The sequence below is a fragment of the Lutzomyia longipalpis genome, chromosome 4 (assembly GCF_024334085.1).
Source record: "Lutzomyia longipalpis isolate SR_M1_2022 chromosome 4, ASM2433408v1".
In the NCBI taxonomy this organism is placed as follows: domain Eukaryota; kingdom Metazoa; phylum Arthropoda; class Insecta; order Diptera; family Psychodidae; genus Lutzomyia; species Lutzomyia longipalpis.
The window spans coordinates 12,311,774-12,520,170 of record NC_074710.1 but is presented as its reverse complement, the minus strand read 5'-3'; the positions used below and the strand labels follow the sequence as shown (position 1 = coordinate 12,520,170).

Genomic DNA, 208,397 nt, shown 5'->3' with positions numbered 1-208,397 from the left:
CAAACTCACCCCAAAATATCCTTCTGGCGTCCCTCATCCATTCTCTTCACTTTTGGTCATGTACAACGACCAGGGAGCTGTTTGGAAGAGCGAGATGGTGAAAACGAAGCGAGCAACCCTTTCCCAGGCTATGTTCTCCGCACCCAAGCAAAAACCTCCCCCCGTCCATTTCACACACGTTGTGAGGAATATTCCAACACTCAAGTTTTGCGCCATTGGATGGAGGAATGGAAGTTGCCCAAGCACGAATTAATGTCATGGACATTTACTATGTGTGTACTTTAGTTTGTACACACATTCGGATCCTCTGTGGAGCCAACATCCCCCGGTATACGCGCCTTGGCAGCCCCTCCTTTCGCGCGCACCCCTACCGTTCATCCTGCCGTATAGGCAAAATTTTAGCTCTTCTCTTGAATTTCTCTACATTATTTCCCTATCCCCCTCCCGCGTCCAACCCTTGCAAACTAACCCATGGCACAAAATACCCCGTAAATTCATATACATCCTCGCCCATCTTAAGCTATATGAGTATCCCTGGGAGTTCTCTGAAAACAGGAAAATGCCCCCCTTCATATTCAATGTTGTATGCTTTGCTAGGACATTGTGTGATATCTATAATAGCGTCTATCGAAAATGCTAACATATAGCAAATATCCATGCGAGCGCGTGAATTGAACATTTTGAGTGAAAATTCATGGTGGAAAAAATAAGAAGAAGTGTAACATGCGAAGCAGGATGGCTATGGGGAAGCAGGGTATGGGGTGGTGGACAAGAAGGACGCTCAAATAGAAAAGCATTTTGGGGATCCTCCATATAGCCTGTCCGTATTGGCGGAGGCACTGAAAATCTCTCTTCGTTTTTTTTTTCTTCGTCTTTTCTTTCGCTCCCCTCATGTATTTTTCCTCTTCCACGCAGCACAAGACCATTTCGGACACTGTAAGTCTAAAATTGAAGAAAGGGTTTCCACCCCCTCTATACTATATGTAAAATACATAACATTGAAACATTCAGTTTTCGGTCGGTCGATATCTCAAGTAGCCTCCCTCTCGTCCTACGTCCCCCTCACCCCTTGGACCCATACAGTTGAAACACTCTCTACCCCCCTGCTCGTACATCCGCACACACCCCCTCCGCAACCACCCAAACTTCAGATCCCGCACTCCTTTTCCACATCGCCCCCGCCCCAGCCAGTATACACATTATAATCGCCTCTGCTGGCTGCTGCTGCCGCTTTCACTTGCCTTTTCCCCATCGTCGTCTCACCAGATCTCCATTCTACCCACCCTCCCCCGTACAACCCCTGCCGCACTTCACCCACAAGCTCTTCCACTTTCACTCTCCCTTATACAGCATTGGCCACCCACTCAACCATCACAGAACACCCACCCCCGTCAACCCTCATACCGCTAGTGCTGCTAGCCTGCCCCAGCATCAGTGTGTGTATCACGCACTGTAGATAGGGCTGTGTATATTGAACGACCAAGCCTACCCTCTCGCCCGCACGCATCCTCCCCTCAATCGTGCCGCTTCCACCCGCACACACCAGTTAAGAGACTGGCGCTCCTCTGCTGCTGCTGGACTAACATGAAAATGGAAATTCGCGTGGAAGCAGAGACGAATCAACTCACGGAAAGATTTTTTTCTTTAAAAAAATTATTTAAAGAAGTTTTACAATTTTAATAACCTTTCTTGTATTAAGAAATCGAATATTAAATAGATGATCAAAAAGTTGTGAAGTTGAGAAATTTTTAAAAATAATTTAAAAAAATATTTGAGAAGAAGAAGATAAAAATTAGGATGCATTAGGTACGAAAAAAAATCAAAAAATAAAATTTTAGATATTGCTGTACTATAGAAGCTTTAGATTTTTAAAAGAAATGCAAATCAGATAAAGACTTTCAAATAAGAATTTATTCTTGATTAATAATTTAAAAAGAATGATTTATCTAATTTTTAAACAAGACTTGAAAATATTAAATTATTGGATATAGTAAAATATTAAGGATTAAAATTTTATTTTCAAAAATTTTAACAATTATTTTAGAAAAATAGAAGAAAAAAATTTTTATAGGTACTAAGATAGGATTGTGCAACTTGTATGTTCAGTTAGATATTCATGACCGTAAAATATATTGCGATCAATTTTTTTGTACAAAAATTAACTACAAATAAAAAATTCTCTAATAACTCTAAAAAGACAGAATATTGTGTATATCACGAAACTGACTAAATTTACAGGTCTCAATGATCCTGTAAGGACTAAGAACATTCTTCATTTAGGAATGAACCAGGAGTTAAGTCACAGATTACCTTTAACCTGTACTTTGAACTTTTTTGAAGTCAGACTTTGAGAAAATTTTAAATAATTCTTGGACATATCTAGGTTAGTAACTTAATAAGAATAGCAATTATCGACCAAGAAAATCAAAGAAGAGATTTGAAAAAAAAAAACTTTAAAATGAACACTTAAGAGAAAATTTTGATTTTTTTTAATTAGACTGTTTAGGTCTACTATAGTAATTATGAATTATATAGTTCCTAAATTGGAATTATTATAAAATTTATCCATTTCATTTCTTATCAAGCTTTACTGATTCCAGTTTAAGGAAAATTTAATCGTCGGATCTAACCGACTAAATATATAATTCAAACATAATATAAAAATAGAAATTAAAACCAATGAAAAAATAAAATTTCAGTAAAAGTGAAAATTAGCGATGGGGTTGAAGTGTGTGTATCACCTTTAAAATGGCAATAGGGACGCCTTGAGACGCCCGAAAGCATTCAAATACATCCACTTTAAAGTGTTCTGAATTCGTCCCTGTTTTATGTCCACTGCGCCGCGCGGACGTAATTTAAATTTCTCTCCTTGCGTCGCTGTAAGTCCAAACTTCTACATTTTCGCATGTTCCGTATAAACGTAATGGATTTCAATGCTTCCCAGCACAAATTCCCCCTTTTTTTCCTTTGCCCAAGTGTGTGCCAGAGAGGGAGCACAACTGTGAGGCGCTCTCAAGGGGAGTTGGGGGTATGGTACACCCATAGAGTGAAAATACGCACCCCTACCACCACCCCCATGTTGCCTCCGAGATGCTGTGTGCGCCCTTTACTCTTGCACACCATCCACTTTCTCTACCATTCGTCGCTTCCCGGGGTACCCCGGTCTCGCTTCCACCTATTGCCAAGCATAGGCTACAGCAGCCACCACCACCCCATTCTCCCCGTTACACAGAAAAACCACCCACACCCCTATTTTGTACAAACACACGACTTTTGCGATATCTCGAAAGCAGGTCCACTCCGGGGGTGGTGTTTGGTTGAATCGAGCTCGTTCTCCCCCCTCGCACCACGCACTTTAACACTCTCGCTCTCTTTCACATCCTCCTTCCTATATTATTCATATAAGTCACCCACACCTCTTCCCCCTTGATGTACACACCTCACCCACCCGCACAGCCCCTCGTCAACGTTTTTGGCACAACGGACTCTCCTGGCCAATGTGGGGGTGGTGGTTGTATGTTATACGGAGATGCTGTGTGCTGCTGCTGGCCTCGCACAGACCCAATATCAACCCTGGTCTATATGCTAAGGAGATCCCCTCTTGCGTCCCAGCACCACTTCACTTGTCCCACCGTTCCTTGTCCACTCATTCCACCATCAACAGCGCCCACCACCCCCATCAGTTCAACCCTCACCCCCCTTGGGCCATACATGTGAAAATATATGATTTTATGTTAAACTATATGCTGTTTTACATACACACACACTCACACACACGCGTATACACATGCCGCTTAGAACCCGGGCACAGAGGGGATGAAGAGCGGACAAGGATGGGGGTGGTTGGTGTACAAGCATACGAAGAGAAATGTGCGTAGGCAAGCTATGGGCAGCAGCGCAAGTGGGTGGCCAAGGGCCATATAAGGAGTGGAATATGTGTGCTGCTCATGGTGTATGTCTCAAAAACGGCGTGTAGGGGGTGGCCAAAGGGGGGGGAGGGGTGTATGTGTACAAGGGGGAATTTCCAAAACGACTAAAACTGAAAACACTTTCACATGGAAGGGGGATGGCTTTTCTGAGCACCAGCCAATCCAATAGTAGTGTACAATTTCATCAGCCACCCTCCACCCCCACAGCACACCCCATCTCATTCCAACATACCGTCCAAAACTTACCATACCAAAAAGTACAAAAGGGGGATGGGGTTGGGTATCTATCGCACAGCAGCCGTATGTATAGCAACCGAAATATCTCTACATACAGCATGAGTTTGAAGCCCCAGGAATAACATATATCTACATACATATTTCTCTTCTATCCGGCATGTGCGGACAAAGTGCGGGATGGGGGGCAAGCGAAGAGCCTCTCAATGGGGTTTTCATCTTAAATTTAAAGTTTTAAACTATACAAACACACATTTACGCAATTTCGCCCTATACGCCCTACCCACCCACCTCCAAAAACATCCCCCGGCACAGCACTGTGTGTGCCCACCAAATGCGAAAACCAACGTTCAAGTCATTGGGAAATGAATGTGATTAAATTTCAGTGTTCAGAGAGTATATGAAGGGGGGTGGTGGATGCCTTCTTCCCATTTTGAGGATAATTCTCTGTGTGAGCTCACACACAGCTTTTAGATAATTCTGGTCCTCCTTTTGATGAGAATTGAGTGGGTAGAATTTTATAGTTATATAGTGGAATAATCATACACGCACCAACTTATAGGGGAGTCAAACTAATTTACAGATTTTCTTCACATAAAAATTCATTTTATGTATGGACTATTCACTAAAAATAGAGATTTTTTCTTATTTTTTTAAATCACAAATAACTTGCAAAAGAGAATTTAGAACGTTTCTAGAAAAAAAACAATATTTTGTTGAATTAATTAAAAAAATACATTTAGGTGAATATTCTACTAATTTATGCTGCAAACTTTCAACTTATGTTCAAAAGCATTAAAGTTCTGTTTTAAATTAGATATTTCATTGTGTAGGCAAATTGGGTGTGGTCACATAAGAACACCTACCTATTTTACCTAATAGTTGGACGTTAAGAAAGTCAAAATTTCCTTATACATCGAGAGGAAAATATGTTTAAGAAAATTTTGACCCTCATCTGCCTATTCTAGCTATAATTAGTACACTCGGAAAATTTTCTTTGTTGACTTTATGTGCATAAAAGGGGAATAAAAAGTTTATATTTTTGCAAAATTTAAATAATTTTGGTTAACCCTTTCGAAACATTGAAACGTGCGCTCTTTTATCTCGATATTTATTCTATAAACGAACTCAGAAGGCATTTTTCAGGCAAAATGCCTTCTTCGATTTTTTCTACGTCAATTTCATGTATTTCTTACTAGGAAAAACAATTGATTTCATAAAAAATTGGGGAAATAAAATGTTTCATTTTTGAGTCAATGTATGACCCAAAAAACGCGAAGGGGTTAATCTATGAATGCGTTCCCAAAAAACATATCTCAGTCAGATCAGAACGTCTTCTTTGGTCTAATTTACATAAATTTAACGCATTCTTAAGTTGGAAAAACAGATAAATTAAAGAAAATTTGGGAAAATAAAATGTTTCATGTTTGGGCCTACGTATGACCCAATGGACGCGAAGGTTAATTGTTTTTTCAAGTTGGAAATGTATGAAATTCACGCAAAAGAAGCCAAAAAAGATATTTTGCATGAGAAATGTCCATCGCAGGCATTTGCAGGGTAAATATTGTGATAAAAAGAGCACATGTTTCTGTTTCGCATGGACGCGAAAGGGTTAACGAAAGAGTTTAAAGAACTTCTTACGCGAAATTTAGAAACTTTGGGATAAAAATTAACTTTCTTAGACGATTTTGAAGACAAACTCCGCGAAAATTTCATAATTATTCCCTGGAATTTTTGGGTGGAAACATTGAAAAGTTTTTTTTTTTGCATAAATTTCACGATTAGAGGTAAATTTTAACACAAAATCCCGCAAAATAAATAATAAAAACTTACACAAAAAATTTTCCAATAATAATTTTGCAAGTCAGACATGATTTCACGCACTTTCACTAGCCGTATGTTGAACTCATTAAGCTTTTCATCATACTTATAAAATCTATCACAAATCCCAAAGAAAATTGTCTCCAAAGGATTTTATTTGAAGCTAAACCAAGAACACATTTCTGCACAATTTCGACTCTTTACAGTGTTTTTTTTTCTTGGCAAATAAAAATTTGCGGTACATTTCGTTGAGCAAAAAAGATCACAAAAAATCGCTTCGAAAAGTTTCAGGACTACACTGATAAAAATAGTTGTAGTGTTTTAAAGAAAATTGATATTTACCTGTCTTTTTTTTTTAAACAGTTTACCAATTTTTATGTGAGTTATGATCGGATTTTACATACTTTGTTGCTTAAATAATAGTAAAATCAACAACTTAGGGATGATTCAATGAAATGTGAAAAATTGAGGAATTTTGTTAACAATTTCAAGAAGATTTTTAAACGAAACATTAAAGATAAAAATTCAGAAAAAATATTTTTGAAATAATTATATGAATTTAACATTTTATGTAATTTTGGAGTTTTCTTTCTCTAATCAGTGTCTTCGAAAATTTTACCAACGATACCAATAATTTTTTTTTTCAGTGATTAATTTTTAATTTATTTTTCTTACATTCTATTATTCTTGCAAAATAATAAAAAAAAATAAAATATTTTATTTTTCTTTTCAAACTATTTGAAAAAAAACTTTAACCTTAGAATCAATCTAGTCCCTATGAACTAATTGAAAAATTAGTTTATTTACCTACAGAATTTTGCCCTTATTCTTTAGGAATTTTTGCGTTTCAGCATAAAAATTTTTGGCCTATTTTCGCTCTTTCTACATTTCTTTTTATAACGTTCTTCATAATTATTTTTTCTTGAGCAAAAAAGCAACGGAAATTGCAAAATGATGTAAAATAAACTCGCTTTTGAAAAAAAAAGAAATTCCCGTCGTTGTGGGCGTAAGTAATTAACTCCTTCAGTCTTCAGGGCTTACAAAATAGTCTTTAGAGAAAAAAAATCTCAAAAAATACCTTCCGGAAGAAGGAAAAAAATTCACACAAGAAGAAAAAAAAGAAAAAGCGAAAGGATTTTGGCAAAGCATTTTCCTGCGCTGTCCGAGCGTCCTGTGAAAAGGAGGTGGGCCGCATGAGATATTTTTATGCTCGATGGAGTGTGATTGAGGAAAATTGGGATAGAAAAATAAATACAGGAAAAGCTGTGAGGAGACTTGGTGCATATACTTAAGAAGGAAAAAAAAGAAGAACCTCTTAAGGACCAGAGGCCAGAGAAAGAAAAGCATTCAATGTGTGTTTTTTTATTCGAAACTCCTCGTTTTGTATGTGTCTTGTTGGAAAATAATCGACAACCCTTGCAAATTTTCCATCATCTTCTCATCGTTTCGACCACCCCCACCCAGTCACACCACCAGCAACGTAGAGAAAGGAAAATTCTGCCTGAGCAAGATGAACGATTTAAAGTTACATGGACGCTCACACACATGGACCAGAGAAAATTTTCACTTTCTCTCACTCTCACTCTCGATCGATTTCAGAGGAGGGAAAATCGCCAAAGGATTTTCCCTTCCCTATTTTGCATTAATATTGAAATATATACAATTTCCTTGCTCCCCCGCATCCTTTAGGGGATTTCAGCGTGTTCTTTGTACATTCATTTCTGAAAATCTTATCAAGTAATCAAGGTGGATTGATAAAATAATTATTTTTAATCCAAAATTCGAAAAGAAAATGTAAAGTTTATATAAGTTGGAAAATATAATATATCCCTAAATTTAAATTTTGTATAAATATTTTATTAACGCCGAAAAAGCTTCTTCACAATTTAAAACTTTTTGTCTTTTGACCCTCCTGAGTTGGGACTTTTTTTGTAAACCAGAGTAAATGGCTTTCGATTAACAATTAAATACATTAATATTCAGATTTATTAATCCATTCTATTTTTCGCGTCTAAAAAATATTTTTTTGTGGGAATCGTTTTTTTTTCTTCGTTATTATATTGGCGGGAAACATTTTGCGCCATCTTGTTTTTCACCACGGTTTTCACAAAAATCAAACTTCCAATTATTATCAATATTTGAATTAAAATTTTCCATTGGAAGATCTTCTCATCTTGGAAAACGAGATATTTGAAAACGAGATGGCATTATGTGAAAAATACCATCGTCTCGCTCTACGTTTTGTGGTGTGCGTATGGAACGTGTGGAATTTACCACTATATGCGCATTTTGTGTGGAACATGTGAGGAAAAATTTTTTTAAATTAATTTTTAATGGAAAAACTCATTTTTGGGGCGCCAAAATCGCTGTGGATGCTCTGTGGGGCTCCAGGTATTTGCAGTAAAAATTTGGGGTCGCAACTCCCCGGATTTTTTTCCGGAATTTGCACCACTTTTTCTGGCGCCAATTTTGATAGTTTTGAACTGGCGATGCCAATCGACGCGGAATGGCCGTCTAAGCAAAATAAACACAATTTCCCATGAAAATTCGGCGGAAAACGCGAGAAAATTGCGAAAAACATTCCGTGCGAGTGAAATAGTATCAGTGACGTCATCCATCTCATTTTCTCCTTAGCCAACAATCCCAAAAATAGTAGTGGTGGCTTTTGGAACTACATTTAGAGCGCCAAATTCAAAAAGTAGTCAAAAATACATGATATTTATATGGGGGCTACATGAAGGGGGGCGCTTTTTGGGGAAAATGAATGTCTTAGGTTAGAAATCCGTGTAAATATTGGACAACCTAATATAAAAAGCTGAACTCACCGGCAGTGTTGATGAGAAGTTAGGTTAAGTTGAATTATCAGGTCAGGATGTCGGGACAGAATTTGCTCTCTGACCAGGGTCTCAGGTTGGATGGGAGGCGTGCACATGAGTTGCGGAGGATCCAGTGTAGATTAGGTGTGTTCAGTCAACCCGATGGAAGTGCATACTTGGAGCAGGGAAACACCAAAGTCCTCGCAGCAGTTTATGGGCCCCACCAAGCGTCGTCGAAGCGCATGAATGTCGAGGAAGTTGTGATAAATTGTCAATACAGCATGGCAACATTCTCCACTGGTGAGAGGAAACGTCATCCACACGGGGATAGGAAGTCCCTGGAGATGGGAATGCACATCCAACAGGCATTGAGTGCTGCCATTAAGCTGGAATTGTATCCACGCTCCCAAATTGACATCTTCATCGAGGTTCTCCAGGCGGATGGGGGTAACTACTGTGCTGCCATCAATGCAGCAACTCTTGCCCTCATTGATGCTGGGATTGGTCTGCGGGAGTACGTGTGTGCATGCACAGCATCTTTGGCCAATGGAAAAGTTCCCATGATGGATATTTCATACATTGAGGAAGTCAGTGGTGGTGCTACACTCACTGTGGCATCCCTGCCGTCATCAGGAAAGATTGCTTTCATGGAAATGTCACAGAGATTCCATTTAGATGATCTGTCCAAAGTTCTGGAGCATGCACTAGAAGGTTGTCGGGAAGTGAAGAAAATTCTCGATCAGGCTGTTCGGGAGCATGTACTGAAGGTTGGATCAGCTGGAGATTGGGGGACAATTACTAAATAACAAATTTAAATACTTCTTAAGGATATTAAAGTATTTTTTTAAAGAAATTATTCTGTTTATTTCCTAAGAAAGAGTAGAAACTTTATTACTTTTTTGGATTCTCTCTGAGGCTACTCAGGAATTCCTTTACTTGCTTCTCTTTGCTTTTCACCCTGATATTTCCAATGAAATCATCAAGAATTTCCCTACCTTCCAGAATACCTTTGAGATTGTGCACCGTGCCGTCCTCTATTCTGTGATCCGTCACACGATCCTGGTTAAAATTATACGTCCGGATCTTTTCGTTGCGCATACTTGTGCCTACTTGACTCTTCCTCGTGCTCACAGTTGATGCAATTTGGGCTTCAATCTCTGCTTCATAGAGTCGTGCCTGGAGCTTCTTCATTGCCAGCTCGCGATTCTTAATCTGACTCCTATCCGTCTGACATTCCACGGATACTCCCGTTGGGAGATGTGTAATCCGGACGGCACTGTCAGTCGTATTGACGTGCTGGCCACCAGCTCCTGTTGCGCGTTTCGTTTCAATTCGCAAATCACTACTATTGAGGACAATGGATATGTCATCGGGTCGAGGGATTATGGCCACGGTGACGGTGCTTGTGTGAACCCGACCGGATTTTTCTGTTACAGGGATTCTCTGAACACGATGTACTCCCCCCTCGCGCTTTAGTGTTTGAAAAGCATCTTGCCCGGTGATACAGAGACTAGCATGCCTAATTCCTCCAATTTCCATATGATCCTCCTCGAGAACTTCCGTAAACCAGCCTCTGGAATTGAATTTTTAAAAGAAGCTATTAAAATTTGCTTGATTTGATAGAGGAAACATACTGCTGGACCAAGAAGCTCACCTGAAATTGCAGTAATTCGTGTACATTGTGTACAAATCCCTGGCAAAGAGCATCGCTTCCTTCCCTCCAACGCCAGCAGTCACTTCCAGGATGAACGATTTATAATCATCACCCTCATTCCCTGCCACAATAGCCTCCAAGAGATCACTGTGAATTTCCCGAAGTGTCTCCTTCAGTTCAGCTTCCTCTTCTTCCGCTAATTCCTTGAATTCTTCATCTTTCTCATCCCTGGCGATTTTCCTCAGAGTTTCCAAGTTTTCCAGTAGTGTTTCCCTGCGCTCTATCACGGCACACATTTGGGAGAGGTGTCGCCATCGGGATGCATTGGACGAATCCTTTTTCTGACACTCTTCATCGAATTCCTTCCGAATCTCTTCCAGGTACTTTCCAAAGGATTCACTGTTCCACAGTTCCGTGTCATCGCTATTCTTATTAACGGTGTGACTCCTCCTGAGATGAGGGTACTGCACAATTGAGTAATCTTGCTGCAAACTAGCCAGGAAATTGAATTTTCTCGCCGGAAAAAGGTGCCGCAGATTTTTCAGCATGGTGGAACGAATGGAATATATTTGTGGAAAGTGGAAAGTACTGGAATGTTTGTTTACATTTTTTATTCCAATTACACGCGGTACGTGAAAAATTGTTGTGATTTCAAGAAAAGTAAAGAAAATCCAAGAAAATGGGAAAATCAAAAGTGTCAAACAAGTCAAAAAGTCAGCAAGAGATTGGGGTAAAGGAGGAGCCAGCAGAAACTAAGAATACCCCAAAGGAAACGAAGAGAAAGATTCCAAAACGGAAAAAGAAACCCGTTGTAGTGCCAAAGTGTATGAGAAAAATCGGAAAAATCTTTAAGAATTTAAGGAAAATTAAAGAAAATTATATTTTTTTCTTTTTGCAGTCATGAAAACTGTTCGCATGACAAAAAAGACATTGGATGAAGCTCTGAAGGCGCTTGAGGAAGAGGAAACAAAAGTTCCGGAACATTCGCGGGATTGCTTCAAGCCATCCTGGCATTATTCTGACAGTGAATACAACGAATATCCTCTCATGACGGACCAACGATTCCTCTTTGAGATGCAGAAGTGCATAGATAGGGAAGATTGGGTGGCATTCACAAAGTACATGCTTAACTTTACATCAGAGAACATCAATAACTTCGTCCAGCAAATACAGTTCAAAGTAAGAATTCCTTTTCATTAAATCCTCATGGAAAATCTTTCGTAATAAAAATAAAATTTTCTGTCTTGCAGCTGGCTGTTGTTGGCCTAACGTATGATCCTGTGGCACGAGAGCACAACCTTCTGAAGGAATTGATAACGAATGTACAGGAAAGTGCATTGGGTTGGAAGAGTGATACATTCTGCCCCGAAGAAACCGTGAGGAAGATCTTTGCGATACTGTAGTCACGAAAAATTAGGTCAATAAATTACTTCACTGAATCCCCAATCTTTTTTGATTAAACGTGAAGATGTTGGCGTACCCCCACCCCGTATCTGGTGCAAGAATCGCACGGGAGAAAGCCTCGTGGGACGTTTGTTTGAAATATTTTGGGAAATTCTCAAGAGGACAAAAAAATCGAGAGAGTTCCCGATAAGATAAATGATTTGTAGGAGTATAAAATTCAATTCGCCACAGCAGTTGTAAGTTATTTTTAAAAGCATTCACATTTGGATTACGTCGGAAGAAGAACCTGGACATGACTGTGATCAAATTTGTGGTAATTGGAGTACTTTTGGGGCTCCTGGCCGTAGCAAGAGGTATGGAAAATTCTTAAAATTCCTTTGTGATTTTTTTGCAAGTTCGGTGAAAGTGTGAAAATTTATTCTTGGTACGATCATAAAGCAAAGAATCCTTGAAAAGAATCAGTAAATAAAAAGATCTTCGGAAAAATAGCAGATAATGCAACTAGTGCAACAATCAGAATGCACAAAACCTCTCTGATCTGTTCTATACTAAACGTTCTGCCCGTTCTGCCCATTAGAAGTAATTCAACAACCGAAAAAACACGTTACACGAGGCTAAAAAAACACAAGAAAAATCAAATTTGAAACTCTGGAAAGTAAATTTTTCTCCCGCCATCTTTAGCGTCCTTCTCATACATCCACCATATTGTTTTAACTGCAATTTTTTAAATTTAATTCTGTAGGTTCCCCTCTGAATGACCCCAGTTCAAGGATAGTTGGTGGCTCTGATGCGTTCCCAGGGCAATTTCCTCATATTGTCTCCCTGCGAACACCCACGTATGCACACTTCTGCGGTGGAAGCCTCGTTTCCGTTTCTTGGGTGCTTACGTCTGCCCACTGCACACTCGGACGTGCCAATGATGGTGTGATTGTAATTGCCGGAAGTGTACATCTCAGTGAAGGTGGTGAGGAGCGTCAAAGTCAGCGTATAGCTAATCATCCCTACTTCAATGCCAACACCATGGCGTACGATATCTCTCTCATTCATACTGTGACAGCATTTCCGGTTACAGCACACATCTTCCCCATTGCCATGGCTAACTACACACTCCCAGCTGGTATAACAGGCGTCCTCTCGGCATGGGGACACACTTCCGTGAGTATTTTATCATTTAATTCTCCAATCTATTGTTATAAGGCAAAGGATTAGGACCACGACCGTACCAATCGATCATTCACCTTATCGGTAGGGTATTGAATAAATTGAATTTCAAAATCTAATCTCTAAATCTCAAAACTGCTGCCTCACTTCCCTCCACAGGTTAAGGTTTTACGATTTTATGAAATGAGAGTTTTTCCAGTTTATTTTGAATTGAAATCTTTTTAAAACGTTTAATAAAAGATGGCGCTTGTAGTAGCGTCCTTTAGTTTTTCTTGTACAAAATGGCGTCTTCAAAATGGCGCTTCAGCCACCTAAACTAATAAAGTTCTTTTATATTTCCTTCCAGTACCCAGATGGCGAGTTGAATGACAATCAGCAATGGCTGTTTGTGAAGACGATCTCCTTGGATGATTGCAGATCACGCGTCCCGGAAATAGATCGTCCATTTGTACATGATAACACCCTCTGTACGGCACGCGAAAATCCCGGACTTGGTCTATGCCTTGGCAATTTGGGTGGTAGCATTCTTGTTGGCAATGCCATCGTAGCTGTTTCCTCGTGGCATCTCGGCTGTGCCATTGGATACCCAGACAACCACGCCCTAGTATCAGCACACATCCCCTGGATTCACACCACAATGATGGGAGGCTAAGCAATAAATTAAACTTTTTTCCCCCAGATATGGGTGTTTTTCTCAATGATCCATGTGGACTCTGGGTGCGATAAGATTAGATTGGCATGAATGGAAAGCTTTATAAGACGTGTCCCTGGGGTATGTCCCGCCACTTTTGTGCTATTCCGTGTAACCATGAAGTTCAGTGCTGTGATCCTCCTTGCGGTGTTCTGCCTCTGTCGGGGTGCTAGTTTACCCCAGGGGCGCGTTGTTGGAGGTCAACCTGCAGCCGTTGGGCAGTTCCCCCATATGGCTTCCCTTCAGATTGCAGCTAATGGCAATCACTTCTGCGGTGGCAGCATCATTTCCACTCGATGGGTTCTTTCGGCTGCTCACTGCACTATTGGACGTCAACCAGCAGATGTCCACGTTGTCGTGGGTACAATTAATCGCCTCCAGGGAACTCTCCATCAAGCTTCTCAGGTCATCAACCACGAAGCCTACAACGCTAATCTCCTCACCAATGATGTGTCTGTTGTTGAAGTTCAAACACCTTTCATCTTCAACGACAATGTCCGTGCTATCGGTGTTGGATCTGTCTATGTTGGTGGAGGTGTTACAGCCACAGTATCTGGATGGGGATTAACTGCCGTAAGTTCAAGAAAAAAAAAGTTTTTTTTTAAATATAATTTAATTAAAAATCTTTGATGTTTCTTTAACAGCAAGGAAATGAAGCAGCTCCGGTCTTCCTTCAGTGGCTTCAAGTGTACACATTGACCCATGAGGAGTGTCGCGAGAGAAAGCCACTGCCAGTGAGGCTACTGGTTCACGAGAATACCATCTGCACGTTTACAATGGCCGGTCAGGGGCTCTGCTTCGGTGATTCCGGTGGACCATTGATTGTTGGAAATGCCGTCGTTGGAATTCCAAGCTGGGTCTCACCAGGATGTGCCCAAGGACGTCCCGATGTCTACGCCAGGGTATTCAGTCACAGGGAATGGATCTACGCTAATACGGATTTGTAAATCAGCCATCTTTGAATGCCACAATAAAGGAATTTAATAAAGACAAGAACTAAATAAAAAATCTTTTTTTTTTTTTTAATATTCTTCGTATGCTGAAAACTGTGAAAACTACAATAGTTCTTGGATAGTTCTTTTCTAGTTTATGATAAGGAAACACGGGAAAGGATTCTTAAATAGAGAGTTAACTATTGGGTTCGAAATTAAATAACGCCTCCTACAAAAATTACTTTAAGAAAATTAAATTTTTTCAAATTGTAAATTCTTTTAAAAATATAAAAGAATTTTAATATCAAACTCCAATAATCGTTGTGTTCAAAAAAAATACTCTGAAAGCTCTAGGATCCAAATTTCCCATAGAGCCGAATAAAAGCTCCAAGATCAAAGAAACATCAAAAAGCTTCCAAGTTTCCCTGCTTTTTGTTGTTTGTCTAGGCTTCAGTGAAAAAAAACCACCGATAAGCAAACAATTTTCACATGACTAGGAAGAAGGTTCATTTCATGCTGAAGAATAAAACAGTGGGAAAGTCCACCAGTCAAAAAGAGAAATGATAAGGATTATACGATGCCTTATATCTTATCAATTCTACAACAATGGAGTACAGAGCTTCTATCGTGATCATTAAAGGCCACTTAAGAATTTTCAGCTCCTATCTCACCAAACAAATCACCTGAACTGGCTAAGATTTAACATGGTCCTATTGACGTTTGAACAGGTAAAATACGCAGAAAAAAATGAGGGTTTTTGTGTACTTCCCAAACACGCTTCTAATGATTTTAAGATTAGATTATAAACCAATTGCTACTGGAGTTTATGGGTGGTTTGGTATAAAAGGCAGCTCAATCAGCTAGGTTGCTTACACAGCTAATTTGAAGTCTGATTCAAGATGAACAAGCTGAGTTTGGTTTTCGCTTTCCTTTTCTTGGGCGTCGCCCTCTGCGAAGTCACGGAGTTTGGTTTCAATCCCGATGAGGTTGAGCCAGTCTATGGTAAGATCATATACAATCTGCTTTAACAAAAGAAAATTCTTCAATTCGAAACTTTTTGTGTTTTCAGAGAGCCCTGCTGCACCCAGGCCAGAGGGAGTCTACTTTGATGATGACGACGTTACGGATGCTAACCCAGGATTCCAAGGACGTGTTGTTGGTGGAACATCCGCCACATCTGCTGCTCAATTCCCGTACATGGCTAGCTTGAGGACTGCTGCTAATGCTCACTTCTGCGGTGCTACAATCATTGCAACCCGCACTGTTCTCTCAGCTGCTCACTGTACCGTTGGCCGTGGAACTGGTGCCGTTCGTGTGGTTGTTGGAACTCACCTTCGTCTCTCTGGTGGTGTTTCCCATGCCGTCAACAGGATTGTCAACCACCCAAGCTACAACGCCAATACCATTGCCTTTGATGTGTCCATCGTTCAGACTTCTGCCACCTTCACCTTCAACAACAACGTCCAACAGATTGCCATGGGAACTGCTCATGTTGGTGGTGGTGTTACTGCCATTGTTTCTGGATGGGGTCAGACTTCTCACCCAGGCAGTGCTCCAAATAATCTCCAATGGGCTGCCCTTACAACCCTCACCAATGCTGACTGCCGCAACCGTCACACCGCCAACAATGCCCAGTTCGTCTTTGACCACAAGATGTGCACATTCACACGCAACGGACAGGGTATCTGCATGGGAGACTCTGGTGGCCCACTCGTTGTTGGAAGCAACGTTGTCGGTATCCCATCCTGGGTTATTGCCTGCGCTCGTGGCTTCCCCGATGTATACGATCGTGTCTCCAGCCACAGGAACTGGGTCATTTCGGTCATGTAAACAACTCAATGCTCATCAACATCCAGGAAATGTTCTTTTACACAATAGTAATTTTAACATCTTTAAATAAAGCAATTTTTTGAACTCAGAATACAGTTTTTTTTATTCAGCTTTGATTTCACTTTGTTTCTTTATAAAATTCTAGATGTCTACCTTCTTGAATTTTCTTCAAGATGGCTATGAGATTTGTTGGCTACAAATAGCACAAAGAATACATCCTGACACTAAAATAGTATACCAAAATTGAAGAAACATATATTCTTTAACTTCTGAAGTATTGTTCCTGAAAGGGAGTGTTCTTCTTTCTAACCTCAAAAATTTTCCCATTTTTAGGAGATTTTGCTGTTCTTTTAAATTTTCATAAATTCAACTAATGAAAATTCACATTCTTTTTTATTATTTTAAACTATTCTAAATCTTTATATACTTTTTACCTTGATAATAATTGCAATATTCTTCTAACGAAAATTGTAATTAGAGAAACGATTAAAACAAAATGACCGAATACTGACGCCTGTTTACATTCATTCAAATTTCAACTGACTTTAACAGAAAAAAATTTAAATTCTAAACTCTGCTTTCGCAATAGTACTAATTGCCCCTCTGCGAAAGCAAATTTTCCCTTTTAGCGGCCGTCCTACCGCGGAGAAGTCCTATTGAAAACGATCCTACTGTGCAAGTTTTACTGTATTTGTCTTTAAGAAATGATCAAACTATGTAGTATATAAAATCTTCTCAGATAATCATGGAATTTATTTCCAAAAGATTGGATTGAAAACCTCTCAGAAATATGACACAATAGCTCGAAATTATTATGCTAAAAAATTGATTTAAAAATTCCTTGATTTCTAAGACTAATTGATAATTGACCATCCCATGCAAACACTGATAAATAAAATTAAAATTCCAAACATAATAATTAAAACCTTTTTTTTTGGAGTTCTAAGAAACTCATCTTTATTAACGTTTAAGATTACGTGTTTTTCCCAAAAAAAAAGCAAATCCGATATCAAACAAATGATTGATCACCAAAATGGCTATGACATTTAGACAGATTACCTTTACAAGTGTTTTGTGGAGGGTTTTGAAGGTGATAAAAATCAAGAGCAAGATTCTCAATATATGTAAGTATTTATTATTTTGTATAATATCATTATATGGTGCACAAGAGACAGGCCAAGAATTCTACAAGTTTTGTTGTAGCTTGGAGTCAGAAAGAGTCGTCATTTTTGTTTGCAGTTGTTTACATGACCGAAATGATCCAGTTCCTGTGGCTGGAGACACGATCGTACACATCGGGGAAGCCACGAGCGCATGGAATGACCCAAGATGGGATTCCAATAACATTGCTACCGATCACAAGTGGGCCACCAGAGTCTCCCATGCAGATACCCTGTCCAACGCGGGTGAATGTGCAGATTTTGTGATCAAAGACCAATTGGGCGTTACCAGCTGTGTGACGGCTGCGGCAGTTAGCGTTGGTGAGGACTGTAAGTTGAGCCCACTGAAGAGCGTTGGGAAGACTTCCAGGATGAGAAGTTTGGCCCCATCCAGACACAATAGCGGTAACACCACCACCAACATGAGCAGAGCCAATTCCAATTTGGCGAACGTTGTTGTTGAAGGTGAAGGTGGCAGTAGTCTGAACGATGGACACATCAAAGGCAATGGTGTTGGCGTTGTAGCTTGGATGGTTCACAATCCTGTTAACGGCATGAGAGAGGCCACCAGAGAGACGAAGGTGAGTTCCAACAACCACACGAACGGCTCCAACTCCACGGCCAACGGTGCAGTGAGCAGCCGAAAGGACAGTTCGTGTTCCAATAATTGTAGCACCGCAGAAATGAGCATTAGCAGCAGTCCTCAAACTAGCTTGGTATGGGAATTGAGCAGCAGATGTGGCGGATGTTCCACCAACAACACGACTCTGGAATTCTGGGTTATCGTCCATATCATCGGGTTCGAAGTAGACTCCCAATGGTCGTGGTCCTGGAGGACTCTCTGAAAGGAAAAACAATTTAATTATTTTTATTAATCCTAGGAGATTTTCTAAAAAACAACTTTCTTACCATAGACAGGCTCGACCTCATCGGGATTGAAGCCAAATTCCGTAACTTCACAGAGGGCGACGCCCAGGAAAAGGAAAGCAAAAACCAAACTTAGCTTGTACATCTTTTAGCTGCAACTCACAAACTGAATATTTTGCATAGAAGCCCGTAGGTCTTTTATACTTAATATAGGTAGCCCATATGACAAAAAATCTAATCAAAGGCGTTTTATCTAAAAACGGTGGCGCTTTCTCGCGCCCAGCCAAAACAAGGCAATCAATTAGGTAGGTACTTAATTGGAAATCCAGGAGATTAGCAACCTCTCCCAGCTGCTTTATCAAACTGATTATTCCTACTAACGTTCTTCTTACAAATATCTTGCTATCAGAGACTTTTGGGTTTTATTGGATGATTTCTATCCCGATTTAGCTATCTTAGCCTAAAACCTGATAAGCATGATAACCAAATTTGGAGGCAGTGAACAAAAAGTATGATTCGATTGGTTTTTCCCAAAATAAACTCACGTACGATTTTTGTAATTTTCCTTCTCGTAGTATTTCTGATAAGAACCAATAAAAGGAAAGCTTCCAATTATCACCTGAAATACCTATTCGATTTGATTATAAATAAAGTCAAAAATATCGTTTTATTTAAAAAGAAAAAGCTCCTGAGTTGAAAAGTAGTCATTAAGAATTTGCCCAAATGAGGTCTCTAGCATTAAAAAAAATTATTTTAAAAAAAGGAACTTCTTGATGTTTAGAAAATGTTGTAAACGTTGAAAAGAAGTCAAAATATTTTCAATCTTGGTAATTCGTAAGAAAATACCATTATATTTCAGAAATTGAGTGAAAGTGTCCTTAAAAGGATCAATTGATGTACAATCATCCTGTATCAGCTATCCCAAGAATTCTTCAACCATTTTCTTGTAATTGTCGTTCAAATCACCTTGAAGTGATCTTTGAGATGACTTTAATGGATTTTCACATTACAAAATCAATTTTCATTGGCAATTCAAAATAAATAAAGAAAAGAAGTCTTATCTCTCTTCTCACCCAGCTCCTGTTGTCTCTCTAGTCGGATTCTTCATCTTCTTCCTCATCCATTTGGCTTCCTCTTTGATCTATCTCCAGGTTCAGTGTCTCGTGGATGATGTCTTTAACTTCTTTAACGTGATCATTTAGCTTCCCCGGTACAGGGGGCTCGGGTGAGGTCTCACGATTTTCTTCGCATGTACTTGATGTTGAGGACACCTGTGTTGCTGCCAATTGGAGTTGTTCCACCTTGAAGAAGGACATGGATTATTTTTCTAAACAATTTTCCACCAAAAAAAATCACTGAAAATCTCACCAAAGCTGCATTGAGATTATTATTTATGCTCTTTAGCATATCTTCAAGGACTTTTCGTGTTTTTGCCAGCTGCAATTGCTCCTTCACAAGTTTAGAATACACGTAAGAAGATTGTTTTTCCATTTTATCACTTTTCTTCCTTTTCTTTGTGGATTTTCGCAGATTTTCTCAAATATTGAGGAATTGTTTATATTTTTGTTTACCTATACCGAATGATTATGACAGTATAACAATACCCATTAAGCAAAAAATCATAAGCTGAATTTCCATAGAATATTCCTCGGAGGAAATCTACATAAACTAGTTTTTCTTATATTCCCAATGTTTTTTATCCAATTTTCTTTAAAGGAAATTCATGGAAATTGAATTTCCTGGGTTTAAAAAGTGCGTTGAATAGCATTAAAAATGGAAATTCGCAAAACTTCTAGAGAAAAAATAATTCCGTAAAAAAAGATTCAAGTGGTGGGTATTTTAAACCTTTCAAAGTCACCATCCTTTAATTTAAAATTTCCGTTAGAGAATCATAGCAACCATTTCCCGCGGGAAAACCAAAAAATCCTTGGAACGCGTGATTTATTATACCTCCAAAAATCTTCCTCAGAGGCAGAAAATGCCCAAGAATAATTCGAATTATAAAAATATTCTTATTAACTTGCTGGGAATATTTTAATCGTACAATCGGTATAATCTTTTCAATACAATGCACACAGTATAATTATTTTTTATGTAAAATATATTTATGTAGAATTTGCATTTGATATTTCAGTTGACCAAAAGGATAAAAACCATAAAAACACAGGATAAATCATTCTTTTCTTAGTTTGGTTTTTAAACTCCAGAGACCGAGGTAATCCACGCCCTGTATGCAGAAACGTGCGTAAAGCCCTGTGGATGCGTATCACATCCATCAATGTGTCCAAAGGAAACTATTCCAATTTGATACAATACGCCATTGTTGTTTATATCTAGGACGCCAGGACCACCGGAATCACCATTGCAGATGGCACTGACTGGTGGCGTTGAATCCTGAACGCAAAAGATGTTAGGAGGTAGTTCATCTGATGGATCACCCGTTTCATATGAACTCTCGCACTGACTGTAGAGGATCACTTGCAAAGCGCTGGTGTACATCAATACGTTTGCTCTTGAGCCATCATTTGATGTCCTTCCTAAGCCACAAACAGTAATGTAGCGTCCATTGTATGCATCTCTACCGTAGCCGGATGGCACCAATGTTACTGCACTCACATAAGTGTTAAATGTAAAAGCGCCCGTCTTCAGAAGTGCAAGATCATTTGCTAGTGTGGTTCCATCGAAATCTGGATGTGGATGGGCATCCAATAGTGTGACTATTTGTGATTGCCTGCCCACACTTGCAGTTGTTGATCCTGCATTGATCACCCACAAGAGGAAGTCATCAAGTGAAAAAACGCGACTCTTTACAGCACAATGCCCTGCAGTAAGTACCCATGTTGGTGCAATAATGCTACCACCACAGTAACCAATTAGAATGGTAACACCCACAATTGTTATGTCAGCATAGTATGGGAATTGTCCATCGGCAGCTGGTTGTCCATTGATGATCCTTGAAGTTGGTTTGTTCGAAGAAACATGTTGAAGTTCCCAAATGGACTTTAGTTGCTGCAGAAATTATTAAAATGTTTTATAAGCAGTTAAAGCCTCAAATAAGACATTTAAAATCTTTATTACACTCACCGATGCTGTAGTTGAAGTGATCAACAAAACTGCAAAAGTTACCACAAATAGCTTTCTCATGTTAGGCCTTGCTGCTTCCAAAACAACCATTCAAATAATGTACAATTTAAACCAATTTTCAGTCTTTAAATACCTAAAGAAAATTCCATTGTGTGAAATGGCACAGGAAGACATAATTTTCACTTGAAACTGTTGATAAAGAAATTTTCAAAAGAATGAAAAGTTCAAGGAAAGCGCAAAGTAAAGAATATAAAAAAAAGAGATAGGACCACAAAAAATGGGACATTAGGTATTTTCCGACTTTAACTTCACTATTCCACAAAAAAGAAAAGCGTTCTTCCGCGTGTTGATAACAAAAACAGGTGCATGGAAGTATTGAGCTTTCTTTCGTCTTATCAATATGAAAATGAGCGGAATTTTTTTTAAAATTCAACCCTTGGAAGATTTTGCTGACTACCATGTCCAATTCAAGTTTTTAAATCGTGAAAAAAATAAAATCAAAGCAATCAAAGGGATGGCAAGTAATTTTGGAAACTGGAGGATTTTCAAGAGCGATTTTCGAGCTAATTTTGAAACGAAAAAAATGCTTGCATTCTTGTTAATTGGTTAATTGATAAAAACCGAGGCGGTGGAAGATAAAAAATAATAATCTTCCGAAAAAAAATCCTTCTTTCAAAAATTCCTCGACGGCTGATTAAAGCGGCTTGAAATTTTGGCGGCTGGGGGCTCTGAGAGGATCAAGAGAAATAGTTACGTAAATTCCAACTATTCGACAGCAGGCAATTCTACAATAGAAACTTGAAAATGGGCATAAATGTTCCTTAGGGCAGATAAAGAAAGGAAAATGAGTGCGATTTGATTTCGTCAAATGGCGGCTAATTTTCAAAATGTCGTCTTTGAAAATTTCAAAGTTAGTATTTTTTGCCCAAAATCAGGGGGATGCCCAACCCCGAGAAATCAGTACTTTTAGTGAGGCAGCAGGTTCTTCCGATCAAAATAAGGGATCAGTTTGCACAATTCCACTTGCAATCGAAAGTACATTTAATTAGCTTTCGATTGATCCCTTCTCATCATCGAAATAACATTATTAATATAAAAAAAGTTAAAGTGTTTCTCGGGAATCGGTCGAGATTGAGCGAGATTCGAGAATTCCTCATACATTTTGTTCAATAAAAAGTGACTTTTCTTCACTGAAAATGAGGTTAAACCATCCCCTTGCCCAAAATTGTCTTATTTCCGCTCTGAGGAACGGAGCCCTCAGCCGCAGTGTATCAGCTGCTGCGGCTTGAATTGATGAATCTCGGAGGTGGTGGCTTGAGAAAAAGTTATTTTACGGCGGCGGTTTGGAAAATTGGTTCAGCGGCTGGTTCAAGAGCTTGAAATTTCGGCGACTGGGGACTCTGATATCTTCTCGTGGCTTAACCGGTGAATTGCATAAATGTTGGGATACATTCTCAAAGTATATTAATTCAGGATGCCGCATCCGTTACAACACTAGAAAATTTTTTCACTACTGCTTCAAATTTTTCGAGAATTCTGAAAAATGCCGCGAAGATTCGTTAGCACGAGATTTTACCCCTATTTGAACCATTTGAATGTAAAACTAATAGTTTGAGTCAAAAGATTGTGAGAGAAGAACATTTTGCCTTATTCTGGGGGCCGGAAGTAACAGAAAAAAAATGTTTCCCAAATCCATTTATTTCCTATAATTTTTTACATAAATTAATTACAATTTTATTAAAAAAAAAAACCAAAATAATTAAGTCTGAAAGCCCATAAAAATTAAAACAATTCAAAATTATTTAATCGAAAAAAGATTGGGTAGTTCTTTCACTACCTACAATTTATTTTTAAATCGACTATTAATCGATCGCTCATGGCTGTAGAAAATTCTTTATATAGAACCATTTTTTTAGGAAATTTAACAGCATCATACAACACTTTTCTCATCTTTAAAAAAAATTGATATAAATATTTTTTTTTCTCTTTTAACTATTAGCACTCATAGTATTGGTGATCCATGTCGTGAATAATTGGACATTTGTAAATCCATTCGGGGCTGTATCACATCCTTGATCTGATCCAAAAGATACCACACCAATTAGATACACAGTATTACCTCTGCGAGTTGTTACTGGACCTCCTGAATCACCATTACAAACGGCATTTCGTGGTGTTTGCGTACTATCTGCGCAAAAGCATGTAGATGGTAGGGTGTCGTTAACGTACGTTGCTTGGCATGATGCAAAAGTAATAATTCGCATTTGTGTTGTACGCAACTCCTTGGAAGTTTCTCCATTATCTGACGTTAATCCAAAGCCACAGACCGTCATGAGCGTTCCAGTTAGCGAATTGAAGTTTAGATTATTGGGAATTAGAGGGATTGCAGCCACATATGTTCCATCCAGAACAAAATCTCCCGAATGTAGAAGTGCAATGTCGTTAAGAAGTGTTGAGGGATTGAAGGCCGGATGTGGATAGGCGTCAATGAAGAGGAGTGATGTATCCTGACGTGGTTCATTGGCTATTACACTCCCAGCTTCAATGTACCATGCTTGGAAGTCAGTAAAGAGGTCTGTTTGTGTTACGCAATGTCCAGCTGTAACGATCCAGTCCTTTGCAATAATTGATCCACCGCACCATCCCACAATTATTGGTAGAAGAAGCCCTCCGTAGATGGTTATACGGACCATGTAGGGAAATTCACCATCAAGCGCCAATCGTCCCTGGATGATCCTCGCAGTCGGATGCGACGTGCTCTTCTCCATCAATTCATTTTGAATATCCAAGACAGTTCGTATGGCCTACGAAAAATTTATTAATTTTAGTTTATATCTTCACATTTTTGTTGCTTTTTTGTGTGTTGGGAAAACTTACTGCTGATGCCACAGAAATGAACACAAAGAACACAATAGCTCGTAGAAACAATTCTCGAAGAAACATCATTCTTGGGCACTCACAAAAATTCTCCAACTGTGGTTAAACCTCACTGATTTTACTATTTTATACAAATCATCCCTTTTTTCGGTGAAGTATACAAACTGGCCAGGAAGTCGTAGCTCATGCTGAGAGATTGATAAAGAAATTTTCGCATCGCGAAAGTAATTAATTTTAACTATCACTGTGCTCATTAATTAACAGTTGAAATGAAGAGAAGTTTTGACCTAAATTAGACCAAAATTAGGTAAAGAGAAAGATTTTTTATTTTTAGCATTAAATAATGTTCCACATATGATCTTTATTTATTTTCATTTTAATTCAATGTTGAGACATTCCTGAGACGCCGGAAAAGAGAAAATTTTATTGCTTTTGTTGAAACTGATAATATCGGGAGCACATAAAAAAATGCCTTTCCGGAAAGCAAGAATTGTTCAAAGTAATTGCAGATTATGACCACAATATGTCGCTTTCACACTATAAAAAAATCTTTTTGGGTCAAAAACGGAACGAAAAAACTAAAAAATAATCCTTTTAGCTGTGATTCTTTCTTCAAAGAAGCACAGCTTCTGTGTACACTCAAAAATCCAAAGTCGTCAGATCGGGCTCAAACTTGGGATGACCACGAATTAGGGTCCCCACATTCCAAAAAACGTATGCGCCAAAAATTGGTCCGTCCGTCCGTCCGTCCGTCCGTCCGTCCGTCCGTCCGTCCGTCCGGCCGTCCAGAACCTTTCGCTAAATTACAAGAGAACGGTAATAGATAGAGACTTGCGGTCAACGGCAAAGTTCATATATCAGGTGGAAGACATCCGATTATGAAGTCAAATCTGACCCCCCACCCCCCCGTCCGCCATTTTGAATAACCTCAAAATTTTGTTTTGCCTATATCTCAGCTCCTGTAATAGCTAAAAATCTGAAATTTTGATATGTTGTAGGGGACATCAACACCTTTCCAACGATACCTCATTTTCGAAAATCGGCCAAGCCGTTTAGTCAATATGGCCGCCACAATTTTTCATCGAAAATCGATCATAACTCGAAAACGGCTTGACCGATTTTGATCAACCCGAGCTCAAATGAAAGATCTCAAGAAGCCCTACAATCCCTCGGAACATCGCAAGTTCGAAAAATGACCGCAAGTGGCGCTAAAATCGAAAACAAAATTTTCGATGAGTTTTCGATGAATATCTCGAGCACGGCTTTATAGATTTGCTTCATATTTTGATATGTTATAGTTGGCTATAATATCTTTCATCATGCCAAAAATGAAGAAAATCTATGTAACCGTTCCGGAGATATCGCGTTTTAAAGTTAACATGTCATATCTTGAGTTGCATAAGACCAACGCCCCGCGAAGCGGGGCGTTTTATATATATACACATATAAAAGTAAAGTAAAATATATATAAATGCATAGATATATACATTATATATACATATAAAAATGCAAAGATAAAGATATATAAACTGCAAATATAAAAATTAAATATAGCATGGATGGAACAGTATAAAGCGAAAGAACGGTAAGTAAAACTTACAGGCTGTGATTCTTTCTTTGTCAATGAAATGTGAAGATGGCAGAAAATTGAGGATGGGAAAATTTTGAGGAGAGACTTACTCGTGAGCCGAATCACAGCCAACGCCCTCCACGATTCAGACTTTCTTCAAAATTTCAGCGCGTTGGCTGTGATTCGGCTCACGAGTAAGTCTCTCCTCAAAATTTTCCCATCCTCAATTTTCTGCCATCTTCACATTTCATTGACAAAGAAAGAATCACAGCCTGTAAGTTTTACTTACCGTTTTTTTTTTACACAAAACACCCTTCGCCGAATTTTCATAAAAATATTTATTTTATACATACTTCAACGTCATTGCCAAAACACATTTGGGTTTTTACGTGGGGATGTTGGGGCTTATGGGATGTGGGGGTGATGAGGGTGTGATAGCCATCCCTTTGTGTACATTGGAGCTACGGAAATCTGCGTCTTGGACGGCAGAGGGATGCTCAGTGTGATGATGATGAGCTCAGTGCGGCAAAAGGACACTGCGGTGTGCCTTATCTGACTCAGTTTCCACGGATGAACAGCACCAGGCTCGTGAATCCGTGGGTGGGAATACTAAGTCTGGGTACTGTGCCCCTGTGACTCCTAAAATCGAAAATTTTATTTTGAGAATTTTCTTCAAAAATAAGATTTTTTTAAAATTAAATATTAATTAAATAAGCCTTTTACCTGACGTGACCGCTGAGGCAACGGTATTGGGTGGGTAGGAAGTTCCTGCATTTAGCGTGTAGCAGGAATGTGTTGTACTGCAGTGTCGCGATGAGGCTGAGAAGGTTAACGGGAGGTCGTAGGTGATATTAGCGGGGGCATTTGTAGCATGATGCAATGGTGGTACGGGTCCAATGGACGTCCTAACCATTTGGCATTGGTATGGTGATGATAAATCCCTTCCTTGGCATGCACTTCCCATCCCAATCGTTGGTGATGGGGGCATTGCTTGATGTGTAAAGCTCACCATAGGTGACATACTGGAAATTTATATAAATTACACAATAAATGTAAAGTTTGTGAAACCCCCGAAAAAACAACAAAGCAAAAAATAAATAAATATTATTTACCTATATGTATCCGTCATGGCCATGGGCAGGGATGTGTACATGGAGCAATTGATCGGCGGTGCGAAAGGCGTTGCATTGATGTTAACACGCGGTGAGGGGGGTAGGTGGGTCGTGGCCCCAGTGGGGACCGCCTGAAGGTCACCGAGGGCACAATCTCCCTGTGCCTCAATTGCACTCTGTGCGCCTGCACTGGGGGGCGTACGCCTCTGGTTGCGCAGCTTCTCCTCGCGTCGCCACTTTGCGCGTCGATTCGAGAACCACACCTGCTTTATGCGGGGAGAATACAACATACAAAAAAAAGTCAACCAACATACAAAATATATCGTTTATAGTCAACATAATATATGTTGGCAAAAAGATAGCCACAACCCCGCCCCACACACAGCTACACCACCACCACCGCACCTGAATTCGTGCTTCCGGCAGCCCAATTTTTGCCGCCAGACGCTCCCGCGCGAAAACATCCGGATAGTGTGTCCGTTCGAATTCATTCTCCAGATTGTCTATTTGGTCATTGGTAAAGCTTGTCCGATTCCGCTGAAGTTTCCTCTTTAGCCGGAGGCGCGCCTGGTCATCGTCCGCACCCGGCGTTGAGCCTGCATTTGAGTTCTCACCCTCACCACTTCCCGTTTCATCTGAGTGCTGACCATCGAAATCTAGAATTAAAAAAAAAAGCAAAATGATAAATGAACATTAAGCCTTTCATGACGATTGAGCCGCTTAAGTTATTAACTTTTCAACAAAACGATATTTATTCATTAATAATCGTTTTAGAATTAGAAAATAGTCAATTATTACACTCCTTGCATACAGTAGTGGGAACTAATAGGGATAAATGCATCGTACTATTAACCCGCTAGAGGGCCAAAATGTAGAAGTAGTGTCATCTAGTGCTAAAATTCAAAGCAATTTATTAGAGCTACTAGAGAAATTCCTTTAACAAATTAAATTCCATAAATGAGCTAAAATAATTTTTAAAAATCCATAAGGCTTTCCTCCTTTCACTTCTTTAAAGTTAAAATGTCGAAAGGCAACATTTGAACTATACTAACTTTGAAATTCTTTCCAACTGCTAGCTTAAAATAAAGCATCAACCTTCAATTTATAAACAACTTCATCAAATTGAGGATTTTTTTGCCCCAATATATTCAAGAAAATTCCGTATTAGAGCATAAAATTGACCAAACGGCAGTAGCTTTAAGTTCAAATTACCATTAAATTTGAATTTCGTACCCTCCGAATAAATCTCTTGTATAAGATAAAAAAAAAGTTAGAGAAGGGATGTCTCACGTAAATTCCTTCCAAAAATAAAAGAAATCGACATTCAATATCACCGAAGAAATCACATAGAAAAAAGTTTCCATTTGTAGTGGGGAGATATGAAAGAGAAATTGCGTCCGTCGGCGTCGCGATATGAATATTTTTTAGACTATTTTTTTATTGGAATGTTTTTTGAGATTTTTTTTCTGGTTAAAACAAACGATGAAACTTTTACTCTTTATCGTGATTTTTGGTGTTAGAAGTGTTGTAGAAAATTTATTTAGGAATAATTAAGTAAATTCTTCTTTCAAATTCATTTCTTGTGGAGCTTTTAGACCTGATGATTGATAGAATATTCACGAAATGTCAAACAAATAATTTTTAAATTCCCTCGAACACTTTAACGACAATTTAAAGAATAAATGCGGTTCAAAATCTTGATAAAAAATTCAAAAATCTGAAGAACTTTAATTTATTTGATGATCTTTGACTTTTTTTTCAATAAATTCAAACCACAAAACGGCCAAAATCTACAGCTAAAAAAAAACTTCCCGTCGATACATCATCAATATTGCAAGCCCTTGAGGGAGGGTTACAAATGGCTGTCGCAGTGATTGTCGCTGAAACATTCATCCTATTACAACTGTACGTTATATTATTATATGCAAGTGTAACCGCCAGATTTTTCTCCACAATCACCCTCGTTTGAATTTCGTGCATTTCTGTGCCGTATTTCGACTCATTTAACATTCCACCCCCTGTCCATTGCTCTCTCTCTCCCTCCCGTTAGGTGTCTTAGTAAAAATAATAAAATCCTATTAGGGAAAATCAGTGTGATGGAAAATACTTGGAAAATTACACACACTTTCTTTTTACATTTTGGGCTGATTTTTTTTACAGAGCATAGGCAGAGCAGTTCTCCTGCGTTTCATCTTTCCATCCAGCTTCTGGCCAACACGCACATCCATCCCCGGCATTCCCTTTTACGCATTTTACGCTTTCGCGAACAATTTTGAGGGAATTCGTTACGACACGTGCTCCTGACAGTTGATGCTTATCTCTCCCATCCGCCTGTCCGTTGTTCTGTTTGTTGTAGCTATGCTATGGATTCTGAGCTATAGTGCGGTTGCACGGGGGGATTGTTATACAAAGATGATGGGGATGCCTGTCTAGGCCAACACCGCCTACACACACAAAGCATCCAACCTAATTGAAGGTTTATCGTGAATTTAATAATGAGCAACGGAATACAAAAAAATGTTTGAAGTGCTTTGAATTTCAGCACCAGATGACGCTACTTCTACATTTTGGCCCTCTAGCGGGTAAATGGTACGACTCATTCATCCCTATCTTACACTATTGATTATGTATACAAGGAGTGCAAATCCAAGTTTTCCAATTTATTAATAAAAATCCAAAGGGGTGTTTATCTATATAATAAAGAAAGGCCTGTTTGTTGGTAATCGTCGTTCCGACTTTTCTATACAAATCCACACCGTTTGCCCGATCGCGATGAAATTTGGTACAGAGGCTCCTTATAACAGGCGGTTTCAGATGGTCGTATTCATTTTCCCCCCAAAGCCCCCCATAGAGATTTCATGCAGTTTTGCAAATTTTTTAATTTGGCGCCTAAAGTGTTGTATGAAATTGATTTCTTCTCTTTGCAAATTTTTTCTTTTGGGATCGATAAGTGGCCCAAAACTGCCTTTAACCATCACAATTTATTTTCTCTCTAAAATTTGCGCGAAGCGCAACAAATCCCCGCGAAGCGGGGCGAGGTAAATTGGAGCGAAGCGACAATTTACCTCGTCTGAATATAAATATTTGGATTAGAATTAGAATTTATTGAATTAACTGTTCAATTTAAACATGACTCCTTGTCTATACAAGAATTATTACATGTTGATCTTCAAAAATATTTATTATAAATTTTTGCGGAAAGAAATTAAAATATTTATCAGAGTTCTTAGTTTTAATAAGATTCAAATTAAGGAAAAACGCCTAATGAGATAAAGCTTAAGAAAGTACTTAACTCAAGCCTAAAAAATAATAAATTTAAGTCCCATAAGTACTAATTTTGATCCAAAAAAGTTATAAGGCAAGAGATGCTTATAATGAAAGTAATATTTGGATAATTTGTTAAAAAATCAAAATCTTCGGGAGTTAAACATTCCTTGCAGTCAACTCCTTCAATTGTAGGTACTGCTTAGAATCCAACAGGTGTTGGGATCTTGATGATCTTTGTCAATAAAATTGAAATGAAATATTTTTTAAAGCAAAGATCTTTTAGCAGCCTTACAAGGGAACAACAAGGGAACATTACATTTTGTCCAGAAAGGTGAGTTCGTTGCTTTTCAGACAGTTACTTGAGAATAAAATAAACTTTTACCAAATATTAAGAATCGGAGTTTTACTATGGAATGTATTAAAATAATATTTATTTTTCATTCAAAAATTGCTAAATTTAATATAGTCATGAATAGCATTTAGTTAAAAAAAATTCTAGTGAAACTCCAGTTCTAATATTCAGCACAAGTTCGTCTTATAAGGTATTTTATTGAAATTATCCTGAAAATAAATTAGCCCCATCTGTTCTGGACAAAATGCAACGTGCACTTGTTAGTCACACTTTACGTATTAAAAAACGAATATCCGAATATTTTTAATTCACAAAATTAACTTCTCAAGATAGTACAAGCTTACCTTTTCTACTTCTTGTGGCTAGGACGGCATCAGGGAGTACAGTGGAGCTCCCAGTGGGGGTTGTGGTGAGGGAAAATGTGGCAATGGGTGATGGGTACCACGGTGCTGGTCGGGGCCAACATGTGGAAGGTGTAGGAGGAGCCGAAACCGCTTGATGACCATTGAAAAGTCGTAGCTTATCGCATACCGCTTCGGATTGCTGCAGTTCATGCTGCGAAGGTTGTGGAAGTTGCGTCTGTTGCTCCTTCTGCGCCGCCAGGTTCCTTAAGACACGATTTATCGAGGACACCTGCAATATCAAAGCGATATGTAAGCCATAAGCGCAATTGTGTAAAATATCCACCACACGGAGGCTTCTTATGTGAAATGCGCTCCCCACGCGTGGGCACGTGCCGGACCAACTCGTCCGCCACGTGGCGCGCATAGCATTCTTGCCAGATATTGGGCGACGCCACATGCAAGCAATTCATGTGAACTGAGGCGCATCAAATGGCCGAGATTTTATACCGAAAAAGGGTCTCTCTCTGTTCAATTCCTTTCGCGAGCCGATAGTGCTATTGGCGGGTCCCCCATCCACATACATCAAAAAAATCTTTTTATATTAAAATCCAATGATTACTCTTGCAAAAGCGAATTAAAGGATTTTCCAGTGAAATTTTTCCGCTTAAAACGGACTGAACTTCAAAATTGTTTTGACTCCCTATCTCGAGGGATGATGCGGAATTTCCTGTAGATATGAATATGCATACAGAAGGTGTTTTCAATTCTAAAATTCACTTGAGAACGATTAAAATAATTTCACAAGAGCCACTCCGAAGAGGATGAAAAATTCAATATGGGATTTATATTGCAAAATATGAGAGGGTTTATTTTACTCTCAAACGATGTTATTATTATGGAGCAAACAAGGGTGGATTTATGAAATTTGAAATTAATCCGCTAAATGTTTTCCTCTCTGTGGGGAATGAGATTGTACAGGTCCCGCCCCCTTGTGCTTAAGCTTTATTTGACTTCGCGAAGATTTACAAGTAAAACAACAATCATTGTTGAATTTCTCAATTCATTTTGCATTATTTAGCATTTAAGAGCTGATTAAAATAAATAAATTTGTTGCTCATTTTATGTACTTAATTCATCAGTTAATACTCTTTGGATGTTGAATTGTTTGAAAATTACGTGTTGAGAGATTTGTTTCAAAAAGAAGAGCAAACAGTCATTTAAGGTTTATATAATTTGTTTAAATTAACCTTGCACCAAAGCTTCACCCTACGTAAAACATTGGCAGCCAATGAAAAATCATTTCCCGAATTCATCAGCCAATGAGAGCTTTGAAAGACAGATTCTTCTTCTTATTCTTTTAGATTTCAAAATTATATTTTGTCTATTTTGTAGATGTGATTGGAATTATTTTTCATTTTTTAATGGTAAGCTTTGATCGCTTCTGCACAAAGCCACAACATAATTTTGTGTTTTCAAATGACTTTTAAAAAATTTTAATCCAATCCTCAGGCTCTATTAAAATAAGAAAATATTTCTTTAGTAAAAATCAGAGATTTTACCTAACATTTAATGATGTTTAATAGATTAAATTTTCTAAAATTGAAATTTTCATTATAAATCACAATATCTTTAGCATAAAATTTAGCACCCTTAAAAACAATTCAGATGAAATCCCAGCTCGCAATATAGGGAACTCTGTTTTAAGAGGTCCTCATACAAAAACCAAAATGACCCATCAATGAATGAAAAAAAAATGTTGTCGCTCTTTTCATTCTCTCCAATAACAAATTTTTCTTCTTTTATTGCACTTCTCACTCATGTATTATTGGCATCCCTATTTGTAAAAGTTCCTTTTATTGCGAGATACCTTTCAATTTGAGTACAAAAACTGTCAAAATTAATTTATTGACACTCCTCGAAGTGAAAATGCGTTGAAAACGACTTTTTTTGTTCTCCTATCTCAAAAACTGATTGATCACAATTTTTTCTAGTGGCACCCAAAAGTGCCCGAACCCCTGGTTCTTGACCCCGGGAATGTAAAAATTAGGGAAACTTGGCAGTGTGCAACAAGGATAAATGTGCCGCATATTAAGGGAGCCAAGAATGGAAATAAACATTGATTTTAATGTTCTCTCACTGTTAAGTGTGAAGAAGGAGACTGTTCCAAATGCGACCCCTCTTTTTGGCGCGATATATAACATATACCATACATATAATTTATTTTTATCGATATATCAAACGATTCTTCCTTAGGCAAAAATATATACGTGAAGTGTAATTCAGTGGGACAACCCTCGAAAAAGTAACTCATTGTTTGATGACAATGAAGAAAAGGAAGAAGAGGGTGGGTTTTGTGTCTGATTTTTTTCACCCACTGTGACTTCTTAACAATGGATTTTGCACTCCATAAATTAATGCGTTATATAGCTGGAAGAAGGGGAGAACAGCCGCGTGAATAAACTACAACGAGGTCCCCCTCTTGTCGTTTGTCCTTTCTATGGGAGCTGCAAAAAGGGTATGTCCTATGCGATTTCTCTGCAGCAGCATCCCTTTGGGTTATATTAAGGGTCCCTTAACACGCAGGTTTTTCTCATCATCAAGTAAAAGAGGGACCCCTTTTGCTCCTCTTAGCGTATCGAATGCTAAGTACATAGCCCGCGAAAAGGGTGCATGCCCCTTGTTCGCACTTTCACGCTTCATTTTCGACCCATTCATATTCCATTCTTTCACACATTCGTCGTGCACGAGGGATAACTAAGTGCTTCCTCACAGGAAATAGTTGAAAATTGATAGCAAATCCAAAAGGAAGCGTGACACTCTTTCTTCTGGACACGCTCCAGTACTTCCTGTTGATTTAATAAAATAATATTCTATAAATAATTCTGGATATATGCGCAAAATGGGGGGCGTTATTGCATGATAAAAGATTATTATTTTAATCAGGAAATCAAGCAGGAAGCACCTGTCATGATGCTATTATACAAAATTAATCTGTTCAATGTGAATTAAAATATAGAGAATTTATTGAAAACTTGATTATCTCAGTTTCAGCTTATTCGGGATTGTTGTGATTTCTGAAATTTTTTTTCCGCCATTAAGCTTAACATTTCTTATCTTCTAACGTTTGACGTTCTTTTTCTGACATTTACTGTTCATTCAAACGTTTCTTTTTCTTCTAAGAAAAATATAAACTTTCTGAATTTCTAGAGTTTTGAGACACTCTCCCTTAGATTTACCACACTGTTAGATTTTAACAAAATATTATAAAATACTTACACTTGGGATATTGTCATTGGTACAAATGCCATCCTGCAGGAGTCTATCGCGGATCTCCCAGGCAAATATGCTGGGACATTCTCGTTTGTAGAGTGATATTTTATTAACGACCTCCGTTGTTGCTACGCGTGGTTTTGAACCACCAATTGCACGTGGACGAATGGATCCGGTCTCGTAGTACCTGAAACAAGTGAGGCTGGGGAATGATGCCAAAAAATGGCAGTGGTCCTTCCCGATCATGGCTCACTCACCTGCCTAAGATCTTGCTGACACAACCATTGGATACCTGGAGGATGCGAGAGATGTCACACGGACGGGCACCCGAATGTGCCAGCTCCACAATTTTTTGGCGCGTGGAATCCGGAAGTGGGCGTCCACCCACGAAAACACCACCCAGTTGATTGACCCCGCTGTGACCTTTAGAGGAGAGAAGAGAAAAAAAACCACCAAATCGACGTGACTCACCCTCTAATCCACTAATCCTTAATCCATCAGTTCCACACTCGGTGGAATTGTGTAAACCCAACACTACACTACACACCCTAAATTGCATTCCACCCTCGACCAATCACACGGATTGACACCATCGCTAACCAATATCTGACACTTTTTCCGCCATCGTGATGCGAGGGAGGACAGCACCCTTCAGATTGCATTAGATCGACACCCTCTAATCAGTCATCTTCATTAATAACTTCTTATCTCGTTTTGCAACATGTTATTTGATTCATGCAGTTCTTATATTTTCACATTAACACTCTATGTCGCTGTAGGAAATCTCCTTTGTAAAATCTTAATTACTTTCCAAATGTTACAAAATGTAATTTAAAGTAGTTTGAGAATTTAATTCAAACAAGCTTTGCACCGAAACTCCATCTTCGTCTAGAATGTTAATTCCTTTTACTTCAAGAAATTAATTGTAAAATGAATTAAAAATGAATGAGAAAAAATTAAATGTTTAATAGAAAATCTATCCGATTGGTTGATAAGTTCGGGCAGCGTGCTGCGATTGGCTATCACGTTTCCCAACGTCCTAGCTCGGTGGAGTCTAGTTGCAAAGTTAATTTGAACATGGATTTGTAGTTCAAAAGCATCAGATTTTTTTTTAAATTATAATTTATTAAGAAAAAAAGTTCTGCTCTTTGTCTTATTCTAGGAAATTAAAATCTAAAGAGATTAGCTCTGTGAAAGATAAATTAAATATTAATTTTAAATTATTTTTTTCAGCGACCTATTGAAATAAAAATTTAAAAATCTAACTTATTAAAAATAAATATTTTTTTTGAAAAAACTTAGAATGTTTAAAAACAAAATTAACTCAGATTATGCAGATTTTTCTTTTGAAACTCAGCTGGATTCTTATTTCAAAATTGTCTTGATATGTCCGTCATTAATCAAAATTCTTGAAATTTACCCAAAAAAATAAACCGAATGCAAATTATTGAAAAGTAACAGCTTTTTATGCCATTTGATGTGCATTCAAAGTCAACAAAAAAGTCAAACGAACAATTCTGGGTTAACTTCTAAACATTTTTTTCAGACTCTATTGGGTTGGGGTAGATTCTGATACAAATCTTTTCTTTTTCTTCCTTATAATTCCTCAGTTATAAAATTTTTGGTATTCTGGGGAAAATCTTACAAGATTTTGACATTTTATTTCTTTTGTTACACGGATTTCTGAAAGAAAATTGCATTTCCAGGACTCTTTAAACTTCTTTCTAACTGAGTTCCGGAACAACTAATTTTTTTCTTTTTTTATAGAACGACAGAAAACGATTTAAAAACTCTAAAAACTCCATCTGTCAAAATCTTAATAATAAACTTTTACCTACCTACAACAAAATTTATCAAACAAATTAACAATTATTCTGAAAAAATTCTTCAGAAATGCTCTATAAAATTAAATCCTTTCTTCCTTGAATCCTTATAAAGTCTGCCCACTTACATATGGGAGTTACAATGTTAGAAGGATTAAGGATAAAATGCGAAAACTGTGTCAAATCAAATGAATGGCAAGTAATTATGGGAAATTGTGCGTATATAACTAATTGTTAGATGGGTAGTTTAATCCCCGAAATGTCCCGGGAGGCGTCCTAAAGTGAAAATCACACCGAAATCCCACAATGAGTTTGCCAAAAAAGCGAATGTGTCCTGCAGGAATGGAAGGAGCGGTAGCAGAACAGAGGAGTACAAAAAAAGAAGGGAGAGTGAGTCCCTTTTTTCCACACCGGCAAACACTCGTGTGTGTGTGAATTTGGCATTTTCAAACGAGGTATAAATGGATTATCCTGCCGTCGGGATTTCTGTATATGTGGTGTCGACAACATAGGGATTATATGAGGAGAGGACCCTCTCATCGGGTGCTCATCTGCTCGCGGCCACATCAAACGCACATCACTTGCCTTTGAAGCCAATGTGCCGGAAAATTTTCCCTCGCGTGGAATTCCCTCGCATTTATCACACCGTTTTCACCAACAAAATTATATCAACGTAGAAATATATTTTGTTGCCGATTTACGGAGGGCCCCCATTGGGTTACGATCACCCATTCCACCATTTATGCTCTCTTCACTCTAGTGCGGTGTGTTGTAACCTGCATGAGGATCACCATGGGGCGACTCCTTTTCACACAAATGCGATAGTATAGTCATGTTAACAATTCCTCATGCATTTATACACGGAAGGAGACCCCGAACATGTTAGACTTAGGGTAGCCTCATTGTCCAACAAAATGTTACGCTAAATGCAACACAAAATGGACACAATGGCCAGATGAGCGCAGGGGATTCCCGGATGCATGAATGTGGGCATTAACTGCATGTCAGACACCGTGAAACCCCAGGACACAATAGCCACTGTTGAAGGGAATGTGGCTCCAAACCTCTTCATATTCATTGACAAACTAATGCTACCTACCTACAATTTTATTCAATCAAAAATCTTTTTTTCTTACGCTAAAAGGACACACTGTATCCTAATAATCTGTACAGCTATACAAATCTACACCGTTTGACCGATCGTGATGAAATTTGGTACAGAGACTCCTTATATCAGGCGCTTTCGAATGGCCGTATTCATTTCCCCCCCAAAGCCCCCCTTCAGGTAGCCCCCATATAAAAGTCATGTATTTTTTGCGCATTTTTGAATTTGGCGCCTGAAATGTTGTATGAAAATGATTTCTTCTCTTTGCAAATTTTTTTCTTTGGGTTTGATGAGAGCTCTCCATCTATATCTATCTATCTATATAATAAAGAAAGGATTTCGTGTCTGTACAGCTATACAAATCTACACCGTTTGACCAATTGCGATGAAATTTGGTACAGAGACTCCTTATACCAGGCGCTTTCGAATGGCCGTATTCATTTCCCCCCCAAAGCCCCCCTTCAGGTAGCCCCCATATAAAAGTCATGTATTTTTTGCGCATTTTTGAATTTGGCGCCTGAAATGTTGTATGAAAATGATTTCTTCTCTTTGCAAATTTTTTTCTTTGGGTTTGATGAGAGCTCTCCATCTATATCTATCTATCTATATAATAAAGAAAGGATTTCGTGTCTGTACAGCTATACAAATCTACACCGTTTGACCGATCGTGATGAAATTTGGTACAGAGACTCCTTATATCAGGCGCTTTCGAATGGCCGTATTCATTTCCTCCCCAAAGCCCCCCTTCAGGTAGCCCCCATATAAAAGTCATGCATTTTTTGCAAATTTTTGAAATTCGCGCCCGATATGTTGTATGAAAATGATTTCTTCTCTTTGCAAATTTTTTCTTTTGGGATCGATAAGTGGCCCAAATCTGCCTTAAACCATCATAATTTATTTTCTCTCTGAAATTTGCGCGAAGCGCAACAAATCCCCGCGAAGCGGGGCGAGGTAAATTGGAGCGAAGCGACAATTTACCTCGTTTTTTTATATTCACATATATCCAAAATGCTATTTGTTGGTTTTAATATATTACTAGTCAACCCGAGCCCCCAATCACGTGTGAGCAAACTCCATTTTAAGCTATAAAAGGGGGGCGTATATTAGTAGGGGGGATGAATAATACGGTAGCCCGAAAAATTCTAAAAATAAAAAAAATCCCGTTATCTGACCCTTCAGCAGGTAGAAAATGGTAAAAAATCAATTTTTCTGTGGAGGCGCCATAAAGGGGGGCGGGGGCGGAATCCCATATAGCGCTTGCAACTCGTATTGACCCCCTCTACCCCCATACCAAATTTCATCAAAATCGGTCCAGCCGTTTCGGAGGAGTTCATGTGCCACAGACAAACAAACATTTCAGCTTTATAAGATTATTTATTGTCTTTAGATATGGTTGCATCTTCATTTAAAAAGTTCTTGATCTTTCAAGTACAATTGCCATAACAAGATTTCTCATTTTATCGATTTCTTTTATCAACTTTTTCCACGTATATTGGTTCATACCTTTTTGTCACGAACCTAAATAATTTAATTTTAGCTGTGATTCTTTCTTAAAAGAAGCACAGCTTCTGTGTTTAGCTGTGATTCTTTCTTAAAAGAAGCACAGCTTCTGTGTACACTCAAAAATGCAAAGTCGTCAGATCGGGCTCAAACTCGGGATGAGCACGAATTAGAGTCCCCACATTCCAAAAAACGTATGCGCCAAAAATCTTTCCGGCCGGCCGGCCGTCCGTCCGTCCGTCCGGCCGGAATATAAAGCTATATTGCAAGAGAACGGTAATAGATAGAGACTTGCGGTCAACGGCAAAGTTCATATATCGGGTGGAAGACATACGATTATGATGTCAAATCCAACCCCCCACCCCCACGTCCGCCATTTTGGATAACCCCCAAATTTTGTTTTCGCTATATCTCAGGCCCTATTATAGCTAGAGGTCTGAAATTTTGGTATGTTGTAGGGGCCATCAAGACCTTTCCAACGATACCTCATCTTCGAAAATCGGCCAAGCCGTTTAGCCAATATGGTCGCCACAATTTTTCATCGAAAATCGGCCATAATTCGAGAACGGCTTGACCGATTTTGATCAACTCGGGCTCAAATGAAAGATATTAACGAGCCCTACAACTGCTCGGAACATCGCAAGTTCAAAAAATGACCGCAAATGGCGCTAAAATCGAAAACAAAATTTTCAATGTGTTTTCGATGAATATCTCGAGCACCGCTTTATAGAATTGCTTCATATTTTGATATGTTATAGTTGACTATAGTATCTATCACCATGCCAAAAATGACGAAAATCTATGTAGCCGTTCCGGAGATATCGCGTTTTAAAGTTTACATGTCATATCTTGAGTTGCATAAGTCCAACGCCGCGCGAAGCGGGGCGTTTTATATACACATATAAAATAAAATAATATATATATAAATGCATAGATATATACATTATATATATACATATAAAAATGCAAAGATAAATATATATATAAACTGCAAAGATAAAAATTAAATATAGCATGGATGGAACAGTATAAAGCGAAAGAACGGTAAGTAAAACTTACGGGCTGTGATTCTTTCTTTGTCAGTGAAATGTGAAATTGACGGAAAATTGAGGATGGGCAAATTTTGAGGAAGGCTTTCTCGCGCACCGAATCACAGCCAACGCGCAGATAATTTGTGAGATGCCTTAATAGTGGGCGTTGGCTGTGATTCGGTACGCGAGAAAGCCTTCCTCAAAATTTGCCCATCCTCAATTTTCCGTCAATTTCACATTTCACTGACAAAGAAAGAATCACAGCCCGTAAGTTTTACTTACCGTTCTTTCGCTTTATACTGTTCCATCCATGCTATATTTAATTTTTATCTTTGTAGTTTATATATATATTTATCTTTGCATTTTTATATGTATATATATAATGTATATATCTATGCATTTATATATATATTATTTTATTTTATATGTGTATATAAAACGCCCCGCTTCGCGCGGCGTTGGACTTATGCAACTCAAGATATGACATGTAAACTTTAAAACGCGATATCTCCGGAACGGCTACATAGATTTTCGTCATTTTTGGCATGGTGATAGATACTATAGTCAACTATAACATATCAAAATATGAAGCAATTCTATAAAGCGGTGCTCGAGATATTCATCGAAAACACATTGAAAATTTTGTTTTCGATTTTAGCGCCATTTGCGGTCATTTTTTGAACTTGCGATGTTTTTTTTAAAGTACTGCGTTAATCCTTTAAGAAACATTGGGTCATACGCTGACTTAAAGGCTTAATTTTGAAAATGTTTCATTTTGTTTATAAGTTATTTTATGAATATTTTATCCAAATTAGTACAAGACTATGTCTTTACAATCCCTGATCATTTTATGACCACAAAAGGATATCCCCAAGGACTCATAGGATCAGGAAGGACGATAAACCGAAAATTTTTGAGTTGGAATTTTTTGCTAAAAATCCTTATTTGAGCTCAAAGGAACTCATATAAATTATTTTTAGTTCAATCAGCTCGCTAGAATGATCGCGGACCTTAAAGGGATTTAAATAGAAGTGGTCTTTTAATCAAATCCTTTTCCCAGATAATTTTGGAAGATATTTTAAAAAGAAATAAGTGGAATTTCTATAAAAATTATAGCATAGAAAGAAAGTTAAAATGTTGTTTGAGATTCTAATCACGCATGTCTTCTAAAAACGATTAATTTTTTTTGGGAAAATTACAAAAATATTACCAAGAAAGAGACATTTTAATTGAAAACTTATTTAATTTAATTAGAAGGTACAAAATTGAAAGTTAGATGAGTTTGATTATGTCAGTACCTACCTACTAACTAGGCTAGACTAGCTATGTTAGGTAAACGGCACTAGAGCTGGTTTCCAGGCTTGTTTGATCTCCTATCCCGTGCGTAGACTAACTATTACTAACGAATTTAATTAGCAAACAATTTTTGTAATTTGAATAATACATGCTGCAATATTTTTCGGCAATAATGTAATAAATAGCCTCAATCTCTTTATAGATATGTACCTACAGCTACATATAATATTTCTACAAAACTAACAAACCTACAACTTACTTTAATTACCTTCTCATTTATCTAGCAACACCCTTCAAATCAAAGTTCTACTAGAAAATGTGTTTTCGGTGAGAGTGCATTTTGTGACCCATTCCTTGAATATTCTATTGAGTGTTTCCGATATTTGGGGTTTCCCCGGGGTGTGCTTTGTGTGGCTTTTGTGGTAAAACCACCCAGAAATGGGGTTACACTCGCCTATATACATAGATACATCCCCTTATATGGAAAGTTTTTAACATGCAGAAGGCGAATTTTCCCCGAGAGCGAGAATGTTAGATGAAGAAAAAAAAGTAGATTCATAAATGGCGCACTTTCGCTCGACTTCAGGCACACAATTTATTCCGGGGAATGGAGCAGTCGGTGAGATAAAGGAATCCTCCTTTCCCGCCATCCGCGCCACGGCGTGAAGCAACGTGCCATTTATGAGATTCAATCGCCTTCATTCATTTTCCCTTATCGGCATATTCCGGGACGTTTTGGTCGTCATGGGGGTTGGGGTGACGCCGGGTAGGGAGTCTTTGTGCGCACCCACGATTGGTGGGATTTTGGCATGGCGCTTCCCGGGGGGAGGCACCCGGCACTTCCGCCCTCGTCGAAAAGGGATACATACTTTTCCACACAGTAGCATCGGCAAGAGGCGGAAAAACGCCGCGACGAAGTACCTCAGCACCGTGTGCACATGGAAAATTCATATCTAAACTTCCTTTGCGACGTTTTTGGGGAAATTTCTCCCACCTACATCTAATTTCTATATGTAACATGAGACAGTTTGGGAGAAGTTTATGGATCTCTGTGGGTTAGAGATTTAATAACACATTGTAATTGAATATCCTATTAAAGGTTTGCCTGGTTTGTCTATACCGGAAAATGGGACTACTTAAGAATTTATTTTATGTAGTTTTCATCTATTTAAAAAGAGTTCATTGAAAGTAAAACGTTTCATTTTTCAAACCATTTTTGGGAATACCTATAATTATTTTATGGAGTCTACATAAAATGAGAACATTTTTATTAGTTCAAAAATTTTAAAACATTATAATCGAGTAAATTCAAGTGGCTTTGTGTTGTATGAAAATTGTGCAAAATTTTACAACCTTTTTACAAAACATTTTTTCATACATTATTTAATTTCTATAGAGTGGCGCATAAGTTAATGCATGATTTAAGGCTGGTTTACATGCAAAATCATGCATTAACTTATGCGCCACCTAGTATCTTAGATTATTTTTTGACTTGTTTTTACGCCACTTTTAAAAGTTTAAATAAAATACAAATTGAAAACGGTCTAAGGAACGAGTTTAACCCTTTAACGTTTCTTGGGTCATACGCTGACCCAAACGTGAAACATTTTATTTTTTCAATCATTTATTAATGTAATTGTTTTTCCATGTTACAAATGCATCAAATTCACGCATAAGGGGTCAAAGAAGACGTTCTGACTGAGAAAAGTCCTCTAAAAAAATTCATAGAATAAAAATCGCGATAAAAGAGCGCATGTTTCAATGTTTTTATGTTTCACGTTGGACATTAAAGGGTTAAGAGAATAGAGTAGAAAAAAATGCTTAAATGATTTTTATAGTGGATTTGAATTAACAATTTCTTTTCAAAATTAAATGTGAAACTGTTTTACACAGAAACTTCTCTAAGATTGTTCAACCCTTTCAGGACCGCAATCAACCTAGTTAGTTGATTGAACTAAAAATATTTTTTGTGGGTTCCTTTGAGCTCATATAAGACGTTTTTTGGCAAAAAATCCAAACTCAAAAATTTTCGGTTTTTCGTCCTTCCTGATCCTGTGAGTATTCGTAGATAAATTTATAGAGAAATACAGCTAAAAAAATGAGACACGTTTTTTGATATACTCCAACACATCAGAGTAAAATTTGGCCGATGAAAAGATCTTTCAGAACTCAAAAAAAACTAATCAACAGAAATTAATTAACTAAAATTGTATAGCAAAGTTTCTTTCATTAATAAGGTTTTAAGTAAAAATCACAACTAATTATTCTTTTTAGTCGAATTATATTAATTTTTGAACCTATTTGTTTTTCCCGATAAAATTACTCCATTTTCCTTTAAAAAAAAACGGCCGTCGCATAATTAATTTCACTTTGATTAACAATATTTCCGCGGCGACGGAAAGCAGTGATTTTAAGCTACGAATTTAAGGACCTGATGACGGTGATTAGATGGGTCTCTAGGTGCTCCTAATATTTAAACAAAAAAATATTAGTCACAATTGATTTTAGCGAGAGTGCCAAATCCGTCGGTCCCGAAATTATCTAACCAAATTGATGGTCCCAATCTAAACCTTTGTGTGGCATGTCATCCAGCGATATGGTGCGATCCATAACAGATGCTGGCCAGGGGGTCACTGTTGCCCCCATTGCGATCACTTTGTGACCTCACAGCGCTCCAAAAGCGCCGCTGATTAGTCCACAAATCACCAAATTTCACCCACAATCCACATTAACTAAATCCACCGTTCTCTTCTTTGGCTCTATAGCTGTGATCTTTGTAAGATCAACTTTGTGCGAGACTTTTCCTTTTTCTTCCTAAATTTATTCCCACATCACACTGCAGTGGGGTCAAATAGTGCGTGATTTGGGGTCCATGGCAGAGCACCCCCTCGTGACCAAGAAAAAAGCACAAAATACTGCAAAGGAATTTATTATCCTGCAGCTTTTCGTTTGCAGCACGACGTTGCTACAGTGCGTGACGCGTAAGCACTGACGAGCGAGATGCGTGGTTACCATTGAGGATGGTTTTGGTATTGAATTTTTACTCCTGGACAAATGGGAAGGATGCTGGGCGGAGCACAAACACCGCATGAGGCACCACCCGTTGCCCCTAATTTGTTCATTTGCCGCATTGCCACGCCCCGTTCCAGGATTTTCCGCGCCATCCCTCACCTGTTGATATGCTAGTTGAATATGTTACTTGGCTGAGAACAAATACACAACCCATGTGGCACCCCCGTTAGCGTGGGCCCTGCGCGACCCCCCAAGGACCCCACCGAATGGTTCATTTGGGTGGCAAGGATATACAAAAAAAATCGTATAGCAATGGAATCTCCGACGGTGACCTTCAGACGACCACGAGAGGGATGTACTGCATGCAAAAATTAACGCAATCACCAAAGTGGAAAGAAAGAAAAGTCTCGCGGGGGTAAAAAAAAAGAGTAGAGGAAGCATATAGCCATAAGGGTGAAGATGGAGATGTTAAATCCTCACAATCTATGGTGGCACAGGGTGTTAATGTGCGTGCAAAGGAGTCATTGTAAAATATTGCAAAAACCAACAATAGTTTTTCAACTTAATTAAGCATGAAGTCAATTGATGTAACACACACACATACCTACTTCAAACAGGAGTGCGAAAGAAGTGGATGTGTTGAAAATGTTGAAAGGTTGTCTTACAATAAGGATCCATTGAGGAGTATTCGGGAAAAAATCACAAAAAGAAATTGCTAACAATTACCCTCCTCTGCTGTTCATTGAGAAAAAAAAGCGAAGGTGTTGATGGAGTAGAGAAAAGAGAGAAATAAGAGTCAAACTCCTGCTGTGAGAAGGCAAAAGATATTGATTTCTATACCGAAATATTACACACAAGAGTGGCAATATACAGATGAAATATTCCTATTGCACTCAGAAGATCATATAATAGTTTGTATAAAAGGGACTTGAAGAAAAAAAAAGAATAAATTAATTATTTCCCAAAGGATAGTGTGTGGGGCTAAAAGGCTCATTCTTTTTTTTGCGATAATATAATTTTGCGAAAAATAATCGGATATATTAAAGGAGATTATTCAGGTCTATATTGAAAAATCTCATTCACAAAAGCAAACGAAATAGTAATTTTATAAAAAAAAACTACAAAATAAGAAATTGCCTACATACTTTTTTTCACAAAGCGATCAGCTGATAACAGACTCCAATGGTTTGCACAAAAATACATAAAATGACGTCACTATTGCGGTTTTTGTTCCTTGCAATGAATGAAGTATAAAATTTTCCGAATCAAAATCCACCGATGAATCATTAATATGAATGTCGATGAATAATTTATGTATAAAGACATAAAAACAAATTTGTGACGTCATTATTTCAATTTTTCATGAAAATCCGTAATGCATTTTTCCAGCAGATCTCCTTGTACAGTCAGGTATTGGTTAACGTCGCATGGGATATACTCTTCTTACCCATTAATAATAATGAGTGGAAAGAGTATATCCCAGGCGACGTTAACCAATACCTGACTGTAGTAAATAATAGAAGTTTAGCTATTTCTTATTCTATTATTTGATTACTGGTATATCCTGCTTGTTTCCTCAAATAAAGTGTTTCCCATATGGAAACGAATAAACTCCTTTTTAATATTCAGATTATATTCTTCAAGGAAAAAATGAATATTTTTTTTTAATCAAAAATTCCTCTTTATTCCCCTTTTTAATTTTAAGATAATCTGTAATTAATACTCCATTTTTATTTAAAGAACGCGCACACCCACAGTTGAACTTCTGTTTGAGATTTGTGGTGGCCCCTCTGAAAAAAAATCTTTGCTATTAATTACCTGGCTAATGGGATAAAGTTTGTTTGGTGAGGGTGTTACGTGAAACTCCCCCTCAAATTGGGCGAAAAAAGAGCCAGAAAAAGTTGAAAAGACTGCGAGGTTGCTTTAGTAGAAAACATATCGTTTTGGCTTTAAGAAATTCATTGAGAACTCTGTAAAAAAGCTTCAATTCAAATCAAGCTTGCACCTCAGCTCCGCCTTTGGATAAAAGCTCTGAATAACAGATAAATTTGAACAAAACTTGCCTTCATTTATGGGGCGGAGTCTCGATGCAAGATTAATTTGTATCACATTATAGATATAGAGTAAAATTTCCACTTGGATAATGTGATGATTTATGCAATTAATGTTTATCTTAAGAAAAACATTTAAGAACAAGATAAGACAAAGTGTCTAATATAATACATTTAAACAAGGTGTTAGATAAGTAGGTAATTAAAATGAATTGTTATGGGGGGTTATTTTGATGATAAGATACGCGTGCGTAGGTGCTGTGTAGATAAGATTGAGAGAAGAAGACTACAAAAATCGTCGGAAGATTCTCAGTGAGATGGCAAATACAATTTCGAATAGATTGATTTTGAGAGATCAAAAGATCCTTCTCAGAGTCTACGAGAAGAGTGACTACGACAAAGTTCTCCTATTTTTGCGACAATACTTCTATCCATTTGACCAATCAAGCCAAGGAAGGGTATCAAAGAGTCAATCGCCTGAGGATGAAGAAGTTGAAATGAGAGGTATCAATTCGGGTGTATCAGTGCTCGCTGTAACTGATGATGACAAACAGGAGATAATTGGGGCATCCCTGGCAAAGCCCTACACCGAAGAAGAATGCCGTGAGACCTTGGGATACCTTAAGCAACTCTCTGCTCTTCGTGGGTACCCGAATGATCTCGAGGCGATCATCTTTGCGGAAGAAATGAAGATTCGATCACAAATCTGGCGACGGCACTGCATCAATGAAGCTCTGTACCTATCAGTAATGGCCATTAAGGAGAATTTTCAGCGACTCTCACTCGGTAGAACACTTATGCAGAAGAATCTTGACTATGCCACCGAATTGGGCTACAGTGTGGCCTTTGGTTTATCTGTTACCCCACGAGGTATTAGATTAATTGAAAAATTTAACTTTAAATGCATCTACTGCATTAATTTTGTGGATTACAAAGATTACCGAGGACTTTCGATCTATAACACATTTCAGCCACATCTGCAAGCAAAAGTCTTTGCAAAATTCCTTTAAAGGAAATTAAAATAAATTTTATAAAGCAAATTGTATTATATTTTCATGATAATCATAGAAGAATTCAACGGATTTGTATTGAAAGGGTCAATGCAATTTCTCTGCATTTTTTTTAAAGGATTTTTTCTAATGAATCCTTTTCATTGGGGCGCCTTTTCTGAGTTCTTAATGAAAAAAGTCTGCATAAGGAGAAAGAAAAAAACGTTAGAAGCCTATTGAAAATATATGTACCAACAGATTGCCAATCAAGTGGAAGAAATCATTGGTAAAAATCTTTTTTAGAGCATAAATCCCGCACCAACCCTCGTTTATTTAGCCGGTATTTAGTCCCTCGATGGTATGAGTGTGTGCAGCAAAAATTCACCGTGCCCGCGGTATTATGAATATATATTTTTTGGACAATAAGAAGGACAAATTGAAGAAATATTTTCTCACTGATCGAACACAGTGTTGTTAATTAATGTACCCAAAAAGAGAGTTGGAATAGGTGGTAACAATGGATCTTTAGCTTTTATATAGCAAAAATTGACGACAACAATTGACATGGCGTCACAACAATGCGAGAAAAGATGTTGGCACCCAGCTGCGATGCGACTCGGCACTTTTGATTGAATTCAAGAGGTAAATAGAAGTGAAAAATCCCATAACAATCGGAGTTCCATTCTCAGGTTTGTTGAGCAGAAAGGGACACCTTTCATTAACTCGACCGCCCGCCGGTTAGACTTGAGATTTTCCACGAGATTCCCAAAACAAAATTGCGGCATTTTACCAAACGATCTCTTAACATTTTTTTTTACAAAGATCGGCTTTTAGTTTTTATTCTAATAGAATTTTTTTAGGAAGAATTTCTTTGGGCTTATAGATTTTTTAGAAAGTCTTATAGATTCTTATATAATTTTTTTTTAAAGAGAATACAAGATTTTTTTTTGTAAGAGAGAAAACTTCTATGAAGCCCAATATAGATTATATATTAAATTTTCTTCGGAAAATTTTAAATCGCACGATCTCCGTGGAGGGAGTGTGCGGTGCGTACAGCACATGCGGGGGAGAACCTCTGAAAGTGCCGAGATAAAAGAAAAACCCAAAGTATACGCTTCTGTGAAGTGATGCGAAAAATATATCTTTCTGATGGTGTGTCATAAAGGAGTCCCTTTTTCTGCCCACCCACCACCATCCCCATACACCCTCCAGAGAGGATTTGTTGCAGCAGCCAGAGATAGTTTGGAAGAGGGAGCACGATGAAGAAAATAGGATGAAAGTGTCGTTGTCAGGCGTAAAAATACACAGAAATCCTTTTACAAAACAACGAACGAAAAGACATTTTATAACATAAATGTAGGTATATGTTGAACTAAAATTTAAAAAAAAGTTTTCCTCGGAAAAGTGTTTGGGATTAATTTAATAAATTCAGAAAACAACTTTTCACAAACAAGAAGTGCCCCAAAGGATTATAGAGATATTTTTGCGCCGACGGATCAATAGAAATTTCAATTTCCACCCCCAAAAATATGTTTATTACCGGCGTGAAGCTTTTGTGGAACATTTCAATACATTTAGCATCCATTGAATCCATGAAACTCGATCAGTAAGATCAGTAAGTTTAAAAAAAAACTATCTTTAGCTCAATAGCCTTACAGTTGTGAAGTCCTATAAAGAGATGAAAGGGCCAACCACTTGGTAAATGTTAACCTTTCGCACTGTAACCAAAACTCTTACGCGCATTACCATGGGGTAGGTGACCAACCACATAGAATTTTTTGCAAAATAAGCAAACTCTTTCAGTAAAATGAGCTTTAACAGACTCCTTGGTACTTCATAAGAAGCCTTTTGTTCATTTTATAAGAAAAAATAAATTTTTAAATGGATTTTTATATGATTTTTGCGACGATTTTTGGAGTTAGAATCTTCTAGAAAGAGACAGACACCTACAATTAGATGAGAAAATCGTTACACCAATTTTTGAATTCTCTCTTCTTACATTTTTGTTAACCTTTGGAGGATTTTGCTGGCCAAAGTGGCCAATTCGACTTTTTTTTCAATTACCTCAGAATAAAAATAAAATATTTAACATTTCGTGATAAATTCTACGTCTGTTTATAGGAAAGTTTCATTACTTCAATATCCTTGGAAAAAAACTTGGAAAAATATTTTCTCTTGAGAGAAAATGAAGGTCAAACCTTTGAGGTCGGAAACCTCGATCCTCCAAGTGTTAATTGTAAGTGGATCGACTTGAAATTTTTGCACAATCTTCTCAGATAACCCAGATAACCAAGGAACTTATTTCCAAAAGCTTGGCTCTATAGCTTTAAGAACTAAGGTGGAATAATTCGAAATATAGCTCTGGGGTCGGTCACCTACCCCTCATAGTATACGGAGGGTTAAGGGAATTCCACAAAAAGAGTTAACTCTATTAGATTTTCTTTATTATGTACTTCATTTTCACAAAGTCCTTCAATAGGATACATAATTATATAATTTGGGACTCATGCCCTAAAAGCAATTCCTCAAATTTTTATTAATGGACATCAGTTAGTGCCATTCAGTAAAGGTCATTGTTACTGAGCGTTGTATCAATCCAAATATAAACTTCAAAAGTATTTGTAAAACCCTGCGGTGCTAAATTACATCCCTTACTTGATCCAAATGCTGATATTCCAACACCAACATAAACGGTATTGTCTAAAGCTAATACTGGTCCACCAGAATCCCCTGAACATATGGAACTCTTTGAATTCATGTGGCTTTCAGCACAAAAACTTGTACTCGGTATAGTATCTGTGTAGCTAGTTTGGCAAACAGCCGTTGAAACCACATAAAGATCTGTCTTTTGTAATGTAGTTGATGTTGCAGTTGCAGTATTGCTAGTATATCCATAACCAGCAACTGTAATCAACTGACCATCGTACAATAAACTTGTATCAGTCGCCAATGAAAGTGGTTGCACATTTGGTGTGTCGAATTTAAATGCTTGTGCTTCGGACAGGACAATGATACCTGCGTCATTTTCACCGGTCTTGGCATTATAATTCTCATGTTGGTAAGCAACATCCGTTGTTACATCAAATGTAAAACTATTTACATTCACAGATCCACCACGAATCCTATAACTGTATTCTAAAAATACAAGCACTTCAAGAATACTCTGACGATTGGTATTAATACAATGCGCTGCAGTAAGTATTGCACGTCGTCCTATGATACTTCCACTACAAATCCCATAGGTTTGGGATAACAGAACTATACCAAGCACAGATAGTTGAGTCTCAATAATATCTACTTCAACTGCATAAGGGAATTCATTTGGAAGTGCTGTTACTCCATTAACAATTCTTTGTCCCACCTTGGGTTTTTCATTGCGTTCCCGTTGAATCTCAAATATTGGCTTCATCTAATGACAAACATACAATATACAGGAACATAAGAAAGGATTAAACTATAGAGTTAAACTTTTCAACTTACTTCGTTAGCACCGGATACCACAACGGCCAATAGGCTAGCACCAGCTACTACAGAAAGCACTTTAATGATTAACTGCATTTTGCTGTAAGAACTTGTTGATTCCAACTTAAGAAATTAACTGAATTTTTTCTCCTTTTATACAAAACTTTATAAAGCCTACGTCTTTAACATTTTGCCACGAATCAGTTGCTCTATTTTGTTGAATCAGAAATATCACTTTTATAGGCTTCACGGTCTCCTGGTTAAAAAGAAAGTTGTTCTTTTTTTTCTTCTTTTTTCGAGTAATAAAAGAAAAAAAAACAAGAAGCATGTGTGTAATGTACCGTAGCGTTATTGCAGACTTTATAGTGCGCTCTAGATATTAATTAACTGGTAGGTATAGTTTATCCTTAACTATTATTATGTATTGTATTTCCAAATAAAATTCTTAAATATCAGTTTACGCTACCGTATAGTATAGGATAAGGAGACATGCCAATCTAACCACTTAAGAAGAATGAACTTATTTAATTATTCAAGTTAAAAACGTTAATAAATTCTCAGATAGAAGATCATAGATTAAAACAAATCTATGACTTCAGTTTAGGGCTAAATACATTCCTCCCTATGGCGCTTTAGCACATTTTCTTAATACACAAAGATACAAAATCAATGTACGATAACGGGGTAATTCCAGCTCTTCAAAGAAAATATTTGTCGATGTTCATTAGTGCAGCCAAGTTGAGTGTTTGACTTGAGTGTCTTAACACTTTTCAAAGTTCAGGTTTTTCTTGAGAGGTCAAAATTGTTTTATTATACTTAATATTATAGGTACCTACCAAAATAGAAACATTTTTACAAAAAAAAAATACAAAATTTAAAGTAAAATAAGAACGTCAAATATTATAGAAAAGATACTTTAAACGTTAAAAATCAAATATCAAAGGTTTGAAATGTCAAATGTTAAAAACGAAAATTTGAACGTAAGAAAAGCTACGTCAAATGCTCGAAAATGAATGTCAAAAGTTAGAAAATAAATGTCAAACATTAGAAATGAAATGTCAATCATAAATCGAAAAGAAATCATAAAAGAAAAGTCGAAAAACGTCAAAAATATCTTAACAAAAGTCACATTTTTCCACTTTTCTCAGCTCCAGAATAAAAATTCAAAATTCTGGTACATCAAAATCTGCATTGATATTTCCTCTTTCATTTGCTTCTTACCCCATCAAAATCCATACAGTAGATCCTGAAAAAAAAACCTACCTTTGTGTTTTAGGGCAATCTGTGGAACAGTCGGAAAATCACAAGATGGCGTAAGAAAAGTAATTTTCTTACACTTAAATAATAAGTCTTTAAACGTAGCTAAGACTTGAAAGTCAAGTTTAGGAAAAACCCCAAGATAAATAAAAACATTAAAAATGTGTAAATTCCAATAATTTGTCAAAGAGACCCTCCTTAACTCTGTAGTCTGATTTTGAACATTTTTTTAAGGGAAAATGTTTAAAAATTGAAAAAAAAATTCTTTCAATCTGCATTTTAATTTCTTGGATATCTAAAAAGCTTCCTTCATTGATTTTATTGGAATTAAAAAGTTAATAACCCTTTCGCGTACTCGTGTAACATGAGTTCTTTTTATCACGATATGTAAGTCAATCATAACGCGTCCAGTTATAAGAGTTGGTGTCCCACAACGTGTAGAAGTTTGTTTATGCGTTGTAATGCGATTTGTGAGCAGAATTAATAGCCAAAGACTTTTTTTTGTAAAATTCGGCAATTTGATGGATAAAAATGGTCATATCTCTGGTTCTATAAGACATACAGAAATTTCTTGACCAGTTTTGGAAAGGTATTAAAACAGGCTATAATTTGGGATATATTAAGATACTTTTCAAGGTCACCTTCAGAATACAAAATGGCGGCTTTTTGTTTTACCAAAACGGTTTTTGGCATTTTTTGTCCCGAAGGAATGGTTTTAGAGATTTCTGATGTTCTAGAAAGTTGTAGAGTTTTGCAAAACCTTTAATTTGATACCAAATTGAGCAAAATCGGACAATCCGTTCAAGAGATATGGCTCTTAGAACTTTTCAAATTCAAGAATTTTTCAAAAGGCCATATCTTCTAAACGGCGACATAGATTTTCTTCATTTTTGGACTGGTGAAAGATATTGAGTTCTGCTACAACATATCAAAATTTAAAAGATTTGCCTAATGGGGATTTAGAGATATTGCCCCTTAAAGTTAGGCAATTTTTGTTTTTGATTTTAACGCCTCTTGCGGATGTTTTTGGAACTTGGAATGTTCTAGAAAGTTATAGGGCTTCTTGAAACCTTTCATTTGATACCAAGATGGTCAAAATCGGTCAAGCCGTTCTCGAGTTATATTGAAAAAACACTTTTTGCTTTAGGCCGCCATATTTGCTAAACCGCTTGACCGATTTTCAAGTATGAATTGTCGATGAAAACGTCTCACTGAGCTCTACAACATACTAAAATTTCAGACCTCTATCTGTAAGGGAAGTGGTTGACGGTATTTCAAAATGGCGGACGGCGGCCATCTTGGATTTTGAAAATGCGAAAAAATGAAATTTTACACCCACATTTCTATAGAAAACTTCAAACCCGAAGTCTCTATTTGTTACCGTTCTCGAGTTATAAGACAAAGTTTGGGCGACCGGCCGGCAGGACGGCCGGCAGGCCGGCCGGAACAAAATTTTTCCACCACCATTTTTGGAATGTGGGTTGTCTGAAACGTGGTCATACCAAGTTTGAGCCCGATCTGAGGTGGTCGGTTTTTCCGACGATTACAATACTTGGTGTTGGCCACGAAGTGGAACACCAACTAATTATCTAAATGCTTTCAGAAAGCTTTTCTCAGTTAGAACGTCTTCTTTGTCATCTTTTATGTGAATTTGATACATTTGTAACTTGGAAAAACAATAAAATTCATAAAAAGTTGGAAAAATAAAATGTTTCAAGTTTGTATCTACGTATGACCCAAAAAACGCAAAAGTTTAATATGTAAGTCGATTTTTTTCCTTCCGGCTCTTTGAGGGTCTCAAATTTTTCTTTTAATTTGAAACAATTTTTTTCTATTTTACCTTACAAAAAATAATTTATTACACAAAAAAATTATCAAAAAAAAAATGTCAGAGCCGTAAAAAATACAAACTTACACAATATAAAAGGTCCCTTATAGTAAACAATTGAGAAATGAATGTGAAATTTATATAAGAAAAAATTTCAATTTAAAATTAAATGAATTAAAAAAAAGTCTTACTTGTAGTGCATGTGTCACTGATAGCTGATGGGGTGGCAAATTGATGGATTTGGTGGTTGGTAGACCCCCTTTTGAATGGCTTGTGTGTCACTACTACTGCTTGCTGGCTCCACAGACGTTGTCACATTCACCTCACCGAGCATAACTTTCTGCCGGAATTTCGTGGAGTATTTGTAGAAGTCGGACATTTCAAAGGGCTTCGTCACCTCCTTGTATGGCATAAATTTGGCTTGTTGCACCACCGTTACATTTTTCGGGGATTCAATTCGAATTTCCGCCGCTTTATTTAGTGTTGCCACGGGACACGCACCACTTGCTGAAATGTTGGAATTTGTCCTCTGAACACCGGCATTTCGGGCCATTGTTGAGGACATCGGGGGCAACGGTGGGGGACGATGATGATGCTGATCAAAAGGTGCCTGACTGAGGGATCTTTCGAGGGCCGATGCTGCAACTTCACTGTGATTTTGGTAAATGTTCTCCTTGGGATGCTCCTCACACGGGATAGGTGGTACAGGACGCGAATGGGTTTTTGGCTTCACCACAACACTATCCAATGATGTTTCACACCAAACCTTCTCCCTCAGTTGTTGCTTCTTCTCACTACTCAACGATGATAGGGATATGGAGTCTCCATCGTGCTTTGTCAGGAAGTCAAAATTGCCCAAACTCATGGATTTTGTTGGCTAAAAAAAAGACTCAATTAGTACTCTGAATGGCTTTATGTTGAAGAAGTAACTTACCGTGACGTTTTGATGAATCCTCGGCACCCTAGTCTGCTGTTTATTCCTGTCAAGACTCGAAAATCTCTCCATGGAGCACCAAACTCTCTCATTATTCTCATTTAGTGCCCAATAACCACCTAATCCTGCCACTGTATTCACCCCAAATGCTCCCCCATCGAGGTCTGACTGCGCAGCAGCCACTGTGTGATACGACGTTGCCGGTGGGCGAGCAGGCTCAACGAATTGATCGCAGAACAAATCCGGAGGTTGCAGATAAATCTGTGGCTCCTCAGGTGGATAGAAAAGATGATGATTCTGCTGTTGTTGCTGCTGCTGCTGCTGCTGAAGCAAAATTGCCGATCGATGTTTTATGTGATGGTTGTTGTAGTAGAAATCATGAGGATCCGGTACAACATGCCCCTGTTTCAAGAGATTAAAAATCAATAGAATCTCCCGCAGGTTTAAAAAAAAAGGCTGATGTGAAAGACTCACCTGAAATGTTGGGTAAAACTGCATTGTATTGCTGTGCTTCCTATTACCATGGATGCCTGCGCCCGGAAATGATGCCACACTCTTTGTGGGTGAATGATGGAGGTGCTGATAGGCTGCTGAGGGTTCATTTAGTGCCCCCTCACTACCATTTATATTGCCCGAACTGTCCGAATTAATGCTAGCCGTTTTGGGACGTGTATTCGCACTCCCAACACTATTCCTCCGCATAGCAGGACTCTCCTCCGTATGCTGCTGATACTGACGTCTCTTTATGAGTGCCAGTGTGTGATTAATGCTCAATAGCTTCTGATGTGCCGCCTCATAGTTGGCTTTATGTGCTCTTCGTACGGATTTTGGTTGTGTTGTGTCACTCATCAGCTTTTGCGATGCTTTGCATATTTGCTGCTGTAGCTGCTTCTGCAGCAGGAGATTATTGACATCGTCCTCCTTGCTATTAAGAAGGATTTCGGACAATTTGAAACTCGTGCCAACTTTTCGTGGTAGTGTCGATGACGTGGGGAGAACACCATCCCCGGCAACTGGATAAATTCCCACAAGTTGAGCCTCTTTGCGGCAAATCTCCTGCAGGAGGCTATTCTTCTCGGATAGCTTCTTCTCAAGCTCAGCCTTTTTCTGCTTCAGCACTTGCAATTTCTGCTGATTGGGGCTCAATGGAGCTGCAGTGGACGTCGATGGGGATGGTCCGGGTGAATGGGATGAAAGGGGAGACATTGGTGGACTTGCCACGCTATTCTGAGCCATTTACGTTTCTAATTTATATTTATTGTCCTGAAAAGGAAAAAAAATATAATAAATTCCTCTTTCATCGCTGAGAAAACAAAATATTTACAAAAACTTCAACATTTTCCCGAGAGAAATTCTTTTTTTTCCAAAAATAGAACCCCTTTCATTTTTCTTTTGGGGGCAACGAAACGAGTTTTCCGGACAATCTCACGCACTACCAGAGCCATCTTGTGGGTGCAGCATCTTACAAATTGCAAAGGAATTTCTGCCCAGAAATACCATAAATTCCGCAATTTCCCACACTTTTCCTGCATCATCGTTGAGATTGATAGTACAACTATCGACTTATTTAACTCTTATCGCGAAAAAAATGTGAGAAATATGAGAAATTGCGTGCTAAATGAAGAATCATGTTCAACTCCAACAAATCAACTTGTTGCATCAAATTTTTCCTTCTTGAAGCCAAAATATTAGATTTTCTTTATTTTCCCATCGCCTACTCGCATCGCAGAAGGATACAATTGTTGAATAAATCGTGAAAATGTTGAATTTATCGGGAAATCTGGGGAAAAATGACTCACAATTGCTTTTGTTGATTAGCCCGTTGTTGTGTTAGTATGTCATATCGCTTTTCACTGGTTTTTCCTCAACTAAATCCTATTTTCCACACATAAATCATTCAAATGAACATAAAATAATGGAAAATAAAAGAAAAGAAAATGATAAAATGCAAAAAAACACGGGAAAATCACATTTTTTGCGATGAAAAAATTTACTTGAGAAAAAAAATACGTCGACTACTTGCGCGACTTTTGCAACGTTCTTCGTCAAGTCACTGAGATGGCATGAAATAATAAAATTTGAACTAAACGAACTTTTTTTTGCATTTCGACAAAATTCGTGATTTCCGTGTTTTTTCCCAAATTTGTGGGCATAAAACGCATTTTTTGGGCTCCTGGGGCATTTACGGGTGCTCTGGGAGCCTCGGGAAGCGCCTCCGTGCGGAATTTGGGGCCCGCGGAAATTTTGACGGATGGGTTATAAATTTGAAAATTTTGACGGTTGGGGATTTTACACGACTCTCATTTCCCGGAAATGCATTTTCGCGAACTTTTAAAACAAATGATGCCATTCGACGCGGCGTCGCTTCCTGATTGCAAAAACTTACTTCCGGCCGGAAAATTCGGCGGAAAACGCGAGAAAATTGAGAAAAACTGAAAGTGCGAGGGAGACGGATAGCAGGAAAATGCATCCATCTCATTTTCTGTTGAGCAAATAGTACCAAAAATGGCGCCAATTTCAAAAAGTAGTCAAAAAAGCATGAATTTTATATGGGGGCGCTATGAAGGGGGGCTCTGGGGGGAAAATGAATATCGTTGGTGAAAACCGCCTGGTATCAGTAGACTCTGTACCAAATTTCATCGCGATCGGACCAACGGTGTAGAAATGCATTGCTGTAGAGACACGAAATTATAGAGAGACCTACCTTTCTTTATTATATAGATAATTTTAATATTAGAAATTACATACTTCTGTATATTTTTTCAATCAAGAACCTTGAACAGAAATATTTATTCCCTCTATTTTTGCAAATCTTTCTCTTTTCTAAATGCAATGAAAATTTTCTTTTATGTTTAGCTCTTCTGTGCTAATTCGAAGCGCTTGGAGACATCCTTCCAGTTAGCAATGTCGAAAATAGCCTGAACGTATGATGGGCGAACATTCTTGTACTGAAGATAGTAGGCATGCTCCCAGACATCAATCCCAAAGAGCGGAACAAGTCCTGAAAATATATAAAATTAATTTATTCCTCGCGCATCCTTAGTTCCTGGAAAGAATGGGAATAAAATTGAAGAAATTAACAAACCTGTGGTAGCTTCCAGGGGATCCTGATTAGCACAAGCAGCAATATCAACCTGCTTCGTCTTCTTATTGTACCCCAACCATCCCCAGCCGGAACTGTAATAAAATTAAACAAATTGGAGGTGAAGAAACAAAATGCTACGTCAGGAGAGGATTAATAAGGATAACATACCCTTGAACAGCCACAGTGATTCCCGAGAGTTCCTTTTTGAAGTTCTCAAAACTTCCAAAGCGCTTCTCGAGGGCTTCCTTCAGTTCCTTCGACGGATCCGATCGTTCAGGGCTGAGATTATTCCAGAAAATGGTGTGATTGATATGTCCACCACCGTTGAACTTGAGGGCACCCCCTAGAGCAATAATCTTGGAGGCATCATTCTTTTGCAGTGCCTCCTGGAGTTGCTCTTCAGCTGCATTGAGGTTATTCACGTAGGTTTGGTGATGTTTCTGATGGTGCAACTCCATAATCTCGCGGCATATGATGGGTTCCAGGGCAGCATAGTCATAGGGAAGTTGTGGTAGGGTATGCTTGGAGCGTGAGACTAAACTTCCGGCTCCTCTGTGTTGCCAAAACAAAACGTTACGTAATACGGTGGATTTCACAGGAAATAGCAAAGGTTTAGGGATAAATATGTGCCCAAATCCTGCCTTAGGAACTTACCTAGCAGCCTGGAGGAAATTGCGGCTGAGAGACATCATTTTCATGGAAAAATTCAGAGATTTCGGTAAATGCAAAATAGCAGCCACTGCGTTAGGTGTTCCCAAGTTAACCGTCAATCGTGAGGAAGGCCTAAACGGCCTAAACAAGCAGGAAAAATTAACCCATTTGCGTACCAACAAAAAGAAACAATTTATTTTAATTGATGAATATTTTTCTTTTATTAAAATAAAATGAAGAATTGTATCAATGTCGTTTCAGTGTTAATGCATTTTCCTCCCACACACTTTATGTCTCTCTGGCGAAAAAAAATCTCTTTCTTGCAAATTATCTCTAAGTTTTGCTTAATGTTCCATTCTGCTGGGTCAATGCGCTAAAATTCTGTACTTTGATGCTCTCATCATCCTCATGTGCTGCTTGCTTCATTAACGATGTTCTTCGTGTCTTGGTACTTGTATTAAATTCACTTGATTCACTTTCATCGTACGTCCGCTTATTACTTTTACTACATGCATTTTCACCATCAACGGCTTCTGCACTGTCCACAGCACCGGTACCCCCATTGGAGCACTCAGTACCACCACCAACACCACCGTGCTGCTGCTCCTCACCCATCATCACTCTGCTGCCATCACACACATTGCCTGTTCGTGTGTCATTGCAATTTGCATCACCGGCAGAGCTGCTTCGTATAATCTCGCCATCCCCCCCATTTTTCATCAAACAAACATCAACATTTCTTGTTGTTCTTGCACTACCACCACAATTCACCTCTATTTCACGGGACCCATTAACACCTTCACACCCCATACTGCGTCTCAATTCCCCATTCTCCTGCTCCAAAGATGCAATCTTCTCATTTGCACTCTGCAGCTCACGCTGCATCAGTACAATCGTATTCTGCATCCCCTCGAGATCTTCCTCCAATTCCATAAGTACCTCATCAAGATCTACAAGCATTTAGAAACAAAAGACATATCACAAAGTTTCCCTTTTTTGAACAAAAAACAAATCCTTCCTCATACCTAGTTGGGTCTTCTTGAGTTCCTCACTAATGTTCTTCTGGAGTGCAAGATCCCCTTCCAATTTAGCCAAACGCCCATTGGACGTCATCTTGCCCAATTCCTCATTTTCCTGATACAACAGCCGACACTTTGCCATCAAGCGCTTCCCCGTATTTGAGTCGGGTGTAAATTTCCACGCTGATAGCTCATTTTGTGTCTCCTCGAGACGTGCTCGTGTCTGCATGAGCTCCGTCTTGAGTTTCTGAAAGAGCAAATTGACTGCGGGATCGAGGAGGGCATTCTTCAGTGCACTCGGCCCTGGAGCCTGAGCTGCTTTCAGTTCTGTAATTTGCGTCTAAAAAAAAACCACCACCACAGGAAGAAATGAAAATCCCAAAAAAAAATCAGTAAAATTTTTCTTTTGAAAAATAACAAAAAAATTATTTTTTTTTTGTCTTCACTCAAATCCTTACCACGTAATCCTGCATCTCTTGCTCTTTATTGGCCAAACGTCGCACGAGAATTCTCTCTCGTCGCTGGGATTCTGCATATTGCTGTCGTACAAGTTGGAGCTCTATCGGAGAGAGAAAATAAATAAATTCATTAAAAAGGGAAGATTTAGAAGTGAAAATAAACATTTTTGCTGACAATTTGTGTTACTAAATAACTAAATAACCGACTGATTTTCATTGAGGCACTTTTCTCTGAATATTTTCTATATACTTAATTCAAATCAACTTTGCACTGAAGACCCGCCTTCAGATCAGATAATATTCCAAATAAATTCTCTTATTGGCTAATAAATTCAAGTAAAGCATTTCATTGGCTAACCGATTTCTCCTAGCAGATTTAGCCTCAGTGCAAGGTTATTTTGAACAAAGTAATACGTTTAAAATTAGACTTTTTTAATAAATTTTCTGGCTCATTGCTCAATGTTTCTGGATCACATGATTCTCGGCTTCATCATCTACGGAATGGGAATTTTTAGCAGTCAGTTGAGTGGTCTTGTTTCGTATTATCGATTTCTTGATCCGAGAACTTAATTTTTCTTTGATTTAATTTTTTTGAGAATCTTAAGCATCTTTAAATTAAATAGTCTTTAAGTGAGGGGAATAAATATAATATTATTCTAAAGAGTTTTTTTTGTCATAACACGATAAAAAAAACTCGTGATTCGATACAATTGATTCACGCATAATTTTGTAGAAAATTAAAAAAAACGAATACGAAAGAGCCCAGAAGGCACAAAAGACTTCCTATATTATGCTTTAACCCTTTAAGATTTTTTGGGTCATACACTGACCCAAACGTGAAACATTTTATTTTTTCAATTATTTATGAATGTAATTGTTTTTCCATGTTACAAATGCATCAAATTCACGCATAAGGGGTCAAAGAAGACGTTCTGAGCGAGAAAAGTCCTCTAAAAATATTCATAGAATAAAAATCGCGATAAAAGAGCGCATGTTTCAATGTTTTTATGTTTCACGTTGGACGTTAAAGGGTTAAACCCTCTTTAAATACATGAAACATCAAAATAGTCATCGATGAAATATAAACATTAATGTTTCAAAGAAAAACATAATTGTGACGTCATTGTTTACATTTTTAAACAATGAGTGGGAAGTTTTTTGTGTGTTTTCTTATTCTTTTCGGATTCTTTGCATTTTTTGCGCGTATCCTAACTGTGTCCTGGATAGGAAATTCTTGCATACTTTTTCATAGTAATAGAAGCACTCTAAGAAAAAATTTAAATCAACTCTATTCACCCCTTTTCATTTCATTAAATATTTCATTACAAATGTTTTTTTTTATCTTTTACAAAAAGTTGTTTATAGTAAAAGTTCTCATTTTATGATGAATAAAAAAAATAGAGTTTGAAGTTTTTTTCAGTGTGCGAGGATTAATATTTTTTGGTAAGAAATGAAGTGTTTTCCATTGGTCCATGCGGGTCCATGATAAGATTAAGAAAAAAGAATTCCCTGAAATTCAACACTTACAGAGACATTTAAGCATACCTTGGATGGGCAGTGCAAAAGCATCCTTCCACATGCTAAAATTGACCTTTTTAGTGTTTTCTTTTCTTTACTTCTCAAATGTTCTAAAAAGGAACGAGTGCATTTGCTTTTCCAAAGACACTGCTTTCTTTTGCAGCACAAAATATAGTAAATGTATTTATAATATTTTTTTTTGTACACAAAATGCTCACATTGAGCCTTTCACTTTGCCAGAAATAAAAAAAAATGAATCACACACATCCACACACACGCCCTGAGAGTGAAGAAGCTCGCATTTTCTGATGTGACTGAGGCAGTGAAGAAGAGGTGATAATCTCTCGCGCGGAGAAAAGTGCCTCAATGCGGGGATAATATTGTCAATACACAAGCACTTGATAAGAATATTTTTTTTTGTACTTTTTCTTTTCTTCTAATCTCTCAATAACATTAATTGCACAACTAAATTCGCTTCGTTCATTACCCAGAATGAATTAATTTTTATTTGTACGAAAATTATCGTGCTTTTGTGGATTTATTGGTGGGTGGTGTACAAGAAGAGGAAGATTCATGGTGGATCACTTTAATTATTATATAATTTATGTCCAATTTATTTATGAGCACGTATACACTACACTCAATCACTGAAAGATTTCTTTTTAATCTTTATTTTTCTAACATGGGAGCCTCATGAGACTCCCTCACACTCTGGGGCACCTTTTAAGAGATATATTTTCCATTTAAAAACACTCTGAAAGCTTTTCTTTTACACTTTCCTGAGAAAATTTCTTTTTCTTCACATTTCTTTACATTCCACACAAGAAGCACTCGAGAGAAATCTCTCCGAAATTGAAAACCATTCTTTCGCTCTTCTGTACTAACTTGTCCACTTCTTTTTTTTTACTTATAAAGTTAAACATAGAATAATAAATTGTTTTATTGCAAATTTCTGCTTTGAGAAACTCGCATCATTGCAGGGGGGGCACCCAAGTGACGTCCCCGCAATGCTATTTTCTCTAAGGATTTTCAGTACCTTCCAGAAGTCTCAGGTGCTCGTCGGGTAGATCGTGCTTCTGTGTTGTCGTTGTACTCCCGGATGCCGTGGGTGAGGATTCCCTTTTCACAGAAATGTCCGTTTTAGCACATTGTTCTGAATCTTCAGCGTTCATTCTTTCTGTCCAAACTTTTTGCACTCTTTGTTTTCTTTTTTTTTGCCAAACGTCCAGCTGTGGCGCTTTTTTGGTTAATGAAAAAATACACACAACACACAAATTTCTCCCTTGACTCAAGCTCTGGAGGTTCTGGAATGGCAAAAAAAGAAAGAAAAACATAAATATGTCAGACTCCGCATCCATATTTTATTATTGATTCCTCTCCCCCATTTGGACGCGAACACGCGATGGGTATTGCCCCAAAATTCACGCACGTACACGCAAAACTACACAAAAAATACAATATTGTCCACTCACGGAGCGACAGAGTGGAAAATGGGGGGCTTTTCGTGTGCGTGGAGTACCCAAAAATAGCTTTTTCATACAATTTTGACCCCAAAAGAAATCCCCTTTGACAGCTGACATGGAACGCATCCACATTTTACCGAAATTCACACCAAAAAATCGAATTGTACGTGAGGAATGTATTTGCATTCCATTACTAATTAATTTACCTCTGTTTTTGTTGAATTACTTTCAATGAAAATGCCGTGAAAGGGCAAAAAACTCAGAAAACGCACAACAATATTTTGATTTTTACCAAATTGACAGCCATATTGGGAATACCCCGTAAAAAATATTCAATGACAAACTCCTGGATTGTCATTGGAAAAGTCTGATTATAGTTTTATTGTTTTTTAGTTTTTAATTTTGATAAAACTTTGACAATTTTGTAAGAGATTCAATCTCACATGTTTGTACTATAAAGTAATAAATCCTTTATGAATCTTTAAGATCTTTAAAAAGAAGAATTCAAGAATCCACCAGAGATAAACAAAGTACCCATAGGACATTTCCTAAGAAACTCCACAGTAAACGTCAAAGGAAAGTCGGGAGTAATGTTTAATGGGTAGCTTTCCTTTTTAGTGTTTTCGTGGATTTCTTCTCAAAAAGTTTTCTTTTTGCATTCCGCAAACCAAATTAGTAGAAAAATATGGAAGTGGATACACCGAAGGAGTCCACAAAGATGGATACAGATGAACAACCTGATCAGCAGAATGTGGAGCAAGAAGGGGAGGAAGAATTTAATCGATTTCAGCAGGGTGGTCGTGGTGGCTTCCGGTAAGACGAAATAAAATCAATTTTTCTCTCTCCTCCTTTAACGCATTTGTTTTTGTTGGTATTAGGGGACGCCCGTGGGGTCCTCCTCCTCGCTTTGGTGGCCGTGGATATGGGCCACCGGGTGGAATGATGCGAGGACGTGGGCAGCCTCCTTTCTATCGTGGTCGCGGTGGAGGTCCCCCGCCGCGTTTCCAGGGGCCCAACTACGACTGGAATCCCATGGGGCAGCCGCCGTACATGAATGGGCCACCGGGGATGAATCCCCATATGCCGTATGGCGGGCCTCAGGGGATGCAGGCACCTCCCGTAATGCAGGAATTGTGGGTGGAGACAAAGACGGAAGAAGGAAAATCCTACTACTACCATGCCGTTAGTCGGGAGACAACGTGGACACGCCCTGAGGGGCCACACATCAAAATCATGACACAAGCTGAAGTTGAGGCATTGAATGCTAAAAATCCAGCTCAGCAGCAGACACAGCAGATGCAGCAGCAAGCACAGCAGACTCCACAGCAAACGCCGCAACAAGCTGTGCAGCAAACACCTCAAAATCAGGCAGTAGTTGAGGTACAACCTGCTGCTGAAGGGGTTACTCCACAGAGTGACACCCCGGGAAATGCAACAGATCCTTCTGCTGTAGCTACAGTCACGGAATCCGCGCAAAATGGGGCAATTCCGGGAGAAATAAAAACAGATCCGGTTGTGGCGCAGGTTCCACAGCAAGCTGTAGTGGCTCAAGCAGCTCCAGTGCAGGCTGCACCGGCTACACAGCAACCTCAACCGCTGATGCAGTCTTTCATGAGTGCCCCACCGCCGCAGTATAACCAACAGGCACCTTTTGCAATGCCCCCGCCGGGTTTTCATGGTTTCCCACCCGCACAATGGGGTGTTCCGCCCAATATGCCATGGGCAATGCATCAGGAGCAGCAGGATAAGAAAATCAGCGACATTGATCCCACCATTGTGGCCAAGGCGGCCGAATGGACGGAACACAAGGCACCCGATGGACGGCCATACTACTACAATGCCGCCAAGGGGGAGAGTGTCTGGGAACGCCCTCAGGCTCTTCGTGACTTGGATGCAGCTCGTATTGCTGCCCAAACAAATTCACTGCATCACCCCCCACTTATGCAGCAACCTCTCATACCACCAGCTCAGCATCAAGTACCCCCGCCGAGTATGGTGCAGCAAGTGCCGGGAATTCAGGGAAGTGTTGTATTTGATCCACTGGGATTTGCTGTGAAACCTCAAGGAGAAGGAGTGGTGCAGCAACAGCAGCAGAAGAAGGATGATGAATCGTCTGAATCGAAGGCAGAGAAGAAGAGAAAAGCCGAAGCGGAAAGGAAGAAGAAGGAGGAAGAGGAAAAGGCAAAAGTTGCAAAGCAGCAGGATAAAACTAGACCAATCTCTAGTACACCAATCAGTGGGACACCGTGGTGAGTATTCTTAGCAAACTTGATGTTTGTAAACTTTTCTTCCCGGAACGGTTTGATGTGTTCCCGGAAAGTTCTATAAGTGGCTGGAAGTTGTGCAGGCATCCTGCCCATTGCTTCAGGCAGTTTCTAAGGAATTTTAGGAATCTTCTTTTCAATACCCGGCTGATCTTTGATGTCATTTAGTCGTTAAAATCTGTCCATTTAGGAAATCCCCTTTGTAATTGCGTGAAGCATCTTTATAGATTCAAATTTTGACCCCTAAATGACATCAAAGATCAGTCGGAAGTTGAAAAGGAAATTCCAAAGATCCCTTAGAAACATCCTGATGCAATATGCAGGATGAATACACAACTTCCAGGCTCTTACGGCACTTTCCGGGATGCACATCAAACAGTTCCGGGAAGGAAAGTTTATTCAAAAAGTGTACAAACTTCGAGTTGCTGTATTTTTTGGTTTTAAGAAAATTCAATTTTAAAATTTTTATCAAAAAGTGGTAGAAGAGCTCTATAAGATAAGAATTCGTTTCCTTTGTTTTAAAGGTGTGTAGTTTGGACGGGAGATGGGAGAGTCTTCTTCTACAATCCCTCAACAAGGACATCCGTGTGGGAGCGTCCGGAAGATCTCCTGGAACGTGCAGATGTGGATAAAGCCGTGTCAACGCCTCCCGAGCAACTTGCCAGCAGTGTATCCAGTGGAGCTGATAGTGTGGCAGCAGCTAAGGAGGAGACAAAGCAGAATGCAGCAGAGTCACCGAAGAAGCGTTCGGAATCGGATTCAAGTGATGAAAGTGACGAGACACCAACGAAAAAGGTCAAAATAGATGACGATGGTGGGTAGTTTTGAACAAATTGTATTCTCTGTGAGAATTTCTTATCAATAACTCTTTCTTTTTTTTTTTAATTGAATGGCCACAGTAACCATCGTGGGGACAAAGAGCAGCGACCGGAATCGCGGGGACATTGGCAAGGAAGCAGCCATGGAGGCAGAGGTGAGAGCTTCACGTGAACGTGCCCTCGTACCACTGGACATTCGCGTCAAGTCATTCAAGGAGATGCTCAAGGAGAAAGATGTTTCAGCTTTTAGTACATGGGAAAAGGAATTACACAAAATTGTCTTTGATCCCAGATATTTGCTGCTAACGTCCAGGGAGCGTAAGCAAGTCTTCGAGAAGTACGTCAAGGAGCGTGCTGAGGAGGAACGTCGTGAGAAGCGCAACAAAATGCGGCAGAAGCGTGAAGATTTTCGTGCTCTCATGGAATCGGCCAATCTGCACGGGAAGTAAGTTGTTTTATTTTAAAAAAAAAAGCCTTTAGAGTTTTTCTAAATTTTCCTTTATCCACACAGATCATCTTTCACGGACTTTGTGCAGCGATTTGCAAAGGATGATCGTTTCAAGGCAATCGAGAAAGTGCGAGAGCGCGAAGGACTCTTCAATGAGTTCATTGTGGATCTACGGAAGCGCGAAAAAGAGGATAAAATCTTCAAGAAGGAACAGGTTAGTTCAAAGTTCATTTATATTTTGGCTCCTTTTTTTATTTCTCCCGCTCCACACGGACGTACTCCAGCTGTCCTGCAGGATGCAACAGACATTCTGCAAGGTTTCATGACTATGAGAAAAAAAAAACACGAGTTTTCCCCAAAGATTTATTTGAATTTCTTTTTTAAGGACATTCACACATCTACTAATTAATTTCACGGGGTATCTCAATAAAGAGGTTTTTTAGCTATATATGGGAATTGCCCTGGGCCGAGAAAACAATTTTAACCCAGAGGATCTTGTAGAGAATCAAAAAAGGATAAGGAATCGTTAAAGAAACTCCTCATTTTCCATTGTGTTCAGTTAGAAAAAAAGCCAGCAAAAATTTCATATAAAATGCCCAAAAAATCGATGTTATTACCAATTTTTTCCATTTAAATGTTTCAAAACATTCACATTAATGTTTCTTCGATGAATTTGCCACTACGAAACATTTGTATTAACCCTTTAAGGTTTTTTGGGTCATACGCTGACCCAAACGTGAAACATTTTATTTTTTCAATTATTTATGAATGTAATTGTTTTTCCATGTTAAAAATGCATCAAATTCACGCATAAGGGGCCAAAGAAGACGTTCTGAGTGAGAAAAGTCCTCTAAAAAAAATTCATAGAATAAAAATCGCGATAAAAGAGCGCATGTTTCAATATTTTTATGTTTCACGTTGGACGTTAAAGGGTTAATGTGTAAACTTCATAACGACTGTTGGATATTTGTTGAAATTTATTCAATCAATAGTAAAACGCAACTTTTATGCTTCAGCAACGTTTCGTCAAATTTATTGGCATCATCAGGCTCAATTGTACAAAGAAAAATTTTTTTCTTTGTACAAGAGAGCCTGATGATGCCAATAAAGGCGAAACGTTGCTGAAGCATAAAAGTTACGTCTTATGTCCTCTCGATTGCGATGCCGATTGAATTTGTAACTACGAAACATTAATACGAATGTTTTAAAACATTTTAAGGAAAAAATTAGGTTGTGATTTTTGGGCATTTTGTATGAAATCTTTGTTGGCTTTTTTCTATGTGATTCCAGTGGAGAATAAAGAGTTTCTTAAACAATTTCTCATTCTCTTTTGATTCTCTACAAGGTTGTGTGGGCTAAAATTATTTTCTCGTCCCAGGACAACTCCCATACATAGCTGAATAGTCTTCTTTATATAGGATATGAGTGGTTTAGTAATAAAAAGGATGAAAGAAAGAAAAAGAACAAAAAATTTCATTAAAAATTAGACTTTTTTATCAGAGAAATGAATAAAAAAAATACATAAAGAATTATTTTCTTTGAAAAAAAAACAAAATTATATACTTCGTCGAAATCAGTACTATGTCAGTACGTATTCTTCTTTTCTTTTCTTCTATATCCCATTTATATAATAATATGATTAAATAATATTATATTCTTAACACATCCTGGACGGCTTGACGCACATCGGCGTCCACTGACAGTTCTCAATTCTGTACGCTGTAACAATTTGCCACTCTTTTTGCGTTTGACATTTACCCGGTAGGAAAACTTCTCCAACATTTTTTCAACAAATTTTGATTGCTGACTCGTAAGGTGTTCATATATGATTAATAAATCTATTATTTATTAAATTTATGAAATGATTTGGAATCAGCATTTAAAAGATTTCAAATTAGTTGTGACAAGAAAATGGAATTATCTAGAATATTCTATCTATTAATCTTGATATTTACAATGTTTACAATAGAACGAATAGAACATTCTTAGATATTATTATCCTATAAAGAAAAAATATGAAAAATATCATGTCAGTGGAAAAAAAATTTCAAAAATTAAAAAAAAAAACAAGAAATAAGTAGAAGGATATTTAGAATATTCTAGTTTTTTTTAAATTGCTCTGTCACAGAGAAGATTTTAGCTAAATACATGTATTATGAAGTTTTCAGAATTTTTAGAACAAAAAAATCAACCTACTCGCTCGTTCACGTTATCATTACCATTTATTTTTAATATAAAATAATGTAAGTTCTAGAAAATTCTCAAAATGGTTCAGAACGGATGGCTAAGCATTTTTTTTTACATATCTGGCATATTTTCTCGTTTCAACATAACCTAATTTTTATTCTGGTGCCCGAAAAAAGTGAGAATAATGGAATAAATTAGCAAAGAAAAGCTTCCAGAACTTTCCCTTAAGGCTATAAAATAATGTTCTAGCTGAAAATTCACATGGACATTTAATTTTAAGTGTTTTATAGCGGAAAATTTCATCGTGTAAAACTTCAGATGAGTTAGGTTATATATTTTGCGAGAAGAAAATGTTCCTCTTATATTCTTCATTTTAATTTTTGTGATAAAAAAAAGTGCAAGAAAATGTTTAATAGTAAAAAGGAAACCCGTCTGAGAGATTTTCATTGAAATTATCCCATAAATCTGACTTTTTCTCCCATGTAAATATAAAAGTGCGGTTATGTTGAAATCAGAAAAAAAATGACAAATATGTCCAAAAAATTCTCTTCACCAATATCATACCATTTAAACTATTCCCCTGACTGTTCTGTGAGCTAGAATTTGATGTTCAACATACAACAGTTAGTGAAATCTTAAAGAAAGATTTTTGAAATTTAAATTGTATTTTAATTTGATATTATTCTTTTTTTTATTGTTTTGTTTTCGATTATTTTATATTAAAAGAATATTTGTGTTTCACTTAAGTGAGTATTCTTTCAAATAAATATTTTCTGATAACGTGCGAAGAACATAAGCACACTATGGTCCCACCGGGTAACATTTCTGGACGCCAGTGACTAATTGTTACATGTCGCGTAAAAAACCTTTGGGAAGTATTTTACCCGTCGTCAGTGTGTTAATAGAATTAAGATTTAAATATTTTCGAAAGGAAAAAAAATACCTAACTTTTACTTTTCAGATCTTCAAAGGTAAATTTATATTTATTTTTATTTTTAATTTACATTAAAGAAACAAAAAAAAATCTTGAAAGTATATTTACAAAAAAAAAAAAAATAAGAAAAAAGTTAAATAATTTTTCGATTTAAAAAAAAACAATCTTACATCCAATTGACGAGCGCCTTGTGTGAATTTTTCAAGACATCAACGATGCCTCGTGTGTTTCTCCTTCTTCTTCTCCTTGTGGTGCCGAGGCAGGAAGTGACTTAGGGGAGGGAATCCAACGACTCAGTAGAAGCCCAACTGGACAGTACGAAGCTTCCCCAACTCCCCCACGAATGGCACACAAACACGCGCGAGATCACGTTCCCACACACCTTCCTCCTCTGATAGCAAAGTCCATTCAGAAAGAGAGTGAGAAAGAGAGAAGGAAGATTGAGAGAGAGTGAAAAAATGGTACATTTTTTAAAGAAAAGAAAAGCCCAAAAGAATTATACAGGAATTTTTTTTCTAGAGGAATCAACAGCGATGAAAATTGACAAGAAATTTTTGATTTTCTGATTTTTATTTTTCATTTTTTTTTAAATATCTCTTTTTAATTATTATAACTATCAATATTCATCGTTGTTGGTGAAAGAAATAACTTTGCAAAAGACATGAAAATTTACTTAAATAAATGCGCGTCAGTTATATTTTGGAATGATAAAAGAAAATCAACTAATTGAAATATCTCTTTCAGCCTAATTAAATTCTTTTTCAGCATTTTTTTCTCAAAAATTTTTAAATGAAAGTAAAGAAAAAAAATGAAAAGGATTTCTCTGAAAAGGAACGAACTAAAGAAGAAAGAAGCCAGATGTCAGAATAAATGTCAAACATTTAGTAAAATAAACGTCAAAAATTGAAAATAAACGTCAATTATTGAAAATCAAACGTCAAACGTAAGGACAGAAAAGTCAAATATTGAAAATTAAACGTCAAAGTTTAGATAAAATGTCAAATGTAATAGAATGTACGACAAATGTTAAAACAAGCGTCAATCTTTAGAAATGTCAAACGTTAGGAGACAAATATCAATAATTTATTTAAAAAAAAAATAAAAATTACATTAAATTCACCCTTAAATAGATTTCTGGCTACATATCGTTATTTTTTTTAAATTAAATCCTTCTCATTTTATCTTTGTAATAAGTATAATTTTAAAGAAATTAATTTAAGATTTTATTTAAGATAAGAAATAAGAGAAAAAACCTGCCCATATCAGGATTATCTAACATGGAGTTTTCTCCGTTCTTTTTGTATCTCCTCAAGGTGAGAAAGGAATTTATTGAGATGCTAAAAGATAATCCCGAAATTGACAGACACTGTCGATGGGTGGATGTGAAGAAGCGCATTGAGACGGATGCACGTTATCGGGCAGTTGAGAGTGGTGTCCTACGGGAGGATTACTTCCATGAGTACTGCAGAATTATGAAGGAGGAGAAGAAGCGTGCTAAGGAGAAGGAGAAGGAAAAGGACAGGGAGAAGGAGCGTGAGAAGAAAGAGAAGAAAGGTAAAAAAAGAAAAAAATCTTTATTGGGAAAATTTAATTTAAAAAATTATGATTTAAAGGAAAACGCGATAAGAGTAAGGATCGTGAGAAGGAGAAGGAAAAGGAGAAGAAAAGACGCGACAGTCGCAAGGATAGCAGCGATAGGGGGAGAGAGTCATCGGTGGATCAGGAGGAGGGTGAACATCCGCCAACGTCAGATGAGGAAACAGATCGACAACAGAAAGAGCGTGAGCGTCAAATAAGGGCAGAAGCGAGCATTAAGGAGCGCGAGAAGGAAGTTCAGCGAACACTTGCAACGCATTTGCGTGATCGCGACAAGGAGCGTGAGCACCATAAGCGCGATGAGGCAATTCGGCATTTTACAGCTCTCCTTGCTGATCTCGTACGGAATGCTGATCTCACGTGGAAGGAGGTGAAGAAGCAACTGCGGAAGGATCATCGATGGGAATTGGTGGAGCAGCTGGAGCGTGAGGATCGCGAGAGAATCTTCAATGATCACATTGGGAGCTTGGCGAAGAAGAAGAGAGATAAATTCCGTGAGATGCTCGATGAAATGGTACAGTTGGAGCTGACAAGCTCCTGGAAGGAGGTTAAAAGGCTCATCAAGGAGGATCCGAGATACTTAAAATACAACAGCAGTGAAAAGGTGAGAAGAAAGATTTAATTTTAATATAAAAAAAAATCATTAAAAATAATTTATTTTAAAAATTCTTTCAGTGCGAACGGGAATTCCGTGAGTATGTACGAGATAAAACAGTTGAGGCAAAGTCATCCTTCAGGGAGCTGCTGCAGGAATGCAAATTGATTACCCACAAGAGTTTTGATACACTCAAAGATAACCCAAATCATCTCAGGGAAATTGAGGAGATACTGAAGAATGACAAGAGATACCTTGTTTTGGAGCACATTGCCCATGAGAGGACACAAATGATTTTGCATCATCTTGAGGATCTCAATAAACGGGGACCGCCACCACCCCCGACTGCTAGTGAATCAACACGTAGAAAGTAAATTAACTTACCATCTCCGAAATTTATTGTCTCTATAATCTCTCCATCATACAAATAAAATTTAATCATCAATTTGTGAATTTCTTGAGAACAAAAAAAGGCTTTTATTGATATTCATTCAGTGCTTGGATAGGTAGACCCTCTGCCCATCTTGATTCATTGATCTGGCAAATCTATTGAGGATAGACGTCACTGTGACCGTTGGTGTGGTAAAGCACTCCACGTAGGGTTCAATCTCGTCCAGTGTCCACGATTGCTTAGCCTGAAAGAGAACCTGGAAGCGTTCTTGCTGACCTGTGGGAAGACTCGTCTCGAGCAGGGTACGAACGCAGGGCATTTTGGAGTCTCTGTCAATCACACCGATTCCACGTAAGTATTTCTCATTGATTTTCATCCCTTCCGGAAGAGTTTCCTGCCACGTGGTTAAAAAATCTTCAATGTAGAACTTCAATCCAGGCTTAAGGATACTCCTGGCCATGATTCGACAAACTTTCTCCTCAATATAGGTGAATTTTCCCGCATTATTGGCACTTGGATGGGTGTAATGGGCAAATACAGCTCGAAGAATACCTTCGGGAATAATTTCGCATAGAGCTGCAATGGATTCCTCACGATCTACAGCGTCCAGAGCCCAAGAATTTTCATCAATCACCCCAAGGAGGAGGCCAATCACACGAAATTCGTACTCAATCTCCAGCACACGCATGTACTGATCAATCTCAATGGCTCGTACGATCTTCAATCCTTCAGCAAATTCCTCCTCACTGCATTGGGTGGTGTCTAGGAGTTGCTGTCGCGTGAAAAGAAGCTTCCTCTCGATACAGTATTCATTTTCAGGACCCGAATAGCGTGTCATTTGCAGCAAATCATGAAGTTTTCGGAATCTCGGTTGAATTTCGCGCACCTCAAAGTATTCCTGGAAGATTTTGAGCACATCCCTTCGTTCCAGGGTGATGTCTGAACGATTGAGATGATCTTCGGTGTCTTCTTCGAGGCTACTGTCGGCGGAATTGTTAGCCCCTGTGGATTTTGTCTTCAGTGGACTATGACTCGTTTCCGCGGCGAACTTCAAACAAGGCACAAGGCAGATACTATTGGAAACTTCTGCTTCCTTCAAATCAAACGTCTTGCTCTTTGTGCACAGCACAACATTCTCATTGAGACCACCTTTAAATAGGAGGGTATTCCCTTCAGTTATGTGCTCCAAGAGGTGCGGATTGAGCTCCAATAGCTTCAAATTTGACGAATCATCCGTCGTTGATTCCGGGAAGTAGAGTGCCTGGGTGAGATCCGTCAAATTTCTCTCCTCCAACTTTGCATGGGCAATTGTGGAGTGAACATCATCGAGACTCCTTTGGTAGATCCTGCAAGAGGAAGTCGTGAGAATTAGTTATAAATTAACAGTTTAGAGGGGAAGATGAACTTACTCTGGCTGGGAAGACTGGGAGGCTTCTTGAGATTGCATTGTTGCTGTTTCAAGGAAAAACCTTACAACAGACTTCCCGCCAAAAATCCACTGCCCGAATTTACGAAATTAAACGAAGACACACCGATTGTTGCCGAATCATTTGACATTTTCACAAAGTTTTGTTTATTTTCTTTAGAGAATTTTACTTCTTACAAAAAACTTGCCGGAAAAGCGTGAAAACTCACGAAAAAAAGGGAAAATTAGTTGGATTGCGGTGAAAGATAAGGTGGTGCACAATGTGCCGAATATTAGTTTATGGTTGCCAGGCATTTGAGAGTGTCTCCTCGAAGAGCAACAAGACAACCCTGGTGTTTTGTAAACAGAAAGTTAATATTGTAAAAATTGAAAATAATTCCGCTGGCGAGGAAGTTTTCGCGACGGAAATCTTCGTGGGGCATGACATACTTCCGGATTCGCATGAATTCCTCTTCCTGCCGGCAATAAAAGATGAGCGGGAGGAGGTAATTGATGTCGATCAGCCGCATGAAGAGTATGTGGAAGCTGTGGAGGCTGCTGAGAGCCTCGAACCCATCACGACGCTCCAGCTATCGGCAAAAGAGGAAGAAGAGTATGTTCTTGAGGCTATTCTGCCCAAGAAGAGGGTCTTAAAGTCTACAAATTCGACAAATTCCTTTTGTCTTTCAGTTCTACGGATTTTTTCGATGATGAAGACATTAAACCCCTGGTGGAGCATCAAGGACCCAGAGTGATGCGAAAGAAGCGCGGGAAGAGTATAAAATATGATTATATTCTCGAGGAAGGGCGCGTAAAGTGCAATTTGTGCAATAAAACACTCAAGACACGTCGCAGCTACCGGAGTCACATGAAGCTGCATCGACGACAGCAATTCCTCTGCGACATCTGCTCCAAAACCTTCGTGAGCGTGGAGAAAATTCGTCGGCATATGCGGGTGCACACGGGTGAGAAGGAATTTCTCTGCGATTTATGCTCCAAATCTTTCGACTATCGACACAATCTTGAAATTCACATGCGCTCACACACCAAGGAGCGTCCCTACAAGTGCCATCTCTGCCCAAAGACGTACACAACGCAGGGTAATCTCAATTTCCACGTACAAGGGCATGGGGGTCTCAAGAGCTACGTGTGTGAGATATGTGGGAAGGCGTGGAGTCGCAAGAGGAGCCTCAAGGCCCACCTGAATACCCACAATGATCAGAAATTGTTCAAATGTGAACTCTGTGGCAAAGAATTCTCCCATCCGTCGTGCAAGAATCGTCACATGAAGGTGCACACGGGGGAGAAGAGACATAAATGTGAAATTTGCTCAAAAGCCTTCGCGAGGCGTGATCACGCACGCAATCACATGCAATTGCACGTGAAATGGGGCACAAAAGTACCGCCGCAGCTATAGGACAGGCACGATGGGGTGGATGAGCGGGAATCTGTGGATGTTCCCCTAGCGCAAACATTTGACACCACCCCATCGTTGCAGCCAACAATCTTCCCCCCTGATTATCATTGAGTGTCATCCGCGAGAAAATTAGGTGGAGGAAGGGATTTAATTTATTATTAAATCATTAAAATCCAATAGGAAAAAAATGCTATCAATTGAAAAAAATAATAAAATAAGCTGAATATCTTATAAGAATTATGAAAAGATAAATCTTAAGAAGTAGCAATTAATTCAATAGAGTAAAGTAATACAATATAGAGAGGGAAAATATAAGCATGAATTGTGAAAATTCACAATTTATTTCAGCCCATAAGAGTAATTTGAAAGAAAAAAGATAAATCCATGTAAAATTCTAATCAAAATAGCTTACAGATTGTTTAATTTGTCTCTTTTAGAGTGCTAAAAATTGTAAATAAATTGCTGATGTAATAAAGTTTTTCTTAAAAGAATTATTTGAAGTTTTTTCTTGTAAGATTTTAGAGGAAAATGGTCTTAAATGGAAGGAAAATACATTTTATTTTTTCTCCTCCCTGCTGGAATTCAGGGTGTTAAAAACGGATTCTTATTTGAATTTTCAGCATGCGATGTGAGTGATACATAAAGAAGAAGAAGAAAGTGAATTTTCTTCTGTATGAATTTTCCGTACCTTCGCGGAACAAAGTGTGAAAATTTGGTGAAAATTGTGATAAAGTGACCGTGAAAAGGCAATAAAAGCAGAGGAGAGGAATAACAGCATTCAAAAGACGTGGTAAGTGGAGGAAAATGAGAAATTTTCAGGTGTTTGGGGATGTTTTTCTTTTTTGATCAATATGTTGCAAACAATGGGGTGGAAGTTCTCCCTCGGATTGGGAAAATCAAAGAAAATGCTCACCACAGCTGTCCTACACGACAAAAGGGGAATTCAGGAGATTCAGAAGGACTTCCTGAAGCTTCTCGGATCATAAATTAGCACTGAAAGACCTCAATTTACGTTCAATCGCAAAAAAAGGGACAATTATGTGAATCACCCTACGGATAGGGGGGTGAGCTCCTCCTCGGACTCCTTGGCACCATACAACTTGCATGACTCATTCGCGTGTCCGCCGCTTTCCAAAAACACCTCCCTTCCTCCCCATCTGCCACCCCCCAGAAGGCATACACGGAAAAGCCTCTCCCTCCAAGCACAAGAAGAAATTTTCACACACAGCACACACTTTCCTAACAATCCGCTGCATTTCTGTGGTCAGTTTTATGTTCCTCTTCACACTGAAGGTACCCCCTGACATACCCTGGAGGATTCTCTGACCATCCTTGAGATTTTTAATGAATGACAATGCCCTGAAAGAACGGCGGAGGCTCTTCTTTTGAAAATTATCTTGCGGAATCCTTTGCGAGGATTGTGCGACGTTTTTTCAATCTCTTTAGGGTCAATACCCTAGTCCCCTCTTGTTCCCAGCTGAGCCCAGTGAGTCATGGTCTTCATGCTTCATTAGAGAAATTATTCTATAGCCTCGTGCTTGGCTCCCCTCTGTCTAATAAATCCAACACCGAAGATTTAAGGTAAATGTAAAAAAATCTTTGAGAGAAAAATCATTTTGAAAAAAAAAATAGCAAAAGGTTCCGGCCGGACGGCCGGACGGCCGGAAAGATTTTTGGCGCATACGTTTTTTGGAATGTAGGGACCCTAATTCGTGGTCATCCCAAGTTTGAGCCCGATCTGATGACTTTGCATTTTGGAGTGTACACAGAAGCTGTGCTTCTTTCAAGAAAGAATCACAGCTAAAAAAATTTAGGAAAAATTATTTATTAAAAGAGGAACGAATAGGATTTTTTTAGGAAAAATTTGTTCAAAATTTGGGTGCCCTCTTTTTTTTTAAAATAAATCTTGCAACCAGACACCTCCAATTAAATTTCAGGTGATGATATAGCGAAGTGGGGGCAGCCAATAAAAATACGTTGCCAGAAATTATTAACCAATTGAAAAGCTCAAAGATTCTTCTTCTTATTCATTTTTATTTCCTTTCAAACCAGATTTGATTTAATTTCTCGTTTTGAAGGTGGAGTTTCAGTGTAAGGTTGTTTTGAATATCGTACAGGGAACTTCTCTACAAAAACTACGGATAATATTCAACTAAATATTCAGTTTTTGTAGAAATTTTCGAGAAATTAGTTCGTCAAAAAATCTAATTCAGTTTAAATGGCTCCCACAATTAATGAAAAGAAAATTCTAATAGTAAGGCATTCAAAGAAAAATTTAGGGCTTCACAGAAAAGTCTAGGACTTACAGGAGAAATTTTGATTCTTTCAGGAAGGATTTTCCATTCAAAGAAATTAAAATTTTGAATAAAAAAAAAAATATGCCAAAAATTGTCCTTTTTACTCGTGCCAATCAATAGTAAAATCATAAATTTAGGTCCTACTTCCTGTCTTTTAAATTAATAAATGGTCCCTTCTTGGAAAATATGTATTCTGCAGTCAATTATGGGCAATTAAATGGATTTTCTCTTCATATGTGTTTGTGTTGTGTATGATTGTCCAGAGACTTGGTGAAATCAATAATCTGGAACATGGTTCAAAGGACAGGAGACAAATGAGGGGGAAGGTGGGTGGTTGAAAAAGGGTGCCAAATTGAGGGGCAATATGGTTTTCCTTTACGTCAAACACTGGAAAATTGAAAAATGGAAAATTGCGCGCGCAATTTTCCACAAATTCTCTCACGAGACAGGAATGTATTGTGGAGGGCTTTTCCTCGTTTGCTTTTGAAGGGAAAGTCAAATCAATATGTTGGCTATTTCCATGCGCAAATTTACTCAAAAAGACTCACTGGAAACTGTTGAGCCGTAGTAGCACTTTCAGTTAGTCTCCCCTGTGAGCTCTTCACTGCAACACCACAACCAAAATTGTTCTGTCTGTGAAGTAAAGAAATTTATTGGTTTTCTTGGTGCATCACCTTCATTGGATTTATCAGTGTATCTGCGTGGGTGGAAAAGAAAATTTCAAATGTGAAGTATCGTGGGAGAGGTGCTAGACTTACCTGTAAAAGAGATTTTTAAATGTAAGACTGGCCTCTAGAAGTTCTTGTTTTGAGATTATTTTTCCTTGAAATTCTCTAACTTTCTAATCAATAAGGGGCGACATGGGGCTCCATTAGAACATAAGCTAATACATTTGTCTTTTCAACCTTTAGAAATTTTGTTATTTATTTTCAAAAGTTATTTTCCCTATTGAAATGAAAATGTTCAAAGTTGCGTAAAGTGAGGAAGAATATTGCATAAAGTTTGCTTTGGAAAATCCTTGAAAATATTATTTGGGAAAAATCTTCAGCCATTTTTCCAATGATTCTTCCTACGCGTGCGTCCTTTCCCCTTTCTCCTATAATGTCTCCATCAGATTCACCACATTTTCTCCCTCCGCATAATGTTGAGGAAGTCAAGGAAAAAAGATGTAGCGCCATTTTGTGGGGGTTTTCTCAGTGAAAATTCTTGTGCAATATCAACTTTTTCTGCAATTTAATTCAATTTTATTGATTGTGTGTGCCAAGAGTGTGGCCGGAGTGTGAAGAATTTGGTGAAATAGTGAAGAATTCTTGGTAAGAAAGCGCCCCAGACGTTCAACTTCATTCGTCCCTCCCACTATTTTGTCAATATTTAATGGCAAAGGATGACTCATCCTGGGGATTTCTCCATCATAGACCTTCCAAATGGATTTATTTGTCTTTTGGGACTGTGAAAACAATTTAATTTTTCTCTAAAAACCCCTTAAGGATGTGAATTAAATCACCCCCTATTTCTTTGATCACCTTTACCAGAAATTTCTCCACATTTACATCTTCCGTTTAGTCAGGGATGGCCTTCGGGTGGGTTGGAGCAACGCAATTCAGAGGTTATTTTTTTTTCGGGGGGTGGTTGGGCGGCCAAAGAGAGAGCATAAAATATGCAATTACGCAGTTGGAATATATCTTGATCTTCTCTCTCTACTTCTCTGTTTATGTGGATGTCTGGCACAAGTGCGGCAAATGGGGAGGAATTACGATAATTATGATTTACAGAAAATGGATTTTTTTCCCTCTTCCTCTACTTTCACTCTTTGTCTGTTCTTCTTGTTTAACAAAGATTTATTTTCCCCTCTTCCCAAACTCATCTTTTTATGCACTTCTTTATTGGAAAACACCTGCAGAGCTTTTTTGTCTCATATTTCAACTTTGACAATGTAAAGCCCCATCAAGGCTTTGCTTATTAGTTGGTATACCACAATCGTGGCATACCAAGTATTGTAATCGTCGGAAAAACCGACCCCCTCAGATCGGGCTCAAACTTGGTATGAGCACGTTTTAGACTTCCCATATTACGAAAATGGTGGTGGAAAATTTTTGATCCGGCCGGCCTGCCGGTTATCCTGCCGGTTATCCTGCCGGTTATCCTGCCGGTGGTCGTCATTTTGCCTTATATCTCGAGAACGGTAACAGATAGAGACTTCGGGTTTGAAGTTTTCTATAGAAATGTGGGTGTAAAATTTCATTTTTTCGCATTTTCAAAATCCAAGATGGCCGCCGTCCGTCATTTTGAAATACCGTCGACCAGTTCCCTTAAAGCTAGAGGTCTGAAATTTTAGTATGTTGTAGAGCTCAGTGAGATGTTTTCATCAACAAATCATACTTGAAAATCGGTCAAGCGGTTTAGCAAATATGGCGGCCTAAAGCAAAAAGTGTTTTTTCGATATAACTCGAGAACGGCTTGACCGATTTTGATCATCTTAGTATCAAATGAAAGGTATTGAGAAGCCCTACAACTGTCTAGAACATTTCAAGTTTCAGAAACATCCGCAAAAGGCGCTAAAAACAAAAACAAAAATTGCCTAACTTTAAGGGGCTATATCTCCCAACATCTGTTATCGTTTTTCTTTAAATTTTGATATGTTGTAGCCTGACTCAATATCTTTCATCAGTCCAAAAATGAAGAAATTCTATGTCACCGTTTAGAAGATATAGCCATTTGAAAAATTCTTGAATTTGAAAAGTTCTAAGAGTCATATCTCTTGAACGGATTGCCCGATTTTGCTCAATTTGGTATCAAATTAAAGGTTTTGCACTTCTCAACAACTTTCTGGAACATCAGAAACCTCTAAAACCATTCCTTGAGGACAAAAAGTCCAAAAAACTGTTTTGGTAGAACAAAAATCCGCTATTTTGTGTTCTGGAAGTGACCTTGAAATGTATCGAAATATATGTCAGATTATAGTTTATTTCAATACCTTTCCAAAACTAGTCAAGAAATTTCTGTATGTGCAATAGAACTTGAGATATAACCATTTTTGTCTTTCGAATTGATGAATTTCATAAAAAAATCAACTTTGCCTACTAATACTACTTAAAAATTAAATTACAACGCATAGACTGACCCATCCGCGTTGTGGTATACCAACTCTAATAACTGGACGCGTTATGATTGACTTTCAGCTTGAATCCTTTCTTTTTAATGAATTTATTTTATTTCTTTCTATTTATTGGAATAATTGAATTTTTAAGGGGACAAAGTTTTTTTTTCTCTTAATTCTTCGAAGAAAGATTTCACAAAGAAAAAAGTTTTTAGCATTAAATAGACGAGAAAGAAATCTATAAAAATCTCTTTAAAATCTTGAAATTGAGATATTGATCAGCTAGAGACTGAACCAGGAAGAGGGATTAATTAAGTGTCTAAACACCCTTAAAATTTCAAAAAGTTAAGACTAACTTAAAGACTTTTTTAAGATTCATAAAATACATTTTCAAGCAAAAAAGGAAAATTTCCAGCACGATAAAAAAACTGTTAAAAAAGAAACGCCAAATATTAGAAAAGGAACTTCAAGCGTTAGAAAATGAACGTCAAACGTAAGAAAGGAAACGTCAAGCATTACAAAATTAACGTCAAACGTAAGAAAAGAAACGTCAAGCATTACAAAATGAACGTCAAATATTAAAAAGTAACATCAAGCTTTAGAAAATGAACGTTAAAATATAGAAAAAATGCATAAATAATGAAAAAAGACGTCAAACACTAGAAAAGGAGCATCAAGTGTTAGATTAGAAATCTCAAACTTTAGAAAAAATACGGCAGTTGTGAAACGTTAGAAAAAAATGTCTAGCGTTAGAAAGGGAACGATAAACGTTAGAAAAAAAAAACTTCAAACACTTGAAAAGAAACAGAAACGTTAAACGTTAGATTTTTTTTGAAAGAATTGTCAAACGCTATAATAAATTCAAATACAATTACCGATAATATTGTTAAGAAATCTCTAATTCTCAATTTAAAAAATCCCAAAGCACTCCGTTAAATTCTTATAATTCTAGAAAGGAAAGTTTTGGCAATAAGAAAAAAAATCCATTCGGTTTAGATTACAATCCTTATTCGTCCTGAACAAGTGTCTGTGTAGCCTACACTCTTGTTATTTAGCCATATTCTTTGCAAATTAACCCCTTTTCATTTGGGTTTCATTTGCAGTGGAGAAAAAAATGGAAATGGGAGAAGAGTCCTCGTGCGTCAGCAAATCCTTGTATAATTTCCATTGCTGTATGTACTCAAAAATAGCTGTATAGACTTAATCCTCGTAATCGGGCGACTCGTCGTCACCAAATATGTGTATATATTCAAAATTGCACGGCAAATGGAGTCTATATTTGCCCCCATCTACAATGTGGCAGGACATGGCTGCGAGAAATCCAATATTATTCCATCTCATACTCCTCCTCCCTGTGAGTCACGTCTGCAATTTTTTTCTCTCTCCTTGGCCTCTAGAAAGGGGATTTTTGAACCTTTTTCGGCAGGCAATACAACGAGAGAAAAGAAAATTCTCGTGCTCTTGCGTGGGTTTTCTTCTGCAATTTCTTTATTATATTGAATGAAGGGGGTATGTGTAATGCTTCCCATGATGGTGAAGTCCTGGGTGAAAAGCAAGGACTTGATTTAGGGGTGCCAAGAGGGGAAAAATAGAGGAGAAAAGCATATGACGAATAATTTTATTATGTATACACCGCCCCAAAATAAGCCATCCACCACCCCCACATTGATCTGCAACCATTTCATTTTTCCATTTCCCATCTCTTTGGAATTTTTCTCTCATCCTCCTTGTTTTTGTACCAACAACCAATGGAATTCAATACGACGGGGCCTTTTTTTGGCAAAGAGAGAGGGAGAGAAAGAGGAGAGGGTGGGAGGAATTCTAATACATCGAATAAATTGTGTCTCAATGGGGTGATTTTCTTCTTTTTTTTTTGCATCTCTCAATATGCTTCCTCAATTTCCAAAGCAATGTACATCCTCGCGGGAAAGGTTTCTTTGTGTCTTTTTCGTGCTTAAAATTCGTGGTGATGTTTTCTTTTCCTTTTTCCCCGTCGTTTTGCGCAATAATCAAATGAAAAATGAATATTCTGGAGAAGAAGCAAAAGGTTCAGGAGATTTTATTTTATAAAATAAGCAAAAAAAGAGATTTTTCCATGTAAAAAGATCATTTTAAGCCGGCATATTAGAAGGCTGCTGAGGAGAAAGACACAAATTCCAAGGAATACTCAGAGTCGGGATTATCTGTACTAATTGACGGGGATTTAAAAGGAATCACAGCTGAAAAAAGCCTCAGAATTGGATTTTTTTTGCGGCTGATAATTTTCCTTCAATTGTAGGTGTTTTCCTCAGGCAAAGAGATGATTTTTTCTTTGATTTTCTCTTAATTTTCAATAAATCAAACATGGAAAAATTATATGCATTAGATAGCCGAGAGGTTCTAATCGTTGTTTTTTTCGAATAGAATGTGATTCTCATGAATATTATAGGTTCAAATCCCATATTGATCTTTTTTTTTCACTCCAATAATTCAATAAAAAATGATGAAACTAGTTCGATGTTATTTTATTTAAAATTCTAACCAACATTTGCATGGTTCTTTTTATAGATTTCATTTAACTGAGCGTCTTTGTACGCTTAGGTACGCCACGCCGCCAATAAGGTGTGGGTGAGTGAGAGATAGCAAAGAAGAGTATTTTACGATGTCGTCCGTAAAGGTGGCAGTTCGGGTGCGCCCATTCAATACGCGCGAAATAACGCGCGAGTCAAAATGCATAATTGAAATGAGTGGGGCCACAACGTGCATTGTTAATCCCAAAGTACCACCAGGATCAAATGATTCAGTCAAGAGATTCAACTTTGATTATTCATATTGGTCACATGATGTGAGTAATTTTTAATGAATAATAAAATGTGAATGAAATTTTGTCTAATTGACACGCAAAAAATTGCAAGTCTGCTCTTAAATGTCTTATTGAACACTAAAAAAATGTCTTATTTGTACGAAACTTTTGTGTAATGTGGGCTCAATTTTTATCTAGTTTGCAGATTAAATTGAGGATTTATTAGGTAATAAAATTGAGTGCAAATTAGGCAAAAGGTTTATGCTTTATTTTTGAGTTTCAATAAGACATTTGAGTCTGAATTAAAAATTATTTGAGTCACGATTGGACAAAACTTGTTTGTTTTTTAGATCATTGTAGAAGTCAGGGAAGTTAATTACTCTTTGATATTTTCTATGATAGCCAAATGATCCTGATTTTACGACACAATCCATGGTTTATGGGGATATTGGGGAGGAGATGCTGCAGCATTCCTTCGATGGGTACAATGTGTGCATTTTTGCATATGGACAAACTGGTGCAGGAAAGTCATACACTATGATGGGTCGACAGGAGGTTGAGGGGCAGGAAGGGATTATCCCGATGGTGTGTAAAGATCTCTTTAGGCGCATCAAGGAAACAGCATCGGAAGAACTTAAATATACGGCAAGTTTTCTTGAGTGAAAAAGGGAGATGCAAAGAAGACAAAGAAAGTTTTTAAAAATTAAAATCATTTTGTTAATTTAGGTTGAAGTGAGCTACATGGAGATTTATTGTGAACGCGTGCGTGATTTGCTGAATCCGAAAAATAAGGGAAACCTCCGTGTACGTGAGCATCCACTCCTAGGGCCCTACGTGGAGGATCTATCGAAGCTAGCAGTGACAGATTACCAAGATATTCATGATTTAATTGATGAAGGCAACAAAGCTCGTACCGTTGCGGCTACAAATATGAATGAGACAAGCTCACGATCACATGCTGTCTTCACGATTTTCTTCACACAGCGACGTCACGATGTAACCACGGATTTAATCACGGAGAAAGTCTCCAAGATTAGCCTTGTTGATTTAGCCGGAAGTGAGAGGGCTGATAGTACAGGGGCAAAGGGGACACGTCTCAAGGAGGGGGCGAACATCAACAAAAGTCTTACGACACTGGGAAAAGTGATTTCAGCTCTTGCCGAAATGGTAAGAAAATCTAAACAATTACATTCATTTTCTTTTCTTTACTTTTCATTACTCTTTTTCATTTTCTTTTTGTGTTTTTCACAAATATTTTCTCTCAAGCTCTTTCATAATGCGCATATTTATGATTTTATTACCTGAAATGACAAAAGACACTAAAAATTATTCATGTCTCTCAAAAAAAATGCTTAAAAATCACATTATGGATAAAAATTCTACGCATTTGCTTTTCACAATCAAAAGTCGGTAAGTAAGAACAAAAACAATGCCATTTCGCTAATATTTTATAAGAAAGATTAAACTTAAAATGTTTTTGAAGAGATATTCTTGAGAATTTCGAATAGTTTTGTAATGAATTTTTTTAATTGGAAAATTTTTTAAGGCATCAAAGAGTAAGAAATCAAAAAAGGCGGACTTTATTCCGTACCGTGATTCAGTTCTTACGTGGCTTCTACGAGAGAATTTGGGTGGTAATTCCAAGACAGCAATGATAGCTGCTATTTCACCGGCAGACATTAATTATGACGAAACTTTGAGCACACTAAGGTGAAGAAATTATTTGTTTGAATTAATTATTTGATTGGAATTGAAATAATTTGAAATTTTCGTCAACAGATACGCGGATCGTGCCAAACAGATTGTTTGCAAAGCTGTTGTCAATGAGGATGCAAATGCTAAGCTTATTCGTGAGCTCAAGGAGGAAATTCAGAAGCTTCGAGAACTTCTTCGTGCCGAAGGAATTGAAGTGCAGGAAGGTAAGGACTTTTTTGTACACCTTAAATGGTTTTCCCCTTAAAAAACCACCCCCACTAAATAAGCTTGATTAGTTGAAAAGTAAAAAAAACTTATTAGATGAAAAATAAGAAAAAGTAACACCTTCCCTCCAATTTATTTATTTTTTGTGAGGTAGGTGTTTATAGTGAATAGTTTGTTTTTTCAATATTTTAGTTTCTCCTTATTTTTTGCGAAGAATTTCTTCTAAGCAATCAAAATCCCCCAAACAACCAACATTTTTTTGTCTTCTTTGGAATTAGAGCAAAATTATTTTCATGTAGGACCGGACGGTAAAGTGGTTTGTGAGAAACGAGATCCCAATAGTAAGTAGATGACGGCTAAAATCGCATCTAAAAAAAGCAAAAGAACTTTAAAAAAAATACCAAGAAATACATTTAAAAAAAAAAAGAATCCTGATGCTATGCAAATCCACAACCACTTGGCTAATTTTTTTCTGTGTGTTCCTTTTGCAAAATCTCAAGCAAAAAAAAAAAAACAAAAACGAATGATCGTGCGTACAGTTAAATTGCACGCACGCGAAGCATTCATTTTCAAAAAGAATTTGGCGCAAAATTGTTTTGTCATTCTCCACCATACAGAGCCAATCCTTTCATTCCTTTCCACACAATCGACATGATTAAAAGTGCATCTTATCATTTTATTTTATCTTTTAATTTACCTCCGTGCTCTCGATAAAGGCTTTCTTGGCATTTTTGCATTATATGTAAACAAAAAAAAAAACGACAAAGCTCTCACACCATATGGGTTGGACCAAAGTGATTTCATTTGAGGCGAAAAACCAAAAAAAAATATTCAAAATTTATTCATTTTGGCAAAAGGAAAATTGCGGCAAAATTTCTTTCAGGACAATTCATTATTCCGGGGAAAAAATTAGTTGAAGGAACAACAACTTCAGTCCAGCCTATTTTATTTTCATTTTTATTTTATTTTTTACTTTAAAAGCTTTATATGTTTCTCTCTGCATCTCACACACAAGATAGAGAGAAAAATCTCATTTTAATGCATTAATTTGCATGGAAAATTGAGAAATTTTCTCTCAATTTTTTTTCTTTCTTTTTACAATTGTATTTTTTCAAAGATTAAATTTTAATACATTTCTACCTTTTTTCGTTTGTTTAATTGTTTTTCTAGAAGATGAAATCAATACAAAATCCGAGAGTATTATCAAAAACATTCCAACATCCCCGAATAAGGGACGCACTAGGACAGGATCAACCACAGAAATGGCAGTTGATCAACTTCAGGCTAGCGAAAAGTTGATTGCAGGTAGGAAATATTTAATATTTTTATTCTTTAGATTTTTTCAAGAAAGAAATTTTTAAAAATTGAGAAAAATTGAAGAAATTTAAGGATGTTCAAGGGCTCTAATTGGAAAAAAAATATAAAGCCCGGGGAAATGGGAAAGGAGTTTATTTGTTTTTGTATGTAAAATTCTTTTATTTATTTATTATTAATAAGGTACGTATAATCCTGCAAAATAAAAATTCCACGAAGAATCTTCTTATTTTCCACCCTAAAGAATAATCAAGAAAAACTGATAAGAACTTATCTAAAAATCGTAAAAAATTACGTCAATATTGTACATTTTTCTTATTTAATACATGAAACATTCTCGCTAATGTTTCATCGTGACTTTTAGCAGTTTTTTTTATGTTTCATTCAGATTTGCTCATTGCTGTCAAAAAATTGTTTTAAAGTTTATAAAAGTGCAATAAAAAGGTATTATTCTCAGAAAAGTCAAATGGATTTGATTAAACCTATCGCGTCCACGTGCAACATTAAAACATTGTAACATGCGCTCTCTTAATCACGATATTTATTCTGTAGATGCATTTAGAGGACTTTTCTCAGTCAGATCGTCTTCTTTGACCCCTTATGTGTGAATTTGATGCATTTGTAACATGGAAAAACAATTACATTAATAAATAATTGAAAAAATAAAATGTTTCACATTTGGGCCAGCGTATGACCCAAAAAACGTTAAAGGGTTAAAGTAGGATTTTAATAACTTTTTCCCGTAAAAATTCAAGAATTTCGATTGGAAATTAGTTTTTTTTGAAATTTCCTCCATATGTCTGGGTTAAGAGCTATAAAAAATCACAATAGTGACGTCATTTTCCACTTTTTTGTGAATAAATCTTTTCAAAGCTGATCCCAGAGTGGAAAATAGGATGACTTTTTTGTGATTTCCTATTCTTTTAGCTATAATTATTTCTATTTCTTGTTATTCTGGGCAAGATTATGAATACCCTACGAATTAAAAGTTTTCCTATACAAAAGCGAATAAGGTCCTTTTCCATGAAGAAAAATCATCCCTAAAATTTCATATTTTTTTGTGGTTTGGCGCAATAGAACTCAATGAGACGTGGGAGGAAAAATTGAAGCGCACAGAACAAATTCGTCTCCAACGTGAAGCTGTTTTTGCGGAAATGGGTGTGGCTGTGAAGGAGGATGGAAATACAGTTGGTGTCTTCTCGCCAAAGATGACACCACACTTGGTGAATCTCAATGAAGATCCGACGCTATCGGAGTGTCTTTTGTACTACATAAAGGATGGGATAACACGCCTTGGGACAGCTGAAGCGAATCTCCCGCAGGATATTCAACTATCTGGCCCGTATATCCTCAAGGAGCATGTAATGTTTGAGAATAGAAATGGCGTTGTGACCCTTGTGCCGCACAAAGATGCCCTGGTGTATCTAAATGGGCGTAAATTAATTGAACCCGAGGTCTTAACAACGGGTTCAAGGGTAATTCTGGGGAAGAATCATGTGTTTCGCTTCACCCATCCGGAACAGGCGCGTGAGATAAGGGAGAAGGCAGTTACGGAGACACCGGGAAGTGGGGAGACGGTTGATTGGAATTTTGCACAGTGTGAATTGCTGGAGAAGCAGGGAATTGATCTCAAGGCGGAAATGGAGAAGCGCCTAATTGCACTTGAGGAACAATTTAAGCGGGAAAAATTGCAAGCTGATCAGGAATTTGAGGAGCAACGTAAATCCTATGAGGCACGAATTGATGCACTACAGAAGCAAGTGGAGGAGCAATCGATGACAATGTCCATGTATAGTAGCTATACACCGGAAGATTTTCATCCGGAAGAGGATATCTTTGGTAAGAAATCTCTCCTTAGCGTTTCTTTTATTGGAAGTGAAAATTTAATTTAAATAATATTTTTTTTTGTTGCAAACAGTGAATCCATTATTTGAATCATGCTGGTCCGCTAGAGAAGCTGGCCTAGCAGCATGGGCATTCCGTAAGTGGAGAATCCATCAATTTACATCCCTACGAGATGATTTGTGGGGAAATGCAATCTTCCTCAAGGAAGCAAATGCAATTTCCGTGGAATTAAAAAAGAAGGTTCAATTTCAATTTACACTCCTCACGGACACCCTGTACTCCCCATTGCCGCCTGAATTGGCGGCTAACAGTGGTAGTTTGGGAGCTATAACTTCCGGACAGGGTAGTGGGGGGAATGAAGATGAATTTGGCGGAAATCCAGCCCCGAGAACAATTGTGGCTGTGGAAGTGACTGACATGAAGAATGGAGCAACGCATTATTGGACGTTAGAGAAATTGCGGTAAGTCCTCTTTCCTTCTTCTTTAGAGTTCTTTACCTGAGAAAAAGACATTTTTTCCTATTATATAAAACACATTTAGGAATTTTCTTTCCTGCAAAATGCATTTTAATAGAGGTTCTCTTGTTATCTTTCAAGTTTTTTTTTAACCTTTTTGTTATAACATAATCTTCCCCTCATAATTCTTATTTCTTTCATTCAACACATTAATTTTTTGGTAATCCTCAAAGGCAATTTAATGAATGAAAAGAAGAATATTCAATCAATGGGTCGATTCTAATAAAAATCTTTTCTTTTTTTTAACAACTTAAAAGTTGTAGTAAGATTTTGACCGATATTTTTTTTTAAATCTGTTCTATTGCAGTTCTATAAAAAGACAAACAAAGAATTTTTTAGAAAAGTTATTTTCCTTAAAAACCGTATTAAAGAAACAAATAAAATATCAGGATCTTTTAAGATTTTCCCAGAATACCACAAATATTACAACTGATAAGTTGTAAGAAAAGATTTATATCAGAATCAACCTTCAAGTTTCTTTTTCAGGAAGTCTTAAAATATTATCTTTATCTGTTTTTATATTTATATTGTTTTAATTTATTTAAAAAAAAATCAGATTAAGTTTAATAAAAAATCATTTTGTTTAACCTACAAGAAGAAATACAGAAATTGTCACAAATTAATGTTTTAATTGTAAAAACCCAAATTGTTTTCGAAACATTTTGAAAAACAATTGAAAAAACGTGAAAAAAAAGTTTAAATTTAATGATTTTCAAATTGTTAAAAGAGACAAAGGGGGGCAATTGATAGAGCTCATGTCTTGCATTGAAAAATCCTTCGGTTCGAGTACAGTCACTGTTTTTATTTCAAAAGTTGATTTTCATTTTTTTTATCAGTCAAATCATCCTTAATTGTATTTTCGGTCCACAAAGAAGGGTTAAAAAATTGAAATTTTCCACCATAATTTATTATTTTTTTAGAATTGTTCATTTTAAGTTTTTTCTTTCATATAAAAAAAAAATTCTTTTGCGTTGTAAAAGAGAAAATTTCAAGAAATATTCATAACAAAAAAAAAATATTTAGCTGCCGTCTTGAGTTGATGCGCCAAATTTACAATGCGGAGAGTCCACCGATGGTTGGTAGTGGTGTGGAAACCCCAACGAATGGTATGATGGTGTGCAAATCAATTGGGCAGATGGTGATGTCCCCGGATGAAATGCCCCTGGAATCGGGGGAGCAACAGGAACTACTTCAGTGCTTGACGGCAGCGTGTGCCAATGCATCAAGACTCTCATTAGCTAATCTCTTACCATCTAGGTTAGCAAAATTAAAAAAAAATACACAACATCAACCAAAAAAACAGACACTTTGGGACAAGATTGTTCCCTGAATTTTATTTTATTTTTTTAAAGAGAAATCTGAGAGACACCAGAATTCAATTCCTTTGCTGTTATTCTTCTTTTTTGTTGTATTATTTGATGGAAAAGTTTTTCTTTTTATTTGAATTTTTCTCCCAAAGCGCTTCAACAGAGCGCCTCATGCCTTTGAGGATATTTTTCTTTTCTTCTATCTTCAGTTTTCTCATGAAAGCGAATCTTTTATAATTTTTTGTCAAGGATCATCGCCATAGGATGCACGTTTAGATGGGATTAAAACATCATTTCATTGTAATTTAGAAAATCTCTGTACCTTCACGTATTTTCCTTTCCCTTTTTGCGCTTCTTTGTCACAAGCTTCTGCACCCCAGTCCTAATGAGCTTTTTGACTGTTTAAAAAGAATTTTTAACAAAAAAAAAGTCTGTCTCAAATGCTTGCGAATGATAGAAAATGCTTGCTAAAATAAATTTAATTTTTAAAATTTTATATTTAACGTTTTTCCTTCGATTTTCTGGGCTACAGACAAAGGTTGGAGCTAATGCGTGAAATGTACCACAATGAGGCGGAGCTCAGTCCAACATCTCCGGACTACAATGTTGAGAGTCTCACTGGTGGTGATCCATTCTACGATCGCTTTCCGTGGTTCCGGATGGTGGGGAGGTCATTTGTCTACCTTAGCAATCTCCTCTATCCAGTTCCACTTGTGCACAAGGTTGCCATTGTGAATGAAAGGGGTGACGTGAGGGGATACCTACGTGTTGCCGTTCAACCTGTTATGGTGAGTACCCTTAAAACTCTAGTTGTTTGTTCCTTGCGACAAGCAATTTGAAGTTTGTACACTTTTTGAATAAACTTTTCTTCCTGGAATGGTTTGATGTGCTTCCCGGAAAGTGCCATAAGTACTTGGAAGTTGTGTATTCATCCTGCCCATTGCATCAGAGAGTTTCTTAAGGATCATAAGAACCTTTTTTTAACACGTGGCTGATCCTTAATTTCATTTAGGGGTCAAAATCTGTCCATTTACGAAATATTTGCAATTGCGTGAAACATTTTTATTAACTCAGATTTTGACCCAAAGATGACATCAAGGATGAGGCGGGAGTTGAAAAGGAGGTTTCTAAGGTCCCTTAGAAACTTTATGATGCAATGATCAGGATGAATACACAATTTTCAAGCACTTATGGCACTTTCCGGGAAGCACATCAAACCGTTCCGGGAAGAAAAGTGTACAAACTTCGAGTTGCTTTTGCGACATTCTTGAAACAGGATCTATACGCGATGTGGATGGTGAAAAGGGAATGAATTTTAGCTTTATTCACGTCTTATTCCTTTGAAATTGGCTTTAGAACTCTTATAAAATATTTTAATCCTCCGCGTTCAATCTCTTCTCCTTCTGCTATTCTCATCTTATGGCTCTAATTGATTATTCTTTCGTCCTCTTCATCATTTCTTATTCATAAATTTATCCCTAAAGGATTTTTTTTCTTAACCCTTTAACGTCCAACGTGAAACATAAAAACATTGAAACAGAGGATTTTTCTCACTCAGAACGTCTTTGATCCCTTATGCATGAATTTGATGCATTTGTAACATGGAAAAACAATTACATTCATAAATAATTGAAAAAATAAAATGTTTCACTTTTGGGTCAGCGTATGACCCAAAAAACCTTAAAGGGTTAAGTTAAGAATTTGTCGTATTGGTGTGTCTCAAAGAAATGAACAGAGACAAGAAGAAAAAAAAAGGTCAAACTAACAGGAAGCGAATGGTAGAAATCTCATGTGTTGCAGGATGAGGAGAGCATTGATGTGAGCAATGGGGTGAAACAGTCGGCAAGGATTCTTTTTGATGAGGAACACAAACCAAAGTATAGATCCCTTGTGCAGGAGCGCGATGAGCGCTTCATTGAGGGTCAGGAATGTGGAAAAGTCGAAGAGGTGGAAATTGAGGATGCTGATTCCGGACGCGGGGATTCAAGTGTATCGTCTGAGGTGCACGAAGCAACTGAGGAGCCTGGGGAACATCTCCAAATTGGCAAGGATTTCACCTTCCGCGTGACTGTGTTGCAGGCTACGGGAATTGCTGCTGAGTATGCAGATATTTTCTGCCAATTCAAGTAAGTTTAAAAAAAAAATCCTCTGCAGCTCCCTGAAAGGAATGGAGGAAGAATAAAATGTTTCTTCTGACGTTTACTAGCTTCCTGCATCGTCATGAGGAGGCTTTCTCAACGGAGCCAGTAAAGAATAGTGGTTCTGGGTCTCCACTTGGCTTCTACCACGTACAGAATGTCACGGTGCCGGTGACAAAGTCATTTATTGAGTATCTAAAGACGCAACCGATTATGTTTAAGATCTTTGGGCACTATCAGAATCATCCGTTGCACAAGGATGCAAAACAAGAGTGTCAGACGCGTCCACCACCACGTAGGATGCTCCCCCCGAGTATTCCAATTAGTCAGCCGGTGCGAAGTCCCAAATTCGGGCCACTCCCTTGCCCACCGTCGTCTACGGTGCTGGCAAAGCATGATATTCTTGTTTGGTTTGAAATATGCGAACTTGCCCCCAATGGGGAGTATGTGCCGTCTGTTGTGGAGCACAGCGATGATCTCGCATGCCGGGGGCTCTTCCTCTTGCATCAGGGTATCCAGAGGCGTATACGCATTACAATTGTGCACGAACCAACGCCAGAGCTGAAGTGGAAGGATATCCGGGAACTTGTGGTGGGACGTATTCGGAATACCCCCGAGTCTGGGGATGAAATGGATGATGATTCATGCGTTCTGTCGCTTGGATTGTTCCCGGGGGAAGTTCTCGATGTTCCCGGGGATGATCGTTCATTCTTCCGCTTTGAAGCTGCATGGGATTCCAGCCTACATAATTCCACATTGCTCAATCGTGTCACTCAGGCCGGTGAAACTATCTACATTACACTCAGTGCTTATCTTGAGGTAAGATAACAATCTTCTTTTTAATGGTGAAATTGACTGAAGTAAACAGTGAAATGGCATTTTAACTAAATATATCACTTATTTTAACTGATTTTCACTAGATTAATTGACAGCAATGAATGGATAAAAAAGCAGATTTGAATAGTTGAAATGACTGAAGTTATTTGGTCAAAGATATGAAATAGTCAAAGCAATAGAAGTTATTTGGTTAAAATAATATAATGAAACAGTAAAAAAACAATAGTTACTCAATGAATTGATACCAAAGCAGATGAAAACAGATAATTTAGCAGAAGTTTATTAGTAATATGTAAAATCAGAAGTTAATTACTGTCAGAAAAAAATACTGAATTAAATTATTTAAAGAAAAAAAAACAAATTAGGACATAAGTTACCGATAAAAGATTAGATAGAATGATTCAGATAAGTTCTTCTATTACTTGAATTAGTCAAAAAGACAGAATTATTTAAAAAAAATTGGCAGAATGATTCAATTAAATCATATTGCTCGAAGTGCTTCAACTATTTAATTGGTCAAAATACCCTTTCACTTAATAAAATTGTCAAATATCTTCTACCAATTGAATTAGTCAAAATTATCAAAGTTTTGACAGAAGTAAATTGATTAAAGATTTTGACAATTTATTTCTGTTAAAATAAACTCTTTAAAAAATTGATTCAAATAACTGAAGTAATCAGTCAAGATCTTCCACTATTTGAATTGGTCAAAACGACTGAAATCCTTCAGTAAAATAGACAAAATAATTCAGTTAAGGGATAGATTCTGTTATAAATCTTTTCTTCTCTAAAAATTCGTCAATTATAAGATTTTTGGTATTCTGGGAAAAGTCTTATAGGATTTTTACATTTTATTTCTGTCTTTAATCGAATTTTAGAAGGAAAAAATGCTTTTCCAGACCTCCTTAGAGATTTTTCTGTCTATTTTCCTGAATAAAAACGACAATAAAACGACAATAAAACGATTTCAAAACACCCATCTGTCAAAATCTTACTTTTTTTCATTTATTAAAAAGGCAAAGAAAAGATTTTTGTGAGAATCTACTCCTAAATCACATTGTGCGAGTTCTGCAATCATTTGAAGAACTTCGATCGTTTTTCACCAATTCAAATGGTGGAAGATCGTGACTGATTAATTAGTCTTTTACTTAATTTTTCTTAAGAGTGATAACAGAATTTTTATGCGCAAAAACTTTAAGAAAATAAATATTTTTTCCAGTTGGACAATTGTGCTCGTCCAGCAATTGTGACCAAAGATCTCAGCATGATTATCTATGGACGCGATGCAAGGACTGGACCACGATCACTGAAGCATCTCTTTTCGGGGCAGTACCGCAATCCAGAAGCAAATCGCCTCTCAGGAGTGTATGAACTCTCCCTACGACGTGCATCCGAAGCAGGTAGTCCAGGTAGCAGAGTGTGCTGTAGTTGGATAGAACTTTTTTTTTTAATAGTAGTAGTAGTAGTTTCCTTTAAAGCATGAAGCATACTGCAAAGTTTAATTTACAATTATTTGTAAAGAGATTTTTTAAGCAAACTTGTTGATTTTTTTTTCTTTAGGTGTTCAACGTCGACAGAGAAGGGTTCTGGATACAAGTTCAACGTATGTGCGTGGTGAGGAGAATCTTCATGGTTGGCGCCCGCGTGGGGATTCATTGATATTTGATCATCAGTGGGAATTGGAGAAGTTAACGCGCCTCGAGGAAGTGGGACGTGTGAGGCATTTACTGATGCTCCGTGAGCGTCTTGGTATGGATACAAATCCCAATCCGACGACCAAAACGGAGAAGGATGTTTGCAATTTAGCAGCACGTGCTGGTGCATCACCCGTACATATGGTCATACCACCATCACCGCAAACACCAATTAAGGATCAGCAGGCACTCATGCCAGAGCGGGAGTACACGCAGAAGGAACAGGAACTACTGAATAAGTGTATTCACCTCATTCAGGGGCGTATTGGGATGAAAGGTGAACAAGAGAGCACAATTGGGCAAATTGATGCCTCACCTGGAGATGAGGGATGTGCAGATATGACGGCGAGCTATATTTCCGGGAATTCAATTGAGTAAGATTGGCTACTATCGTGCGAACAAGGAATCTTTCTTTCAAGAATTAGTTGGTGTTCCACTTCGTGACCAACACCAAGTATTGTAATCGTCGGAAGAACCGAACACCTCAGGTCGGGCTCAAACTTGGTATAAGCACGTTTTAGACATCCCACATTACGAAAATGGTGGTGGAAACAAATGTTCCGGCCGGCCTGCCGGCCTCTGCGCTAAACTTTGCCTTATATCTCGAGAACGGTAAGAGATAGAGCCTTCAGGTTTGAAGTTTTCTATAGAAATGTGGGTGTAAAATTTCATTTTTTCGCGTTTTCAAAATCCAAGATGGCCGCCATCCGCCATTTTGAACTACTATCAACCAGTTCCCTTACAGCTACAGGTCTGAAATTTTAATATGTTGTAAAGCTCAGTGAGACGTTTTCATCGATAACTCATACTTGAAAATCGGTCAAGCGGTTCAGCAAATATGGCGGCCGAAAGCAAAAAGTGTTTTTTTCAATATAACTCGAGAACGGCTTAACCGATTTTGACCAACTCAATCTCAAATGAAAGGTTTCAAGAAGCCCTACAAGTTCCAAAAATGGCCGCAAGAGGCGCTAAAAACAAAAACAAAAATTGCCTAACTTTAAGGGGCAATATCTCTGAATCCCCATTAGGCAAATCTTTTAAATTTTGATATGTTGTAGCCTGACTCAATATCTTTCACTAGCCTGAAAATGAAGAAATTCTATGTCGCCGTTTAGAAGATATAGCTATTTGAAAAGTTCTGAAAGCCATATCTCCTGAACTGCTTGACCGATTTTGCTCATCTTGGTATCAAATTAAAGGTTTTGCAATTCCCTACAACTTTCTAGAACATTAGAAAGTTCCAGAACTATTCCTTGTAAACGAAAAATGCGAAAAACTATTTTTGTGTAACAAAAATCCACCATTTTGTGTTTTGGAGGTGACCTTGAAAAGTATCGAAATATATATCAAATCATAGCATATTCTAAGACCTTTCCAAAACTACTCAAGAAATTTCTGTAGGTTATATAGAACCAGAGATATGACCATTTTTATCCATCAAATTGCTGACTTTCACACAAAAAATCAACTTTACCTAATGGTACTGCTCAAAAATCAATTTTAACGCATAAATAAACTTCTACACGTTGTGGGACACTAACTCTTATAACTGGACGCGTTATGATTGACTTTCTTCTGAAATTTCAAGAATTTGAAGGATTTCTTAGTCGCAAAATTTGGGATTGTTTCTTTCATTAAAAATTTTAATTTTAAAATTAATCAAAACTACTTTTTGTGCGTGTGTGTAGATTGTGCTCTCCGGAACGCGTGGAAGTACCAAATGGATGGGAAGCACCAGCACCGGCACCACAACCAGCTCTTCCGTTGCGACTGTACGTTCCTGATTTGGAGGAGATACGCGTGAGCCCCGTTGTGGCGCGCAAGGGTTACTTGAATGTACTCGAACATGGTGGTTCAGGATGGAAGAAGCGCTGGGTGACTGTACGTCGTCCGTATGTCTTCATTTTCCGCAGTGAAAAGGATCCCGTTGAGAGGGCAGTTCTCAATTTGGGTACAGCACAAGTTGAATGTAGTGAAGATCAAGCGGCTATGGTGAAGATTCCCAATACTTTCAGGTACTTTGGAGGAGAAATTCTTGAAATTCTTCTTCAAATAAATAATTTGCAATATTCTTCGATTTTTTTCTTTCAGTGTGGTGACCAAACACAGGGGCTATCTACTGCAAACTCTTGGGGATAAGGAAGTACATGATTGGCTCTATGCCATTAATCCTCTCCTAGCGGGGCAAATCAGGTAAGTTTCTATTACCTTCTTCCCTCTTTCTTTATTTTGCATTTTGCCAGAAAAAATAAAATCTGATCCGGGAACAATTCACAATTCTTTCAGATCGAGACTAGCTCGACGGAATGTGGAAGCCTCAGCTCAGGGTGTTACATCATCGCAACATTCAAGCAAATGAGATACAATCACGATGGAATCTGTTTTGGTGTACTAAAAGCCTGACTGTTTTTGTTGAGATCTCATTTTGTTGATTTTTAAGTTTTAAAATTAATTTTTATATTTAATTTGTTTTCTTTTTAAACAAAGCAGAAGGAGATTTATTTTCAAAACTGTTAAAGTTTAATTCCCTTCAAGAGCAAAGAAAGAAAATTCAATCGCAATTTGTAATAATGGAGTATATTACACACCAAAACAGGCTCTTCATCGTGAAATGAGGGATCGCCCCATGTGGACAGATTTATTTAGGCAGGTAAAAAAAATATATATAAATAAAAATACACTAAAAAAAAGAAAAAAATATTAAACTAACAATTCAACTAGAATGATTTATCAATTATATTGTACTAAAAAAAAAGAAAAGAGAGAAATTTTGAGAAGAAAAATCTCTTAATTACAAAAAAATTGAAAAAAAGAAAATATACTAAATAATTTACACTATAGAAGAAAATATTATTGTATTAACATGACAAAAAAAAAGTATTTATTAAATGTGGAATAATCACTTAATAATTTTAAAAAAAAATGAAGATTAAAGAAAAACTAAAGGGTGCCCAGAATATGATTAATCTTGAATCCTTTAAGAAAACAAAATAAATTCACAAAAAATTGAATTCTTTGAATAATTATTTAAGCTTAAAGTGAAAAGAATATTTCTTCCGGAGTTTTCCGAGTCGAAAGCTTTGGGAAAGAAATCTGACACATTAAGCGCTCTTTATTCATAGTTTTCTGTGATGTGCTAAATATTTATCCTAAAGCATCAAAACATTAAATTTCCGTCAGTATCAACCCGACTAAATATTTATAATTCTCTATTCAAAGCAACTTTACACTGAGGCACCACCCCGTTTGATGGAATATGGGTGGAGCTTAATCCAATAAATCCGTTTCTTCACAGCGATCGCAGCTAAAACAGATCGTTGAAACTTCAATGAATAAGAAAAAGAATTGGAAGTTCTCTCCTTTCTTTCTGATTGGTTAAATAATCCCAAAAAGAGCGCTTATTGGTGAATTACAGTTTTGTCCAAAAAAATTAATATTTTCAAGACGTCTAGCTTCAAAATTGTTTAGAAAACTTAATTTTTAAGCAAAATTCTTGAAATTTTATGCAAAAATTGTAAAATTTCTCTCGGTAATTGAATCAATTTAATTGTTGCAAAAACAAAAACTTTTTATTCTATTTTCTTACACTCAGAGCTAATGAAGTAAACTGAACGTACTAAAAATGGTCAAATCTGCGTTCAATTCTAACTTCTCTACCTGGGCATGAATTCTCTAAGAGTGAAAAACTCCCGTGATAAACTCTTGAAGGCTTTAGCGTTTTAAAAGAAACGTGAAAACCGGGAAAATCTTACGAGAGTTTATCACGGATGCATTATTTTTCTTAGGGGATCATGCTCACGTGAAGTTTTCCTCACTTTTTCCCTGCAAAAAGCCTACGGGAGTTTATCACGAGAGTTTTTCACTCTTAGAGAATATCACCTGGTGGAGCTTTAGTGCAAAATTGTTTTGAATACAGCCCATTTAAAATTCTTTTAAAAAATCAACTTAAATGCAACATTATTGATCTGATTAAACTCATTGAAACCCCCTGAGAAAAAAAAGAATTGGTTCTAACTCAATTAATTCCGTTATGGGCACCCTCTATTGAAAAGTTAATAAAAAGTGAAAATAGAAAAGAAATGAGAAGAGAAACCTCCCTTTATATGAATTCTAATAGACATTTTAAAAATTTAATTTTGCTCTGTGATGACATTTTTTTCATTTCTTATTTATATAATACAAAAAAGAGATTTAAAAAAAAAACAACAAAAAGACATGAAAAAAATTGTGGGTTAAAAAAATTTGCAAAAAAAATTGTGTAAATAGTTTTATTAAATTTATTATAAATTAATGAGAAATGATGTGAAGAGAGAAAAATTTTGTAGGTGGAAATTGTAGTGAAAATATTTTAAATATTTGTTAGCTTGAGAAAAAAAGGAGAAAATGGTGCACTTGGGAGCTTCTGGTGATGCCTTTTTTAAATATTCTTTCAATATTTATTTTAAAAGTTCCCACGATATTTTTTTTTCTTCGGGAGGGAGGCCCTCTTGGAGCGTAAGAAGATGAGGGAGAAGGAAAAAAAGAAAATATTATTATCTATTGTGCTGTAAATATTTATGAGAAGGAAGGAAGGACACATGAAGTCTCAAATGATACGTAAAATTGGCGCTGCATCTCTTGTTGAATTTCATGCTGAAGGGAATCCCATTGAGGAGAGTATTCGCATCAGGATGGATGCGAGGGAGGCTCTTTGACACTCAAGGACACGTTACAAAACAGCCTACGTAGATGGAATCGAAAGTGTTGGGAGTTTCCTCATCAGCTGAAAAGTCAGTCAACTTTTCTTGTTGGGTGGCTACCTCCACACTGGAAGTTCCCTGTGGTTGGACAATGGAGCTGTTTGAGTGACAAAGAGCCCCCCCCTCCCCCCGGGTGCATCTGAGGAATTTCTCTCAAATGACATGATTCCCTTCAATTTTTCTTTGTTCCAAAAGATTAAGCTTTGATTTTAAAAGAAAATTACACACTTTTTGGAAGAATTATGGTGAGAAATTTGTTAATTTAACTATATTATATCTGAAGGATCGGAAAAAGCATTAAAATACGACAGGGGCGTAGCCAGGGAAGGTATATAAATACCCTTTAAATTAAATATTCAGGAATTTCAGACTTTTCTTTAGAGTTCAAGACAAATTAATTTCAAGGTAAAATCTGCATTGAAAAAATTTATAAAGGGAATTTTTGAATACTATAAAATGCATTAAATGTTTGAAAAATCACAGCTAGAAAAAGAACAATTAAAAAAAAACGTCATATTAGAAGAGAAACGTCAAACGTTAAAAATATATCAAATAATGTCAGTTAAGAAAGTGTCAAACGTTAAACGAACGTCAAATCTTAGAAAAGAAAACGTCAACCATTCAAAGAAATGAAATATAAATGAATAAGAAGAAGAATCCTAATTTCAAAGAAGACCTGCGATTGGCTAATAAATTCGAATAAATTATTTTTATTGACTCTGTCTTCCTACGGGGTGGATTCTCGGTGCAAAGTTAGTTTGAAGAGCATAAAAATTGTTCCGTGAAACAACAGAAAAAAAGAAAAAAACTCAAGAAATTTTCTGGGAAATAAACAAAAAACAATAGTCCCCAAAGGGTTAAAAAAAATCTTCCAAAAAGTGTGTAGATTTTCCAGAAAAAAAAATAAAAGAAAAGCTAAAAAAATATTATTTTCTAATTGAAGCCTTGTTATTGCTGTGCAAAGAAAAGTTTATTTTTTCACCGAGAGGATTGGGCTGTGGGGGCGGGGAGCATGATTGGCAAAGTAATAAATAATGGATTTGATGAGCGAGCTTTTTTTTTAGAGAAAGAAAAAAATCCTAAATTCCAAAAGACGAGAGGAGATTTTTTAAATCAAAATTTTCTTCCATTAAAGATTTTTGCTTATTCCAAAAGAAAAAAAAATACAAAAAATGAGAAAAATTGAACAATTTTATATTACATAATTTTTTTTGGTTTTGCATTCTTTATCACAAAGAACAATTATTTTTTTCTTTAACAATTTAAAACAAAAATAAAGATTTTTATAAAGGAAATATCTTCTCCTCGTCGGTGGATCCACGCGCGATAGTGTTGTTCAATTATAAATTCTTATTCCCAAGAAATATCTCTCTCTCTAAAAAAAAATAAGAAAAAAAGCATTTTAAAATAAAAGAAAAAATGAACATTGTATAATGATATTAAACGGAAAAAAAATCTATATTGCTGAATGTATAATCCTGACTATATTTGTGGCAATTTAAGAAAATTCTCACACACACACCCGTGGCAGGACGCAGGATGAGAAAACCCAAATGAAAAAAAAAGAAGAAAAACTCACATTTTATGAATAAAGAAGCTTTAAATTGAGACCGCGCAGCCAGGTCAGAGTTCTGATATCATCTTAATACCCTTGAGACCTGCTAGGATGTTGCATGCTGTCACGCGGGACATCTCTTGGCGCGTTGTAATGTCCGCACTGCCAATATGGGGCAGCAGGACGATGTTTCGCAGCGTCAGGAGGGGACTGTTGAGTGGAAGGGGCTCCGGAGTGGTTACATCGAGGCCTGCAGCACGAATTTGGCCACTTTGGAGGGCATCAAAGAGAGCATCTTGATCCACGCACCCACCGCGACTTGTATTGATCAGAATTGCCGTTGGTCGCATCTTTGCCAGTGCTTCAGCGTCAATTATGTGGTGTGTTTCAGCTGTGAGGGCACACAGCACAATCACGTAGTCACTTCGCATGAGAAGCTCATCGAAGGACACCCTCTCAGCACCCACTTTTTCCGCTTCATACGGATGATTCGTACGGCTGTGGTAGAGAATATTCGATGGTTTGAATGGAACTAACCTCCGAGCAACTTCCTGGGCAATTCTCCCAAATCCCACGAGTCCCACGGTGCTCCCCTTGATTCCTGGTCCACACATCCATGCGGGTTCCCATGCTTGCCATCCACCATTGTAGACTTCCTTATTGGCTTCTAGGAGACGTCTCCCGGTGGCCAAGAGTAGAGCCATTGTCAGCTCTGCCGTGGCATCCGTTAGTACATCTGGGGTGTATCCCACGCGAATCCCACGTTTCTTGCACTCAGCTACATCAATGTGATCGTAACCAACGGAAATTGTGGAAACCACCTTAAGATTCGGTCCTGCCTGATCCAGCAGTTCTACATCAATCTTCTCCGTGAGTGCACAGAAGATCCCATCCTTGCCACCAACATTCTTCAGCAGCTCATCCCGTGGAACTGGGCAGGCTTGATTCCAAAATGTCAAATCACATCTGCGAAGAGTTAAGGAATGAATCTCACAACAGCCCATCAGTCAACCAGTTGCACTTACTCCTCTCCGAGGATCTCCATGCCAACAGAAGCATAGTCAGGACGTGTCACATAGACCTGGGGGCGCATATTGATCTCCTGAATGTCACCTGAGAAACGATGCAGAGACGTTATGTGAAACTTCCGGATGTTGGAACAACAAATAGGCCTGCAAGAGATACGTGAGAAAACTATTCTGCCACACTGATTTCGCAGGTAAGGGCTCTTAAATAGGCTATTTAATTGTTTAGCAGCATTCATTGTCCCTAAAAATTTTTTAATTACTTTATTTTACGCACAATTGCGGATGAAAATCTTTTCCTGTTTACAATTTTTTTCTTCCTCAACTTCCTTGACATTGGCTGACATTTGAAGGGCTTTCCTTCCGGGAATGTGGGGTTTTGCAGGGTTTCTTCGATCATTACCTATGCTGAAAAAAGGGTAAAAAATTTGAATAATTTGAAATAACGGTTAGTTTTGAGGAGTTCAGATTTTTTTTATTATTATGCACGACTGTCCAAGGACTATTCCGCACAGCAGTTGCAGAAGGATACGCGACAAACTTTATGGGGTTTATTCAATCTAACCTCACTTTTTTGTACAAGATTCTGAGCGGCAGCCATTGTGAAATTCATGAGAAAATTATCTTTTTATTCGATTTATTATTAATATTTTGTTTGTGAAATACATTAGAAGAGAAGAGACAGCAGTGACAAGTGAAATAAAGACATTTGTGAAAGAAGAAGCACCGTGTGTTCTCTTAATTTCAATATTTTCATCAACGCGTACGAAGATTTAGCAAGCTTCCGTGAAATGCCACCTCTCATCAGCCCTCAACAGCAAAAAATCCGGTCATTCTCGCCGGAAGAGCTATAGATTAATCGCTACCTTACTTGCAGGTACGCTGTCCTTGAGGGTCTCGTGGCAGGAGGCATTGTAGGTTCGCAAATAAAACCTCATTAATCTTTTGCTGTATCTCTAAATGTACGCATTCTTGAGGATCTCGTGGCAGGAAGTGTCTGAGGTATTGTCAATATTACCTATTCTATTCTATCGCTGTATTCTCCAAAGGTATGTCACAGACTATTATTTTAATTTATTTTTTTTATCATTAGAGAGAAGACACTGACCAGAATGACCATGACCGATGTGAGGAGCAGAGTAAAGGTAGACGGATCGCTTTCAAGGGAGTTCCACGTCAAGAATGGACTCAGACAGGGGGACGGACTCTCGTGCGTTCTCTTCAACCTGGCACTTGAGAAAGCGATTCGAGACTCCGGCGTGCGCATGAGGGGGACCATACTCAATAAGTCCACGCAGCTTCTAGCGTATGCCGACGATATAGACATCATGGGGCGCAATTCCCGTGATGTCAAAGAGTCCTTCACCCAGATTGAACGCTCTGCGCAAGATTTGGGGCTGCACATCAACGAGGACAAAACAAAATATATGGTGGCATCGTCAGCAAAAACGCCAACTACGACTCCAACTTCATCTACAGAGAACATCGGTCAAGTAGAAGTCGGAAACTAAAGATTTGAGGTCATAGATTCCTTCGTCTACCTTGGGTCCACAATAACAGCCGACAATAATACCACCACCGAAGTCCGCGCGCGGCTGTTAAAAGCAAACAAAGCTTACTTCAGTCTATCAAGACTCTTCAGATCCAAACACCTGTCCATCAAGACAAAGCTCCTGCTGAAAAAGGTCATGATTTTGCCAGTACTCACATACTCATCCGAGACCTGGCCACTTAGCAAAAGTGAATGCGAACTCCTGTCCGTATTCGAAAGAAGGATTCTGCGAAGGATCTTTGGCCCAGTATGTGAGGGAGGACAATTCCGCAGTCTATACAACCATGAGGTGTACGAGCGCTACCGAGAGGTAAATGTCGTCAAGCAAATACGCCTTAATAGACTGCGGTGGGCTGGTCATCTAGCACGTATGGATGAAGACGACCCAGCCCGGAAAGTCCTCTGGGGTAGAGTCTATAGCACGAGGTGACGAGGAAGGCCCAGCCTCAGATGGAAGGACGGCGTGGACCAGGACGCCAAGTCAATAGGGGTGCCGAACTGGCGGACAGTGGCGCGGGATAGGGACAGATGGAGGAGGATCCTTGATCAGGCCAAGGCTGGAGACCAGCTGTAGCGCCGGTTAAGTAGTAGAGAGAAGACATACATAGCTAAACTTGCTAGATGATTCTAAGGACATCATGATTTTTATCAACGTCACGAGGACATTACCTTGGATACGCTGTGGAATTGAATTGTGTCATCACAAACTCCTCCCTCACAAAAAGTCCAGTCGGAATATTTATTAAATCAAATAAAAAGAAGTTCGATTTTGACTACATTTTCTAGTCCTTCCCACACATACTTAACAAAACAAGCACATTAATCAGTAAACTTTTTAATTTTACGCCTCAAAGCAATGAAAAAGAGAAATTTTAAGACTAGAATCCACACAATTAACCCCAAAACATCCAATAGATACGTATTTTCGGTCATATCCATGACTTCACGGATCTTGGACACAGATCTCAAATAGCAAAAGATTTGACTACAATCGAGATTTTGACGCTCAAAGCCATAGATTGCCTGAAAGGAACCCTCAAATATGTACCGGAAGAATGTGATGAATGTCAAGGGTTGTAGGATGGGTGATAGTTCATTGTAACGTATGTAGTAGCCACAGAAAACAACGAAGATCAATCCAGAGGATGGCATAAAGAACATTCCTATTTCTGTGCCAAATTGCGTCCCGGTTGCAAGTCCGGCAAAGAGGGCTATCAGCATTGTTAGGAGATGGATATTAGCCAGAAGGAAGAATCTGTCGATCTCCATTGGTTGATTTGTGAGGTAGTAGATTGGAATGAGGGTTGAAAATGTTGAAATCACCAAACACGGGATTTCCACTATGATTTTCGAATAAAAATATGGAAGGAAACCATACCAGTTGTTTAGGTATTCTCTGTAGAAAATTTTAGATTCTGAAGGATCTACAATAAAAAGGTAAGGCGTAAAAAAGATGAAATATGTTAAAATTTTAAGAAAACTTACAAAGCAGAACAATTGGAATAACGTTTCCAAAGTAAAAGAACATAATTAAGAAGAAAAGAAGAGAAATATTGGTTGTAGCTTTTGCACCATCATTGCCCACGTCGTAATAAATCCAACCAACGACTAATCCAATAAAAAGATGTGTTAAAATCTTCAGTTGTGTTACTACCTGTAAATTACGAGTAAAAATTATTCACAGGAAAATACTAAATGAAAAATTAGCTTTGATCTTACAAAATTCCGGGAAATACAGACGAATGATCTCTTTAATAAAATAAGAAATTGTTTCCATTGCGATATTGGATATTTCTGATCAATATCTCTGTTCAAACTTCTTCGTTTTCTTTCTTGTTTATCGAGCACTTTAGCTGAAACAGAATTAGTTTTTTATAATAACTTATTTTAAACTTGAGATTCTTTTTAGTCACATTTCTATCACTTACTGAATTCTAAATATTCTTCCTGAAAATTCTCCTGATCTTTAAGGATTTCACCGGTTACACAATGAATTCTTCTTGTTGCTTTGCTAATGAGATTATCCAAGCTTCCTAGTCGTTCTCCCGTTGCAATTTCAAGTGCAAAGTCGGCTCTATTGTAAAATTGTGGGCACTCAAAGCCAGCTTCCTCAAATTTTGCCACCATACTATCTAGAGGCCCATTGTAGATGCATTGCCCGTTGCACATGATGAAGATGTCGTCAAATAGTTCGAGAAGTCTCGATGATGGTTGATGAATCACACAGATAACATTCCTTCCTGCTCTTGCCAAGTCCTTGAGGTGCGTAATGACCTATATCAAAGACAATATAGATTTTTTTTAAAATTATCTGTTGTATGGCTATTTGAATCACCTGAACAGCCGAAACACTATCTAAGCCACTTGTTGGTTCATCCAGAAACATCACAGGAGGATTCGTAAGTAAATCCAGAGCAATTGAGAGTCGTTTGCACTCCCCACCAGATAAATGCTCCACACGTGTGGATGATTTTGCAGTCAAGCCAAGAATTCGCAACACATTTAGCACCTAAAATTTAATATTTTTAAATGAAATATACCTAATGAAAATTTTTTTTGAGAGCTCACAATTTCCATTTTTTCCTCCACTGAAACTATGGATGGAAATTTGAAATCAGCTGCTATTTTTAGTGTTTCCAAAGTGGTTAGTTCACGGTGTAGATTTATATCTTGTAGAATGTAGCAGGATTTCTTTTTGAATTTATTCCTATTGCAATATTTCCCATTGATTAGGATCTCTCCGTCCTCAAGAGTTGTTCTGAAAATGAAAAAAAAAACTTTAGATCTATAATATTTTTTTGCAATTTAAAAATTCATGAACATTACTTGAATCCTGATAGGATATTTAGAAGAGAACTTTTTCCAGCACCTGATGGTCCCATTATTGCACATATTCTTCCTGAAAGGAACTTCCCAGAGATGCCTTTGAGAATTTTTACTTTTTCATCTGATTAAAGAAAAGAAAAATTCTTGTGAATAAAAATTGTTTATATAATTTTTCAAATATGTAAAAAAAAAAGCAGACAGTAGTTAAATTTTTATTATTTTGTCTCAAGGATAGGTAATTATATAAACAGTAGGTAATGCTTTTCTATTCTTCTCAATATATTTTTAGAGTTTTTAGTATATAGTTTATTCAAGCAAAATTCCACATAACGGGCTTAAAAAATGTATGTTTAAGTAGTTTAAAAATTGGTTAATGATTAATTAAAAATGTAGTTTTAATTCAATAATTCAAATAATTCTACTGCACCAAGAAAACTCTGACAATCTCGTTAAAAAAGATTCTTTAAAATATTTTTTTTACCTTTCTTTTGTGAAGGCACAGAATAGTGGAGATTGAAGAATTCAACATCAATTGCTTCACTTTCACTCACTAATTTTTCAAGGTAGGACTTTTCCGAATTTTCAGTATTCATTGTGCGCTCTCTGTGTGCTATCTGAATGAAGACTAAATTCTTAATTTTTCTGTCATTCAATCTTTTAATTCAGGGCATTCGATGCTTTTTATTTGTTTAATTTAGAAATAAAAAAGGTAATGAAAACCACTTAATTAGGTCTATTAAAATATTTTTATTATGCAGCTCTCTCATACACACAGAGATCTATATATGAAGTAAGAGCCTTTGAATTACATAATATGAATGAAGATTATCGGTAATAGAATTAAATGAAATTTTGGTCAAAAATGATCAAAAGATCATCCAGAATTTTACCTTTTTCAAATAAATTATCACTGACGAACCTAACGCCTAATTAATTTTTTAAAATTTATTTTTCATACTCTTTTTTAGGGTGAAATTTTGATAAATAAAACAATACCTAATTAAAAACTTTAAAAGAAAACCAACATTTTGATTCAAAAATTTTCTGTTTTGCTGATCCTGCTGATCGCGTGTACATGTGCAAAGTTTAAACGTTTCAACAGTTTCTGCGCATATGGCGTGATTTCTAACATCAAATTTTGTCAGCTGATACAATTAGTTGGTATACCACAATCGTGGCATACCAAGTATTGTAATCGTCGGAAAAACCGACCCTATTAGATCGGGCTCAAACTTGGTATGAGCACGTTTTAGACATCCCACATTACGAAAATGGTGGTGGAAAATTTTTGATCCGGCCGGCCTGCCGGCCTGCCGGCCTGCCGGCCGGCCGGCCTGCCGGGCAGGACTCCACATTTTGCATTATAGCTCGAGAACGGTAACAGATAAAGACTTCGGGTTTGAAGTTTTCTATAGAAATGTGGGTGTAAAATTTCATTTTTTCGCATTTTCAAAATCCAAGATGGCCGCCGTCCGCCATTTTGAACCACCGTCAACCACTTCCCTTACAGCTAGAGATCTGAAATTTTAGTATGTTGTAGAGCTTAGTGAGATGTTTTCATCAACAATTCATACTTGAAAATCGGTCAAGCGGTTTAGCAAATATGGCGGTCTAAAGCAAAAAGTGTTTTTTCGATATAACTCGAGAACGGCTTGACCGATTTTGACCATCTTAGTATCAAATGAAAGGTATTGAGAAGCCCTACAACTGTCTAGAACATTCGAAGTTTCAAAAACATCCGCAAGAGGCGCTAAAAACAAAAACAAAAATTGCCTAACTTTAAGGGGCTATATCTCCCAACATCTGTTATCGTTTTCCTTTAAATTTTGATATGTTGTAGCCTGACTCAATATCTTTCATCAGTCCGAAAATGAAGAAATTCTATGTCGCCGTTTAGAAGATATAGCCATTTGAAAAATTCTTGAATTTGAAAAGTTCTTAGAGTCATATCTCCTGAACTGCTTGACCGATTTTGCTCAACTTGATATCAAATTAAAGGTTTTGCAAAACTCTACAACTTTCTGGAACATCAGAAACCTCTAAAACCATTCCTTGAGGACAAAAAGTGCAAAAAACTGTTTTCGTAGAACAAAAATCCGCCATTTTGTGTTCTGGAGGTGACCTTGAAATGTATCTAAATGTATGTCAGATTATAGCTTATTTCAATACCTTTCCATAACTAATCATGAAATTTCTGTAAGTCTAATAGAACTTGAGATATGAGCATTTTTATGCATCAAATTGCCAAATTTCACAAAAGATCGGCTTTGCCTACTAATTCTGCTCACAAATTAAATTACAACGCATAAACTGACCCATCCGCGTTGTGGTATACCAACTCTAATAACTGGACGCGTTATGATTGACTTTTTTTTGTAAATAAGTTTTATTTTTCTCTAATTTTCCTGCATTTTTCGTACATTTTTTTAATTAACTGCAAAATGCCACTAAATATGGAAGGTCGACTGCGGGAGTTGGCAGTGAAATTGCACGAAATAGATGCAGTAAAATTTGGTGAATTTAAAATGAAATCCGGGCTCATGTCTCCGGTTTATTTTGATTTGCGTGTCATCGTCAGCTATCCGGGAGTCCTCGTAAGGAATTACTTAATCTCTTCTCGGTTTTTAGAAAGTAAATTGAATGAAAATCTTGATTTAATTTTCCAGAGCTCTGTGGCAAATCTCCTGATTGAGGTAATCGAAGCTGAACGCATTGAGGCAAAGTATGTCTGTGGCGTTCCCTATACGGCTCTCCCAATTGCTACGCTCGTCTCCGTAGAGTCCAGTCTACCGATGCTGATGCGGCGAAAGGAGAAGAAGGACTACGGGACGAAGAAACTCATTGAGGGACACTTTAAGCGCGAAGAGAATTGCCTTATTGTTGAGGATATCATCACTTCGGGTGGAAGTGTCTTGGAAACAGCCACGGATTTGCGAAATGATGGCCTTGTGGTGACAACAGCCCTTGTGATCATTGACAGGGAACAAGGAGGTAAGAGAAGACTTTCCGATAGGGGCATTGAGAGCTTCTCACTGTACACAATGACGTCCTTTTTGGACATTCTCCTTGGGGCGGGAAAGATAAGTGCGGAAACTGTTAATTCCGTCCGGAAGTATGTTGAGGAGAATACAATTCCCGCAAATGGGGACATTGCCGTGCAGCCTGTTGATCGAATTCGCATGTCTTATGGGGAGAGAGCCACAGTGGCAAAGAATCCCGTGGCTAGAGAGTTGTTTCAGCTGATGGAAGCAAAGAGTTCGAATTTATGCCTTGCAGCAGACATGACCAATGCCACGGATATTCTCAATTTAGCCACAGAGGTGGGTCCATACATTTGCATCCTGAAACTCCACGTAGACATCATCAGGGATTTTTCGCGGGAGTTTATTGCTTCCCTGCAGCAGCTGGCGGCGAAGAATCGTTTCCTCCTGATGGAAGATCGAAAATTCTGCGATATTGGCAACACTGTGGTGCACCAGTATCGCGATGGAGTGTACGAAGTATCCACCTGGGCGGATTTGGTCACTGTGCACATTCTTCCGGGACCGGGAATCCTTCAGGGTGTGCGAAAGGTCATGGAGAGTACGGGAGAGAAACGTGGGATGTTTGTTGTGGCTGAGCTAAGTTCAGCTGGAACACTGACAACCCCCTCCTATGCTCAGGAAGCCATCAAACTCACCGAAGGATTTGAGGATACCGTAGCGGGATTTGTCTGTCAAGATGGGAAGCTACTGAAGGAACATCCAGGAGCTATTCATCTCATTCCTGGCGTAAAGATTGAAAGCTCCGGAGATTCTCTGGGGCAGCAGTACAATACACCAGCTACGGCAATTGGCGTCAGTGGGGGTGACATTGCTGTGGTCGGGAGGGGAATCTACGAGGCCAAGGATGCCGCAGCTGCGGCTAAAACCTACAAAAATACCCTATGGGATGCCTACACCAAAAGGATTATCCAATGAAACCCCAATCATTCCTGAATTTTCATTCCAAGCTGGGAATTTTCTTCCAGACTAAAATTAACTAATAATGTGTCCTCTTCCAGATCGAATAAACGCCCACACACAGGAGGTGTGAAAGATCAAGTAAAATTTCTCATTTTCTAAATTTAAGCAACCGTTTGATGTGCTTCCCGGAAAGTACCATAAGAGCCTGGAAGTTGTGTAGTCATCCTGACCATTGCATCTGGAAGTTTCTTAGGGATCTTTGGAACTTCCTTTTCAACACCCGGCTGATCCATGATATTATCTTTGGATCAAAATCTGAGTTTATAGAAATACTTTACGCAATCTTAAATGGACAATTTTTGACCCCTAAATGACATCAAAGATCAGCCGGGTATTGAAAAAGAAGTTCCAAAGATCCCTTAGAAACTTCCTAAAGCAATGGGTAGGATGATTGCACAACTTCCATGCACTTATGGTACTTTCCGGGAAGCATATCAAACGCATCAAACCATTCCGGGAAGAAAAGTGTACAAACTTCGAGTTGCTCAACGTTTTATTTATTTATTTGTGGGAAACTTTTCCCATTTTCATCAATGCCAGAGCCGTACTTGTCCCCAATTCACCGGCTAAGCTCTTCTGCCCCTTCTCAATGTGCTCCTTGGATGCTTCTGCAATTAATTTGAGGATTTTCACTTCATGACGAATCTCCTCGAGTTGCTTCTCAAGTGGCACCGCTCGTTCCACCCTGGCGCGTCCACCATGTCGAGCAAAGAGGAGCTTGTGCAGATGCCGGATGGACTCCTGGATGCGCTGTGCTTCAAAATTCTCCGCAGCAATGAAGTCTTTTGTTGTCTTGAGCACCTTCTCCCATCGCAGTGATTCGGTCTTCAATGTGTGACACTTCTGTTCCAAATCCGATAAGCGATTGATGTACCCAAGGATGGTAGCCGCTGAATCCCCCGTGATCTGTACAAGGCTCTTCTTCAGTGTGTCAATCTCATGGAGTTTTTCCTGCTCAATTGTTGCAATTTCACGCTGTGCATGGAAGAAGGCGTCGCAAAAGGACATTAGCCCGTCAGGGGTGGCAAATTGGGTGGAATCCTCAGCTGCTTGCTCAACCACCGTTCGGTAGATTTTCATTTCATCCACTTTCTCCTCGAGGACTCTCTTGAAATCCCTCAAATCGGCAATTTTCCCAGTTAAACTTTCAATTTCCCGGTGATATTTTTCCTGTTTGCGCACCTCTTCAGCTTCACGATGCTCAGCTATGATTTCTCGTTCATGGCATTCCCGGAGGAATTCATTGAGAGCCAGACATTTGATCCGGGTTGCATTTTGATCTTTGTAGATTTTTTCAAGGCGACTGCTGTTGAGATTTCTCTGCTTCTTTGCGCTCTTTCGCATGTCATCTTGTTGGTGTTTTACCTAAAGGTGAAAATGCGGAGGAATCTCTAAGATTTTCAAGGACAATCGGTCCTTTTCACCCACTAAGAAATCCTTGAAATTTGACCTGCAATTTCAAGGATTTCTTGGTCGCAGAATACGACTCCAGTAGATAAAATGAAAATTCACCTCAACTGCCGTGTCTTCCACATGAAAATTCCTCAATCTTAGAGATTCCTCCAAATCTGTCCATTTGTGGGAGTATCTAGTCACAAAAGTTTTTCCTTGAAATGCAAAAATCTTCTTGCTGGAGCTTCTTTTCTTACTCACATGAATTTCCCTCTGTTTGGCTTCTCATGAACCCTGTGGAGGACTACATTGGACACTGGGACAGTTGAGGGGGCCACAATTGGTGGCAGAGCCGTCTTCTTTGTCTTCCCATTGCCACCAAACATTTTTATTCCACTTGAAGAATTTTTTTAAAAGACTTTTAGTAGGGGGTTGTTTGGGGGAAGTTTCCTTGGAGACAAGAAAAAGACTTTTTTTTTACAAAAAAGAATTAATTTTTTTTATTTCCGGAAGGAATAAAAAAACAATAAATTGAGAATGTTGAGGTGTATGAGGGGAGGATAAGTAAATAAATCATCAGGGGAGGAGAATTTAGAGGTAGATTCGACGTAGATCTGCCATGGAGGTGATCATGTTGCACTGCGGGCAGAGTTTACGAGCACCTAGCGTGAGGAGCCAACACTCCTCGCAGTGGACGTGCCAACAGGAGATGGACACCACGGGTACCTTGTATTCATCCAGACAAATTAGGCACTTGTACTTATTGCGGTTGCCACTTTCTAGCTCATAAATTTTCTTCTTTAGCGTCTCAATTATGATCTCATGTGGTTTCCCTGTGGATTGCTCAACAGTGGTAACATCCACAGTGGCAGGTGTGTCGGCATCTTCGGGCTCCTCCACAAGTTCCGGCGTGCGTGAGGAATTTCCCATGACAAGACGTCGAAGGTGTTCACCATTCTCCTCTTGTGACACTATTAGGGGGGAGATGACATCCTTCTCGGAGTATTGTGGTGGGCCGTAGATGTGGGTATCGTCCCCGTCAACATTGAGATCCTCATCGTCATCATCGGGATTCTCCTTGGTGACCACTGTGCCAATACCAGCACCACTTAGGCCACCCTCAATGAGACTCGTTGCCCGAATTCGTGTTTCCCCCGCAAATTCATACTCATCAAATGTCTCCCCATCAATATCAATGCTATCATCATCACTGGAATTACTTCCGGAAGTCCTGTCGTTGCGCGTCTTCCGCAGGCACCCTTCCACGTGAATATTGATATCCTCAGTCGATGGAATGGATTTATCGCAAATCGGGCAAACTTGTTCAAGCTTTCTCCTCTTGGATTTCATCTTCAGTCGTGTCTGGCGATTTCTCTTAATCTTCTGGTATGCACCCCATGTGGAATCCCTCGTAGAATTCCCCCCAACAGGTGCACTACTACTGTTGCTGGTGCTGGCACAACTATTTGATGTGGAACTGGATGTACCGGCGATGCAGGTGTGATTGTTGTGTTGCCCCATTAGCTTCCTGTTGCGCTGTGTCAACTTATCAAGCCTATCCACTTCAATGGCAAAATGTTGGTCAATCTCCGTGGGGCGCACGGTGCAGCTGCACACGGGACAACACAGTGGTTCAGATAGACGCTTCCTCACCCGGAAGCCACGTCCTTCCTCTTGACCACCACTACTGGAACTTCCTCCTGTCTCAATCTCCGCTGATGATTTTTCCATCTTGGCCAATGTCTTCACTTCAAAGGACATTTTTGCATCTCCGTCCACTAAATTGGCAACCTATAGTGGAAAATACGGACTATTTAGCTCCTCAGCAAGAATATTTTGCATTAATTGGACATTTACTTGTGCAAATGTTCACAGATAAAGTGGATTTAAAATTTAATACACAAAAATGATGCTAAAAAAATTATTTTCGAGTTTCAAACGATGAAACGAGATGTCAAATCTTAGGAGGCTTTTATCTGGGCTTTTCCGGGTGATTTTCTCTGTTTTCTCAGATATTTTGAGCTCTGTTAATTTTCTTTTTAAAGTAATTGAATTCATTTCGCTTCTTTCGCTTATTTGGTGCAATTAAAACTATTTAAATAATTCTAGAAATTACAGAAATAAGAAAAAGAAAATAATTTTTTGAACATATTGATGACCTTTTCGGGACATACTAATGCGTTAGTAGTTGTGTACTAAAAAGTTTGACAGGTGCAGCGTGTTTTGTTTACAACTAACGAAAGAAAAGAGAATATCGCGTGAATTTTGCAAATTTGTGATAAAATTCTGTATTTCACGTGAAAAATGTCTTCAGATAACGAGGGTAGTGTGCACAGGGATGCCCACAATACATCAGATGACGAAGCTTCGGGCTCACCAAAGTTGCAAATTGATGGAAATGCTTCGGGTTCGGCGTCCCCGAGATCTTCCCGATCAGGTGGTTCACCGCAAGGATCTCCACACTCTGGAGCAGGATCAGCACGCTCCCGTTCGGGTACACCACGCTCCCGGAGTGGCACACCACGCAGTCGAAGTGGTTCCAGAAGTGGATCAGCACGTTCTGGGAGTGTTACACCACGTTCTCGTAGCGGGACACCACGTTCACGTTCAGGCTCACCACGTTCACGATCCGGCTCACCGCGATCACGTAGTGGATCACCACGTTCACGTTCAGGCTCACCACGTTCTCGTAGCGGATCTCCCCAATCTGGTGCAGGTTCTGCACGTTCACGATCCCCCCATTCGGGACCAGGGACACCACATTCGGGAAAAACATCCCCACGATCTGGACGGAGTAGCCCAAAGTCCCGGAAAAGTAGCCCACAATCGGGGAGAAGTAGCCCTAAATCCGGGAGAAGTAGCCCTAAATCTGGGAAGACTACACCAAGATCGGGTAGTGCAAGTCCCGCAGTGAAACGCTCAAAATCCAAATCACCCCCACCAAAGGATCAAGCGGGGGATTCAGATGAGGAGAGAATTGTGAAGAATAGAAAGAAGGCATCGGCACTAATTGACACGGATAGTGAGGAGGATGAACAGCCGACAAAGAGTGCAGAAGCCCCGGAAGTTTCAGCGACAAAACTCTTTGGAGATGCCGATGATATTAGTTCAGATGAGGGGAGTAAATCCGAGGCGGAAGAGAAACGTTCAGAGCGTGGGAAATCCCCAACTCCGGAGAATGATGAACGAGAATTCATTCGATCTGAGGATGAGGGTGGACGTAGTGATCGTGATGAGGAGAAGGAAGCCCCACAGGAGCCTGAACCGGTGAATGAGACGCGAATTGACGTGGAGATTCCACGAATAATGTCAGATCTCGGCAGGGACATTCACTTTGTCATCTTGCCGAATTTCTTGTCTGTCGAGACACGTCCCTTTGATCCAGACACCTATGAGGATGAAATTGACGAAGAGGAGACACTCGATGAGGAGGGAAGGCAGAGGATTAAGCTAAAAGTCAGTAATACGATCCGATGGCAGGAAACATTCGACAAGGAAGGGAAGCGCAAGCTGGAATCCAATGCGAGGGTGATCAAGTGGTCAGACGGCAGTATGAGCCTGCATTTGGGCAATGAAATCTTCGATGTGTACAAGCAACCACTACAGGGTGATCACAATCACTTGTTCATCCGTCAAGGTACGGGGCTTCAGGGGCAGGCAGTTTTCCGCACGAAGCTCACCTTCCGCCCGCACTCGACGGAGTCTTTCACGCACAAGAAGATGACCATGTCACTGGCAGATCGTCTCCAGAAGACGAGTGGTATTAAGATTCTCTCAGCAGTTGGCCCGGATCCGGATCAGGATAGGCAGTACCATTTGAAGAAGGAAGAGGAGAAGCTGCGACAGGCGATGCGACAGAAAGCAGCCGGTGGCAGTGTTAAGCCCAAGAGGAGTCGGGATTCGTCGAATTTGATGAGCACCTCGTACAGGGACCCAGATGAGGGGTCTGAAGATGAAGGAGGAATCTCCATTGCAGCCATTAAGAATAAATATAAAAAGGGAAAGGCGCCATTGGAGAAAGGTATGAGAATTTTTCTTTTTTCTTTGATGAAAATTCATCTAAAAAATGCAAAAAAAAATAATTTTTTAGCAGGAGGTGCGGGAATTTATTCATCAGACGAAGACGATTCAGATTTTGAGGCACGTCCAAAGAAGAGTGGAAAGACCAAGGCAGCCCTCAAGGATTCCGATGAGAGTGAATCGGAAAATGGGGGGAATGCAGCTGATGATAAAGAGGAGGAAGATGACAATGAGGAGGAGGAAGATGGGAAGAATGATGACGATGACGACGATGATTAAACTCCTTTTATTCCCTTCTATTAGATTAACAATAAATATTAGCACTGAAGCGCCCCCTTAACGGATTTCCACGTTGAATTTTTCAACGAGATTTTGGGCAATTTTTGCATGAACTTCATTCACTTCCGCCTGCGTGAGGGTTCGTTCCATGTGTCGGTAGATGATACGGAAGCACATACTTGTCCTGCCGCTTTTGGGGTGTGTGAATTTATCCTGAAGGTGCACCTGCTCCACAATATCCCCACCCACGCTGCGAACTTCATCGTACAGGTCATTTGGGTCAAAAGATTCCGCTGCGGATGTTCCTGGGAGCCAGAAGGATACGTCATTTGTGCACTGAGGATACACCGAGACGGATTTGTATATTAATCCGGGTGGGGCATTGTCGTGGAATTGACTAAGAAATCCCGAATCTCGACTCCAGAAGAGACGAATATCGGGAATTTGGTACAATGCCATTGCTATGCGTTCCAAACCAAGCCCAAAGGCAATTCCAATTGCATCCTTATGGCCACACCGATCAAGGATAGCGTGACGCATAATGCCACACCCGAGAACTTCCAACCAATCATCCCGGTGGTGGATTTCGAGCTCCCACGAGGGATGAGTGAAGGGGAAATACGTCTCAACCCAGCGATATTTGACTTTGTCCCCAAAGAGACTCTTTACGAGCCCCAAAAGGGTGTCCTTCAGTTCTACTTCAACCAACTTTACAGCTTCCAACGTGTGGCAGCTCTGATGGGTGGGCTCCTCGTGAGTTCTTGGCTTTGTCTCCATTATTTGGAGATCCGCCTCACCAAAGAGTGTCTTACGCGTGTGAATTCGTACAGCATCCAGCTGATGAAAAACAGGGTAGTGGGTTGAGTTGATTTCATCTCGTCTACAAAGAGTAATTTATTCCCAAGAATAACTCTCAAAAATCCCTCCTAAAGCAAAGTTTGAGAACTCACCGATAAACATCTCCGACAATAAGGAAATTATTGAGCCCAGATGTAATGAGTTCAGCTTGATGAACAGTCGTATGGGCACGCAGCATGTAGTCCCGATTGAAATAGTACGACTGCGATTTATCCCTACTTGGGTGATCCGGTGGAATGAGGAGGCTATCAAAGTTCTGCTCCACACTCACAATGGGGCTCAAGGAATCATAGACACTGAACAGGGGATTCCCTTTGGAGTTTCTGTACTTCTCCCCGAAGAATTGGACAATCTTCTGGCGTACAATTGACAATGGATGATGCGGCTGGACGTGAATCCTTCGCTCCAGGAAGGAAAGAATTCGCGGATTAACATTTGTCCACTCATCTGGATGGTAGAGTCGATGATTAATCTCAATTGCTGTCCTGGATGGTGCCTTTGTTTCCCCCACGGCCTTTGTTGATAGACTGCGAGTGAAAATTCGTTGGGAAACTCGTGAAAATCGCGGAAATTGTGCAAAGTTAACACCGGGCATTGTTTTTGTTTACTTTCTTCCTAAGGCAAGTGATGTTTCATCAATGTTTCACGTATTTGGAGATTGTGTTTCAACCACCAATATTCTAAACTTGATTTTACAGCAAAATTAATGATTATTTTGCCTCTAAATTCATCCCTAAGGCCATTTTATGATTAAATAAATTTATTGCAATAAAATACATAGCAATTGTGGCGCTAGAAGAGTAAAATTAGACAAAGAATGCACCCCTCTCAAGGACATATTGATATGCAAAGTGTAGAATTTGGTGCAGGTCAATGTGGGATCATGGGAAAAGTGTACAGGAAGTGGGGAAGTTGCGGTGGTGTGCGTGCACGTATCGCGTGTGTGGGTGATTTGCGCATGTTTGTGTGAATTCATTTTGAGAACTGAGGTCCTGTCATTTTGTTTGTTGTTGAGTTTTTTGAGGAAAAAAAGCACAATGTGCGCCCTGTGAGACCAGGAAAGTGCAATAAAAGGCAAGATAACGTGCAAAGGATAACAATGAACTTCTCAGCTTTCGGCGGACCCTTCTCCGGGATCCACCAATTTGCCGCAAAGTTCGGCAACGACACCACACAACTTGGTTCTTATGCGGCGAACGCGTCATCTGAGTCTGGGGCCCAGGATGGCCGCTACACAAATCCCAATCACTTTAGTCAGAATCCAGCAGGTGAGAAACAATTTGCCGGCAATCTTGCTACATGCAAAACACGAAGGATGTAATGTTTTAATGTCGTGTGGTGTGGGGGGTATGATTTCCAGTTTCTAGTCCCAATATGCAGTACGCCCAGAATATCCCAATCCCCTATGCGTCTGGGCAGCCATCACAGAATGAGCATCTCTTTCTGCATGAAAAGCAAAAGGCGAGTGGACTAAAGTTGGATCGTAGTCGCGATGAGGCGGTGCTGAATCAGCAACTACTGCAGAATGTCAATCAATCCTGGCAGACGCTGGCAAATCCAGCCAATTCCGTTGACTACTCATCGCATTTGCTATCCGCTACACTGCCCATCTCCATCCAGCACTTCCTAAAGTACTCAGAATCCATCAAGAAGGAATCTGGCATCTCAGGGACTGGCCCGTCAGCTGGCGCGGCCAATGGGGCCGTCACAAGTGCCGCCTCGAGCCTCTTGGCTGCAAATCTCACGCATGAACTTGAGGCGGATCTCAATCCACCCACAACACAAGCCACGGGGGCTCCGGCCACCAATTCGGGCACAAGCTCAGGGAAGAAGAAAAAGAAGAAAGCCCCAAAGCAGAAGGCACCGCGTACGGTGAAGAAGCCACGCCCGAAGCCCGGGGAAATACGTGAAACCAAAGCTCTCGATGGGTCAACGCTCTATTGCTGCCCGGAATGCCAGATGGCCTACCCGGATAGGCCGCTTATTGAGCAGCACGTTATCTCGCATGCCATAGAGAGAAGGTAATTTAACTTGAAAGAATCTAATCTAACTCATCTTAATTGATTTCCTTTCTTCACCTAACTTATTAGATTTGTCTGCGACATTTGCAATGCCGCCCTTAAGCGCAAGGATCATCTAACGAGACACAAGCTATCTCACATCCCAGACAGGCCGCACATTTGCAATGTAAATCCTTTTTTTTGTAGTTTATCTCCTCTAATTTATTTCATTTTAATTATTTCTTTCGTTTTTCCTGTATTTTTGCAGATCTGTATGAAGTCATTCAAGCGTAAAGAGCAATTGACATTGCATATCGTTATCCATTCTGGGGAGAAGAAGCATATATGTCCGGAATGTGGCAAAGGTAAGTGATGAACAAGATTTCTTATTCTATTTAAATGTATATTCTATGTAGCTTGAAAGTCCAATAGGATTCCAATTGGTTTTGAATTGAATACGAAAGTAAAGCTTTCAGATTTAAATGGTTTAGGGCAATTCAGTTCAAACGGACTGTATTTTATAAAGATCTGCGCTGTGGGTGGCGAGAGGGAATTTTGTAAAAAAAAAAACAAATATTTCCTAATGATTTTTTTACGCTTATAGAAAATTCTGTTGATATTGCAATTCATCAGGGACGTAGTCAGGAATTTATTTATGCAATTTACGAAATTCTAACGATTTACCTGTTTATCCTAATGTTGACATTTTTGACGTTTGACCTTTAACTTCATTTTAACGTTAAAACTAATTCTTTGCCTTTCCTTTATAACATTTGACACTTTTACTATCGTATTGACTGACGTTTCTAATTTTAGCGTTTGACGTTTGACGATGATTTTAACGTTTGATGATTTTTTCTAACTTTAATTTTAAACGTTGGATTTTTCTTTATTTTAACGTTATTTTAATGCTTTGCACTCCTTTTATATCGTTTGACATTTTTATGTATCTTTCTATTGACATTTATTTTAATATTTGACTCTTCATATCCTATCACTTGAAGTTTGACATTTCTTTTTAAACTTGACGTTTTTCTAACTCCTTGAATTTTTAACGTTTGACATTTTTTTGAACTTTAGACATTCTTAAAATTTGCGTTTCTTTTCAAACTCTTGACGTCTTTTTTGTAATAACGGGTCGTATTCCAGCGATCAAGAAAACCTAGAAACCTTTGAAATTAATTGAAATTTCAACGATTTCAAGGATTTTTTGGCCACAGAATACGACCTAACATTTAATTTTTTTTAAATTTTTTTTAAAATCTAATTTTTACTCAAATAGTTTCTTTTGACACTTGACCTAAGTCGTTTAGGGTGTTTAATCATACAACCTACCTCTATGACTACGCCACTGCTCTTTGTTGGAATCTGCTAAATCTGCAAATTATAAATATTCAAGAAAATCCATCTATAAATAATCTTTTAAATCGAATTTTAGCAATTTCAGCGTTAGTCTCGCTCTATTTCTTTCGAAATTGCTTTTATAAAAATTCAATATTTAAATTTTTCTCAATCAATCAATCAATTTATCATTTAATTTTCAACAGAACAAAGAAAATATTTTTTTTTTAAATTAATTTTCTATATTTTTGTGCATTTTATTTATGCTGCAACCGTGCCATAAAAAATAAAACTTTTCCAGGCTTCTATCGGAAGGATCACTTGCGTAAGCACACTCGAAGTCACATTGCACGTCGTGTCAAGTCTGAGGTGTCTGCCCAGGCTGTAGCTCCAACGGGCAGTAGAAGTCAAATACACGCTTCCTGAGCCTCGTACAAAGACTTCTGGTAGGTTTGGACGATTTATCATTTCTTTCGCAGCAGCACTGTGGTGGGACGTGAGATTTTTTCTTGTATCTCTCATTTTTTTTCTATAAGGAGTTCTGTGCGTGTTCGTGTTTGTGGATATATAAAAGTAATATATATATTATAAATAAATATATAAATATAATATAATTATAATGATATAATTCAAAGTAAAAAAAAAAGAATATTTTTCTCCAAGTGTCATATTGGGTTTTAATGAAGTATAAACCTCTTGATTTTTTAGTGAACCCCCACTGTGCTGCGCAAAATTTTTTTAGCATGAAAAAAATTGAAAGAAAATGATGACAATATGTCCATTTGTGACGGAGGTGCAAGATATTTTTATGTAAAGATTTTTACAAAAGAATATAAAACTCTTGTCCTCCTGAAGGTAAACCTACCAGAGAGTCTCTAAAGAACAAATAAAACGTATCTTTAAGGATATTTTGAGAGAAGAAAGAAAGAAAAAAACTTGAATTAAACCACCAGTTTAATAATTTTTAATTTAACTAATTTAATGTCGTATGTGCAAATTATTGTTCGTTCATCTTATAAATTCAGTGTTAAAAAAAATAAATTAGTCATGATGAGGAGAGCTGAATAAAAAAAAAAGAATAAATGATGGAGAAGGAGACAAGTATAACAAAAAAAAAGTATTTGCGTAAAAAAAATTGAGAAAAAAATGAACAAAAAATGTAGTAGTAAGAAAAAAAAGTATATATAAACACACCCTTCTTCTTAATCTCTATTATATATTTGAGAGAGAAAAAAAGTATAATTATATTTATTATTTAATTTACTGTATGACCTATTGAATATGTCTTGCAATTGTAAAATTATACAAAGTATGAGAAAAACTAATAAAAAACAAGTATATTTGCTAATGTAATAACCCAATATAAGTACCTACAAACTACATACAAGTTTAATGCTACTTGGTGATTTTTACACGAGACAGCAACTTTTCCTCCTTTGACATGAGATCAATCTTCTCCTCGAGAATTTCTTGACTTTGCGCAATTTCATTCACATCCGTATCACGTGAGTGGACAAGCCGTGAAATAAGGGTGGCATCCACATCACCAGGCTTATTGCCACCACTTATGAGGCGCATGAGGAAAGCCACGGAGATTGTTGTGATGATTCCCAGGGGAATGTAGAAGAGATATGATATCCGAAAGAGGGGCATTACGTAGGAACTGAAATTGATGAAAAAAAATATATTAAAAGGAATGTATTCGTTTTTATATGGAAAAACACATCGTCTAAGGAAACTATCTCAATCCGCCAAATCTTGTAGAGAAATGAATAATGGGTCTTATTCAGCGACCAAGAAACCCTTGAAATTCGCTTAAAATCTTGAAATTTCAGTACAAAATTTAAAGATTTCAAGGGTTTCTTGGTCGCTGAATAAGGCCCAATAATATGAAAAATTGCTAGAGACTTTCTTTTTTTCACACCTAGAATCGGTTAGGAAAAGTCGAAAAAATTTGCTGAAAAATGTTAACAATGACGTCACAATTATGTTTTTGTGAGAAACATTCACGATGATGTTTCATCGATAAGTTTTAAAAATAATTTATAATTTTTCTGCTTTGCTGGTCTTCGTCAGGAAGAAAATACTTCTTCACTCTGACGTTTGTGAGGATTTCATGAGGAATGTACAATTGCTCCCCATGAGAGTCTCGGAGAATGCAGAAAGCTCTGGAAGAAAAGTTGAGCTTTCCTCTCTAAGTTACAGTTGAAGAAGAAATTTTCTTCCTCACGAAGATCGGAAAAGCAGAAATATATGTGACGTCATAGTTTGTATTTTTGGGAAAGTCTATCATGTTATTCCAACTGATTCAAATAAAAAAAAAGGTTCTTTTAGATATTTCTCATGATTATTTGATCTCTTTACAAGAAAATGTGTATTAATTGGTATTCCACATTGTGCTTAACTTTCGATTCTTTTCTGAAGAATGAAGGATTTTTCCTATTTTCCCATGGAAAAACGAATAAACTTCTTTCAGAAATTTTGTATGTACTACAATTGATCTTCGCAAGTCATTCAAATGATTCCTAATTTGAGATTAATTTTTATAATTCTTGGCTATTTAAGCTTATTCTTTTGAGATTTAAGCAAATGCAATTAAAAAAAAAATATTTGAAGTTTTTTTTTCCTATTCTATCCGAATAGGTTTCATGTGTGAATAGAATCCTTTAGATGCCGGAACTTTTGATAAATTTCCATCTTAACTAATGGACGAAACATTCAAGATCAGAACTTGCTGCTTGATTGCCAAATTAATAATCTAGTAGATTCTTCACTATCTGCGATGGATTCTGGTAAGTTAAATATTTTCCTATTATTCAATTAGATTGATAAATATGAAAATTCTAAAATTTAATGAATGAAAATTACGTGAAACGAAATGGAATCATTGCTAAAAAGCAATGTGAAGAGGTGATTAATTAGCACATTATATCAATTTGAAATTGGCATCTCATTGCGATACTACGTGAAGCAATATAAAGCAATAAAGAGAGTCAATCACGATTCTTTTTTGGCATCTGCGTTCTACACATAATCATCATATGCGCAGAGTACTTTTCCACTATGTTTCCCCGTAATTGATATCCTATACTGATATCCCTTTGTTTGATTTGAAAATCAATAAGGGGTGTTTCATTGTGTAAACACGAATACATCGCATAAAAAAAAAAGTTTCGTTGAACCTTCGAAACGATAAATGAATCTTAAAATAATGCTGATTAGCAAAGAAATTATTAAACATACGATTTGGGAGCTCATAAGCTTCTGCGAGCGTCATAAAAAATTTTCCAGACTTTATAGAAGAAATTCATTTGCACAGATGAGTCGTGATGGTTTAAAAAAAGAAACATTAAAGTGATTCATTTGTGCTTTTTCCGCGAATTAACAATGCCAAACACGATAAAATTAGTAAATAGTATTTTAAAGAGACTTATTTTCTCACCTTTCTGTATTCAATGCGGTTTCATTGAGATGTACGGTGATGTTAAAAACATCCGGGCATCCCTCGTGTGTTAGGGGTTTCGTCTCAAAGATTAAATCTCCCGCAGCAATGGCTGATTGGGCAGAAAAGCTAATCCAACCCATGAGAACTAATCCAGCAATACCACCCATGAGAGCACACTGAAAAGAAAAATTCGTAAAATTAAGGATAAAATAAGGGAGATTTTTTTTGGACTTACACTTCCATTGATTGATGGGAAGAAAATGCCAAGGATAAATATTCCAAGGACTGAACCACTTGTGACTCCTTCAAAACTATTTGTGAGCTGCATAATGGTGTTGGATTTCTCAGCGATTGCCATCAAGGGGACACAGAGGAGCCCACAAACAACCACAACACCCCGCATGATCCAATTCTTGGCACGCATGGTGAGATTTCGACGGGAGAGGGGTTTGAAGAAGTCCTCAAGGACAACAGCAGCCATGGAATTGAGGAAGGTTGACATGGAACTCAGGGCAGCACAGAACATCCCCCCGATGAAGATACCCGCCAAACCGGGGAGATTGCGTGAGATGAGGAGTACAAAGAAGGGAATGAGTTGATCGTGTTCCCGAATAAGGCCCGCCATTTTGGGATCGCAGTCACTGAAGGTGGCCAATAGAAGGGATCCACCGTAGATGCTGAGGAAGTAGATGGAAACGAAAATGCTGACACTCAGCCAGGCGGCACGATGAACCTTCTTCAGGGATGGCAATGAGAGGTAGCGCTGTACGACGTTCTGATTGCAGAAGATGTAGCCGCAATACCCAACGCCCCCGAGGGTGATGGACCAGAAGGAATGCCGTATGGTGGGGTCAATTCTCAATCTACAAGGCAGACATGTTAAACGAGCCAAATAGCACCCCCACATAAAATGGTGTGTTTGTGTGTGTAATTTACGTGGGAAATTCATAACGATCCCGCTCGTAGGTATTGCGAAAAATACCCTCAAATCCAATTTCATCGCTCAACTCCACCGTGCCTTTTATTAGCACCACAATTATCGATCCAAACATTGTTATTGTTTGGAAAACATCCGTCCATACGGTTGCACGGAAGCCACCCTGTGTTTTGTTGAGAAGTGGTGAGAACAAGAAAAAATACATACATATATAGATGGGGAAGAGCAATGTGATGATTTTAGCACTGTTAAGTGATTTTCTCAGTACACTCATGGGGGTACTCAGGGCATAATAAAATGTACTTAAACTGGTACAAACAAACATTTTAGATGATAACTAGAGAGTTAAGACGAGTTCTAAAGGTTATACGTTAATGAGACTTGGTTAAATCCTTTGATGTTCTTTGGATCATATGTTCTAATATAATGAATTTAATTGGCTCTTCTAAATCAGAAATGAGTTTAATTTACGTAAATGGGGCCGAAGAAAGCCCTTCTTATTGATTATTATCCTCTGAGAGCTTCTGACAAAAGACTGCATGTTTCTGTGTTTTATATGAGCGCGAAAGGGTTAAAATTTTACTGAAAAAATTATTAAATTCGAAAATTCACAGAGAAAAATTCTAAAGATGAAAAAGACTAAATGTCTGTGATTTACATATTGAAATTTAATCAGAATAGAATTATTTTCCATATTGATATGCAATTTATTCGTTTATTGGTTAGCCCCTTGATTAATCTTTGTAGTAAATTTCCAAAGATATTTTTGACCTTACGCAGGCTCTAAATTTTTTTCTTTAGTAGAAGATTGGATTACGTATTAGCACCAGCTCACAGTTAAATCACTGAATGAACATTAAAAAAAATGTGAATCAACTCGCAAATTGATTGTATATGTTGTCAAAATAAAAGTTTTTGCATTGCCTCTGCAGTAAAAAAAATTAGTGATAAAGTTTTATATTTTAAATAAAATTGCGCGTACAACTTAATCGTAAATTCCTAATTTTACGTTTTATGATAAGTGAGAAAAAAGAAAATCTCAGTTAAATGGGGGAACTTTTTCATGGCTAAGAATTTTATAATGGAGAGCATGAATTGAGTACCCCCTTTTGGGTGTTTCTTTAAGAGATCTACTACGCAATCTAAATGGAGAAGATGATGCTAAAAAGAATGAAAACTTACAATACAGGTGTAGAGAACAACAATTGCTACCAAAATAGAACTTGTGACATGAATATTGGTGCCAGTTACTAAAAATGGAAGAAAAGATTGAGAGAAGCGTCTGATGCAATTCTTAAACGATTTGATAAGGTGCTACCTTACCTTGATTGAGTGACAAACTGGGTACATAGAGGAGGATTGGCATATATAATGTGGATAGAATAAGGAAGGATATGGACCCAAAGAGACGTACTCGTCGATCGAATCTCTTCTCCAGATAGTGGTACATTGAGGTGATGTTGAGTGAATAGAAGATTGGGAGGATGTACCTGTTGAAGAGGAGCGCCGTAACGAGAAATGGGAAGAATGAGAAGGCAAAAGTACTTCCATAGAGATACATCTCAGTCTGTACTCCCATCAGGCCAATGGCACTCAATGTGCTGGCCAGAATACTCATTCCAACGGGTACGACACTCATGCTGCAAGAAACAGATCATAACACTTCTTTTTTTTTGCTCATTATCCACAGGGGAATTTTCCACTGGAACTACTCTCTCTCTCACTTTTTACCACCCATCAGGTATTCCACTTCCGTTTTAAGTGTCTTCCTATTAGCATATCCATGGTAGATCCCAATGCCCAATGAAATGATCAGCATAAGGATAAGAATCACAGAATCCACGAGGGAAAAGGATTGACTTGCAACGTTAACATCGATCATTATCGCGTGAACTACTGAAGCACTCTGAAGACCGCGAAAGCCGTCTTTGCCTTTTTTTCGGGAGGCTAATAAATCACCACTTTGATGGTCAAGCTTAAGCGCAAAAAAATCTATCTTCTCTCTCGCTTTGTCAGTGAATTTAATCTAACAGCTCACAATATAGCAGGTTGAGAAGTTCCTCGTATTGATGTAGAATACCTTAACTTTTTTTGTAATCTTATTCCACTCATGCAAATTGGTACAAAAATAAACGATTTTATCAGCCAAATTGCGGGCTATTTGCTCATAATTTTTCAACAATTCCTGATAAATTTGCATTGCAACGCTGTATGATTTTTTTATTCTTTGATAAGATATTGGCATTTAAATTCCAATGTGATAAGAATATAAATATCATCTTGTGGTTTATTTTTATTTAGCGATCATTCGATTATTACCTAAAATGAGTTAAATTCGTTTTATAGAAATTATGGAAAGATTATTTAATTATTTTTTATCTGAAATCTTGTTAAAAAGAAACATTAAAATTAATTCTTAGCATTCATAACATTCTGTAAGTTAGAAATCACCTTGTTCGCGAAATTCCCCGAATTATACGCGATAAATTACACTTTATTACGGAGCAGGCACGTTTGCATCCGTATTCCTTGCCTTCCAAAACCGATCTGTCATTTTTGCCGCCAAATCATTCTTTTTTCCCTACATTCTCTATTTTCACCACACGAATTCACCACTTCGAGTGCGCGCCAAATTCAAATATTATTTTATTTCATAAGTTTTCCGAACAGTCCCCTCTTTGAGCGGAAGCATACCGCTGAGCATCAAACATCTCTTCTTTTCGATTTCCACAAAAAATGGAAAGATTTGGCGGTCCTGCTTTACTACTTATGATCTCCTTTCGATAGCTCGACCTATTCATTGTGTAGCGTCCTTCTCAACTGTTTCCTTTGTCAAACGCTACTATCCCTAGCTGACAAAAAATTCCTCTGCAACTGCTATTACCTCATAGTTCCTGTTGACACTCTACAACTAAATTCTTCAGCTTCCAGCTACTATTGAGTTCCGCTTCCATTGATGTTACTGCTTCTCGACAACTTCCAGCTGTCGAATTTCTAATTCGTAATTTATCCACTATGTCTCGATGTATTCAGCTCAATGGACATTATTGACTCCACGAGCTCTAATATGTCTCTTTTGCCCTTAGAAATCTTCTAGAACCTCAATTTATAGATCTACCTCATGTAATTATTGTCAAATTCTCTAGCGATAGCCACAGTTACGCTATTGTCAATCTTATCCACTGCGTACTTTGATATCACCTACAAGGGCTGCCACAGTAACGCCAGTACCAACCATACTTAGAATTCTTTGACATCCTCTTCTACACGTTTGACGCTATGCTAAACTTCAGGCTCCACTTCCCAACCTGCAAGATCTTCTTACTGCAACATTATTTGGAGCGATCCCGCCGAATCGCTACTCGGGAGGTCTACTCACCGACCCTTAACATCTTCCTAAAGGCTTCATATGAATCGCAGCATACTTCACCATCGGATTTATTTTCTAAAAGCATCAGCCTACGAATGCAAATCTGCTTAATTGCCTTACACGCCTCCTGTCTGAACCCTACGGGAAATCTTGCAACTCATGTCACAAATGCTACTTCCATCCGGATCTGTGACTTAACACCTTGTCATTTAATTACCTTCAACTACGGTTTTCTTCACTGAATGTTTCTTATTATTAGAACGCAGTTGATAAGGGAGTTCGTCACTACAGCTTCTCGTTCATTTTCCAATTATACGAATGCTTCTTACGATCAACGAGATGCTAATTCTGCCTTTGTAACTTGTCTTTACCTTAGCCTCTTTTTAGATTTGCTTCAACTCTTGATCACGTGAGCAACTCGTATCACGTCCACTTTAAAGAAAGGTGACACTGCTTAAACTTGATCAACCCTATCCAGGAATTCATTAAGTTCATAGCTTTCTCATTTCGATGGTAGAACATTCAAATGACTATAACAGCTTTCATTCTTCTACTGCGGCTTCATTCCTTTCTCCGAATACCTCTATTAATTGCTACAACTCCTCCAATAACAGTTCACACTGCGTCTCTACTGGCTAAAGCTTATTCATAACACGATCATCAGCTGTTCTCAGACAACCTGGAGAGCTTCATCTCCTCATTAGACAGACAATGGAGATTTTCGTATATCCACCCGGAACATCACATTCCTATTCTATTCTAACCCGTGGGGCTTTTGAGATTAATCAAGAATCACCCTTGGTACGTACGACTCTTCCAAGCACTTTATCCCTTTCGTACTGCCATTATCCAGTTCCTTTAGTGAATCAACATCTACGTATGTATCCTTGATGACCGTCCCTTGTCCCCCCGTGGGCGCATCTGCATATCCCTTTGCGACACTCCTTACTTCTCCCTCGTTGGGAACTTGACCCCAATGAAACTTTCATCAGGACATTTTCAAAACAACACCATCGACCTTAAACTTAATAGTCACTCCTGACATTAGATCTCTAATCGTCGATTGCGAGGCTGATGAAGTCAGAGTATGAGCCAGAAAGTGCAGAACCTGAACCTTGTTTGCGAAATCTTATGCAGACGGGACACCTTAAACATCTGCACTCGTTCAACAATCAACATATATCGAGTGTATCCTTCTCTGGATCATATGTCTTTCAATAGAACACGACTAATATGCTCTTTTTATTTCGGACACCACGATGCAGTACTTTTACTATAATTTACCTTCTTGGTTTCCATGAAAGGTAACACTCTGTTTGGCCAATGCTTCGACTCTTTCATTCGATTCTGAATTCAATCTATCCTTTAATGTGCCAAATGTCCCCTCATGCAGTTAGTAGACTGCAAGAGCACTTGAAAACCCGAAGGATATCTATTAAACCTTTGACGAGTGAGCTTCGAGGCCCACATGAAACCTTCACAACGACCAACCTATGATCGCTGTTTTCAGCTACAACTTATGGTCAGTACTAAGACCAATCAACTTGATGTACCAAACTGCAATGGCACTGAAACGATCCTCTTGGCTAGCACAGAGACCCTCTATTGCTCTGAAACGAAGCCACTTTTCCATACGTTCTTTCAAACCGACGTTCAATCAGTTGTCCATTTTCTTGATTTGAAAGGAAACACTAAACAAATAAGTTTCCAAGGAAACTTCATGACCTTTAAACTCTTTCCCAGTCCCACAGGACACGTTGTGGCCAGTACATAGGCCCTCAAATATATTGCTGAAGGTATTATGAATAAAAAACGAAAGCCCTCAATAATCCATCATTGAGAAAGCAATTTCCCAAAGAAATACGATGACCAGCAATTAAGTCCTTTATATTTCCATAATGAATAAATGTGTTCTCAAAGGAAACATCCTGCTCAGCACGACGCCCTTTAAATGTCCGGAACTACGGACAGATTGTACGGTTAGCAATAAACCACCTTAAATGTTCAACACTATTAACATTTCGTTCCCGAAGGAACTATTTGTATGCTTCGTAGACCTTCGAATAATCTTTTTTCAACATCAAAGACTAGTCGAAACCTTCAACCTTCGTAGGACATATTATGGCCAGCGCTTAGGCCTGTTGATGTCCAGCATCGATGACAGTTTGTTCCCGGAGGAACTGGTTTGGCCTGCACCATAGCCTTTAAAAATGTCCAGAACTGAGGACAGTCTATTCAGACCCTTGTTTTTTTTTTTTTTTTAAACCCTTTTTGGCCTGCACGTTGGCCGCTTGAATTTGTCCAGCACTTAGGACAACCTTTAAACATTTTTTGGCCTGCACGTTGGCCCCTTGAGTTTGTCCAGTACTTAGGACAACCTTTAAACCCTTTTTTGGCCTGCACGTTGGCCCCATGAGTTTGTCCAGTACTTAGGACAACCTTTAAGCCTTTATTGGCCTGCACGTTGGCCCCATGAGTTTGTCCAGTACTTAGGACAAACTATTATAACCTTTATTGGCCTGCACGTTGGCCCCATGAGTTTGTCCAGTACTTAGGACAAACTATTATAACCTTTATTGGCCTGCACGTTGGCCCCATGAGTTTGTCCAGCACTTAGGACAAACTATTATAACCTTTATTGGCCTGCACGTTGGCCCCATGAGTTTGTCCAGTACTTAGGACAAACTATTATAACCTTTATTGGCCTGCACGTTGGCCCCATGAGTTTGTCCAGTACTTAGGACAAACTATTATAACCTTTATTGGCCTGCACATTGGCCCCATGAGTTTGTCCAGTACTTAGGACAAACTATTATAACCTTTATTGGCCTGCACGTTGGCCCCATGAGTTTGTCCAGTACTTAGGACAAACTATTATAACCTTTATTGGCCTGCACGTTGGCCCCATGAGTTTGTCCAGTACTTAGGACAAACTATTATAACCTTTATTGGCCTGCACGTTGGCCCCATGAGTTTGTCCAGTACTTAGGACAAACTATTATAACCTTTATTGGCCTGCACGTTGGCCCCATGAGTTTGTCCAGTACTTAGGACAAACTATTATAACCTTTATTGGCCTGCACGTTGGCCCCATGAGTTTGTCCAGTACTTAGGACAAACTATTATAACCTTTATTGGCCTGCACGTTGGCCCCATGAGTTTGTCCAGTACTTAGGACAAACTATTGAAAGAGTAAATCTCATTTTATTTATAATTAGTACCTTAGCAGGCACTCAATAACCTTTCAAAACATGATTTTTCATTCATTTTAATAAAGCGCAAAAATTAATAAATAATTTTACGATCTCCTTTTTATAAATTATGAGAAATTGAATTTTAATTTTCTCAAGTTACCTTTCCTTTCTATATGCAATTAATAATAAATGCATCTAAATTATTTCAACATTTGTGCCTAAATTAAGGCATCCTTTCGAATAATTCAAACTCTGGCTGTAAATCGGTTATTTTACACAATTTTTACTTTACTTTTTATGGGTGACGTCCCCTATTAATTTTTTACTTCACTGACAAAAAAATGAAGTCCCCTATTTTGTTCCTCCGTGTCAAATTTGCAACATAAATTGCTGCCAAATTTGTCACTTTGGAGTCTTTTACTCTTAATTGTACTCACAGATTTACCATATCACTCTCCGGGAGTGACACACTTCCTTATTTGCGGCCCCACAGCCGCTCCGAGGACCCATTGTGGAATTTTTCTTCTTGGAATCGAACTGCAATTCTACGAATCATGAGGACGCCATTTGATTTTTCTTAATCAAATTTTCTTCCTCAATTCTCCCCCCAATTGCAGCCGATTCCAAGCACCATCACTTCACTGCACTTCCATAGGTCCTGGTTCTTGCGAAGGACCATAAATGTTCGCGAAATTCCCCGAATTATACGCGATAAATTACACTTTATTACGGAGCAGGCACGTTTGCATCCGTATTCCTTGCCTTCCAAAACCGATCTGTCATTTTTGCCGCCAAATCATTCTTTTTTCCCTACATTCTCTATTTTCACCACACGAATTCACCACTTCGAGTGCGCGCCAAATTCAAATATTATTTTATTTCATAAGTTTTCCGAACACACCTAAAAGGCTACCTATTTATAATTCTATAATCAACTGAGAAAAATATGCATAAGAACGCAAGACAATGACGTCATTATTGTGTTTTTTATCTCTTTCAATGATTTAAGCAAAAAATAAATTTTAAAAGTCATTGATGAAATATTACCATGAATGTTTCATGTATTAAAAGGATTAAAAAATATAAAAATACACGATAGTGACGTCATTTTTTGCATTTTTTTGATAAATTTCCCAACTCTAGTGGAAAATGGAAAATGAGTTATTTCTTTAAAATCATCGATACAAAGCATTAAAACATGAAAATTTCTTGTTTCCACTTACAATGAGAGTGTTTCCTATGAAGAAACAAATAATTTTCTTTATAAGAGGACACTAAGTTAGTGTACTTATCAGCCCTTCGTCCGTTTCACTCACACTCCTCACGACGATATTATTTATTTAATCCCATCGTGCAAATATTTTCAAAAACTACTGCCGAGGAAAAAGTCTACCTCTATTTTTTTCTTGCATTTAATATGTAAAAAAATGAATGTTAGCTGTGTTTCTTTCAGACACAGCTTTTGTGTACCGAGCAAAATCGAAAGTCGTCAGATCGGGCTCAAACTTGGGATGAGCACGAATTAGGGTCCCCACATTCCAAAAAACGTATGCGCCAAAAAATTTTTTTTTCCGGCCGGCCGTCCGGCCGGCCGGCCGTCCGTCCGTGGTTCAACTTGAAATTGCAAGAGAACGGTAATAGATAGAGACTTGCGGTAAACGGCAAAGTTTAAAAGTCGACTGGAAGACGTCCGATTATGACGTCAAATTTTACCCCCCACCCCCCCGTCCGCCATTTTGAATAACCTCAAAATTTTGTTTTCGCTATATCTCAGCCCCTGTAATAGCTAAAAATCTGAAATTTTTATATGTTGTAGGGGACATCAAGAGCTTTCCAACGATACCTCATTTTCGAAAATCGGTCAAGCCGTTTAGTCAATAATGCCGCCACAATTTTTCATCGAAAATCGACCATAACTCGAAAACGGCTTGACCGATTTTGATCAACCCGGGGTCAAATGAAAGATCTCAACAAATCCTACAACTCTCTAGAACATCAGAAGTTTAAAAAGTGACCGCTAGAGGGCCAAAAATCAAAAACAAAATTTTCGATTACTTTTCGATGAATATCTCGAAAACGCCATTATCGATTTGCTTCATTTTTTGATATGTTATAGCTGACCATATTATCTAGCTCCATGCCAAAAATGAAGAAAATCTATGTCGCCGTTCTCGAGATATAGCCTTCCAAAGTTGGCATGTCATATCTCGGGTTCTACAAGTCCGATTTTGATCAACTCAAGCGCAAATGAAAGGTTTCGTGAAACCCTACAAATGTCTAGAACATTGCAACTTCGAGAAATGACCACGAGAGGCACTAAAGTCAAAATCAAAATTTTCGAAAATTTCGAACTCGAATATTTCGAAAATGATATTATCGATTTACTTCACATTTTAATATGTTATAGTTGAGGTTAAGACCTTTCCAACGATAGCTCAAAATCGAAAATCTATGGAGCCGTTCCCGAGATATGGCGTTTTAAAGATTTCTCGGGGGATGAATTTTCAACTTTTCCCGACTTTGCGCGTATTTAAATTAATTTACGCTCTAGTTTGCTCTCACAAAATTGGTACACTGAAAGAAACACAGCTCTCGTAAGCTTGGTCAGCTTACCAGTACATTTTTTTTTAAATTTATATAAACTGTGGAGGTTTGTTATGGGAAAAAATCCCCCAATGAATATTTTTTGAATGCTGTGACGAGTGGAAAATTTTTGCCAAAAATTTCACATATCAATATAAGACCTTCTTTATCTCACCATCATTCGCTGAAAAAGAGAAGGCTTACAGGTGAGGAAGGTGTACGCGATTGGCGCCGTAGTCACCTTCTGTCTTTACTCTCCTTAATAGAAAATCACAACGGGATGGAAGTGATTTATATGAAGAGGTCGTTTTGCAAAAATAAAAGAAAAGATTTGTGCTTTTTTGGGAAGGTTAACATCTGTGAAGAATATTTATTATTTTTATTCCAAGAAATCGTTACAACCACAATTAAAAAATATTGAGTTCTCTAATATAGACTTTTGCTAACATGTATATTTTAAAATTCTAACATTTTTTTGTTGGTGTTTATAATGTGTATATTATGTAAGAGATTCTCCAAGAAAAAAAATATGAACGACATGAACGACTTTATTCGCAAATTATGCATAAATATGCAAATATTGGTAATTTTTTCTTCTTATTTTTCTGCTGGTGTCAGCTTCAAAAAAAAGGAAAAGCATTTTTAGGCACTCTGGAGAGGCACTCTAAATTGTTATCTTATAGGCCACCGACGAGGGTCAAAAGAAGTTTCTTGTAGTCACCTGACGTGTCGCCCTAAAGGAATTAAAAAAAGATAAAAGAGAAAAAATATTAATATAAAATTATTTAACAATAATAATAAAGCAAAAACATTGCAAACACATAAAATTAATAGAAAACAAGGCTGTTGAATTTTGAAAAATAATATTTACCGAAATTTGCAAGATAACTTTTCTTTTTCTTTTTAAATTTATTTTTATCGTGCATAAGTTTTAAAATTTTTTTATTAAAGAATTTTTATTATTAAACATGCTTATTTGTTTTTTTTTGTTTTTAAATTATCTTAATTTAGAAAATAATTTTATGTGCAATTTATGCATAAAGCCGCAAATGAAATATCAAAAAACTACAAATGGGCGATAAATAAATTGATAAAAAAGTTAAATTTTTATATGTATTTTGTGAATTAAAATGAAAACAAAAATATCAAAGAAAAGTTATCTTTGGCCTGACTCAGCCCTATGTAAGACGTGAAGGATGTTAGTTGGATTATTTACCCAGCAGTGTGCCCCACAGCATAAAGTGGCATAACAGAAGATGAACATGGGAGAGAAAATCTAACAAAAAATACCATACCCAACTTGCCTTAATCCAGGACACGAGACTCTTTCCGTATTTGGCCTCAAATGCCTCCCTGATGTCACCCAGATCAATTTCTGAGCGACTAACAATAATACGGATGAGGGTCCTGTCATTTGTGCCCATACCATTCATGGCGTCGTGGAGACGTTCAGCAAAGTAATCCACCTTTGATTTGCAACATCCCACAATGGCCAGCATGCCCTTCTCCACGGCCCCACTGAATTCACTCTTAATGGCCGACTCAATGTCACGACCTGCAATGTTCTGGTATTCCTGGAAAATCTGCCTCAGCTGCTGGTACGAGCGTGTTACGAGGAGAGAATTGAAGATGGACTCATCCGTTCCCCATTGTCCCTCGCCGGCGTCGAAGAGTGTCTGTGCGTCAGCAATGGCAGCAGCTTCATCGACTCCCTAGAAATACGAAGAAGAAGCAACATCATCGTGCATTAGCAACATTATATTTTCCATGACGGAAGCATTATGAATATTGTTTGGAGAAAACAGGTGAACTGGAGGAAGGAAACGTGGCGCTGAATGATTCACACATGTGATAATTTCTTCGTCATCACTTCTGCAAATATGCGTAGAGGTGCTGTGATAAACTTTTTATTAACCCATATGGGTGATTTATTTGCAAGGATTTTTTTCCTTAAAACTCGATAGATTCAGTTTGTCAGAAGTTTGTTATATAGTCCGTTAAATTTGATTAATTGTTTTGATTTGAAAAGAATGAATGAATAAAATTGTTTATTGTATTCTGGCCAGAGGCCTAATATACATAAGATACATTAAATAATTCTTTTTCAGCATATTTCAATAAAGTATGAATCTATAAATAGGTCTTACAAAGATGCAACTCTAAACTTTATAGTTAATCGACTTGAGGAAATTGATGGCTCTCTCCAAAATTTTGGGATCTTCCCCCAAGATTTCTTTGATTGTGAGCCCTTCAATACCGAATCTTCTTCTGTGTTCTTCATATCCCACGCATTGCTCTAGAATGTGCAGCACCGTGATATCTCTACCACAACGGTCACACAGAGGTGGTGTTGTTGATCCGTGTACAAGGTTTATATGGGAAAAATTACAATGACCAATACGAAGGCGGGTTATCATTATATTTTCTTTCCTATTTTTAAGAGGAAGTTTTAGACAGGGATTATCTCCAAGATCTCTCAACTTATTGTCCGTAATCGCTAACCAGCCTTCGTGTTGCTTATTTAAGATTTTGGATTTTACTAGACAGTTAAGGTCTTTGAGGCTAACAAACTCGCTATCTAGTTGTGCTTTTGTACTAGCGCATCTAGCCAACATTGCTGCCCTTTTGCTCCCTTCCAAGACTCCAGGATCCCATATAAGTCTAATTTTGTCATGAGAACGTGACAAAAGGTTTCTTGACTCTGCGATAAAAGCTGATTTTTGGGAGAGATTAAGAATACTTTTAAGGACATTCAAGCTATTACAAACAATGAGTGCGTTGTCCAACGTTCCTCCCACTTTTATTGCCTCAAGAAGAGCTTGAGCTTCACTGCTGGACACCGATGCAATGATTTGAAAAGATTTAGTATAAAAAAAATTATGTTGCAATGCTCTTATTTCGTCTCTTAAAGTTAAGATAAAAACAAAGCTTTCAAGAGCTTTTACGGCTTTTACTAAATTCAGATACAGATGAAAAGAAAGCTTTTCAATCTCTCAATTAGCAGGTAATATTAAATATTTTAAATTAGAATTTAGGCTTATATTTAAAATATTTTTGCCCCATTTTTGACTATTTTTTAAATTCTCCAGAAAATGAAATTGATAAAAAAAAGAAGCTTAAAACTTAATTTTAAGACATTTCTCCATAAAAATTATATAAAATCAATTTTAAAATGCTTAAATAAGAGGCCAACTTCCTTCTACCGAAGGAAAACAGGTGACAAACAATGTCTTCAAGTGAAATTTTAGCACCAAATAGATAAAGATTTATCCACGGATGGGAAAAGAGGTGACGAACAACATGATGTGCAACAAAAAGTGCCACTGAACTTGATTATATTCCAACATTGTGGAAGCATTAATTGCAATACCTAAAAAGGCACATCTCGCCTCAATAGTGCACGGAAATGGTGAGGAGAAAGGTGTTAGAGTTGCTGTGTAGACCTACCTCATTCTCATCACGATTGCCCTGTACGAGTGATCTGCAGAGCCTCTTGAAATGCCCACTTGTGTCACCCTTGAGGTCATCCTCCAGGGTGCGTCCGTACATTTGCTCGTAGAATTGGGCAATGGTCTTGATGCCATAGTTGGAAAGCGAGCAAAGCACCTCAATGATGCACTCTTCATCCGTTCCCATGCCGGAGATGGCTTCATGGAGTTCCGAGGCGTAGTACTGCGGCAATGGTGTCATAAGGGCCACAATGGCATTCTCAAAATTTCCACCCAATTCGGATTTGAGGTCCGAAATGAGGTCCTTTCCGTAGGAAGTTTTGTAGGCTTCGAGAATTTCGAGACGCTGGACAATGCCACGACGTCCGAGAACCTCAATGATGGCCTTCTCGTCGGTGCCGAAACCCTTCATGGCTGCCCTGAGGGTAGCAGCATCGGCTACAGCATCAAAGGGATCAGCCGGGTAGACGGTTGGGGTGCATCGGAAAGGATAGTATTCAGCTGAAGACATCTTGGGCGGATTCTAGAAGTAGGGATAAAGAGAGAGAGAGAGGGCATAAGAAAATATGTACATCAAACGCAATGAATGATTAGAAAAGCGCGTGAAATTGCGACCTCATTTCCCATCCCCAGCATAAACTATCGTTTGCAATGTAATATCATTTTAATCCAATTCACATGGATTAAAAATGAAGTGATGCTGGGATCACAAAGATGCTTCCATTGCATATCAAATGGTAATGGTTTTTACAGGCAAACAAAAAAGAGAGATATGAAACGATAGCACATGGAGTAATATATATGAGGTGAAACTGAGAGAGAATGTTTAAAGAAGGGTAATTAAATTATCACGTGTTGAATACATCAATCGTTTGTTTGAAAGATATAAAAGATGTCTTAACATCTTCATGTGACGAGTAGAATTTTTGCCTTCGGGGTAGAGTAGTTCCACCTCCATTGTGGGTATATGTATTACATTTTTCTCTTCATTAACCCTCTAATTGTGAACGAGTTTTCCATGTTTTTTTGTTAACTTTCCTGTAAATCGTGTAAACCTCTTTATTCACATCCAAATAGGTAGATTTCAGGCCATTGCGATAAACTAAAAGATAAATTTAATTTTTTGCAAAGAAAAAAATACCATTCTACCAAATTTAGACGCGATTCTTCTTCATGGGAAGGTCATCAAATTAAATCCATCTCTTGAATGTTCTTGAAAAGAAAATCTTAAGGTTAACAAAAAAATCTGACCCTGAAAATTAACTCTTTTTTTTCTCTCTCATGTAATGATTCTCTCAGACACATGTTGAAGAACTTGGGGTTTATTGAAATGAAACTATGTATTTTCAATGTGTCTGGCATTAGAACACAATCACATGTCCATATCATGAATAACTAAATACTGGTACAATCGTACAAGTTAGTCACATACGTTTAATTCTTCATGTGCCTTACAATCTCAGCTCAAAAGCAATTTTCTCTTTAATAATTCACATCATGAATTCCACCTCATGGCATTACTATATCTTTACTCATCGATATAATTTTTTTATCATAGGTATGTTGGCACTTAAAGGCGTAGAACTTTTTATATTTATTCTAAAAATAAACGAAAAAAATTCTACAGATGGTAAGAAATCAATTTTTTAAAATAGAAAATTCCTCTAATTTATTCACTAATAATGAAAAATTCAAACTTTTTTTTTTATTTTACGCTAAGAAAAATTTCGATTGAAAAGACTTGATAAGTTAAGATTTTCAATTTTTCATAGCGGCTTAAGGAATAGAAATGTACATGGTAAGTTTCACTTACAGGCTGTGATTCTTCCTTCAGAGGCTAAGTTAAATATATGTAAATGCAAAGTCTAATAGATAGCTGCAGAGTACAGATTAATAAGAAAAGGGAAAAAAGCAATAAACTCCAATTGAACAATGAGAAAATAAAATTTTAACTAATTGTGAGAATTAGACAAACCCCGCTAATCACTTGCACTTCTTATCACTTTCACATAAGCCTCGGAATTTCCTATCAATGTCATGTGGTTCAACAAAATGATAGCCCAATCAAAAAGTCATTAATGAGTCGGGAAATAAAATTTTCGGGCTATAAATTGACTTTAAATTATTATCAAGAAGTTATTAGATCATCGCTATTCCAGTGGGCATTCCATGGAGAAGCTTGCGCGCGAGATATTGCTCACAGATGATTCTGTCCATATTCTTGTGAATCGCGCACCATACATTGCGACATCCCGTCTATAAATGAATCAGCTTTTGTGAATATTTCCAAGCATAGAAAATTTGCTTCGGATGGAATTAAGCATGCGTTATTAACCCATTATGTGCCAGCGTTTACTTTTTCTTACCAAAAAAATGTTTCGTTTTTTTTCAAAGAAGTTTTTCTCGGATTTCAGGGATGTTTAACTGTCTAATAACTGTCTAAAAACTTTGTCTTTTCTTTAGGAGTATAAACCGAATATTTTCATATTAAAAATTGCAATAAAACGCCAAAGGGTTAAACTAAATGTCAAGGCGTTTTTTAAATTTATTTTTGTCGTTTCTTTAAATTAAAAAAAATCTCTGATCGTTTTCTTTTAGATTTCTTAATTATAACAAAAATTTTTTAATGCCTTTTGATAGTTGTCAAGGTTTTTTTTATGTTTTGTAAAAAATATTATTTTTCTTTAGTCAGATTTTTAAAAGGAAAAATACTAATTCAGAATTCCTATGAAAAAGCTTTTGGGAAATTTTTGAAGAATGACTACAACAAAATTATTATTCACAAAAAAAGAATAAAATTGAGCATATCGAAGACCATGAAATAATGGGTTAACCGCGCACACCAAACAGGAGAGTCAAGGACTCATGATGTTCTTCACACATAAAAAAAGTTCTATTCTTTGGTGTTAGTTTTTTTTTCTAATTGAGGGGGGGGACGCATCTGCGTGTTGCTAAAAAAAAATATTCGTGGAGGCTTTGTGTTGAAAATGAAAACGCCGAAACTTCGTTTTTTTGGGAAGTAGAAAAATATGTACATATAGAGAAGAGGTGGGTAATTAAATGAAAAAGAAATGGAAGGTTGTACACAGAAGATACTTTCGAATTTGGACATAAAAATGGAAAAAGTTTTTTTTGAGCAATTAAATTACCAATGCGTGGGAAATGTTACAGAGAGCCACGCAGTTTCTTTAATAGATTCGCTCCCATTTTGAGTTTTCTTCACTTTTAGTTTTCTTCTTCCACTGCTGCGCTCTTTCACACTGCGCTTGTATTATTACTTCTTTTTTTATGATTTCCACCTCTATTTCCTGATAAGTTGCCACGATAGCAATTTCCCACATACCATCTGAAGAGACAGAGAGATAAAAAGCCCAACAATCGTGGGCTTAAATCTCACTGGTAAACACAAACTCCAAAATGACTAAAGGCATCAATGTAGCGAGGTGTAAATTATTTTTTTTAAGTGAAAATATGCCGAAAGTGCCGCGATGTTCTTTTCACTTGAAAGAAAAAACCTTCTTATGGCACAAAAGAGGTTTTTTCTGCAATAAAAAGTGAGGCCGGCATGTTCACTTTTTAAGTGTCGTGCAATGGCTATGCTACATGTATTTTATGTAGAGAAATGCACTAAATAGAAGATTTATGTTTTACCAATAAATAATATAGCAAACATACCTTATTTTATTCACAAGAAAACTCTTGGAGAACTTTTGCAGCTTTTAGAGAATGATTTTGTCAGAAGAGACACACCCAAAGACGATGGATTTTACTCGTACCAACGCAACTTTAATACTGACTCCGTGAGTCACACTGTAGTGGAGAGTCATGTAAAAAATAATGGGGATATTACGTCACGTGGAGCCGAAATGCCAGAAAGCCGCTCCAACAACGACCACACAGTGCGGTAGTAGAATGAAAAGTGCCCAATTCAAAAGTACGCCGCTTCAACGGTTTTTCCTATTTGGGGCTCCGTGTGCGCGGGAATGTTCCCCACAAAAAGGCGGGAGCTTCGCGGTGGTGCGCACTGCAAAGAGATTTTTACGTTATGGTGAATATGTCGTGAGTGTAGGAGCTTCTCCTCTCGTGGGGCTAAAGTCTCGCCCAACCATGCATTGAAATCATTTAATGGATTTCATTTCCTTTCGAAAAATGAAAATCTGCAAAAGAAAACAGTGGCGTATAGCTGCGGATGCTCTGTAAAAAAATGTGTGAAAAAGGGGATAGTTTACTGGACTTTTCTTTAGAGATCAAAAGAAAATGCTTTAAAGAAATAATCTTCTGTAGATATAAAACGAATAAATTTTAAAAAGTAATTTCTTGGCTTTCAAATGGTTAAAAAATATAAAACGTTAAATAAAGAACGTTAAACGTTAGAAAAGTAACGTTAAATGCTGTAAAAGAAGCAGAAAATTTTTGAAAATGAACGTGAAATTTAAAAATAAACTTCAAATTCAAAAAAAAAACGTGAAAAAGCATTATAGAAGAACGAGAAAAGTTACAAAATAACAACACGTTAAAATAAATATTAGGCGTTTTACAAAAAAAATAAACAACGTTAGAATAGAAACGTCAAACATTAGAATTGCTCAAATTCTTTATAGTTGCTCAATAGTTGCAACAGTCATTAATTTGATTTAGTTACTTCTCTAATTTTGATTTCTAAGTGCTTTTATTTAATTTCTTTTCTAGCTTCTTTAGACAATTTCTCTGAATACATTTCTGGTTATTCTTCTAGCGCATCTGGCAATAAAATCGGATCAAATCTTTTGATCATAAAATGCAAAAACTGTTTTCAGCCAAAAGTATGTCTGAACTTTGTCAAGCAATAATTCCTAAGAGGAGTCTAAGGTGCATTCCTAAAATGGATAGAAAAATAGAAAATTTTCCTTTCACTGTAAGGCTTATGCGAAAATATTTTCCACTCCGCAACTAATGTGAAAAGTAATTTGACAAGAATTGCAAAGTTAATGGCAGAAAAACCCACTGATCCATTTGATTTTGATCTCATTGCAGCAGCGAAAATTCAATGATAAATCAATCAATTTCACCGGTACACACACAATTGATTCCTATTTGATCTTTCAGCGCGATTCCATTCTCACCATTTATCGTCGCGGAGGAAAGAATGGGATTTTTGCAAGATGCTGGTACGCGCAAGGGAAGGGAATGCGAAAGAGAACATTATGAAGGAAAGAAAGTGCAATTGTCTGGCTCTTTTAGAGACTTTAGAGAGATCTTTCTCGTATCATCCAGTGAGTACGTTATTCTCACACTTTCATATATTGGTGGACGCATTTTCATCGCACATAAAACCTCTTTAAAAGTGCGAGAGATGTGTGCACCATACGAGGAGATTGAGAACGCGATCGCATGAGGTTTGCAACATGAGTGCAAATTTGCTAAATAAAAAAAGGGCCCAATGGATTGCTGCCTCAGGCCACGAACATTATTTGCGGTCCTTGACCCCCGACTGAGGGTATATAGTGTCCGAAAAATGCCAAAGAATTTCGCCATGGGGAAGATGCATCATGAAAGGTTCCACAATATATAAAAGATTTGGTGGAACGCTTTTGGTGGTTTCTTTGTGCAAATTTTTACTCGCGGGAATTTTCACATTTTTTTTTGCCAATGAGCCATCACGATCCTTTTTGTGGTACAGACTCTGAAAATATGTGTGCAGTGCACGCAGGAAGTCAGAAAGATAAGAGCTCTCAATTTTCTCACACAAAATGACTTTCTTGGCGCAATCGAAAGGTAAAAATATTTCTCTAAACTCATTACTTTCTCGGAAATGATTTATTTCCGCTCATCTTTTCTCTCCACAAAACATGCTAACAGTTTAGCATCCAATTTTTTTTTAATCTTCAGAGTTGTGTTTTTTTTCTTAATTGATCATTCCACAATGTGGAAAAGGTTTGACTGCAATAGTTTGTTTTTAGTGACTTTCTATACCTATAACTATCAAGACAAATAAAAACTGACTTACAATAAGAAGGTGCTAAAAGATACTGCAAATCTTTCAGTAGTCATTTAAAGACTCAAACACTTAATTAAAAATCTAATATAGCGGAGTGTTATAGATTTAAGGAATAATCGTGGTTTAGAAAGATTGAAATTCCATATCGATTTATACAAATCGTTGTTGCATTTGAATTAGTAGATTTAACAACTTGATTATGAAATTCTAACGATTTTAACACGTGTTTTACTATAATTTGACATTCATAACGTTTGACGTTTCTTATTTAATTGTTTGACATTTCGTTTTTACGTTTGAGATTTTCTTCTTTCGTTTGATATTTCTTATCTTACGTTTGGCATTTCTTATTTACTTTTGATGATAATTCTAACGTTTTACAATAAATTTAGCGCTCAACGATAGTTCTAACATTTTCAAAACAACACTAATATTTGATGTTTATTTTAACGTTTGTCATTTTTATTGTTAATGTCAAAATTTGACATTTTGTGACGCTTAACATTTGACATTTCTTATTTAACACTTAATGATTCCCTTTAACGTCTTACAACTTTGATACCTTTTTTGTGAAAATCTGATTTCATTATTTTTATGAAATTTTTTAGCCTGGAAATAATTATTTTATTGATCTAGATTGAGGAACCTAAACTGCCTGAACTTTTAGGAAGGTTTGCATCCAAAAAAAACTCGACTAGACTATTCTAGAGACTTAATTATAAAAGAAAAAAAAGAACAATTCGTTGATTTTGTTTTAATCTCATTAACTTTTGCTTGACGATGAAGTGTACAATTTTCAAAACGTCGCACGAAGGGTTAATAAAAGGCGAGGCATTAATGAATTTTCTTTAGAAAATATAATGATTAAAAATAAATAAATAAACATAAATTATTATTAAACACCCTGTGTGTATAAGTTGTTATTCGATACCAGAGCGTTATTATATGCTGTTAATAAAGAGAATTAAAATTCTTGAAAGGTCTCGTTGTAATTCTTTTTCCCCATCGTGCTCCGCGCAACATCCCAGGCAACACACATCTTACAAATTGAAGAAATTCGCATGTTAAAATATACTTCTTTTTCCTCTCTCTCCCTCTCCCTCTCCATACACTTTACCTTTTATTTATAGTCTGATTTCGCGCTTGTGTTCTGACTCATGAACAACCGCCTCTTCCAACTAATTTCACTCCTCTAATATTTATTTTTTTTTCTTTTTTTAATGTGATTGCTGAACGAAAGATTTCATTACACCTGCTGGATGGTTGGTTCAATTGGTAACAGTTAAAGGTTTTTTTTTTCATTAATAATTCATATATATACTTGATGTATCATTTCTTAATCTTATTTAATGGAAATTTGATGAAATGTATATAAGAGAAGCTGAACTCTCTCCCTTTTGAAAAATCATAGAATGGAGGCAGCAAAAGTTTCCAGTGTGATGGAGAAATAATCTGGAAAGTGGATGATGATCAGTGATTCCCAAAGTGTTTTGCTACCAACCATACATCTTCATCAAACTTTCTGCGCTCTGCGAAGGTGCATAATTTCATGGGAATTACCGGCTGAAGCAGCGCATGGTCAATTGTTGGTAGGATACAACGGAGATTTCATTATCAATTAATTGCAGATCATTTAGTGTAAAAATTATGATTTATGCTCTGCAAAATTATTTACAGTCGAGATTACCTCGCAAATGGAACGTTAAATGGGATAAGCTCCTGTTGAATATTTTCTTATAATCACCCTTTTTGTGCTTTGCTGCTGGAAGAACAAACGTTTATATTACATTGAAGGAAGTTTCCACTTCTACGAAGGTTATCGTGTTTTTTTTTGTATTTTATGTTCTTTTAGTCATGGAAGTTTAAGGGAGAAAGGTTCAATGAAAACATTATTATTGTGTAGTTATTTCTTTGAAACTTTTTTTTTTAAAATATATTTCTCATAACTTTGAAAGTCTCTTTGATAAAAAAAAAATACTTTAAAATATTATTCATAATTTTTATGAAAGATATTTTACGTTTTTTTTTCTTAATCGCAACCTACCCTAAGGTCTTTCGGTCTACTGACCCATGTAGGATTCCCAAAAAGATTATTCGTTTTTAAAAATAGAAAACCCTTCAGGAAATAATCCGACACGTAATTCTATAGATATAGAAAATAAAAAAAAGAAAGAATAAATGAAAAATTTTCAAAAAGACTTTCCTTTTTCGCATGGGGAATTTCAGGCTAGAACCCTCTGTTAAAGATTTGCTTACAAAATACACACAATGACGTCATCATGTTTTCTGTGGTTTTTAATGTATGAAGTACATTAAATGAATGCTTATGAATCATGAATGAATGCTTATGCTTCATTGACTATTTTTAGAATAAGGTAATTTTATGCTTAATGTTTTGAAAGTTTAAAAAAATCTCATTTGTGACGTCATTTCTTCTATTTTCTGGATAAATAAACTCGTCTTTTCCCAATTGATTCCTGATTCAAAGAGGGAAATCTTTAGGGAATTTATTGGTTTATTTATTTTTGAATTCTCTGTAAGATTACACGTGCAGTGATTACTTCCTCGAATTGAGTATGTTAGCCCATATTGACACGAATAAACTTCTTTCATGAAAAAAAAAATCAATACATAGGGCTATCAAATCCTTAAAGTATTAAAATTTATATATATTTTTTTAAGTTTTCAGTGCTAGCTCCATGAGGTACAATCATATTGTATAAAGCAAAGGTTAACAAGCAAGTAAAGCCCCTCTTTCCCCTCTTTTGATGCACCTGTAGTCCACGCGAGTGTGTATATGTGTTAAATTGGTGAAAATTTGCTAAATCAGTGGGAAAGTTTTTTGTGAAAATGTGGGGCATTACTCTGCAGGAGCATGAGTGATCAACGCGTGGTTTTGGGGAAAGCGCATATGTGCAGTGTGTGTGCCCAGTAGCTGGACCTTTGACGATACTTCCGTCAGCTAATGCGCTGGAAGGTAGGCGCAAGAGGTGAAGACACCCAGAAGCGCACACGGCAAAAGAGAAGTTGCAGCAGAAATAATAAAAAAAAAAACGGCCGAATGTAATAAATGCTGCCGCTGTGGTGAGTTCCATCTGCAGAATAGCCGCACATGCAATTGCTTTGCTGGTGAATCTCACTCGCTCTCGTGCACATAGCCTGGTACACATCAGGTAGTTGCTAATACATTAAGTACACATGTAGATAGTATATATGGGCAGGGTGGGGCCCCTCGAGGGACGGAAGCGGCCGCAAGGGGGAAAGTGGAAGATCTTATATTGCCATTAATTTCTCCCTGCGGTGTGTAGAAAGCGTCGCGCATGAGAGCAATTCTTTTTATCCAAAGGCACACACATAAGCGTTGGACGATGCACGGTGATCCCATTTCTGAGGATTGGCCAAAATTCACTGCCACTTTTACCTCTTTTTTTTCCATATTCATTTACATGCTCGTCTCAGCATCACCTTGCTTAGATCAAATCCAATTAAATTTATATATATATTTTTCTCTCGTGGTCCAATGCGGTGAAAAAAATTTGGAGCACATTGTTGCACCTTTTTTTTCTTATTGACTTCATTGCCACGAACGAGGTAGAAGCTGTGTGCAAAGCACTCATGCAGAAGTGAGGAAGGGAGATCCAGACGAAGAAGACGGTTGGGTCTCATCGCGAGATAATCAGTGGAGGTGCTTCTGGTGTTTCTCTATTTTTTTTTGACCAAGTGCCTCCCTAGAAAGGTGTTTTAATTAATTCATCGCTAATTAGTGTATAACATATCACTGCAGGTTGAACTCACGCGGAGGGAAATGACTCAAACCACACCAAATTATGCTCTGATAAATTCATGGAAAGTATTCATATCTTGATTTTGTGAAGCACCAAATGAGATATTTAGTCTTATTTGTGGGAATTTGATGAGACACAGGAAGGACACTTTGTCGTTTGATGATTGGGTGCAAAAGGTTGTGAAACTCATGAAGAATGATGTACCTGATGAGCATAAATTTTATTTATAAAATTCTAGCTCAATAGGAATGAAACTTAACTTTAATTATTTTAATTATATTTTGAATTTGAAGAAAGTCCTATGATTTTTTTTTAAATTCTTTAAACACTCTAAATTTAATAATTTAGTACCTAATAGTAATTCAATTTTACCCATTGATATAATCAAGATTTCTCTTTTATATTTCATAAAAATTCATCTTAAACAATGAAAATTTTCTAGAGAAAATAAAAGAAAAATCATACTATTTAAAGCAATAAAAAAAAATATTGTTTGAAGCACTGAAGTATATGATTCATGAATTTAAAGGGAAAATGAAATACAATAGGGGCGTGGTTTATGTTGATATTTTGTTGTAAAATGGAAAGTCTTATCAGTTTTTCAAATATTTTTTTTACCCATAAAAAATCATAAAAACCACAAGTCCATGAAAATGAATATACTCCTTTTTTAAGGTCTAAAAATTTCACGGAATACTATCAAATTTCAGTTTTTACTTCACCCAAGTCTCCGCTATTGTTTTATTATAATTAAAATTAAGAATCACATGTTATGAATTTATTTTTAATCAACAAATAAATGAAGAGATTTCCTTTTTTCTTATTTTATTCCAGATTTAATGAGGCTTAAATGGGATGAAGTGGTTGAAGTAAGGCTTCCATGCAATGTGTGCTGGAAGGTGCTGATTATTATACAGAACACAGGATGGTGTACACTGTGAATGGATAATCCAGTGTACCTTGCGTGATGAAGTCAAATCACTCACAGTTGGTGAATGTTGGTGGAGTCTCTTTTTACTCACTCAGTTGGCGGTTCGCCCCTCGATTTCCTGCGCTATATGATGGGTGAATAAATTAGGAAATCCCCAAGAGTGAGGGCCAAAAGCGCAATTGACCAGTTAAGATCAGAAGCCCGACCACCTGGCGATGATGGAACAAGTCGATGGTGCAGACGTAAAATTGCGGCTCTTCATCTTTCGTATACTACTCTTTCCCACTAAACTCTGTCTTTCTCTTTCTAGATTGGGCTCCCCACCGTTTATGCTGGGTTGTTGCGCCAAACGAACAGGTAAGCGCGAACAACCGAGAGCTCACTTGGCAGAAGCACCAGACTCTCGTCAAAGTCAAAAGTAAGCCGATAGATGTGAATTAGTTCAGTCGGTGTCTGTCTGTCTGCAAAGGTGCTCAGGTGAGAAGCACCTTTCCATCCAATAAGTTTTCTTTTGCACACATCCGGAAAACGCAGTTACAACACACACAAAAAACATCAAGTCGGTTAAAGGTGCTTTTCGCGGGATTTAAATAGATTTTTTTTTATTTAAATTTAAAAAAATTCGTTCTCTCGAGAACCAACAATACGGGTTTTTGGTGGGCGTGAGTGATTCCTCCTCAGGGATCACTGGACGATCTTGTGTGCGCGTTCAGCTACGAAAGAAAATTCTCATCTCACCTGCGTGGTGACTTTTTATCGCAGCAAGAAAGGAGAGAACCGCAATAATCTTGGAGATACTTTGTGTGAGTGCTTATGCGGACACAACCAGTGTGCAGCATAGCAGAACCTAGAATTCCCCGTGGTGGAAGTGCAAAAGTGCGTGGATATATTGACTCTCTGGGTGGACCATTGTGAATCTCAAGTGCTACGTCATCACAAGAAGTGTCCGCGGGGTGGGTGAAAACGCGGGAAAACGTATCGGGACTTTTCGCTGCCCATTTCCGAGTGGAAGTCATCAATCTCACTCCCCAATACCCTTCTCGGTTCTTTTCTCTCTCTCGCACTCCTTAAAAGAATTTACCTGCACCGAGGTAGAGAAAAGTGCGTGGAATCGTGCACAAAAGAAGTCGTGGCGATTAAGAACAAAAAAAGGAAGCAGAAAGCGAGAAAAATACTCACAAGTTGTAGAATCTCTGCATTGTGCACGGAGAGTGGAGGCTACCAGTCCACGGGAGGAGTGCGCACTTCTTCACAACAAAATCCACTGAATTGTGCTGATTGCACCTCGTCTATGTGTGGGGTATGTTAATGAATTCACCTTTTTTTTGCACCATCCACCCATCTGCAGCCACAGATTCCCCTATGTGCTGTGTGCTGCATTCAAAGTGAAAAATCTCGCGTTAATCGCGGCGAGAAGGAGAGAAGAAAATATTCGAGTAAAATATTTATTGCTAACGATGTGGTAAATTAGCCAAAGTACTCTGATGAAAAGAAGATGAAAGAATCAAATTTATATACCTGTATGGCGAGTTTCGAAAAATTTAATATTGTAAAATGTATATTATAACGCGCATTTAATCGTGCAAGATGTGGAAGAGAGCGAGAGATATTTCATCGAAAAGAGGTGGTTTTATGTTGAATATTAAACCACAAAAATGCAATCAATCCTCGGGATATTCCTCGTTTATATTTGTGTTTTTTTTTCTTGTGTAAACTTTATAAAGAAAATATGAAATAATTCCAAGAAAAGACATTAATTGGAAATTTTTAATTAGACAATTTCACAAAGTATAAAGTGCTAAATATAAACTATCAAAGGAATGATATGCGTGATATCTTGGAAGAAAATAATAAAGAGGGATTCCAATGATCCCTTTAGGGCATGGGGCAAAACAAATAATAATGCCAAAGAAATATGAAACAACGATTAAGAAAATTCTTTGACACAAAAATCATCAATTTTACTCTTGTTTTTCTTTACATTGTTTTTCCAACTTAATTGTCATTGTTTAACATTTAAAATTAATTACTTGTATGAGGGGAATGTCCTAATATAATCTTTGAATTTATTTTATCGTAAAATTAAAGAATATTTTGGAAATACACTATCAGCAAAAAGTTTCCGAAAATTTCCAAAAATTGAGAAATTTTTATATAAAAAAAAATTCTATTGAATATCATTCCGACTGTGGTAAACCGATTTTCAGTAATTCGTCAGATTCAGAAAAATGCATTTCTCATCTTTCCCAAATAGAAGAGTTTTTGGAAAATCAGTTAACCAAAGTCGGAGTAAAAGATAAATTTAATTTAAGGTTGAAAAATCTTCAATTTTGACAATTTTTGGCAATCAATTGTAAAAAAAAATAATTCAGCATTGGGTCGTATTCTGCGACCAAGAAATTCTTGAAATTTCAGAACAAATTTCAAAGATTTCACGGATTTTTTGGTCGCTGAATCGGACTGACTTTTGCAATATTCTAGTCAATTTAATATAAGACTCATTGACTCATTCGCATCAATTAAAATTTTAACATTTTGCATTCTTAAGTTTTTTTTTCTATTTCAATAATAACCCTTTCTGTTATCTACCACTATACCTACTAATGAAAGTCTATCTAGCCTGAGCGATAAAACCTCTTTGCAAAGAATGTAAATTGAATTCTTTAGCGTGTCCATTTAGTGAAGTTTTATAAAGCTAACGTACGAGGAAAGATTACAGTGAGGTGAATGAAAAGACGGCATAGAGGAAAAAAGCCGAGTAGAAATTGAATAATATGAGAAACGATAAAATAATGTTTTTAGATCATTTTTGCTTTTCATATTTTAATAAATAATTAAATAGGAATCATAAAGAGAAATGTTTATACATTTTACACACATACAATTTTTACACTGCTTGACTGCATGACTATATCTTTGCTTTTCTTCTTAACCATGCTTGATATGTATTTATTGTTAATATTAGGCATGCAATAGTGCAAAATACGATGAGAAAGAGATGTTACAAAGCATGTGTGTGAGAGAGAGAGGGGTAAAAGAGGAAGATTAGAGATTTTCTTCCAGTATTAACTAGTTAGTGGCTTCATAAATTATTTAACTTAACCCCTTCATTCATGCAAAGCATACACACATACACATAATACTTTCTCAAAAACTTGTTGCGGGAACTGAGTTGAAAAGGGAGGCTTAGGTGCTACTTCACCTAGATAAGAGATTGCATTATATACTTTCGCAAAATCATGTTTTCGTCTTAAATGCGATGTGATTAGAGAAAGTGGTCCAAATTAATTAGCATTTCTCTCACTTCTGGCCTCTCAATGGGATTTTTTTTCTTAAATGAAAATGAAATTTAAAATCATGTTAAGCTCATTATCAACTCCGGGAATTGAAGATTGTGCAAATTATTATTATTAATATAAAGTGAAAATGTCTCGCACTGAATATTTTAGAAATAAATTTGTCTCTCATTGTATGCTAATGTTCATCATAAGTTAAATTTTTTTACATCTCAAAAGTACACTCCTCAAAATTTTAAATTGATGTCATGATTTATAAATTTTTCGGCACATTTTAAGAAGAAAAAAATTCAATTCAATTTTTTTTAATCAATGCCTTTAATAGAAAGATTTGAATGTGTAAGTGTTAATCGATATAGGTTCACTTTCTTATTTTAATTTTGAAAGAAAAGCTCAAAAACCTATATTTCCCTTTGAAATAGAGCAAAATAGTGTAAGACGAAATTGTAAGAGGGCAAATTTTTTTATAAGAATAACCTTTCGAGAAAAAAATATTGCTGTTCGGGAATCCTGAATGATTACGATTACGATGTCTTCATCGTGAATAAACATGCATGAATAAACTCCTTTTAACCCTTTAAGTCCACCATAAAATACAAATAAAAAAGTTTGAAACTTAATTTAAATTCAAATAACTAGGAATGTTTCACGTTTGGGTCAGCGTATGACCCAATAGCTGCGAAAGGGTTGAAGGACTTTAATACACCATCTTCTATCTGCCAACGATGCATCTCTGTTGGATGCAAACACGTTGCAGCAACAGTGGAATGATGATGAGTGTGCGATTGATGATGAGGAAATAAGATGAAGAGCACGGGAGGAATGGAGAAAAGAAAAAAAAACAGCAAGAGATAAATGAAAGAATAATGAAAAGGAGTAAAAGACTCAATAATTAATTGACCACATAAGAGATGAGTTAAATCACCCACCCTCTGATGTTTGACAATGTACATAATTCCATACATGGTTATAAGAAATTCCTCGGCGACATTGCCCAATTTCATTGTCTCTTTAGCGTGTCATTATCATTATTTTATTCCGCCAAATTCTTGTCTTCCAATTTTTTTGTTTGTCTCCACATTTCTGTATGACCTGCCACAGTATGTATGGAAGAAAGAAATAAAACCCCCCAAAATTACGGTGAACAATCGACAACATGGTCTGTGTATTCGCGGGGAGTTTCGGGAGGTAAAATGAAAGAAGATGAAGTAAAAAAAATGTATAAGAAGTATTTTACAGTGCAAAATTACAAGTCAAGAAAATGAGCCAAGAGATGGGTATTTTTGTATAGAATTGCGCGAATAATACACCTGAACGGTGAAGAAGAATAAAATAAGATAATAATAAAAGCGAGAGAGGGGCAAAACATGTGTGATGGACGAAAAAAAAAATTAAGATAAAAAAGTCTGTATGGCATTTCTCTTCCATCCTCCTTTTCTCTCTTTCTTTCCATATATCCATATAATATATCAAAAGGCGAAAAATGCTTCTTGTACCTCGCGTCGTTTTCTTTGCTTTAGGTGCGCGCGTCAAACAGTTAGAAGTTATTCACCGTAAATGCGAAATCATTAGAGGTATAAATATATATGTATGTACATATATACAACCTGACTTTGCATTCATTGAGTGGTAATTCAAAGAAAGTGAAATTAAACACACATCGCGCTCCTCTTACCACCATTATTTAATCTCGCTATTGTACGCTCTTTTTGTTACTTTACTTCTTAAGCCTCTCTCTTTGCGGATCTTGGAGCTTCTAAGAAAATTGCCACAGCACACATTTATTGGGTGGAATGCACGCAGGGCGAGCAATGAAAATGCGTGGAATAAATATTGCGCGATTTGTGTATATAATACCTACAATAATTCATCATAAACATCTTCTTTTTTTATTAATAGGAAAATTGAAACATTTTGAAATGTATGGAAGAAGAAAAAATTGCACTGCATTCACTTATTGCGCTGGAGGATGATTGCGAAAAAGATAAACTCTCTGAATTCAAGAAAATTACCGCGTTTTTTCTTTCTTCTTTTTTGCAATTTCTCTCTTCGATGAAAAACTAAAAGTCTACCTTTGAATGAAATCAAGTGAATGCGATTCTCTTACCTGAATTGTTGATTTAAGTGAAAATGAATGAAATATTGCACTAGATTCACTTTTCCATTTGATTAAATTCAGTGTTGGTTATTTTGAAATTCTAATTTTGAATTAATATATAATTTTTTTCATGTCAAATTATATAGGTATTTATGCGATCTCACTTAACAGGTTTTTACCAACATTTCTTTACTCTTTCTCTACTTTCTTTCGTTGAAAAATCTTCATTTAATTCTGTTAAATTAGGAAGACTAATTGCAGTTCTTCAATCAAATATTATTTTTTTATAAAAATTATTTTTTATTAAATAATTTCTTTTTATTGAGAAATAACGTGAAATTTTCCGGGAAGATTCATTACTGATCAATATGGATCAATCCTGAAGATCCTTTTTAATTTTAATCAGTTTAATATTTTGTAAGCCTTGAGAGAATCAAAAGAAGTTTCAGAAATCTCAAAAACGTCTCTAATTTTTCACAACGATCGATTAAGAAAAATTTCCCAAAAATGCATTCAATGACGTCATTATTTTGTTTCTTGTTACTTTAAATGTGTGAAACATTCAAATTAACGTTACATCGGTAATTCTTGAGAAGGTGATTTTTTGCTTCATTTAGGAGTCAAAAAAAAAACATAATAGTGACGTCATTTTTTTCCTTTTCAAGCAAAAATTTGCCGGCTCTGTCCAAGATCCCAGTTTAAGGATAGTTTGTTCAGTCTTTTCTTATGCCTTTTTCAGTTCCACTCAAGATTACGTATATCTAACGATTATTCTCTTAAATGAGGGGTTGTTGGCCCACACTAATATGAATAAACTCCTTTGTAACAGAGTATCGTATATGTGATTAAACTTTTAATCTTAATCTGAAAATCTCGCGCGTAAAATTCAATAATAATACACTCTTTGAGGTTGATGCACCAACTGCATGAAGATTTATGTACCCTTTATGCGAAAAGTCTTCCGCCTTGACCATGGTTGAGCTCTTTCGTGTCTCTTGGATATTATTTTTTTTTCTTATGTGCGCGCGCAAGGGTTAAATGATAAATCATGCGAGTGAGAAAGTAAAAATTTCTCGTTAGATTTCCTGTAAAAGTACAATCTTTTCGCTTCAATCTCCTCTATATACTGTTTTGTCTCTCTGCGATGTGCCTTTTTTACGAGCTTTATTAGTTTGGCTCGTTTGGGTTTATTTCCCTCATCTGTTGAGATTTTATTGTTAGAAAAATATATGTTTTCACCATTCATTCACCTGCCTTCTCCAACATGTTTTTTTTATCGATGTATGCTTAAAGTGTGATAGTAATTCTTTCTGAAGTCGCGAGAGATAGAAAGGTGATTTAGTGAACAAGATATTCTATATAAAATTGATCATATTGAGATTGCTTTGGCCATATTGATGCTCTATCTTTTTATGAGCTAATAACAGATTTGTTGTTTAATGGGATTCATTAGGAATTCTTTTGAGATTCACCACGGAGTGCTTGGGCGTATAAAAAAGCACACCATACAAGATAAAATATCCCAAAATCCATGCATTACAACACATTAAAAAAATATTTCTCGTATTCATCCAGCAGAAATATTAGCTCTCATAATTTCTTTTACCTCCATATGGGTTCTTCTTCTTTTTTCTTCATCTCAACAATTTCGGTTCTTTTAGGGGGGCTTTCTTACAAGAAAAAAAAAGTCGGCGACAACAAGAACATCGCGCTAAGTCAACCACAGAGACGCCGCGGTGCGATAAGATGCAGCAAAAAAAGACAAATTGGTTTAACAGTAAAAATTTGGATAAATAGAAGAGGAATGGGATGAATCAAAATCGTCGAATTAATTAATATTAATTATACTTAATGCTGATTAATTTGAATTTTGTCAACTCTTAAGTGTGTTTGGGCTGTGGGGAGACAAGAAAAAATTATAAAGCAAAATGTTTCTTCGCCATACGCGGTTATTTATGGTTAAGATTGATTCACAGCGCGAAACTTTTTGCTGATGGGAATTTATTGGCATGTAAGAGCTTTTCTTTTGCTAATTTTTGCCATTAAAATTGTTATTTTTTGTCCTTTTAAATTTTGAAAGAAAGAAAGAAAGAAAGAAAACACGTGGTGTGAGAGATCATTGGGAGGTCATTTTAATAATTATTTTGATTTAGAATTGTTCTGCAGTTTTTGATGAGAAAGAAGTTTATTCATTTTGAGGCTTCTAAATTTTTTTTTAAATCATAAAATTTAAATATTCAAAATATAGAAGAATTATATTCTTTGATTCTCTATAATATTATTCTTCCTTTCCTTTGTTCTGTAATCCTTAAAATGTTTCGATTAATGTTAGGACTTTATTGAAAGGACATTATGCACAATGCATTGAAAAATTTCAACTTGTTAAAATTAATTTTTTTTTTAATTTCCTTGCAGATAGCGTAAACTCCACAATGTGGAGGAAATGGATGACATACCAGCTGGTCATAATTGTAATGTGGTTTTCCGAGACAAATTTCGCGGGAAACTTCAAGATTACGCACAAGCCGTGCTCAGTGCGACAATTTGAGGGTACATGCATGTTCGTGTGGGAGTGCATAAAGTCACGCGGTCAGCACGTTGGCATGTGCGTGGATTCCTTCATGTTTGGCTCGTGCTGCTCCCACAACCTCACAGCCGACGATGTGATCCTAACCCAGAAGATCACCTACATACCAAATAAACCTCCAACTGCCACAAAGAAGCCTCAAGTGTTCTCCAGTAAGCCCGTCACGTCAGCCAGGTAAGAGAAAAAAGTATTTAGGGCAAGATAGGTGCGACAACCACACACTTTCTCCCATTCTCACTGCGGTTCTGTTCTCACCAGCATAGTTTTCGCTTTTTATTGCCCACAATATGCACTTTTCTTCTTATAAGCGCAGCTTCTTGACTAGCTGTACCGAGGAGAAATATTCTCTCCGTCGGGGGGCATATAAATTCCAATTTAACATGTTCACGTAGACACTTTTTTTTCTCTCTTCGCGTTGGTCTTGCGCAAAAGACAATTTTTCACCGGATGTAACCACTTGAGGTGAAATAAAAGTTAAAAAAAATGTGACAATAGCAAAAGAATGGCAATTTTTGCTTCTTTTGTAAGATAAATTCATAATTATTTTCACGTGTAATTCATATTTAACATACAAAGAAAAATTCCTTCAAAAATACCTATTCACGAGAGTAAGAAAATTAGCTAATAGTTGTGCGATTTTCAATGGAATATTTATATTTTTTAGCGTTTTAGTTTTTTTTATGTAATTATTAAAGGTGTTTATCCGTTTTCTATTGAAAAATCCCCATGTTCGAAGAAGCAATTGAGATATATGCGAAATATTATAGAGAAGCTGAGAAAGAATAAAAATTAGGGGTTTTCCCATACAAAATTCGATAAAGTCCTTTACATTATTAGAAAATAACATTTTTTTCTACGCACTATAAAATTAGTATACGAATAGTTATTTTATTTATAATTTTTTGACTTTGAGAGCGTAGAAATGGCAAAATGTATCTTTAGTTTTACAAAAATCGAATTAATTCGGTTAAAGGAAGAGTTTAAGAACTACTTATTGATTTTAAGAATATTTGTAGAGAATTAATTGACTTTTCCAGACAATTTCGAAGTCTGACTTAAAAAAAATTTGAATTTTGTGCCCTTGTAAATTATTATTAATGAGGAATAGACAACGATTTGGTGTATTAGAATGCAGCAATGATCAACCCTCAATGGTAAAAACGAGCATAAATATTTAATTGGTTATATGTGGGAAGAATAAGAACGTTTTGTATGGGAAAGTGTATAATAACATACATAAATGTAGGTACAATTGTGATTTGCAAGAGATATGAAAGGTAATAGTAATCTTGCATTTTGCCACACGAGTTGTCGTGTGTAGGAGGAAAGGTCTCTTGCACCATGGCAGTGCAGACAATATGAAAAGGGAAAGTTTCTGTGAGTCGCGAAATTCCTGCGAAAATTATGACTGTGCACAAGAAAACTATAGAGTAACAATATAATATTTTTGTGTTAAATTTCTTGTCACGACGTCCCATTGTCTCCGGGAGATGGGTGAGGGTGATGCATAGTACAATAATGCTTTACAATTTTATTTTTCTTTCTTATGTGATGTTTTGCAATGGTAATTTCAGTGGAATGACAACAATTCTTCGACCAAATGGAGGTGGAATGCTGGTTGTACGTCCCTCATTTCACAAACCAAATACATTTCACACCACCAACACATTAGCAGTCAATCATCAAAATATTGCCCAAAATACAGCAAGCAATAGCATAGCACCGGAAGAGGATAATGCTGTGCAGGATTCATCGGATCATCGGCCGGCGTCGCAGCATTGGCAATCATCGACACAGCCGAGTTTCGTGACAAATCCACGACCAGCAACGACAACAATTAAAACATACCTGCCGCAGAAGCATAAAACGAAGCCCAGCAAAAAGCCCATCTATGCCACAACGGCCCCACTCAAGGCTAGCACAACGAAAGCCACACCACATGCACCATCCAAGGGGAAACCCACGCCGCAGGCTAGTCGAAAGCCGCCCACCACAACGGCAGCAGCATCAACAACACCAGCTGATCGCAATGCAACAGGTGGTGGTGCTGAGAGTCGTATCTTCACGATATCCGCAGCCAAAGGAGTAGGTATACAAATTTCTTCTCTTTTTTTTGCTCTTCTCAACAACACCCCCACATTCTGTCTGGGGGCGCTTACCATGTGAGGGGAAAAGACCAAAAATGCGTTGATTTTGTGCGCGAATTATGCTTTTCCACTCACATAAATGCAGCAATGATAAAACTCTGTGCAAATAAGATGAGAGATGAGACATTCTGTTTAAATTTTGTGAGAGCTACAAAAGCTGGAATTATTTTATATTTATGCTTTTATGCTAAAAAAGAGAATTGAGATTAGCTAATTTGTAACATAAGTCACACCGAAAAGACGGCATAAGAATTAATTTATTAAATCATTTCAATTTTAAAGATATCTCTAATAAATTAAAGGAAATTATTTGAATTTTAACAGTTATCGCGAAATTATGTTGCCAAAATGTAATAAAATGGAAAGTATACGATTATAAAATGCAATAAATTAGTAGTTTTGAGATTAAATAAGTATCTATGTGAAGTTTCAACAAAGAAGTGAGAAAAGAACTTTCCTTTCCCATAACATATAATTTTCATTAACTTTTCAAATCACAAATAATAATCATTTCGTTCTGCTTCGATATGAAAATTAAATTGCTATATGAAAGGTGTTAAAATACAATCACTCTCTCAACGATATTTGCATGCAGTTTAACATATATAATTCTCTCTGGTGTGGGGCCTTTCTCTCGTGGCTAATTCAAGAGGACAAAGGGCCACACATATGAACAAGGTTCAACCTCTTGGGCAGAGAGAGAGATAGGGAGGAAGATTAAGTGATTTATTGGTGAAATTTTCTCACCTTCAATGATTGTCTGCTGGTGTGATGATGGCTGAGTTAAATGCGATGATTCTATCGTGTGCTCTTTCCTTTCCCCCCTCCCAATTGTCTTCCAGAGTGCGGCATCTCATCGATGGCCACGCGCTCAGAGACACGAATTGTGGGCGGGAAGAATGCAGCTTTTGGACGATGGCCGTGGCAGGTTTCAGTGCGACGGACATCCTTTTTTGGCTTTTCCAGCACTCATCGCTGTGGCGGTGCCGTCTTGAATAAGAATTGGGTCACCACAGCTGGTCACTGTGTTGATGAGTAAGTTGCCTGTCTCATTAAATGAGCATATTGTCCTTGAAAGAATAGAAGATCCTTAACAATTTTTTATGTATTCCTTGCAGTCTCCTTACGTCGCAAATTCGAATACGAGTGGGCGAATATGATTTCTCGCACGTACACGAGCAATTCTCGTACGTGGAACGGGGTGCATCGAAGAAGATTGTCCATCCAAAGTACAATTTCTTCACATACGAATACGATTTGGCACTAGTCAGACTTGAGTCGCCGCTGGATTTTGACATGCACATCAGCCCAATTTGCCTACCGGCCACCGATGACCTGCTCATCGGTGAGAATGCCACAGTTACGGGCTGGGGGAGACTGAGTGAGGGTGGCACACTCCCCACGGTTCTGCAGGAGGTCACAGTGCCAATTGTCAGCAATGATCGGTGCAAGACAATGTTCCTGCGTGCTGGGCGCCATGAATTCATTCCGGAAATTTTCCTGTGTGCTGGACACGATACCGGTGGTCAGGATTCCTGTCAAGGGGACTCAGGGGGCCCACTACAGGTGAAAGCACGCGATGGACACTACTTCCTTGCGGGCATAATCTCATGGGGTGTTGGATGTGCTGAGGCCAATCTCCCTGGGGTTTGTACGCGAATCTCCAAATTTGTTCCGTGGATTCTTGAAAATTCCATCTGAAAATGCTCTGCCGCGAAACATCAACAAAGCATACACCTCATGCCCAGGAAGAAGATGGTGAAACGAGAAAATTTAGAAAACCCTCATTTCCAACGACTTATCGATTGTTAAAAGAAAATCTTTGCTTACTACGAGAGAACGAGAGCGCGAGAGAGAGAAAATACAATTTATGAATGAGAGATGTTATGAATGAAAAAATTGCTTTTGTGATTTAAAAAAAAAGGTGTTTTATTCTTTTTTTATTCCTTGTATTCCTCCCACGCAGGTGCGCAGCATCATTTCATCATTTCCTATGGTTCGAGAATTATAAAAAAAAATTTGAGGATTTTGAGACAAATCAAGGTAAAATAATTTTTAAAAAAATTGCTTTAAGTATTCATTAAATTATTATTGGAAATAATAATTTATCTTCAAAAGATTTATTGGGGAAATCATCTAAACGGATGGAACCCGTAATAAAATAAATAAATAAATAAAAGATTTATTTATATTTTTAACAACTTTCCATAATTATCGGATGATTCTTAAAGCCTTCTACTGATTTTTAAATTTTTAAGAAAAGTTTGTTAAAAGAAAAGAAAATTGTGGTGACATTTAACTTGAAGAAAAGAACAATAAGAAATAATAATTTCTAGTAGATACAAAGCCATTTCCCCATTTTTTATTACTCTATTTTCGGCACGATATAAGCTTTTGATATATAATACAAATCAAATTAATTTAGATCTATCAGTACATAAAGGCATTGCTGTCATATTTCCTTTCTTTTAATTAAGAAATTTGATAAGAAAAGAAACTCGGTGATAGGAAATTACTTTAATTTCAAATTTTCTCATATAAAAAATCTTTGGGTTTAGAATTTTTTTTTCTAGCTCAAAATCTTCAATATTTTCTCAATTTCCCAAGATATTGTTCATCGGTGTCCATAAAAAAAACATTTCACAAGACAAATTTTAACATTGAGTCAATTTTGGGACTTTCCCGGAGAAGGTAGAAATGGGAATTTCTATTTCATCACGGGCATTTAATTAACCTTTCGGTTCAACTAAATTTTCCCATTTCTGTCATCTTGGAAAAATTCCAATATTGGTACAAAGTTAAAAAAAAAACCTTTTTCTTCCTAAAATGACTTTATTTGTTGTCCAAAAAAATTTAATTCTTACACTAAAGTTGTTTGCGTAAAACAAATCATTATAAACGAATACTTAAACATGTAAATTGGCTTAAAAAATGGTCGGTGTTTTGTTGAAATTGTCTGGTGTGCCAAATACGAATTTTGGTGCAGATGAATCCAAGAGAAAGAATCTTCGTCTCTCGAGAATACAAAAGCTACCAAAATATTCGTCTTTTTGTGTTTTTCTGCTTCATTTGGTATAAGGAAATGTTTAAAAAATCCATTGAATGAATTTTCTTCTTTTCTTGCGGATGAAGACGATAGAAAATAGTTATTTTTTTTGTGAATTTAGAGGAATCGTGATAGGAGGAGGAAGAGTGGGGAGACAAGGATGAAGAGGAATGTCATTTTGATGCCACTTCCGCTGAAACAGGCTAAATTTTCCGTTTGAATGGCAAAACGGGAGCTATCGGGGAAGCGACATAGATCATCGGTGCAGCGAATTTGAATTTGATCACTACCCGCCAGGGAGGGTCCTTCGACGGAAATGAAGAGCGGTGGACAGTGGTGGATGTACGAGTGATCAGCGCAGTAGTTGCTGACGTCCTCCTCGAAGGAATTCTGTGAAATTCTCGTGCATCGCACATCACCAACCTGATTCGTTGCATTGGCCCTGCAATTGATGTTAATGGAGAAAAGATGTTTTATGTTGTGAGGAAATTTTAGGTTGTTATTCCTGCAGGAACTTACCGTGGATTCTGCTCAGTTCTTGACATGCAAACAGTTAGAGGAGAGTATCCCTGTCCCTGAATACGTACAACACGTCGACGATCTCCCGGACGGAAGAAGTAATTCGGAGAGACACGATAGAAAATAATTCCTTCAGGTTCAATGTAATCATTCTGCGAATCAACACCTTCATCCTGGGATTGCCAAATAGCTCCGCAACGGTGGTTGATAATACGTCGTGGTGCTGAAAAAATATTTTTTTATGTTTCAATGAATGATTCTTCTGGAAAACTTTCTTTTTGGTTCTTTGACCTACTTTCCTGAATCCGGCTAATAAGATCTCTCATCTGAGCTGGAATGGTATTATCTTCAGCACCACCCTGTCCCATAACACGTAGTGGATGAATGTGAATTCGGGGATTACGCACAAAACGATTCCATCGCGTTGCCGTTCCGCCGGAGAGGAAGAAGAGTTCCATATCGGGGAAAACTTCTCGCATTGCTCGCAATCTTTCATCAGCAAAATCGGAATCAGCTCCACTTATTCCAGCCATATTCGGAATAATCAAGACGATTTTTGACCTTCCCCCAACAATTCCAGCCTGTCGCTCATGATCCAACTGATTAGTCATAAAAGTCTGCAGCGATGGTAGGAGTCGAGGGAACTCCACACCTTGTGGATCTGTGGAACAGATGCGGGATTGAAGAAAAACTATCCGAGAAATTATGGATTAAGATTAATCTTACGATTTTGGTGAACTGTTAAGTTCCACTGGGAGTACAGATCACTAAGTTGGTGGGTCTTGTTCACAATGATACTCCCATCGACGGCATTGAGAAGGGTGTAGGAGGTTCCAAAGCGATTCACATCGAGATTATGCAGAAGGTGTGCAATGGGCCCATTAATCTCCCTGAATGGCCATGCGGTGTCCACGAAGATGTAAAGATCAGCTGATGTACGCCAGATGTTCTCATCATTGAGACGATTTTGCGTTATAGCGCATGAAGGATCATTCATTGATTGAGCTGATACCAAAAAAAAAGAAACTCTTCATTATGCTGCTTCTTTGATACACTAAAGAGTAAACTTACGAATGTACGTTGAGAGGGATTCAACAGCAGCATTGGAGAATGCTTGAATAGCCGTTGGTGCAAGCGTTACCCGGAGTTGCATATCCCTATCGAGGACTGAACTGAATGCAGTTGTTTGGGCCTGAAGTTGAGCTACAGGAGCCACTTCGGGGAACAAAGTATTACGATTGCATGCCCTGAAACGCCTCTCGAACACCCCGCGATGACTGTAGTACATATCCAGCACCTGACTGAGCTTTATGGCATTGAAACGATTGCGGAATTCAACGACATTCGTCGCCAGGATGAGCCCATCGAGACCACCACGAATCTCAGCATCAGTCATTTCGAAGTGTTCACGCTGACGAAGGAAGTACCATCGTGGGATTACGGTACTGTTGAACGTTCCTGGAGCACCAACGGCAATTTCCCGACCAGCTGCTGGTCCCTGCCTCAAGGCAACTTCCGATAGATCACCACAAAGTGTTGACGCCCAACGGTTGTCCACATTGAAGTTCTGCTGTTGCCGCTGTGATCGTCCAGCTTCGCGTGAAAGTGCCAGCAGTTCCCTCGTTGTTACAGTTTGAGGGGACAAACCAGCAGCAACACCTTTGTAAGGAAGATGATTCAAATAAAGTCAGATCGTCAAATAAATTAAGTCAAATTGCTTTTTGTCTTCTTTCAGTGCTCCTGAGAGTTGCCTGAGAGCGAATTTTGTCTTAAGCCTTAGAGAACGTTGAATTAATTCTTCAGATGAAGACAAAATGTAAAGACAAGAGCTAAATAAACCCTCACCTGTGATGACTGGACCTGCCGAAATAGCTCCCCATTGGGACAGAAGTACTCCATTCTCAACTGGACACTGACTAATGGCAGGATTAACGTTTGTTACCTCAACTTGTTCTTCAATTTCCGTATCGAGAATTCTGGGATCGCTTTCCTCATCTTCACTTGGTTCAGGTTCTTCATCTGCAACATTTTCCGGAGCCTCTTCTTCAACTTCTTCCCCTTCAACGTCTCGTGGTACTCGTGATCGGTACTGCGACAACTGATTGCACCTGATGTTCTCATCACCACGTACTGCTGTGTCCACAGATGTGGAGAGCATAAAGTGAAGGGCACACTGTTGAGGGGATAAAGGAGTTTACGTTAAAAATTTTGATTGAGTAACGAAGCTTTAGAAATATTTAGGAAAAGAATTTATTTTATATTAGATATGTTTGATTTTTTTTAAAGTTTTTTTTCTAGCTATGGATAATCTATTCGTTTTAGCGGAAATCGTGGTTTAAGGCCAGAAAAGGGTTCAAGAAAAGCGGAAAATTTCATTCTTCTCGAAAAAAAAATGAAGCAAAAAGTATTATAGGTGATTCCTAAAAGAAAATTTCCATTCTTAAAAACTTTTTCTCAAGTAACTTTGGTCTTAAGTTGTTTGGGACAGTTTTTTTTTAAATCTTTGTTATGGTCTCTCGCCCTAAGCACTAGTTTGCAAAGGGCAAAATAAAATTTTATTCTATTCTTTTTTTATGAGTCTCTCGATCTACCGGAGCTGAAAAAGCTATATTAGTTGCCTTAAACCGCACATAAATGTTCACATGAACCTTGATGCTTAATTGTGGTTAATTGTAGACTGTTTGTCTGAAAAAAAACCTTTAAGGTTCTTCCTAAATATAAATATATTCTTTTTGCAAGATCATAAAAATGTAATTAATAGTAAAAAAAATCTTATTTTGCATTTTCTTTTAAATCTGAGCATGAAATTGATAGGGCTTTAAGAAAATTAACAGTACACATAGTTATACTTAACCCTGGTATGCCTAGGAATTTTTTAAAGGAGTTTACTCGTTTTGTTTGCGAAGTTTTATTTCAAAATTTTATAGGAAATTTAAATCGAACTCTTCTTTTACCCAAATCCAAAAACTTTTTATGCCATTGTTATGCATTCTACAAAGTAAAATTGCTAAGCGGAATGACTATAGCAAAATTAAAAAACTTGAGTTAATATCTACGTAAGTATAAAAATAAAAATATTTCCTCTTTAATTACGTATGATGTTGTTTAACATAAGTGGTTTAAGAAAAACTTAATCTAGGCTATCCGCTAGTTTCTTTTAGTGGTTTTTCAGTAGTCTAATAGCAAAAACTTAAACACCTTTGAAATACAAATAAAAGTTGGAAGCAAGAGGCATTAAATTTGACTTGAATGTACATTTTATACAAAAATATGTATATTACTGTTTAAAACTTTGACCCGAACAGCCTTATTAATGGTTCTTCAAATTCCAGGTGTACTTACATTCGACAAAAAAAAAACATTAGCGGCCATTCTAATTTTTTATGTATTTGGAGTAAAAAATACAATAATGACGTCATTTTTTGGACTTTTGGCCATATTTTTATCGATTATATCCAGCTAATCTCTTTGGAAATTTCTTATTACTTTTTTTTATGCTCTACATATGCACAGGATTATGCTAGTTCCGATTGGATTCTCGAATGATTAATTTTCCCTATGATGTGAGTAAACTCCTTTTTGGTCTAAAGATATCGAAGAAAAAAGTTTAAACTTTAAATTATTTAGTTCACATTTAAATCCCTCATCTCGTTCTTGTGTACACGACTACCTTTCTCCAATGTCTTTGAGTAAAATCAATTATGTACCTCTCACGGTGCCTAATCGTGCATTCTTATGTGGAGCTTTCAAGACAAATTAGCAACTTTTAAAGATTATGTGCTCGTGAAAGAATAAATCTTACCACTCTAATTTTTCTCTCTATGTATGATTTTTTTCGGCGCGATTATTGAGCTGTTTTTTGAAGATAGGTGTATACCTTCTTTACTGTAAGTGAGAGAGTCATGCCGAGAAAATCAGAGTGATAGATTGATTGGTAATATACTGCAAAGAATCTCAACAATGGCATTAAAATTTCTGCAAAATATTTTCTCTGCGCCTTTCGATTTTAAATTATTTGTGCCATGGAGAAAAATCACTCACTGCTGGCCCCCTGAATTAATAAATTTCTTCTCAAAATCTCTACATATTTACATACAAATTATTATGTAGAGAATTAATTTGTAAAATACGGGCGTGTCTTGTGAGAAATTTCTATCGATTAATAACACTCAATGGATAAATTCTATTTTGAGCGAATAACGTTGATATTTATATAATAATTTCACACGGCGATTTAGGTAAATCTTAATGGCTTCATGTTGGTAATATTCATTCACTGCGACTGAATGGACAATGGTTTAATGTTGTACGACAACATAATGTAAATTTAATGTATGGGCAAACCATTGAATGCATTTAGGAAGTGCAAAGGGGAAAGTTATTTGAGTTAGTTGATAAAACATAACAAATCTTCTCCTTCTCAAAAAAATGTTGACTTTATCTGATCTAATGAGTCAATGTACAAACAATTCATATTGTTGCTGCACCTTGGACCACGCGCACAAACATAGCATATACGCCACATGTGATTTGTGAATGGGACAAGAAAGTTTTTCGTATATGGGGAATTTAAAATGAGAAAACATTCCATATGTTGAGGCATCTCTCTGGGAGTAGCAAACGGGAGAGAAAAGCATTTTAGAAGTATTCTAGACGTGCTAGAGTGTAGAACGCTGCTTTTGATGGAGCATCATCAGTTAAAGTTTCATCATTTTTGGTGGCTCATTGTTCTTGTGTGCCACTGTGAAGTCACATTTGGCGCAACAAGAGCCCCAAGTTGGTTCTACCATCGTTTCTATCAACACTACCAGCGACACATTAGCGATTGGTGGGAGACCAACAAAGAGATTCAGATTCTTCAGGAATACTTGAGGATTCCCAGTGTGCATCCTGACCCAGATTATGGTAAGAAATAAAGGAAAATTCACCGTGCCAGTGAAAGTTGAAGGAAAATGATTATTATAACATTGAATCTCACGCGATAATGGTATAAAAAATCTTAAATTCAATACGGAAATGATTCTAATAAGGTTTGCGTCGGTTGCGTTTCACCATTCTCATTTTCTTAATTTAGCGATAGAGGAAAAATTTAAAATAGGCCATTATATTAAAGGATAAAAAATACAAATTGCAAAATGGAGTGATAAGGAAATTTCCGAGCAAAATAAATAAGGAAATCAGAGGCTAATTAAATCAATTTGTGTTTCAAAATCTAAAGGATTTCCGGGAAGTTTTTTTTTCACCATCTCTACTGGAGGTAAAATAAAAAAGGGTTGATTTCTGTTGCTTGTAATATTTTTGTGAATTAACTTAAAGCACACTGTGGTTAAAAATTAATTTGAAGATCATCAGTTTTGGGTGTCGTTGTATCAAAATTAAATTAATTTTGGTCCCAAAGCCAAACTTTTAGGTAACTCCAGTCAAAAATATAAAATTTATGATCGTTTTTTTTTTAATAATGAAGAAACTATTACTCTTAATAGACAGAGGATTTAATCTCGTGACTTATGTTTTATGGTTTTAACCGCTTAACGACTAATTGGACGTGTTCGACCCATGACTCTTCTTGAAATTATCGGACTTTAGTTAATTATTATTTTTTTATTTTTGAGTCAAAACCAATGCAAGACGCTGTCTTTATGATCCCTGGACATTTTAAGATCAGATTTTTGAATTAAGTAAGAAACTTTGGCCAAAAAGGTCTTATTTAAGCCCAAAAAAACCCCAAAAATTATTTTCGGGTCATTGCACCCGCTGCATTTCATACAGTCCTTAAGGGGTTAAGTCGTTTTTGGAGATTTCATCTTCTACCTAGAGGAGCCGTGGTGAATGTATTAATTCAAATAAAACACAAGCTTTTCCAGAGCTTTGATCGAAGCTTTGGAATCGTGTTAAACCGCCGAAAGCCTTGGAGAAAATTGTTATTTCTTTGAATTAACACATTCACCTATGTTGCTCCCAAAAAAAGCTACAAAAAATCCCATAATACCGCGATCAAGAAAGCAAAAGTATACGTTTTAATTGCTTAAGAAAAGAAATTCAATGTCACGATTAAAGCCCCTGCTATATCAAGGCTATATACGTATGAATTTTTTTAGGACCTTGCGTTGAATTTCTACAACGTCAGGCGGATTCACTGAATCTTCCTCTTATTGTACATCATCCCAGCTTACCAAATAAACCCATTGTGATCATAACGTGGCAGGGAACGAATCCCGAATTACCAACAATTCTCCTCAACTCCCACATGGATGTTGTTCCGGTTTATCCTGAAAGTTGGTCTCATCCACCTTTTGGTGCTGAAATTGATGCACAAGGAAGGATTTTTGCTCGTGGTTCACAGGATACAAAGGGTCAAGGGACGGCCTATCTGGGTGCAGTTAGACAACTCCAGGATGAAGGTTTCCAACCCAAAAGAACACTGCACATCATGTATGTTCCCGATGAGGAGATCGGAGCTGATCATGGGATGAAGGCTTTTGTTGAGACTCAAGAATTTCGGGATCTCAACATTGGTTTTGCAATTGATGAAGGAGCCACGGCTCCCTTTGAAAGTTTATTTGTATTTAATGCCGAAAAAACAAGATGGGCCCCAATTTTTAAGGCAAAAGGTAATCCAGGACATGGAGCTATACTTGCGGAAAAAACATCTGGAGAGGGATTCAGTCGACTCATTGCAAAGATAATGAATTATCGCCAAATGCAAATGGCAAAATTGCAAAATGGTGTCCCGTGGGGCAATGTAACGTCGATAAATCTCACAAAGGTCCAAGGAGGAATTCAGACGAATGTTATCCCCGAGGAACTTTCGGCCTTCTTTGACATACGTCTAGCCCTTGATGAGGACCAAGATGCCTACCTTGAGATGCTAAAGGGTTTCATTGAGGAAGCTGGAGGAAATATTGAGCTAACATTTGAAGTAAAAGATAATCCGTCACCACCAACAATCCTCGATGATTCAGACCCATTCTGGGTTACCTTCAAGGATACAATGACTGAATTGGCATCCTCGTTGGACCTTCAAATAATGCCTGGAGTAACTGACATGAGATTCGTCCGTCCAAAGGGAGTTCGTGCAATTGGATTCAATCCCATGAATCATACCCCAATACGTTTTCATGCTCACAACGAATTTATTTATGCCAACCAATACATGCAGGCCATTAAGAATTTTGCTAGAATCATTGAGAAACTCACTGGAGTTTAGAACTTAATTTTAATATTGATTTGTGATGGTTATTTTTAGAATATGTAGACATAAAATGGAATGAATTTGTGGGATTAGGTGGATATTATTGATAAAATACGAACGGAAGTCATTGAGAAACCTCATTAGATGATAAGATACGATTTTCATCTTTAGAAAGAAAATTGTCCAAAGAAAATGTCGTGCAATAAACTTTTACTAATTTCAAATTTTATTGTTTAATTTTCCCAAATATTTCGAAAATTAGTTACTTTAGCGAACATTAGTAGCAAACCTAAACATGACCAAAGAAAAGGCCAAATCGTGATGCTTCTTGCGATCCTTAAAGAGTTAAAACTGATGTTTTCCAGTCTTTTAAATATAAATTTAAAAAATCATTGATTGGGAACAACTTAAAAATATTGAACAGCATGAACAAATAAATTATTATCGATATCTGTGACACTCAAGATAGCACCAGCAGCAGCGTTGATATTTTATTGAAGCTTTCATTATATTTCAAACATTTATCAAATATTGTAGGCTCTATGTACATAGTAATGTGCAATGAAAAAAACACGAGGGGCGACTAAATTCTAAAATTGAAATACAAATATCCTCTGAAATTAATTTCAAACGGTGCCCCGAGATTCTAAGAGGACTTATTTTCTTACAGGACCTTGTGTGGAGTTTTTGCAACGTCAGGCGGACTCTCTGAACCTCCCATCAACTGTACATCATCCCAGCTTACCGGAAAAGCCCATTGTGGTCATAACGTGGCAAGGAAGTGAACCCGAATTGCCAACAATCCTCCTTAACTCCCACATGGATGTCGTTCCGGTTTATGCAGAAAGTTGGTCACATCCACCATTTGGTGCCGAAATTGACTCCCAAGGTAGGATCTATGCACGTGGAACGCAAGATACAAAGGGTCAAGGAATGGCCTATTTGGGTGCAATTAGACAACTTCAGAGCCAAGGGTTCCAACCCAAACGAACGCTTCACATTACCTATGTACCAGATGAGGAAATCGGTGGCAAGCATGGGATGAAAGCTTTCGTTGAGACCCAAGAATTTCGGGATCTCAATGTGGGTTTTGCTCTCGATGAGAGTTCCCCATTTGACGTAGAAAATTATTTTCTCTTTTATGCGGAAAAAACCATGTGGCGTACAATTTTAACAGCTACTGGTCAACCTGGCCATGCAGCTATACTGTCTGAAAATACAGCTGGGGAGAAATTTGCTGCAATCATTGCAAAATTAATGGATCGTCGACAAATTGAAATGGAGAAGGTGCAAGAAGGGATTCCATTGGGTAATGTGACTTCTATAAATTTGACCAAAGTTTCCGGAGGGGTTCAAACGAACGTTATCCCCGAGAAGCTCACGGCCACATTTGATATTCGTCTCCCACCTCAGGAAGATCTTGACGAATTTGAGGGACAACTTAGGCAGTGGATAGAAGAATCTGGGGGTGGTATTGAATTGTCCTTTGAGGAGAAGGACATTAAATCCCCCTATGTACCAATTGATAATACTAATCCACAATATGCTGCCCTTCAGGATCTTTTTACCGAATTGAATTTTGATGTACGCAATGAGGTTCTCCCAATGGTGTCAGATTCTAGATACATACGTGGTAAGAATATTCCCGCCATTGGATTTATACCAATGAACAAGACTCCATTGCTTGCCCATGATCACAATGAATTTATCTACGCAAGCAAATACATCGAGATGATAGAGAATTTTGCAAAAATAATCCCAAAACTCACGAATGAGTCTTAAAAAGTTTTCTTAGACTATAAGAATTCTCAACAAATTATTTATTTTATAAAAAAATAAACTGATTAACGGAAGAAAAAAAGTATTTGAGTTTAATTGGTTGTTTGCCCCTTTGTGTACTTACCCTTTCGGTGACTGTTAGCGTTTCATTGGGAAACTGGACGGCATTTCCTGGGATTAGACGCTGCAAGATGATGCGATGCTTGGTGAATTGGAAGCCACTTGGGCTGAAGGGAAGGACTGAATCTGTAACAGCTACCCCGGGAGCCAATTCAATGCCATCCTGCCGAAAACGATGAACAAGACTCAAAGCGAGCTGTCGTATGTCCTGTCGCCAATCAGGTGAATCCTCCACTTTCCTTATCAGCTCAATTAGCATTTCAGGTGTGTGTGGTAGTCGATTTTCCCGATTAAATACTTCGGGATCTCTGTAGCATTCCTCCAGGGCTGCCGATATTCTCGTCTGGGCATTCTCCTGGGCATGGACATCGCCACATCGCAGGAGCGCCGTGAGACTCACAAGAAGAATGAGTCTCCCCACCATGGTGTGACACTGAAAAGAAGCCCCCGCATAAACGGTGATTAATTGAGAAAGGCATTAAGAAATTTTATATAATTCCGAGAAATAAAATGGTCGCCGAAACCTCGCGCGTAAGTCAATATTTTAGCGCAACAAAATTGATTAGAGTCTCGTTATCTCCTTCGCCTGGCTTTCAAAATGAACAGGCCATGATAACAAATTGATCTACTTAATCATAGTTAGGAAATTCTTTAGTAGGTAGGTACTTTATTTAGCCCAATTTTTCACCCTTCCTCCCAAAAAAGGATGTTCTTTGGAACATATTCTTATTTCTTGTTTGATAATTAAACTGGAAAAGTTTACTATACGTTTCAGGGACCAAATCGGAAAATCATACCAGGAAAAAGAAAAGGCACCACTTCTCTGCTACAGCGACGTTTCGACAATAATTTAATTATTCTTTTCAGGTTTTGTTAAGCTAAAATTCAATTTTTCTGAAATTTATCAACGCTTTAGACGACAAGAACACAAAACTAATTTCTTTTCAATGATTTTGTGATCTTTTTGTACAAATATCGAAAAGTTAAGACTAAGAATACTGCCTAAAAGAGCAGAAAGAACTAAAATTAAGTATTTTGGTTCAGTTCTTTCTATGATTGATGATGTGCTTAAAATCAAAGATTTTCAAATCCTTAAAATAGTTGAACTACTTAGTTCTTGTTAGAAAAAAAAAAATACTTTACCAAGATTTTATTTCACGTTTGCTTTACCTTTAAAGTTACAATAAATGAAAGTGAAATAAAGGGAAAAAAACCTGTGAACTCTTGAAGCAAATATGGCGTTTCATAGAATTTTATATGATTCGTATTCAACTTCATATTGATGCTTGCTACTGGAAATTTAATTATTTTGCGCAACTTCACACTCAATAAGGCACAAGGTGCTTCTCCATTGCGATAAAAAGACTACATTATTGTGATAAAAAATTGTTATCTCTAACATACAGCACAAAAACCAAGACTTTCCGATTAGTGCGCGTATGAGGAGATAAAAGGTGTGTGATACACACAATATGGAGAAACCTGAGTTTTGTGCGCGCGTAACAAATCACTGACTAAGCAATGTATGTCATCACCGAATTCTCTACAAAAACCACATTTAAATCGACTATTTAAATTTTAAATGTATGCAATTAAAGAAAAAGAGTGTTGTTAAAAATTATGTCAAATGGAAGAAGAAGCATCAATCTGATTTATTTTATTTTTCTTCTACATGGTGAATCACCTTTTCCCTTCCCTCTTTTACTGCTTACCTGAATATTATGTAGCTTCTGGTGAGTTTTTTTTTCTTTTTTTACTATTATCTCTTTTCTTTTGGTCAAATCACTCACACGCGTTCGCGAACACTGCAAAATAAGAAGTTGGTAAAGAAAACGTCCAAAAAGCACAATGTGATAGACTTTGAGAGGCTTATTGCAAAATATAATACATTTTCTGAATTTGATGCCTCTTTTCTGTCCTTCCACTTTGGGATCGTTTTTTTTTAGAGCATAACGGTGAGATTTTGTTATATGGTACAACACCTGATGACCCGAATAAGAGTTTTCTGCAAAAATCACTCACTAAATCGCCACACTTTGCTTTACACACCTATAAAAGAACACACGCAATCAACGTCCAACAGGTTAGTGGCGAGGAAAGAATTTTTCTCCTTCGCATCGACGAGGCCACACCTTGCGATAAGGGCCCACCCGAGTGATAAGCGCACCAAGAGTGCGGAATCTTATCAGTTCTGGCCTCACTGATACACCTCAGTTCACCTGTGTATACCGGTGAAATATAGAGAGATTAGACATGAAAAACAGGGCAGGAATTTGTCATAGGTATAATCACTCATTATTTCTACTTGGAAATATGTACCTGTAGTTTTGAAAAGTCAGACAAGAACCTGAGTGGGAGTTAATCATTCGCATTTCCTGGAAATTATTTATAATTTAGTAGTAAATTCATTAATTTGATTTTTTAAATAACTTCATAAATAATTTTTAATAAAAACACAAAAATACATTAACCCTTTCGTGTCGTTTGGATTTTTCGCTTACCCAAACTTGAAATATTGTATTTTTCCCCCAAAAAATGAAATAATTTCCCTGAAGTAAAAGGAACTTCTGATCAGTCTGAGCCTTTGGTGAATCATCATAAAAAAAAGTCAAATAATCCAATTCAAACATTTATTTCTTAATTTCTTTTCTTTTACGTTTCTAAGTTATATTTTTCCTCAGTTTACGTTTAAAATTTCATTTTCCATCACCTTATATTTACGTTTTTTCATTTTTTTTTTTAATTCTAGAGATTTTATATTTTTTGTGTTTTCTTTCCAAAAAAATTGCAAAAAAAGAAAACATTGTTGAAGGAAATATTTTTTCTCTCTATAATTTCCTTGTCAATCTTTGGTGTGAATCAAATCCAGTATTTTGGTTACATCGTCATCTCCTTGTGAGTCTCATTTATAAAATATTATTATCTAAATGTATTGCCTTTAAATGGTCTTCATTCGATATATGTATATAGTTCTTTAGTACAGAATGTCTTTTTGAAGAAAAAAAATCAAAACATGGATATTCTTCTTTACAGTGTGTTCATAAAATATAGTTAATTAAAAAAAAGATAAAGAGATCTTTTCATCTAATATTTTCTTTCCGATTAAATAGATTGATTCACATTTTTTAATATATATAACTTACTTCTACAACTTTCCTTTTAATTTAGTTTTTGTTTTATATATATAATTTCTATATATAAAGAAAGATTTTCATAGAGGTCCTTCTGTTTTCCATTTTCCTTTCTATCGTAATTTTATTTTTCTCTTTGTTTATATATTTTTGTATTTTTTCTACATGAGGTACAAGACATATTACTCTGTATTAGTTTCAATTACTATTATATTTTAGAGTTCAAAAAATTGATTAAATCCATTTGAGTTCCTTGTTTGTGTTGCATTTTTTTTAAATGAGAAATTCTTTTCACAATTTCTACAGACTTCTTTTTTTGTCACATCTGCTGTATTATTTTATTTATTTATTTTATTTTAAAGTTAGAATTATTCTTTTACACATATAGTTTTTAGTATCTATTTTTTGTTTTAATTTATATTACACAGTAACTGTACAAAATAATATATACAACATTATTTCTTTTAAATTCTTATTTTTTACACATTTTCTTTTTAATACTTATTTGTTTGTCCCTCTATGGCTTTTATATCAAATTCAACACTCACATTGATTTTAATTTTTTTTTTATTTTATCTTTAAATAAAAATTGCACATTTTATTAATTTTTTTTCTTTGTATCATCATCACTTTTACTCACTTGTTCTATTTTTCTTGTAGCCACAACCCCAAAATGCAAAATTTAATTTTATAATTGAATAAACTTGCATAGTTTAAAAAATTCATTTGAGAAAAATCCTCGTACAGACAAAATGCTCATCTTTGTCATACTAGGAGTTTGAATAAAACATTGAGAAAGCATTGCAGTCTTTTGAATTTACTTCACACAAAGGGAATAGCGGAGGGAAAAGGAGAGTAAAATGTGTAGAAGAACAAAATAAGTTGGGAAAAAAATGAATGATAAAATTGGATCTACCATGAAGACTTTCCTTCCACATTAATGGTTGGTTGAGTAGGGAAAAAGAGGTGAAAAAGGGAAAGCAAAGACTTGAGATTTAAAAAAAAATCACTCAAAAAGGTACAAAATATCACATAAAATGTACGAACAACTAAAAGTGTTGTAGAGAGTCAAAAAAAAGTTTCTGTTTATTAATTTTGCATTAACGTCAAGGGGTTTTATATTAGAACACATCGTTCTTGGAGAGAATTTCAATGGTTTACTTCAGCTCATTAATATTGATTTTTTTAATAAAATTAATTTTATAATTCTCTCAAGTTCATGCCTTTATGGAGATCGATCACATTTTTTTTTTTAAATTTTTCTTTATCAGAAATATTCTACCAATTATATTGCCTATATTCCATTTTAGAATATTCTTTTAGTCAAATGGAACAATAACAAATCAAAAGATTTTTATTGTAGAATTCAAAAGCACTTCAATGCTGAAAAATTTCACAATAACAGTAGAGAAAGTTAGAAAAGGAGCTTATCCACTTTACATTGAAAAATTCCTTTCTTTTCATTAAGTATTTAAATGTTTTTTAATGATTTAAAAGGAGCTTACTTGAATTTTGTATTAAAAAAAACCTCTACTTCATATTCGTCGAGCCAATTAACCCTTTAATGTTTTTTGGGTCATACGCTGACCCAAACGTGAAACATTTTTTTTCAATTATTTATGAATGTAATTGTTTTTCCATGTTGCAAATGCATCAAATTCACGCATAAGGGGTCAAAGAAGACGTTCTGAGTGAGAAAAGTATTCTAAAAAAAATTCATAGAATAATAATCGCGATAAAAGAGCGCATGTTTCAATGTTTTTATGTTTCACGTTGGACGTTAAAGGGTTAAGATAATCTAAATCTTGTAAAGGATTAAAAAAAATAATAACTAATAGCTTAAAAAGCTTAAGATTTTTTGGTCTATGAACTGTCTGAAAAAAAGCCAATTATATTTACCCATAAAATGCAATAAATGACGTCACTATTATAATTTTTTCCTTACAATGCATGAAACATTTACGTTAATGTTTTATCAATGATTATTGTTGTATGTTTCATACTCTGAAGAACACACGCCGTTATGTAAATTTTATGAGAAAATTTTTGTGAAGATATTTTACAGTTGATCCCAGTTACTGATTATTCCCTCAAATGAGATGATTTTCCCCAAAGGAAGCAGATAAACTCCTCTATGTCCTTTAACTTTTTCTCTCACGTGAGGCTATTTAGCTTTATCTCGTCTGTTTGATTTTTTTAAAAGTTTTTCTTTCTTCCAAAATTATTAATGAGTGCATAAAAGAAAAAAAAAACTCATTGGCTCAATAAAGTCACGTAGGTTGAGGACTTAGAAGCCACAACCAAAATTATAATAATAAAATATTGCACTATTTTCTTTTCATTCCTAAATAAATAATCACTCCCACATTCAGCTATTCACCCCTTGATCTCAATGTCTGCAGAGGTGGCGGCAGAAGAAAATTCGCAGTATGGAAACATCAAGATGGAGAGCCTACCATGAACTAGTCCAGAAGGGGACTGCACGAGCCCCATGATGCTGGGGAGATCCCAAGGGGATGAATAAACTGAAGCGGTTGCATTAGTTACAGCATCTTAATGGCATTCTCGGGGAGTGACATGAACTTCTGTTGCTCCTGTCAATGTCGCTCCAGCAGATCCTTGGGTTCGTGCTGGTGATTAAAGGACTGCGACGTGGGCGGTGGTGATTTGGCGGGATCATCTGTTGGTGGTGGCGGCGGTGGAGGTGGTGGCAGGAGATTTAGCATTGTAAGCGGTAGCCCGGGGAAGGCTGATGAGAAGTCAGGGTAGAAGGCGGGAGAGAAGGAGCCAAACATGAGATTGGGATGTGAAGCAGCCGCAGCAGCAGCAGCTGCCGCCGCGAGTTCAGCATCCGGCGGCAGGGGTGAACTACTACCCGGTGGTGGTGGGATTTTCAGTAGTGCCCCCCCAGTTGTGCTATTCGATGAACCTCCGCCGGTATCCTTTGCACCACCACCATTTGGCTCTCGTTCTGAATGGTTGCTGGCATTCTGATTGGCCTTCTTGGAGGTGTTGTTGTTATTGCCACAAATACCCATTGTGAGCAGCTCAATGGGTGGCCCACTTATGCAATCCTTCCGCAATTTTTCCAACTTCAAACTCTTCCCATACTTACCGCGAACATACATAAGGAGCGAATTGTAGGGGATACCAAAGATTCGGGATGCCTGACTTGTGGTCATCTTCTTGTTCCACACATGCTGAAGGGCTTCAGTTAGTTCGGCATTTGTCCATGATCTCGGTGGACCACCACGAGGGGCTGAGTGTTGACCTTTTGGTCGGGTCACTGCGCACATTGCCAAAAGATTCCGTGGGAGGAAGTGTAAAAGACGCAAGAAGAGAAAGAGAGATTTCTTTTAAGACTTTCACCGACGGCGTAGGATATTTATGGGCATTTCATTCAACTCTCTTTTAAGGAAATTTCACGAAGCTAAATGTAGCAAAAATTATTAAATTTTTTCCCACTTGCAAATCAATTAATTAAATTCTTTTCCTTCTGTAAAGAATTCCTCACGGCGCAATCTTCGTGTTGGAGGAAAATTGCGAGAAAACTATAATACATTTTCTCACTTTCAACACCCTCGTAGAGGAGTTTTTGTATACATTTTCGCTAATTGGGCTTGTTAAGTGGATTTTCTCCATATATATATATATGGAGTAAAAACATTTCTAGAAACATTTCCTCCGTGGTTCTTATTCTTCTTTTGGTTTTATCATTCAATCAAAAAGTCTCAAGAATACTTCAGCCATCTTATGTGTGTGCTGGCTTTCTTCTTTTAAATCACTTTTAATGAACTTCTCAATTTAGAAGACGTTAATGAAGCAAAAATTATGATAATTTCATCGCGTTGATTTTTTTTTGCATCACAGAAAGCCCACCAAGAACTTTCGTAATCCCTCCTTAATTAGGAAAAAAAGCGATACATTTTGTAGAGCTCAAGTTCATTGAAAATTAATTAAAAGAAATGATGGAGTTTCTCAACAAAATTAAAAGTCGCATCCTCGTTAATATCGGGATGATTGTGTAGGAAAAATCAGCGAAATTTTCATTGCTGAATAATTAGAAGAATATGTATCTGTAAAAAAAATTCTTGTAAAGAGGAATAAAGGCTAGAATAAAGTCCGAAGAGGTCATCCAGTGTGGCGAGGTGATGAACTTAATAATTCACTGCACAAGCCAACACTTATCGAAATCCCCGAATGACCCATTAAAGTTCTAACAGAAAAAAAACGATTAACAGCTGTGAGACTATAAATTGGTAGATAATAGCCGTGAGGAACTATAATTCTCTCTTCTTACTAATGAGGTAAATTAAATCGAAATATTTTGACTTTAAAAATCCCCAAGAAATTCAAACATCAAGATGATCTTCTCTCGTGATCATTGTGAAGAAGGTGTCTTCGCAATTTAACGATTTTTCTTGAGAAAAGATATAAAATTTTCTCAATGGGAAAGAATATTTCGCCACAAAGAACATGATTTCTCGGACCCTCACTGTGTTGATGGCGAATTATTGTGAAAAAAGGTTATCAAATTCCTTTTTTAAAGCACACACTTTAACGGTCACACTGCCTAATCGTACAAATTAATGGGCTAATGCACTTAAAGAACAAGCAATTTCGCATGAGAGATTTTGTGTGTGTGAGAGCATCGATGGGTTCTTTAGTTAATCTGAATAACATCAATTAATTTCAATTATGCACACAACAAGATACCAACCAATAATGAGCTCCTTATCATTTCAAAATCACAGCGGAATTACTAATTTAGTGTAGCTTTTAAGCGGTTGGAGATAAATTCAAAAGAGACTTACATTTTTTCTTGAGAAATTTCGGTGGATTGCTGTGGAGATTGCGCTGATCAACCGGCAGTGATGATCCGTAGAGTCTCGATGATTCCGCGGCGTGCTGAAAGAGTCCCAATGGTGGAGCTTCCATGCCAAAAACTGTGAAGAGTAAAGAAGTTTAACAAAAAAATTGCAATTATAATTTATTAGAATTAGAATAATTTATTAATCCGAATTTTCCCATTTAATACATCACTTGAAAATTTTATTTTCTTTTATTTTAATATAGGTATAAAAATAATAAAAGAAAGTTCTTGTTTTCACAAAATTTAAATATTTTGGTTTTTGAACTTTTTACGGAAAAACCACAAACTAAAGAAAATTATTTTAATAACAGACCTATAGTAACATTTAAAATTCTCTTAAGAATATTAAACTTTTCTCTTCTAAAAAAATTAGCAGAAAAGTTCAGCAACTGAAATGACATTATTCTTACTAAAATTGAAAAGAAAATGTTGCAATAATCCTGAATATTTGAAAATTTTAAATTTAGAGGCATATTCAAGAAATTTCTATTTTCTTTATAAAAAAAAATATTAACTCAAAAATTGTTTAAAGAATTACTGATAAGCTCAAAGTTTAATCTTAATTGAATGTTTTTAGAATCACAACTTCAAATAAGATCAAATAAAATAAATCCTAATTTTTAGGATTAACAAAAAAAAACACCTTAAGTGCATCTAAAGAGCTCTTAATCGTCGTGAGTAAAAGTTAAGGTCAAGAATCGTCCACATCTGCAAGGACGCTATAAAGGACTTGGTGTGATTAACTTGAAATGCTTTTTTCGTGACGTCGCATGCAAAAAACTCGCACTGAATGAAGATTTGGGGGTGGAGAAAAAAATGTGGGCAAAAAAAGGCAAACTGCGAAAGTGAAACTTACTGTGGGGTGGGCTGAAGGAGAGCGATGACACGGACGAGAGCCGTGGAAAAGGTAGCCCCGCTGCCGGAAGGAGATTTGTGCCATTTTGTTCTTCGTATTTCACAGCCGATGGCGTACCTCCCGTCGGTGTTCTACCCTCCGCCGTATTGTCATCCGTCGGGCTCTCGTCCATCTTCTCGGGAGCCCCCTCATCCGACTCAGATGGTTCATGCTGTCCAGGTGGTGAGTCTGCAGTTTGAATCATCAGTCCATGCGGTGGGAGGTGATTTGGAAGCATCTGGCAGCATTTGGCAAATGGGGATTGGCTCCATGAATTGAGATCCTTGAGACTGAAGAGGATGCCGTTGTTGTTGAGATTCCCCGGTACATCCCGCTTCTGTTCCTCCTCACCACTACGCTCCTCGCTGGAACGTGGTGTTGTTGATCTCGTGCACAGATTTTCGGGGGCATCTGTGCGTTCTGGGGAGTGAATTTGGGAATTCATAGCACCCTGTGGTGGGGTCTGTGGGGCACTTGAGGGCCCCTGATGATTATCAATATGCATCCCTGAGTCATTCTTCTCACCACTCAATCTACTTTGCAGTGGATCAATATCTTGCATTTTCTGACTCAAATCCTGCGGGGTACATTCCTCGCCTGATCGTCTTCTTGGCCGTGCTTGCTTTCTCCTTGGCAAATTCGTTGCGTACGCATCAGAATTCTGTAGATTATCCACCGTATCTAGGAAGCTATCCGGTGAAACGAGAAGCTTGTGCAGTTGAGCCGTATTGCGACTTGATCCGGATTCCGGGCTAGCAGGTGAGAGAATTGCTGATGTATCTGTACCCATGTCAATATCCTCCGGAGTTGAGGCGAAGAGTATGGGAAAACTCTCTGATACCCCAAAGTCAGCCAAGCCACGAATTTGCAGTGACTCCCCGGCCTGTATAAGTGTCTGCACGTGCGTCTTCGACACGCGAATCTCACCGCGGTACATGAAGTCAATGATGGCCTGAACAATCCATCCATTGAAGTCTTTCAGTACAATGACGGGATGCTTGCACGGAGTGTCTGCAAAGACGCGCTGGAAGAAAGGCGAGCATGCCGATAGGACGGCCTTGTGAGCCCTTATACTTGTCTCTGCACAAACAAGAGTTACATCTACAAGAGTCTTGGTCTGCAGGAGGGCATTGAATGCGTGGACCATGTGATTGTGGTGGTTATTCCACCGGAGGCTGTAAAGCTCTTCCGAATTCATTGCTACTGATTGTACTTCCTTTTCCTTACAACCTGTAAATCATAACAACGCGAACGTCTTCCAAGAAAATTACTCCAGATCTCTCTACCTGCAAGGTTCAATTAAAAAGGAAAGAACAAAAGTTAAGGGAGGCAAATAATTAACTTAATTTTTTATTTATGTTCTATTGTGGAGAAGTTTTTGTAAAAGAAATAAATTTCTCTTTATTTTATATTTTTCCTAAAATTTAAGATTTCTATTAAATCTTTTACATAATAAAATCTACTCCATTGTCACAACGGTTTTTTTTAAATCGATTGGAAAATAGCCTGAAGAAGTTTACCATGAAAAAATATTTTCCCAGTGCATTGAGTGGCATAAAAACGATTTTTTTGGCGGAAATTAGCGAACAAAAAGTGATGGTAGAAAGAATAACTCTTCACCCCAGTGGAAGTGCTCTAAAAGGGATGACAAATACTTCCGCGAATTGAGACATCGCGGTAAGATCTAACGATGCGATAGGGAGGGTGATGAGAAGTGCAATGAATTGCAGTGGAAAAGCCGGAAGTGATGAGGAAATGAGCGAGAGGACATCCACTGTGTCCTGCATGGGTTAGCATAAACTCGGGGCGTCGCTATCTCTCGGTCTTGCACACTGTGCAGTAAAACTGCCCAATGCAGGTGCAGCAACGGGGGATGAACGTGCGGGCAAAACAACACAGCAATTGGCACAACAGATGACAAAAGGTGGATAAATGAGTGAGAATTGCGAGTTACCACGCGGGTGCACCACGAGAGAAAGAGAGTCGCCTGGGCGCGGCGACACTCATTAGAGGGCGGAGCACCTATTAGTGGAAAAAAATAAATAATATCGATCTCATGGCTCAAGTGGTGAAACATCTCAAGAATCACCTTTTTTCATAATCCCCCATATAAAAAAGAAACGAGAAATTCTTCATTTTGTGACTTTATGCTGCCCAAAAGCCTGCCACAACTAATGTGGTTCGATATACAAAGTAAAATCTTTCCTAAAACGAAGATGATTGTCCAGGATTTTCCATTCCTTAATCCCGATATATTTTTTTTGATAGAAAATAACGAAAATAAGGATAATCTTATATGATCTCTTGCTATGGGATTAATTAAAGCATTTTTCTTATTTTCCTATTTCTTAGTTTACAAATCGGTTATCTATTGCTTATATTATGTAGTTTATCCCTTTCAAGTTCGCGATCAATCTAGCGAGCTGATTAAACTGAAAATATTGTTTATGGGTTCCTTGTGCTCAAATAAGACATTTTTAGCAAAAAAATCCCAACTCAAAAATTTTCTGTTTTTCGTTCTTCCAGATCGTGTGAGTGCTTGATGATGTCTTGTACTAATTTGGACTCAATATTCAGAAAATAACTAACAAAATGACAAATTTTCAAAACCGAGCCTTTGGGTCAGCGTATGACCCAATGGACCTGATGAAAGGGCTATTCTGATAATATATTTCTGGAAAGCTACTTTACGGTATACATCAGTTATGGTGTAACTAAGGAGGAATAGTAAGGTTTTTAAACACTCTAAGAAGTCAAAATGTTAAATGTAAAAGTTTCGTAAATAAATTGCTAAAAGTCTGCTTATTTGAACTTTTTAGTAATCTAGTCAAGCTAAGTACTTCAACTTCTTAGTCCTTAGTTCATCTATTTCTAATGAAAATAAAATACCCCCCTTGAATAGATCTCAGACTACATATTCGCCTGGCATCGTATCTTAACCCTTTTGCGCCCAATAGGGCATACGCGGTGTCACCGTTAAATAAACATGAAATATTTTGTTTTCTCAAATTTTCTTTCGCATCCATTACACAATAAAAATTAATTAAATTATCTTTTACAGGATAGAAAAGCATTAAAACGTATTAGAGTTCAAAGAAAACTTTTTGACTCAGAAATGTGACAAAAAGATCGAATGTTTCTAAAAATCGTATTTTCTGATGAGAATGATTTGAATGAAGGAAGGTTTTACAGTAAGGAATTTTCTTAAGACACTTCCATTTAGAATGAAGAATTCAGTATTCACTCTGTTTTTTTTTAAGATATGAAGTCGTACTACGAGACCCCACTGTAGTTATAAATAATTCATTTTTTCTACATAAGAACATTCTTCATTTTTTATCGTTCTATTTACAATTATTTATTGAATTTGTTATTTTAGATTTAAATTATTTATTGTGATGATTTAAGTAGGTAAGTAAATAATTTATCTGAAATGATAATTGTTAATCATAAGGCTAATATTAGAGTAATATTTCTATGATAAATCTATGTTTTTCATGAAAAAAAAAAGAATTTTAGAAAAACATGTATTTTTTGCAATTCTATCCTTATTTAGAGCTCTTCTTTGTGTGGCGTGAGCGTTAAAATCTTTTAGAATTCGTACTGCCTAAACATTGCACAATACACACAAATAGTTTCCGAAAGGGTTAATTTTCTATCTTTTTCAATTTTTACCACTTTCTAAACTTTTTTTTTACATTTAAAAGAATTCTTAAAAATTTGGAAAATTATAGGTACAGAAAAATATTTACTATACAATTAATAACTCTTTTAACAATTCACAATTTATATTATTTCACTTGACAAAAGGGGGTGGGAAAGAGCCACCCTAAAACTGTATGTAAATCATTAAAAGCTTATAATATTTATACGATGGGGTTTCATAAATGAATTTGTAATACACCCTTTTGTCTAATTAGCACAATTTAGCGCAATTTATCCCGTCGGTTTTCACACTTTTCGCACCCACAACTCTTCTCCATTTCCGATAGGGTTCTCATATGGGGGGATTTATAAAGGACATGGGAGCACTTACTTAAATTTTCTCAAAATTGTTGTTTCCACCTCAAATTAATTGTTCACTTTATTTGGATTTCCTCTTGGATAATTGAGTAGGGGATGAGATCGTCTCTGTTTCTTGTATAAGAGAACTTTTTGGTTTTGTTCACACACTTAACTCCTTTCACACTTAACACGTGAGTGGGAGTTTCCTGAATCACTTTTCATCCGTTGTGTGTGCAGTAAGTTTGCGGATGTTGGGAAAAGCGTGGAAATTTGTGAGGAAACTAAACTTGAAGTGTTGTATAGGAAAAATCAGCTGTTACACGCACGACAATTTTTTTACACAATTTCTTTTTTCCCCTACTACACACAATTCTTGCACACATGAGTCACACACGACAATTCACTTCCTGTAGCTTGTTTTTTTTCCTGTTACTCTTTACCACGAAAAAAATTCTTAACTATTTTTTTGTGGTGGAAGAGGGAGGTTTCTTTTCTCCTTAATCCTATTTTCTTTAAACTAACTTGAATTTTTATTTAATAGAATTTTACTAAAATCTGTTTTTTTAGTCTATATTCTTTTCCTTGAGATGTTGTTTTTTCTTTTATTTATTTTTAAAATGTGGATGGAACTTGTTAAACACACATACACACGACAAGGATTCACCTGTGCATTCGTAATGTATTTTAGACTTCTTTTAAAATCACGATGAGTAAAAAAGAAAAATATTTCCTTAAGAAAAAAAATTTTCAAAGAAAAACTTTCACTTTTTTTATAAAAGAAAATACAATAATGTAAAGAACAAACACTGACCACACGGTTTTGTGAATCACACTAAAAAATGCCACAAGAAATATTTCTCTGTAGGATATTGAATAAGAATTGAGGCAAAAAAAATTCAAGTCCACGATGAATTGGTTAAAAAACGCGCCAAAATGTGTCTGTGCCGAAAGAAAAGAAAGTCCTGGACTAAATGCGCCACGATGGTGTAAATGTTTTTTTTTTAGATAGATTTTGAATTTTGAATAAGCGGACCACCGAGCGCGCCCTATGCCGAACGTCTTAGGATCGAGGAGAGCTGACTTGAACTATTCCTTGAGCATTTGCCCGAGCCACTCGCCGTATATCACACTTGATTGTATTTTATGCTAATATGTGGAAGGCAATACACATACTCATATCTCTCTTCCACACACCCTCGTTGTACCGCTCCGCGTACCACCCCCGACAGCACAACACCCACACCCCCTTTTTTGAATTCCGTTTTTTCGCCTTTCCACATTTTCCATCCCACCCCACCCCGAGACACTCGCCACATTTTCTTATACACCGCACTCTCTCTTCCCCCAACCCCCATCGTATACACACTTGTATATGTGTGTTGTATTTTAATATGTATACTGTAAGGTATACGAGTAAGGGCTACAGTATCCTCCACCTCCACCCCCGCCCAAAAGCTTGTTGTTCTCCTTCGCGTGTGTGTTCCAATGGGAATCACCACGCTAAGACACGGCACCCCATCCCTGGGCATCATCTTCATTATCTGGCCCCCTGCTTGCTTCTCTGTGTGTGTGTGTGTGTGATGCCACATAACCCCAGCACATTTCCTCCCCTTAACATTTTTCACCCTCGGCAACTTTTTACCTCCTTCAGCGTCCTTTTTTCCTCCCAAACTCTCCGTGTGTTTATTTTGTTGCCACTCTTGATGAGCAAAGTGACGGAGAAAGCACCATAATCTCCATATTTTTCCATCTCACTCACCACCTCATCCCACACATACCACCCACCCCCAACATTCTCCCTCCCCCCATGTGCTTCTCATTCCACTCGTCCATTCGCGTATGATTGAAAAATACAAGGGGAGACTGTAAGATGTACAGAAGACATTATTAGGTACCCCCTCCACCCCTCCCTTAACCACCCCTTCTCCTTTCCCCACTACCTCCCCTACACACATATATGTGTGACCGCCACCCCCTTCGTCCTGTGTGTTAATGAATCCGATTAGTCAATGGGGTGGGGGGTGGTTGAGGCATATACACACAAATCTTCTACGCGTTCTTGTACCCCCACCCCACTGAAATTTCTCCCTTCCCCTCTACCCCATCACCACACGTCTTAAGTATCAGCGCGTGGTTTTTTCTCATTTTGCTTTCTCCCAAGAAAAATTTCCCCTCATTTTCTGGACTAATTTAGGATTTCGCGGCCTCCCTCCTCTAAATGTCCGAGTGCGAGTGGGTAAGCTGTACGTGGAAAAACAATACCGTACGACAGAGAGGCATTTTATGCGGGAGGGGTGGTTAAAAAAGTACAAAAGGGGGAACTTTTTTCCACTGTGTCCATCTCATTCGCTCTCCCTGGTGGCTCTGGGACTTTTTTCCATACTTTATCAAGAATTTTCACTGTCTTTTTTCTCGGGTCCAGCGCATGCGTTTTTTTCCCTACTACCCCCCTCCGTGTACACTCACCCCTTGGACAGGGAGGTGGGGAGGTGGGGTGTTTGAAGTGATTGGGAGAGAGACAGAGAGAAATTATAAAAGCTACGTCCTAGCTGATGATGAGACGTTGGCGGCGAGAGGGGTGAGTGCAAATGAATGCTAGAAAGAGAAAAAACGTCTCACGATGGACGCAATGTGTAAAAGGATAAAACCCTTGCGGAACGCGAGGGGTTTTTCTTTTTAAGCGGGACGACGGGGGGGGGGGGGGGGTGGGGGTTGGATGTACCCCATTCCAACGTGCATATGCGCGTATTTGGCATCTCGCATCATCACGTGCTCTGCATATGGTACACGAGGGAGATACTATATTAGAAGAGAAAACTCATGAGTCGCCACTTGAGCCACCCTCAACGTAAGGGGGCACCCACTCATCAACCCCATATCTTAAGATTGGGGGTGGCAGTGTGAGTGAGATGAAAAACTCATGGGGTGAAACGCGTCTTCGAGAGATTTAATTCGTGCCATGCAAAAATATCTTTTATATGCTCGAGTGTTTTTCTCCATCTCTCTCGGCCATACATAGCGATAGGACCTATGATGGTTTCTTAATGTCACCCCACTCACAGCCAGCACATATATTGCCATCGCAAATGTAATTTTTTTTTGTTTAAAGATTTTTTTTGCCAAAGGATGAATACTTTGCTTTCTTCTGTGGATGATGAGGATGAGTAAGAACATAACCCGCGGTACTACCTTGTAAATTATATTTCTTGCGTAGTAATATTTTATATTTAATTTTTTTCTTTGTATCATCATATAAGGATTGGTCAACAAATCTTATGATGAACCCCCATTTTTTTGGTCATCCATGGAAGAGCATTTGGGAAATTTTTACAAACCGCACTGAAAACAATTTATTATTAATTTTACTGTTGGATTCAACACTGAGCACATGCAATGAAGGGGTTAATTTCTCACTACAGACTACCCTTGTTGGTAAATTATATCCGTGGATTCTACAAAGCACACACATGTTGGGGGTGTTGGGGGTTGGTATGTATGTAAATATTTGCACCCCAAATTGTGTGCACGTGGGGCACGCGGATACACACACTGGAATAAATTGGTCGTTGTGACACGAAAAAGCGATTATGCGAAGAAAAGCTGGCAAAAGAAGCACACAGGACGAGAGAATGGAAATGGTCCACGATGAGGTGGACACAGTGTTGAATTGAAGGGAAGATTCTCGTGCATCCCTTGAGAAGCGCCAGAGTGGCGGAAAGTGTGCGCCGAGGGGAGTTAGATGGCCACCCCTCACCCAACTTTCTGTGGGGGGAGGTGACACTGAGCCGCAACAATTGTCCACATTGCGCACCACGAGGCATGCACAATTTTTCACCTCTGCTGCTGTCCCACTGACCATCCGATATCCCCGCTTTCGGTATGCCAGCTTCCTCCCTCCTACACGACTATCTAGGCAAACTTCCACCCTCGTTTTTTTTTCATTCAACCATTTTTTCTTCTTTTCATTCACTGCCCTTGCACTCTCCACGAATTCTCATTCTCCTCGAATTTTCCGTAGTCTCTCCCTCTTCACACTTTTTAGCTCTTGGCACAGTGAAAAAAAAAAGTCCACGCACCCTTTTACCAAATAACCCCCCATGTACTCCTTCTATATATCGCCCCCAGGCAGGTGGAAAACCGCACAATTTCCACACATCATGCCAAAAAAACGTGTACTACCGGAAAGCTGAGGACGGTTGTAGGTGAGTTAGAGAAACGACATTTAAAAAAAATCATACCTACCATTTTCCAGCATTATATGCTCATTTGTGCATGAACTTTTGCTTTCGTTGGGTTTTGCTGCTGCTTCTGAATGTCTCCAGAAACACCCTAAATTTATGATGAATTTTGACGCAGAATAGGGAAGAACATCAAGGACTCTGGCAATGGAATATGGGTTAGTCGTAAAGTAGGATGGAATGAATAGAAAGTGCACATGGAAAATACACCAACAACTCCCCACTTCATTGCACAACCGGAAAGCACTTGAAGGCTTTAAGTTCACTGGCAAAAGCAATTTTCAAGGGTATGTAGTTCAAATTTGCTTGAATCTGGAGAAATGAAACAAAAAAAAGTTTTTGAGGATAAAAAAAAACAAGGAATATATTGACGTGGGAAGAGAAAATTCGACAGTCGTAAGTTAGAAAAATTCACTTCCGGGAAAAGATCCTGGCATTTTCTTTCAAATTTTTGCACCTTTCGGCACAAATTCGGATCTTCTTCATGGGTTTGGGAAAATCAAATATAAATTAAAAAAAAATATCCACAGCCCCTAAAAGAGTTCTGGATCAGGGTTAAAAGCTTGCTTGGATGCCCTTTTCTTACCTATGTAAGTAATTGCACCAAAATTGACTTGAAAAAATAACTAAAATCTTAAGCTAACACCTAAACAAATTTTCCGACCAACTTCTTATGAATCAACTAACCCTTTCGCGTCAAATTGGAAATACGCCATCGCAAATGTGAAGACGTATTGATAAGAAAATATTATCTGAGAGCAACCACAGAAGAAAAAATGAAACACTTAAATCGTGGAAAAGACCAATGTTTGAATGTTCCGTGCGAACGCGAAAGGGTTAAACTTAAAAATTCTTTTTTAAAATATATTTGAAAGATTTTTAAGGAAAATTAGTTCTATGAAAAAAAAATAAATATTTTTATACTTTTATAAATTTCACAAAGGTCTTTGGACCATAACACCCTGAATGATTCTTGGAAAGGTATTATAGTATCATGCAATAAAATCACATATGTTTGCAGGTACAATTTGTTAACAATAAATCCCTGCATTATTTAGATGTATATGGTCTACCCTAATAAAAAAAAACTGGTACGTATGTGCTTACCTGAAAATATTATGTCCTTACAGCTGCCACAACTCTTCGAAAGAGCACTGAAATTAGAAAGAAATGAAAAGGTGGTAAAAAATATTCTTCTTTCTTAGAAAAACAAGAAAGATCATTTACATATAATAAAGATAAGTTTACATGTAGGTAGTAATCTTCCCTGTTATGCAAATTTTTCAATAAATCATTGAATAATTGAGAAATTTTTTCCCAAAAATCGAGCTCTGATACAGAAACTCAAAATTAAAAACTTTTAACCGAAATTCCTAGATTTTTTTTTTAAAGAATGACCAATAATAAAAACAAAGATGAATAAAAACCTGAAAATGAATAAACTCCTTTTGACCAAACTTGTGAGACATTTAAGAACATTTTGCATAAAGCTATAATAAAAGCATTTTTCTGGACCTAACCCTTATCCAGATCTTTACAAAAAAATGGTTCAAAGCAAATAAATTGGAGGGAGCAACGTGGATATCGCATAACGAAAGGATATCTGTGGCGAAAGAATCATTATACGTTCATCGGTGAGATAATGAACGTTTGTATTAATCCCAATGTGCGAAGAGTAAATAACATATTGAGGAAAAACATACAAGTTTAAACTCAAATAAACCATTTTGCATGGATTTACCCCAACACCTTTTCCCACACCTTACATTAACACATTTTCCATGCGAAGTTGAAATAATAAACCACAAAACATTGCGGGGAAGAATTTGATATATGAATTTAACCCTCAAACATACCCTAAATTGGTTTATAGAAAATTCAGGGAAAGTCAATAATTCTCCATGGCGATGCACTTTATCAAAATTTTCATCAATTGCAGAAAATCATACATTTCGTGGCTTTTTTGAACCTCAACACATTAATGGGATGGGGTGGAAGGAACCACCCCCTTTTATATAATTTCACATATTACTTTTGAGAGTGTTGACATCCTCCCATACACCCCCAATTCACCGCATGGCATGAGTGAGACATCGATGGTGAAAGGTTTTTGCATTTCTTGGTAAAGTTTCTTCCGCAAGACCATATACTTGTGCAAGAAAGAAAACCACCCTCCGTCGCATTGATTTACTTGCCTTAGATAGGGTGAGGGGAAGGCGGGAAGGAAGAGAATTTTCATAGTCTTGATATTAATTAAAATTGAAAAAGATGAAAAATCGCAGAGACAAACGAAAAGCAAAGAAAAAAAAACATCCCCACCATGCGTTGAGGGAGCAAAAATATTGCTCATTGTTGCACGATGGCGCGGGTATAACATTTTATTGATTAAAAAAGAAAAGGAGAAATGAAAAAACAAATGAAATAACTCATGTATTTCATAATTGCACATCTACATATGCAAATAATTTTCTGAGTTGGCGCTCTATAATTTCCACATTGGAAAAACCTCCGCCCATACCACCCACGTGACTTCTTGCACCCCCCCTCGACCCATACTGCTAGCAATTCGCCAAAAAAAACGGCCACCCACCCGTTGAGATCTTCGCGAGCGCTACTCCCCCCAGCACCACCTCTGCCACCAAACCCTTATAGAGAGTTGATATGCGAGGAAACAAACGTGCGGTGCGGGAGAGGTATGACGGCTGAAGAGGAGTTTTGCTTCACTTTTCTTGTGTTTCATTTCGCCCAGAATACTTCTTCAGCATTCTACCCGGTCGCTCTACCACTGTGTTCGTCATTAATGTGCTCTAATATAGGGTAAAATGTTGAAATTCTGGTGATATAACCCACTTTGAAAATATGCATAAAATTTATTAAAATAATTTAACAGAAATTCAGAATTTTCTAGTAAATTTTTTTTAATCTGGAATATTTAAAGAATTGGCTTTCAAAAAGATAAATTTTATTTATTTTTTGTAATACTAAAGTAACTTGGATGCTCCACAGGGGCTGTTGGCAACTCCCCTAGTAACCTCTGACCCTCAGTCTCACAGCTAAAGGTGCAAGTGACTGCGCAGGACAAAGGTTTATCTAAGATTAAATTATTATTTTTTATTCATGGTCATTATCCACTACGCTCCTTACTCTCTTCTACCTTCTTCTATTCTCTCGCTTATTTTTGGATCAGATTCAGATTTGTTTGAGGTGGCCGCGAATAAGATCCCTTCCAATCCACTGCAGCTAAAGTAAGCTTATTGTGGAGTCTATTATTTTTGGATCAGTAAACTGGGAGTAGCAGGCCGTCACCAGGAAATGGTAGCCATTACAGTTATCGCTGATTAAAGGGTACTCACTCTATGAGCAGATTAACATTCGCTGAATTGAATCAAGGCGCAATACGTTAAGATTTCAATTTTGGTGGGTACTATAAAATAAAATATAATTTCTAATCATAACTTATTGATTTGTGAAATAAAAAAATTCCCTAAACTATAAAATGTATCGCTCGACCCCATAAAAATTTTTCATTCCCAGTATGAAGGAAGACGACGGAGGGAATAATATGGAACGGAGGTTCGGTAATTAAGGCTGCGCGAATGTAATGGAATGACTTTGGATGGAAAGTCGAAATGCTTTACCCTAGCGTACGCGGGAGATGGTGCGAGTATTTAGGAAATGCTATATAATGTATGGAAGAAATGATGGCCGGGCGGCCTGAAGAAGGTTGATTTGCATTTCCATTCGGAACCCCCCTACCCGCCATCCTGTGCTCCGTACCATCCCTGCGCGAAAAACCCACCCTCTCGGCGCGTCCGTTCTTCATCCCTTGACATTCTTTCGCTTTTCTTAATTATTTGTCATATCTCTTTCCGACACACAAAGGTTTTACTTTTTACACCGAGGAGCCTCTAGAGTGAGAGCGAGTGAATATATTCGCGAAGATTTTCCACATTGTACACACCGCATTGGGAAAAGGACGTTTGGATTTTCCCCATTTGCTGTATGTGTCGCTCCTTCCTTGGTATTGGTGGCCGCGCGGGTTTTCTTCATTCGTTTAATTTTTGTGTTTTCTCTTACTCTCACCCACCCTCTGCTCACCCCCCAAAGCGGCCACCCACTTCCACCCAACATCTTATAAGCACACCAGGCTAAAGGAGGGTAAAGCCCGTGTGGACTCGGTGCTCTCTCAATACAACACATTCACATTTGAGCTGGGTGAGTATTTTGCGCGCACCGCGATGGCAAAAAAACCCTTCGATGGAAAATATCGTTTTCTGATATTTTTCATTACGCTCTCCTTAAGAGTACTCACACAGATATAAATGTATATATAGTCAAATGAATACACAAAATGTGAAATATGTAGGTATACCAACATACATATGTATATCGAAGAGTCCTAAAGCAAGAGGCGTAGACTCCGGGAAAAACACAAGAAGAAATGCCATGAAGAAGAAAGCGAAAAAAAGGGAGCTCGCGAGGGATGCTCGAGGGGATGGTTGTGGTGGATGAGGGGAGCGGGTGCCGCGAGGGGAGTGTGGTAATTATGTGTATATGTTAATGTATTTAACGATTTTTTAAGCAACCACCCTCGAATTTATTTTCTCCGCGTTCGCTAGGAGAGGAGCTATACCCTTCAGTGAAATGAGAAATTTTCAAGACGCGCAAAAGACGATGCTGTGCGATGGAAAAGGGGTTCGCAAAGAACCGACCACTCATCAGGGAGGTGGGTGTGTATGTGAAGAGCATCTGAAAAGCTTGGAAACTTTTTTTCGGAGAATTTCTCAAGAAAATTCCGCCCATATTCTTCATGAAACAAACCACTCTTTCCCATCCTCTTAAACCCCTGTGCTATATAAATGTTCATATGGGGGTAGTATTTAAATTCCCACTGGCTGCCCAGTGTCCACTTTGGTTCTTCGTTTATACTTGCATTTTGTTTATTTATTTGAAAGATCTCTTTTGCTATTAAGTACATAGGAGTTAGAGAGTATAGACGTGCTATGAAAAATTACGAGAGTATTGTAATAAAGACAATTTATTGGTTTACAAAAAAAAGGATTTTTTAGGATCATTAGAAAAGACAATAGAAAATTTAGACAAAATCCAATTTAATCATTTTAATCTATAGGTCGATTATTTAAGTCAAAAATGTTATAAGATTTTCACAGCAGATTTCTTTCTTTATTTATGTTTTCAAAGGAAAATTACTTTTCATTTCTCACTGATAGTTATTTAGAAAAACAAATCCTTGATTTTCCATTTTATGGAACGGCAATTGAACGATTGTCCAAGAAAAGAAAAGATTTCTGACAGAATTAAACCCTCTGACTGATTATGTTTGTTTTTCAGTTTATTTAAGGCAAGTGAACGCATCAAAAACGACTGGGCCGATCACAATAAAATTCTGTATGTGTAGGTATGTCCTGAGATATTTTAAATCAATTCTACGTATGGGACATGAATGTCTCCATCTTCAGATGTACAGAAATATTGTACAAAAAATCATTTTCTTGTATTTCCTAATTGGTTAAGCCTAAAATATTTAAAAATTTGAATTACCTATTCCTAATTTATTTAAATCTGAAAAAAAGTCGATTTTGGCAAAGGAAAAACTTTTTATTACTAACATCTTGAATGTAATTTGTAAGATTTCAACAGTTTGTCTTTATAATCTTCCTGTTGTTCTATTAAAAAAAAACTAGGTACTAGAAATTCTCCAGTAAAATTTTTGGAGATTTCTATAAAATAATTTTCATTTTTAAACACATCATAACTAAAGAATGGAAACAAAAAATCTAAATCGTCAAATTGTAAAAAACAAGATTTTTAACAGAGTCGACCGCAAAATTCTAGACAAAACAGATCTTAAATTTTTTTTTAGAAAATATTTTAAACGAATCGTTGAAAATTTTACTATTTCGACGTGCCCGAAAATTATGAACCGTATTCCTATCTTTTAACACAGGAGTATGGTTCAGAATCTTTGGGAGCGTCAATTTATAATAACTTTTTGTTGCATTTCTTTATTCTAGGTAGGTATATTGTTTCAATATAAAAACTAAAGAAATAGCATTGCCAACTACCAACTGTCACCTCTCCCCTATTTAGACATAAGCATTTTCTTAATTTATAAATAGAAAAGAAAAAGAAAAAAAAAGAACCCTCGAAATCATTACTATGCCCTCGAATTGGTATTCCAAATGAGGAAGAAAGGCAATTTTTTCATGTCACTAATTTCATACACATGAAAGAAAATATGGCAAAGAAGAGGTTTTATCAATAAATTGTCATTCTGCTTCCCTCTCATTGTCACTCCGCTGTAGTTGTCTCTTTTTGAGAACTCCCATAGCCACTTTTTATATATATACAGAAAATTTAAATGTGTCCTCAACTCAACCCTTTCTTCCGGATTGCATGCCCCGTCTCACTCTCTCTCTCTGGTGCTCTATCATATTTTCGCGGTTATTGTGTGGTTGGATTTTTCATGGGTATAATTTTGTGTCTTGTATATTTGATAAAATTTAAATTTGTTTACACGGCGCTGGCGCAGTTTGTCCACTTGCTCCGGGATCTCCGCGTCTTCTTTCTCAAGGAGATTCACCAACCATGAGAGGTAACTCTTCAGCGAAAGAGGAGCCCTCCCCCTGTCCATGTCAATTCATCATTTATACTCTTTTCCTCCAAAAAGTAAAAAAAAAAGAACTCATTTCAATGGAAGAGAGGAAAAATCATCAACGATATTCATTTCTTCTTCGCTTTTCTGTATATCCTTAGGAAATTCTCATTGCAAAAATTTTCCCACAAGCGCGCTAAATTTTCTTCAAATGGACACTCATTTCTTAAAATTCGCCTCATTTTACTTCTTTCCACGCATATGGATCAATAAAATTTTCACCCATTCGTGTACATCTCAAAATTTGTGCTCATGGCATTTACGGTCTTCTCAGGCGAAAATGAAGAATAAAAAAATAATTAATTTTTATAATATTTCAGGTATTTTTCATAACACATCGATCTTTCTGATCTTACTGAAATTCTGTGGAAGGTTAGAAGTTTTATTATTTTATAAATTATGTACATACACCTACATAATATTACGATTTTTAATAAAATCATTCATTAATGTAAATTTATACATAAAAAATATAAAAATATGTAAACCTATAAATATACATATATAAGTACAATGATGGTCCAGCAGAGTAAAGGGAATGTACTGGTAAGTTTCACTTACGGGCTGTGATTCTTTCTTCAGATGACAGTCAAAGTGTGGTGAAGTACAATGATGGTCCAGCAGAGTAAAGGGAATGTACTGGTAAGTTTCACTTACGGGCTGTGATTCTTCCTTCAGATGACAGTCCAAGTGTGGTGAAAATTGAGGTGGATAAATTTTTAGGAATGGCTTTCTCACGCAACGAATCACAGCCAACGCGCATGAGTAAGCCTTTCTCCAGAATTTACACGCGTTGGCTGTGATTCGATGCGTGAGAAAGCCATTCCTAAAAATTTATCCACCTCAATTTTCACCACACTTGGACTGTCATCTGAAGGAAGAATCACAGCCCGTAAGTGAAACTTACCAGTACATTCCCTTTACTCTGCTGGACCATCATTGTACTTCACCACACTTTGACTGTCATCTGAAGAAAGAATCACAGCCCGTAAGTGAAACTTACCAGTACATTCCCTTTACTCTGCTGGACCATCATTGTACTTATATATGTATATTTATAGGTTTACATATTTTTATATTTTTTATGTATAAAAAAGGCGCCCCGCTTCGCGGGGCGCCAATTAGTTTGTTTAAAATATATGTGAATAGATGAAAGTAATTGTTGATGTAGCAAAAAGGCAGAAGGCGGCCATTTTGAATTTTGAAATTAGTAAAATCTGATAGGTCATACCCACTATACCTAATGAAACTTCAATCGAAAAGCCTCTATCAAGTACCGTTAAGCCGATATAAGGCAATATTGCAACAATCGGTACATATGGAAACCTGTTTTGGTCTATATCTCTGAAACCGCGACATAAATTTTTTTTTATTTATTTTTTATTAAAAGGTGTACCTATCACCTATAATATACTAAAATTTAATCGAAATCTATCGTCCAGTTTTTGAGATATTAATCGAAAACTGGTCGAAAACTCATCGAAACTTTGGTTTTTGATTGTAGGCCCTCTAGCGGTAACTTTTGAAACTTCCTATGTATAGATAATTGTAGACCTTTTTGAGATCTTTCATTCAAAACCGGTTTGGTTAAAATCGGTCAACCGGTTTAGGAGTTATGGCCGACTTTCGATAAAAGTCTATATTTGCTAAACCGCTTGTCCGATTTTCAAAAATGGGGTATCGTTGAAAAGGTCTTAAGGGCCCTTATAACATATTAAAATTTCAGGCCTCTAGCTATAATAGAGGCTGAGATATAGCGAAAACAATATTGAAAAAAATTCAAAATGGCGGATGCAGGGGTGGGGGGTCGAATTTGATATCATAGTTGGACGACTTCCAGTCGATAATTGTACTTTGCCGGTGACCGCAAGTCTCTATCTATTACCGTTCTCTTGTAATTGAGCTCCAAACTACGGCCGGACGGACGGACGGCCGGACGGCCGGAAAAGTTTTTCGGCGCATACGTTTTTTGGAATGTGGGGACCCTAATTCGTGCTCATACCAAGTTTGAGCCCGATCCGACGACCTTGAGTTTTAGAGTGGACACAGAAGCTGTGCTATTCTTTTCTTCGAAAGAATCACAGCTAAAAGGAGTTTATTCATTTTTGTATTGAAAAACAATATGGACATTCGTAATTTTGTATAGATAATAATCAATAAAAGAGTAAGAAATTGCCAATGAGACTTTTAATTTTCTCTGGGATTAGCAGCAAGAAAAATCGACAAAGATTTGTACAAAAATTCAAACAATGACGTCAAAATCGTGATTTTTTGCATCTTGCTTACATAAATATCGAGGAGTTTTGAAAAGTTATTCTTGTACTTTATGCATTGAAAGTCAATCATAACGCGTCCAGTTATTAGAGTTGGTATACTACAACGCGGATGGGTCAGTCTATGCGTTGTAATTTAATTTTTAAGTAGTATTAGTAGGCAAAGTTGATTTTTTAATGAAATTCATCAATTCGAAAGACAAAAATGGTTATATCTCAAGTTCTATTGCACATACAGAAATTTCTTGACTAGTTTTGGAAAGGTATTGAAATAAGCTATAATTTGACATATATTTCGATACATTTCAAGGTCACCTCCAGAACACGAAATTGCGGATTTTTGTTTGACCAAAACAGTTTTTTGGACTTTTTGTCCTCAAGGAATGGTTTTAGAGGTTTCTGATGTTCCAGAAAGTTGTAGAAAATTGCAAAACCTTTAATTTGATACCAAATTGAGCAAAATCGGACAATCCGTTCAAGAGATATGACTCTTAGAACTTTTCAAATTCAAGAATTTTTCAAATGGCTATATCTTCTAAACGGTGACATAGAATTTCTTCATTTTTGGACTGATGAAAGATATTGAGTCAGGCTACAACATATCAAAATTTAAAGGAAAACGATAACAGATGTTGGGAGATATAGCCCCTTAAAGTTAGGCAATTTTTGTTTTTGTTTTTAGAGCCTCTTGCGGATGTTTTTGAAACTTGAAATGTTCTAGACAGTTGTAGGGCTTCTCAATACCTTTCATTTGATACCAAGATGGTCAAAATCGGTCAAGCCGTTCTCGAGTTATATCGAAAAAACACTTTTTGCTTTAGGCCGCCATATTTGCTAAACCGCTTGACCGATTTTCAAGTATGATTTGTTGATGAAAACATCTCACTGAGCTCTACAACATACTAAAATTTCAGACCTCTAGCTTTAAGGGAACTGGTCGACGGTATTTCAAAATGGCGGACGGCGGCCATCTTGGATTTTGAAAATGCGAAAAAATGAAATTTTACACCCACATTTCTATAGAAAACTTCAAACCGGAAGTCTGTATCTGTTACCGTTCAAAAATTTTCCACCACCATTTTCGTAATGTGGGATGTCTAAAACGTGCTCATACCAAGTTTGAGCCCGATCTGTGGTGGTCGGTTTATCCGATGATTACAATACTTGGTATGCCACGATTGTGGTATACCAACTAATAGGCAAAAAATGGGCGTAGTCAGGGATTATGTTTAAGCGTTTTTTTAGCAGTCATAAGAAATTCTTTTTTAAGCTAAAAAGTACAATAAAAAAGAGAACATATTTTTATTTAAATGACAAACATGTTAACCCTTTCGCGCCCACATGAAACATTGAAAAATTCAATCTTCATATCATGATTCTTATTTTATGGACGCTCTCAGAGGATATTTCTTAGTCAAAACGTCTTTTATGGAGTCATTTACGTAAATTCAAGGCATTTTTAAGTCTAAAATATAATTAAATTCATTAAAATTCGGGTAAATCTAATGTTTCACATTTGGGTCTACGTTGATCATGATCTGTGAAATGAAAAGAATTGTCAAGTCGATTTTAAATCAATTTTTAACCTGATAAAAATTTTACAAAATTTCAAATCACCCCTTTGAATATTTTAGCAAATGGGTAATATTTTAGATGGTTTGACGATTTATCGTTTTTCTTTAATTCCCAAATAACAACCATTTGAAAATAACCATTTGAATATTTTTTCAAACAGAACACCCCTTAAAATGGGATTTAAAACGACAATTTAATAGAGTCAGTTTTTTCTGCGAGCCCAAACACAGCTTGACCATTTACTGCATAAAAGGGTAGTTGGGAGCGCAACTGGTGGTCATAATGGTCACCTTTTTGTGTAATAATCACACGATAAACAAATAAATTCTTCGCTTGAATAGCAAAGCTATATTATCTTCCTATTAAGGTGATATAATCGCTTTAGTTTGACATAGGGAGAGTAATATTGTTATGGCATATATAATAGAGAAGGATGCTTCAACAAGGTGCTTAATGTCCAGAGGGGAGAGATTGACCGCTCTATTCATTTTGATCAATCGTTTTAGGGTCACTCTCAGGGATTGGAGGATAAAAATCTGGCCAACTAGGTATACATATTTTATGTGTATGAAAGATTGCATAATGAGCTTGAGCACATACAAGGATACTGGTGGATGACATGATCGACCCACGGAGAGGGAATGGATAAATTAAGAGCCAAGAGAGACGCAACACTGGGCAATGGCTTTGGTGTTCGGCGCGTCTTTGCGAGGGTAAAGAAAAGGCGCCGAAGAAGTGGAAAATCGGCGCGGCGCCGACTAAAGAAATGAGATGGAGAGCACACGCGAACATTTTTAAATACCTATATCTATGTTGTGGAAGATGTAATATACATACATATATAGCATTATTTTAAAAAGTTTCTCCCTTTTTTTCGGATGCTGCGGGGGTAGTATAGCTCTTGCAGAGACGGGCGGGGTGCAAAAAAACAAGTCGGTGTGTGGTTCACTCTTTCTATTCCCGATGATAATTTAACTCTCGCAAGACCACCCACTCATTTCTCGGCCACCCTATTCTCCCCTCATCCCATACCATATGTATATATGAGCTTTCTCGCGCGCTGAATTTGCATACACCCAGAGCTGCCCGGGGTGGTCCAGGGGGGTGGGACGGTGAATGAGGGAAAAGAAGAAGGCGAAAAAAGGACGCCTGAGCACCGAGAAACTCGCACACAATTTTATCATATATTATTTTTGCGCGCAGGGATGTAATTAGAAAAGAAATTGGTTACATTAACGCGCGTCCCCATGTCGATATCCCAGAAGCGTTTCCATGGTTTCTTTTTTGTACTCCTTAGTGCCACACTTTTTATACATATACACCATACAGCATCAAACCCATGGATAAAATTTTAAGAGGTGGAAGGGGGCATGAAAAAAAAGAATATAAATGAGTGTGCTCGAGAGATGCTGGGAAATAAGATGAGTTCACAACTGTAAGTTAGAAATTAAGAATTTCCCTGCTAAACCCGTGTGTGTGTGTGTGTGTGTGGGTGCCGTATCTTCTCTTGCCTCATCATCTCAAAACCACCCTACCCCTCCCCTGGAAGGAGCTAGGCCATCTCCCCCGTCAGTGTGTATAGAAAGAACGACATACAGTGGTCCTTCGCGTATACCGTGCGGAAAGAAGATCTCCTTCCGCAAACTTCTTTGTTTGAGATGAATTTCTAATTTTCACTGCTGAGGGGGGTTGGTTTTTTGGGCAAAAAAGAGCAGCACACATAACACTCACACACAGTCATACCGGGGGCCGGGAAAATTATTCACGCAGCTCTTTTCATTTAAAGGAAAAAGGAGGATGGAAAAAAGCAAGAGATATGAACTGTGTGTGGCGATTGGTTGAAAAATAAGAAAACTCACGGTAGAGAGGGGTGCCGTGCGGGAAAGGGGTTGAAACTCCAAGATTGCGAAAGGGTTGTGATGCCAAGACGAAGCGCGCACATCTCGCATCGCTCTTCTATATCCATATAATTTATACATACATATATATATTCTCAACATACCCCAAGAACCATTTTAATTATTAATCACCCTCCCCAGTACACCCACACTATATATATTTTTCGCCATATCATCCCTCAAAATGTATCAATCCCACGGAAGGCACGGACTGGGTGTGATATATTTTACGCCATGTCCAAATGCTAGAAACTTGAAAATTATTTGATTTTTTCCATTGAAAAAATCAAGAATTTTTTGTTTCAGAAAAGATCTCTAACGAGTTCTCGAAAAGTAATTTTCTTTCAAAAACAAGATTAAAGAAACAAATAAAATGTCAAATTCTTATAAGATTTTTCTCAGAATACCAAAATTCTTATTAACTAATTGTAAGAAAAGAGAAGATTTACATATATCAGAATAGAGTATAGAGGTCCACATCCCATTATTCTTAGATGAGGACCTCTACTGCATACCCATAAATCTCAACATTGGAGTCAATCTTGTAAAAATATTTCTTTTTTTTTCTTACAAATTAGAGTTAAAAGACATTTAGTCTCAAGTGAAATTTATTACAAGATTTTGACAATTCGTTTTTTTTTGCTTTAATTTCTTTACGAGTTTTTTGAAAAAGTAAAATTTTTATTTTTCTTATAAAACCTTGTCAAAAACATGAATAAAAAATTAAACTGTTAAAATCCTACACAACATTCTTATTGTAAGAAAAGCAAGTAAAAGATTTTTGATAGAATCGAACACATTGTTGTTATTTTTTTATATCCCCCACAAATCCTTCTTTATAAATTTAATCGGTAAAATGCTGTTTTTTGATGAAAAAAAAAGAAGTTTAATGTTTTAATCACAAAATGTGAAGAGAGCTATCGAACTCTGTTCGAAATCGAAAGCCTTAAAAATGGAAAAAAATGATTCTTTTTTAAGTAATACATATTTGTTGTATTTTCTTATGAAACATTTTATTATAGACATAGGCAAGGGTTAAAGTAGTCAAGGTGTTTGATTGCTAACATTCCCCTAGCGCTCAAAAACAGAAAAACTTTATTCGTACCCCTTCATTTGAACTATTAAGAATATTCAAATGAACTAAAAAAGACCCATCGTATAAAAAAATTTCATCCTGCCCTTCATCCTTATTACAATACTTATATGCATCCATTTCTTTACATTAACCTCTGCTGTAGGAAAGTAAGTAAAAGACCTATGATGGTTTTAACATTCAACTTTGAACCATCTGCGTTTAGTCAACAATGCATTACATAAGTCAAAAAAAATGCAGGATCCTTAGAAAATCTAAAACTCGCATAAACTGAAATATAAGAAAAACTTTAAATTATTTATATTGCAGAATGGATCAGGTGAAAATGATCAGGAAATTCAGGTAAATAATTCAATTAAGCCATCTTACAGACATGAAAGATTTTTTTGTTAAAAAAAATGCCAAATCTTACGCACAAACTATTCCTGAAACAATTCATGGTGATTTTGCAAAATTTAGTATTCTTCCTTGATTATAATCACTTGCTGGGATGTATAATGAAGGTTTGAATGATGCTAAATTGGAAGCTCTTTTTTGCAAAGAAAGACTCATTATAAGAAGATGTTTTAATTTCTCCGTCGGGAATGATTCAACTCTTTCGTTTCTCATTATTTTCTCCGCAGATTCCTGAAGATTGTGCCCATCACTCTTAACAGTTTGAGAATATTTTATTATACCGAAGTAATTCAAGTAAATTTTAAATTCTTTAGAATTTTTAAGCAATAGATTTTTAAATTTATTTTAATCAGTAACAAATTTTCAATAATATATAAGTCATCGAATTTGAAAGAACTATTTATAGATTTTTTATAGTCAATGCATGCACTGCATAATTTATGCTCCTAAATCTTTTTTTTTTTGTAGAAAAACAATGAATTATAATATTTATGTAATTTCTCAATGAAAAAATTAAAAATATAGAAATATTCTATTTTTTAAGAAATTAAAGCTTGAAAACTTTTTTAAGAGTTTTAAGAACTAATGAAAAATAAATCCTTTTTCTATTTTCCTTTGTTTTTTTTTATTCTACATAATTTAGAAGTTAAACCACGGTCCAGGTTAGGATTAAGGTTTTCTTCAAAATTTCTGCGCGTTGGCTGTTATTCGGCTCGTGAGTAAGTCTCTCCTCAAAATTTGCCCATCCTCAATTTTCAGCCATCTTCACATTTCACTGACAAAGAAAGAATCACAGCCCGTAAGTTTTACTTACCGTTCTTTCGCTTTATACTGTTCCATCCATGCTATTTTTATTTAAGTTAGTATTTGTTTTTTTTCAATCATGTAAACTAATAATTTTCATACCAATGAAGGCTAATCTGGAAACACAGATCATAAAGATTTCCACAAAAATTTTCTTTATTGTTACGTTCTTTTCGATGTTCTAATTCCTCTCCGTATAATTAGTTTATAATATTCTTATATTACATTGTCCGACGGCAATTCTACAATGAAATCTTTAGCAAAACAATAAAAACCAAATTAACTTAAAAACGTAACTAATATAGTTATAAAAAATAATACAAAATGCCTTTGAATTTAATAAAGCTTTTGCGTGATAATGCCTACCCATTTTAAATTTCATGAACAAGGTGATTCAATCAAGATGCTTCTATTTTTTTGCTTCTAAATCTTATAAAGAACTCTTCACATAGACCAAAATATAATAAGAATAATCATATAGCTTAGAAAGTGTTGAGATATTTATGATTATTTTCTCTTTTGCCACGTGGTTAGGGCGCAATGGACTTAGGCTTATTTATAAAAGGTAGCTACCAGTTAGTTCAAATACAGAAAAATCGTCAAATGCACTACTTTTTGCCAACATGCAATTGAATCACATTGAGGAGATTAATACTTTCCTATCTGTTAAAGGGCTATTACTTTTCTCAATCTTTGCTGTCACAAAACTACACTTTCTTTAAAGTTTTATTAAATACCTGACATTCTTTTCTAACTTTTAACGTCATGTTTAGACATTTTCCAGTTGTTTGACTTTATTTTTCGTTCTATTGACGTATTTTCACTAACTTTTGACATTTCTTTCATGTTCTTTTGAGGTTTCTTTCCCAACGTTGTTTTTTAAAGCATTTTTTAAGGCCGTGTTATTTGAGTAACTTCAAAATTTCGTGTCATTTGAGTAAGTAAGGGTCATAAGGGATTATGCAGGTATACGGTTATCTTTCATGCGTGTATTTTGAGTAACTTTTGATTCTTAGAGTGTCATTTGGGTAGCTCCTCGCAGGTAAAGTTTCTTAGTAAAAAAAAAACTTATGGGAGGGCGGGTCTAATAAAATCACTTAAGGGTTTGAAAAAAGCTTAAAATATCTTCTTCTTCTTCTTCTTTTTAAATTTCTCAGGGCCGGACGTAGCTTAAAATATCATATTTCCTAGCAAAATAGAACAAAATGATCTGAGACAGAGTTATAGGGCAGTAAATTTCCTAAAGAAATGAGCGATACATTTCGCTTTATCTGTTTGGGAAATATGATATTTTGAGCTTTTTCTAAACCCTTAAGTGACTTTTTTAACCCCGGTCTCCCCTATTTATTTAAATTTATAATTTATATGAAATTTTAGTAAAATAAAACAAAATTTTAGTCCTTTTGAAGACAAACCTGTAAATCAAGAAAAATAATTTATTTTAACCGTAAGGAAAGGAAAAAACCTAAGCATTTACTGAAAAACGGAAATTTATAGTGTGTAGTTTTCGTGGAGAAAAAAATCAAGAGAAAAAAAATTAAGACAAAATTTAACTTGGTAAAATAAATCTTGGTTATTTGCTAATATCTAATTCAGTTATTTACAAATTTTTCTGATCTAGTTTCTTTCTAGAGTCTATCAGAGTTTTCTAAAATTTTACTTTAATACTACTTTAGAATTAATACTAAAATTCCCCATTTTAATTCTGCTTTTAAGTTTCTTTGCAATGTGAAAGAATCAAGAAATAAAAGCAAAGTAATACGCACTGAGCATCGGAATCTTTACACCTTATTGCTACGCTAAGAACTTTTTGCGGGAAGAAAAAAAAACTTATTCAATTCTTTTTCCTTGACCCCTCGTGCCAAGGTTAAAAACACCCCATTTCACCGCAATTCATCGCGATATGGTGAGAATAATATGATAGGTAAGTTTATTAAATAAGATCCTCTAATCGCTATTATCCCATAACACTATGTGTATACGTACAATATTGTGTACAGAAATCACAAACAATTCCCATTGTCCTGTCCACTCTCCCTATTCTCCTCGTGGAAATTACCTATATACATAATATGATGCAGTAATTAGCCTGACCCCTGTCCAGTGCACAATTTAAAAAAAAAAAAAGGTCCGCGATGGTCAGGGTGATTTGTCGACAATCCCATGGGTTGATGAGGGGTTAAGTGGTCTACATACATACATATATAGAGTGTCCGGCAGTCACCCCGATTGAGTATTAATTGGCTGTGGATTTAATAAGTGACCATCAGAGGGGTTGCAAGAAATATAAATTATATATTATCTGTGCACAAGGGGATGAGCCAAGCAAAGATATTCCCTGGGGATTCTGCAATTAAAAGTACTTTTCTTGCCAGTACCGAGAGGAAATACTCCGGTGTGTGGCTCCCTCTGTCACGGGGGTGGTGGAAGTTTAAAAAGCGGAGAAAGACGCCCGCGTCCCCTTGACGTCTTCCCCCCATCCCCTGCCCAACCCCCTCCTCCCCCCTCAGGGTGCTTTGGTCCTCGCGCGGATGAGCGAAAGAGACCATGCGAAAAAGAAAATGAAGAAGATGAAATAATGAGAAAGTGTTATGCAGATGAGTTAGAGGTTTTCCACTCACCCCCATCCCCCACGTGGTCCCCATCCGCTCTTCGTCTTCGTTTTCTCTTCTTTTTGCGCGCCTTCCCACATTTTCTTCTGCTGAGCTGCCACCCCCTCGCAGCATCAACCCCGCACTGCCGCCCCCGCAGCCTAGCCGCCACCCCCCATACCATGTCAATGCTCTCTCGCCTTCTGGACTTTGGGGGAGGACTCGAAATGAAATAAAATCGACTTGAGCGCGCGACCCTCTCTTTCTCGCTCTTTCATCAACAACATCTCCCGCCAAAAGGAGGAGAAACACATCACACACACATTCCTCATCCCCTTACTTTCCACTAATTTAAATGTTGGATATATAGCTTCTTTCGCCATTGATGTACATATATATATACACATGGGTTGTGTGGAAAAAGAATGGCTGGTGGAAGATTTTAAAACGCGCGCTGGCTTAAATGAGTCAAGTGGGTGGGATGGGGTGGGTGGGGGTTGGCAGGGGTGATCTTGCGGGGGCAAAAAAGAGTCAACATGAGCGAAAGAGAGCGCAAAAGACTTTAATTCGCACCTTTTGATTAAAATCAATACTTTGTATATTTCATGTCTCTCCTATTTGGTATGTCCCTCTCATTTCTCCCATCCAGGCTTCTTCTTAATTTTTCCTCCCTCTTTTTTCCGGCCCTTCCCGCTTTATACAACACATACATATACTTTTTCTTCTCTCTTTTTGGCCCACCACCCCATCATCCCACATATTCTACATAGTACGTATAGCCCACACCATCGCCCCCCTTTGACATCCCACATCCATTTCCTTTTGCGCGCCCTTCCGCTCCCTCGTCCGCCACACTTGTACATTATTGCGTTTCTTTCTCCAATTTTATGAATATGACAAGGAATAATTATAAAATGTTCATATAGCACACACAGCAAATAGATATATCTCAACACTAAAGTATAAATGGAATGTAAATACAAGGAAGAAATAATAATACAAAAAAACACACCATCTCCTGTTAGGAAGAATTAACTTAGGAAGACTGAAGATTCTTATGCTAACACTCGCTATGGTACGATAAAAATGTATATTGGAAAATTATTTTATAAAATTCCTTTAACTCATTCGAATATGGCACTTCATGATCATTTAACGCTGGTTGGTGGTCCTACATGGGTCAGTAGATCCCAAGACCTTAGGGAGGGGTGGGATTAATTTAAAAAAAGTCATTTAACCCTTTCACGACCGCATGAAAGGCATGAAACATTGTTTGTCTCTCGATATTAATTCTATGAATTTTCTCAGATGACCTTTCTCGCTCAAAGTCTTCATTGGCATCTTGTATGTAAATTAATAGGCCAGTAGAATTAAGTGAAAATGACCCCAAAGTTTAAATAAATTGCGATCAAGCCAAATTTTGCACTATTCGATTCAGAAAATTATAAGAAATCTTTTTTATATTTACCAGCATGCTCTAAAACGTGAGCTCGTTTCACAAAATACGTTTAAATATTTCCATACATTTTCTTATAGAAGCCATCAAAGCCATTGAACGAACAAGTGACGTCACTTGGGTGTTCCAAGAAACTGCTCACACAAACCACATAAAATACTTTAGTTTTTACAATTTCCACTCAACAGATTATAACGAGCGATAACGAGGGTTAAAAGAAGTACTTCCTACAAGAGAAAATGCAGAAATAATAAGTAAAACACACATTTATTTCACGAAAAATTTCACCACAAAAATGAAAATATTCACTCCAAATACTCGGAACTGTCAAATCATATTTCGGCGTAACACGAATTTCCGCGAAGTCACTTGTTCGTTTAATGGCTTCGATGGTTCCTATGGAAAAATGTAAGGAAATATTTAAACGCATTTTGTGAAACGAGCTGACGTTTTAGAGCATGCTGGTAAATATGAAAAAGATTTCTTATAATTTTCTGAATCGAATAGTGCAAAATTAGGCTTGATCGCAATTTATTTTAGGTTTTTTCGATTCTCTGCCGGGCTATAAATTAACCCTTGGAGGATCGTGGTTTCTAACCTCAAAACTTTGACCCTAATTTTATCTCAAAAGGAAAATGTTTTTTTTTTTCAAGTTTATCACGATTTTAATTCTGTGGCCTTTGAAAAAAAAGTCGAATTAGCCACTATAGGGTCAGCAAAATCCTCCAAAGAAGGGTTAAACGTATTTTGAGTCTGGAAATTCTTGAAATCATTAAAATAACAGAACAAATTCTTGAAATTTCAAAGATATATCTTGGTCGTAGAATATGATCTAATAAACATTAACACTTGGAGGATCGAGGTTTCTGTTTCTAACCTCAAAAATTAGACCTTCATTTCCTTTTAAAAGAAAATTTTTTTTCAAGTTTTTTTATCACGATCTTGAAGTAATGGACTTCCCTACATACAGATATGTATGTAGAAATTATCACGGTATTTTTAAGAGATTTTATTTTGTGACGATTTAAAAAATGTCGAATTGGCCACGGTGACCAGCAAAATCCTCCAAGGGTTAATGTAACAAATTAATTTCAATACATATTTCAAAAAAGGAGCTTACCCACAATATCATTTGGAAAAACCTTTTATTCGATGAAATAATCAAGATATGCGTAATCTTATAAAGAATAAGAAATCAGGAAATAAAAATTTCAGTTTAGGGAAAAGCCTTGTAAGATTTGCTCAAAAATGTAAACAATGACGTCATCATTGTGTTTTTTAGCTCTTCAATTCGTTAAAATGCACGAAGCATTATAGCAATTGAACTTTGTCAATATTTTTTACAATGTATTTTTTATGTTCCATGCAATAAAGAATTAAAAAAGCACACTCTGGTGACGTCATGCTGGTTTTCTTTTTATTAGATAATCCTAGCGCAAAAAATTATAAATCTTTATCGTAATTTATTTTTTTCCGTCCTCATCATTTCTCTTTGAGCATTTTTGTCATACAAAATCGGGTAAACTCTTTTGAGAGAAAGCTAAATTGCCACCTTTTTTTTCTTCAATCACTTACAACATCTGTTCCTCTTTTCATTGGTCACATCATCAAAAAACATAAATGTTGAAGAAGTGAAAAAAGGGTCGTGCGATGAGGAAATTTTTGGAGAAAATTCTGCACGAAAATGAATAGATATTGATTAATTTTTCCAACCCCATCTCTCCACCCTATGTGGCCTCCCTTCGCTATTTCCGTCCCGCGCGCGGCTTCGTCAACTGAAATTAAGTGT

At 37.2% G+C, this 208,397-nt stretch overlaps 31 protein-coding genes across 59 annotated transcripts; 12 read left to right on the top strand and 19 right to left on the bottom strand.

Moving 5' to 3' along the window:
* The first annotated feature begins 8,801 nt into the window (after positions 1-8,801).
* On the top strand, positions 8,802-11,893 carry LOC129794516 (exosome complex component RRP41). Its single transcript, XM_055835269.1, has 4 exons — positions 8,802-9,603; positions 11,119-11,278; positions 11,353-11,633; positions 11,705-11,893. The coding sequence occupies exons 1-4, from the start codon at positions 8,857-8,859 to the stop codon at positions 11,855-11,857; spliced, it is 1,341 nt and encodes a 446-aa protein (XP_055691244.1). The 5' UTR covers positions 8,802-8,856; the 3' UTR covers positions 11,858-11,893.
* Positions 9,619-11,028, bottom strand: LOC129796368 (peptide chain release factor 1-like, mitochondrial). The gene is made up of 2 exons (XM_055838221.1): positions 10,455-11,028; positions 9,619-10,373 (listed from the first exon to the last, which is right to left on the bottom strand). The coding sequence occupies exons 1-2, from the start codon at positions 11,000-11,002 to the stop codon at positions 9,692-9,694; spliced, it is 1,230 nt and encodes a 409-aa protein (XP_055694196.1). The 5' UTR covers positions 11,003-11,028; the 3' UTR covers positions 9,619-9,691.
* A 129-nt stretch (positions 11,894-12,022) lies between the features above and the next one.
* Positions 12,023-13,697, top strand: LOC129796369 (chymotrypsin-1-like). The gene is made up of 3 exons (XM_055838222.1): positions 12,023-12,211; positions 12,601-13,013; positions 13,366-13,697. Exons 1-3 carry the CDS (start codon positions 12,151-12,153, stop codon positions 13,669-13,671), a joined length of 780 nt encoding a protein of 259 aa, XP_055694197.1. The 5' UTR covers positions 12,023-12,150; the 3' UTR covers positions 13,672-13,697.
* A 130-nt stretch (positions 13,698-13,827) lies between these two features.
* On the top strand, positions 13,828-16,472 carry LOC129794515 (transmembrane protease serine 9-like). The gene is made up of 4 exons (XM_055835268.1): positions 13,828-14,283; positions 14,355-14,653; positions 15,535-15,644; positions 15,712-16,472. Exons 1-4 carry the CDS (start codon positions 13,828-13,830, stop codon positions 16,470-16,472), a joined length of 1,626 nt encoding a protein of 541 aa, XP_055691243.1.
* Positions 16,473-17,584: 1,112 nt separating this feature from the next.
* Positions 17,585-20,068, bottom strand: LOC129796367 (trypsin alpha-3-like). 2 transcript variants are annotated; one of them, XM_055838220.1, is made up of 4 exons: positions 19,868-20,059; positions 19,573-19,800; positions 18,542-18,586; positions 17,585-18,473 (listed from the first exon to the last, which is right to left on the bottom strand). In XM_055838220.1, the coding sequence occupies exon 4, from the start codon at positions 18,421-18,423 to the stop codon at positions 17,716-17,718; it is 708 nt and encodes a 235-aa protein (XP_055694195.1). In that variant the 5' UTR covers positions 18,424-18,473; positions 18,542-18,586; positions 19,573-19,800; positions 19,868-20,059; the 3' UTR covers positions 17,585-17,715. The 2 variants fall into 2 exon arrangements, with proteins under 2 accessions (XP_055694195.1, XP_055694193.1); XM_055838218.1 differs by having other exon boundaries at positions 18,542-19,800; positions 19,868-20,068.
* A 446-nt stretch (positions 20,069-20,514) lies between these two features.
* LOC129796366 (collagenase-like) lies at positions 20,515-21,686 on the bottom strand. The gene is made up of 2 exons (XM_055838217.1): positions 21,584-21,686; positions 20,515-21,508 (listed from the first exon to the last, which is right to left on the bottom strand). Exons 1-2 carry the CDS (start codon positions 21,671-21,673, stop codon positions 20,696-20,698), a joined length of 903 nt encoding a protein of 300 aa, XP_055694192.1. The 5' UTR covers positions 21,674-21,686; the 3' UTR covers positions 20,515-20,695.
* Positions 21,687-23,263: 1,577 nt separating this feature from the next.
* Positions 23,264-24,554, bottom strand: LOC129796365 (serine protease 3-like). The gene is made up of 2 exons (XM_055838216.1): positions 24,461-24,554; positions 23,264-24,387 (listed from the first exon to the last, which is right to left on the bottom strand). The coding sequence occupies exons 1-2, from the start codon at positions 24,527-24,529 to the stop codon at positions 23,572-23,574; spliced, it is 885 nt and encodes a 294-aa protein (XP_055694191.1). The 5' UTR covers positions 24,530-24,554; the 3' UTR covers positions 23,264-23,571.
* A 1,794-nt stretch (positions 24,555-26,348) lies between these two features.
* Positions 26,349-44,124, bottom strand: LOC129796363 (paired box protein Pax-6-like). Of its 3 annotated transcripts, none has more exons than XM_055838213.1 (8): positions 43,701-44,124; positions 34,633-34,798; positions 34,382-34,577; positions 31,106-31,394; positions 27,548-27,798; positions 27,143-27,405; positions 26,754-27,052; positions 26,349-26,669 (listed from the first exon to the last, which is right to left on the bottom strand). In XM_055838213.1, the coding sequence occupies exons 1-8, from the start codon at positions 43,774-43,776 to the stop codon at positions 26,548-26,550; spliced, it is 1,662 nt and encodes a 553-aa protein (XP_055694188.1). In that variant the 5' UTR covers positions 43,777-44,124; the 3' UTR covers positions 26,349-26,547. The 3 variants fall into 3 exon arrangements, with proteins under 3 accessions (XP_055694188.1, XP_055694187.1, XP_055694189.1); XM_055838212.1 differs by having other exon boundaries at positions 34,382-34,562; positions 43,677-44,123; XM_055838214.1 differs by having other exon boundaries at positions 34,382-34,562; positions 43,701-44,123.
* A 2,386-nt stretch (positions 44,125-46,510) lies between these two features.
* On the top strand, positions 46,511-47,203 carry LOC129794514 (arylalkylamine N-acetyltransferase-like 2). The gene has a single exon (XM_055835267.1). It carries the CDS (start codon positions 46,511-46,513, stop codon positions 47,201-47,203), a length of 693 nt encoding a protein of 230 aa, XP_055691242.1.
* A 2,406-nt stretch (positions 47,204-49,609) lies between these two features.
* On the bottom strand, positions 49,610-50,898 carry LOC129796364 (uncharacterized). Its single transcript, XM_055838215.1, has 2 exons — positions 50,663-50,898; positions 49,610-50,591 (listed from the first exon to the last, which is right to left on the bottom strand). The coding sequence occupies exons 1-2, from the start codon at positions 50,738-50,740 to the stop codon at positions 49,743-49,745; spliced, it is 927 nt and encodes a 308-aa protein (XP_055694190.1). The 5' UTR covers positions 50,741-50,898; the 3' UTR covers positions 49,610-49,742.
* Positions 50,899-53,725: 2,827 nt separating this feature from the next.
* On the bottom strand, positions 53,726-56,707 carry LOC129796362 (uncharacterized). Its single transcript, XM_055838210.1, has 4 exons — positions 56,463-56,707; positions 55,138-55,926; positions 54,664-55,065; positions 53,726-54,606 (listed from the first exon to the last, which is right to left on the bottom strand). The coding sequence occupies exons 2-4, from the start codon at positions 55,897-55,899 to the stop codon at positions 53,935-53,937; spliced, it is 1,836 nt and encodes a 611-aa protein (XP_055694185.1). The 5' UTR covers positions 55,900-55,926; positions 56,463-56,707; the 3' UTR covers positions 53,726-53,934.
* Positions 56,708-57,351: 644 nt separating this feature from the next.
* On the bottom strand, positions 57,352-58,516 carry LOC129796361 (superoxide dismutase [Mn], mitochondrial). Its single transcript, XM_055838209.1, has 4 exons — positions 58,403-58,516; positions 57,917-58,300; positions 57,749-57,840; positions 57,352-57,664 (listed from the first exon to the last, which is right to left on the bottom strand). The coding sequence occupies exons 1-4, from the start codon at positions 58,444-58,446 to the stop codon at positions 57,516-57,518; spliced, it is 669 nt and encodes a 222-aa protein (XP_055694184.1). The 5' UTR covers positions 58,447-58,516; the 3' UTR covers positions 57,352-57,515.
* Positions 58,517-58,591: 75 nt separating this feature from the next.
* On the bottom strand, positions 58,592-63,199 carry LOC129796360 (pre-mRNA-splicing regulator female-lethal(2)D). 2 transcript variants are annotated; one of them, XM_055838207.1, is made up of 5 exons: positions 63,064-63,199; positions 62,431-62,698; positions 59,877-59,977; positions 59,425-59,758; positions 58,592-59,349 (listed from the first exon to the last, which is right to left on the bottom strand). In XM_055838207.1, exons 2-5 carry the CDS (start codon positions 62,564-62,566, stop codon positions 58,733-58,735), a joined length of 1,188 nt encoding a protein of 395 aa, XP_055694182.1. In that variant the 5' UTR covers positions 62,567-62,698; positions 63,064-63,199; the 3' UTR covers positions 58,592-58,732. The 2 variants fall into 2 exon arrangements, with proteins under 2 accessions (XP_055694182.1, XP_055694183.1); XM_055838208.1 differs by having other exon boundaries at positions 61,422-62,698; positions 63,064-63,173.
* A 238-nt stretch (positions 63,200-63,437) lies between these two features.
* On the top strand, positions 63,438-72,144 carry LOC129796357 (transcription elongation regulator 1). Its single transcript, XM_055838204.1, has 8 exons — positions 63,438-63,670; positions 63,736-65,106; positions 65,646-65,935; positions 66,021-66,384; positions 66,451-66,601; positions 70,822-71,062; positions 71,122-71,708; positions 71,780-72,144. Exons 1-8 carry the CDS (start codon positions 63,543-63,545, stop codon positions 72,071-72,073), a joined length of 3,426 nt encoding a protein of 1,141 aa, XP_055694179.1. The 5' UTR covers positions 63,438-63,542; the 3' UTR covers positions 72,074-72,144.
* On the bottom strand, positions 72,071-73,675 carry LOC129796358 (sister chromatid cohesion protein DCC1). Its single transcript, XM_055838205.1, has 2 exons — positions 73,500-73,675; positions 72,071-73,436 (listed from the first exon to the last, which is right to left on the bottom strand). The coding sequence occupies exons 1-2, from the start codon at positions 73,535-73,537 to the stop codon at positions 72,191-72,193; spliced, it is 1,284 nt and encodes a 427-aa protein (XP_055694180.1). The 5' UTR covers positions 73,538-73,675; the 3' UTR covers positions 72,071-72,190.
* LOC129796359 (zinc finger protein 765-like) lies at positions 73,639-75,403 on the top strand. The gene is made up of 2 exons (XM_055838206.1): positions 73,639-74,108; positions 74,186-75,403. The coding sequence occupies exons 1-2, from the start codon at positions 73,777-73,779 to the stop codon at positions 74,910-74,912; spliced, it is 1,059 nt and encodes a 352-aa protein (XP_055694181.1). The 5' UTR covers positions 73,639-73,776; the 3' UTR covers positions 74,913-75,403.
* Positions 75,404-75,571: 168 nt separating this feature from the next.
* On the top strand, positions 75,572-101,014 carry LOC129796354 (kinesin-like protein unc-104). 16 transcript variants are annotated; one of them, XM_055838184.1, is made up of 19 exons: positions 75,572-75,702; positions 82,854-83,130; positions 83,491-83,733; positions 83,815-84,255; positions 84,635-84,798; positions 84,868-85,007; positions 85,308-85,349; positions 86,179-86,313; positions 87,400-88,161; positions 88,241-88,628; positions 89,706-89,939; positions 90,522-90,777; positions 91,772-92,115; positions 92,196-92,946; positions 94,184-94,373; positions 94,525-95,032; positions 96,347-96,673; positions 96,750-96,851; positions 96,945-101,014. In XM_055838184.1, exons 2-19 carry the CDS (start codon positions 82,948-82,950, stop codon positions 97,015-97,017), a joined length of 5,283 nt encoding a protein of 1,760 aa, XP_055694159.1. In that variant the 5' UTR covers positions 75,572-75,702; positions 82,854-82,947; the 3' UTR covers positions 97,018-101,014. The 16 variants fall into 16 exon arrangements, with proteins under 16 accessions (XP_055694159.1, XP_055694166.1, XP_055694162.1 ...); XM_055838187.1 differs by having other exon boundaries at positions 75,582-75,702; positions 91,790-92,115; XM_055838186.1 differs by having other exon boundaries at positions 75,582-75,702; positions 94,184-94,364.
* Positions 100,571-102,337, bottom strand: LOC129796356 (glyoxylate reductase/hydroxypyruvate reductase). 2 transcript variants are annotated; one of them, XM_055838202.1, is made up of 4 exons: positions 102,255-102,331; positions 101,978-102,124; positions 100,977-101,918; positions 100,571-100,772 (listed from the first exon to the last, which is right to left on the bottom strand). In XM_055838202.1, the coding sequence occupies exons 2-3, from the start codon at positions 102,043-102,045 to the stop codon at positions 101,021-101,023; spliced, it is 966 nt and encodes a 321-aa protein (XP_055694177.1). In that variant the 5' UTR covers positions 102,046-102,124; positions 102,255-102,331; the 3' UTR covers positions 100,571-100,772; positions 100,977-101,020. The 2 variants fall into 2 exon arrangements, with proteins under 2 accessions (XP_055694177.1, XP_055694176.1); XM_055838201.1 differs by having other exon boundaries at positions 101,978-102,337.
* On the bottom strand, positions 102,326-106,266 carry LOC129796355 (ATP-binding cassette sub-family G member 4-like). The gene is made up of 7 exons (XM_055838200.1): positions 106,098-106,266; positions 105,865-106,038; positions 105,458-105,803; positions 105,249-105,382; positions 105,015-105,183; positions 104,199-104,953; positions 102,326-102,380 (listed from the first exon to the last, which is right to left on the bottom strand). Exons 1-6 carry the CDS (start codon positions 106,104-106,106, stop codon positions 104,349-104,351), a joined length of 1,437 nt encoding a protein of 478 aa, XP_055694175.1. The 5' UTR covers positions 106,107-106,266; the 3' UTR covers positions 102,326-102,380; positions 104,199-104,348.
* A 1,197-nt stretch (positions 106,267-107,463) lies between these two features.
* LOC129796353 (uridine 5'-monophosphate synthase) lies at positions 107,464-110,437 on the top strand. 2 transcript variants are annotated; one of them, XM_055838180.1, is made up of 3 exons: positions 107,464-107,511; positions 108,725-108,949; positions 109,022-110,437. In XM_055838180.1, the coding sequence occupies exons 2-3, from the start codon at positions 108,797-108,799 to the stop codon at positions 110,312-110,314; spliced, it is 1,446 nt and encodes a 481-aa protein (XP_055694155.1). In that variant the 5' UTR covers positions 107,464-107,511; positions 108,725-108,796; the 3' UTR covers positions 110,315-110,437. The 2 variants fall into 2 exon arrangements, with proteins under 2 accessions (XP_055694155.1, XP_055694156.1); XM_055838181.1 differs by lacking the exon at positions 107,464-107,511 and having other exon boundaries at positions 108,721-108,949.
* Positions 110,438-110,460: 23 nt separating this feature from the next.
* LOC129794513 (coiled-coil domain-containing protein 42 like-2) lies at positions 110,461-112,137 on the bottom strand. Its single transcript, XM_055835266.1, has 4 exons — positions 112,013-112,137; positions 111,872-111,947; positions 110,908-111,724; positions 110,461-110,600 (listed from the first exon to the last, which is right to left on the bottom strand). Exons 1-4 carry the CDS (start codon positions 112,135-112,137, stop codon positions 110,461-110,463), a joined length of 1,158 nt encoding a protein of 385 aa, XP_055691241.1.
* An 84-nt stretch (positions 112,138-112,221) lies between these two features.
* Positions 112,222-113,926, bottom strand: LOC129796350 (E3 ubiquitin-protein ligase Rnf220). Its single transcript, XM_055838174.1, has 2 exons — positions 113,609-113,926; positions 112,222-113,542 (listed from the first exon to the last, which is right to left on the bottom strand). Exon 2 carries the CDS (start codon positions 113,510-113,512, stop codon positions 112,343-112,345), a length of 1,170 nt encoding a protein of 389 aa, XP_055694149.1. The 5' UTR covers positions 113,513-113,542; positions 113,609-113,926; the 3' UTR covers positions 112,222-112,342.
* Positions 113,927-113,931: 5 nt separating this feature from the next.
* Positions 113,932-116,115, top strand: LOC129796345 (another transcription unit protein). 2 transcript variants are annotated; one of them, XM_055838162.1, is made up of 2 exons: positions 113,932-115,772; positions 115,842-116,115. In XM_055838162.1, exons 1-2 carry the CDS (start codon positions 114,056-114,058, stop codon positions 116,048-116,050), a joined length of 1,926 nt encoding a protein of 641 aa, XP_055694137.1. In that variant the 5' UTR covers positions 113,932-114,055; the 3' UTR covers positions 116,051-116,115. The 2 variants fall into 2 exon arrangements, with proteins under 2 accessions (XP_055694137.1, XP_055694139.1); XM_055838164.1 differs by having other exon boundaries at positions 113,947-115,772; positions 115,845-116,115.
* On the bottom strand, positions 116,042-117,573 carry LOC129796349 (probable phenylalanine--tRNA ligase, mitochondrial). Its single transcript, XM_055838172.1, has 2 exons — positions 117,001-117,573; positions 116,042-116,930 (listed from the first exon to the last, which is right to left on the bottom strand). The coding sequence occupies exons 1-2, from the start codon at positions 117,501-117,503 to the stop codon at positions 116,108-116,110; spliced, it is 1,326 nt and encodes a 441-aa protein (XP_055694147.1). The 5' UTR covers positions 117,504-117,573; the 3' UTR covers positions 116,042-116,107.
* Positions 117,551-121,605, top strand: LOC129796351 (zinc finger protein 90). 2 transcript variants are annotated; one of them, XM_055838176.1, is made up of 6 exons: positions 117,551-118,176; positions 118,269-118,929; positions 118,999-119,095; positions 119,177-119,273; positions 120,551-120,695; positions 121,154-121,605. In XM_055838176.1, exons 1-5 carry the CDS (start codon positions 118,008-118,010, stop codon positions 120,673-120,675), a joined length of 1,149 nt encoding a protein of 382 aa, XP_055694151.1. In that variant the 5' UTR covers positions 117,551-118,007; the 3' UTR covers positions 120,676-120,695; positions 121,154-121,605. The 2 variants fall into 2 exon arrangements, with proteins under 2 accessions (XP_055694151.1, XP_055694150.1); XM_055838175.1 differs by having other exon boundaries at positions 120,551-121,605.
* LOC129796346 (sodium-coupled monocarboxylate transporter 1-like) lies at positions 121,447-126,603 on the bottom strand. The gene is made up of 7 exons (XM_055838165.1): positions 126,356-126,603; positions 125,955-126,271; positions 125,814-125,881; positions 124,631-124,794; positions 123,930-124,557; positions 123,692-123,870; positions 121,447-121,912 (listed from the first exon to the last, which is right to left on the bottom strand). Exons 1-7 carry the CDS (start codon positions 126,511-126,513, stop codon positions 121,645-121,647), a joined length of 1,782 nt encoding a protein of 593 aa, XP_055694140.1. The 5' UTR covers positions 126,514-126,603; the 3' UTR covers positions 121,447-121,644.
* LOC129796347 (serine proteinase stubble) lies at positions 122,893-159,971 on the top strand. Of its 3 annotated transcripts, none has more exons than XM_055838167.1 (6): positions 122,905-123,041; positions 147,824-149,220; positions 155,730-156,075; positions 157,476-157,990; positions 158,891-159,083; positions 159,167-159,971. In XM_055838167.1, exons 3-6 carry the CDS (start codon positions 155,747-155,749, stop codon positions 159,747-159,749), a joined length of 1,620 nt encoding a protein of 539 aa, XP_055694142.1. In that variant the 5' UTR covers positions 122,905-123,041; positions 147,824-149,220; positions 155,730-155,746; the 3' UTR covers positions 159,750-159,971. The 3 variants fall into 3 exon arrangements, with proteins under 3 accessions (XP_055694141.1, XP_055694142.1, XP_055694144.1); XM_055838169.1 differs by lacking the exon at positions 122,905-123,041 and having other exon boundaries at positions 148,152-148,162; positions 148,231-149,220; XM_055838166.1 differs by lacking the exon at positions 147,824-149,220 and having other exon boundaries at positions 122,893-123,041.
* LOC129796352 (annexin B9) lies at positions 134,201-141,154 on the bottom strand. 3 transcript variants are annotated; one of them, XM_055838179.1, is made up of 4 exons: positions 140,903-141,154; positions 137,226-137,750; positions 135,083-135,490; positions 134,201-134,512 (listed from the first exon to the last, which is right to left on the bottom strand). In XM_055838179.1, the coding sequence occupies exons 2-4, from the start codon at positions 137,736-137,738 to the stop codon at positions 134,456-134,458; spliced, it is 978 nt and encodes a 325-aa protein (XP_055694154.1). In that variant the 5' UTR covers positions 137,739-137,750; positions 140,903-141,154; the 3' UTR covers positions 134,201-134,455. The 3 variants fall into 3 exon arrangements, with proteins under 3 accessions (XP_055694154.1, XP_055694153.1, XP_055694152.1); XM_055838178.1 differs by having other exon boundaries at positions 135,074-135,490; positions 140,903-141,057; XM_055838177.1 differs by having other exon boundaries at positions 134,201-135,490; positions 140,903-141,051.
* Positions 159,972-160,860: 889 nt separating the features above from the next.
* On the bottom strand, positions 160,861-172,911 carry LOC129796343 (uncharacterized). The gene is made up of 9 exons (XM_055838160.1): positions 172,593-172,911; positions 172,417-172,509; positions 170,709-171,137; positions 163,459-163,786; positions 162,685-163,272; positions 162,340-162,618; positions 161,909-162,274; positions 161,614-161,836; positions 160,861-161,536 (listed from the first exon to the last, which is right to left on the bottom strand). The coding sequence occupies exons 3-9, from the start codon at positions 171,126-171,128 to the stop codon at positions 161,212-161,214; spliced, it is 2,529 nt and encodes an 842-aa protein (XP_055694135.1). The 5' UTR covers positions 171,129-171,137; positions 172,417-172,509; positions 172,593-172,911; the 3' UTR covers positions 160,861-161,211.
* LOC129796348 (aminoacylase-1-like) lies at positions 163,894-170,666 on the top strand. Of its 2 annotated transcripts, none has more exons than XM_055838170.1 (2): positions 163,894-166,518; positions 169,476-170,666. In XM_055838170.1, exons 1-2 carry the CDS (start codon positions 166,296-166,298, stop codon positions 170,585-170,587), a joined length of 1,335 nt encoding a protein of 444 aa, XP_055694145.1. In that variant the 5' UTR covers positions 163,894-166,295; the 3' UTR covers positions 170,588-170,666. The 2 variants fall into 2 exon arrangements, with proteins under 2 accessions (XP_055694145.1, XP_055694146.1); XM_055838171.1 differs by lacking the exon at positions 169,476-170,666 and adding an exon at positions 167,712-169,029.
* A 1,051-nt stretch (positions 172,912-173,962) lies between the features above and the next one.
* Positions 173,963-184,696, bottom strand: LOC129796344 (protein jim lovell). Its single transcript, XM_055838161.1, has 4 exons — positions 183,640-184,696; positions 179,565-180,889; positions 178,650-178,781; positions 173,963-177,121 (listed from the first exon to the last, which is right to left on the bottom strand). Exons 2-4 carry the CDS (start codon positions 180,799-180,801, stop codon positions 176,433-176,435), a joined length of 2,058 nt encoding a protein of 685 aa, XP_055694136.1. The 5' UTR covers positions 180,802-180,889; positions 183,640-184,696; the 3' UTR covers positions 173,963-176,432.
* Between the last annotated feature and the right edge of the window lie 23,701 nt (positions 184,697-208,397).

Bases quoted from the DNA above. Each gene is read 5' to 3' on its own strand.
- LOC129796366 (XM_055838217.1), bottom strand. From the start codon at position 21,673: ATGGTTGTTTTGGAAGCAGCAAGGCCTAACATGAGAAAGCTATTTGTG. The intron at 21,509-21,583 runs GTGAGTGTAATA...TAATTTCTGCAG, and splicing joins TCACTTCAACTACAGCATCG to CAACTAAAGTCCATTTGGGA.
- LOC129796362 (XM_055838210.1), bottom strand. From the start codon at position 55,899: ATGGCTCAGAATAGCGTGGCAAGTCCACCAATGTCTCCCCTTTCATCC. The intron at 55,066-55,137 runs GTGAGTCTTTCA...CTCTTGAAACAG, and splicing joins AGTTTTACCCAACATTTCAG to GGGCATGTTGTACCGGATCC. The intron at 54,607-54,663 runs GTAAGTTACTTC...TCTTTTTTTTAG, and splicing joins GGATTCATCAAAACGTCACG to CCAACAAAATCCATGAGTTT.
- LOC129796344 (XM_055838161.1), bottom strand. From the start codon at position 180,801: ATGAATTCGGAAGAGCTTTACAGCCTCCGGTGGAATAACCACCACAAT. The intron at 178,782-179,564 runs GTAAGTTTCACT...TACTCTTCACAG, and splicing joins CTCCTTCAGCCCACCCCACA to TTTTTGGCATGGAAGCTCCA. The intron at 177,122-178,649 runs GTAAGTCTCTTT...CAATGTGCGCAG, and splicing joins GAAATTTCTCAAGAAAAAAT to TGACCCGACCAAAAGGTCAA.
- LOC129794513 (XM_055835266.1), bottom strand. From the start codon at position 112,137: ATGTTTGGTGGCAATGGGAAGACAAAGAAGACGGCTCTGCCACCAATT. The intron at 111,725-111,871 runs GTGAATTTTCAT...TTTCACCTTTAG, and splicing joins TGGAAGACACGGCAGTTGAG to GTAAAACACCAACAAGATGA. The intron at 110,601-110,907 runs GTACGGCTCTGG...TTTGATCCAAAG, and splicing joins AGCCGGTGAATTGGGGACAA to ATAATATCATGGATCAGCCG.
- LOC129796351 (XM_055838176.1), top strand. From the start codon at position 118,008: ATGAACTTCTCAGCTTTCGGCGGACCCTTCTCCGGGATCCACCAATTT. The intron at 118,930-118,998 runs GTAATTTAACTT...CTAACTTATTAG, and splicing joins TCGCATGCCATAGAGAGAAG to ATTTGTCTGCGACATTTGCA. The intron at 119,096-119,176 runs GTAAATCCTTTT...GTATTTTTGCAG, and splicing joins ACAGGCCGCACATTTGCAAT to ATCTGTATGAAGTCATTCAA.
- LOC129796364 (XM_055838215.1), bottom strand. From the start codon at position 50,740: ATGCAGTTAATCATTAAAGTGCTTTCTGTAGTAGCTGGTGCTAGCCTA. The intron at 50,592-50,662 runs GTAAGTTGAAAA...GTTTGTCATTAG, and splicing joins TGGTATCCGGTGCTAACGAA to ATGAAGCCAATATTTGAGAT.
- LOC129796361 (XM_055838209.1), bottom strand. From the start codon at position 58,446: ATGAAAATGATGTCTCTCAGCCGCAATTTCCTCCAGGCTGCTAG. The intron at 58,301-58,402 runs GTAAGTTCCTAA...TTGGCAACACAG, and splicing joins AATTTCCTCCAGGCTGCTAG to AGGAGCCGGAAGTTTAGTCT. The intron at 57,841-57,916 runs GTATGTTATCCT...ATTTTATTACAG, and splicing joins ATCACTGTGGCTGTTCAAGG to TTCCGGCTGGGGATGGTTGG.
- LOC129794515 (XM_055835268.1), top strand. From the start codon at position 13,828: ATGAAGTTCAGTGCTGTGATCCTCCTTGCGGTGTTCTGCCTCTGTCGG. The intron at 14,654-15,534 runs GTAAATCAGCCA...ATTTGAAGTCTG, and splicing joins ATCTACGCTAATACGGATTT to ATTCAAGATGAACAAGCTGA. The intron at 15,645-15,711 runs GTAAGATCATAT...TTGTGTTTTCAG, and splicing joins TGAGGTTGAGCCAGTCTATG to AGAGCCCTGCTGCACCCAGG.
- LOC129796343 (XM_055838160.1), bottom strand. From the start codon at position 171,128: ATGGTGGGGAGACTCATTCTTCTTGTGAGTCTCACGGCGCTCCTGCGA. The intron at 163,273-163,458 runs GTGAGGGTTTAT...TTCCTTACAAAG, and splicing joins GGCAGGTCCAGTCATCACAG to GTGTTGCTGCTGGTTTGTCC. The intron at 161,837-161,908 runs GTAGGTCAAAGA...ATATTTTTTCAG, and splicing joins TATTAGCCGGATTCAGGAAA to CACCACGACGTATTATCAAC.
- LOC129794516 (XM_055835269.1), top strand. From the start codon at position 8,857: ATGTCGGGACAGAATTTGCTCTCTGACCAGGGTCTCAGGTTGGATGGG. The intron at 9,604-11,118 runs TAACAAATTTAA...CAAGAAAAGTAA, and splicing joins ATTGGGGGACAATTACTAAA to AGAAAATCCAAGAAAATGGG. The intron at 11,634-11,704 runs GTAAGAATTCCT...TCTGTCTTGCAG, and splicing joins TCCAGCAAATACAGTTCAAA to CTGGCTGTTGTTGGCCTAAC.
- LOC129796349 (XM_055838172.1), bottom strand. From the start codon at position 117,503: ATGCCCGGTGTTAACTTTGCACAATTTCCGCGATTTTCACGAGTTTCC. The intron at 116,931-117,000 runs GTGAGTTCTCAA...TACTCTTTGTAG, and splicing joins ATTGTCGGAGATGTTTATCG to ACGAGATGAAATCAACTCAA.
- LOC129796363 (XM_055838212.1), bottom strand. From the start codon at position 43,776: ATGGGGGCAACAGTGACCCCCTGGCCAGCATCTGTTATGGATCGCACC. The intron at 31,395-34,381 runs GTAAGTATTTTA...TTGATATTGCAG, and splicing joins CCAATGACAATATCCCAAGT to GTGTCCTCGATAAATCGTGT. The intron at 27,053-27,142 runs GTAAATAATATT...ATAAATTTCCAG, and splicing joins GCCATGACGGATACATATAG to TATGTCACCTATGGTGAGCT.
- LOC129796352 (XM_055838177.1), bottom strand. From the start codon at position 137,738: ATGTCTTCAGCTGAATACTATCCTTTCCGATGCACCCCAACCGTCTAC. The intron at 135,491-137,225 runs GTAGGTCTACAC...TCGTATTTCTAG, and splicing joins GCAATCGTGATGAGAATGAG to GGAGTCGATGAAGCTGCTGC.
- LOC129796346 (XM_055838165.1), bottom strand. From the start codon at position 126,513: ATGATCGATGTTAACGTTGCAAGTCAATCCTTTTCCCTCGTGGATTCT. The intron at 126,272-126,355 runs GTGAGAGAGAGA...TGTTTCTTGCAG, and splicing joins TACCTGATGGGTGGTAAAAA to CATGAGTGTCGTACCCGTTG. The intron at 124,795-125,813 runs GTAAGTTTTCAT...AACAAAACACAG, and splicing joins TTGTTCTCTACACCTGTATT to GGTGGCTTCCGTGCAACCGT.
- LOC129796369 (XM_055838222.1), top strand. From the start codon at position 12,151: ATGACTGTGATCAAATTTGTGGTAATTGGAGTACTTTTGGGGCTCCTG. The intron at 12,212-12,600 runs GTATGGAAAATT...TTAATTCTGTAG, and splicing joins GCTCCTGGCCGTAGCAAGAG to GTTCCCCTCTGAATGACCCC. The intron at 13,014-13,365 runs GTGAGTATTTTA...ATTTCCTTCCAG, and splicing joins CGGCATGGGGACACACTTCC to TACCCAGATGGCGAGTTGAA.
- LOC129796360 (XM_055838207.1), bottom strand. From the start codon at position 62,566: ATGAACGCTGAAGATTCAGAACAATGTGCTAAAACGGACATTTCTGTG. The intron at 59,978-62,430 runs GTACTGAAAATC...TCTCTCCGATAG, and splicing joins GCACCTGAGACTTCTGGAAG to AGCTCCAACTTGTACGACAG. The intron at 59,350-59,424 runs GTATGAGGAAGG...AAATGCTTGTAG, and splicing joins ACTCAAGAAGACCCAACTAG to ATCTTGATGAGGTACTTATG.
- LOC129796367 (XM_055838218.1), bottom strand. From the start codon at position 18,644: ATGTACAAGCTAAGTTTGGTTTTTGCTTTCCTTTTCCTGGGCGTCGCC. The intron at 18,474-18,541 runs GTAAGAAAGTTG...TTTTCCTTTCAG, and splicing joins TGAGGTCGAGCCTGTCTATG to AGAGTCCTCCAGGACCACGA.
- LOC129796359 (XM_055838206.1), top strand. From the start codon at position 73,777: ATGTGCCGAATATTAGTTTATGGTTGCCAGGCATTTGAGAGTGTCTCC. The intron at 74,109-74,185 runs GTATGTTCTTGA...TTTGTCTTTCAG, and splicing joins TCGGCAAAAGAGGAAGAAGA to TTCTACGGATTTTTTCGATG.
- LOC129796354 (XM_055838184.1), top strand. From the start codon at position 82,948: ATGTCGTCCGTAAAGGTGGCAGTTCGGGTGCGCCCATTCAATACGCGC. The intron at 89,940-90,521 runs GTTAGCAAAATT...TCTGGGCTACAG, and splicing joins GCTAATCTCTTACCATCTAG to ACAAAGGTTGGAGCTAATGC. The intron at 90,778-91,771 runs GTGAGTACCCTT...AGCGAATGGTAG, and splicing joins TTGCCGTTCAACCTGTTATG to AAATCTCATGTGTTGCAGGA.
- LOC129796355 (XM_055838200.1), bottom strand. The intron at 105,383-105,457 runs GTAAGTGATAGA...ATTCTGTTTCAG, and splicing joins GGAAGAATATTTAGAATTCA to CTAAAGTGCTCGATAAACAA. The intron at 104,954-105,014 runs GTAAGTTTTCTT...TTTTTATTGTAG, and splicing joins TATTCCAATTGTTCTGCTTT to ATCCTTCAGAATCTAAAATT.
- LOC129796345 (XM_055838162.1), top strand. From the start codon at position 114,056: ATGTCTTCAGATAACGAGGGTAGTGTGCACAGGGATGCCCACAATACA. The intron at 115,773-115,841 runs GTATGAGAATTT...ATAATTTTTTAG, and splicing joins AAAGGCGCCATTGGAGAAAG to CAGGAGGTGCGGGAATTTAT.
- LOC129796356 (XM_055838201.1), bottom strand. From the start codon at position 102,216: ATGAATGCTGCTAAACAATTAAATAGCCTATTTAAGAGCCCTTACCTG. The intron at 101,919-101,977 runs GTAAGTGCAACT...AACTCTTCGCAG, and splicing joins ATGGAGATCCTCGGAGAGGA to ATGTGATTTGACATTTTGGA.
- LOC129796358 (XM_055838205.1), bottom strand. From the start codon at position 73,537: ATGCAATCTCAAGAAGCCTCCCAGTCTTCCCAGCCAGA. The intron at 73,437-73,499 runs GTAAGTTCATCT...TTCCTCTTGCAG, and splicing joins TCCCAGTCTTCCCAGCCAGA to GATCTACCAAAGGAGTCTCG.
- LOC129796368 (XM_055838221.1), bottom strand. From the start codon at position 11,002: ATGCTGAAAAATCTGCGGCACCTTTTTCCGGCGAGAAAATTCAATTTC. The intron at 10,374-10,454 runs GTGAGCTTCTTG...ATTCAATTCCAG, and splicing joins ACGAATTACTGCAATTTCAG to AGGCTGGTTTACGGAAGTTC.
- LOC129796350 (XM_055838174.1), bottom strand. From the start codon at position 113,512: ATGTCCTTTGAAGTGAAGACATTGGCCAAGATGGAAAAATCATCAGCG.
- LOC129796365 (XM_055838216.1), bottom strand. From the start codon at position 24,529: ATGATGTTTCTTCGAGAATTGTTTCTACGAGCTATTGTGTTCTTTGTG. The intron at 24,388-24,460 runs GTAAGTTTTCCC...AATTTTTCGTAG, and splicing joins TCATTTCTGTGGCATCAGCA to GCCATACGAACTGTCTTGGA.
- LOC129796357 (XM_055838204.1), top strand. From the start codon at position 63,543: ATGGAAGTGGATACACCGAAGGAGTCCACAAAGATGGATACAGATGAA. The intron at 63,671-63,735 runs GTAAGACGAAAT...TGTTGGTATTAG, and splicing joins GGTGGTCGTGGTGGCTTCCG to GGGACGCCCGTGGGGTCCTC. The intron at 65,936-66,020 runs GTGGGTAGTTTT...GAATGGCCACAG, and splicing joins GGTCAAAATAGATGACGATG to TAACCATCGTGGGGACAAAG.
- LOC129794514 (XM_055835267.1), top strand. From the start codon at position 46,511: ATGGCAAATACAATTTCGAATAGATTGATTTTGAGAGATCAAAAGATC.
- LOC129796348 (XM_055838170.1), top strand. From the start codon at position 166,296: ATGGAGCATCATCAGTTAAAGTTTCATCATTTTTGGTGGCTCATTGTT. The intron at 166,519-169,475 runs GTAAGAAATAAA...ATTTTCTTACAG, and splicing joins GCATCCTGACCCAGATTATG to GACCTTGTGTGGAGTTTTTG.
- LOC129796353 (XM_055838180.1), top strand. From the start codon at position 108,797: ATGCCACTAAATATGGAAGGTCGACTGCGGGAGTTGGCAGTGAAATTG. The intron at 108,950-109,021 runs GTAAGGAATTAC...TTAATTTTCCAG, and splicing joins TCAGCTATCCGGGAGTCCTC to AGCTCTGTGGCAAATCTCCT.
- LOC129796347 (XM_055838166.1), top strand. The intron at 156,076-157,475 runs GTAAGAGAAAAA...TGGTAATTTCAG, and splicing joins AAGCCCGTCACGTCAGCCAG to TGGAATGACAACAATTCTTC. The intron at 159,084-159,166 runs GTAAGTTGCCTG...TATTCCTTGCAG, and splicing joins GCTGGTCACTGTGTTGATGA to TCTCCTTACGTCGCAAATTC.